Source organism: Diceros bicornis, chromosome 18 (assembly GCF_020826845.1).
Source record: "Diceros bicornis minor isolate mBicDic1 chromosome 18, mDicBic1.mat.cur, whole genome shotgun sequence".
Classification (NCBI taxonomy): Eukaryota; Metazoa; Chordata; class Mammalia; order Perissodactyla; family Rhinocerotidae; genus Diceros; species Diceros bicornis.
The window spans coordinates 60,480,862-60,758,113 of record NC_080757.1 but is presented as its reverse complement, the minus strand read 5'-3'; the positions used below and the strand labels follow the sequence as shown (position 1 = coordinate 60,758,113).

At 56.9% G+C, this 277,252-nt stretch overlaps 7 protein-coding genes and 2 long non-coding RNA genes across 24 annotated transcripts; 5 read left to right on the top strand and 4 right to left on the bottom strand.

Moving 5' to 3' along the window:
• Positions 1-23,586: 23,586 nt before the first annotated feature.
• On the top strand, positions 23,587-66,350 carry SLC38A10 (solute carrier family 38 member 10). 2 transcript variants are annotated; one of them, XM_058561846.1, is made up of 16 exons: positions 23,588-23,960; positions 26,693-26,810; positions 31,955-32,000; positions 32,872-32,965; positions 33,178-33,321; positions 34,339-34,463; positions 37,102-37,204; positions 38,141-38,323; positions 41,988-42,099; positions 43,114-43,220; positions 52,971-53,127; positions 59,212-59,379; positions 59,706-60,137; positions 60,723-60,827; positions 64,564-64,725; positions 64,992-66,350. In XM_058561846.1, exons 1-16 carry the CDS (start codon positions 23,862-23,864, stop codon positions 66,020-66,022), a joined length of 3,186 nt encoding a protein of 1,061 aa, XP_058417829.1. In that variant the 5' UTR covers positions 23,588-23,861; the 3' UTR covers positions 66,023-66,350. The 2 variants fall into 2 exon arrangements, with proteins under 2 accessions (XP_058417830.1, XP_058417829.1); XM_058561847.1 differs by lacking the exon at positions 38,141-38,323 and having other exon boundaries at positions 23,587-23,960.
• A 3,483-nt stretch (positions 66,351-69,833) lies between these two features.
• Positions 69,834-72,585, bottom strand: NDUFAF8 (NADH:ubiquinone oxidoreductase complex assembly factor 8). The gene is made up of 3 exons (XM_058561852.1): positions 72,485-72,585; positions 72,218-72,328; positions 69,834-70,080 (listed from the first exon to the last, which is right to left on the bottom strand). The coding sequence occupies exons 1-3, from the start codon at positions 72,566-72,568 to the stop codon at positions 70,051-70,053; spliced, it is 225 nt and encodes a 74-aa protein (XP_058417835.1). The 5' UTR covers positions 72,569-72,585; the 3' UTR covers positions 69,834-70,050.
• Positions 72,586-72,789: 204 nt separating this feature from the next.
• TEPSIN (TEPSIN adaptor related protein complex 4 accessory protein) lies at positions 72,790-91,828 on the top strand. Of its 4 annotated transcripts, XM_058561848.1 has the most exons (13): positions 72,791-72,871; positions 74,994-75,066; positions 75,384-75,475; positions 75,642-75,735; positions 78,211-78,278; positions 78,498-78,576; positions 78,732-78,803; positions 79,691-79,894; positions 87,812-87,989; positions 88,129-88,242; positions 88,362-88,440; positions 88,721-88,855; positions 89,929-91,828. In XM_058561848.1, the coding sequence occupies exons 1-13, from the start codon at positions 72,824-72,826 to the stop codon at positions 90,484-90,486; spliced, it is 1,794 nt and encodes a 597-aa protein (XP_058417831.1). In that variant the 5' UTR covers positions 72,791-72,823; the 3' UTR covers positions 90,487-91,828. The 4 variants fall into 4 exon arrangements, with proteins under 4 accessions (XP_058417833.1, XP_058417834.1, XP_058417831.1 ...); XM_058561850.1 differs by lacking the exon at positions 79,691-79,894 and having other exon boundaries at positions 72,790-72,871; XM_058561849.1 differs by lacking the exon at positions 78,732-78,803.
• A 3,472-nt stretch (positions 91,829-95,300) lies between these two features.
• Positions 95,301-96,975, bottom strand: LOC131416762 (uncharacterized). The gene is made up of 2 exons (XR_009222635.1): positions 96,710-96,975; positions 95,301-95,956 (listed from the first exon to the last, which is right to left on the bottom strand). It is a non-coding gene; the product is annotated as an uncharacterized LOC131416762 (long non-coding RNA).
• A 1,997-nt stretch (positions 96,976-98,972) lies between these two features.
• On the top strand, positions 98,973-119,608 carry CEP131 (centrosomal protein 131). The gene is made up of 27 exons (XM_058562070.1): positions 98,973-99,030; positions 99,799-99,941; positions 100,037-100,237; positions 100,991-101,100; positions 101,567-101,681; positions 101,979-102,109; positions 105,750-105,863; positions 106,504-106,659; positions 108,280-108,397; positions 108,819-108,935; positions 109,137-109,284; positions 109,787-109,881; positions 110,394-110,576; positions 111,067-111,243; positions 111,323-111,448; positions 111,608-111,733; positions 112,860-112,976; positions 113,962-114,064; positions 114,889-115,090; positions 115,519-115,626; positions 115,721-115,838; positions 116,113-116,187; positions 117,112-117,254; positions 117,384-117,561; positions 117,648-117,844; positions 118,309-118,369; positions 118,445-119,608. Exons 1-27 carry the CDS (start codon positions 98,973-98,975, stop codon positions 118,517-118,519), a joined length of 3,495 nt encoding a protein of 1,164 aa, XP_058418053.1. The 3' UTR covers positions 118,520-119,608.
• A 2,269-nt stretch (positions 119,609-121,877) lies between these two features.
• PVALEF (parvalbumin like EF-hand containing) lies at positions 121,878-123,765 on the bottom strand. The gene is given in 5 exon segments (XM_058559437.1): positions 121,878-121,924; positions 122,877-122,992; positions 123,251-123,387; positions 123,662-123,720; positions 123,723-123,765. Coding segments are annotated over 5 exon segments (402 nt in total).
• Positions 123,766-135,286: 11,521 nt separating this feature from the next.
• Positions 135,287-175,350, top strand: AATK (apoptosis associated tyrosine kinase). Of its 4 annotated transcripts, none has more exons than XM_058561842.1 (14): positions 135,287-135,380; positions 158,686-158,819; positions 161,880-162,033; positions 164,575-164,654; positions 165,121-165,239; positions 165,431-165,518; positions 166,195-166,328; positions 167,515-167,599; positions 167,675-167,796; positions 169,373-169,522; positions 169,984-172,633; positions 172,726-172,873; positions 173,017-173,202; positions 174,409-175,350. In XM_058561842.1, the coding sequence occupies exons 1-14, from the start codon at positions 135,299-135,301 to the stop codon at positions 174,447-174,449; spliced, it is 4,173 nt and encodes a 1,390-aa protein (XP_058417825.1). In that variant the 5' UTR covers positions 135,287-135,298; the 3' UTR covers positions 174,450-175,350. The 4 variants fall into 4 exon arrangements, with proteins under 4 accessions (XP_058417825.1, XP_058417828.1, XP_058417826.1 ...); XM_058561843.1 differs by lacking the exons at positions 135,287-135,380; positions 158,686-158,819 and adding exons at positions 160,317-161,179; positions 173,578-173,711; XM_058561845.1 differs by lacking the exons at positions 135,287-135,380; positions 158,686-158,819; positions 164,575-164,654 and adding exons at positions 160,316-161,179; positions 173,578-173,711.
• A 79-nt stretch (positions 175,351-175,429) lies between these two features.
• On the bottom strand, positions 175,430-253,100 carry BAIAP2 (BAR/IMD domain containing adaptor protein 2). Of its 9 annotated transcripts, none has more exons than XM_058561836.1 (15): positions 252,963-253,100; positions 236,427-236,502; positions 232,995-233,081; positions 206,712-206,773; positions 205,854-205,925; positions 205,060-205,197; positions 192,387-192,539; positions 189,499-189,723; positions 189,120-189,321; positions 188,238-188,439; positions 187,029-187,097; positions 186,250-186,412; positions 184,263-184,297; positions 181,510-181,552; positions 176,984-177,058 (listed from the first exon to the last, which is right to left on the bottom strand). In XM_058561836.1, the coding sequence occupies exons 1-14, from the start codon at positions 253,014-253,016 to the stop codon at positions 181,525-181,527; spliced, it is 1,566 nt and encodes a 521-aa protein (XP_058417819.1). In that variant the 5' UTR covers positions 253,017-253,100; the 3' UTR covers positions 176,984-177,058; positions 181,510-181,524. The 9 variants fall into 9 exon arrangements, 8 of the variants coding, with proteins under 8 accessions (XP_058417820.1, XP_058417815.1, XP_058417819.1 ...); XM_058561835.1 differs by having other exon boundaries at positions 176,991-177,058; positions 181,506-181,552; XM_058561837.1 differs by lacking the exon at positions 181,510-181,552 and having other exon boundaries at positions 175,430-177,058; positions 189,120-189,201.
• A 464-nt stretch (positions 253,101-253,564) lies between these two features.
• LOC131417839 (uncharacterized) lies at positions 253,565-258,009 on the top strand. The gene is made up of 2 exons (XR_009222763.1): positions 253,565-253,743; positions 254,850-258,009. It is a non-coding gene; the product is annotated as an uncharacterized LOC131417839 (long non-coding RNA).
• The last annotated feature ends 19,243 nt before the right edge of the window (positions 258,010-277,252 follow it).

Genomic DNA, 277,252 nt, shown 5'->3' with positions numbered 1-277,252 from the left:
CAGGCCAGCCAATCAGAGCAGGTCACGCATTGGTCACGGGGTCCATCAGCCTTCCCCTTGGTGGGACCTGGCCCCCAGGAGAGGGCACAGGATGTGGTGGGTCCAGGCTGGTCGACTCCTCTCTGCCGTGACCGCTGGCGGAGCCTGGCCCAGGGCCCTGACCTGTTCCAGCCTAGATCTCCTTTGCCCAAGCCCAGGCTTCCCTTTCTGCACTAGGGGGTTGTCCGGAATTTCTGGGGATATGCCCAGAGGAGACCCTCTTCCCCCGGCAGAGGTGAAGAGGGAGTGTGAGCAGAGCCGCAGGCAACATGTGTTGGCTGCAACCTAGAGCAGTGGTTCTTAGTGTGGTCCCCAGACCACTTGTTAGAAATGCAGCTTGTGGGGCCCACCCCAGACTTGCTTGATCCGAAGCGCAGGAGTGGGGCCAGGTGGTCTGATGCTTGCTCAGGTGGGAGAACCACTGGGTTGGATGGTGAGCGAGACTTCTGGAAGCGGAGGAAGGCAAGACCCTAGAAGGAGCTGGCAAGGAAAGTCCTTTCAGGAATGGAATGGGGAACTCTAGGGTCCAGATGACCCCACCTGAAAAGCATCTGTATTTTTGTAAAAGCAGAAGCACAGGCCTGGGGAAATTGAAATATGATTGAGATGTTAGAGAAATGAATACTGAGAGCTGGGGCTGGTGTTCCCACCACCGTGGTGTCTGTGTCCTGTCCTCTTCCTCTAAGGACACCGGTCATTGATTTAGGGCCCACCCTAATCCAGGATGATCTCCTTTTGGGATCTTTACCTCAATTATGTCTGCAAAGGCCCTTACTCCAAATAAGGTCACATTCCGAGGCTCTGGGTAGACACTCCATTCAACCCACTGCAGCGAGTGACTCGGGAAATGTCACAGTGTCAGGGAGAAGCTGGGCGACAGCTGACCTGAGCTTGAGGGATGGGCTCAGACAAGTGGAAGTGACCAGAGAGGGGAACAAGAAGGGAGAGGCTCCTCCTTGGGGGAGGCTGGAAGTAGGGGGCTCGGCAGGGAAGGGGGAGCAGGCCCTGGAACAGTGTCCAGACCATTGACCAGGCCCGAGGGTACGGCCCAAACGGCCTCTAAGATAGCAGCCAGGCGGGGTGGGGGGAGCTCCATCCCACCCAGGGGTCCAGGCTGGCGGGGTGGGCAGCCTCCCTAGGGGGCTCCCGTTGTCCCCTTTCCTGCCACTTCCACTCACAATCGCTTGTCTATAATTAGGCATGTGGTAACTGTGGCCGCAAGTGGTGCTGGCAAATGCAGCCATGTGACAGGAAGAAGGGGGTCAGATTTGGGGCTCCTGAGCCCTTGTTGAACACAGCTTTGGCTCACCATCAGGGCTGACGCCATTGGGACCCTACTCTGTCTCCCCACGTCCAGCTCCCTCTCTCTGGGCCCCAGCTGCCCGCATTGGACTCATCCCATGGGTGCCTGCATCTTAAGATTGTACCTTCCAGGCTCCTTGACCTGGGGGTGGGCTCTGTGGTCAGAGGAATGAGAGTCAGAAACGGGCGGTATGGGCCCCTTGGCGTGGGTGTTGGTGTCCCAGGTGGGCAGACGTCAGTCTCTACACCACTTTCCAATAAGCCGGTAACGACCAGCGGCGTGGCCGGAGAGGTGGAGGATAGGGGATCTGTGAGTCTGGGAGTGTGTTCCACCTCTTTGGAAACCCCTAAAAATAGGTGGGGATCAGCCTGAGGGGCCAATTTCTGGGGACTGGGGCCATAACAATTGAGGTATAAAAGGAAACTTTGATGAAACCTGAAAACCACAAACAAGGGAAATTTATTCCACAAAACGTTTGAAATTTCTCCACGATAAAAACATCGTTATTCACAAATGTCAAAAGACAGCAGACTGATCAGGGAATGCAAGTTAAAACTACAGAGAGAGATAGCACTGCATACCCTCCCGTGTGACCACATACATGGAAAAGGTGGCAGTACCAGGTGCTGGTGAGGATGTGGAGGGGCTGGGACTCTCACAGTGCCGGTGCAATGGGGCAGCCCCGTTGGAAAACAGCTGGGCAGTGTTAGAAAAAGTTAAACATACACCTACCGTGTCACCCAGCCATCCCGCTCTGAGGTATTTTCCCAGGAGAGGTGAGAACACAGGTTCACATGCAGCCTCACCCTGGAATGTTAATGTTTATTCATTAATAGCCCCAAACTGGAACAGCCCAAGTGTCCAACCACAGGAGAATGGTACAGACATGGTACACCCAGACGGTGAACACTGCTCGGCAATAAGAGGCAGGAACTCTGCATACACACAGTCACCTGGATGAGCTTCAGAATCGTTGTGCTGAGCAAAGAAGCCAGTGCATTCTGCATGATTCCACGTATATGAAATTCTAGAAAAGGCAAAACTATTCTGCAGTGACAGAGAGTAGAGCGTGATTGTCCGGGACTCAGGTCGGGTGGAAAGTTGATTGAAAAGGGACCCAAAGGAACTTTCTGGGGGTGCTGGGGGTGTTCTGTACTTTGATTTTGGTTGTGGGTACACAACTGTATACATTTGTCAAAACTCATCGAATTGTACACCTAAAATGGGTGCTTTTATTGTGTCTAAGTCATATCTTACAGCTGATTAAAATAAAAATCCTACAGGACACTATTTGTCACCTATCAGATGACAAAGGCCAAAATGATCAATAATCTCCAGTTTTGCCAAGGACACAAGGAAATGGAAGCTTCCGCACTTGTATATTGGCACACTTTTGTGGCGCGATTTGGCAATAGCAATCAAAATTTGAAATATGCATGCCTTTTCACCCAGCAGTTTCTCTTATAGGAATTTTATCTTCCAGACACACTTGCATAAGAGCGCAAACATATGTGAACAGAGATGTCCTTTGTAGCAACATTCGTTATGTTGAGAAACTAGAAGCAATCTAAATGTCCAACAGTAGGACACCGGCCAAATACACATAAGCTGACCAACCATTCCAGTTTGCCTAAGACCCTCCTGGTATTAGCACTGAAAATCCTGTGCCCTGGGAAAACCCCGGCCCCACAAACCTGGACAGTTGGTTGCCCTAAACACATCATGTTACAGATATGTAAGGGAGTACTATGAAGTCATGAAAAATGATGGGTGGGTCCACATGTACTAATATGGGAGATGTCCGAGAGAGGGAAAAGTTGCAGGTGGCGCAGAGCCATCCACAGGCATTGCCTCTGGACAGTGGGGTGTGGGGAGGCGCTACTCGCACTTTCTATCCCTTTGCTCCATTGGATTCATTTATTTTGCAAGTGTATGGAGTTTACAATTAAAAAAAAATTTCTAAAGGAAATGTGACCTTGGTGTGCAGTCAAAGGCAGGTGGATGTGGCCTCTGTATTACAGCCTGAGGAGGCAGGTGCAGGGCAATGGAGGGGCCCAAGGCCCCCTCTGCTGGGCAGGAAGACCAGGAAGGGGAGGGACCCCATCTAAGGGTCCCAGAACCCAGGGCAGGTGGAGGCTGTGGACTTCTGGGCGGCCTTCAGTTCTCCACTTCTTCCCCTGGAGGTAGACCCCTCTGAAGGTGCCCCCTGCCCAGGACCCACCTTCTGGAAACTGACCCACTGTCGGCTTTGAACTCCTCACAGATAGCAGGCAGCTCCTGGGCCTCAAGCAAAACATGGCAGCCCAGGATTTTTACGCAAGTTGACTGGTGGGGCCTTGAGCCTGGCTAATTCTTGTGTCTTAATGAATGGGAAGATTTTATTCATCACTGGGGCTTTAAAAATTGCAGTAAAGTGGCCCACTTTATAAAGAAAAAATCAATAACGAAAAGAAAACAGGAGTATGTAAACGGACAGAGTGACAAAAAGCAGGCCAATTACCTCCCAAAATGAGACACAGTTATGGCTCCATTAACTCAATTATATTTTCAAAGGGATTTCTTACTCGGTCCCCACCCCATCCCACCTCACACGACCGTAATTTTTACATCAACTCCAAGCCATTAAGTTGCATTAAATTATTTTGTGGGGGAGAGAGGTGTGTTTCAGAAGGGGGAGCTGCAGTCCTGTCCAGCTCTACTGGGGTACCTGGCGTGGGGGTGGGGGGACCCTGGTGGATGAGTCTGGGGGAGGGGGAACTCCAGCTCTCTGCCCTGAGAGACGGTGAGGAAGAGGAACCACGGGCTCCCCAATGTGGCCAGACCAGGAGCAGCCAGGGAGCTGAAAGCTCTTCTACACCCGGTGGTCCCCAGGCCCCGAGGTCCCCCTTTGTATTTTTATTCCCACATGATTCCCTGCTCTGCACCCCCAAAATGGGTGGCCCTGCATGTGTCAATCCACACGTGGGTCCCTAACCTCACTGGCTTCCTGAGTTTTCTCTTTGTCTCATTAGAGTTAGAAAACTTAACTTTTTGGAGAAATGGAAAAATAAAGTTATATTAAAACACACCACCTAAATTGGGGACTAACTGGGGATGTAGTCAGTGCCTGCTCTTCATGCAGACCTTTGCAGGCCTGGAATCCCTGCATGTGAGGACCCTAAATGACATCGGGCATTTGTTTGTTTGACCACAGATGGGGCTTTTCGGTTTGCCCAGAGATGTTGGGAAGGCCCTGAAAGCTTGACACGTGACCCGGAGCCAACCCACCCGTGTTTCATGATGGGTTCTTAAGAACATGCCGGCCCTGAGGCTTGGTGGCTGTAACCTGCTTTTCTGCATCAGCCGACCCCGGGGAGCCGAGGCCTGCCCTACATAAGCGTGTGCCTGGGGCCCTTGGGATCCAGTGCTTAATATCGAGGATTTCAGGTGGAGATGAGGGAGAGCAGGCAGAGCTAGGGCAGAGAGGGGCCATCAGACAGGGTGTCGCTGGGCAAGATGTCCTGGGTCACAGGGCCAGGTCGCTGGCCAGAGAATGTAAAACCAGCCAGTGGTGGACAAATGGATGAGTGGAGACTCAGGCTGAGCAGTGGGGTGGGGTCACCCTGAGACACAAGCCAGGGCCCCTCCAGGGCTGGCTCAGTGAAGGCTTAAACCACAATGCAGACAAAAAACCAAAAGGAGTCTGCCCCCCTCTGACCTTTGGGGCAGTACGCCCAGGCAGAAAGGGGCCTCATTCAGGACAGGCCGAGGAGAGGGCCGACGTGGGCCACACCAGCCTGGTCCTTGGAGGTTCCCAAGGGGCTATGGGGGAGCAGAAATGAGGAAGGAGGGAGAAGGACGCAAAGGCAGGGAGGGGTCCCCTCTGACCTGGAAAGGGCCGTCTGAGGGCCACCTATGGGGTTGATGGCACCGTGGGGGCACTTGTGTGAACACTAGTCCCTCATAACCTCCGTCACCCACAAGCACCCAGACTTGCTGTGCCCATGCAGCTGCAAGACAAGCCCCACCCTCCTCTGGCCCTCAGCCCCCAGTTTGAAAGCCTGGGTCAGGAGACTGATGGGGAGGGAAGGAAGGGACCATGCGGATGCATGTGTGTGTGCATGTGTATGCATACGAGTGTACACGCATGTGCGTGTGTGCGTGTAAAAGACGAGAATCCACCGCAACCCCCACTGCCTGCCCCCATGCCCCGGGAGCCTGAAGCTGGGGTTGCAAGTGCTCGGCCCCGAAATGCATGCCTGTGAATGGTGAGGCTGCTTGGAAATGGGTCATCACCTCCATTTAGGGTGTGGCTGTGGGTGGGATATCAGCAACACTGGGACAGATCCTGCGGCCAGAGAGTTGATGCCACGTGGCTGGGGCCCCAACAAGGACCGAGAGCCCAGGAGAGGAAGACACGGGCCCGGTTTGGAAAGGCAGCTGGTGGCTGAGGCCAGCAAGTGGAGGAGAGCCAGACAGTGCTGGTGCCCAGAGCCTCATCCTGGGGGTCAGGGGGGTGATGGGCTGCCCGGGTACTGTGGAAGATCCTGCGAAGAGGGCTTTGTGATGTGTGAGCTCCCCATCCCACCCGCAGCCCCGTCAGCACCAACATTTCGCACTCAGGCTTTTTTACCACCACCCCAGGCCCCTCAGGCTCACCAACCCTCCCTGGCCCTCAGAGGCGCCCTCTAGCCCCCAAGCCCTAAAGATAGAGTAGTTGAGCCCAGCCCTCCCTAGTTGCCCTCCATCCCCCCAGGTGCCCACTCTCCAAGGGGTCTGGGGGAGTAGCGGACCCCCACCTCCCCTGGGACTGGAGCTGGTATCTCCTTCTTGCCCTCTTGGACCTTACAGTCATCTGCCTGGTCACTGCCGAGCCACAGGGTCAGCCCCTTGGGCCTCCAGCCTGGCCTGCCCCTGCCAGTGAGTGACCTCTTGCCCATGTGCTGAAAGAGCCGTTGTTCCAGGAGGGATGAAAGGGGAGGACATGGAGACCCATCGGCTGTGTCAACCGGCTGGTCAAGGTCAGACCCAAGGGCCTGGGCTTGGCTAGACTCAGGGCGACTCCTAGGACCAGCTGTGCCTGAGTAGCGAGCGGGGGGGGGGGGGGGGGGGGGGGGGGGCGGGGCAGTGCCTGGAGTGAGGCCTGAATTCAGGCACCTCCTCCCCTCCTATCGGCACCTTCATCCCATCTCAGCCTGAGGGATGCAGGAAGGAGAAGGAGGTGCATTTTGCCCCCAGTAGGCTGCTGTGGCATCGCCCCTCCCAGGCACTGGTCCAGGGCAGACCCTTGTCTCCCCACAGCCCCTTGTGGAGGAGCTCTGGGGACCAGCTCACACATCACAAAGCCCTCTTCGCAGAGGCCCTGCTTTCAGCTGGTTCTGATTGCTGGGAAGTCATCTCTGCCCACCTGCAGGGCTGGGAGGACCTGGCCAGGGGTCAGGGCAGCCCAATCTCTCCACCTGGAAAGGTGGACATGACCGGCCAGTATGTGGGCACAGCGGGCACTGCAGGACTGCCCCTCCTGGGACCCAGCTGCCTGGCCCTGTTCGGCACACAGCCGTCCGGCCTCTGCCCTCTGCTCTGCCTGCCTTTCTTCCTCTTGGTCTCTCCCTGGTGTCTCTCTCTGTCTCTGGGTAACTCTCCACCTCTGCACCCCCTTCCCAACCTGCCGCCCAAGCCCGTCCTCCACAGCAGTCAGTCTGCTGGAGGCATAGAGGGAAAGCACTGTCCAGAGGTCCACGACACTGCTGATGGTCTCCCACGAGAGGCCTGGCCCCTGATTCTCTGCTCTGTGGCCGCCTGGTGCTGGCATGCCTACTCCCCACGCCCTGACATGCTCCCTGGCCTTCATGGCCTCTGTGATCTGCCTCCCCGACACCAGGCACCTTCCTGAGAACCACGCAGGCTCTTGCTCACTCCTCTGCTCGCTGGGGCCCTTGCTCCTGGAGGATGGGGGCTTTCACATCCTTCTCAGTGGCTCATCCTTGGGCTGGTTCTGCTGGTATCTTCTCCTGTTCCTGTGGGAGGCTGTGGGGTGCCTCAGGGCAAGGATGTCCCTTAGTTTCTCTTGGCTTTTCCCCTCAGACAACAGCAGCCAGGCCTCCAGACAAAGGGTGCAAGCTGGTGACCCTGAGGCCATGGGGGCTCTGCAGCTATGGCCCAGTGGCGGGAGGGAGCCAGATGGGTGGCCCAAGGCTGGAGTCCCCAGGAGCTATAAAAGGGGCCACTGGAGACCAGTTGCTATGGGTGGAGCTGTGGGGCACACAGCTGAGCAGAGGCCAGGCCCGGCTGGGCCAGCTCCCTGCGGGCCAGAGGTGCCTCCCATCATCCTGAGGAGTGGATTGAAGATGGACTCTGTCCTTTTTCTCGAGCAGGCAGCCATAGGGGCCTGGGTCTGGGGTGTCCAGGTCACCCAGGGTTGGTCCCATCTCAGCCCAGGGCTGCGGGAGTTGCAGGTGGTGGGGTCACCTTGGTGGGGGTGGTGCCTGGCCGTGGGGCCCCAATCTACCCACGTGGGCTCTGCTTCCCCCACCCCCTGCCCCACGTGCTGCCTCGCCGGCCCGTGCTCCTCCCAGCACAGAGCTCCTCAAGGTGAGGAGGGTGTCCTTGGGGGCTCCAGCTGCCCTACGCCAAGGTCCAGGCACAAGGTCATCGCCAGCCCGCACTGCGGGAAGGGGGAGGGGTTACCAGGAGGTTACGGTGTGGAGGGAAGAGGGGGTGGGGGAGAGGATATAAAAAGAGATTACATTTTTTAAAAGGTACTCTGGCTGTCTGCTGACACCATCTCTGGTCTCCATCCGTTTTACAGCCTGATGGCTCAGGCAGCTGGACCTCGTCCCATCAGGGCGTGTGGGGGGTGGGGTGTGGAGCCAGGCACCCCCCACCCAGGTTGGCCGGGTAGACGCGCCACCTCTCCCCCAGCCTGGCTTCTGCTCCGAGGCTGCCCAGGCCATGGGATCCCAGCCCTCTGGCAGAACAGGGGGCACCCAGAGCAGGTGAGACCCCAAGGGTGGAGGGGAACCTGGCCCCCGGCTGGCGACCACTATCGCTGCCCATCTATCCCTCTGACAGGTCAATTTTCTCCCATGTTTTACAGGGCCTTTCCGAGCAGGAAATGTGATCCGCTGGCTGATTGATGTCCCTACCTGGTCTTTGTCCACAAGCGTTTGCTCGGCCCCGCCCTCGGCAGGGCTGCGCCTAGTCCCAGTGCCCAAGACCTGGCAGGAGGACATCTCCTCCTCTGGATCCTTCCAGGGACTGGGACTGGCTGTGCCCGAGCCCCAGCTCACCTCAGAAATGGGGGAGGAGGCCCCATGTGGACGGCCGGCATCATGTTTCCTGTGAAAGGGGTTGTCTAGGGGTAGTTTGAATTTCCTGGCAGAAGGGGTCCTGTGGCCTCATCCTCCCCACCACCTGCAGGAGTGAGGGGTGGCGCCCCAGGGCCTCCGGGGAAGGACGGAGGAGCCGCATCTGGGCGAGGAGGGCTGTGTCCCTTAGCAGTGCCTCAGGGGTTTGAAAGAGAGGGACCGCTGGTGATGGTTGTATTCTTTACGAGTTCAGTTGACTTTTGTTTCTCAAACTGAGCTCTTCCCTGATGTTATAGCTGAATCCTCAGAGCACACGTGGGGACAAGGAGTGAACGGCGCACATACAACCCAGCTGGGGGAAGAACAGGGCCAGGAGGCTTCCAGGAGTAGGAGACTCTGGAGCTTTGAGATGGGCAGGGAGGAAGGGCCTGGTGGGCAGAGGCCAGGAAAGGCCTGGTTTCTTCCAAGTGCATGGCTCTCAGAGGCCGGAGAACAGAGTGGGGGGCCGGGAGCCTGGCAGGAGGCCGGCTGTGCGGGAAGGGGAGCGGTGGGATCAGCTTTACGTTTTGGGTGGCTGTGGCTGCTCCATCAGGAGCAGGGGATCTGATAGGGCGGGGCAGGGCCCACTGAGCAGCTGAGGCACCCCAACACCCAACTCTAAGGGACTTCCTGAGGCCCAGCAGGAGCCCCTTCCTCCCCTCCCCTGGCCACAGGCCTCTCTTCTCCCAGCTATACTCCCAACCCCTGAGCTGCATCCGACGTTTTAGCAAAAGTCCACTGAGAAACAGGGCTGCCTTCCTGGGTGTGCAGCCAGTGCAGCTGCATGGCCCCAAGATTGGAAGGGCCCCATGGTTTAATGCTGTCTTGAAATTCTGAATAAGCTTATCTTTGAAATGTTTTGTGAGTGGGACAATGGAGCGTGGGCACCAGCAGTGTCCCTGCCATTACGTGCCACCACCCCTTTCGCACAGAGTCTGTGAAGCTCCGAGAGCAGAATCTGGGGCACTCAACACGTGCTTGTGGGAGGCCAGCGGGCCCCAAAGTGAGCACAAGGTGTGTTATGTACAAGGAAGCATGGGGTGCCTGACAGCCCCTGGGGGCCTCGCTTTCCCTTAGAACCAGAAATCCCTTCAATCGCAGAAAGGAGGCAGTGGCCGCAAGAAATACCACCAACCAAGGAACTCACCACATCTTTTCTTACAGGTGTCCCATCCCTGCGTCAGCCAGGCGCTTGCGCTCACATGATGATGTAGAAAGGAAGGAAGAGCCGGGGCGTGCCTGCCCCCCCCCCCGCCCCCTTCATGCTCCTCAGTTTGCCAGAGGAGAATGCAGAAGTGGGATAAAAACAGCTGAGTTCATTTTGGGGCAATTCTGTCCTGTTTTGTTATTAACGAAATACAAGAGCACATGCCAACTACAAAATACAAATTGTGTGATTTCAGTGATTCTGCCTATATTTGCGATTCGAACTAGCATTGCACAATACAAAGATGAACGGTGAAATGCATGCTAATAGTGTAAATATTTCTTTACTGAGAATGACATTAAAGACCAAATAAAAAACACCATGACAAGTCAAGAAAGCTGAGAAGAAAGGGAAAAGCTTTATGCTTTCACACCTTTCCTGGCATTGTCCCCGCCTTTTGAACAAGGGGCCTACACTCTCATCTTACCCCAGGCCCCACAAGTCGTGTGGCGGGTCCTGCAGATGACAGAGGGGACTGCTCTTCCCTGAGGTTGGGGTGTAGCGTTAGGAAGGCCAGGCCTGGGCACTTCTCTGGAACTTCCTGCAAGGGTGACTCTTTCTCCTACAGCTGCAAACACTGGTGACTTCAGTCCCCATCAGCTGGGAAATCCAGGTGACCTGGTGGCTCAGCCCCAGGGAGGAGCTCACCATACAAAGGGTCCCTTTCAAGTCCCCCGTTGGGGGCTGGGGGCTCCAGGAAGGGTGGGGGCAGCTTCCTGCGGCTTCATCCTGTGACTGCCTTGCCTGGAGGCTGGAGGATGGGAGTGGAAATGGGGGCTTCTCTCCTGCCTGGCCCTCATCTCCACACCCCTCATCGCTCCTGGCTGCCTCCACCCCCAGGGATGCTGACCACAGGGGAGTCGTCTATGGAGTGTGGGAAAGAAAATCTAGAGGGGCTGGGGGCTGGACCGAGACCTGACAGAGAGTGTGGAGCAGTCACAGCGCACCTTGAACTGGCTACCTGCCGCACCTGGCCAGTTGCCACCCCACTGCCTGCTGGGAATGAAGGGAAGAGGAAGCAGCCCTCATTCTCCCAGCCTCACCCCCAGCTGGCGGCATCCAGGCTCAGGCAGGCCTGGAGGGCTCTGAGTGGGCAGGCTGGCCTGTGCCCTGAGCCAGGAGTCATCCATGGCTCCAGGCCCCCTGCCCAGTGGCCCTGCTGTCAAGTGTGCTGTCCCTGGAACCTCAGCCTGTCCTGGGGCCCGTCCCAGGCTCCTTACCAAGGCAGGCATCCTACCCATCCCCAGGTCAGGTGAGGCAGTGGGTGGGACCGCCCTTGCCTCCAACCAGGAGGATGGGGACAGCTGGAGGAGCCTGGGCTGGGAATCCAAGTCTGGATGGCCCTTGTCATCAGCCCCAGCCCCTGATGGGCCCTGGCCGTGCAGTGGGTGTGGGACTTGAGACTCAGCACCCTACTAGCCTGGAATTTCGTTAACTTTCCTGTGTCATTTGAAGACTTTGTCTGTGTTTGTCAGGGCCTCCAAACAGTGCTAACAACACCAGTTGGCAGGACAGCACCATGTCCTGCACACAACTGCCACTTCCCAGGCACGGCCCACTTCTTTTCCACGACACCTGACACGGCAGGTACCAGCACCGCCCTTTCCACCCCCAGGGGACAAGGGCCTGTGAGCTGCCAAGCGTCCAGTAAATGGAGGCCGATCTTCATCTACAGGGTACCAGGCCCTTCGTGGGCCTCACTTGGCCAAGGGAGGGGGGCCTCACCATATTTCAGGTGAGGCAACTGAGGCTCAGTCGAAGACGCTTGTCTAGCCGCTGGCTGGAAGGCGGGGAGAGGACCTGAACCTCGGTGGAAACTGCGATGCTCTCAGCAGCAGTTTGTCTGAAGACCAGATGAAGACTGAGGCTCCCTCCATGTCTGGGTGGGGGGATCCTCCAGCACCTGTCAGAGGCAGATCTATTCCCCACCATGCCAGGGGCCCCGAGGATTAGACACAGTCTGGGTGTGAACCCAGAGGGTCTGGCTAGGCCCTCTCCCCTCATCCCTGTCCCCAGCTCCCTGCAGCCTTCCTGCCCCAGACCCCCACCTCCATGAAGGCCTCCCTCCCCCAGGCCCAGCTCCAGCCCTCTGCCTGGGGAGCAGGGGGGCCTGGGTCCCCAGGGAGAGACTGTCTCATGACTCCCACCTGCGCTCCCTGTCTCCGTCCCCCTTTGGCTGTCACCAGCTCTAATTACCCAGGCTCCATCTGCCTGGGCCTCTGTACAGCTGGGGAAGCTCACAGAAGCTCTGCCCCACGCCCAGGCATGTCACATTCCTGCATACTTCCCCGCATCCCACTGTCCTGCCCCACTACAAGGCAGCCATGGGTGCAGAGAGCCCCAGGGGCTGCAGCTGCTGGATGAGGGAGCCTGGATACAGCCCAACTGTGCCCCAGGACTCCCAGCTGTGTCTCCCCCATCCCCTCCCCCACTGTAGCCCTGTCCCCCAACCTTGCAAAGAGAAGTCAGTAATTTATCCCTTGGGGTCTGCTGGGGCCCCCTGGAGGAGCTCTGGTGTTCTGATGGTGAGGCAAGGGAACAACTTCTCCAGACGGGAATGTCCCCCCTGAGGTGAGATTGTCAGACTTTCCAGGGTCACCCCCACCCACCGTGAATCACAGCCTTCCCTGGAGCCTGGGTAGAGCCCATGGGCCTTGTGGTATCTGGACAAGCCTTGTTTGGGGCACACCTCTTAGGGGAGACGAGACACCTGTGATCCCTGGGGAAGAGCCCATCTTGGGGAGATCTCCCCACTTCTGAGGCCCAGGTAGACCAGAGGCAGAACGAGCAGCTCTCGCGGAAGGGGCCACATTTGACCGGCTTGGGCCACCATTGCTGCCCTCTCCTTTCTGGAGTGTGAAATGTCCATTTCCTGCTCACTCTCAAAGCCTTTGGGGTATCTCACCCTGACAGGCCTGGGGAGCACACATCTGCTGCCAGAACACCCCTCCCACCTCTGCCCCCTGGTCCCCCCAGATGCAGCCTAGGGAGCAGGAGTGAGGCCCTGTGCCCCTCCCGGCAGAGGGTCCATGGGGCAAGGAGCACGGCGGGCTGAGTGTGTGCTGGGCTCTCAGTCCGGCTTCACCCCAAACCGCCAGTCTAAGGCTGGGTGGAATGTGGCCATGGGATGACCTGGCTCTCCTGGGCCTGGCATCCTGGCTTAGGGAGGACTGAGGCCCAGAGCAGGTAGGGGGAGCTGTGTGGCCTAGTGGTTAGGAGTTGGGTGCCACTGGAGTCAAGTGCCAACTCTTGACCTGCTTGGTGTCAGGAGAATGAAACCAGATGGAGAACGTGCTCAGAAACGGCCCCTGCTGTTCCTGGGCCCCCATCTGCCACCAGCCCCAACAGGAAGGGAGGCCACTTGTGCATTTCCTGGGGACCTGCAGGGGGAGCCTGCCTGCACTGGGGCTGCAGGGAGGGTGCCCAGGGCCTGTGCACGCGGCTCCCTGTGTCTGGACGTGTGACTCTGCACCTGTGTGTCCAGGTAGCTCTCCCTCCTTTCTAGAATTTTTAGAAAAGGGTAAAAAACATAGATGAAAGCAGGTTTTCTACCTTGTCGAATTCTCAACTACCCCTCTAACTACAAGATGATAATGAGATTCAGGGGCAGCTTCCTCCTGGTGGCTAAGATTATAATCTGCAGCTTTTTTTTTTTTAATTTTATTTATTTATTTATTTTCCCCCCAAAGCCCCAGTAGATAGCTGTATGTCATAGTTGCACATTCTTCTAGTTGCTGTATGTGGGACGCGGCCTCAGCGTGGCCGGAGAAGCAGTGCGTCAGTGCACGCTCGGGATCCGAACCCGGGCCGCCAGCATCAGAGCGCACGCACTTAAACGCCAAGCCACAGGGCCGGCCCAATAATCTGCAGCTTTTGTCTGAGCCCGGGGACATCGCAAAGGTTACACTGTCCCTCCAGCTCAGCATGCTGGCACAGAAGCCCCTCCCTGATGGGCCAGAGGACACACTTCCCATTACCAGCTGCTGGACAGGGCCTGGCCAGGGATCCCCATTCAGCCCAGGGAAAGGGGAGGTCTCGGTGGGGACCAAGTCTATAGAGGGCCACGTGAGACCCCCAGAGATTGCAAGGAGGCCAGCCCGGGGGGCGGGTCTGGAGTGGTGTAATAGTGTTCATTGTGTCTTCTTTCCCCTAAAGGGGCCTACAGCATCCCCAGCAGCCAGTCCCACAGGCACGGTGCTGGACTCAACCACCAGCTAGAAGACGCAGACGTGCCACCCTCAGCTCAGCTCAGGGGGCAGAGGCAAGCAGCCCCGGAGTGCAGGGAGCTTTAGACCCACAACGACCTGCACCCATGCCTTGGCCCCACACTTAGGAGTTATGTGGCCTTGAGTAAATTGCTTGATCTCTCTGAGCCTCAGTTTCCCTATCTGTAAAGTGGAGAGGATAACAGTTAGGGACTGGAATTGGCTGCCTCTATCAGGAAGCCCCAAAACAACAGTGGCTTAAAAACCAGAGATTGTTCTCTCGTGTTGAGTGGCCCAGGGCTGGGGTGCCTCCCCTCTCGCCACAGCCTCCACCCTTGGGGTACGAGCCTCACTCATTCCTCAGCAAATGCTACAGAGCTTGCCTTTTAGTGGGAGAGACAGACAAGGAGCGGGCAACATGACAAGTAGTAATAAAGAGTGCATCAGAAGGTGTAAGTGCTGTAAGAAGACCCAGGGTGGAGGGGTGGGAGGGAGGGGCTGGTGTCATTTTAAATAGGACAGGCAGAGTGACCTCCCAGAGGTAAGGGGTGGACAGAGGTGTGAAGGATGGGAAAGACAGCCCAGGAATACCTGGGGACATGCTCCAGACAGAGGGGACAGCCAGTGCATGTGCGAAGCCCTGGGGAGGGACCCACCAGCAGGAGTGTGGCTGGAGTGGAGTGAGCGAGGGGGAAGTTGCTGGGTGGGGGTCAGGGGTGCTGGGCCCTGTGAGGATCTGGGCTCTCTCTGAGTGAGAAGGTTTGAGCAGAAGTGGATATGATCTGACCTTCTGGCTGCTGTGTGGTGAACAGACTGTGAGCAAGCAAGGGTGGAGGCATGGGTGAGGAGAACATTGCAGTGATCCAGGAGAGCGACGGCAATGACCCAGAGCGTGATAGAGACAGAGGAGGTGGTGAGAGATGGTCGGGGCTGCAGGATGGGAGTGTTAGTCTCTTAGCTGGGTGCGCTGCCCCTCCTCCAATCTGTCGGGAGAGTTTGTGGACTCCATGCTCCAGTGGTCAGCGCAACTGTGCTGAGAAGGGTGGTGGGGATAGAGGCAGGTGGGACCCTCCAGCCCCTCGGCTCTCTCCAGACCAGGCCTGTTCCTTTGTGCCACGTCCTCCCATGTGAGGATCATAGGAGGTCACCTGGAACAATGGCCTCGGGCCCCCAGGCAGTCTAGAGAGGCCGTGTCCTCACACCAGTCACCAGGCTGACACCCCTGCCCTCCTCCACCAAGAAAGCTCCTAAGAACATAGGAAGCTGCTGTGTCCCAGGAGGATATCCCAGGCCTGAGGCGCCCTCTAGTTCTAGAATTTGCTCCAGGAGAAGACAGCCCTGCGAGGTTGTCTCCTATAGTCCCCTACAGCTCCCCCAGATGGGCACAAGGGCGTTAGGGCCTTTGATCCACAGGCCCTGGGGTGCATTTGTGTGGAGAGAACCTGGCTGGACCCTATCCATCCCCGGGACCCATCTCCCTTGGAGTCAGAGCCAAGGGGGAGCAGGCAGGGTCCGTGGTGGGCTCCTCACCTTCTCCATCTGCAAGCATCAGGTGAGCATCTCCTCTGCGCACGCTGTCATCAGGCAGATTCCTGTGGTTCTCCAGAGCAAGGCTGCGGATTAGGTGGTGCTGTGAACTTGGCCCCTTGGGGTATGCAGTTGGCTTGGGCAGCAAGGGGTGGCCAAGGGCGGCGAGGAGAGACGGGGCCAAGGCGGGGTAAAGAGGTGGCTGAGAAGTGCACCAGGGGACCGTTGGCCATGGAGGGGGAGGGACAACCACAGCCATGTCAGAAAGAGCAGGCGAGGCCATGCCCGCGGGAAGCCTGCCACGTGGACACGGAGGAGAATGTGTGTGCGTGTGGCCTGATACCCACGAGTGTCTAGAAAGGGCAGAATGCAATGTCCTGGGGCTGCCGTAACAAAGTTCCACAAACTGGGGGACTTAACAGAAATGTATTCTCTCCCAGTTCTGGAGGCCAGAAGTCTGAGATGAAGGTGTCAGTAGGTCCGGCTCCTTTGAGGGAGACTCTGTTCCTTGTCTTTCTTCCAGCTTCTGGGGGCTGCCAGCAATCCTCAGCGTTCCTTGGCTTGTGGATGAGTCACCCTGACCTCTGCAGGGGTTCTCCTTGTGTCTGTGTCTGTGTCCAAATTCCCCCTTTCATCAGGACACCAGTGGTATTGGACTAGAGCCCACACTACTCCAGTGTGACCTCATCTTAACCCATCACATCTGCAATGGCCCCATTTCCAAATAAGGTCCCGTTCTGAGGTACTGGGGTTAGGACTGCATGTGTGAATTTGGGGGGATGTAGTCTACCCCATAACCTGCAGGGAGAGAACGTGAGCGTGGAGATTGCAGCAGTGGCGGAGGCTTGGGAAGTGGCAGGCCCTAATCGGTGGGTGTGGGCGGGGGTCCTGGGTGTTGGGGGCCGCGGCAGCCTGCACAGAGGGTGGCTCTGCAAATGGCCATTTCTGAGTTCCTTGTCTCCCCAAAGAGCCTCCCGGGGAGGGCAGAGGGAAGGCATCCGGGCCAAGCTGCTGGCTGGAAGGAGATGTGGGTGCCCCTCCCCAGCACCCCATTCTCACTTCCTGCCTTCTAGGAAAGGGCAGAGGGTGGGCTTGGCAAGCCACCTGGAGAGAGGAGGCCTGGTCCCACCCTTGGCCCAGCTGGCTACTGGTTTCCCTCAGGGCTGGGGCAGTGGGCCCGGCCTCTGTGGCGTGGACGGGGTCTGCCTGCTTCCTGGGGTTCTTGCCTTCCCATTCCCGGGGACTTGGGGCCTGGGTGTAGGGCATAGGAGGACTGGACGATTGGTCTGTGGTTTTTCCAACCGAGGGTCTCATGGCTGCCCCTGCTCCAGCCAGAGGCTTCTGGGGCCACGGATGATGAGTGTCAAGAACACTCAACAGACCCTAACAGCCCCCCGGCCCTCCCAGGCCCACCCAGCCCAGGGGCCCAAGAGCAAGCAGCTCTCCTGTCCTCCTCTCCTAGGTGCCTGGCTCCCAGCCTTCCTCCCAGAACCTGAACCACCAGGGGTCACCAACAGCCTGAGCTCTGGGAAGAACCCTTGGGCAGTGGCTTTCAGGGCTTTACTGAGACTCCCCTAGTCCGGCCCGTCTCAGCGCGGGGTTACGGGCAGCCCACCCAGCTACCCGAGCCCAGCCCTAGTTCCTCTCCTCTGACCTGGGTGGGCTCCCTCCGACGTTTCCAACTTGGGGGTCCCTGACACTGGAGGAGGGGACGTGATCATCCTCCCTGCCACACTGGGGTCAGCCCAGGCCTCCCTGATCTAGCTGTCCTCCTCTTGCCCTTCCCCTCCCCGTCCCCAGAGGGGCCAATGAAGTAAACGGAGTTGGGGGGGCCGGATTTTGGAAAACACCCAGGGCTAGTGGAAAGGGGCACAGGTCTGATTCCCTTCTCTTCTCACACATCATTAAGGCCCCCACCTGGACTGCCCCTAGGCCGCCCCCACCCAGAAAACCAAGGCCAGGGCCAAGTGTGGGTGTGCTGTGCAGCTGGTCGTTCCACGTGGTTGCTGCTTCCCAGTGTGGCTCTCCTTGAGGCCTGGCTGTGGGAGGGGGTTGGCAGATTCCACTGCAGCGTGTGATCCAATGGTGACCCGCCCAGCCCAGCGGGTGCTAAATGAAATCCATTCTTGCCTTCAGGACCTGTTGTCAGTTTGATGGCTCTGGGGTTATATAAACAGCGGGAGGAGGGTGCAGGGGAGCAGGGACGGGGCCATCAGGCCTGGGCTCCCCTTTCTCCTTCCGTTGAATACCTCTCTGGATTTGGGGTAGCCTCAAGACTCTACTCTGCCACATAAAATGCTGAAAAGAGAAGAACCCAGCCAGAGAGGGGGATGAGAACTCAAGTTTCTAGAGGATTCAGCCACTGGGCTGGAGAGAACATTTAACCCCTGCTTGCTAGGAGATGAAAGCCTAGGCCTCACACGAGGCCCCCAGATGCCCACACTGCCCCAAGGCCCCTGGGGTCCCCAGTAGTCTTTTCCAAGGGGCCATCCTGGCCCCTGATCATGCCTCCAGTTGGTAAGTTGGAGACACAGATGAAAAAGGGGAAGATTGACCAATAAAGACTCTCGGGAGAGAAAGATCAGCCTTCACCAGGACGTTCTTTCTTTCTTTTTTTGTTTTTTTTTGCGAGGAAGATTAGCCCTGAGCTAACACCTGTTGCCAATCCTCCTCTTTTTGCTGAGAAAGATTGGCCCTGGGCTAACATCCATGCCCATCTTCCTCTACTTTATATGGGACGCTGCCACAGCATGGCTTGACAAGCGGTGTGTAGGTCCGCACCTGGGATCTAAACCTATGAACCCCAAGCCGCCGAAACGGAGCACGCGCACTTAACCACTATGCCACTGGGCCAGCCTCTACCAGGACTTGCACATGTGACCTCACAGCAAACCTCAGGACAGGGTCATCGGTTCCATTTTCCACCTGCAAACATCGAGGATTGAGCCGGTGTCTGTAGCCCTGGCCAGGCCAGCCCCATGGCCCAGGCTCTGCCCAGCGCTGGCTCTCCTGGAGCCCAGGCCACCACCCCAGGGGCTCGTCTCTGAAGCAGCCACAGCTCTCACGTGGATGTAACCACAGGCTGGGTCTCTGCATTTTTTTGGTGAGGATTGAGGTTGGGGGAAGAGAGAGGGGAAGGGGGTGGTAGAGGGACTTGCCCTTGGTAAAGCACCCCCCACCCCACCGTGGGAGAAACAAGATCCTTCACCCCCACCACAGACATACACGGTGGGCGCCCGCATCCCCTCTGTTTGCAGACTGAGGTTGCCAGCACCCAGAGCTAGGACCCTCATCCAGCCCCCACCACCTCCTTCCCCAGACGGTGCCTATTGTCTCCACCCACCTAATGGGAATTTGCTGCCACTTCAGTGGTGGGTGCCCCAGAGCAGGCTCAGAGAGTTTCATTAACATGCCCGTGACACACACCCTTTGTGCTCCAGAAGTCACAGACAGCTCCTGTGGGACAGTGGCACCCCAGCAACTCTGGTGATTGAACTCTCGTGTGAGTAGCAAGTATAAAGGGGGTGTAGGGTCGAAAATGGCCATGGCATTTCCTTTCCCCTTCTCTTCCCTGCCTTACACTTCAGTCCTAAAACCTTCAGGTGGGGCAGGGCGAGGTGAGTGTCTGTGCCAGTGGGGTTTGGAGGGTAGGAGGCCACTCCTAACCAGAGTGGGGTGGGGAAAGAGTCCAGGTGGAGAGGGGCAGGGCACCCAGAGTAGGGCATTGGAGCCCGAGTGAGGTAGGGGAGCATCAACCGGGGAGTTACAAATAGGGAAGGGGAGAAAACCGGGATGAACCCTGCAGCTCTGGACCTCTAGGGGCATGGGAGGTATTGGTGTGAACTTGTAGTTTTTCACATATGTAGACAGACTTAGGAAGAAATCTCGATGTGGGCGTGTAGCACTCACACGTGTGTCTTCTAGTTGAGTCCAGTGAGGGAGCCGAGGAGCAGCAGCATTCCAACGGCTGTGTGTGCCCCCAGGTCCACATCTCGGCCTCTACTACCATTCTCCACTCCTTGGAGAAATGACCGATTCCAGGAAAAGTACAAGATGAGCTGGGAACACCTTATTCAGTGAGAAAGCAAAAAGGTGCTCAGAGAATGATGGGGACACATCAAAGGACATAGGAGCTAGCTGAAGGGGCTCTCATGGTCCAAATCTGGGACAATTCAAGCATCAAAATAGTGAATAAAATAGGAAAGCATGAGTCCACACTAACATAGATCAATTAATCAAGTGCAAGTTAGATGAAGACCTGGATGTTTAGTATCAAAATGCCTCCCCTCAAACCACTCATCAATCAGAAAGGAGAAAGAAGAACTTCCCGGTTGAAAAGCCCATCCCACCAAGGGATCAGAGAGGACCTCGTCAGGAACCGGCCACATCCAAACTGTGCAGCACCTGACAGGACTCAGCAGAAACACGGTCTCACTTCTAGGATATTCCTGCCAAACAAACATAACTTGAGTCTCATCATGAGGGTAGTAAGCAGGATAATGGCCCCCCAAAGACACGCACCCCTTAATCCTAGGAACCTGGTAATATGTTTCCTTACACGGCAAAAGGGACTTTGCAGCTATGATTAAGGTTGCAGACCTTGAGATGGGGAGATTATTCTGGATTATCTGGATGGGCTCAATCTAATCACATGAATCCTTAAACTTGGAAAACTTTTTCTGGTTGGTCAGAGAGATGCGACATGAGAGGGAATTGATCCCCTCCCTCTGTTGCTGGCTTTGAGGTTGGAGAAATGGCACCACGAGCAGGGAATGCAGCAGCCTCTAGAGGCTGGGAACAGCCCTCAGTTTACAGCTGGCAAGAAAACAGGGGCCTTGGTCCTACCACGCAAAAGAACCAAATTCTGCCAACTATCGAATGAACAGGAGACCGATTCTCCCCTAGAGCTTCCAGAAAGGAGGCAGCCTGTGACACCTCGATTTCAGTCTGGTGAGATCCATACTGGACTTCTGACCCACAGAACTACAAGGTCATGGATTTGTGTTGGTTAAGCTGCTGTTTGTTTCGACAGCAATGATAAACTAATATAATGAGGGACATCAGACAAACCCAAATTGAGGGACACAGGGTTAGTTATCAAACACATAGAAAGAACTCCTTAAAATTCATAAGAACAAAAACAAACAGTTAATTAGAAAAATGGGTAAAAATGAACAGTCATTCCACAGAAGAAATATGAATGGACAATAAAAATATGAGTAGATGATTAACCTCATTTGTAATTAGAGAGAACAAATTAAAACCACGATGAGGGCCGCCCCGTGGCTTAGCAGTTAAGTGCGCGCACTCCGCTACTGGCAGCCCGGGTTCAGATCCTGGGTGTGCGCCAATGCACCGCTTCTCTGGCCATGCTGAGGCGGCATCCCACATACAGCAACTAGAATGATGTGCAACTATGACATACAACTATCTACTGGGGCTTTGGGGGAAAAAAAAAAGGAGGAGGATTGGCAATAGATGTTAGCTCAGGGCCAGTCTTCCTCAGCAAAAAGAGGAGGATTAGCACAGATGTGAGCTCAGGGCTGATCTTCCTCACCAAAAAAAAAAAAAAAAACAAAAACAAACCACGATGAGATTCCATTTTATTCCCTGGATTGGCCAAACTGATGATACCAAATGTCGGTGACCTCGGGCCAAATTGGGCCAGCCGATGCTTTTGCAAATAAAGTTTTATCAGAACACAGACATGTTCATTTGTTTATGTATTGCCTAGGGCTGCTTTCAAGCTACAACAGCAGAATTGAATAGTTGTGACAAAGACCATATGGCTTGCAAAGCAGAAAATATTTGCTATCTGATTCTACAGAAAAAATTTCCCAGCCCCTGATGTCAACTAGCAAGAACTCTTATACCCACTTTGAAGAGCAATTTGGCAATATCTAGTAGATCAAAGGTATGCATACTCTTGAATCTGCAATTCCACTTCTAGGTATTTACCCTAGAGAAACTCTAAGTACCATAATCTCCACTGCATCACTGTTTATAATGGAAAATAGTTGGAAACAACTCAGGTGCCCTCAGCAGGAAAATGGATACATATATTCTGGGCTATTTAAACAACAGAATTCCACAGAGCAGTGAGAATGAATGACTTAGAGTACATGCAACATGATGGTGAACCCTGCAAACAAAGTAGAGTGAAAAAGGAAGTTGCAGAAGAATACAGACGTATAAATCCATTAGTATAAAAGTCAAAAACGCTCTACCCCAATACCCTATTGAATTAGTTAGGCTATAGCTTTAGCTTCCTGAAACAGAGTCCAAAATAACAATGGCTTAAACGAGATGGTCTGTCTCTCCCTCATGAAGCAGTCCGTAGGAGGCGGTCAGGGTCTGGGATGGCGGTTCTGCGCTGTCATACTGTCCAGGGATCCAGGCTCCTTCTATCTTGTCGCCCCATGTCTGCAAGGCCCAAGATGGCTTCCTACCATCACTTCTATGTTCCAAGCAGCAGGATGAAGGAAGGGGGTGAAAGGGGCAGACCCCCTCCTTTTAAGGATCTACCTAGAAGTTGCACCTGTCATTTCTGCCCACTCCTCATTGGTTGGAACTTAGTCACATGGCCACCTCTAGCTGCAAGGGAGGCTGGGAAGTGTATTATTTATTCTAGGCAGCCACATGTGCAGGCAAAATTTGGAAGGCGGAACAAATGAATATTAAGAGACAAACAGTAGTCTTTCCCATAATTGTTTAGGGATATATCCATATGTGGTAAATCTTTAAAGAAAAGTAATGAATTGATAAAATCTGGACAGCGATGATCCCAGAATGGCTACGAAGAGGGGAGGAAGGTGAAATTGTGGAGGGACCAAAGGGAGTATCTAAGTGTTTGCTAATATTCTGTCTTAAAGCCAAAGGGCAGGCTTATGGGTATTTATTGTTATTTGTTAAAACAGACATTTAAGTATCATATCCTATCTTGTGTGGATAATATTTCATAAAAATTACATAATTAATAAAAAGCAAGTTATAGAGTGTACATATGATTTATATAAAAATGAATGAATGGCATTTATTATTTTGGCTTTGAATTTAATTACTCTTTACCTGGCATTTCCTCATCTTCCTCTGGTGCCTGGGGGTTGAGGGGTGGGACAAAGCCTTACTAGTGGCTGCACTGCCTAGAGCTGAGGAATCAGCCTCTGCTCTAAGACATAAGGTCCTTCATGTGCCTACAAACATGGTTCCCCCTATATTTTTTCCCAGTGGCCTTTAATTCTTCCTGTGCACAGTTCTAGCCAGCTTGGAATTACTTGCTTCTTCCTGAGAAGGCCCTTCCCAGGCCTCCTGTCTCTGAGCATCCATTCAGCAGACATACAGTGAGCATCTGCCAGGTACTAAGAATTCACAGATGTATCAGGGCCCTTGTTTGTTCTCTCCCCTCCCCAAAGCCCTCTCCATCCTCCATTTCCATTTGTCCCATTCCCATTTGTCTCTCAAGGCCCAGTCTACAAGCCACTTCCTTTTTGAAGCCCTCCTAGATTTCGGTCCTAGGGTGTAACTGCTAAAATGAACCCTCCAAACCCAGTTCTCCAGAAGGAGCAGTGTGGCCCTTTCTCTCCTGTACTCCAATGCCCTTCCGGATGGCGGCCCTATAGTTGGGAGTCCCTGGTCTTCCAGCTCCTGCAAAGCGGGCCTCAGGAGTCCAGCACCCAGAGAGACCAGCGTGGCGCTCCAGACAGGTGATCGGCCCCCCGGCCCCGCCCCGCAGGTCCAGGCCCCTCCCCCCCGACCGGGCGCCGCCCCACCTTTATTAGTTCGCTCCCCGCCGAGGCCCGCCTCGCCTGGCCACGCCTCCGAATGGCCCCGCCCCCTGCCAGGCCCCGCCCCATCACTCCTCACCTTCCCCTCACTACCCCGCCGGCATGTCCAGGCCCGCCTCGCGTGGGTGCGCGCCCCGCCGAGCCCCGCCCCCTCGTCGTCATTTCCGGGCAGAGGAGCCCGCGGAAGGCGGAAGTGAGCGCGCTAGGGTGGCCGCGAAGCCGGGCTGAGGTATCCCTGGTTGGCACCTGGCGGCTCTTCCGGGTCTAGGCGCGGGGACACAGAGGCGGCCGGCGAGAGCCAGCGGAGGACGAAGCCATGAGGCGGCCGCAGAGCCTGGCGGAGTCTGGAGGTTGACTGCCCCCACCGTCTTCCCGCCTTCTCCAGGCAGCTACCCGTACCCCTCAGGGTCTCGCGCCCCGCCGTCGTCCCGGCGCCTCGGACCCGGGCGCCCGGGCCCTAGACCCTGCGCTATGACTGCGGCCGCCGCCTCCAACTGGGGCCTGATCACCAACATAGTGAACAGCATAGTAGGGGTCAGTGTCCTCACCATGCCCTTCTGCTTCAAACAGGTGAGTCCAGCGGGCAGCGGCCGCCGCCCTCGCTGCCCGGCTCGCCCGGCGCACAGCGTCTGCTCCCCGGGCCGGGCGGAACCAGCGGGTGGAGGCGCGGGTCCGCCGCCGGGGGTCTGCAGGGGAGACCCGAGGACCCCCTGGAAGGCCGGCGGCTCCGCACGATTCCCGACTCCAGACCCGGGCGCGAGGTGCGCAGAGAAAAGTGCCCTTCCGAAGACGGAAAGTGACTGCAGGGTTCAGTGTTGTTTTCTTATTATTACTATTTAACCCCCGACCCGGCTGCACTGTCTGCAGAAGCACGCGACTCAAGCCCTGGGACTGGGTCGGGGCGCTGGTGACAAAGTGATCATGAAATTCGCCAGATTGGATCTGCATTAGGATCTGCGCGGCTCACCGTGTGCATATGTCACCCCAATTGAAAAATCTGAGATATTAAAGGTTTGGTGTCGTGCCAACATTAAATACCGCCTGGAAGAAAGTCACGCTTCTGAGATGTGGATTCGTTAGGCTTCTGTTTAAATGGTCCACAAATAAACCGGCTTTCGGTACTTTAAAAAAGGGAGGTTGATGGAATTATCAAATTGGTAACTTCTTTCCTAAAAGTGAACTTGTCAGCTTCCGGTTGCTGTTCCCCCGCCCCGTGGGCAGGAGCTGCCACCGGAGAACTGGCTCCCTTGAGGGGGATTGGGGGGGGACGCTGGGGCAGGGCAGGTGGCCGTAAGGCTGCAAAGACCAGTCTTACATGGTGAAACCAAGTAGATAGAAAAATGAAAATAAGATGGACATTTCGGAAACTGACAATGGGCACCAGTAGTTTAATTTTAGATTAACAGACACTTTTCATTTTTCATATTTAGCGTCTTTTGGATAAAAATAGCAAAAAAAAATTTTTTAATCTTAGAATTTTCACTCCCTCACATAGAGCCCTCCAGCCCCTGGATGAGAATGCGTTTAGGGTTCCCGTCTGAGTCGTTGATCTGACTTGGTTGGTGAGCATGTCGGCGGGAGGACAGGGACCCTGCTGGCAATTATGAGAGGCCACGCGAGCTGCTTGTAGAGCCCCCGGGGCAACATCTGTATCTGGGCATTGCAAATCCCAGCGAGCGCGGCCGCTTCTGGGTACTTCGGTAAGGACTACGTGTCCCAGGGTGCATTGCGGCTGGCTTGGCACAGAACTGCATCCTGGAATGTGTAGTTCGCCGGTTGTGCATCTGAGAGTCCCACGCTGCCGTCCCAGATGCTCATCTGGGAAGTGCCACCGCGGCAGGGCTGTGGTGTGGACGCCTGTGAAATGTGCTTTCAGGCCCGGGGATTCGACTGTCCGCAGACTGAGTGTCTGCTGTGTGGGCACGAGGCCCCTGCCAGAGCATTTAAACAGGGGCCGCACCGACTTGCCCGGGAAGAGCTTCGTGGTGGAGGCCCGCGTGCAAGCAGAGAACTGGAAGCAGTTCACCCTGTCCCGAGGGCCTGGCAGAGATGGGACGGCCACTCCCGCGTGGACTCAGCATCTAATCCACGGGAAGCCCGTCTGCTAGAGCACAGCATGAGGCCAATGGGCAATTTGGGGATGTGTGTTTTTAGTGTCTGGCAGCCATGTCGTTTAAAAAAAGTTTCGGTTTTGGGTTTTTTGTTTGTTTGGTTTTAGTAATTTTGGTAGTTAAGGAAAATGCTCACATTTTATTGAAGTATAACATGCATACAGAAAAGCACACACATTTGAGGTATACTTTTGATGAGTTTTCACAAAGTCAACAAACGCATGTAACCAGCTCCCACATTAAGGAGCACAGCATTGCCACAGCCCTCCAGTCCCTGCCTTCATCCCAAAGGGTCCACATCCCAGCTCTAGCCCCATAGATTGGTGTTTCCTGATTTTTAACTTGGTGTAAATGGAGTCATACTGTATGTGTATGTGTTTCGTGTTTCGTGTCTGGGTATTCGTTGTGTGGACGTGCTACAATGTACTTATTCTTTTTGTTGGCACACATGCAATTTCCCATTTAGAGCTCTTATGAACACATATGCACAGGCTCTGACCACACATATGCATTTCTGTGGGGTATTTACCTTTGAGGAGAATACCTGGATCCTACGATATGTGCACGTTCAGCTCTAATAGAAACTAGTAGGACATTTGGGTTGTTTCTTCAGTTTTGGGATTATGGATAAACCTGCTATAAACATTGGCATGCAGGTTTTTGCATGAACACATGTTTTCATTTCTCTTGGGTAAATACCTAGGAGTGCAATTGCTGGGTCAGATGGTGAGTGTCTGTTTAACTTATTAGAAAGGCATAAATGTCATTTTTAATCTCTTCCTTCCGGAATGTGTTCACTTGTAGCTGTTGATACAAGTGGCTAAAAGGTGGTACCCTGTAGGGTGCATGCAGAGATCTAGGGAGACTAGCTGTTGGCAGCACCCTGCTGTTCACAGGACTCTTGGAAGGACCAGGAGGGAAGTGGTGTTCCTGCTGCTCTTTCAGGATCAGGCACATGTTTAAGGCCCTGGGACAAAGCGTGTGGCCACCACATCCAGGAAATTGGTCCCTTTCAATGCTAGGAATTGTCACCCTTAGGCAGGGCAGTGAGGCAGAGCTGGGCCATGTGTCCACAAGAGGCAGGGAAGTGGGGAGGGCTGTCTTAAGCCACACACATGCTGGTCAGTGTGTGAGGTACAGACACCCGAGTGGTTTATTTTGTCAACTTCTCATTTTCTTTCAACTCTCTAGTGTGGCATCGTCCTGGGGGCCCTGCTCTTGGTTTTCTGTTCGTGGATGACACACCAGTCCTGCATGTTCTTGGTGAAATCTGCCAGCCTGAGCAAACGGAGAACCTACGCTGGCCTGGGTGAGAATGTCGGCTCTCGAGGAGGCGGCTGGACATCTCTAGCAGCCTCTTTAGAAGGGCAGCGTCCTAGGTCTGGGGGCTGGGGCCTTAACTCCATTGTTTATTTACTTTTTTTCCACTTTATTCTTAAAGAATTCCTTGACCAGCAGGGTTTTTTTCTTGTTGTAAAACTTAATGCAATTTTTAGAAAATGTTAATATAAACGTGTGCTTCAAAATTGAGGAGATACTTGGTCTCCTGTCTCCCCTTTAAGCACATGCACACAGAGAGTCTCCCGTTCCACATTTGGGTAGAATCAGCAGCTCCCCCTGCTTGCTGTCCCCTCCTCCTGAGTACCCAGAGCCCTTGGAGCCGCCCGATGGGGGCCTTGCTGCACTTCCCCTGCTTTGAATGCTGTGGCAGAGACTGTCCTGGGCCAGGCTTGTAGCTGGGGTCAAGTCACCCATCCCCCGGCAGCCTTCTGTGTTTCCTGACGCTGTTGGTTGCAGTTTTGTTTCCGTTCGTTCTTTCTTGCTTCCTTTGATTTGGACTGAGGGAGAGGAGGCTGTGCCTTCAGCTTCCTTTCAGTTTGGATCTTTCCTAGGCAGCGTGGCTCTGAGGACAGGGTCCCTCACTTGCCTGCCGCCCTCAGGCTGCTGTGTGAAGATGGCATTCCCTCTGCCTGCCTCGGGACCTTTCAGCTCTCTGCGTGGGTGTTGAAATACCAACACGTGTTCTCAGGAGCTGGTCCTGTGTGGGTCTAGGGAGAATTCCTGGCCTCCGGGTGAAAGCCCCCAAACCCCCAGCTAGTGTGTGGCCGCGATGCAGTCCGCCTGAGGAGGGCCTGGCGAGGCCCTCAGTTCACAGCTCTGGTGGCAGAGAGGAGGTGGTGAGAGGAAACGGCGTGCAGAGTTGCAGGGGCCAAACAAAATAAACCCATCTGCAGGATCCACGCGGGGGCTTCTGGCCACATCGCCTTGGGTTTCCTTCCAGTCTGTCTGTTTGGCATTGGCACTGACACACTAGCATTGTTCTGACCTCAGGACTGAAGGGGTGCTTCCTTCTCTTTCCTTTCCAGTGAGAAGGGTGCTGTCAGGCTCTTTTACTGTTGTCGGAGTCCCTTGAGGAAGCGAGATTGACCAGCTGTACTTGACCCACGGGGAGGCGACCTAATTCAGCTTGATGAATTGTGCTCCGAGCAGCCCCTTCCTCTGTGGGTGGGCCGTGGCCTTCAGGGTCTCTGTAGCAGACACCCCATGAAGTGCTTGGCTGTGACCCTAGAGTGGGGAGGCCATGGGTTTTGACAGCTGTCTGATTCTTCTTAGAAAGTCCCTGAGAAGGCAAACCGGTTTGGCTAGATGTGAACAACTGAAAGAAAATTGCCCCATGGACAGACGCCCTTCTACATGGCTGCCGGGTCAAGAGCTGCCAGGGTCCTACCTTTCACTGCTTGGCTGACTGCAGCCAGTTCTAACTGCTAGGAGCAAAAGAGATTTGAAACCACTGGCTGTCTCCCGTTGTGTCTTTGGTACCAAATGAGATGGCTCAGCTGTGTGAGCTCCCAGAGCCCCCCAGGGCCCAGGCTGCAGCCTTAGCTGCCCTTTGTCCTGGCTCTATCTTGGCACCATCTCTCAGAAATGGAGAGACCCACCACTTGGAAAGGAGCCCTAGACAGGAGGAGATGAGAATCTTTCTCGGACCCCATGGGTCAGCAGCCCGCCCACACCTGGGCTGTCTCCTGCTGCTTGCATGCAGAGACCTACCAAAAGGGCCTCTCTCCCCATCTTCTGCCTTCTCCTGGGTGAGAGATGCCACTGTGAGCTTGTGCTGCAGCCAGAGTGGGTGGCCCAAGAGGAGAGCTCCCCTTGCATCCCACTGCCACCAGGCGGGGACAGACAGCCTTCGTCAGCAGACCCCTCCAACGTGTGTCATCTCCTGGATCTGTGGGCATTGGGCAGCTGTGGGCAAGGAGATGGACAGATGGCCTTCATCCAGACCTGGAGACAGTGCAGGGGAGGGTGCGGAAATTCCCGGAGTGGCAGGCATAGCTTGAACAAATAGCCTGTTTAAACTGCACTCGCTCCACAAGGGTGGGCGGTTTTCTCCGAGTGATGCCATGCTGAGCCTCGAGTTTGAGCTTGCAGCGGGGTGTCAGTTTGGTTACCCACTGGCGGTGATCACATGCTGGCCCCTCTGCCATGGCCAATGTGGAGGCATCTGCTGGAAAATGAACTTTGCCAGTCTGGGGAGTTACAGCACCCGTGGATTTTTTGTTGGTGTTATTTGTGTGTTTTTGTGGTGTTTTGTTTGCTGCTTGTGGGCTATTTTTTGTGAATTTTATCCACTTCTTACCTGCTGCTCCCTCACCCTGCGTGTCCTACTTTCACATAGACTTTTCTAAACCCCATTTTTAGAAAGTATACAGATATGCCAGCTACTCAGCCTCCTTTAGTGGTCTTGCCCCCCATGAGGCTGCTGTGAGCCCCACACCCTGCACTGTCGAGAGTGTGGCTCTGCGTTCTCAGGTATGAGCAGTGGATGCTTCCAGTGCTGTGTCTATGATCCTGTTGTCCGATTGTCCAGGTTTCTGTGGCCCTGGTCAGCCTGCCACCCACCCCTGGGCCCGGGATGGGGCCTGCAGAGGGCCTGTCCAGCCAGTTTTCTCCCTGCCTGTCCTTGGACGTCTGACCTGCACATGTGGATACTTGGCTTGGGAAATGAGGGCTCTAAAAGCAAGCTTTCTGACACCTGGGCGTTTTACACCCTCCCTGCCCTCGTTTACCCGCCTCCGGGGCTGGCTGGGTTGAGCTCGCCCCTCGCCTTGATCAGCATGCACCCCCATCTCTGCCCTGATGCTGCTGGGTGTCGGCAAGCAGGAGACTTTGGGCGGCGGGTAGAGAGCGTGGGGGTGGGGCCGCAGTCCTGCACTGAACGTGGTGGGCTGAGGGTCAGCTCTGCATCCACGCAGCTGCAGAGCCATGGGCCAGGCTGTGGCCCTGGGAGGAGAAGCTGACCCAGCGTTTCAGGGCCCAGGGCAGCTGCTGCCTAGCATCCCCGGGGAAAGACATGGGGCAGTCAGGTGGGAAAGACTGGAGAGCCCCTCCTGACGCCAGTCCCGGCCCGCACAGGACAACAGTCTAACTGCTTAGACCAGTGTCGGGGCCGCGCTTGCTCCTCGTCCCAATGACGCCCAGCCTGTTAGCTGCAGAGTGCCCATCACAGATGGAGGAAGAAGGCCTGAGCTAGGGCTGTCTGGTCCACATTGAGGTGTGCTTGCTCAGAAACCATTCTCGCAGACGCCTCCCAGCCTCACGGGGCTGGTCTGGCACTGTGGTTCCACCCTAGAGGGGCAGGAAGGCAGTCCTGGGCCCCTTCCACCCTCCCGGTGCCATGCCAGGCGGGAGGCTAAGGGGTGGGGGGCTACCGGGCATTTGTATTTGAGACTCAGGGTTAGAGCTTGTTGAGGGATCGACACTTGAAATGGTGTGTGTGTGTGTCGGGGGGTATGTTTGTGGGGTGATGTGGTGTGTGTGGTGTGTGCTTGTGGGGGAGTGTGTGTGAGCCTGGCCCAGGTGAAGAAAGTGGGGAGAGCGAGGAGGCTGGAACACCAGGCCCTCAGTGCAGGCAGCACCTTGGGGGCAGCCCCGTTGGGATATTGTCCTGGGAACCATTTGAGTCTTTCTGGCTGAAGAGTGCCACCTCCCGACTTGTCCTCTGACCTCCTAGAGTGCCTTCCATTTCCTCTCTGTCCGGGATGCAGGTATGTTCAGGATGGCGGGGTGCTCTGAGCATTTGAAATATGCTGTAGATGCTCAGCTTACCTTTGGAGAAGGAAAAGGAATGGGATAGCCCGGAGTGCAGCCACCTCCACGTTCGGGGCACTGGGTTTTTGTGTTGTGTCCATGGGCCTGCTGCCCAACCACTGTCATTGAGAGGGTTGGAGGGCCTCTTTTTGGTGACAGCATGGCCTTGGGCTGCCATCTGCTGTCTGGAGTTCTTAGTTTGGAAATTCTCAGCTTGACCTTGATCAGCATGCTATGCAAGGATCTGTCTCAGATTCAGATTGCTCTGTGATACAAATGGGCATTATTAGATGAACCTGAGATGCGAGTCACCGTCCAGTAGTCAGACAAGCCAGGGAACACCGGAGTGACCCCCATGGCGGAAGCCTTTGTGTCTCATGGGCCGTCTGCCCGTTCATAGCTGGTGTAGCCTGAGTCGGATGCCAGGCTCTCTAGGTTTTGGCCACGCTGTGCCTCTTCCTAAGTAATATGAAAATGACAATGAGTGTCTTTCGGACTCATTCACACCAACTGCCTGCTGGCTTCCTGCTTTCCAAATCTCCTCTGAGGGCCCTGGCCCCGTGTGAGGGAGGAACAAGGGGCAGGAAGCTGGAGCCGTCCTGTCACATGCACCTGTCCTGGGAGACCGCAACTTCCCTCTGCCCTTGTCTGGCTGGACTTTGGTGGGGGACACAGGGGTTACTGGACCCCTGTTAGGTCTGGGAGGGGCCTTGCTGAGTCGGCTCTTAATCTCTTATCTGCTAGAAGCAATTCTGTTGTCAGGAAGGAAGGATGGGTGCCTCCTCTCTGCTGTAGGACGTGCTGTTCACCAGTGTGGCGGTTCCTTGATTGTCTACCTTGAAAGAGAGCAGGCCCGAGAGCGCTTGTCCCCTCCTGTCCTGAAGTGCTACACTTGAAAGCATTCTCTAAATTTTCTTCTGAAATCACAAAGAGTGAACCCTTAGCCAAATCCCTTTGGTGCGGGCTGTGAAAACTGGGTGTGCTGGGCTGGCGCTGTGCGAGCCCTCCAGGGCACCTCTCAGCTCTGGCCCAGATGGGTGCCCGTGTAGGCCCAGCCTCTGCTCCCGGCCGGCCTCCTCCACGGCTGCCATGCGGGGAAACTGCTACTTCCTGGAGATGGTTCTTTTTTTTTTTTTTTTTTGAGTGAAAAAAACCAACTTGCCTGTGTCTTTCCCTTACTTTGTTCTTGTTTTCTGTGGTTTTCATTTGTTGATGCTAGATCTGAGACCAAAATAAAAAAAATCCCCTCCTGCCCATGAAACTCCAGAGCAGTGGATTTTTGTCAGATTGCCCTTCACAACGTTCCCTGATGTCTTCTCACGCTGTTGGGTTGAGCACTAATTCTTCTTTCTTTTGCACTAGCGTTGCACGCCTACGGAAAAGCAGGGAAGATGCTGGTGGAGACCAGGTAGATGGTGCAACTGTGCTTGGTATTATTCTCTCTATTCTTCACCTGTAGCTAAAGAGAAACTAGAGGATTGCTACAAAAGGAATGATATGTTTCAGATGTGGATTAGATTATAATTTATAATATGTTTCTGAAGAGTTACTTACTAAATAGTTGAAAGTTCAATTTATTGTAAGCCTAAAATGATTAGTGTCGAGATTGAAAGGCTTATTTGTCTTACTAAGAAAAATATAAAAATGGAAAACTTGAGGAACACAGCAAAATAGCATTCCCTCCGTTGTAATCTCTCAGCACTGTTCCCGAAACTTGTATGCACCACCCCCACTGACGCTATTGCATAAAGGTGGCATTAAATTGGAATGTCATGTTTTTCTCCCTTTGGAGTAAAATTTTATGAGATGAAAAAATTGCTGGGAAATTGCACTTTTGGGCTTCTAAATTAAGTAATCGTAAATTCAAAAGAACGACCCTTTTTGAAAGCAGTTGGTTGTTCTTTTAACTTGTCTTAACATCACAGTGCATTTTAGTAGCACCTGAAAGAACTTTTAGAACCTCCTGTGGAGAGAAGAGTATAGTATCACATAAAGAAAAGTTTAGTGTTATTCAGTATTCATTCCAAGTAAAATAGCGAACTCCACGAAACATACCTGAGTCCGGTAAACTGTTGAACGTTCAAAATCGCATCCAGCCTTTGGGTCGCCGTGTGTCAGCAGTGATCCCACGGGGATGGGGCTCGGTGTCCGGGGCTTCCTCCCGGGACCACAGACAAGGCCTGAGGTGGATACTTGGCTAAGGGGGCCAGCCTTGATCGTGATAGACAGTGGACTCCTGTTAAAATGCCGTTTCAAACCCAGGACTTTTTTCTCTGTAGCATGATCGGGCTGATGCTGGGAACTTGTGCTGCCTTCTACGTTGTGATTGGCGACTTGGGGTCCAACTTCTTTGCTCGGCTGTTTGGGTTTCAGGTAAGGACATTTTCAAGCCTCTGGTCTTTTGGAACACTCGTGGCTGCCTGTATGGCACCTCAGTGTGACCTTTCTGTTAAGTCCACATCTCAGATCAGCATTGTCATTAGGGGAAGGTTCCTTATGCCCTGGGGTGCATTCTGGGCGTGCAGGTTGGAGGCATGGGGTTTACTAGGGTGATGCCTGCCCAGCATGCACTCGGCTCCCTCCAGGTGACCGGCACCTTCCGTGTGCTCCTGCTCTTCGTGGTGTCCCTGTGCATTGTGCTCCCACTCAGCCTGCAGAGGAACATGATGGCCTCCATCCAGTCCTTCAGCGCCATGGCCCTCATCTTCTACACCGTCTTCATGTTTGTGGTGAGTGTTGGGCACTCACGGATGTGGTCTGGCTGCCAACTGTGTCCTGGGTATGACAGGAAAGTGGCTAAAAGCCTGGCAAGTGATGTTAGAATGTATCTGTATGAGCCCCGGTGGACAGACGGGGCCGCCTGGACTCAGATGCTGTCGACAGCAGGAGAAGGGAGGGCTCCAGGGCAGGGGCCCGTGACCGGTTCTCTGGGAAATGAAAGTGCGGACAGTCCTCATTTTACAGAAAGACTTTTTATGTAGGATTTGTGACCAGGAGTCATGATGCCAGCATTTCGTCACAAGGGGGCAATTTGTTTTCTAAATGAATGTTTATAACCGACTAGACGGGAGGATCCAGTGTGGAGTTGATGCTCAGGACGTTCATTTCTTGCTGAGTGCTTGGGGGCCTCCCACTGGGAGCCCCCTGGGACCTGAGGCCCCGGACCTGCCCATCCACTGGGATGGTCAGCAATGATCATTCCTGAGGGAACGGAACCTGGAAATCTTTGCAATAGGTTTTCCTTGGCAGGCTGAGCACTGGGTGGGGCCAGCCCGGTGATGGTTACCCCTGCACTCCAGACAGCCCCATCCTCACTGGGTTTGTCTTTTAAAACATGTCTGTGTGGGACCGGGGAAGGACCTGCCCAGTTTGGGGGGACTGTCCTGTCACCTGAGGCAGCTGGGGTGGGCACAGTGGGCGGGCCTCGCTGCTTCCTGTCTGCGCTAAGTGGCCCCTGCCTGGGTAGCTGCCCCCGAAGGCCGGGAAAGCCCCAAGGCCAGTGCTTCTCCTGGCAGTGCCCGGCCAGGTCGTGGCACAGCAGAGGCAGTGAGCCTGGGAAGGTGTGGGACCCCCAGCCCCTCCAGCTGGCAGCACCAGGCTGCCCTGCAGCAGAGCCCATGGCCGAGATGTGGAGCGGGCGAGCTGCGCGCCCTCCTCCCGCCTCTTGCCCTGCCTGAGGCCCAGGGTCCTGAGTGCCAGCTGTGTTTGCTGACTGGTCCTTGAGCTCTCTGTCTTCTCTTGTGCAGATTGTGCTTTCCTCTCTCAAGCACGGCCTCTTTGGGGGGCAGTGGCTGCAGCGGGTCAGCTACATCCGCTGGGAGGGCATCTTCCGCTGCATCCCCATCTTTGGCATGTCTTTTGCCTGCCAGTCGTAAGTACTGCCTGCTCCCAGGGGGGCCCCGAGCGCGAGTGTGTTTCATGCGGGAGTGTGTTTCATGTGGTGGAGGCACGGTGCAGGGAGACGAGAATCATTCATTTTGTTTAACTGGATGATGCAGCCCATGGAAGAGTCATGTCTTGTTTAGCTGTGACCTTTCCCCCTCCAAGTTGAAGGAGATAGCTATGTTTTCATGGAGAGAGAAATTGACTTGATTCCTGAGATGTGCTGCCGGCACTGCTGGTGAGAGCGCCCAGTTTGCCAAATCGCCCGCGAGAAGAGCTGGCTGAGGGAATGCAGAACAGCCCCAAACCATCTGATTCACAGAGTCCCGAGCGCTTTGCCAGGATTTAGCTGTTCGTGTGAGAATATTTCAAAGAAATTGCACAAACATTGACTTGAGACTGCCACTGGGACGCTTTCAGAGGCCTGTGTGTGTGCGCGCGTGTGCGTGTGCCTTCTCTCTGGCACTCGGAGCCCTGTAAATGCAGATCAGGCTATTTCCAAAATTCCAGCAGCATTACCTTTGCCACCAAAATGACAAGAGCCAGTGATTTGTGCCCGGTCAAAACGGTAACCCACTCAAGAGAGGCGTAAATCCGTCAGGGACAGGAAAAGACCATCAGTGTACCAGGGGCTGGCAGAGCAGGCCCCCTCGTAGCTCTAGTGGGCATAGATGGTGCCAATCGTAAACTAATGTGACAGATAAATTTGTTCGTCTGTTGTGTTTACACCCACATGTGAGATCCAGATCCTCATTTCCCTCTTACCATCTCTCTTGACAGCTCGGTTTCCACCAGAACATGCTCCACTCTTGCTGTGTAGTGTCCCCATTATAATCGGTGAAGGAAGTTCTGCTCTTTTACCTCGTACCTAGTTACCCACTATCCTTTTCGTCTGTGAGTTGCTTTTTTAAAAATAGATCCATGGTTGGGGCCAGCCCGGTGGCGCAAGCAGTTAAATGCGCGCACTCCGCTGCGGCGGCCCGGGGTTTGCCGGTTCGGATCCCGGGCGCACACCGACGCACCGCTTGGCAAACCATGCTGTGGCATCCCATATAAAGTAGAGGAAGATGGGCATGGATGTTAGCCCAGGGCCAGTCTTCCTCAGCAAAAAGAAGAGGATTGGCAGATGTTAGCTCAGGGCTCATCTTCCTCGCAAAAAAAACAAAACAAAACAAAACAGATCCATGGTTGGGGTTTTTTGGTGGTAGCCACGTAGAAGCCAGCGCACATCTATTGGGTTTGGTTCTTAGGTCAAATTATAGGTTCCAGAAGGGTTGTGAGCACACGTCTTGTTCTGCTGCTCACAGAGGTGCATTGGGCCTGCAGATACGCCCACATTCTCCTCATGAGCAGCTGGCGAGGGGTCGACAGAGTTGTACAGCCCGTTGGTGGACCTCCCCATCCCAGGGCACCCTGTATTGGAGCACATGCAGGGCAGGGCTCCTGCCTGCCCTTGCTAGGTGACCACCAGGCCCCGTCTGTGTGACTGGTCTCCTCGTTGCAGGGGTGGGCCAGGCCTCTGCTTTGCCTTCTCTGTCTGGCCCTCTGGTCTTACTTCATGGTAAATGAGTACTTTCTGATGCAGAAGCACCAGGCCCTGTGGCCTCAAGGAGCGGCCTCCAGAGCACTGAGCACGGAGGGGCTTGGGTCTGTGCAGTGGGGCAGGCAAAGAGCGAGTCTGGGGCTGCACAGAGAAAGCTCTGCCTGACTTAGGTAAACTGAGTCATGGGGCCCGCTTAGCGAGATGGGTGGTCTACAAATGCTCTATGGTCACCGTGGGGGTCTATGGCTCCTGCCATCAGGGGTCCCTGGGGTGTGGGCAGGATTGGAGGGGGGCCAGCGCCTCAGCCTTTCCACACTTGTCCACCCCGCGTGCTGGGCATAGCCCACTCCCCATGCTACCTGAAGCTCCTGGGGCAGAGACTTATGGTGTGTACTGGCAGTTGGGGTGAAGACCCTGTCCTGGGATACAATGCTGCTCCCACAAGCTGACGCTCACTGGTGTGGACCCCACTCCTAGCTGAGGAGCTGGTCGGCACCCACACGTTTGTGCTGTTTCCCCTGCAGGTCCTCTGCCACCTCCCTGGGCTGCATGGGCATGTGGCCACCTGGCACCTTCCATTCGGGCCCAGGGGAGGGCAGCTGTCCATGGGCAACCTCTGCCCTCTGGCAATGGCGGCAGAGATGGCTGCAGACTGTCTCCTGTCCATGTCAGCTTTGACCGCCCACGCTGAGGTGCTGAGATAGGCGGGCAGCCTGGCCGGCTTCTGTTTGTTTAACTTTCCATTCTTTTGACAGCGATGCTCTGAACTGCTTCCTGCTTCTCCTGTAAACATGGGCTGCTTCAGCCCAGTGCAGTGCTCCCTGGAGCGGTCACATTCCCGCTTCAGTGAGATAAGTGGTCTTTCATTCTGTGGCACTTGTGAAATGTTTGAGTGCGTACTGCTGCACTCTGCCGTCTGTTGGACTGCAAAATCTTGGCCTCAGTGCTGAGTTACCATGGTGGCCAGTGTGGTGGGAAGGAAGGTGTCAGAGACTGTTGGCTGGGGACCTGGAAACTAGCACAGCGGGTGGAGGATGTGTCTCTCTCTGGAATCTGCTTTGTGAAGTGGATTGTTTTTATACAGCCAGGTTCTGCCCACCTACGACAGCCTGGATGAGCCGTCAGTGAAAACCATGAGCTCCATATTTGCCTCCTCCCTCAACGTGGTCACTACTTTCTACGTCACGGTAGGACCCTTTCACACCCTGCTCTCCCCGCCTATGTCATAGGAGGCAGTGCCCGGCGTGATGCTGCCTCCCTCCAGCTCCTTACAGTGCCCCAGGAATGGACTGAGCCCTTGACTCCGTATAGGCCTACCCTTCCCTTCTTTCCCATCCCAGTGCTCAGTGCCCGAGGTTAGCTTGCTCCTCAAGTCAGCTCCAGGCTGACCCATGAGCCCGATTCTGCCCTACATCCCAGGAGGAGCACGGGCGCCTCAGCACAGGGCTGCCCCCAGGTCGCGCTCACTGGGAGCCTCTTCTTCTGGCCTCTCCAAGACCTTTGCTGATTCACTATAGAAAGAGGGTGTGTCTCTTACGGGGGGTGGAAAGTGTGGTAGCAGAGGAGGATGAGTGCAAGTCCCAGCCCACAGGTGCAATTACAGCTCATGTCTTGATAGAATTTTCTTCCAGTCTTCTTAATGCTCCTGTTTGTTAGTGTTTTTACATTGCAAGTAAAATTAGAAATACACTAAGATTATAGCTTGTTTCTCTGAACTTCATGGTTTCAGCATTCTTGTCAGTTTTTACAAATGGTCTGTGCACATTGTCGTCGACACTGTGTCTCAGTACACAGGGAACCACAGCTTACCCCATGGTTCTCTAGTTCGGATTGTGAAACCAGATTGAGGTCGACCCCTCTGTATGTGGGTTCGTGGGGCGTTCTGGCTCCTTCCTTTTCATGCAGGGAGCTCCATTTTCTTGGTGCCCTGTTGTCCTCGTGAAAAGCCGTTATCAGACTCTCACCTGTAGGCATTTATCCTTCTACTCATCAGGAAATTTTATAAGAGAGGAGTCTCACGGGGCTTTGGTCTTGCTGAAGCTGCTTGGGAAGTGGCTCGCAGGCTGTTCGCAGGGGAGGGTGCGGCCCCACCACACGTGCCCTCTGCTCTTGTCGTCCCACAGGTGGGGTTTTTTGGCTATGTGAGCTTCACTGAGGCCATCGTGGGCAATGTGCTGATGCACTTCCCCTCCAACCTGGTGACCGAGATGATCCGAGTGGGCTTCATGATGTCGGTGGCCGTGGGCTTCCCCATGATGATCCTGCCGTGCAGACAGGCCTTGAACACGCTGCTTTTCGAGCAGCAGGTAAGGTTCTCGAGGCCCTTCAGATGCCGTTTTGCTGTGATCCCAGTTATATTTTCTTCTCTTGGCTTTTGCTAGTTCTTTATCTTCCTGGGCTGTGGTAGGTAGAGCTTTTTCTAATAAACAACAAAAAAGCTTCAGCTAAAGTGAAATCTCTTAATAGGGTTTTTTTTTTTTAAACCAACTTTGGGGAAAAGAGACAGCACCAGAACAGACAGGGATCGATTCAGATGGGAGACGTGGGCTCAGGCCAGTGTCCACACAGGTTAGGCCTGTCTCCTGTGACTTCCCAGCTACGCTACTGTTTCCCCAAATCAGAGACGTAGCTGGAAATTGGGGGCTTTCTTCAAAGCGGTCCTGTTGGGGGAGGAGTGGGTGGGAATGTGGAGGAGCCAGGTCCACAGATGAGCACTGGGGTCAGTGTGCTATTCTCTTTATGTTTGTGTAACTGAAAATTTTAGCAATTTGACAACAGACGTCTGAGCTATAAGAGGCTGAGTTTCATTCACTGTCGTGTGTGCAGGCACAGCACTGTGTGGTCCTTTATGGAAAGTTTTCAAATGTACAAGGTAGAACCAGAATCCCCTGGCTCTCTAACTGTTCCCGAGCTAACAACAGAAAGCACACGTGGACTAGTGCATGCCCAAGGACGCCAGTCTTGGGAGCCCACGGACCCGTGGCTTTTCTCTATAGTGGTGTCTTGTGTCCCCAGCCTGAGGTCCTTGAGCCTGGTCTGTGGCATCAGCCAGGACTCCTGGTGGGCACACAAGTTGCACTGAAACTGCTTAGGCCATGGCATGGGGGAGAGGTTGTGGTCCCAGAGACTCCAGGGGAGAGTCCAACAGCCAGACAGGAGGGCAGGCCGCCTGGGCCTCTGGAACAGCTGGAACAGTGCTCACTATCCATGGTGGCCAGCGCGTGGTTCAGGCAGCTTCCTGAGGATTCTGCCACCAGAGACAGCACCTGACAGCAGAGGCTAAGCCCTGAAGCACTGGCTGCCCTCCCTCCTCCAGTTTGCCCCCTCACCCCCGGTAGCGGTTCAGGTACCTGGGCGCCAAGCGAGGCATGATTTAGCACTTTGTCCATTGGGGGGCTATGGCAGGGCCAGCTCCTACGGCCTTGGGGTCCTCCTTGGTGGCCAGGCCCCACCTCAGCCCTGTGGGGTTAAGCCTTGCTGACTGCCATCTTTCACTATTTGATGCAAACATATACTTTATACCTGAAAAGCCTTTGTGTTTCTGTACATAAGACATTTTTATCATTTTTTTAATTAAAAAATCAATAGTGGCATTACAGGAAATGTTGAACTAAGAAAGAAAATTCACTTCCCTTCATCCTTGCGCAGACGGCTGGGCATTTGTGTACGTCTCTATTCCTTTTGCTGTGTTTTCTCTCGGCTTCTGTTGATGTTGCCGTAGAAACCCACAGAGTCTCTGCACCCTTGCTCTTTCACCTCTTGTCAGATGCTCTGGTTGTTGCTGGTCTTTCACTCTTGACCGCTCACAGGTAACTCTCTCACGACCTCCTCCATGCACGTTGCTTCCCTCCTTCTTCCTCTCCTCTGGAGAATTTCTTGGGTAGATTTCTATTGCAGGGGTTCCTGGGTCAAAAGGTATAGACCTAACACCCTTCCTCACTAGACCGTGTACAAGTTATCATCCTAAGGTCGACCAGAAATTCTGGCTCCAGCTCCCTCAGTCTGTCCTAAGAAAGCTGCCTGTGTAAAAGTCTATTCTGGAAATTGGGTCCTTTGAAATTCTAGTTCTGGAAGGCTCTGAAGCCTCCTCACTTGAGTGGTGTTTTCCTAGCTCAGGCATTATAATTACGGTGATTATCCTGTGTGCCTGGCACTGCTCTAGAAGCTTCACTCTTATCACCTCATTTGGTCCTCACCACAGCCTGATGACGAGAAGCTTCTAGTATCCTCATGTTGACAGATGAGGAAACCAAGGCACGGAGGTGAAGTAACTTTGGGTTTGGTTATACCACGTTGTATCCTTCTCCTCTTCTCCTTCCTGGACTGCGTGTCACACGCCTACTGGAGATGAGGATGGCACAGCCAAACTCGTCCGTGTGGAAGAGTGTGTGTGTGTAGGTGAGGGCGTCCTGCTGCACTCTGAAACCTGCAGGGATGTCACTATGGAGCTGTGTCTGGGTTCTATTTTCTGTACTACATGGCACTTTTTTTTTTTTTTTTTTTTATTGATGTTTTAATGGTTTCTAACATTGTGAAATTTTGGGTTGTACATTTTTGTTTGTCCATCACCCCATATATGACTCCCTTCACCCCTTGTGCCCACCCCCCACCCCCACTGCCCGGGTAACCACAGTCCAGTTTTCTCTGTCCATGTGTTGGTTTATATTCCACATATGAGTGAGATCATACAGTGTTTGTCTTTCTCTTTCTGGCTTATTTCACTTAACATAATACGCTCCAGGCCCATCCATGTTGTTGCAAATGGGACGATTTTGTCTTTTTTTATGGCTGAGTAGTATTCCATTGTATATATATACCACATTTTCTTAATCCAATCGTCAGTCGAGGGACACTTAGGTTGCTTCCACTTCTGGGCTATGGTGAATAATGCTGCAATGAACATAGGGGTGCATAAGCCTCTTTGGATTGTTGATTTCAGGTGCGTTGGATAGATTCCCAGTAGTGGGATGGCTGGATCATAGGGCATCTCTATTTTTAATTCTTTGAGGAATCTCCATACCGTTTTCCATAGAGGCTGCACCAATTTGCATTCCCACCAGCTGTGTATGAGGGTTCCTGTTTCTCCACATCCTCTCCAACATTTGTTGTTTTTTGTCTTGGTGATTATAGCCATTCTAACGGGCGTGAGGTGGTATCTTAGTGTTGTTTTGATTTGCATTTCCCTGATGATTAGTGATGTTGAGCATCTTTTCATGTGCCTATTGGCCATCTGTATATCTTCCTTAGAGAAGTGTCTGTTCATTTCCTCTGCCCATTTTTTGATCGGGTTGTTTGTTTTTTTGTTGTTCAGTTGTGTGAGTTCTTTATATATTATGGAGATCAACCCCTTGTCAGATGTATGTTTTGCAAATATTCTCTCCCAGCTGGTTGGTTGTTTGTTCATCTTGATTCTGGTTTCATTTGTCTTATAAAAGCTCTTTAATCTGATAAAGTCCCACTTGTTTATTTTTTCTTTAGTTTCCCTAGTCTGGGTAGGCATGTCATCCGAAAAGATTCCTTTAAAACCAATGTCAAATAGTGTGTTGCCTATATTTTCTTCTATGAGTTTTATAGTTTCAGGTCTCACCTTCAGGTCTTTGATCCATTTTGAGTTAATTTTTGTGAATGGCGATAGCACATGGTCTACATGGCACTTTTTAAAATCTCTCTCATGGCCTTGCTCTAAAAGGAAAACGGAAGACTTAGTACTAACATTTCAAAACGAAGTTGTAAAATGTACATTCCTTACCTGATCTGAGGAGCAGCCTGTGCCTTCCTGGACTCTGGAGGATTTGGGTTGCAGGTTCACATTAAAGTTGCTCAGCCAAATCTGATTGTGATGGGAGCCCTCACCTCCCTGCCTCCCAGCCACACCTGCCTGGGGGTTGGTAGAGCCCCTTAAGGACTTGCTTACAATAGAGTAGTAGAGGAAATCAGTCATTTCAAAACCTTTTTGTTTTTTTCATGTAGCAAAAAGATGGAACCTTTGCCGCTGGAGGCTACATGCCCCCTCTGCGGTTTAAAGTGCTCACTCTCTCAATTGTGTTTGGAACCATGGTTGGTGGAATCCTGATCCCAAACGGTAAGTAGGGCTGCTCCGGGGACTGGTTTCCTGCTGGCTCTTTCCTCCCCCTGTTCCTGCCCATCCTTGCCGTTACACTTAGGGACCCAGGGGCATCCCTGCCTCGAGTCTTGGTGTTCAACCAAGACACCCAGAATCTTACTACCATCCTCTCTGATCTCCTAAGAAAGTCTAGAGACTCTCACGTGATTTTTTCTTTGGTGCTCTGAGAATGGCATAGGACAAAACGTAGCAGCTTGATGGAACCACAAACACACATGAAGGCTGAGCAGTTGACACCTGGGCAGAGACTCCAATGCAGGGACACAGGCCTGATTTGTGAAATTAGTGTTTATAAAGCAGCTCCTTCCTTACTGTTGACTCCTGCTTGTGTTGACACATCGTCAAGGGAAAAAGTGAGGGCCCTGAGCAGGATTTATGTCCTACTCCCAGCAGACAGACAAAGCTTATTGTTATCAGATACTGAGTGGAACCTGCATGTGCCCTCTCCAGGTAACAACCCAGAGGCCCCACACTTCAGGCTCCTGGCTTCTACACACGTCCTAGGACAGGTCCTGCTCAGCCACTCACTGAGCAGCAGGTGGGGTGATGTAAGATGAGCCATCCAAGTAGCCCTCCCGGATGCCCAAGGCCCAGATGCTGCAGAGGAGTCAGAGCAGCAGTGGGCTCTCTCTGTGCTGGGCTCCACAGGAAGACACTTGCTCCTACTGCCTTATTTAGGCTCATACAACTAAGGGCGGGAGTGGTGTTAGCCCCATTTCACTGGCGAGGAACCTGAGGCACAGAGAGGAGGGAACTTGCCCAAGACTCCATAGTGGGAAAGGAGCAGCCCCAAGTCCCCACAGAGCCCGCAGTGTCCTCTGTCCGTGATGTCAGCTAGGAGACCCCTAAGTGTCCTTGTGGGCACAGAAGGGTGTGCCTCTGCTCCTCACTGGTGTTCCAGAGGCATGACTAGATAAGGCATGCCAGGCTCGCTCCTGGCGCTCACTCCTTCCTGTCGCTTCTTGTTCCCAGTGGAGACAATCCTGGGCCTCACCGGTGCGACGATGGGAAGCCTCATCTGCTTCATCTGCCCAGCTCTGATCTATAAGAAAATCCACAAGAACGCCCTTTCCTCCCAGGTGAGTGCTGCTCAGCACCTCTCGGCCCCACCCGGACCTGGTCTGGGGTTGGGGAGAAGAGGATGTGGGGTTCTCAGATGGGTTCCATGAACCAGTTACTAGTTTCTCAGCACAAAGGTACTTGGTCCCGTAGGTCTGGGAAACATGGGGTTAAGCCACAGTGAGCAGTCTTTGCACTGCTGGGCCACGCCGAGCCAAGCCGCCACCACTGTGTGTAGGGAGGTTCCCAGGGGGCTTGGTGTGTGGTGTCACACCAACTTATCTGAGTGTCAGATACTGAACAGCTTTTCCCCATGTGGATGTCTTTGTGGTGACTGGATTATCCGTGTGTGGACTGCACACTCCATGCTCTTCCGCCATCACCATTCCTGCTTGAGGCCACCCCCATTACCTCACTGGGGTCTGTCTCTGGGGGAGTCACCTCTCCAGTCTGTTGCTGTTACAGACAAAACTACGACGAATATCTGTGCACACAAGCATTCCGATATATTCGAGAATGTATCTGTAGGAAGCTTTTAAAAATTAAAAACAGGGGCTGGCCTGGTGGCACAAGTGGTTAAGTGTGCACGCTCCACCGCGGTGGCCCGGGGTTCGCCAGTTCGGATCCCAGGCACACACTGACACACTGCTTGTCAAAAAAACCATGCTGTGGCGGCGTCCCATGTAAAGTGGAGGAAGATGGGCATGGATGTTAACCCAGGGCCAGTCTTACTCAGTAAAAAGAGGAGGATTGGCAGATGTTAGCTCAGGGCCGATCTTCCTCACAAAGGAAAATAAATAAATAAATAAATAAATAAAAACTTAAAAACAAAGGGTGTGAGCATGTGTAACTGCGTGGCTTTCGCCAAGTGCCTGTGTCAAGGTCAGCCACTGTCGCTCCACAGCCGAGCACGGGCCTCTTTCCCTTCATCAGACGGAGGGCGGGAAGTCTCAGCTTCCCAGGAGCGACGTCAAATGTCTCTAAATGTGTGGAGAAGCCCCTGTGTTTCCTTTTCTGGGAACTCTGCCTGCTTTTTGCTCACCTTTTATGGACTTCTTGAGCTTTTTCTTATTGATATAATTTGGTAAATTTCTTAGCGGTATGGTATACATTCAGCAAAGCACATAATTCTCATGTACAGCTTGGCAAGTGTTTGCTGAGTGAACCCAGCCATGGAAGCACTGTCCAGGGCAGATATAGAACATTCCAGCACCCAAAGCTTCCCTGGGGCACCTCGCAGGCTTTCCTCCCCAAAGGTCACTGCTCATCTGCCTACTAACGTTTTGGAATAATTTTGCCTGTCTTTCGAGTTGGCATAAAGGGAGTCTTATGATATGTATTGTTGTGTGTCTGACCTCCTTACCCAGCATCACATCTGAGTTCACCGTTGTTACTGTGGGGCAGGCAGTCTGTGCCTCGCTGCTGTGTGATGTTCCACTGTGTGACTCTGCCACAGTTCACTCAGAGTGGGCCGTGTCCTGTGTGGGGCTGCTCCACACGCTTCTCCTGGTGCACGTGTGCGCACTTCATTGGTTATTCACTTAGGTGGGGAATCGTTGGGTCCTGGGTTTATGTCCATCCAGCTTTAGTAGATTTTGCCAAACTTTTTCCAGTTATCCAAAGTGGTCCTCAGGTACCATATTAGAATTCCAGTTGCTTTTACATCTACTGTCCCTTCTACAAATTCTAGCCCTTCCGCCAGGTGTTTAGTAGTACCTCACTTGGGTTTTAGTTTGCGATTTCCAGATCACTAATGATGCTGAGTGCCTTTCCATGTGCTGATAGTTGTGGGGGGGTCTTCCATGGTGAAGGCCTTGAAGTCTTGCCCACTTGTTATCTATTGGGTTGTCTGTCTTTTTCTTACTGATTTGTGGAATTTTTTATTTTATTTTTTTTTTTTATTTTTTGGTGAGGAAGATTCTCCCTGAGCTAATATCTGTTGCCAATCTTCCTCTTTTTTTTTTTTTTTGCTGAGGAAGATTAGCCCTGAGCTAACATGTGTGCCAACTTTCGTCTATTTTGTACGTGGGTTGCCGCCACAGCATGGCTGATGAGTGTGAGGTCCACGCCTGGGATCTGAACCTGTGAACTTGGGCTGCTGAAGCAGAGCGTGCAGAATTTAACCACTACACCATGGGGCCAGCCCTGTGGAAGTTTTTAGAAGATTCTAGATATATCTTTCTTCAGAAATATGTATTGCAAATGTTTTTTCTCACTCTTGGCTTCCTTTTTACTTTCTTAATGACACCTTTTGATCAACAGATGTTCTTAATTTTAGTGTAGTTCAGTTTATTGATCTTTTTCTTTTGCTGGGTGCTTTTTATGTACTATTTAAGAAATTTTTGTTTATCCCAAGGTCTTGAAGATAGTCTCCTGTGTTACATTGTAGAAGCTTTTTATTTTACCTTTCACATTTAGTTCTGTGTTCCACCTGGACGTGATAGTGTGAGGTGGGGGTGAGGCTGTGTTCTCTCTATGGCTCTCTAGTTGATCAGCACCCTCCTTTTCCCACAGCACTGCAGCGGCAACGTTGTCATCAGTCACCTGTGTACGAGGGACTCTTCTGTCACTGGTCTGTCGGTCTCTCCTTGTATCAGCGCTGCCCTGTTGCGATTGCTGTGGCTTTCTAAGGAGTCTTGATGTCAGGCAGTAAAAGTCTTCCAACTTTACTCTTCTTCAGGATGATCTTTGCTAGTGTTGGCCCTTTGCATTTCCAACTAAATTTTAGAATGGGCTTGTCAGCTTCCTCCAGAACAGCCTGTTGGCTTTTGATTGGGGTTGCACCACAAACTACAGATTGCAGAATTGGATCATCATTCAATTCACAACACTTTCTAATTTCCATTGTTATTTTTTTCTTTCATTCATGGCTTTTTTAGATTTTCAAACTTTTGGGGATTTCCTAGTAATCTCTTTTATTGATTTCAAGCATAATCCCAATGTGGTTGGAGAACACACACCAAAGAATTTCAGTCCTTGGACGTTTCTTGAGACTTGCTTTGTGGCCTAGCTTATGGTCTACTCTGGTGGATGTTCAGTGGCTATGTAGTCTGCAGTTGTTGAATGCAGTGTCCAATATTTGGTTAGGTCAAGTTTACTAACTGTGATTTTCAGATTTTATATATTTTTACTGACTTTTTAATCTTTTCATTTATCATTATGAGAAAGGAATGATAATTTCCACTATAATTATAGGTTTGTTTATTTCTCCTATCAATTTTTGCTTTTTATTTTGAAGCTATGTTATTAGGAGCATATAGATTTAAGATTGTTATATCTTGTTAAACTGAACCTTTTTCTTGTGAAATGCCCCCTTTTTAGTCTTTGGGGGTGTTAGTCTCCTTGAAGTCAGCCTTGTCTGATATAATGTAGCTAACCTAGCTTTGTTTGGGGTTTATATTTGCACAATGTAGTTTTCTTCATCTTTTCTCTTTTGATCTCTCTATGCCTTTATATTTAAGATGTGTCTTGGCATAATAGCATATAGTTGGGTTTTGTTTTGTTTTGTTTTTATCCAGTCTGTTAATAGAAGTATTTAAAACTATTTACAGTTAATGTAATTACTGATTTTGGAGGGATTAAGGCTTCCATCTTACCCTTTGTTTTTTATTTGTCCCATCTGTTTTTTTTTTCTTGCTACCTTTTGTACATATCAAGCATTTTAAGTATTTATTCTTTATTCCTCAATTAGCTGGTGTTGTACGTTTCTGTTCTTTTCTTCTAGTGGTTATACAAGGCAGTTTAATATGGATCCTTGGCTTATTAGAGGACTGTAAATTTGTTTTTTTTTACCACTTCCCAGACAAGGCAAGTATCCCACAATATTTTAATTCCATTTACCCTCCTCTGGGCTTTGATGCTATTCTTTTTATGTATTTTAATTTTACATACATTTTAACCCCTACAAGACATTATTATTATTGTTTCAGATAGTCAGTTATTTATATTGATCCTTGTGGCCTCTTGGTTTTCTGTCACTTGGTCCCATCACCTGGCATGCTTGGTAGTTTGTGGACATTGTGTTTGAGAAATTGTAGAAGTTCTGGACGATGTTGTCTTCCATCCAGCTAACAGAAGATGGGCAGAAGGGCTGTGTCCAGTTGAGGCAAATCTGTTTCTGGTTTGCCCTCACTCCTAGGGTATAGCCCTTCCAGGGTCTCAACTAAGCGCTATCACCCTCAGATTGCTAAATTCTCTGCTTAGCTTTCATCTTGGCATCTGCTCTCTGTGGGACACTCTGCACAGCTGGTGGCTGGCACGTGCCCCAGGGGAGAATTGCACACAGAACATGGGCATCTTTCTCTGAGTTCCCTCTTCTCCAGGATCATAGCCCCTCAAGTTCTGGCTGCTGGGGAGCCCTCCCTTTTAATTCCTGGTGCACAACCCTGTGCATCTGTGCCAGCTCCAGGCTGCTGCTCTGTTATCCCCTGTGCTTGGCACCACTGATTGGAAAAGCCTGACCTCAAGGCACCTCAGTGCTTATCTGTGTTCTCAAGTCTCAGCTGCTGAGGTGGTTCACCATTGTCTTCAATCACGTGATTTTAGTGAGTTTTAGGAACCCCTTATAATATGAGGAAATTAACCCATTCCTTGCCAAATTGCAAATATTTTTCCTAATTTGTCAAGTCCCACTGTTTTAGTCTATCAGATTCTTTTTAGGGGGAAAAAGTCATACTTAGAAAGACCCTCCCACTCCAGTATTACTTCTAAAAATTTTTTCCTCAGTTCTTCTAGTACTTCTGTGACTTCATTTTTTCGTTTAAATCTTTGATCCATCTGTGTTATATTTTGATATAACAAACAAAGTAAGCATCCTAAGTTTTTTCTAGATGTCTCGCTAGTTGTTAGAACACTATTAATCCATTACTGATAAGAAATATCACCACTCTCATATATTAAATTCTTGTACATATTTGGGCCTAAGTTTGGGTCTTATATTTTAATTCACTGGCTGGCCTGTCCTGTCACATGGCTTTCCACACTGTTTTAATTACCAGTCTTGAGATAGTGCCCCCTGCTCTGAAACACTTTAATTGTAATCCCTCTTCTTCATTTTTATTAATAATGTTTCTAGATATTCTTGCTTGTTTAGATATTCTTGCTCTCTGCCAGTTTTACTGTAGTTTTTAAAATCTAGAAGGCTTGAATTTTATTAACTACTTTTTGACCATGTGTGGAGAAGATGGTAAAGTTTCTCCCCCTGAGCTAGTGTCCTGGTGAGTTACCTCGTGAGTTAGTTCTGGAATGGACCATCTGACCATGGTGTAGTGTTGGCACGTGCTGCTGCGTTTTGTTTCTGAACACAAGTATTCTGAGGAACACACTCAGAAATGTGGCAGGAGTTTGGCACGCACAGACCTGGGGCCTGGAGGGCACCTGCTTGGGGTGTGGCTGGGCTCCTGTTCCCCTCCTGTCCTGGCAGCTCCGGCTACTGCTCTGTGGAAGGCACAGACCTGGCGTCAGGCCCGGAGTTGGCTCACGCAGCCTGCCTGAGGGCTTCTGGGCACTGTGGAGCCTGTTCCTGCCCACGGACCTCAAGAGGAGCCAGGAAAGGTGGGGGGCATGGGTGTTCTGAGAAACGTCCTCAGAAGAATACACCGGAACTGTGAAAACACAATTGGCCCCTATCTGCCATCATGCCATTCACTCTGTATCTTGAAAATTGGAGAAATCGGAGGATCTCTCTAGTCCTGAACAAAGCAGAGGTGCTTGGGTTCTACTGTCTGGAATCGATGCTTCTGCAATTGACGTGCTGTTGCCCAGAAGCCAGCAGAGGGAGCAGGAGGCACTGATGGGCTGCTGAGAAGATACCTGAGAAGGGGCGGGTGGGACCCCAGAGCCGGGAGGAAGTGTTCACGGCACAGCCTGCCCGAGGCCTCCGTGCAGCCATTCTCCAGGGCAAAGAGGACCGCTCCTGGGCCAAGGAGCTAGACAGCAGCAGCACCTGGGGAAGGGCCCCGAAGGCTGACCCTGGGCTCCTGGGAAGATGTCAGTAAGTAAATGCTCACCATGACTCGCCGAGAAAATGAGCCCCTACGGGTCAGCCATCTGACCTCAACTGGAGCGTGACACCCGAGATCCTCAGGGCTGGGGTCCACATGCTGGGGTGGGGTGCCTGCCTGACACCACACTGACCTGGAGACCCTAATCGGGGCATGTGGCTGCAGGGCAGCAGAGTCCCTGCCTGCTGGGTGACCTGGCTCATTACTGAGGTGCAGCATGTGAACCTGTACGTGCGCAGACGCTCTGTGGTGTCAGAAAGGAAAGTGAACATTTGCTCCTCACCCCCGGCTGCTTCTCTCTGCTTTTGAGTCGGGGACCCCTAGCAATCTGGAGGCCACGAGTCACTGCTCAAGGGGTGCTCTGGGATGCCGGGTCATGTGTGGCCCCCAGGCCAAGCCCCTGGGTTTTCCAAGCTGGGGCTAATACGTCAGGGTGTATTCACGTGTCTCCTCCAGGCTGGCACTGTGCTGGGTTAGGAAGAATCGAAGTCAGCAGGGCTCCATAGTCAGATGTCCAGCAAACGGGGCACATTCATCAACTTTGTTCCATTTCAAAGCAGCCCTTTGGACTTGCAGAAAGTTGTACCCGGAAGGTGTGTGCTGTGGAGCTGGGCTCAGGCTCCGGAGGTGAGACTGAGCTCGAGGCATGGGCGCCCCTCCTCCTCCTCTCCTGAGGCCGTGATAGCCCCTGTGCCCCCGGCTGGCTCCACCGGAGTTCCCAATCAGTCCATCCGCTCCTGACCAGTACAGTGGAGAACTTGGCCCCTTCCTCCGGGAGCACCGTCTCTCCTCATTTGGGACTTTGGAGAATGAGCGATTACTCTTGTTCACGCACGTTCAGCAGTCAGCCTCCCAACCTCAGTGGCGAAGCAGGAACCCAGGAGCTCTGGCCTCTCACTGATCCTGGGGCCTCGTAGAAGCCTCAGGTCTGTGGACGGGGTCTGTGGTCAGTGCCTAGTTGTCACGGCTGCCTTGGGGGACTTGGGCAACACCTGTGTCCTTTCCACATGCCTGGCCCCCCAGTGGCGCCCGATGTTGCCATGTGCGCCTGTTTCTGCCTGGCTCTGGCTGACTCGCACCTTCCAGTATGTGCCCATGTGCAGACTGCAGTCTGGTCACTGCATCAGCATCACCACCTAGACTGAGACTCGCTCGGTGTCAGGCAAGGCTCCACAGTGTCCTCATGGACACCTGTGGCATTAATGTCACAGTTCCCCTCAAGCAGGGTGGCTCTGGCTTCCCTGCTTGGGGTTTTTGTGGGCCCACGGTGTTTCTTCACAGGAAAGGATGAGAGTAAAGAGCTGGGAGGTGTGACCTGTGACAAAGGCTCTGGCTGGGCCAGCGGGCTGCTCACACTGTAGACAGTGGTCAGCTGGCGAGTGCCCCGCACAGCCCAGGGGTGGCTAGCAAGCCAAGTGTGTCAGGTGGCTGCAAGGTGTTGGCAAAGAGGGAGGGTGGGGACTGCTGCCAGATGGGGGAGCCAAAGGACATGCTCCACAAATGGGGACATGGGGTGTCTCAGGCAGGTGGCAGTGCAGGTGTGTGCATGGTGCCACGTAGAGCTGGGTTCATTTTCTGGAACTCCTGGCTCCATGCAGGCCCTTCTTCGTAAATCGACCTTAAACTGATGCTTTCTTGGTCTTTCTCAGGAAGCTTGCTGTCTCTCAGCATTGACAGAGTTAATGTTTTTTATTTTGCATTTGATTTTTTTCAGTAAGCCCAGAAAGCTGAGTGTTGAAATAAATCTTTCAAAGTCATGGATGAAATGTTGCCTTTGGCTTCTCTGTCTCCCATGGAAATGTTCAATGATGTCCTCGTAAAAATAACCCAACATAAAATGACCAGCCAAATGTCTTCATCTTTGTGTCAAGACCATTTTAGGGTGGCTCAAACCAGGGCTTGGAGGGGAATGGGGTTTTGCTGCTGCCCTGGGGGGTTGGGGAACCCCAGACTCATAGGATTCCCACCGAGCACTGTCCTCTGTGTCGTTCTGGAACTGGCTGACAGTACTGGGCAGAGTCGCTCTTTTTCCCGTTTCAGTATTTAAGGACTCTTGCTCAGGTGTGGTCATTATCCTGTCAGTGCACGGGAGTCCAAGTAGGGAGAGGAATTTGTTGTTGTTATTCTCAGCGAGGTCATTTCTGCCATTGCCTGGAAAAACATGAAATGCAAAGGATTTAAAGTTTCTGTTTTAAAACTACTTTGGTCATATTCGGATACCATCATTGCTCCACAAATCTTTCCTTCCTGGTAAGAAGATGTTATATGCTGATCTTTGGGCACACAGCTGAAGCTGGGCATCTACACGCTTCTAAGAAAGTAATTGGGGGCAAGGGGCGGGGCTCAGGAGCTCTTGGCCCTGAGCTGTGTGTTGTAGAGTCTGCAGATGCTGCTCGGACCTCAGAGGCACAAATCCCACTGCATCCCCACACGCACCTCGGGCGGCCCTGCACCATGGCCAGGCCTCCCGCACTGTGGCTGACCCCAGGAGCATGGCTAGCACTTTGTCTTCGTGAGCGCTGATCCAGCTCAGTGTTCCTGGAGTGGCAGTGAAGGAAATGGACTTCTTCCCTGAGGTTTTTTCCTAGCTGGTCAGCATCTACCTTTAGGGGTACAGGTCCTTTCTTCCTGTGGAAATCTCTCTTCTCTAATTGTATTGGACCTAGGAAAGTCTCACCAGTTCCTTTGATCTGATATTTTAGAGTCAACATGCCTTTCAGAAAAGGGTTTTGAGTTCTGGCTCTGAGCCCAAGTGGCGGGGTCTCCCTGGCTCTCCGGCAGGCCACCTCACGGGCTCCTCTCCTGCAGAACTCTGCAGAACCAGGACTTACTGCTTCCTGGGGAGAGCTGGATGGGCTGGGCCTGGGCAGGGCAGAAATAGCAGCATCCACTGCTGTGGCGGCATGAAGAACACAGAGAGCGCTGGTCCAGCATGTGCACGTCTCAAAATAGCAGGAGCTGCAGGAGGAGATGGAGTTATATAATGTGGGGTTGTACTAAATTACTGAGGGCAGCATTTAGGATTAGCTGTGGAGTCCCTCACAGGAGGGCCGGGGATGAGGCCCCTTGACAGTCATGCCTCCAATGCAGCTTACTGGGCAGCACCGATGGGCACCCCTAGCTAAAGGGGGGCAAGGAGCCGCCGCCTCCATGGTCCTCTCCCCATCTGCACGCACTAGGTGACACTGGGGGACAGGTCGTTCATACTTGGGCTGTGAGGAGCCAGGGACCCTGGGCTGGGCCCTCTACACAGCCGCTGGGCGAGGGGGTGGGACACGCAAGGGCCCCACTTCAAGCTGGGCAGTTGCCCCGAGATTCTTGCTCCTCTGGGCAAAGCCATCAAGGGGCCTGATTTCTGCGGCCGTGGGCATAGGCGTGTCCGGCCGCTGGGTTCTCCAGCAGGCCTGGTCAGTGCGCTTGGGTCTCTGCCAGTGAGTAGGCACCTTCGTGTCGTACACAATGCCCTTGCTTTCTTCAGGTTCCCCTCTTGCCACCCCCAGCCAGCCCCTCCCCCCATTGCCAGTGCAGCTCCAGCAGGTTTGGCCCATGATTCTGTCATGTTAATCAGTTCAGGACCTTCATCTCCTAGTGGCCAGCGATGCTGGTCAGCAGGCAGGAGCACGGCCTGCGTGCACTGTGCCCCCAGGCCCCTCCTGCTATGCTCATGGAGGGGGCTTCATGCCTGCGCACCTCCCGTCTCCCCTGGGAACGGTAGGGGTGTGGGCACTGTGTGACCTCTTTTGCTCTTGAGGCCTTTGTCTCATCCAGGTAGTACTCTGGGTCGGCGTGGGCATCCTGGTGGTCAGCACATACATCACCCTGTCCGTGAGCGAGGAGACCCCCATGGACTTGGCAAAGGAAGCCCCCGGCAGCCAGCTTGGAGAGGCTGAGGGCGCGATGAAGGTAGAGGCTGCCCGGCTCCCAGGTAGGCGGCTCTCGGGTATGCACATGGATGCCCCAGCACTGTCACCTCGGGGTCCTGAGATGTGGGCTGTCTCATCTGCCCGACTGCCTCTGTCCCATTTGGGTGGTGGAGTAGGGTGGGGGACCTCCAGGGTGCTAGTCGGGGGCAGCCACCTGCGTGCACGGGACAGATGGTGGATGGTGGATAGTAGGGCTGGGATCTCAACGCCCACCATTCAGCGCACTAATAGGTAAGTAAATTTGTGGGTATTGCTCACATTTGTTTGTTTCGTTTTGTTTTAAGGGTGTGAGTTTTGAGCCAGGTTTCACCTGGACAAAGTCAGTGATGCCCCCTCAGCGTGCCTCACTGTGTCCCGGTATTATCACCTGCCCTTGATAGAGTGACAACCCACACTCCCTCCTGCAGCTGCGGGCCCTCCTCAGAAGGCCCGCCCGTGCTGTGGCCCTGACACCCCACCTGTGGCTGTGCTTGTGGGGGTGTGAGGATGTGTGGTTTCTGAGCATGGCTTTCCGGGGTACAGCAGGGACTCCATTGTGTCTGGGGGTGGTTGGTGTTTTGGGGGACCAAGAGAGAAGAGGCTTCTTGGAGCCTTTGGCCCACCCAGGCATAGATGGGAGGGAGCTGCAGGGAGGGCTCCCTCCATGCTGGCCCCTTGCTGCCCAGCCACATCAGGCTTGGGTGGTGTCTACGATAACATTCATTCTGAGGACTTCTGCCCTGACAGTGGTTGGTTTTTATGCATTCACATGAGTGGTGCATCCAAGTGTGTCTGGCTTACCTCCCCTGCAAAGAGACCCATGGCTTGGATTGAGATTCGCCAGGCTGCCAGCCCAGCATGCCCCTGGCGAGGAGGCCCCTCTGAGGAAGCAGTGCCATTTGCTGGTGGATTTCAGGTGCTTTTTGATGGTGATGGCTAAGGAGTGCCTGCCCCGGGTAGGAGCTCAGTCTCCTCACCTACCGTGACTTACAGAGGAAACAGTCCCGAAGGGCTGGCAAGAGAGGCGGACGTGCTCCGGGTGCTTGCTGGGGCTGGCAGGCTTGACAGCAGTTGGAGGCACGTGGCCCTCAGATTTGTTGCCGTCTCTGTTCCGGCTTTACCTCCCTGTGCTTGGAGAGCCCTGGCGGGAGTCAGTGCCCCACACACACTCCCCTGCAGGAGAGCAGTCTCTCTGGGGGCACTGTCTTCTGTGGGGGCCCTGAGCCCAGAGTAGCTCTCTTCTGCCTTCCTGCGAGGGCCAACAAAAAGATTACCCCTTTGCGGGTTCCTTGCGGAGAGGACCCCTGGGTATAGCAGGGTTCACCAGAGAAACAAATCACTGGTCAAAAGCTGCCTGGGTGTCCGAGCCGAGTTGTGCAGATTTAGTGATTTGGACGGGAAAAAAAATCCACTTGACGAGGGAAGTGGACGTCGTACTCTCACCCCTGTTGACGCCCGGTGGGTTCCTTGGGCTTGTGCACTTTGGGGACAGCCCCAGCAGAACTGGACTCGGGCACTGGTGTCCCCTTTCTCAGCTGGCTGCAGGCCTGCCTGGTAGTGGATTTCTCTGCATTAGCACCAGGCTGCTTGTCCTGATGGCGCTGCGCAGCCTCCAGCCCACGGCCAGCGTGAGCAGCTGCATCCTGTCACGGAGGCGGGCTGCGGGCCGCTGGCTCACCTGGAGCCCACTGTGGCCACATCTGGTTTCCATTTCTTCCATGAGGCTGTAACTAAACACATGGCCCCTCTTGGAACCACATGCTGTTTGTTTGTAGCGCATTCTTGGTTTTTCTCGCCCCTGGCCTCCCCTATAATTGATGGGTTGCCTCGTTGAAGCAGAGCTGGGCCTGCAGGGGCCTTTGCCGGGTGTGCACCGTGTCGGACTTTTGCCCGTTGGCGTGTGAGCATAGTTTTATTGGTCTCTTTGATGTCACAGAGGCCAAAATGGTACGGACTTGCTTAGAGCCCTGCCCCAGCCCCAGGACTGCCGATGGGAGTCCTGCCCTCTTGGGACACATGTGACCAGCACACACGGCCTGGCGCTCTCAGTGAGCACAGAGCCCAGGCACACGCTGGTGAGGTGCACAGCAAGTCTGGAGGGAAGAGGTTGCTGAACCCCATGGAGGCTCGCGAGACAATTATCCATTAAAAAAAGGTGAATTAGGCCATTTATCTTGTGTTTGATAGCACCCTAGAGGTCTGGCAGGGCTGGCACAGACTTTGTAACACTCTCGGCTCCCTCCTTTGAGTGCAGCTGTGTCCCCTTTCTTCCTTTCCCCTCCCAGCATCTGCACCCCTCTTGCGCAGTGTTGGGGAACAGCCTTGGCTCACATGCCTTGTACAACTCGTCCCCTCCTCCCAGCTGGAGGACACAGCTGTGCCTCTCTGCTCGGTGTGAGAGAAGAAGAAGGGCCAGGACGGAGCCTCTGGGTGCCTGACTGGAGAGCAGACCAGGCCTTCAGTGGCGTGGACGGGAGGAGGGCCTGCGGGCAGCGACAACACATCCATGCATACAGACTCAGGTGGCAGAGGGTGACCACAGGCCCGAGTGGGAGTTCGCCACTGTCCCTCCCTCTGCTCTGTCGTGATGTTTCTCCCGAGGACTCGCCCCGACTGCCGCCTATCACCAGCACAGCTCCCATGCATGCAGGCGGGAAAGCGTCTGAACTCCTGCGACAGATGCCAGCATGTGTGTGAGGGAGATATGGCTCCAGGCACGGCTGCCTTCTCTCTAGTCTGGGAGCAGCGTGGTCCTGCCTCAGCTCTCCCTGTGCCCTGTGAGAAGAGGTTTTTAACAGCTGCCGTGCTGCATCTCGCGCCCCCCGCCGCCCCTTGTGATTTCTGTGTGTGAGGACGCAACAGCAAGCTCACTGCACTGGTGCCGTCGAGATAACCGTGCCAGCGCAGCTGGACTCGGAAAGGCCACTCAGGGGCAGAGAGGGCGCTGCCTTCCATGTCCAGCCCCAAGTGACCTGGGCCCACCCTTGTAGGTCCCCCAGGGAATGGCATGCCTGCCTCCACTTCTTGCCCGTGGGCAGATGCACCTGTTTGCAGGAGAACCGTGAGGAGGGAGCCAGACTGGTGCCAAGGCTGCGACCCTGCTGGGATACTAGTGTCCAAGGAGCCGTTGAGATTCCCTCACCTTCAAAAAGAAAAGAGAACATGATAGTCAAGGTTTCCCCTACCAGCTAAGTTAAGAAGAGTGGGTTTTAGAAGTAAGCCCTCAGTGAGTAATCCTTTCTCAAGGCGACGTGGAGGGCAGGCGCTTAGGAGAGACAGAAGTTGGTTATGGGAAAGTTACCCAAAAGCAGGGCCTGGCTTTTTAAAGTAACATCAGCTGGCTATTATTGCTTTCTGAGTGCCTAGCCCCGGGGTCCTGTACGTTTCCTGAACCTGGGGTTCTCCAGTTGATAAGGACTCCATCTGTGGGACTCAGATGTAATTTTAAAAGTCACTTGAATTTGGTGCTTGGCTGTCAGAGGTGACTGCTTCTGTCTATTACTGGTCACAAGATACTCAGAGACGATAGCCAGTGACCAGCAGGGAGCATCCCCAGACTTGGGACAGGGGTCTCGGAGGGGAGAGTCAACAAAGAGGAGCCCTGGCCCCCAACCTCTGCCCCTAGACCCTAACCCCCGGCCCCACCTTCCAAAGTGGAAACCAGCCTTGGATGCAGATTTCTCCTCTCAGTGGACAGGGGCAGCTCTAGATGTCGTACCCACTAAACTGCCATGTGTCCTGGACCCCAGAGACAGAGCCCAGAGCCACAGGTCTCAGTCCCTTTGGTCCCATCTCCCTGAGCCAGTGTTCCAGAATGACGGAAGGCCCACACTGGATGCTGGAAAAGAGAGTCTTGACGGGTAACCTTCTGTTGGCCTGCCTTAGGGGAGCTCCCGGCCTGAAGCACCATCAGGAGGGTGTGTGTGTCCCTTGTCACCACGCAGCACTGTTCTGAGTGTGGAGAGAGGCCACTGACAACCTAGAATGCCCGAGCGGATGGGGATATACCACCTGCTGCAGAATGAGGCCTCAGCACGGAATTTTCCTGGGTCTGGTTCCTTTTGCCAGGGATTGCTGGCGAGTCATCGCTTTTGGTAACTGGAAGCGATGACCTTGAGGATGAGCGAGGTGGGCTGGCCAGCTACTCACCAGAGAGGACCCTTTGGGAGCCCTCTGGGGTTTGAGCCAGCCCTGGTACGCCCTCTGCTGGCCACTCCTGAGCCCCACTGCTGCTTGCCTCCCAGGAGAAGTTGGGGCCAGAGCCCCCCAGCTCCTACCCCACGTTGTTGCCTGGCCTTCACAGGTGGAGAGCCACCAGCCACCCAGGGTGGTTTCCTGTCTTTGCACAGCCCACAGCCATGTCGCCATTGGAAGCTGAGCAGGCGTTGGGCTGTTTCAGTTATTAATTCTGAAGTTTTAGTTGGTTTCAGTGCAGCCAAGAGGCGTTGCTGGCCAACTGTCCTGATGCAGAGCTCAGTTCTGTTTTAGGAAATGCCATGTCCTTTGCCTGCGGACAGCTGGGAAGGGCGGAGGCTGGGCCGATGGCCTGTAGGGTCAGGGAGCCCCAGGCCTCTCGGCCTCACTGTGAGAGCCAGGGCCCTGCAGATGGTTGCGAGTCGTGCCTTCCCGCTTCCCACGACATTTTCCAGAGGGCGGTCCCTCCGGGCCTGGCAGACCGCACAGAGCTCCCCTGGGCCCTTCCTTTACACCTAACGTGGGCTAATTTTGTTCCCTGCTGAGAAATGAGCGCCCAGAGGTGACTTGGTCCTGTGACAGATGGAGACTTTCCTTCTTTTCTCATGTTTTTCCTTCCCCTCCCGGCCCCTTTCTGAACTTTGTAATCCACTAGACAGACACCTCTTGATTTATGGCAGTTCTGGGTTGAGACAGGGGCCTGTGCCAGGGGGTTAATTATGTGGTGGAGACAGAACATTTTCACCTGCTCGGGCGACAGCCGCACGCTTATTTGAATCAGCCACTTGGTTAAACTGTACAGTCCAGAGTCAGCTTCCTGCTGACTAGTCCTCCAGCACCCAGCAGGGTCCCTTCCCCCCACGTTTGTTTAGGGGACAAGCAAGCGTCTGGCTGTCCACCCATGTGAAGGTGCCTCCCCAGACAGGCACATCGAGTTGGCCCAGGGCATTTCCTGTCCTTCGGGAGGCAGCAGGACCCCATCTGAGCAGGACTATTGTGAATCCCCCCAGATGTCCCCACTCAGGTCCTTCTGGCCGCAGTGCCCCACACATGGGCTTGCCCCAGCAGCACCGCCACCCACAAGGATTTCAGTCTCCCTTCCTGGGCAACTCATGTCCCGAGATGAGAACAGAGGTTGTCTCGGGCTTCTGAACTGAAATGACTGTTTTTTAAAGTTTTTTCTCTAGATAGTTCTTTAGTTTCTGCTACCTTAGCCTAACATGTAGAAAGTGGGGTTTTCATGGAGCCAGTTTCCTAAGAGGTGCCACTTGGCCTGGTTCTGTGGGCCATCCTCGTGCGCCTCTCCCCTCTGACCCGCGTGCAGTTCCCGTGCCGGGAGCTGTCAGGCTTTCCAGGGAGGCTGTGTGGGATGCGGGTGGAGTGGTGCCATGGGAGGTGGGAGGGGACAGCTTTGCAGGCTCTGCCTCTTTTTCTCGTCTTCTTTCAGTACTAATTTTCCCATCAGCAGTAAGACATTGACGGGATTGCAAATCAGCCTTCCTCATGGCATTTTCTTAAGCGCCTCTTGTCCCCACCCCCCAGTCTGCAGCAGGGGGTTGGGTTTTAGCAGGTGGTTGTCCCCACAGAGGCGCTGCCAGGTCGGCTGCCCCCAGCCTGCCACACGTGGTGGGTTCGTGCTGCCCTCTGGTGGTGATAGCTACCAGTTGCTTTTCTGCACCCAGTTAGGTGTAAATTGCATTTTGATATATTTTTGTTATGAATACACATGAAAAATGACAATTTTCTGCGCTACTTAGCTGCTAATGATTGAACAGGAAGAAAAATAACTGTGTAGGCTCTGCCATTGAACTGGGAAATGTGGTTACAATCCAGGGAAAGCCGCCTGGTGCCCATGCTGATTGGCAGTGTAGCCGTGTGGAAACACTGCTCAATTAGCTGTGCCATGCTTACAGGCCAGAATCCGGTTGTAGACGTGGCTGGGGATGGCCGAGAGAAGCCGAAGCTGCCAAATGAGAAAGATGAGATGGAGCAGGCCCAGATTAAAGGCCCCGTGAACATGCCCGAGAGGGAAGACGCCGAGGAGAAGCAGGAGGAAGTGCAGCTGGATCGGCCCGGTCAAGGTGGGGTGGCCGCCTAGCTGGAGGGCAGAGGGCGAAGCGGGGCGTCCTCAGGGCTCTTCCCCTCAGCCCTGCCCAGGTGCTGGTCCTCTCTGCCTCCTCAGCCTCTGATTCAGAGGGATATTCTGCCCCTGGCCAAAGCAACTGGTCTGCAGCTCCCCCTCTTGTAATTTTCCAGAAATAGCATCAGTCCTCAGCTAGACAGCAGTCAGATCTGTAAAAGGTGGCACTTGCTGGCCCATGTCACCATTGGGCACTAGAACCCAGTTCACGTTCCCTGGGCCATCCTCCCCTGCCCACTCCCCCACACGTCCTCTGTCTCTTTCCAGGTGTTGCAATACCTATGGGTGAGGCCCACCGCCATGAACCCCCCGTCCCTCACGACAAGGTGGTGGTGGATGAAGGTCAAGACCAAGAAGGACCAGAAAAGGAACATCCGTCCAAACACATGAATGAAAAGGCTCCTGGGGGCAAGGGTCAGATGGAGCCTCCTCTGCCGGATTCAGAAAGAGAGAGACCTGGGCAGGACCAGGCCTTGGAGGCAGTGGGCGGTCTTCCTGAAGATCCCCAGAAGGTTCCAGAAGAAAACAGCCAGCCAGCCATCAAGCCTGTGAAGAAGGAGCTGGGGCCAGGCGATAGGGGCGTGCACCCCGAGAAGCAGGACGCCCTGGTGGCAGGTGCCAGAGAAAGAGTAGATGGTGTCCCACTGCCAGGCCACGCCGCAGGGGCCGTGGGCCAGCCGGCGGAGAAGAGCGAGGCTGGTGGGTGTCAGCCTGGGCCTGTCTCAGCACCCTCTCCTCTTCTTGAGAGGATCCCTCGTGTGGGGCCGGGCAGGCTGGGCAAGGGACAGGAGGGTCTGATCACCCTGCTCCTGTCTGCTTTCTTTCTCCTCCCACAAGATTAGCATGTGAATGTAGCATCCCCTGCAGCAGCTGTTGGGGAAAACCAAGAGCCTGGTGGCTTGACAGCTACTATAATATCTGTCACACAGTTGTTTGCCAGACCACTAAATGTCAGGTGCCGCGCTGCTCCTGTGTGTCTGGGCATACAGGGGGGACGGCGCGCGAGCGCTTGACAGGTACCATGTTGTTAAGTGCTGTCTAAGAGCTGGTTAGCATGGTTCCTGCATGTTAATTGGCGAAGGCAGTTAACACTGGCTCGCTGCCTATGAGATTGTTAAATATGTTTTTATTACTCCCTGGTAACCATCAGCTTGAATATATACTGTGCTGATGGGGGAGGGAGGGCAGTGGAGGGTAATTTTAGGAAGCATCTGCCACCTCTGTCCCTCCTCTACCTTCTTCTGAGTGTTTTGCAAACCTCCTGAGTCTTCGCTGTGTGTGCAGGTGGGAAGGCTCCCCTCCTGGCTGGCGCTGGGCCACAGGCCGAGCTGCGAGAGCAGAGGAACGTGGAGGGGCAGGGTGGAGACCACGCTGGCAGCAAGTTGGAGGGTAAGGCCTTGGCTTTCTCACCGCATCCTCCTGGGGCCAGGGGACATCTGCCCTTCCTGTCAGACCTGGAGCCATGACTGGGAAGGAGCCCTAGGTGTGCGTCATCTTGAGGGCCTTTCCAGGCCACCCCAGCCTCTGCACTGTCCGGCTTCCTCCTGAGGAGAGACCTGAACTAGGTCCCCCTTTCCCACTAACAGCTTTTTCTCCGGCACCTCTCTGGGAACATTTTTTATCTCCTTTTCTCCCCTTAAGAAAGAATCTGTTGCTCTGTCACATGGCTTTCCAGTACCATTTGTATTTCATTTCAAAGCAGATATGTTAATATTTCTAACACGCATGGTATTTAAAGCCAGCCAGGTGTGGGGGCGTTAGTGCACCCAGACGTGTAGCTTATTTTGAGGATGAGAGGGCCGGGTGACTGTTGTTGCTCTGTTTTAGCACCTAGCCTCTGGCAGCAGCTCCATCCCCTTCGGCTGCCCCCCTCAGCTTGGGGGGACATTGGTATCCACCTGCGTGAAGACCCATCACTTGTCCCGAAACGAAAGCCTGGTGAACCTTTTCTCTCCAACGAATAAGGCTTGCTCTGAATCCTCTTCCAGACCTTCAGGCTCATTTTGAGGTGACTCCAGCTGTTGGCTTTTGAAACCCACCTCCTCGTGGCCTCTCCTGGTTGGGCGCTACCTCTGTGGAAGAGGTGATGGCAGCTGTCTTGGCCAGTGATCGTCCAGTGATTTCTTTGGTGACTGATGGGCTTCTATGCCAAGTCCCACCCAGGCTGCGCCCCGCCCGAGACATCACTGTATTTGGTAGCAGCATCCGAGGAGCGGCCCCCATGGGCCCTGCGGAGACAGCCAGCTGGAAGGAGCCCTGGGCATGGGGCTGCTGCAGAGCCTTTGAACAGCCAGGCCTGGCAGGCAGAGCCAGGAGGTGATGGGGTTTCTGGAGTTCTAGAGCCACTTTAGGAATTTCACACACGTTCCTGCGTCTTTGGTTTTAGTCTCCCTCTATTTGTTGGTTCCAGTTCTTATAATTTGTTACCTAAACCTGTTTGATTCTTTTCTATCTGAAAAGAGAATTTTTACGGTTTCCTATTCTTTCTTCCGTACGCCGCTCAATGGGATGAACAGCTGAAATCAAAAAGATAGTGGCAGGTATGACTCGAGAGGAGTGTGTTCCAATAGAAGGCCCATGTGTGGAGTTTTTATCTTTTTTTTTTTTGTGAGTAAGACTAGCCCTGAGTTAACATCTGATGCCAACCCTCCTCTTTTTGCCGAGGAAGATTGGCCCTGGGCTAACATCCGTGCCCATCTTTCTCCACTTTATGTGGGACGCCGCCACGGCATGGCTTGACAAGTGATGTGTTGGTGTGTGCCCGGGATCTGAACCTGCGAACCCTGGGCCACCGAAGCAGAGCGCGCACATTTAACCGCTGTGCCACCGGGCCGGCCCCTGTGAAGTTTTTAAAGATGCAAGAGCAGAGCTAGTGTAGGCATGCCATCCCAGTCACGGCCTTGCATGGAGCACGTGAGGCAGAACCCCAGGAGCTGCACGCATGGTTTACCCCCCGGGCTCGGCCACAGCCCTTCAGTTGGGGTACCCCTGACACCCCAACTCACTCCCTTCTTTTACAAATCCCCTGGTCTTTCTTAGCCTGCTGTGGTTCCGCTGTCGCTAGAGGACAGCTGAGTGCAATCTGTGAGTGCTGGTCGCTTAAGGCCCCACCTAGGAAATGGGGCAGGGGGCCTGCATGTAACTTCTGCCGTATGCATGGCCCAATATTAATATATTCTGCACGTATATTAATATCCAGCGGCTCTCATCCCATCTGCGAGTCTGGTCCCCATGGTCCTGATGGGCCAGGTGGGAACCCAGAGCTGCACGTGGGGCTCTGGCTGTGGGCACAGCTTGTCACCTCCAGTCTGTTTCACATCTGTCCCATGTGTCGCTTCCAGCTGGACATGGCACCACTTCCCCTCCTTCTCCAGCATCAGTCCAGGACTGGTCTTCCAAAGAGCCAGTGAGGCAGTGGGGCCTGCTCTTCCTGAACCTGCCCTGGGGACAGCACATGGGGCCGTCCTTGTACCATCAACCATTATATGGTCATGAGCCACAGGCACCCAGGGTGACAGCATGGCCTGTGGCCTAGGAGGCTGGTCTAGATCCCTGTGGGGATGACGCTGTGCATGTCCCTCATCTAAACGGAGGTCTGTGGAGCCCTGACCTAATCCACAGGACATGGCCTTTCTCTGGCAGGCGTCTTGATGACCTTAGGATGTCTGGATGGGTACCAGGCAGGGCGCAGGGGCTGGCCCTTCTCCTGTCCTCCCTGTGGCCCTGTCCTTCTGTCCTCTTGTCTTCCCCTCTTGCCCTCTCTGCAGTGGGCCCCAGCATGCTCCTCACGAGCCTGCCCACCTCTCTGTCCTTGCACCAGGCTCCAGGGAGAAGCCACTGCAGTCCCTGGGAGAACGCCGACCCCGAGTTGTCTGTCAGGTCACTGGTCACCGCTGGGGAGAATGGGCCAGCATGTACATGTGTGCCTGGCACGTGGGGCTCTCAACACTCGCAAAACATTCTTCTTTCCGGTTTGAACTTTTATACCTGACAGCCCTAACCAGTTACATCATCTTTCATAGCTTCCTATTTAAAGACATATGTGTCTAAAAGTTACGTAACTGTGGCTGTTCACTGTGAATAGCTGACCCAGTGCTGAAGCATTTGCAGTAAATGGGGGCTCCCCTGTGTACCCCCGGGAGGCCACTGCTGGCGCAGGGTGTTCAGACCTGGGGCCTTCCCTGGCTCCACATTCCCGGGTGGGTGTTCTGTGTTCTGTGGGTGTGCAAGAGCATAGCAGGTCCTCTTACACACACCTGCTGCAGCTGGCCTTTCCCTCAGCTCCCCTGCTGTCCTTCCATGCTGGCCTGCACCCAGCTTCCTCAGGGCTGGTCAGGACCTGCTCGTGTCAGCAGCTGGCCTTGGTCTCACTGAGGGGAGACCAGCTTTTGTGTCTGCTGAAAAGGAGGACAATTTTGTTTGTTTTTAAAATTCTCGCCTTAGAGGAAACTTTTTTTTTTTTTTTTTTTTTTGGTGAGGAAGATCAGCCCTGAGCTAACATCCATGCCAATCCTCCTCTTTTTGCTGAGGAAGACCGGCTCTGAGCTAACATCTATTGCCAATCCTCCTCCTTTTTTTTTTTTCCCCCAAAGCCCCAGTAAATAGTTGTATGTCATAGCTGCACATCCTTCTAGTTGCTGTATGTGGGACGCGGCCTCAGCATGGCCAGACAAGTGGTGCGTCGGTGTGCGCCCGGGATCCGAACCCGGGCCGCCAGCAGCGGAGCGCCCGCCCTTAACCACTAAGCCACGGGGCCAGCCCAGAGGAAACTTTCTTAAAGTAACAATATCCTTTTTTTAGAATAGTTTACAGTTTAAATCACCCAGCCCAGATCGTCATCGTTGCTGTCCTGGCACACAACCTCGGCCCTTCTCTCGGCATTTATTCCCAGTGACTGACAGTAGGGTAGCTGGGATTCTGCTGGGTGTGTCGAAACCACAAGCTGGTGTGAGAGCGAGGCAGTTAGAACGATCACAGGCCACCATTGGAAAGGCCTTGGCTGTGCCTGGGGAGGGTCCCACAGGCGACCTTGGTGTCATTGCCGTGTGTCTCACACCACCCTCAGCCCAGCCTGGGCCTCTGCAGCCTCAGCAGGCTCTGATTGTGTGTGTTTTCTGAATACCAGAAGCTGGCAGGGCGGAGATGCTGGACCACGCTGTCCTGTTGCAAGTGATTAAAGAACAGCAGGTGCAGCAGAAGCGCCTGCTGGACCAGCAGGAGAAGCTGCTTGCAGTAATCGAAGAGCAGCACAAGGAGATCCACCAGCAGAGGCAGGACGGCGAGGAGGGCAAGTCCAGGCTGGCAGAGTGGGCAGAGCAAGTGGGCAGTGGGGGGGTCTAGGGCAAGTGGGGTGTCACTTAACGCGTGAATGCCACAGCATCTCCTGGTGTCCTGTGTGGCTGGATCTGTGGCTCCGTGGCCTAGAATCCTGCTGGGCAAATTTAAGTTTTGATTTGTATTTGTTAATTGCTGACAAGTTGGTTCTTTTTAGTCCCAACATCGGTAGCTTCTTATCATTTCTGTGGCTAAATGGATGACCAATTTCATTTGCAGTGGACATGCAGCCTGAGCCTGGGGTGGCCGCTCTCAGAGGTAAGGAGCAGGAGGCCCACGATGGAGGGATGGCAGAGCGTGCCCCTTTGCAGCCTCTGGACCCTGTACTTGGAGCTCCGGGGCACAGCCAGCACTCTGTGGAGGAGCCCAAGGGGGCCGCAGGCAAAGCCCCGGCTGGTCCTCCTGGCGGCGGGGGTGCTGACGAGGAGCCCCAGGCAGCCCAGGCTGAGCTGAGGGAAGGTTGGCAGGGTGCTGTGCCCGAGGCGGCTGGCGCTGGTGTGCAGGAGCGGGTCCCTGTGCCAGACGTTGCCAGGGCACCTGGGAGCCCAGAGAAGCGTGATGCTGGGGAATTCCCCGGGCAGAGTCGGGATGTTTTTGACGGAGGCTCCCAAGAAAGGAAGAAATCTGGAAAGGAGGTGGCAGCTGCTGGCGCCAACATTCAAGAGGCAGACGCGCTGGGGGCAGGGGCAGAGATTAGGGACCCTCACGTGAAGCCCCAACAAGTGAGCCGTGACTGGGGACCTGCAGGCCTGTCCAGCAGGTCGGGAGGAGCAGCCCCTCCGGCCCAGGCTGAGTTACGTCAGCCGGAACACCGGGCTGTCTCTGCTGGGGCTCACGGTATGCAACAGGACGCTCACCCAGAGGCGGGAAAAAAGACCCTCGGTGGGGACCATCATCTCGGTGAGGATGCTGCTGTCCAAGAGCCCGAGCAGAGGCCGGACCCTGACCTGGGGCCCAAACTGGCCGTCCCCGGGGCTCAGAAGCCAGACAATGCCAAACCAAACCGAGACCTGAAAGTCCAGGCCGGCTCTGACCTTCGGAGGAGACGGCGGGATGTGGCTCCTCTTGCAGAGGTGGGGCCAGCCTCAAAGGATGGGGTCATCATTAGCTTTAACCCCCTGCCCGATGTGCCAGTCAACGACCTCCGCAGTGCCCTGGAGACCCAGCTCCACCAGGCCGCAGGGGGTGCTTTGCGAGTGGTCCACAGCCGCCAGATCAAACAGTTGCCCCAGGCCCTGGAGGAGCCCTGAGCACCCACTAATGGCTGCTGTCCTCCTGGTCAGCTGGTCTCACCTGGCGTGCCCAGGCCATCAGCAAACCTGGACCACGGTGAGCACTGAATTCTGGAGGTCACACTCTGAGTGGAAGTCTGAAAGATCTCTAGCTGCGGCATCATTTTCCAGAATGGTCTTTGCCATCACTGTGGCACTTGTTTAACTTCTCCAGGTGACTGAGCTCACCACGGCCAAGAGAAACGGCCACTCGCTAAGACTCTGAGGAGATGTGTCGTCTGTGTAGGGCCTTGAGGTCTGTGACCCACCACCTCTGCTTTCTCTTAGAGACAGGTGGGTCCTGTGCAACTGAACGGGATCGTGTGATTGAGGTGTCAGTGCCCTCAAGTGTGGACACAATCCCCGCACACAGGCTGCCCTGAGAACCAGCCATCTGGCCCCAAATGTCCAGTTACTCTGAATTTTAATTATTTATCTAATGTTCTCTACGAGTGTTGTAGAAAATCTTAATAAACATTCTACCCTCACCCTGCTTCTCACAGCGTATACTGCTTCACATCCGAAGGGTGCGGGGGTGGGACTGTGCACCCATCACCAGGCGTCAGAAAACTGCCCTCTTCATGGTCCCCTCTGCTCTCCACATTCTCCACAGGTCCCAATCAAATTATTATGAGATTAAAAAAAATAACACCACTGATCTCTCGTAGTGAAGCCGGTGTCGAGGTGAATTACCTAAAGGAAAACAGTTCAGGATTCCGTATGACATAAAGCTGTGACTGGAGGTCACACTTCACAGTGACGTGGGAACTGGATGTGTCACAGCACCAGAAAGACCCCTAAGCAAGCAGAGCTGCTGCTGCTCAGAGCTCATCTGGACCTCAGTGCCAGGTCCCCGGCCAGCCCACCGACGGGAGGGGAGGGGAGGGGAGATAAAGGGAGGGAAGGCCGGGCGGCTGGCACTGGGCAGCAACTTGTTCTCAGGTGCAGCCCCTCCCTCGGGTCTACAGTGCTCCAGGTTGTCCTCTCTGGACCCAGCTCATCTGGTGGGAGGGTTTTTGTGGTGTTTGTCTCGTGTTTTGTTTTCAAGGAGCAGAAAAGCCAACTTTAGCCTGAGGGTGGTCGGCAGGTGTACCTGGCAGGTGTGGCGGGCCGTCCTACCTGCAAGCCCAGGGCCTTCACCTGCTTTGTCCCATGGGTGCACCTCACTCCCCTTCTGGGGTAGGGGCACGCTCCAGGCCCTGCCACGAGGGGTCCATGTGGGCCGCACACTGACCACTGGCCCACGGAAGGACCACGGCTGCACAGAGGCTCCAGCCTCGGAACTCGGATCATGTTCTTCCCTGGCACCTTTAGAAATCATTTTATTTTTTCTTGTAATTTCTGTGTCATTGGGCAGCCTGAAGACTAGAAATGAACAATAAAAGGAGTGGAAACTTCTGGAGGCCAAGCTGATTCCTCCTGAATGCCAGGGCTGGGTGTGGGGGCCAGCGCAGGGGCACTGCGCACACAGGAAGGCACCCTGTGATGGGGGCTGCCTCGGGTGCTTCCAGTCCTTCGTTCTTAACTCAAAACAATTCCAAACAAACCAGGCTTGGTGGGCAAATGCCTTCTGCGCGTTTCCCTCAGATTGAAACTCTGTTAAGTTTTTGGAGTGGGATTTTATTTCCGGCCCTTTTTCCTGGATGTCTTAGCTGGACCCAGGTTTCCTGTCCTTTTCTGGAGGTCACACCACCCTCCTTTCACTTTGTCCTTAGATCAGGGCAGCCTGAGCCCCGCTCAGACTACCACCTGTGACTGGAAGTGCAGGGGACTCTGCCGTTGCCTGCCCCCACTGCACCCCCAGGACACACACTGTCCCAGTTAATGCTCTTGTTCCCTCCTCCTGGCTCTCAGCTCCACTGTTCCCCAGTCAGCAGCCCCTCAGGGAAGGAACAAGAAACATCTTCCCCAGAATCCGGGCAGATCTCTGTTGCCAGAACTGCAGGGAATGGAAAGGGGGCAGGCACAGTGCTTTGCTTTCTGACCACAGAGCGCTCCTCTTTCTGGGTCTCATGGCTGGTAGGTGTGGCCAGCGGTCCCAGCCAGAGCAGCAAGCTGGGCCACCAGTGGGCCACCCTCCGTTTTGGCAGCTGCACTCAGCAGACACGGGGCCAGGTCTCCCCTGGATGACTGGGATGCGACCCTGCCTGCAAGGGCTCCCATTCTAGAGTGGGGCCACCAAGCCCAGACTGGGCGTGAAAGAGCCGGGGCCTTCACTGAGTGTAGGCCTCCACTGAGCAAGGAGGGAAACCCCAGTGGAGCTGAGCCCTCAGGGAACTTGAGACGCCCTCACCCGAGGGCCAGGACAGGTGAAGCGTATGGAGCCGCATGTGATGAGTTCTACACAATGATGCAGCTGTGCAAGTGGCAGAAGTTGTCTTTGCTGCACCCCAACGCCAACTTTGTCGAATTCCCTTCAATAAATGTAGTCTTGAAGATGAAGCGAGTTGGGGGACGCCAGAGAGGAGCAGGGATAAAGGCCAAGGAGGTCGGGAGTTTGATCTGTGGAGCATTGCCTGGCCCTGCATGAGATGTGAGACGTGTGGTGGGGGCTTCATCTGCCCTGGTGGATTGGAGATTGAAAGGACGTAGGAGCACCTAGTGGGACAGTTCTGGAAGGTCTGGAGCAGGTGTGCCCAGCAGAGATGCTGGAAGCTGTAGCCAACAAGCTGTTGGAGGTCAGAGTGGAGAGGGCAGGAGAGTCAGGAAGAGAAGTCTGCCCGGTAAGGCGGGGCACACTGGCTGGGCAGGTGTAAGACAGCAGAGTTGTGGTCAGGGGCTCTTAGCAAGCCTGCTGCCCTGGCTCACCCCTTCCTCCCTCAGGTCCTCGGGCTATTTGTGGGCCTCCCGTCACCCCTGGCAGGGGCAGGGGGCTCGTGTCATCAGTTTCTGGACCTTAATTCCAGTGGTTACTGTGAAATGTGACTCTGCCCAGTGGAACAGAGCCCGTGAACAGCGGCTAGCTTCCCCTCTGAAGCTGCCCAGGGAGCCCGTTTCATTGAGATGGATGCTCACCTCTCAGAGATGTGGGGGTTTCACCACTGGGGGAGGTCAGACTAATTCTGGAGTACTGCTTATAAGACGAAACAGAAGCGCAGACCTGGGCTCCTGGCAGGGGACTTTGGACACCAGGGGCTGGGTGGAGCCCAAGGACAGTGTGACCTCCAGGTCCCTGGGAGGAGGCTCTTGGAGTGCAATCCCCATGTGCCCAGCAGGTGGCACTCAGGACCTATGGAATGGTCAGGGCGGCAGGCACTGGGGGTCCTGCCAGGTCTCACTGGGCCTGCGACCGCCAGTGTGTACTGCACCCTTAACCTTATTCTCAGGACAAGTGGTGTGGGGAGTGCGGGACTAGAGAGGTCAGGAGCTGTGGCTGGGATGGGCTCGGACTGACTCGAGAGGGGGCTGTAGAGGGGCAGGTGGGTGGGCGGGCAGCCCACACGAGGAGGGCAGCCTGCAGCCTTGGCTGATCTCAGTGGGTTCCTAAACCAGAGCCCCTCTCGGCTCACACCTTGTCTTCACTGCCTTAGTCTAGAAGAGCAACCCCCCATCCTTTTTTCCTGGGTATCAGATTCCCTGCAGAGCGGATCTCTTCTTCAGGATGTCACCGTCCTCTTTGGTATGTTCTGTAAACTGATAGTTACCTCTAGAGGCTCCATTCGATTCAGATGACATACTGGTGAAAATGCTTTAAAAAGGGAGAATCATGAGGCAGCTGTATTCCCAAGGCCCACGCCCTGTCAGCTGCTGCAGGGAGAAGCCAGGCCCACGCACACACTATACATACAACAAAAGAGAGATCTACATGATCTGCCTCCATCTTTATTGCTGGTTCACTCATTCTAACCCAGAACACTGCTTCCCCCCCTGCCCTCGGCTCCCCCTAACATGTTTAGGTCCTTTTAGCCCTAAGAGCTTTAGATGTTTGCTCCTTGGGGCCGTCAGGACCAGGCACCCAGCTCTGTGCCCTCGGGCAGCAATGGATGTGAAGTACAGCTTCCTCCTTCTTAACGGCCTCCCCTCCAGGTCTTCTCAGCCTGGAAGAGAAAATATTTTGTCTGAATGTGTTGTTTCCAAGTTGGATGTGGCTCTAAAGAAAGAAACCTACCACACTAAATGCCATCTTCTAGCAAATACCTTACAAAAACCCTCGCCGTGGGTGTGTGGCAGGGGCCCAGCTGGCTGGAGCACAGGGGCCCCTGGGGCTGGGTCTCCGGTTCAGCCTCCACAGGCCCAAGGGCTCGATCTGCTCCGTGACACTGAGCACGCACCACAAAGCCACGCCTGCCCGCGCCAGACCCTGTGCAGGCGCACCCCCCAACGCACCCCATTGAGTCCTCATAAGGTGCAGGAGCCCCTTCTTACAGGAGAGACTCTGAGGTCACAGAGGCTGAGACACTTGCTCAGGGACAGGGCCCACAGGGACAAAGCTGGAACTGGAGCCCAAAGCCCTTTTGCCTCCTCATGCAGCCCCACCAGCGCCTTGGATTACAGGCAGAACAGGCAAAACTGGGTTCATCGGCATGTTTCCTCATGGTGAGAAACACGCCAGTACCCTAGTCCTGAGTTTCAAGTACCCGGGCCTGCAGTCAGGTCGTCTTTAGAGAAGAATGAATGGCACGTGAAGCAGCAAAAGGCTCCTGAGAGCAGGGTACACACTGCAAAGGAGCATGAGCAAGTCACACATGACCAGATACTGTAATAGCTGCCGACTAACCACAAAAGGTGGGAGAGGAAAACCTGCGTGTATCTCACATGTAAATTCTTCCAACCAGGAGTGGAGGTCTGTCTCCACTCCAACAGAGTGGAGGTCTGTCTCGTCCCTTCCTCCCCTCAGGGGGGGCTGTACAACAGGGAAGCTGCCAAGGGGCAAGAGGCAAGTCCAAAGGACACGTGCAACTTTGGATGAACGCCCCCATCAGATCTGAGGTTAGTGACAAGAGCTGACGGCGGGGTGGGGTGCAGGATAAGGCCTGTGTGTCCCAGCCAGAATAATCGCAAAGAAGGTGCAAGTTCTCTGAGCCTTCTGGGAAATGAGTAAGTGAACATCTTAAACTGAAGAAGCGGATATCCCATGTACTCGCAGCCCTTCTGCTTAGGATGATCCTGGAACATCAGGAAACTGTGCCTCGGGTTCCCTGAATTCCGCCGAGCTGACCCAACTGCCCTTTCTCCCGTCCAGTTCTCTGGATCAGCAGCTCTGGGAAACAGAGCTGGTAACTGGCATCATGGCCCACCCCAGACCCATCAAATCCGGGGCACCAAGGGTGGTGACACTTTAGGCACCAGCCCAATAAAGCCTCATCGCAGGCAGCCCCCCCGCCTCCTGCTGTGTGGCACTCCCATCCAGGCCAGCTTCTCCCACCTCCTGTCACATCTGCATCTCCTGCAACCCTGCCTTCTCCGAGTCCTTTATGAAATCGTGCAACCAGAACACTATAATTGTTTACTTGGGTACAGCGCTTGGCGATTTTCACTGGCACAGCGTCTGATCAGACAAGGGTCACAAAATGCCAAAGCTCAGAAACAGAAGGGACTTGCTGTTCACTGATTAGAGGCAGAACTGAGTCCAGAGAACCATCCAGAGAGCAAACAGACTGTTCCCACCACAGCCCACTTCCCCAGTGAGAGCCGGCCAGTGCCGTGGACTGGAGAACTTAGCCTGCCGTAGCCTCGGTGCTTAGACCGAACCTCGGATACATGACCTACAGATTCCCCTTCCACAAAATGGGGGTGTTGTACGGGGAAGTCGAGGGTGCGTGACTGCCCCTCAGTGTGTGCGCGGTGGCCCGTCCGTTGTAACCGCCTACACACAGCACGCCTGACGTCCTCAACACCAGCGAAGCTGAAACACGGCGAGTGCGAGGATGCCAGCTACCCAAGTCCCGGGTTGGGGTTCGTTTGGGCATCACCCCCCAGCGACAGTACCACGTACAGTGAGAAAGCGCTTTCGCACACACACCATCACCACCGTCACCCCCACGACGAGGCTGGCGCCCCCACGTGACAGACACCGGCATACAGCTCCGTGGCGGCGGGGATCGCGCGGGCGGGGGGGTCGGCGCGCGCGTCGGAAGCACCGGCAGGCGCCGGTCACCGGCCGCACGAGAAGAGAGGCGGACTCGTGGGGGCCCTGCTCCGGGTCCCCACACCAGGCGGGCGGCGCACACCTACCGCGGCGAGGAAGCAGCACCGCAGGGCCTTGAACTCCCGCGCGCAGAGATCCTTCCTCAGGTGGCCGCCCTGGGCCGTGGACGCCTGCACGCACCGGCCGTAGGCCGCGGCCTGGGGATGGGGAGAGGACGGGGATGGGCGAGGGTCGCGGCGGCAGTCACCGGGACCAGACCCCGCCCACGCCCCCCGGTCACCAGCGAGCGCCCCGCCGCCCTCCCGTGCGGCCCTTCCTGCCTCGCAGGCGCTGCCCCGCCCGACGCTCCTCACCTCGGCCCCGCAGGCCGACAGGCGCTCAGGGAAGGCGCGGAGGCGGCTTCGCACGCGCCCCCATACCGCTCCGTTCCCCGACATGAGCGGTCCTCCCGACACCCGTGGACGCCGCCATCTTAGGCCCGTCCTCTTCCGGAACCCAACAGCTGGATAGGTCGGCGCTTCCGTCCATAACCTTCCTGCGCTTTCTAATTGGCCAGGCTTCAGCCTCGCCTGTGCCTCTCCTCAGGGCCCGCCCCACGCGAGCAATTGGCCAGCGGGGCCAGACTCGCGCGGTGATTGGGGAGGGCCCGGGGCCTGGCGGAAGCGGGGCGGGGCCGGAAGGTGACCGGCATCATGGCGGGCACGCCGCCGCTGCGGGACCGCCTGAATTTCCTGCACCGGGTGAGTGCGGGCGGCCCAGGCTCTGCTGCGTGCCGCCTCCCCCGGCTCGCCCTGGGCCAGAGCCGCCCACCTCCCTGGACTCTCTCGGCCCCCGCCGGGTCACCGCGCTCCGGCGCCTACGGCTCCTCGGGCTCGGCGTCCCCACCATCCTCCTCCGGCTCCTCCGACCCCACTGTTCCCGACCTCTCCAACCCCCTCTAACCTCCTCCATCCTCTCCAGGCCTCCTCTGACCCCTCCAACGTCCTCTGCCCCCTCCGACCCACCCCCCACCCCTCCTCCCCCCTTCAGCCCCTCCCAAAGTTGGGGGACCCCACTCTGTGTACGTGGCACGGCCAGAACGCGCCAATCCTGCGTCAGGTCCCCTGGGGACACTCAGGCTTCTTGAACAGAACCCAAATTGGGAAAGATAGCAGTGGGACCCGAATTTGTTTTCTTTCTCAACTTAAAGCAGCTTCACAGAAAAAGGAATATAGTGAGCCCTGAACTGTGTCCAAGACCAACGCAGCCAGACACTAGTTTGGGAATCGGGGTGAACGTTTTACTCAGTGACTCTGACAGCAGGGCAAGCTCTGAACTCCATTCCGATTAGTGCGGAGAAGACTGGGCGTTTTAAAGGGAGAATCAGGGGAGAGTGGGGCTCAAGTGAAAAATGTTGAGGGGTTGGGCAGTGTCCATGGGATTCAGCCAGCTGTGTGTGCTGGCTGGCAGTTATGGAAGTTAGGATCCTGTCGCCCCATAGGGACTGGGAGACAAGCCCTGTCCTTCCTGATGGTTACAGTTTGAAGAATGGCCCTCAGGTCCTTGAGAGAGACACTCCTGAGTTGTAGGAAACCCACTTTCACAATACAGTGACATGTCACTTGATGGGGATATGTTCTGAGAACCGTGTCATTAGGTGACATGAACGCAGGGTGTACTTACACAAACCTAGATGACATAGCCTACTACACAGCTAGGCCATATGGTGCCGATCTTATGGGACCACCATCCTACGTGTGGTCTCTCATAGACCGAAACATCGTTATGCGGTGCCTGACTGTAAATGCTCCAAGAAAGAAAGGTCGGAAGTTTGGGGCCTGTCTCCAGGTGTTGACCAGGGTGAACCATAAAGTCTCCTGGCACCTTGAGCTTCCTCCATCATTTCAGGGGGCTGAGATCATCCTCATGCTGTTAGAAGCCCCCGGTCAGTTCTCTCAGTGCAGAGGATCCTCACATGCTGAGAGTTCTGCCGTCCTCTCCAGGTCCCCTTTGGGTCTTGGTGGACGAGTAATGTAAGTAGTGTGTGCACAGGCTCACGGGACACTCAGGCACATGTGTGACACCAGATAGCTGTCGTTCAAACTCTAGTCTGTGGCCAGCCCCTGACGGAATTGTTCTGAGTACCCCAAGGTCTTCTATCCTGTCTACACCAAGGCTCACGCCCCCACATGCTGAATGATGTGGGAATGAATGGGCGTTTCTGGTGTTCATCCCTGGAGACCCTATGTCTTTGTGTTGAGTGAGCACATAGCATCAATACGTTTGTGCTAACAAGTAAACATAAGACGCAACACAAGTCAGTTGTTCTCCCTGTGGGTTGTTTCCTTGGGGTCCGTCCCCAGAAGTGGAGCCGGGGGTTGGTCAGCCTCAGTGGTTATGTCACACTGCCAATGGGTGCTCTGGAAAGACAGAACATTCCCAGACCCCTGCGTGGGGAAGGGGCTCACCCTGTGCTTTCTTGTTTTTGCCGGTCCGTAAGTAGATACATTAAGGGTGCCTTTAAGTCCTCTTGCACCTCTATAAGTGGAGAGGCCTGGGAGCTATGCCACATCCTGAGCCAAGCATAGCAGTCCATCACCGTGGAGACCACCACTGATTGCCTCTTCCCCGGCATCCATCCCCAGTCGTCCAGAAGGGAGGCTCCTGCAGGCTCCCTGTGGCTGGTGAGACCACTGCCGTCCTCTTCAGCCCCTTACCAGATGGTGTGCCAACAGCGAGACGTGTGCGCACCGGTGCTCCCAGGAGCCCCGAGAGCTAGGACTCCCACAGCCACTCAGGAATGGCTGGCCCTTTGGCGCCCATGGGCTCATCTCTGTGTACAATGGTCACTCATCATGGGCAGGGGCTCTCACTCACTTTCAGCTCCCGACTCTCCTGAAGGGAACATCGGATGATGACGTCCCGTGTCCAGGCTACTTGTTTGAGGAGATTGCCAGTATCCTTCCTCGTCCACATGTGGGGGCCCTGGAACAGCATGCAGGGTTCTTGGGGTTCTCTTATCCTGAGGGGGTCCACAGCTTCTTTATCATAGTAACCAAGTGCGGGCGAGGTCTAAAAGCCACATTACCAATGACACGGGGCCCAGGAGACCCTAGAACCCGACGCTCCTGAAACCAGGGCCCAGAGTGGTGCCTGCAGGAAGGACGCACCGAGAAGTCCAGTGGCAGCAAGGCCCAGTTTCCCTCCCTGACCACCGAGGCCTAGTGTGGCCTGAGGTCAGCTTGCTCCTTCCCTAACCCAAGCACCTCCCAGAAATCTCCCACGAGTCCCTGGGCAGCAGCCAGTGCCTCCTTGAGTATCTTCTGAACCGTCTGCACAGCGGCTCTGGCCGTGTGAAGCTCAAGGTGAGTCCAGGAGCAGCCCCTGCAGACACTCCCCAGGTCAGGGCCCGAGCTCCTGCCCGTGGGTGGTGAGGTGGGAGGGGAGGGACACAGCCGAGGTCAGTGGGTGGCACTGTGCCAGGTGGAGTGCCCTCTGGGCTCAGCCTGTCCCACGTGACTGTCCCCCCAGGTGCTGAAGATCATGCTCCACCTGTGTGGTCATGGCTCCCCGTCCTTCCTGCTCATCCTCAAGCGGAACCCCACCTTCATCCAGGAAGCCGCAGGTAGTGGGCCAATACAGCTCCGAGAGAGGCCCACGGGGAGCAGGGTTGTCAGGGCGGATTTCAGCCAGAGCTCCTTAGCCTGGCATGCCCCCCCGCCCCAACACACACGGTGCCCCTTGCACTGTGCCCTGGCACACCGTTCTCCCACCCAGCACCACCCTTCCCTCCCCCGCTGCAGGACCCTCCCCTCCTCCTGGCCTGCTCCTCCCCTGCCTTCTTAGTCCCTGCCCCTCCCGTGTTTTCCACTGGCAGCGTCGCTGTGCGCGCCTCTCCGGGGTGCGATTACTTGTTTCTGTCTGTGTGTCCTGTCAGGTCTTCGCAGGCCTGGACCTTTCCCATCTGTCCCAGGGCCTGGCACGCGGTGGGTGCTCAGCGAGCACCTGCACCGCCCTCCCCTGCCACAGGCTCTCTCTGTTCTCCAGGGCTGCCCCTCTGGGACCGAGACAGAGGGAGCGGTAGTAAGCCTCCCGCTCTCAGAGGTGTGGGAGGATGGGGCTGGTGAGGCCGTCAGGAGAGGTGAGGCTCTGCCTGTTGTGGTCCAGGTGACAGGTGGGTCTAGGGTGGCGCCCCATCTGCCTCCCCCAACCCCCGCAGCCAGGGGCCATCATGCATCTCTCTTGCTAACAAGGACTTGTGGGGACGTGGCCTGAGGTCCCTTGGGTGGGGCAGGAGTCCTGCTGGGGTCAGTCTCAGGCACACCATCCCAGACCCCACCACGGACCCTGAACAGGCAAGAACTCACTCCACCCGAGCCATCCCTGGGAGAGTAGCTCCAAGGAGGGGACTGAGTCACTCTCAGCCACCACTTGCTTATAGAAGACCCTCAGCAGTTAGGGAGCGTGTAACATCTACCAGGTACTGGGGCTCATCCCCCTGCACCCCAAAACTAGTGTTATCCCTTACTGAAGGCGGGGCTGCCACACCCCACACCTTGGAGGCACAAAACTCACTTGTTAGACGCTCAGAGGCATCAGGGTGATTCGAGATCACGAGCGTCTTCACAGCTGAGCACCCCAATGCTTGTGGACTGAAACAGCACGGCCTGGTTATTGTCACGGGCTGGTGGTCATCATGGTGCACCAGGTCGTCATCTCCTCCTCACCAAGGAGGGTGGGCGAAGCGGCCCGCGTGCAGCAGACCATGGTTCTTTGTCGGCACCAAAATCTCTCCTGCCACAAAGGCAGTTACCAGTTATCAATTGTGGCCCCTCATGCTCTGAGTTCATCCCTCCAGGGTGACAGGTACCCAGACAGGTTTGCAGGGGGCTGTTGGAACGGTCAAGGGGATGGGGGCTATGAGAGAAGGTGGTGCTGGGGGCAGTGGGGCATACGCAGAGAGGATGGCCCAGGCTCACATAGAGGAGGAGGCTGTGTGTCTGGGGCCCGGCAGGTGGGTTCCCTGCAGCTCGAGTCTCAGGCCCCGTGAGGAGGGTGAGAGCTGTGGCAGGAACAGCAGGGAGGCGCACACCAGTCATTCGTCCACTCTCGTTGGGCTTCTGGCTGCCAACCCTGGCTGGGTGTGGGGGCCTGTATTTGCACCATGGGGCTGGCTGCCAGGGTGGAGACGGCACTGAAGGGGCGAAAAGTGAGATACGTTTGTCACGGAGGAAACGGAGGCACCTGCTCTCACTCTCAGACCAAGCCCTGGAAAGATGAGGCAGAGTGAGGCACATGCAGTGGATGGGGGGTGGGGTTGTTCTCCAGCACATACAAAGGCCTGAGGCAGGGAGAGCCTGGGGGGTGACTTAATGCCATGTAAGAAAACCTGATTTGCCACAACTGAAGCTTTCTGAGCAGGGAGCTTGGCATGGCCAAGGTTGGGGTAGGGCGGCAAGGAGACCTTTCAGGCTGTGATGAGGATCTTGAGTTTTATCGACAAGGCCCAGGGACCTCTGACAGGTTTGAATTGGACAAGACCCAGTTGGTGTTGCCTCTGGGTGGAGAATGGGTTGAGGGAGGCTGTGAGGTGGCCGATAGAGGGGCTGCCAAGGGACTGCAGTGGCGTTGGGGGATGAGCACTGCAGTGGAGATGCTCTGGAGGTTGACTCGCAGGGGGCATAGGCGGGGGGGGGGGCGAGGGGGAGCCTCAGGGCTGTGGGGGTGGCAGTGGGTCCTGGAGGAGGGGATCTGGGGGCCTTGGGGACTTTGTCCAAGGAGCAGAGGTGCTCTCGGGAGCGGCAGCTTCCCCGGGCTTGGGGGCGCGGAAGGGGGTGGCTCATGGGCCACGGTGGCAACTTTGACCTGGAAGTGATGTCACCCAGGGCGTTTGAGGTCAGACCTGTGCTTCAGAAAGGTCACCCTGACCCTGGGGATGTTGGAGAGCAGAGCACAGTGCTGGGGGCCCAGCCACAAGGGGAGGGGCCCGAGTGGGCTGAAGCCCAGCACCCCTCAGGGAGTGGGCTTGAATGCTGCTCCCCTCAGGTGGTCGGCAGCTCCAGCTCAGCTCAGCTCCCCTCTCTGCCTCTCTGTCCTGCAGTTTTCGCAGGGCCCCCGGATCCTCTCCATGGGAACAGCTTGTACCAGAAGGTGCGGGCAGCCGCCCAGGTGAGCCCAGGACCTGGGTCACTCCCGGGACAGCGACTGGCATTTGCCGTTCTCATACAGCCCGGAACCCTAGCTCAACCCCTGCCGTGGGACCAGAGCCCCTGTGTCTGGCCCTTAGAGGACAAGCGTTGGTGGGGAGCTGGAGCAGAGCTCTGGGGGGTGGGGAGGATGGTGGCCGCATGTGCCGCAACACTGAGCGCCCTCTGCCTCCTCATCTAGGACTTGGGGACTGCCTTGTTCTCTGACACTGTGTCACCTCTGCCGCCCTCCCAGCCTCCCAGGGCCTTGCCTCCAGCAGGTAGGCGACCGTGTCCAGCCCCGTCATGGGGTGTCTGCTCCGGGGAGGGCTTGCGGCCTCTTCTCCCTCCCTGGGTGTCCTGGGCGAGTGCGCTGCTCTGCCCGGGGGTGAGGGTGGGCAGCCTCGCTTGCTGCTGATGTGGGTCCTCCCTGCAGGCATGGGCTCCCAGTCCAGGCCCCAGAGTGCCCTCCAGGGCTTCGGCTACAGCAAGGAACGGGGCCACACAGGTGAGTGCTGCGTGGGCCCTCAGGGTTGCAGGGACGAAGGCTGGCTGCTCCGGTCAGCCGAGGGGCGTGGAGGGCAGTCAGGCCGGGGCCTGTGTGCCTGCATGTTGACTCTCCTCCCACCTTTGTGGTTTTGTTCCGCCGCCATCTTCCCTGCCCAGTCCTGCGGGAGAGCAGGACGGGTGCAGCCAGGTCTGCTCAACCAGGCTGAGGTCAGCCCCACGCTCGGGCCCCCAGGCCCTCCTTCGAGGGGCTGAGAGCAGAGCGCAGGTCCTGGGTCCTGTGACCGAGGTGACTTAGAGCAGAAATGGTGCTGGTCTTGACAAGTGGAAACAACAGGCCCCGTTTGCTGGAGCGCGCGAGGCCGCAGCAGGGCTGCGTGACCTCGCGGGGGCTCTGGGCCTTGTCCAGCTGTAGGGCTGACCGTCCTTGTCACTGCTCTCGGGCCGCCCCCGGCATTTCTGAAGCACTGGTTCCTAACGTGGGTCTGCCTCAGAGGCCTCGTCTGCTCTCCATTTGGGGGTGACTGCCGGTTCACCCTTCATGGGGTGCTCATGTAGGAAAGGGCGCCCCCTGGTGCTGGATGTGAGCAGTCCTTGAGCGGCTGTGGAGATTGACTTCTCAGGACAAGCTCCTTAGGATGCCCTTTGCTCCAAGGTCGGGACCCGGGGCACAGCTCTGCTGTAAGGCCTCCATCAGGCCTGGGAATATACTGAAGTGGAATTCACTGGGGAAGCTTCTGGAAGGTCCTGGGGTCTGCCACACGGCTTCTGCTCTGTAACTGCAGCTCATATCCCGACCTGAGCCCCAGGCAGGGAGCAGCCATGGGAGAACATGGGGGGACAGGACTGAGGGGGGCTGGTGCCATCTCCCTTCTCCCTCTGGTGCAGGCTTTGCGAGTGAAGCCCTCCTCTCCACCATCCAGAGGGCCGCAGAGGTGGTGGCCAATGCTGTGCGCCCTGAGCCTGAGAGCCCCAGTACCCAGAGGCCCCCACCTCGGGGTGACGCCTACCAGCCTGCCGTGACGCCTTCAGCCAGCCATGGCCACCCGACTCCTGGGCACCCACTCCCCAGAGCCATTCTGGGTGCCCGAGGTAACGCAGCGCAACTCCTCCCTTGGAGGGCTTTCCCCTCCCAGGGTCCAGGCAGGAAAGCTCCTTCCTGTCACCCACTGAGGCTGGGGGTGGAGCAAATGACAAGACCTCCTCACTAGCCAGGGCTGCAGGCTCCCAGCTCAGGGCCGGAGCAGGCGAGAGGAGGAAGAGAGCAGTGAGCCCCACTCTGCTGGTCTTGCCACACCTCTCAGAGGCAACAGTCATAACAGTATCATAACTGATAGGCTATCAGTATCAGTTACTCGATTGGCCATGCGGGGAACCCCGCAGAGCCAGCCGCCGACACAACGCACACTCCCCATGGCCTCTGCAGTGGCTTTGCACAGACCAGTACTGCCTTGTCGTCCAGTGTTTGCACACTGTGTCCAGACACCTCTACTCTGAGCGGGAGCCAGGATGTTATGGCCCCGAGAGGGGCGAGTACTCCCCGAGGGTACCAGCTCCTCCTATGCAGAACCAGGATGTGAGCTGGGACAGCAGCCCCAGCCCCAGCTTTCGTCCCTTTACCCAGTGTGTCCAGGTGACTCTGTGGCCCATCCAGGGCATTGGAAGCGACACCCTCGGGCAGGGCCGGCCTCCATGGTGCATGCCTTCCAGGGGGAGAAGCAGACAGTCAGTGACACAGGCCAATTACAGAGCAAGGTGTGCTGTGAGCGAGGAAGGCGGGACGGGTGTCGAGTGACCTCCACTTCTGCCTCTACCAGAAGCTTCCCTCACGTCCCTGGCTCCAAGGAGGAATGTCAGGACTCACCAAGATTTGAGAGCTGCTGTGCTGGCGCTGCCCCTGATGCTCAGCCGAGCCGCCTTGAGCCTCTGGTGCCTGGCGTGCTGCATCTGCCCGACCTGGATCCTGGGCCGGCCGTGTCCCACCAGAGCCCCATGTGAGGGTGTGCTCCACTCTGCCCGCCCTCTTTTTTTTTTCTTGAATGTTATTATTTATTTCTCATTTCCATTTTTTTTTATTGTGAAATTTTTGTTGTACATTATTGTTTGTCAGTCACCATATAAGTGCATCCCTCCACCCCTTGTGCCCACCCCCCACCCCCTTAGCCCCTGGTAACCACCGAACAGTTCTGTCTGTGTGTTGGTTTATCTTCCACATATGAGTGAGATCATGCCCTGTTTGTCTTTCTCTTTCTGGTTTATTTCACTTAACATAATACCCTCCAGGCCCATCCACGTTGTTGCAAATGGGATGATTTTGTCTTTTTTTATGGCTGAGTAGTATTCCATTGTGTATATATACCACATTTTCTTTATCCAATCATCAGTCGAGGGACACTTGGGTTGCTTCTATGTCTTGGCTGTAGTGAATAATGCTGTGATGAACATAGGGGTGTAGAAGCCTCTTTGGATTGTTGATTTCAGGTTTATTGGGTAGATACCCAGTAGTGGGATAGCTGGATCATAAGGTATTTCTATTTTTAATCTTTTGAGGAATCTCCATACTGTTTTCCATAGAGGCTACACCAGTTTGCATTCCCACCAGCAGTGGATTAGGGTTCCCATTTCTCCACAGCCTCTCCAGCATTTGTTGCTTTTTGTCTTGGTGATTATAGCCATTCTAACGGGTGTAAGGTGATATCTTAGTGTGGTTTTGATTTGCATTTCCCTGATGATTAGCGAGGTTGAGCATCTTTTCATGTGCCTATTGGCCATCTGTATATCTTCTTTGGAGAAGTGTCTGTTCACTTCCTCTGCCCATTTCTTGATCGGGTTGTTTGTTTTTTTTGTTACTCAGTTGTGTGAGTTCTTTATATGTTATGGAGATTAATCCCTTGTCAGATATATGGTTTGCAAATATTTTCTCCAAGCTGGTGAGTTGTCTATTCATTTTGATCCTGGTTTCATTTGCCTTGTAGAAGCTCTTTAATCGGGTGAAGTCTCACTTGTTTATTTTTTCTTTTGTTTCCCTTGTCTGAGTAGACGTGGAATTCAAAAAGATCCCTTTATGGCTGATGACGAGTAGTGTACTCCCTGTATTTTCCTCGAGGAGTTTTATAGTTTCAGGTCTCACCTTCAGGTCTTTGATGCATTTTGAGTTAATTTTTGTGTATGGCAAGTGGCTGTCCAGTTTTCCAAGCACCATTTATTGAAGAGACTTTCCTTTCTCCACTGTATGTCCTTAGCTCCTTTGTCAAAGATTAGCTGCCTGTAGAAGTGAGGTTTTATTTCTGGACTTTCAATTCTATTCTGATCTATGTGTCTGTTTTTGTACCAGTACCATACTGTTTTGATTACTATCGCTTTGTAGTATGTTTTGAAGTCAGGGATTGTAAGGCCTCTAGCCTTGTTCTTCTTTTTCAGGATTGGTTTAGCTATACAGGGTCTTTTGTTGCCCCATATGAATTTTAGTATTCTTTGTTCTATTTCTGTGAGGAATGTCCTTGGGATTCTGATTGGTATTGCATTGAATCTGTAGATTGCTTTAGGTAGTATGGACATTTTAGCTATGTTTATTCTTCCAATCCAAGTGCATGGAATATTTTTCTATTTCTTTATGTCATCATTGATTTCACTCAATAATGTCTTATAGTTTTCATTGTATAGGTCTTTCACTTCCTTGGTTAAATTTACTCCTAGATATTTTATTCTTTTTGTTGCAATTGTAAATGGGATTGTCTTCTTGAGTTCTCTTTCTGTTAGTTCGTTGTTGGTATATAGAAATGCAACTGATTTCTGTAAGTTGATTTTGTACTCTGCCACTTGGCTGTAGTTGTTGATTATTTCTAATAGTTTTCCAATGGATTCTTTAGAGTTTTCTATATATAAGATATGTCATCTGCAAACAGGGAGAGTTTCACTTTTTCATTGCCTATTTGTATTCCTTTTATTCCTTTTTCTTGCCTAATTGCTCTGGCCAGAACCTCCAGTACTGTGTTGAATAAGAGTGGTGAGAGAGGGCACCCTTGTCTTGTTCCTGTTTTCAGAGAGATGGCTTTCAGTTTTTCCCCATTGAGTAGGATGTTGGCTGTGGGTTTGTCATATATGGCCCTTATTATGTTAAGGTACTTTCCTTCAATATCCATTTTGTTGAGCGTTTTTATCATAAATGGATGTTGGATCTTCTCAAAAGCCTTCTTTGCATCTATTGAGATGATCATATGGTTTTTATTCCTCATTTTGTTAATGTGGTGTATCACACTGATTGATTTGCAGATGTTGAACTATCCCTGTGTCCCTGGTATAAATCCCACTTGATCATGGTGTATGATCTTTTTAATGTATTGCTGTATTAGGTTTGCCAGTATTTTGTTGAGGACTTTTGCATCTATGTTCATCAGGGAAATTGGTCTGTAGTTTTCCTTCTTAGTATTGTCTTTGCCTGGCTTTGGTATCAGGGTGATGTTGGCCTCGTAGAATGTGTTGGGAAGTGTTCCATCTTCTTTTATTTTTTGGAATAGTTTGAGAAGGATAGGTATTAAGTCTTCTTTGAATGTTTGGTAAAATTCTCCAGAGACGCAGCATTATTCACTATAGCCAAGACATGGAAGCAACCCAAGTGTCCCTCGACTGATGAACGGATAAAGAAGATGTGGTATATATATACCATGGAATACTACTCAGCCATAAAAAATGACAAAATCGTCCCATTTGCAACAAGATGGATGGACCTGGAGGGTATTATGTTAAGTGAAATAAGCCAGAAAGAGAAAGACAAACAGTGCATGATTTCACTCATATGTGGAAGATAAACCAACACACGGACAGATAGAACTGTTTGGTGGTTACCAGGGGCTAAGGGGGTAGGGGGTGGGCACAAGGGGTGGAAGGATGCTCTTATATGGTGACTGATAAACAATAATGTACAACAAAAATTTCACAATAAAAAAAAAAAATTCTCCAGAGAAGCCATCTGGTCCTGGACTTTTATTTTTTGGGAGTTTTTTGATTACTGTTTCAATCTCTTTACTTGTGATTGGCCTATTCATGTTCTCTATTTCTTCTTGATTCAGTTTTGGGAGGTTGGATGAATCTAGGAATTTATCCATTTCTTCTAGATTGTCCAATTTGTTGGCATATAGTTTTTCATAGTATTCTCTTATAATCTTTTGCATTTCTGTGGTATCTGTTGTAATTTGTCCTTTTTCATTTCTAATTTTATTTATTTGAGCCTTCTCTCTTTTTTTCTTCATGAGTCTGGCTAAGGGTTTGTCAATTTTGTTTATCTTCTCAAAGAACCAGCTCTTTGTTTCATTGATCCTTTCTACTGTTTTTTTAATTTCAATTTCATTTATTTCTGCTCTGATTTTTATTATTTCCCTCCTTCTGCTGACTTTAGGCTTTGTTTGTTCTTTTTCTAATTCTCTTAGGCATAGTTTGAGGTTGCTTATTTGGGCTTTTTCTTGTTTGTTAAGGTGGGCCTTTATTGCTATGAATTTCCCTCTCAGGACCGCTTTTGCTGCATCCTATATAAATTTGTACGGTGTATTTTCATTTCCATTTGTCTCCAGATATGCTTTGATTTCTCCTTTAATTTCATCAATGACCCATTGGTTGCTTAGTAGCATGTTGTTGAGTCTCCACAGCTTTGTCACTTTCCCAGTTTTTTCCTTATAGTTGATTTCTAACTTCATGGCATTATGGTCTGAAAAGATGCTTGTTATGATTTCAATCTTCTTAAATTTATATAAGCATGCCTTGTTTCCCAACATATGTTCTATTCTTGAGAATGTTCCGTGCGCGCTTGAGAAGAATGTGTAATCTGCTGTGTTTGGATGGAGTGCTCTGTATATGTCTCTTAAGTCCATCTCATCTCGTTTTTTGTTTAGGTCCATTATTTCCTTATTGATTTTCTGTCTGGGTGATCTGTCCATTGATGAGAGTGGTGTGTTAAGATCCCCTACTATTATTGTGTTGTTGTTAATATCTCCTTTTAGGTTTGTTAATAGTTGCTTTATGTACCTTGGTGCTCCTGTATTGGGTGCATATATATTTAAAAGTGATATGTCTTCTTGGTGGAGTGTCCCTTTTATCATTACATATTGCCCCTCTTTGTGTCTCATTACCTGTTTTATCTTGAACTCAACTTTGTCTGATATAAGTATGGCAACACTTGCTTTCTTTTGTTTGCCATTTGCTTGGAGTATTGTCTTCCATCCTTTCACTCTGAGCCTGTTTGTCTTTAGAGCTGAGATGTGTTTCCTGGAGGCAGCGTATTGTTGGGTCTTGTTTTTTAATCCATCCCACCACTCTATGTCTTTTGATTGCAGAGTTCAGTCCATTTACATTTAGGGTAATTATTGATATATGGGGGCTTGTTGTTGTTATTTTATCGTTCTTTTTCCAGTTCTTGTGTATTTCTTTTGTTTCTCGTCCTATGTGTTTCGGACTACCAATTCAGTTTGGTGGTTCTGTATGGGGGTTCTCTTAGTTTTCTCTCTTTTTTTTTTTTTGTGAGGAAGATCAGCCCTGAGCTAACATCCATGCTAATCCTCCTCTTTTTGCTGAGGAAGACTGGCTCTGAGCTAACATCCATTGCCTAATCCTCCTCCTTTTTTCCCCCCAAAGTCCCCCAGTAGATAGTTGTACGTCATAGTTGCACATCCTTCTAGTTGCTGTATGTGGGACAGGGCCTCAGCATGGCCAGAGAAGCAGTGCATCAGTGCGCGCCTGGGATCTGAACCCGGGCCGCCAGTAGCGGAGCGCGCGCACTTAACCGCCAAGCCATGGGGCCGGCCCCAGTTTTCTCTTTTTTATCGTGTGTGATTCTGTTCTGATTATTTGGTTAGTGGTTACCATGAGGTTTGTGTACAAAAATCTTGTGGATGTGGTAGTTCATTTTTTGATGGCCTATTATTCCCTTAGACTAAGTCAATTCGATCCCTTTCCTCTTCCCCTTCTAAGTTATTGTTATCACATCTTATTCCTTCTTGTGTTGTGAGTTCGTGTTTAACATGATGAGGTTATGTTTATGCTTGGTGCTTACCTTCCCTTGATCTTTGGTTTTATAATTAAGTGTTTGCTAATCTATTTTGATAGCGGACTGCAATTTTTCTGGTTTTGTCAACCTATTTTCCCCCTTGTTCAAAACTTTGAATCCTCTTTCTCTTTTTTTCCTCAGGGATGAGGGCCTTTTTGAGCACTTCTTGTAGTGGGGGTCTTGTGGCAATGAGCTCCCTTAGCTTTTGTTTATCTGGGATAGTTATTATTTCTACATCATATCTGAAGGATATTTTTGCTGGATAGAGTATTCTTGGCTGAAAGTTTTGTCCTTCAGAATTTTGAATATATCGTTCCACTCTCTCCTAGCCTGTAAAGTTTCTGTCGAGAAATCGGCTGAGAGCCTGATAGGAAATCCTTTGTATGTTATTTATTTTTTTTTTTGTCTAGCTGCCCTTAATATTTTTTCTTTGTCATTGACTTTTGCCAGCTTTACTACTATGTGCCTTGGAGAGGGTCTTTTCATGTTGATATATTCAGGAGATCTATTTATTTCATTCACTGGTATTTGCAGCTCTTTCGCCAGGTTTGGGAAGTTCTCAGCTATTATTTCTTTGAACAAGTTCTCTGCTCCTTTTTCCCTCTCTTCTCCCTCTGGAATACCTATAATCCTTATGTTGGATTTCCTAATTGAGTCGGATATTTCTCGGAGAGTTTCTTCATTTATTTTTAGTCTTAGTTCTCTTTCCTCCTCCATCTGGAGCATTTCTGCATTGGTGTCCTCAATATTGCTAATTCTTTCCTCCACATTGTTAGCTCTGATGCTTAAGGCTTCCAGATTTATCTTTATCTCCTCTATTGTGTTTTTCATCTCTAAGATTTCTGATTTTTTATTTTTTTAATAGTTTCAATCTCTTTTGTGAAGAAACTCCTGATTTCATTGACTTGTCTGTCTGGGTTTTCTTGTATTTCATTACGCTTTTTTATGATGGCTATTTTGAATTCTCTGTCATTAAGGTTATACATTTCTGTGCTTTCTAGGTTGACTTCTTGGTGCTTGTCATTTTCCTTTTGGTCTGGAGATTTAATATATTTTTGCATGGTGCCTCTTGGTGTTGGCTTACTTTTCCTGATAGTGAAAATATATGGTCACAATTTCCTCTTGCTGCCACTGGGTGGGGGTCAAGGGCTATGTATTCTGACCCGTCTCAATCCGTGGGCACTCGTCGGCCCCTGGCTGATCTGAGGCGTGGCTGAGTAGAGGCTGCTGGGGCTGAAGCATGGGAATAGCTGGGACTGGAGCGCAGCTAGGCCGAAGAAGCGGGGGCTTGGGTGCAGGTGGGTTGAAGCAGCTGCAGCTGAAGTGCCGCTGGGCCAAAGAAGCAGGAGCTGGAGCACCGCTGGGCTGAAGAATGTGGAACTGGAGTGCGCTGGGCCAAAGAAGGAAGAGCTGGAGCACCGCTGGGCCGAAGAAGCTGGAACTGGATTGTGCTGGGCCAAAAAAGCTGGAACTGGAGTGTGCTGGGCCGAAGAAGCTGGAACTGGAGTGTGCTGGGCCGAAGAAGCTGGAACTGGAGTGCAGTGGGCCAAAGTTGCTGGCACCAAGTCAGCTGGAGCCTGAGCACTGGCCAAGCCAAAGCAGCTGGAACTGGGGGGAGGGGGGCGGTCAAGCCAAAGGAGCTGGGGGCGGGGCATGGTCCAGCCGAAGGAGCTGCGGCTGTGGCATGGTGGAGCCGGGGAAGCTGGGGCCGTGACTTGGTCCAGGTGGAGCAGCTGGGAGTGTGGTGTGGTGGGGCCTGAGCTGCTGCTGCCTCTGGTGCGGGGACGCAGGCTCACCCTGCTGCTGGTTGGGCCCGGGCACTGCCCGCCCTCTTCTGCTGCTGGTTTCTGGAGTTGGAGCTTGGGACCCAGCCCCAAGGCCCTTCCCTGGGTCTCTGGTCCAGAGGTCTGGGGAGGTGGGCATGAGGCCAGTCTGAGGTCCCACGGTCTCACCTCAGTCACTGTTTCTTCCAGCCACGAGACACCACCCTGGGCAGGCTGGAGGGGGCTGGGATGAGCCGGACAGCCGCCCCAGCTCTCAGAATTCTTCCCAGGAGAATGGCAACCTGAGCAAGGTCTCGGACTCGGGTAGTCGGTCAGGCAGTGACAGCCCCTCTAGGGCCAGCTGGGCCCCCAGCGACATGGCGGAAAGGTGAGTGAGCACCTCAGGGTATCCCTCCCCACCCTTCCTGGGTCCCACCCCAGCAAGGGAGGAATGACGTGGAAGGGCCTCACCCCCTCCTGGCGGCAATGGAGCCACCCTCTGCCCTGACCCACCATGCCCCCGACAGGGTCGAGGCCATGACCCTGAGTGACTGCCAGCAGGAGTGGAGCCTGGTCCGGACTGTGATACAGGGGTCACGTGCCTTCCTGAGCCGAGAGGAGGCTCAGCACTTCGTCAAAGAGTGAGGCCCCCACCCCCCCCTTCCCAGCCCCTTGCCCTGGCTCTGTGCCCCCCAGCCTTGCCCTGGTGAGGGAAACGGCCTCACTGCCCCTGCCCCCTGCCCAATGCCCCCCTCCGCAGGTGTGGACTGCTCAACTGCGAGGCTGTGCTGGAGCTGCTGATTCGCCACCTGGGCGGGACCAGTGAGTGCGTGCAGATGGTGAGGGCCAGCCCTGTGAGTGCAGGCTAGTGCGTGCGAGTGCATGCCTGTGCGAGGGGAGCAGGCAGGGGTGGCATAGTGATCTCCTCATGGGGGGTATGCCCCTGGGAGATAAGCAGGAGGGGGAAGTGAGTGCAGGATCCCAAGGGCTCAAGAAGCCTCCCAAGAAGCCTCAAGGGCTTCCCCAGACTCGGACTCCGGCCTTAGTGAGGAGGGAGGGAGCCAGTCAGACGGGCCTCCCTCTTGGGTGGACCCTGCTGATCTCTTGTCTGCCCCGCAGAGAGCCCTGGGTGCCATTGCTTCCCTCGGGTGCACTGACCTGCTCTCCCAGGAGCACATCCTGCTCCTCACCCGGCCATGGCTGCAGGAGCTCAGCGCAGGCAGCCCTGGACCTGTGACCAACAAGGCCACCAAGGTGAGCAGCAGCCGGGGCCCAGAGGAGCAGGCACGGGGACACCTCCAGTCCTACACCCTGTTCCCACAGGCCTTTCCCAGACACGCCCCTCTTGTCCCTGTCCCTTGCTGCCCGGGACAGGTCATGCCCTGAAAACAGCAATTGGGGTCCTTGCCTCACCCTGGCTCGTGGCTGTCTAGGCTCACTGGTTCCTGGAATCCTCCTGAGCTCGCCTGCCTTACTGCTCAGCAGCCCTGCCTCCACGTGGCTCAGCTCACGTGTGGCCTCCTGCAGGAAGCCCTCCTTGACTGCTCGGATGGATTTATCCCCCTGTTCTCCACCCCACGTCACAGCTTATGGGTCCATGTTTGGCTCTTGGAGGGCAGAAATGGTTCCATTCATCTGAGTCTCCTTCCCACTAACACCTGAATTGTGTGAAGGCCACCTGGAGTCTGTCACTGGGGGCCTCTGGGCAGCGCCCCCAGGCTAATGACCTCCCTGCAGCTGGGCCCCGGTGCCTCCACTGCCTGTTGGCATCCCGCTGCTTCTTCCCATTTTCTCTGTGGCCACTGAAAATTCAGATCCTCAGTCACCCGTCCTTAAATTGTCCTTTGTCAAAGCGTCAGTGACCCTGTGGTACACAAGACGCATCTCGTGGTGGTGCACCGTGGGGGTGTTCCTCAGAACAAGGATGCTGGAGGATCCCAGGTGTCTGGCAGTTGGGAACAACCGGACGAGTGAAGGCACGTTTGTTCCCTCGGCATCTGTGTCCAGTGGTCATGTGGTGCCCGACGAGAGGCCACCTTTCCCTGTGCTGGCTTGTCACGCAGCCAGGTCCAATGACAGGGTAACGTCCCTCTGTATAACAGCAGATGGGGAGCAAGATGCACGGCTGCATACTGGACACAAACAGTGTGGCCCTGCTGTTGAAGCAGCTCGAGGCCAGCAGTGGCCTCCAGTTGGGGGGTGACATTGAGGAGACCGTTTGCTGGGCACCAGCCTCGAGGAGGCACCAGAGCGGGGCGGGCTCCATCCTCCTCGATTCCCGGAGGAGCACAGACTCTCACTGATTCCGCTTTCCTTGCGTTGTCCAGATCCTGAGGCACTTGGAAGCCTCCTGCCGACAGCAGCCCCCTGCCTGGAGGCCCCCGGCCAATCCTGGCCCTGCAGCTGCCCACGTGGGCCCGTCCGACCTGCTGACTGACGTTGTGCCTTTCACTGGGGGCCAGGCATTCCTGCAGCCTGTGAGCTCAGCCCTGTTCTCGCCCAAAGGCCCTGCGCACCCCCCTCCCCTGGATGGCTCCTTACTCCCAGTGCCCAGGGACAACAGGGAGGCCAAGACCAGACTGGCAGGTTCGAGAGAGCAGGGGCCCAGATCTGAGTGGGGCCCTTCAGGCACAGATACCACAAAAGGAGTGCCAGAGCTCGGCCCAGGCCCCAGCGGCTGCCCATGGAGCCCATTGGCCAGCGGTGGACACAACTCCTTGTTTGCTGGCATGGAGCTGGTGGCCTGTCCCCGCCTGGTGGGGGCTGGGACTGCTACAGAGGAGCCCCTCTCAGCCACCGGGGTCCCCTGGACGTTGTCACAGAGAGTAGCAGCAAAAGAGCCTCCTGGCTCAGAGCCATCAGCTTTTGCATTCTTAAACTCATGACCACGTCCACTGAGCCTCGTGCAGAGTCTCTGTGTCCCTGGCCCATGACTCCCAGGACCCCGTAACTTCGTGCTGTCTCCTCTGCCCACAGCCTCTCACGTCCCACCAAAGAGTGGTTCCCCTCCGGTGTCTGTGGTTGGCCTCGATCTCCCTCTGGCCTCTTGCCCTCACCCACTGAGGACTTGGTGCGGGCAACCGCCCTTCCAGGCCAGCTCGCAGTAGATGATAACCAATCTACTGATGAGAACAGCCACTGATAAACCCTGGGTGATGCTGCAGGAGTCCAGGAATTAGCCAGAACCAGCACAGCGCTGTGGAAGGGAGTGGTCTTTGCCCACAGGGGTCAGCTCCCACCTCCTCGAGGCCAGTTCCCCATTTTCCTGCTGGAGGAGGCAGAACACACACACACACAGCCCCTTTTCGTAGGCGTGGTGGCCAGGGGAATAGTGCATCTGAGCAAGTCCCCCACAGGACTTGCAGGACAGGTGCAGAGCTGCGCTGGTTTCTAGGCAGAATGAGGAGCTGAGCTGCTGGATAAGACTGGCAGCTGGTGGGCCTGGCTGCCGGGTCTCCTTCCTCACAGCCATCTGGTCAGACAGGCTGAGCACACGTCCATTAGGTCCCATTTGCAAACACCATCAGGCCCCCTCTGCCTGGCTAAAGGGATGGGAGGGGAAGCAGTGTGCAGAGGGCGCAATATGGCCTGCCTGGAGGGGACAAGACAGGAGGCCTCACGACCCATAGAGCTGTCCTGAGTTCCCGGGCTCCTCACAGGCACAGCAGAGCAGGGCACCCAGCTCCTCCAAGGGGGACAGGTCAGGAGATGAAGAGGGCCCGTCTGCAGACCGAGCCCCAGCCACGGCTCTCGGCCAACCCTGAGAGGAGGACCCCAGGGCTACCATAGTTTCCCCCCATCTCTTTTGCCAGAGACTGGCTAGGTGGACTTGAATTATTAACAGCAGTGGGCAGGCAGGCAGCAGGGCCTCAGAAATGCTGACCTTGGGGTCCTCTGGGGAAACACCTGCCTGCCTTGCCCTCAGAAATAAGGTTTTTTGTGTGGATTTGGAACCACTGGTTGGGTCTTTCTTTGGTTTTGAGCTCAGATTGCTCCCTCTGCACAGGGGTCATAAGTAGCCACGCACCTTCCCATCCATCAGAGTGGGGCCGTGCTGCCAGCCTGGCGCTGTTTCCAGTGTCAGATCCCTGTGTGACCCTGCTCTGCTCCCTGTGCCGTGACTGCTTCCTGCAGACTGCACGGCCTCCAAGCGAAGGCTCTTGTCCCTGAGAACTGCAGAAGGTGCAGCGTTCAGCTTCCTGAATAAACACTGTTGTTCGTACCAGCTGCACCGTTTGCTTCTTTTTCTTTTCTTTCCTTCACACACACGCGTACATGAGAACAGCATTCCTGAGGGGCACACTGGGAGGACTTCTTTTCTAAAGTAGGGACAGGTGTTATTTCTCCCTGGAATGTTTGGAAGAACTCCCCAGGGGAACTGTATGGTCCTGCAGTTTTCCTAATTGCAAGGTTTTTAACTATGAAATTCAATTTCTTAGGTAGATCTAGGACTATTTGAATTATCTATTTGTTCATAAAGGAATTTTAGTAATTTGTGTCTTTCAAGGAATTGGTCCATTTCGTATAAGTTGTCAAGCACGACCGTAGAGGTTTTTGTAGCATGCCTTTACTATCCTTTCATTTTCTGTTGGGTCTGTAATGATATTCCGTCTTTCATTTCTGATATTGATGAATTTTTTTGCTCTTGGTTAGTCTGATTAGAAGTTTATTAATACTATTGATCTTTCCAAAACTAACTTTGGGTTTTTTTTGGTTTTTTTTTTTTTTTTTTTTGGTGAGGAAGATTGGCCCTGAGCTAACATCTGTGCCCATCTTCTTCTATTTTATGTGGGTTGCCGCCACAGCATGGCTTGACAAGTGGTGCATCAGTCCATGCCCAGAATCCAAATCTGTGAGCCCTGGGCCGCTGAAGCAGAGCATGTGAACCCAACCACTACACCACCTAGCCGGTCCCTCTACTTTTTTTATGTTTTCTTTTTCATTGATTTCTACTCTTTATTATTTCCTTCTGCTTCAGGTTTGTTTTTCTTATTTTTCTATTTTCTTTAAGGTCGAAGCTTAGACTATCGATTTGAGACCTTTATTCTTTTCTAATATAGGCATTTTGATGCTATAAATTTTTCTCTAGACACTGCTTTGGCTGCATCTTATGAATTTTTATTTTTATTCAGTTCAAAATATTTTCTAATTTCCCTTGAGACTTCCTTTTTGTCCAATGGGTTATTTAAAGGTGTGTTTCTCTGTTATTACTATTATAATTCTGACAGAGTAAGAGAATATATTTTGTACAACTTCAATTATATTGTTAAAGATTTCACATTTTTTTTTTTTTTTTTGGCAAGGAAGATTTGCCCTGAGCTAGTATCTGTTGCCAATCTTCCATTTTTTGCTTGAGGAAAATTAGACCTGAGCTAACAGCTGTGCCAGGCTTCCTCTATTTGGTATGTGAGTTGCTGCCACAGCATGGCCGAGAAGTGATGTAGGTCCACGCCCGGGATCTGAACCTGAGCACCTGGGCCACCAAAGTGGAGCATCCCAAACTTAAACACTATGCCACAGGGCCAGCCCCAGATTTCACACTTTTCAAGTTTGTTTTATGGCCCAGAATAGAGTCTACCTTGGTGAATGTTCCATGTGCACTTTGTCTAAGAACTACAGACCAATATCCTTCATGAACGTGGATGAAAAAAATCCTCAACAAATATACCACAATGAATCCAGCAATATATAAAAAGAGTAATACATCACAATAAGTGGAGTTTATCCTGGTGATGTAAGGCTGGTTCAATATCTGAAAATCAGTGTAATTCACCATATTAACATACTATAGAGGAAAAAATCACATTATCATTTTATGCAGACAAAGCAAGAGACAAAATTCAACATTCATTAATGAAAAAAACTCTCAGCAAACTAGAAATATAACAATTTGTTTCACCTGGTAAAGGGCATCTACAAAAATCCCACAGCTAACATCATATTTAATGATAAAGGACTGAATGCTTTCCCCCCAAGACTGGGAACAAGGCAGTGCTATTCAATCTGACCACTTCTGTTCAGCATTGTACCAGAAGCCCTGACCAGTCAATAAAGCAAGAAAACAATAAAAAGGCAAACACATCAGAGAGGAAGAAATAAAACTGTTATTATTCACAGACAATATTTCTCTATGTAGAAAATTGCACAGAACCTACAAAAATTCCTAAAACTTATAAATGAGTTTAGCAAGATCACAGGCTACAGGGTAAATTATACCATCAATTGTGTTGTTGTATACTAGCAACAAACAATTGGAAATTGAAATTCTCAAACTATCATTATTTATGATGCCACCCAAGAAATGAAATATAGATATAAATATAAAAGATATATGTAGAATCTGTATGTTGAAAAATACAAAAGACTGATCAAAGAAATCAATGAAGACCTAAATAAATGGAGAGGTATACCATGCTCATGGAGTGGAAAACAATATTATTAAGACACTAATTCTCCCCAAATTGATCTACAGATTTAACATAATCCCCATCAAAATTCCAGCTGGATTTTTTTGTAGATGGTGACAAGCTGATACTAAAATTTATAGGACAAGTCAAAGAAATTAGAATAGCCAAGGTAATTTTGAAAAAGAACAAAGAGGACTCACTGTACCTGGTCTGAAGACTTAATGTCAAGGAGTACTAATCAAGATAGTGTGGGATCTGTGAACGGCCGGACACAGATCAAGCTGCCAGTATAGACAGTTCAGAAATAGACCCACACAAATATGGTCAATTGATTTTCCACAAAGATGTCAAGGTAATTCAATGGAGAAAGGATAGCCTTTCTTTCTTTTTTTTTTTTGTGAGGCAGATCAGCCCTGAGCTAACATCCATGCTAATCCTTCTCTTTTTGCTAAGGAATACCGGCTCTGAGCTAACATCTATTGCCAATCCTCCTCGTTTTTTTTTTCCCCATAGCCCCCCAGTAGATAGTTGTACGTCATAGTTGCACATCCTTCTAGTTGCTGTATGTGGGACACAGCCTCAGCATGGCCGGAGAAGTGGTGCGTCGGTGCGTGCCCAGGATCCAAACCCGGGCCGCCAGTAGCAGAGCACGCACACCTCGCCAAGCCACGGGGCCGGCCCCAAGGATATCCTTTCAACAGATGGTACTGGAACAACTGGACATCCATGTGCAAAAAAGAAAAAGAAAAATAACTTCAGCCTATACCTCAAGCTTTACACAAAATTTAAAGTGAACCATAGACCTAGATGTGAAACCTAAACTATAAAACTTCTAGAAGAGGGGCCGGCCTGGTGGCGCAAGCGATTGGGTGCGCGCGCTCCGCTGCGGCGGCCCGGGGTTCGCTGGTTCGGGTCCCGGGCGCGGACCGACGCACTGCTTGGTAAGCCATGCTGTGGCGGCGTCCCATGTGAAGTGGAGGAAGATAGGCGCAGATGTTAGCCCAGGGCCGTCTTCCTCAGCAAAAAAAGAGGAGGATTGGCGGATGTTAGCTCAGGGCTGATCTCCTCACAAAAAAAAAAAAAAAAAAAAAAAAAAACTTCTAGAAGAAAACATAGGAGAAAATGTTCTGTCATTGGATTAGGCAATGGCTTTGGTATGAGATACAAAAAGCACAAAGTGTAATAGAAAAAAGTAGGCTTTGTCAAAGTTTAAGAACTTCTCTTTGAATGACACAGTTAAGAGAGGGGAAAGATAAGCCATAGACTGGGAGAAAATATTTGCAAATCACATATCTCACGAAAGACTTTTATCAAGAACATAAAAGGAATACTCATTCAACAATAAAACAAACAACCCAATTTACCAAGTGGGCAAAAGATTTGAACAGACACTTCACCAAAGAAGGTATATGAATATATGGCAAATAAGCACATGAATAGATTCTCCACATCATTAGTCACTAGGGAAATGCAATTTAAAACTGTATGGGATACCACTACACGCCTATTAGAATTACTTAAGAAAACCTGACAATACAAGTGCTGAGGGCGATGAGGAGCAGCTGGACCTCACACACTGCTGTGGGAGTGCAAAATGGTACAGCTTTCTCTGGAAAACAATTTGGCAATTTCTTATAAAATTAAACATACACCTACCATATGACCCAGAAGTCCCACTCCTAAGTCTTTATTTACCCAACCGAAATGAAAACTTATATTCACACAAAAGCCTAAAAGTGAATGTTTACAGCAGTTTCATTCACAATTGCCCCAAACAGGAAACCACCCCCATGTCCTTCAATTGATGACTAATAAACAAAGTGTGGTTCACCCATTCCATGGAATACTGGTCAGCAGTGGACACGAATGTGGATGAATCTCAAAATGCTGAGTGAAGGAAGCCAGACCAGAGAGGCTACATACTGTACGATTCCATTTCTATGACATTCTGGAAAAGGCAAATTCAAAGTGAGGAGAACATATTAGTGGCGGCCAGGGGTAGAGGATGGGGGAGGGCGCCTACAAAGAGGAAGCCCAAGGGTCTGGGGAGGGAGAATGTTCTGTACCTTGTTCCTGGTGGAGGTAACACAATGAACTCAAAGAACTGTGCCCCCAAAAGTGTGAATTTTGTTGTATATAAATTTAACATTTTTTAATTTAAAAAAAAGCATTTTATTTTAAAAAGTGGGGCGAAGACTAGCAATGTGCTGTGTTATTTTAAGGGGAAAGATGACTTTTGTTAAGACCAGAAGCTTCAGGGAGAAGAGGGCATCTGAGCTGGATCTCAGGGGAGCGCAGGACTGGGGCTTTCCAGGTACAGCCACGTGACATCCGGGCCGAGGGGCCCGGAGCCGGGAGCACCGATTCCACCTGCAGCGCCCGGGAGGACGGCGCAGTGCCCGCCTTGGGGCACGCGGGACACCAAGGAGGGGAGGCCCTGCCCGTGGGGCCTGTGGTCTGGACATGCTTTTACCAGTGGGAATAACCCCAAGGAAGAGACTGCGCGGGGGTGGGCGGGCGCTGAAAACTTGGGAGAAGGAAGCAAAAAAAAAAAGAGTGAAAGAATGGAGAGGAGAGTCAAAACAGGGCACACACCACCGCGTCGTCTTGGAAGATGAGGAGGAGAAGGGGGCTTTGGGTGGGGTCGGTGTCTGGGTCCCGGGGGCAGGGCTGCCTGAGGAAGGGCGCCAGCGCGACCTACCAGGAAGTGCAGGTCCAGGCCCCGAAACGGAGCTTTGAGGGGCGGGGGAGGCACTCACGTGTCCAGACCTGCACAGGAGGGATCCCGGGGACGGCGTAGGAGCCCAGAGACGGAGTGGGGGCCCAGGATGCCATGGGGGCCCAGGATGCCATGGGGGCCTGGGACGGCATAGAAGCCCAGTGGCGGAGCGGGGGCCCAGGAACACGTGGGACCCCAGGGACCGCCCAGGGGCCCGGGATGGTGTGGGGGCCCAGGGACGGAGTGGGAGCCCGGGAGCAGTTTGGCTAAGGCCAGGGGTAAGGAGAGGCGGGGAGCCGCCCGCCCCGCCCTTTTCTCCTCCCCGAGGCCTCGCCCAGGCCCCGCCCCCACCAGCTTAGGTCCCGCCCTCTGTAGCCGGGTCCAATCGGCAGCCGGCTGCCACCGCGGTCCACGGCTCCCCGCTGCTCCTCCCACGCTTGAACGTCTGAAGGACAGCTGAGCGGCCCAATGAGCTTCCGGGACTGCCCGAGCGGGCGGCCGGAGGGCCAATCCGCAAGCGGCGCGGGCAGGACAGGCGGACCTCCATGACGTACAGGGGAGGAGGTGCCAGGCTGGTTGCTGGTTGCTAGCTCCTGCGCTGCTGCTGCTCGTTCCCCCGATTGGTCGTTTCATTGTCGCCCTGGCCGCAACCAGGGCCAGGGGCGCGAGGTTGCTGTCCCGAAGCCTGGGCCTCGAGCGTCCCAGGTCAGGCGGCCCTGGGCAACCGGCCGGCCCCGCAGACCCCGCGCCCTAGGCCCGGCCCTCTCAGGTGAGGGGGTCCTCGCGCAGGAGAGAGGGTCTCTGCGCAGGTGAGGGGTGCCCGGGCCTGCGCAGGTGAGGGAGTCCCCGCGCAGGTGAGGGGCAACGTGCAGGTGAGGAGGGGCTCGTGCCCCAAGGCTGGTGATTTCCTCGGGCCTTCCCCGGAGAACGGCGGAGTCCAGTCAGCAGTCTCAGGTCCCACCACCTTGAGCCAGACCCCAGGGACATGGGGAGCTGCCAGGGGTCCTGGGTCAGCCCATGCTGAGGGGTCCAGGCAGAGGCCACGGACACTTGCCTTCAGGTCCACGGACAGCTCTGTAGGAGGGGTCTGGCCTGGAGGTTTCCACGGAGAGTCTGTGTTTACCATCCCAGAGCCTGGCACACTGCTGCCCAGGTGGCTGGGAAAGGGGGCCAGCCTGAGGCCAGCTGGGTGTGGCTGGTTCCCTGAGGGGAGGAGGGTGTTAAATTTCACCCGAACAACCGGAAACGCATAACTGAGGACTCTGACCTGGTGCAGAGCCTCTGTGCTCCACTCTAGGGAAGAGGGGCGTCCGGCACCTCGGCTGGAGGGGACCACAGCATTGACTGTGGATGACAATGGGTGTGTGCCCGCTGGGCCACCAGAGTCCTCGGTGGCAGGGAGGGCCATGCCCTTTCCTCTGTGCTCATTGCTGGTCATCTCGGCTCATCCCCTCCTGTTACCTGAGTGCCTGCCACGCGCCAGGTGCTGGGGCTACATGGTCTCTGTCCTCATGGAGCTTACGTCTAATGAGGGGGTCAGACAGTGCACAGAGCAACCTGTGTGGCCAGGTGAAGAAAAATAAAGCAGGATGAGGGAATGAAGGGTGATGGGGACGGGCGGCCCTCTGAGTGAGGGGGGCCTTGTGCCATCGGGGAAGGGGCTCCGGGCAGAGGGGTCAGCAGTGCAAAGGCTCGCGCTGGAAACAGGCTGGCCGGGTCTGAGGAGCAGCAGGAAGGCCAGTTTGGCTGAAGCAGAGCGAGGGGGCAAAGGGTGGCAGAGAGGAGGTCCCAGAGAGACCAAGGTCAGATCTGAGGGCGCCAGGCCTTTGGACTTCATTCTCGCTGCTGGGGGAGCCCTCGGAGGGTTTTCCACAGGGGCTCTGAGACCCTGTTCAGAGAGATCAGCCCTAGCCCCGTATGGGGAGGGGCTGGGGCCGGCCAGACGGGGCGGAGGAGGGGCTGCCGCATTTGTCCCCGTGTCAGGAGATGGTGGCTTGGACCCGGGTTGTGGAGGGAAGAGACAGACGAGGATAGGGCAGTGACTGGGGAGCAGGTGTGGATGTGAGGGGGAAGATGTTGGGATGAGATCTGGGTCCTCGGTCTGAGCTAGTTACAGAAAATGACCACTGGGGAGGGGTAGCTGGAGGTGGAAGTCAGGAGTCTGCTTTGGCCTCGTTGGGTCTGAGATGCCACATGCGCAGTGGTCATCTGAGTCGGGAGTCAGGGAGCAGAAGGGGCGGGAGGTATGTGTGTGGGAACCGACAGCCCGTGTTTGATCCAGGAGGTCCGAGGCGGTCCCTCAGGTGAGAGGGTAGATGGAGGAGAGAGGCCTGGGGCTGAGCCTGGGGGCCCTCGGACTTCAGGGGTTGGGAAGAGAAAGGGCCAGCAAGGGAGACCTTGAAGGGCAGCTGCCACCAGGAGGGATAGGAGGGGACCCAGAAGTGAAAGAGCAGATGCCACATACCTGGAGCTCATGGATGTTCGGGGGAGTTCTGAGGAAATGGAGGGGGTTCTGTGGCCAGATAAGTTTGGGGGCCCTGGGTTGGGCAGCGTTGATCAGACCAAATCCTGGTTCATTTATCACCTGTGGAGTACTGGCTGCGTGCCAGCCTCATGGCCGCTTGTCTGAACTTCATGAAGACCCCTGGAAAGAGGCACTTTTTTTTTTTTTTTTTTTTTTTTTGTGAGGAGATCAGCCCTGTGCTAACATCTGCCAATCTTCCTCTTTTTTTGCTGAGGAATACTGGCCCTGGGCTAACATCCGTGCCCATCTTCCTCCACTTTATGTGGGACGCCGCCACAGCATAGCTTGCCAAGCAGTGCGTTGGTGCGTGCCCGGGATCTGAACCGGCAAACCCGGGCCACCGCAGCAGACCGTGCACACTTAACCCCTTGCACCACCGGGCCGGCCCCAGAGGCACCTTTTAAATGCCCGTTTTACGGGTGAAGAGAGTGAGGCTCAGATGGGTAGAGAGCCTGTTACAGGGGTAGGGGGGATGGCAGAGCCAGCTCACACCCACGACTGCCTGCTGCCGTGGGCCACCCTCCAGGGAGCTGTCTCTTGTCCCCAGGAGGACTTGTCTTTGCTGTTCATCGCTGGGAGTCCTGCTCTGCCACGTGCCTGGTTTTCCGGACAAGGAGGCCGACACCCGGCGAGGAGGGTGGCTGGGCAGTGGCAGGCTTCACGGGGGAGCTTGGCAGCAGGCAGACTCAGGTGCTCTGGGCTCCCTGAGGCCTGGCAGAGGTGGTCTGTGCAGGGGAGCTGATTCCTCAGAGGGCGTCTCATTGCATCTCTTCCTGCCCGCTCAGAGCCCCTTCATCCACGTGAAAGGCTCCCGGACTATTGGCGGCCCCTCCTGCCCCCCTGAGGGCAGCCCAGAAGGCATGGACCTGAGTCTCACGGGCTTCCCCCTGCCCATGTCCCGGCGCCCCAACAGCGCCTCTGCCGCCAAGCCCATCGCTCGCTCCATCTCTGTGGTCACGGGCAGCGAGCCGAGGAGGAAGGTGCTGGTGAGTGCTAGAGCTGAGGCGTCCAGGCCTTGCCTCCTGGGGAGTTGCCGTCTGGGTGGCATCTGACTCCTGGGGCAGCCCCCCACCTCAGCAGGCACCCTCACGTCTGTTGTCATTCCATCCCTGTGGCCATCCCAGGAGCCGGAAGGACTCGGGCTCACAGACCAGGGAGCTAACTCACCAAGAAGTCAAGGTCAGAGTCGGCTGGCCCAAGGCAGAGCCTAGATCCTGCCGGCACCAAGCCCTCTGTCCCACTTGTTCCACCAACATTTGGATTTGTTTGAATCCTCAGGAAATGGGGTTGACCTGTGGGGAAGGGGATGAGCTCCTGGTGGCCTGGAGAAACCTGGGTGTGCAGGCGGGTGGCAGGCCGGCAGTGGGAGCTGCGGGATGAGAGCTTCGGGGTCGGGGGGAGCAATCAACACACATGACGATGAGGACGAGCAGCCTTTGCTGCGATTCCCAGGCCAGGCCTCACACACGTCCACTTGGACCTGCCACCTGCCAGGGGTGAAGGCTGCTGTTTCTTGCGAGGCAGTGAGTGTCATAGAGGCCAAGGACCTGCCCTGGCTCAGTGGGCCTCGCCCATCTGTCCTTGTGCCGCCTCAGGGCTGCCTGCTTCACCGAGGAACCCGAGGAGACCCTTCTTACCCGCCCCCTGAATCTGTTCTCCATGCCTGGCCTGGTGCTGGGCCACCTGGCGAGTGTCTGAAAGCTTCACCACGCGATCGGTTGTTTCTTCCTTTTTGGCAGGAAGCCACAGGGCCCGGAGGCTCCCGGGCCATCAACAACCTGCGCAGGTCTAACAGCACCACACAGGTCCACCAGCCACAAGTCAGCCAGGCATGGACCGGCCCCCTCAGGTAACCCCTAGAGCCCTCAGGTAACCCTGACCTGCTCTTCTGCTTCTGTCATCTGTTCTTCTAGCCTCAGCTGTGTGGGCTCTGGCTGGGCAGTGGGGCCTGAAGTGCCCTTCTCTTGGGACTAGCCTGGGGCAGGCAGGCAGGGCAGGTCTTGACTTGATGTATCCACGAGTAGAGATGTGGACCTCGAGACCGACATCCCCTGCCTGCTCCTCTCCTTTTTCCTTGCTGAGCTTTTCCTGTGAGTGTCACAGTGGCTGCAGAATGGGGTGTGAATGCCTCTTCCAGACGTGGTTGTCAGATCAGGGCTAAGAAACATTATTTTAAGCTTCTGGCTTGGGAACAGAATCCCCTACTGGTGATCTGGCCCCTCCTGTCCGCTCATAAGACATCCTCCATCTGTTCCTGGAGTCGGCCTCCCCAGGCCAAGTGACTGTCCCTGCCTGCCATCCTCTCTCCCACACAGCCTAGCAGAGCCCCCCGACTTCCTGAAGCTCTTTGAGGGCAAGCCCAGCGGGAGAAAGAGGCTGGCCAGACTGAGCAAAGCTTCTAGCGAGAAGGGAGCCACGTGGAACGTCCTGGTAAGGACCAGGGACTGAGTCTGAGCGGGCAGGACGTCAAGCGGCTCCCGTCCTGTTGGGAGTGATGCCTGGTTCCTTTGTTCTCGTTCCGCCCGCAGGAGGGGCCAGCGTGGGGAGGGTGTGTGCCAGTGTTAGTTAGCCAGCTTTCACCACAACATTGGAATGTGAGGAGGACCTCCCTGGGCCATCCTATTGCCCCTGTTTGTGAGTGAAGCAGTAGAGGGCAGGGAAGGGCCTGGTATCAGTGGTGTGTGCTGGTGGGGTCACGGCTGAGGCGGCATCTGTGTGCACCAACAGGATGACCAGCCCAGGGCCTTCACCTTGCCACCTGATGATGCCCGGAGTCCGAGCACCCTTGACGCGCCAGTGGGCCCACAGAGGAGAGAGTGCACCGTACCCCTGGCACCCAGCTTCACTGCCAACAACAGGTGTGACCCAATGCAGGTGCCCAGCACGGCCCCACCCACCCGAAGCCTGTATTTTTCTTTGCCGGACCAGGGTGCTTTGGAATGAACGAATGAATGAATGAATGAGTGAGTGAGTGAATGAATGGCTGGCTTTCTCTACCCAAGGGCCAAGGGAGGAGGCTGCAAGGTGGTGTCTTGCACTCGAGGGGCTCTGCTCTGGCCTAGGGGAGCTCAGACAGAGGATGCGCCCACAGGCCTCCTCCCACCCTCTCCTCCTCAGGGCAGCCTCTCCCCGCCAGGACCCAAGATGCCAGGTTTCGCTCTTGAAAAGGTCAGGCCTAGGTGAGGCTCATGCAGGGCGGCGAGCGACTTTTTAAGACTCATCAGAGGTTCTTGAGCTTTGAGGCTCAGCCTCTGTGTCCCAGGAGGGGAGGAGCACGTTATCTCGGGCCACACCTGCTCACTGTCTGCTGAGACAGTGAGAGCCAGGCTGCCTTGGTCACTTCTCAGCCGTACCACCCATGACCTGACAGAACCAAGCAGGTCCAGAGTGATGGCCAGGATGGCAAGATCTGGAGAGGGCCCCAGGCAGGCTGTGGCCTCAGCCGACAAGGGTGGTGGCCAGGAATTGTCTGGATGGGCACGGGACCTGGAGAAGCCCCCAGAGAAAGTGGGTTCTGGACGGCCGCCCTGGGCTGCGGGGAAAGCTTGTCCTTCTTGCTCTCGGCCTCAGTGGGGACCAGTGGGCAGAGAGATAAGGAGGCACATTTGTCTCAGCACCAGAAAGAACTTCCCAACACTTAGAACCGTTTATCAAACAGATAGTCTTTGAGGGAGGTTTTACACAGTCATTGGCCAGAGTCGGCACAGGAAGAATTCTTGCCTTTAATGCGGGAATTTAAATTAAAATTTAATTTCGGTTTCTCTCAGAATGATACAAGGACAAAGCTAAAGACTCAAACAGTACCACAAACTTAAAAAATAGCAAACGCACCACCCCTTCCCTCCCCACCCTGCGTCGTGCTCCCCAGAAGCAGCCACTTTCAAGCTATTTCTTCTAGTATTTTCTAGAAAATATACTAAGGCTGCTCATTGTTGACTGTTTTTTCAATCTTAGACTTAATCTATATAGAAGAAAGGGGTTGGCTCTCTTATGCTGCCTGTCCCCACCTCGCACACAAGCACACTCTCCCTCCATCCCGACCGTCCCAGTGAACCACGTCTCAGTCACATCAACATCTGTGTCGGTGTCTGTCACGGGGGTTGCCCTTCCCCTCAGGAAGGGCAACACCAGCTCTGCCCGGGTCTGAGTTCTGATTCTGCATCTTTTTCACTGTGGGCCTTGGGGCAGGACTCTCGTTTGTACTAAGGGGACAGTGGTTGCATTTGCCCTGCAGCGTCAGGAGGGTTAAACGAGCTGGGACGTGAACCTCTTAGAGCAGTGCCACGCTCAAGACACGTTGTTGACATTTGGGATGCATTTTTGTTTTTCCCGGAGTTAAAAATGATCTTTTTTTTCCTACTTGGTTGTCTCTGTACTGGTCACTTCTTCTCCCGGGCATGACGGCAGAACTCTGAAACTCCCCTCTGCACAGTCAGGCCAGCAGATGCCCTGCCTGCCCACCTTCCTCTGGAGAAACCCCTCGGAGGCCTGTCTTCTGCCGCCCGGGTCTGAGCTAGCCGCCCCTGCGCAGGCTGCACGCTCTCGTCCGTGCACTGCCCTCTGCCATCCCCCCCTTCCTGTGTGGGCCCCCGATTTGGGGGAGCACATCTTCCCATAGATTCCTGAGAAGGGATACGTGGGAGGTAAAGTTTTTAAGACTGTGCGTGTCTGATCATGCCTCGACCCTCACGCCTGACTGAGAGCTTGGCTGGTGCCAAGTTCTAGATTGGAAAATCTTCCTGACGTCTTGAAGCCATTGCTCCATTTCCGTGGAGAGCAGTTGAGAAGTCCACTGCCTTCCTGATTCCCAGTCCTTTTCTGTCTCCTGTCTTCCTCTTTCTAGAAGCATTTTGGATCGTCTTTTAGTTTCTCTGCTGTGAAACCTCACAGTGTCAGGCCTCCGCTGTGGCTCCTCTTCACTCGTGGTGGTGGCCCTTTTGTTCTTTCAGTGTCACTCGGTTCAGGGAGTTTTCCCTTGTCATTTTGTGGACAGTTTCCTTCCTTTTTGGTCCTCCGTTCTGTCTTGCTGTGACTCCCATGATTTGCGGGTCGGGCCTCCCAGATCGATTCTACACAGCTGGCATCTTCGTTCTCCTCTTCTTTCTCTTTAGCTTTGGGATCCACTTTCTGACAGATCCACTGGACTTTATCTTTCATCCCTTCGCTTCCCTCCATCCTCTCCCAGAATTCTCAGTCTCCAAAGCTGCTCTTCTTCCCCAAATGTTTCTTTCCTTCCTTCCTGTTTGGGAGCGTCCTGTTCTTGTTTCATCCCTCCTGTCTTTGAGGATACCGAGTAGTGGTGGGCTGGAGCTGCCCACACCAGCTCCTGAGACTGACTGACTTCCTCTCTTCTCAACTCGTGTTCCGTGATGTCTGAAATCAGCCGTGGTGGGAATGTTACACCACTGGAATGGGCAGACCCTACAAATCAGAGCTTTTCCCCCTCGAGTCCTGGCTGTTGAACGTGTGTCAGCACGGTCTGACACTGAGTGTGGATTTTTGGAAATATCCTATTCTCTGCTTAGCCTCATTTCCATCCCATTCTGTTTGCTGGATTTTCACATGTAGGTCTTTCTTCAAATGTCTGGAATACTGGCTCTATCAGAATGTAAGAGGGAGGCCTTAAGCGTTGCCTGGAAGCCTGTTGTCTGGTGACCTCACTTTGGGGTGGTTGAGCAGGGACCAGGCTGCTGTATTGGGTTCCCCACCTGTCAGTGTCAGGGACTTTTCTCTAGGGCTGCTGAGTCTCTCCAGGGAAAGATCCTCCGTTCTCCACCTCGGGGTCAGAGTCCCGCCTGCCAGTGCTGTGGCCAGCAGGAGAGGTGCCGGGGTGTTCAGGACATAGACTGCTCCACTTGGACAGCCAGTCTCCCATCTTCTGCCGGGGGAGGGAGGGTGCTTGGTGCTCTGGTGAGGATCTGGGGTGCAGCTGCTCCTTTGGAAGAGCCAGGTGGCTCTGCTTCCTGCACCTCCCTGGGGTTCTGGGGTGCAGACCAGCCTCCCCCGCCCCCATAGCAGCCAGGTTTCCCCCATCTCACTTGGTGCATCACTGGTTGGCTGTTTCTCAGCCTCTAAAGCTTTGTGGACATCTCTTTGCTGCTGTCTCCTGCATCCCCTCGTCCTTGTGTGTTTATTCCATTTTTATTCCTTCCAGCAGGTTTGAGAGGGGCAGAGAGAGAGCAGCACGTATTCCCCACATCTTGTTTAATGACATGGAAAGGTCCTTCCTCCACTGACTGATGATCTGTGACTGTTCTCCCTGTGGCAGCCATGTCCAGCGTCAGAGGTTGCAGTTTTCACCGCTCACGCCTGGGCTCTGCTCAGTGGAACGCCCTGGGGGAGCTTTCCTGGTCCAAGAAGGGCCCCACCATTAGGCGCCGTGGCTGTGGAGGGAGCCCCGCGAAGACGATGCCATAGTGACCACTGATGCCGAGAGCAGGACTTGGGGATCTGTTACCACCTCCCCGAGCCTGATGCGCCTCCTGTCTCTTCTGGCAGGAGCAACAAGGGAGCTGTAGGCAACTGTGTCACCACCATGGTGCACAACCGCTACACACCCTCGGAGAAGGCACCGCCCCCCAAGAGCTCCAACCACACGGCTCCCTCCCTCAAGTAAGGCCCTGGCTCTGTGGAAACGCCGGACCAGAGCCCACACGGCAGGACTCCACAGGCCCTGGTGCTGCCGCCCTCACCCCAGGGATCCAGGGAGAGGACACCCAGACCAGACCTGGGCGGGCACCATCAGGCTAGCCCAGGGCTCACCCCTGGCACAGGGTCCCACTGAAGACCCGGGGCTCCCCTGGGTCTCAGGCCCCCTGGCCGAGTCCAGAGCCAAGAGGGGTCTCGGGAGGGCTGGGCTACACTGAGCAGAGCAGCCCTGCATATGTCCCCGGTGCCTACGCACAGCTCGCTCAGAGTCGGGGATGGCCTGCACAATGCCTTAAGTCACCATCTGGATCTGGGATCCTGTGGCTTTTGAGACCTTTTTGCTTTTTTAAATGTAAAGAGCTCATTAACCCAGGCTGCCACCAGACAGGCCATGTGTGGAGAGCAAGTGGCCCTGGGGATTGACCAGCAAGGCGGAACGGGGAGCAGGCCTCACCTGCTCCTGATGTCCCACGGGCACTTCCTTCCAGGCCTAGGGCCCCAGGACAAAGCCAAGGCGGCTCCTGTGGCTGCAGGCAGAGCCATTCCTGGGGCTGTGAGGGGCCAGGTCAGGTGACTGCGAGCCTTTTTCTGCCCTTCCCATCAGCAATATCATCAAGGCAGCCACTGACGAGGGTGAGAGCAGCAGCTTCAGGAAGCCACAGAAAAACGTCACCAGCAGCAACCATGTGGCCCGGAACAATGCCGTGGGCGCCAAGAGCCTGCTGAGACAGAAGGAGGTGACGGAGGAGGAGGCTGAGAGGTGACCACGGGCCAGGGGCTGGGGAGGAGGCCTGAGGCTCCAATGACAGAAGTTTCCATTTAGTAATTGTTTTCCAATATAGAAAAGATCACATATTGAAAAGATCATATATTGTACGATTCCGTTTATACAAAACTTCAGGAAAAGGCAAATCTGTAAAGTCAGAAATGAGAGTGATGGGTGCCTGGGACAGATGACCACAGAAGAGGGGTCTTTTGGGGGTGATGGAAATGTTCTAAAACTGGATCCTACTGACAGTCGTACAACTCTGTAAACTTACTAAGAATTATTGAATTGTATACTTAAAATAGGTGAATTTTATAGTATGTAAATTATAGTATGTTAATTAAAAAAAACATTAAGAGGGGCCGGCCTGGTGGCGTAGTGGTTAAGTTCACGCACTCTGCTTCAGCGGCCCGGGGTTCACAGGTTTGGATCCCGGGTGCGGACCTATGCACCACTCATCAAGCCATGCTGTGGCAGCGTCCCACATACAAAGTGGAAGGAGATTGGCACAGATGTTAGCTCAGGGACAATCTTCTTCACCAAAAAAATTAAATAAAACAACATTAAGTGGAAAGAAGATATAAAACTAAAAAAAACCAAAACAACCTGTAGGTCTGCCCCTTGAAGCTGGCCCCAGGAGAGCGTAGAGGGTGGAGAGTGGTGGCACCTTCTGTCATGGCCCCAGGTCCATCATGTCGCTCCTGGTCAGGAACCGTTTAGTGATGGGAGTGTGGACTTGGAGAGTCTCCACCTGGCTGGGCGGTCCCACCGCTGTCCGGTTAGAGGTTGGGGACCGGGCCCTGGAAGTGGGCAGACGGGAGGAGGAACTGGGTGCGGTCAGGAGCTGGCAGCTCTGAGAACCCTCACCTGGCTGCCCCTGGGTGGTGGATGGACCCCTCAGTGGAGGACATTCTTGAGTGTGAGGGTCCACTGTGCATGTCCTGTGGCAGGCGACCGCTTACATCCTGGATCCTCCGTTAGCACTTTTGCTGAATGAATCAACAAGAGGTCCCAAGAGCCAAGGTTAAGGCTTTTGTTTAACCAGCTTTACTGAGTGTAATTTGTGTAGCATAAAATGCGCCTGTCTGAAGTGTATAGTTCGGTGAGTTTGACACGTGTGAAGTCGTGTCTACAGATACAGCATTTTAAGACAGAGTGTCTGTCGCCCCCCAGATGCTCTTGCACACCTTTTATCTAGCTCCTCTCCAGCCCCAACCCTGGCCACATCCATCTGTCTCCTTATGGCTTTGCCTTTTCTAGAAGGCCCTATAACTAGAGCACACGGCCTGTGGCCTTTTGTGCCTGGTGGTGTCTCTGGTTTGTTGTTTTTCTGTCCATGAGTAGCGTCTGCTGTCAGGACGTACACAGTGTTCCCCCCCAGCCAGGTGGGGGCCCTTTGGGTTATTTCTGGGAATTGTGAATAGAGTCTGTGCCGATGGGCGTTTTCATTTCCCTGGAAACGTGTGCCAACTGAAGAAGGGCTGTGCGCACAGCCGCCGGCTTCTCTGCCCACAGGGCCTTCGGGGAACCTGGGAGGGGAGGCCGTTGCTCAGCCGCCTGGATCCACCAGAGCTCAGGGTGCCGCCTCAGTCCTGAGCCCTGCTGTCTGGGCAGGTTTATCCACCAGGTGAACCAGGCTGCTGTCACCATCCAGCGCTGGTACCGCCACCACACACAGCGGCGACAAGCTGGGGCTGCCCGCCTGGAGCACCTGCTAGCGTCTAAGCAAGAGGTCGGTGTGGATGTGTGAGCCGCACTCCACGGGGGCGGGCAGGAATCCCAGGGGTCCCAGCCAAATACGGTGGGGTTTCTGAGACCAATGGGATTGAAACCTAGAATTGCCCATGGATCCACACCCCAGGTGGTGGCACAACTGCCTCTCTACCCTGCATCGCTCGGTCAGTAGGCCTGGGTGTCAGGCCCACCCGGCCCCCCCGGACTGAAAGGTCTGAGTGGGTCTCTGGCTGTGGGGTCCCGGCTCCAGAGCCATCTCCCCACTGAAAGGAGCGACTGGCCACCTGGGAGGAGGGCTTGTCCTCCGTGGGGCAAAGAAATGGCAGGTTGGGGGCTTGGTGGGGGTGCTGTGGAAACCCAGGTCTGGATTGGGGACCCCATCTTCCCAGTCAGACCCACTGTGGCTTTGGTTTCGGCAGGAGCAGTGGCAGCGGCTGGGAGAGGGGAACCTCCTGGACCTGCACCAGCAGAGGGAGGCGGCCAGGAGGAAGGTCCGGGAGGAGAAGGCACGCCAGGCCAGGCGAGCAGCCATTCAGGTGCCGGGGTGACCTGAGCAGCACGGGGAGCCCAGTGCCAAGGCAGGACCCACCTGTGCCTGAGAGCACGACTGTGCTCCTGAGGGGCCCTGCCTGCTCCCCTCTGAGCCCTCCTTCCCTGAGGCCCCGGACGTTGATGAGGGGGGTGAGGGGCCTCGCACTCCTGTGGGCAAGGCTGCTCAGAGGTTGTCCCCTCAGCAGGAGCTGCAGCAGAAGCGAGTCCAGAAGTTGGGTGGCGCTGAGCGTGGGCTGCTGAAGGAGGCCTGGGAGGCAGGGAAGTCCTGGCCCGCCCAGGAGCCGCCCCTGAGGCCGGGGAGCCCCACTCAGGCCCGCAAGGCCAACAACACTGGTGAGCGCGGCCGAGAGCCTGGAGGCTGCCCTGCTCCCCTACCTCTGCCTCCTGCCTCCATGAGTGGAGACCTCAAGTGTGGACCCCTCATCCCCTCCCTTGGGGAGAGCTGTGGCTGTGAAGGAGATGCAGCCTCTGCCAGTGTCCCCTGGCCCCCTGTGCCACTGCCTGGTTGGTGGCTTCCACCCATGGAGGAAAGGTCAGCTGTGCTGCAGACCCCAGGCCCTGCTCCTCCGCTCCTGCCTCCCCTACCCTGTAGCTAGACACAGGGGACTGTACATAGCAGTGAGGCTGAGAGTTCTGGGGTCGCACCAGCTCCCCTGACCTCTCACCGTGGGAGGTAAGGGCTCCTCTGTCCCCTCTGCTCTGTGAAGTCCATTGTGTCACATGCTGTCACGCTCTGCCTCCCCTGGGCCTGGCGTCTTCCCAAGGGCTCCTCCAGACTCACTGCCCCCAGGTGGGCCAATGCCCAGGCAGGCTGACGCCGTGTTCTGTTGCGCAGGGGCCGGCTTCCACACCGCAGGCCTGGAGGACCTCTGCCCCCTTGCCCCAGACTCGTCCACAGAGCCCCGGCAGTTTCCAGAGGACAAGCAGCAGGTCTCTCACAGCCCCTCCCACCCACCCTCGCTGGCTTCAGCTCAGGGAGATGTCCATGCCTGCATGGCCCGAGTGTGCCCTTTCCCTGCCCTTCCGTGGCCGTGGGGTCACTCACCAGGAAAGGCCACCCAGGACAGGTCTTGTTGCTCCAGTGCAGGGATGGGGTCTCACGGATTGCTCTGGAATCCCATTGGGTATTCACAGACGCCTAGGGGTGCCGCCCGTGTCCGTGCCCACAGAAGAGTGCTGGAAGCGTAGAGGTTAGGTGATGGCTAAGGCCACCAGGCTGAGGGGTGAGAAGCAGGCCTGGACACATCCCACTTGCTGCCCTTTTGTTTCCCTGGAGGTGGGTCAGGGTGAACGTGGTCCATGTGGCAGAGCTGGGGCGGCCACAGAGAGTGGGCACTCGTCTGGGCAGAGGAAGCCTCACCCTGGCCTCACCCCCCTGGTTCTCTGGTGGCCTCAGCCGCTAACGGCCTCGCCGGCTTCTCCCTCCTGCCCATCTGCTGCAGGACGCCAGCTCCCAGGACGCAGCCAGTGAGGACCTGGAGGTGGTGGGCCCCACCAGGGGCAGGGCCAAGTCCATCGTGACCCTGGATGAGCTGCTGGACACACTGAAGCTGCTAGAGGAGGAACCTGAGCCACTGCCCCACCCCAGGGCCTACCACAAGGACAAATACGCCTGGACCGCTGAGGTAACTGTGGGCGCGCCCTCCCTTGACCCAGCCCCGGGCACTGGCACTATCAGCACAGGTCATGGGGGCACTATGGGGGCCGGGGAACCCACTGGGCTCTTCCTGCTTTAGTCGGGACTCTAATGAGGGCCAGATAGGGCCTTGTTGAACCCCCTACTCATCTGAGGGCTCACTAAGGTTTAGGATCCTCAGAATAACTCGGGGGTGAGGGTGGGCGCCACCTCCCTGCCAGTGGTGCCCTCAGGAAATGTCCTGAGAAGGTCTGGGCATCCTGAGAGGCCCTTCCTTCCAGACCAGACCCAACTGCCTGCTCCAGCCTCCTCTGCCCTCCTGTGCCTTCTCCTCTCCTCCTCTGCCCTCTCCCCAATTCTTCACTTCTCCCTCCTCTCTTCCCCTACGCTGCCAGGGGTCCCTGAGGAGCTCCTGGAAGGCTGGCCCAGGGTCTTTGGCTGCCCCAACAGCCCCCAGTGCTGTGGCCCCTCCCCTGCAGGGGGATGATGCCAGCTCCCTGACAGCTGACAACCTGGAGAAATTTGGGAAACTCAGCGTATCCACCAGCCCTCCCGAGGATGGGACGCTGCTCTCAGAGGCCAAGCTGCAGAGTATCATGAGCTTCCTAGATGAGATGGACAAGTCGGGGCAGGACCAGCCAGCCTCAGCCCCCCAGGTGTGCCGGGGTCCCCAGGGGGAGCCGGCAGGTCATCACCAGGTGACTGGGGCCTGCCTCACCCATGCCATGTCCTCAGGGGCTTGTGCTGGAGGAGGGGCTGGGGCGCCTGGAGCCCATGTCCGAGGTGAGCACGTCGGTGATGCGGCTGAAGCTGGAGGTGGAGGAGAAGAAGCAGGCCATGGTGCTGCTGCAGAAAGCGCTGGTAATGTCACTGCTCCGGCGAATCCTCAGACACCCGCAGTGGCGCCGTTACCGCCTTTCTCCCAGGTCACCAGCTGGATTGTGGCCCGCCAGCACCACTCCCTAAGAGGGCTTCATCTTCTGTCTCTTTCTCCGTCTCTCCTCCCCGCACCCTCCACAGGCGCAGCAGCGGGACCTCACTGTCCGGCGGGTCAAAGAGACCGAGAAGGAGCTGGGCCGGCAGCTGTGGCAGCAGAGAGAGCACTACGAGGCCACCATCCAGCGGCACCTGTCCTTCATCGACCAGGTGACACTGCCTGGGAAGTGGGGCACGAGGGCAGAGGTGTCAGGACCTGCCAGGTCTGTGGGGGCGGGGAGAAGGACAGGACCGGGTTCCAGCCCGGCCTGGGCCTCACGGAGACTTCTAGACCCATGGTGTGGGCCCTTCTTGCTGGGCCCCTTTCTCCCTTCTGAAGAAATGGGCAGTGTGTGGTCCATGGTACACCGGCCCCATTGAGTATCCCCCCAACCCAAGTGGTGCTGCCCCCATGGCCTTAACCCCCCCAAGGCCATGCTCCTGGCCCAGCGTGGTGGACGGGTGGCAGGGGCGAGTGGTCAGAGCACACCCAGGGTGGGGTCTGGCCATGCAGGGTCACTCAGAGGACCGGTTGGCCCTCTGGGGGCCTGGTGAGAGGTGTGCAGCAGGACATACACCCTGAACCTTTCTCATGCCATTCTGGGGCCATCCGTGTCCTAGGCAAGCTGCTCCTGGTCTGCTGGGGCTGATGAGGCAGCCAGAGCTCTCCCAAGTGAGGGCTGTGGAAGCTTCCAGCCCACCCTGCCCTTAGCCACTCCCCTGTTGGGTCTTTTTCTGGAGAAAACTCTAGGTGTGGGGTCTGTGAGGAGAGGAAGGAGCCCAGAGCAACCAAGTGGCCTCCAGTGGCCATTAGCGACACTCTGCTTAGCGCTTATAGGTGTGTCCAAACCGGGGGTCTGCCTGGAGCCCTCGGTGAGGCTGGGCGCCATCCTGGGGGCTTCACAGGGACCTGCTGACAGGCAATGGGCAGGCCCTTCTCCATAGGCCACGTGATGGGGATGACGGAATGACCCCCATCCCAGGAAGATCCTGACGTGGCTGCAGTGGGGGGCTTGTGGCTGAGGCTGCCATGCCGGCCTGGCTTTGCTGACATCAGCCAGGCCCTCTGGGGGGTTGAGGACCAGTGGCAACTGCAGCCCCTTGTCCATGTGCACACACCCTCCTGGCCCCGGGGTCCCTCACAGACCAGGGAGGGGAAGGACTCAGGATTGTGGCCATGGCCCTTTGGGTGTGCTGGCCTCAGCAGGGGAAGTGGGGTCTCCTGACAGTCAGGGATCACGCTGGGGTGGGGTCTCATCTCAGCACAGCAGCCTCACCTCCGTTTCTCTGATCACAGCTGATTGAAGACAAGAAGGCCCTGAGTGAGAAGTGCGAGGCTCTGGTGGCTGAGCTGAAGCAGGCGGACCGGAGGCTCCAGGAGAGGGAGGCCCAGATGCAGGAGCAGCATGAGCTGGTGAGCCCCTTAGGGCAGTGTCCTCTCCTCACCGCCTGACTACAGGCCTAGTGTGAACCTCGGGCCCCTGTGGGAGGGACATCCTCACTCAGCCACCCCAGAACAGGGTGTCCCCTGGAGCCTCATTGCCCAGTTTCAGAGCAGCAGCATCATGGGGCTTGTGAACAAGGTCCCTGGACCTGCCATGGAGGCTCGGAACCCAGAGCTTGTGCCCCACCCCCGGGATGCCGTCCGGCGTGCCGGGCAGGGGAGGGGCCACCCCAGCACCAAGCTCTGTCCCCTCCTTCCACTGGAGCTGCTTCCCACATGGCCGTCAGGTGCCAGATTCTGGGGCGGAGGCTGAGGGCCTCGTGTGACCCTCCCGTGTCACAGATGAGGAGGCATGACTCAGCTGCCCATCCGCAGTGAGGGCTATGTGTGAGCCCACCTGCCCCAGCTCTGGGTCCCTGGGCAGAGGGACCTCCCTTATTTTTCCTGGCTTCTGCTAGTCAAGGACTGTACCTCCTGCTGCCTCCAGCTGTGCCAGTGGTCACTATGGAAAGGCTGCCTCCTCCGTGGGCCTCAGCCTGCCTGGCTGCACTCCCATTGGTGTGGGCGGTGATGGCCCCCAAGCTGAGACCCAACTCTGGGAGTGGGGGTGGTGTCGGCATTTTTAAGGCCCCCGCCCAGTAACCACAGTAGACAGCCAGAGTTGGGGACTGCCGGTCACACAGGAGAGGTGCTGGCTCAGGAGGGTCCCAGTGGGGCCTCTGCAGGTTTTCTACTGTCCCCCAATCCCAGGCCTCCAGGGTGGGCGGGGCCTCAAGCCTCTGGGTTGGGCTGAATAGGATGGCTAGTGTGTGCGGGGAGGGGGCCCACAGGTTGCACCTCGAGAGAGCCCTCGCCTCCTGAAACCTAGGTGGTGGCCAAGGGTCGGGGTGTCCTTTGCATCTTCTTGCAGAATTCTTACAGCCCCTCTGTCAACTTCCTGTTTCCTTGCTGGTAGGAGATTAAGAAACTCAAAGAACTAATGAACGCCACTGAAAAAGTCCGCAGGGAGAAGTGGATCAATGAGAAAACCCGAAAGATCAAGGAGATTACAGTCAGAGGTAGGGGCCAGCCACGCCCCAGAGCTGGTCAGATGCTGTCAGCCATGCGGGCCTGGAGGCAATCTTGGGGGCCTTTGCATGAGAACAGTAGTTTTAATTACACTCCTAGTAGAGGAGGCCTTCCTGGGAAGCAGTGAGCTGCTCAGGTGATGCAGCCCAGCTGGCCTCCTGGCCTGGAGGAGGGTGGCAGGGCGAGGGGGCAGGGGGAAGGCTGAGGGGGGAGGGGCACTCGGGGGAGGCTGGTGGGCACCAGGGCTTGGCCACAGACCAAGCGTCCCAGACAAAGGGCCGGGTCCAAGAGGGATGGGCCTTGCTTTCCCTCAGGCTGGGCTCCCTCTGTGTGGTCTCCTGTGTCCTCCAGCTTGTAGGGGAGCGAGCTGGCTAGGAGCTCAGGGTGGGGGTCTCGGGGTTCCCTGCCACCTGGCACTGTCACTTCTCCTCCGCTTGGAGAGCAGGTCTAAGGGCTGATGGGGCACCGCTAGCCATGCCCACCAACATCCAGCCCTTGCCCAGCCCTCCTGCCTCAGGACACCCTCTTCCCCAATGACTCCCTCCTCCAGGGGGCCTGGGCATCGCCAGGGGGAGGTGCTGTGGGCCCAAGTGGCCTCAGCTGTGCTTCAGGCTGGGGCCCCTGGGGTGGCCGGGGTGGGGGTCCCTTGGCTTTACTGCAGCCCTGATGTCACAGTGGGTGAGAATTGGGAGTCCCCTACAGTACTGGGGGCGAGGGTCGGCATCCGTGCAGTGTAGTGGGCAGAGATTGAGGGTCTTCCGCAGCACAGGGCGTGAGGGCAGGGTCCCTGCAGCATGGTGCCCTGCCCCCATAGGCCTGGAGCCCGAGATCCAGAAGCTGATCGCCAAGCACAAGCAGGAGATCAAGAAGCTCAAGAGCCTGCATGCGGCCGAGCTGCTGCAGGCAGACGAGCAGGCGGCCCAGCGCTACGGGCGCCAGGCGGAGGAGCTCCGGGAGCAGCTGGAGCGGGAGAAGGAGGCGCTGGGCCAGCAGGAGCGGGAGCGCGCCCAGCGGCGGTGGGTGCCCCAGGCTGACGGGCCTCGCTGGGGACGGGGAGGGGGCTGAGGCCCGAGCAGAGCTGGGATGTGCCTGGACCCCCAGAGTGATGTTGAGGGAGATGTTGGGATGTTGGGACCCCCACGTTTGTGAGGCCTCCCTCAGGAGGGCGGGGACGGAGCATGCTGCTTGACGCGGAAGATGGTGCCAGGACAGAGAAAACGGGGCAGGTCACAGGGCTAAGCTGTGGCCACCACAGGCTCAGAGAGGGCCTGGGGCCTTGTACCAGGCCGGTCTCCTGGGGGCCGTGGCTGGGATGGACAGGGCAGGGCCGCTGGTGGATGCTGAGCGGGGCTCTGCCCCTCCTCAGCTGACCCCACGCCACTGTGGCGTGAGTGACCTCCCCTGTCCCTTCCGCTCCCGCTGAGCTGGTTCTGCTGTCTCGCAGCTTTGAACAGCACCTGGAGCAGGAGCAGCGGGCCCTGCAGCAGCAGCGGCGGCGGCTCTACAGCGAGGTGGCCGAGGAGAAGGAGCGGCTGGGCCAGCAAGCAGCCAGGTGCCCCAGGGAGGGCCTGGCCTCCGCCCCGCCCCGCCCTGCTGCCCCGCTGCCCCGCTGCCCCACACATGGTGACTTCTGGCTCGCACTACAGGCAGCGGGCGGAGCTGGAGGAGCTGAGGCTGCAGCTGGAGGAGAGCAGCTCGGCGGGAGGCCGGGCCCTGAGGGCCGAGTTTGAGAAGGGGAGAGAGGAACAGGAGCGTCGACACCAGGTCCGTGCCACTCTCTGTCCTGTCCCCTCCACCCGCCCCTCCCAGCCAGCCCATCCGGGGAGCGCCCTGTCCTGGGTGTGAAGGGGGTACCGCGTCAAGGCCACCGCCAGGTGGCAACCGCTTGGAGCGCTGGGCCAACCCTGGGTTCATGTAATGGGCTCCCCAGCCAGCTCCCCCGCAGACCCTCTCCTGCTTGGCCGCAAGCCCCGGCAGGCATGGCCCTGGGTGGGGAGTGGCTGGCAAGGTCTGCTCTCACGCTGTCACCCGCCCCCAGATGGAGCTGAAAGCCCTGAAGGACCAGCTGGAGGTGGAAAGACAGATGTGGGAGGCCAACCGCGCCAAGAAGGAGGTGGGAGGCGGGTGTGGCCAGGGTGGGTGGCTGGGAGGCCAGCCTTGTTCCCCTCTCCCGCCCAGTGCCCCAGGCTTCGAAGTCGGTTGAGTGTGGGCTGCACTCTGTGGCCTCCCCGTGGGCACGTTTCTGGGTTCATGGTCCAGCCACTCAGGTTGGCGGTTTCGTCCTGAGCCCTGCTTGTGTGTGCCGCTTCAGTCCTAAGTGGGAAGAAGGGAGAGACTGAGGGGCTGGGACAGGTCCCACAGGACAGCAGGGAGGCCGTCCCTCAGCCCTCCCTTCATCCAGACAGCTATTCTCCAAGTTAACTGACTGACACTTAGCCAGCCAAGGAATATACACAAGAGGAGGCCTCTCTCCTTGTCTTCTGGTCCCTTCCATGGGGGTTGGACTGCACCACCAGGCTCTCCTCTCCTTCTAGAAAGAGGCTGTGGTGGAGAGGCGCACGGGGCCGCACACGAGGTGAGGGTCCGTGCTGCCTGGCCTGTCGGCCTGGTACCGTGGCTTGGTGGAGGCCTGCTGCCGCAGCCGTGCACAGAGGGCTCTCCAGATTTGTGGGATGCATTCCCAGCCTCAGGCTTGCGGGTCAAAGGGCACATTGTGTTAGTCTCAATGGAAGTTCCCAACTGCCCTCCGAGAGGCTGTCCCATTGAAGCTGTCACCCCCTGTGTGGGGCACCCGGCCCCACCCTCAGCAACAGGACCAGGTCTCTTATTTTATCCGGGGCAGTCTAGCAGCATGCCCAGGCTGTGCTAACTCCTACCCCTGCCACTGCTGTGTCCCACCCTGGGTCCTGATGACAGGACACAGCCCCCTCCCCTGAAGACTGATGGGGCCTGGGGCAGGACCTATGTTCCCACAAATCCGTGCTTCCCTCCCGCCACCCTCGGCAGCCCCGCTGAGCCCCATGCGCCTCCCTTCTAGGAAGCATGGCTGCTGAACCGCGAACGGGAGCTGAAGGAAGAGATCCGGAGAGGCCGGGACAAGGAGATCGAGCTGGTCATCCACCGGCTAGAGGCCGACATGACGCTGGCCAGGGAGGAGAGCGAGAGGGCCGCTGAGAGCCGGTGAGGCCTTTTCCCACAGGGGGCCTGGCGCTGCCTTGAGTCCCCTGGAGCGAAACTCGGAGACCAGGTGACTCTCCCATCCAGGGCCGTGGGGCTGCCCCCCTGACCCTGCCCCCTCCCACCTGCCAGCGTCAAGCGTGTACGGGACAAGTACGAGACAGAGCTCTCAGAGCTGGAGCAGTCGGAGCGGAAGCTCCAGGAACGGTGTGCGGAGCTGAAGGGGCGCCTCGGGGAGGCTGAGGAGGAGAGCCAGCGTCTGCAGGGCCTGGTGCAGCAGAAGGAGAAGGAGCTGGCCGATGTGAAGGCGGTGAGTGGACTGGGACTGGGAACTTGGGCTGGCACCCAGCCCACCACCCCCTGCCGTCTGGCTGACACCCCCCCGTGCTGGCCCAGGTGAACGAGCAGCTGGCCGGAGAGCGGACCAGCCTGGCCCAGGTGATCCACCAGGAGTTCGCTGACCGGCTGGCAGCCTCGGAGGAGGAGAACCGGCAGGTCAGGAGCGAACTGGCCGAGCTGCGGGCCCGCCAGCGGCTGGAGCTGGAGCAACTTACGCAGGCGAAGCAGGTGGAGCTGGAGGAAGTGCACAGGAGGTGGGCTGCAGGGCCGGACTCGGGTCCAGGGAGCATGGGGGGCGGGGGACGGGCAGGACCCTGCAGCTCCAAACAAGAGGGCGCTGCGCTGAGAAGGTGAAGTTCTTCCCCGTTTCACCTGCTCGCTCTGAGAGGCGGGTGTGGATGGGAGCTTCTCGTCCTCATCCCACGGGGAGCCCTCCTGCGGTGCGCCAGGGTTCCCGCTCGGCCTCTGACGCACACGGAGCCTGGTTCTGTGGACCACGGCCTGGGGCCAGCCATCGGAGTCCCAGCTCCTGTCATTCACTCCTCTGGATGGCCCAGGGCCCACGGGGCTGGGGCGAGGAAGGCAGGACAGCTGCCTCTCCTGCTCTTCTGGGGGCAGGTAGAGGTCCCTCACCAGCCCTCCTGCTGCACTCAGAGCTGCTAGCCTGGGGGTCTGGCAGGAACACCTCACAGAAGCCCACCGTGCACCCCCCTTGCAGGGTGAAGGTGGCCCTGGTGAAGAAGGAGGAGGCCGTGAGCAGCCTCCGGAAGCAGCACGAGGTGGGTGCCCACAGCTGGCCTGCCTGGGGGGTGGGATTGGCCTGGGCCTGACGGCAGTTGGACCACATGTTGCAGGCCGCGGTGAAGCGGGCCAACCACCTGGAGGAGCTGCTGGAGCAGCGCAGGCAGCCGCTCCCCAGTGCCCAGTGAGTGCCCAGTGCCACTGATGGAAGGGCGACAGCAGCAGGGCTGGGGGTCCTGGCGTGAGGGGTATGTCGCCCTGGCCCCACAGCTCCCCCTCCTTCCCCCAGCCCCGTGCTTGGGCGTCCCTTGGGTAGAGCGTCGTGGCTGTATTTGAACAGTAAAGGGGTGTTTTTTGATATTTCTTGTGACCTTGCGTCGTCTCTTCTGGGCCAGGGTTCATGGTGGCGGGGGCTGGAGGCCACCTAAGGGCCCCTCCACAGAGCAGCCAGGCGTGGGGTATCCCCAGCCCAGCTCTGCTCTCGGACCAACCCCCCATGCTCCCTGCCTGGGCCTGGCTGAGCTCCGTGGCACTCACACCCCCTCACCCGTCCGCTGTCCCCTGGAAGGAGTTCTGAGCCTCTTCCCCCACCCCTGCCAGGTACCCTAGCCCACAGGCTGCTGTCATGTCCCCCCCATGGCTAGAGACCCTCTGCTTCCTTCCCCGGCTCAGGGACACCCCCTGGAGGAGTGACAGCCTGGAGCCCTCAAGAAATGGGCAGTAAACAGACCCTGTCCACAGGGAGGTGGAGGCCCATCCTCAAAGGTCCTGGCAGGGGAGCGGGTGGGGTGCTTCTCTTCCCCTCCCTTCCACCGGGTGCCCTGTTGTTGCTGCTGCCCTGGCCAGGGGCATGCTGGCCCGGGAGGCCCGCCTCGCCTACCCAGTGTCACACTCCTTGGCCAGCCCAGTGGAGGTGAATCCCCTCCCTGCCTTGTCCTCTGTGGCCCTGGGGAGCCAGACACTTAGGGTGACTTTCAGAGAGAGATGGTGGGGGAGGGCGGATGGCTGTTTCTTTACAGCCAGAAAAGCCACAGAGAAATGGACAGCACTTGACTTCCTCGCTCCCGACTGACAGCTTTCCCCTTCGTCTCTTCATGCATCCATTCACTCATTCATTTGTTCCTTCGTTTGTTCACACGCATAGGGTGGGTGCCCTTGCTGCGCCAGTCTGTGTTCCATGTGCTCCCACGTCTCTGCTACCATCACAGTTCTTTGTTTGAATTTAACTCAAGTTTTAGTTGTCACAGATAATAAAGATAATTTGCTTCTAACTTTAACTGGCTTGGAGCTTTGTGTCATCTCGGGTCTGTGTCCTGCCTGTGACCTGCTCACCGGCCGCCTGTTGGCACCTCACACATCCTGGCTGGTCAGAAACGTGTCTCCGAGAGGCTGGAACGGCGAGGTGGGGTGAGGGGCCTGCCCTGCGGACTGCTCCACCTGGACAGGTGCACTCCAAAGAAGGGGGCTGAGGTGCTATTCCTGTTTCCTGGGGTGGGAGAAGTGGGTGGGGGCAGCACTGTGCTCTAGGAGGCGGGTGTTAGGCCCCAGCCTCCCAAGAAAGGCCGCCTCAGCATTCCAGCTCCTTCGGCTGTAGGTAGTTCTAACTCCCGATGAACGAGAGGACAGGCAAGGCAAGGCAGGACTAGGCGTCACCCAGTGGGAGAACTGTGGGGCTCCTCGTGGCCAGGAGGGGTCTCTGACCCATGGTGGGGATTGCCCCAAGTCCCTGGCTCCCCTCACCAGCTCAGCCACTTCCTCGTCTGACTATGGCTTGTAGAGACAGGTTGGGGGGTCTCAGACCCCACAGTGAGGAGAAGGCTCCCCCCACCAGCCCACGCTGTCCCCATGGCCCACTGTATTCTTGGGCCGCTGTGACAGAACCTGCTTCTGACCCATGTTCCTTTTTTGAGACAGGTGGCAGTGCAAACAAATCCTTGAGGATTCTGTTCCATCTGTGCCAGGCAGAACCGTGAACAGCACAGACCAGCATTCTGCCCTGGTGGGGACTCCATTCTAGCAGGGGCCCGACAGGGACCGAGGACATTTCGGAATTCCTGCACTTCCCTCCATCGCCTCTCTTTGAGTTTAGTTTTCTCTTCTTTCTCTAACTTCTGGAGAAGGATTCTTAGATCATTGCTTGTCAGTCCTTTTTGCTTTTAGGGGGCTAGGGTGTCATCCAGGCAAGAGGTAAGGGTGGCCGGGTGGTGGGGGGAGGGGCTCTGGATGCATTTTGAGGAGGGGGGGGGCGGTGACCTCTCAGGTGGGTGTGAAGGAGAGAGCAGGTGATGATGACGTGTGAATTAGGCTCACGCTTGGGGCTACAAGTGGACCCTGGGGAAGTCCACTTGTCACTTCTGCAATAGCCCAGTGTAGGCACTCCTGAGAGGCAATGCCTTCACTTCTGGGGGATCCAGCCACCTTTGGCCCCTGCATCCTAGATGGTCTGGAGTCCCATGTGGCAACTGGAGGAGGGAACCCACTTCCTATAAACTGCACCACAGGTGACACATACCTCTCTGCTCATCCCCCACACGTGGACACAGGGGTCTGGGAAGCGGGCCCAGTGCAGATGGGAGCGCAGCCAACACCCTCCGCATGGTGACCTCAAGGCTCCTGTCTGAGCAGCCTGAGGAGTGACGCAGCTCTAACAGATGGGAAGGCCGGGATGGTGGAGCTTCAGGAGAAAGATCAGAGCTCAGCCTCAGGCACGTTAAGTTTGAGCCGCCTCTTTCCCCGAAATGAGGCGTCGGGTAACCAAAATGGGCATAGGAGTCCGGAGTACAGAAGAGAGGTCTGGGTGGGAGCTTCCGGCATACAGGTGGCACAAGTCGGGAGCCCACCAGGTGGGTGAGTATGGGTGGAGCAGAGGCCCGGGGTGGGCCTGGTGGTGGGGGACTCCCTCAGGAAGAGCTTGGGGAGAAGGGGAGGGGCATCAAGGAGAGGGAGGAGGAGGTGAGGAGATGGAGGCGGAGGCGGAGGCGAGGAGACGCAGGCAGAGACCCGATCCCTGGATGCGGCCCCTCAGAGCGCGCAGCACACAGCATGCACCAGGGCCCCACTCTGCCGCACCCTGGGGTTGCAGGCGTCCCCGTGCTGTGTTCATGTGACTGCTGTGGGACTCTGGGTGGCCAAGCAGAGCCCAGCTGGAGTTAGGGAAGGGGGCCCTGCAGGGGTCTGGGCCCGGAGAGCACCATGCTGGGAGGGCAGGGGGATCGCCTCTGTGGGTGCCTGCAGTGAGGTGGGAACAAGGGAAGGCAGAAGGGCAGAGAGTGGACACACCCACCTGTCCGGCCTCCCATTTTTCCTCCTGTACCCCCATATACCTGCCCCACCCCCCAGCCATCACGGAGGCCCGCGACCCTGCCCCACCCCAGCTCACACGGCACACTCCCCAACAAACACAGGCTGCATCCTTCATTTAATGCTGTTTTTCTTCCATTTTCCTGGCACAAGCTGTGTCCACCTCACGGCTTCCTTGATCCGGCACACATATGTCCCATGATGCCCCTTGGGGGACCCTTGACCTGACGAGGGCAGGGCATGGCACTACTTCTTCTTTGGAATTTTCTCCTTTTTGATCAATTCAGAAAATTCTAGAGCAAGAGACAGATTTCTAGAACATAACCCCCCTGCCTTGTGCCCCTTTTTCTGAGGGGGACCCCACAGCCCGGGGAGCCCTGTGTCCTGCCCTCCTGAGCCCTGGGTTGGGGGCAGGAAGGACCAGAACCTCACTGCCCGAGCACCCCACGCTGTTACCATGTGCTCTGTGCCTGGCCCATGTGGTGGTGGTGAGCCACCTGCCTCCGGGGGCTTACGGTGGACTGGGTCTCTGCAGGGACGTTCAGAGTTCCCTCCAGAGCCTTCTGAGCGGGTGCTCCTGTGATCATCCCACCTTCAGTGGGAAAAATGAGGCATAGAGAGGCTGGGCAGCTGAGTCCTAAGCAAACTCCTCGGCCAGGCTGCCCCTCTGTTAAGCCTTGCGGTTTGCTGGCAATTGCGGGCAGGAAGCGGAGGCCCGGGGGGGTGAGGATGGGCCCACAGCTGCCAGGGGCATCTGGAGCCCCGTCCCTCTGCGGCTCTGAGCCTCTGCTCATTCTTTCCCTGGGGCCACCTCACTGCCCCCTGCCCTCCAGGCCCCGGAGCCAGCAGCCGGGAGGGTAGAGGGTGGCAGGACAACACCGACCCCAGGGCAGCCATGGAGAGCTCTATCAGTGTCAGCTGGTGGCTGCCCAGTTGACCTGCCCCAAAGCCAACTCGGGTCACCTCTCCTCCGCTCAGAAATCTGCAGCAGCTCCCCTTGTCCCAGTGAAATGCCCTGACCCACTCAGCATTCCTGAGACTCAGTTTCCCCATCTGTGAGTTGGGGACGATAGTGCCCACTACAGGTGGCTGTAAGCTTCGAGGGATGGGGTCTGCGCCTGGTGGTGGGGGGCCTGCTCAGCCAGCAAACTGTCCTGAGTGCTAGTGACCTTGAGGGGGGTCCTAGAGGGGGCAGGACCAGGAAGATCCTGCGAGGTATCCCCGCCCCCACCTGTGCTGCCCCACCTTCGAAGTCAATCCTCCTGTCCTCGTCCTTATCGGCCGCCTGGATTATGGCCTCAGCCTCCTCCTCCGTCAGCCGGGCGGCGGGCCAACGGCTGGAGATGGTGGACAGAATGTACCTGGGGCTAGAGGTGGGCTCGGGTCAGATGGTTTACAAGGTGCTCATTCCCCACTTAACAGATGGGGAAACTGAGACCCAGCTGGAGAGGGGTCTGGTGCTGTCCCTGGGGGCCTGGATGGCCTGGCCTCGCCTCTCACAAGGCTAGCTGGGGGCCTGATGGGGGTGCCAGGTCTTCTGGGGCTGGCGCGACGGCCGAGGACGGGGTGGGGACCTGGGCTAAGTCCCCTCCCCCAAGCCACTGGCCACTGGCTGTTGCTTGGTCTCATTCCACTCAGTGAAGCCGCTCTTGTCCTTGTCCAGGGTCTGGAAGGCCTTGCGGAGGACGCTCTCCAGCTGCCCCGAGGCCTGGAACTTCTTCATGTACTCCAAGAACTGGAGGTAGTTGAAAGAGCCCGGGACAACAAGGTGCGGGTCACCTGGGTCACCTCACACAGGGCTGGGCAGCCCTGGCCAGCAGGGCCTGGGCCCAGAGAAGGACTCCTGCCCTGGGGTGGGGGCTGCCAGGTCCTGTACCCTCCCCCTGTGTGTCCTGGGCTCCTCGGCCCAGGGAAAGGAGAGCTCACAGACAGGCTCCCGTGTCCGCTGCTTCCTGGGCCATGGCTGGGCCGTGCCGGGGGCGGAGGTGCCGTGCCATGTGTGTGAGTGTGTGTGTGTGTGAGCACGCGCTGTACCGTGGCGCCTCAGTGGCCCGCCGATCTGTGTCCTTGTCCGACACGGATGTGCCATGGACAAGGCCATCTTCTTTATCTGGGCAGAGAAGTCCTCATCCATCCTGGCCCTGCAGTGGACAGGGAGCTGGCTCAGCAGGTACACATAGAGGGGAGGGAGTGCTCTGCTCGGACTCTGAGTGGCACCAGCTCCTGCCCTCCGAGCGGGATCCCCAGGGGCCCAGACCAGGCCCTAGCTGCCCTCAGGCAGCAGAGGACAGCCAGAGAGGTCAGCCGTCCCAGCACCCTTGAGGCCCCCGGCCATGCAGAGACCCCTATGCCCAGGGCCCCAAGAAGACACACCTGAGCCTGAGCCCCTTGCTAGCTGACCATTTCACAGAAGGAGACTGAGTCTCTGAGACTGGTAAGTGATGTCCACAAGGTCCTTCATTCTGCTCAGAAGAGGCAGAGGTGGTGGCCATCTGACTCCTCAAGGCCACTGGGGAAATTCCCTCTGTCCTTCAAGGCCCATCAAAGCCGCCTCCTCTAGGAAGCCTTCCTGGTTACCTGAAGCACCACCTGCTCCCACCGAGACTCAGGGCCCAGGGGCTTGGCCTCACTCTCCTGGACCCCAGACCAGCGGACCCTGGTTGTCTTGGCTGGACACTGACCCCCTGTGGGGTGGCATGCAGGGCACAGTCTGATCTCGAGGTGGCACCAGACTGAGCGAGGCACAGACACTTTCTGAGCGGGGATGACCACCACCCCCTGTCCAGGCCCTCAGGAGGGCCGACCTGAGGTGCATCAGCCCACAGCCCCCAAGGAGGTGTGCGCATCCCTGTCCTCAATCCACGGAGAGTCAGAGTCATGCAGGAGCCACCAAGGCAGGTGGGATTCCAGTCCAGTGTGTGGAGGTCGGCGCAGGCCAAGGGGCCAGCAGATGGGGACCAGGCTGTCCCGTGCCCCTCATGTCAGTGCCTTGTGACCCGCTGGGCTCTCAGGTTGCTGTCCCCAAGGTGGGGTTGGATTCTGGGACTCGAGGCAAAGAACTTCGAAAGTTCACAGGGTTATGGAGCCTTCTGGAACGTGCTCCCACTGCCAAGAGGGGAAGCCCAGTGGCCCACGGGTCCCGAGAGGGGCTAGGCAGTGAAGGGAGGAGTCTCTACTTTCCTCCCCATAGAGAAGCCACAGGTCAAAGGTTGCAACTCACCCCTGGCAGCCTGGACAGCAGGGAGTGTGGACACCGCCCCAGAATGGGTCCTGCCTCTGGGGCCTGGGCATGCCCCTGGCTGCTCTGGGCCTCCAGCTCCCCATCTGTGGAATGGGGAGACCCCTGCCCACCCTGCCCCATCACAGGGTCATGTGAGGAGCCATGAGGGAAGGGAGATGTTGAGGAAGGAGCTTTTGGCCCTGCAGTGGGCCTGGAGCTGGGCCCCCCACACATCAACCCAGATGGCAACTCCAGCAGCCAGCTCAGGAGGTGGGTGGGGATGGTCAGCTGGGGTCAAGGGCAGGCCTGGGCCATGGAGGCCCACAGGACAGGCCCCCCACCCTACATCCTCAGCTGAGACCCTGATTCCCCTCTCCCACTCCAGAATCTCGGGGTCCATCTGGAGGGAGGGGATGCCCTGCCTGACACTCAAGGCCCTGCCAGAGGCCAGTGTCACCCCCTTCATGGAGGAGGGGCTGGGCCAAATTCCAAGCCAGGTCTGGCCGAGCCTGGGGTCGATATCCTATCTGCAGAGCATGGTGGGCACCCTGGGCTGTGCCTGTTCACCACCTGCCTCCCACTCCACTCCCTCTGGGGTGCCCCCCCACCCCCATTGGAGGCAGGGGAGACTGAGATCAGAGCTGGAGACAGTTGGGGAGGCGGAGCCTGGGGCTGCTGTCAGTGTATTTATAGCTCCTGACCCAGGGCTTGGGATGGCATGTCTAGCAGGGGAGGGGGCTGCAGGGCACCACACAAAGCCAGCCCTGTGGTCCCCCCAGCCTCCTGGGGTGCTCCTAGTGCCTGGAAGGGCCCTGCCCCCTTAGTCCTTCCCTCCACAAAAAGCCTCCCTCCCTCCCTCCCCTCCCACCTCACTGCCCTCCACAGCTAAAGCTGGCCAGAGCTTTAAGGTCTGGCAAAGATCGCCCCAAGCCCCCATATGTCTCCAGCATTGCTGTGTCCTGGATGCCCCCCCAAGGCTGGCAGGGACCTCCCCCAACCCCAGACCACTCTGAACTGCCCACATGGCCCTTCTGGGGGCTGTGGTCCGCATTGAGCATCTGTCTGTGTATCACCAAGTTCAGGTGCTAAGATAAAAAAAAAAGGCCTTGTGGACCAGAGGGAGGCGGGGGCAGGGGGCACCATCAAGATGGGCACAGGGGGCCCCAGAGGCTCAGCATGTCTGCCAGAGTTGGTGGATCTGGGGGCCTGGGACCCTCTGCCCTGCCAAGCCCCCCATCCCCCACTGGGGGCCCTGAGATTGGTGAGCGGTCTCAGCCTCCCCGCTCAGAGGCCCACACAAGCTCACGCATGCACACTGCCCACCCCTGCAGACCCACACACACAGCTGCCCCCCATTCCTCCTCCTCTTCCTGCCCCCCTGGATCTCCCTGGGGTCCCCTGAGACCTCAGTGCCTCCCCTCATCCTGTGGGTGAAAACGAGGCTCTAAGCTCCCACCAGGCAGCTCAGGCAGCTCCACCTGGGCCCGGTGCCCATGCCCCCCTTCCCCAGGCTGGGCTCACCTCTGCCTGGCTTCCCTCCAGGGCTCCGGGAGGTGGGTCCAGGCTGGGAGTGATGAGAGGCTGCAGGGGCTCCAGCTTTTGTACCTGCAGCCTCTGGGTCTGTTTACAGCTTGGGGTTCCAGCTGATCCCCCGCCCCTCCCAGGCACTCCAGCCTGGCACTGGCCACCCTCAGGGACTTGCTGGCACGTGGCGCGTCCACACTGGCTGGGCAGACTTGACCATCAGCAGCTCCTGGTCTGCCCGAGTCCAGGGTGGGGGTGAGGAGAGTGGACAGCATCAGAGATCGAGGTAGGAGCTGGTTTGAGCCCTCACGCTGTCATCTCCATGGCCTGCCAGCTGGAGCCTGAGGCCAGAGGGGCTGAGTGACTTGCCCACGGTCACGTGGCTGGAATCCAGGCGTGTGGGTCTACAGCTGCGGTGGCCGTCCATGCGGGAACAGGGGCTCAGGGGGGATAAGGCCAGGGTCCCTGCCCCAGGCAGCTTTGTGTGCAGGAAACTGGTTGCAGGCAGCACATGAGTGGGTCTTGGAAGAGCCCAGATGGGTGGGTTCTCCTCACTGTCCCTCTTGTGCTGTGGCCGGGTGTGGGGCTTTGGGCCAGGTGGGAGGCTCAGCTCAACAAATCCTGCAGGCGGATGGGCAACCTGTGCTGGGGGTGCTCCAGGTTTGTACAGAACAAAGCCTTTCCAAGCCACATCCTCCTCCCAGGTTGTGGTGCATCCTCCTGGTGGTGCGGGTGGGGGCCGAGGGGTGGTCTCTGGCTGGCTCTGAATGCCAAACACATCGTCATCTTCTGCTCAGGGAGGTGGCTTCACCCTGCGCAGTGCCCAGAGCCTAGCTGTGTGTGGTGGTGGTCAGGCCGTGGTCAGCAGGCCTGTGAGCCAAGCCTGGGGAGGGGCTGTGAGCTGTGGGGGGGCTTTCTCTTGGACCCCTACACAGACCTGGTGGCCTAGTCATGGGGATGTGAGGGTTTTTCCCCCACTAATAAAGGTGACATTCAGTGTGATGTGTGATGAATGACAATGAAACCGATAAGCAGTGGCATCTGCCATTGGGTGGCTCTGCCCCTACCAGGTCCCAGGTAGCCCTCACAGCATCCCCCAGGCAGGTTCCTTCTTATTCAAGAGACCCCAGGAAGGTGAGAACACAGACCCCAGTGCGTCTGCCCCAAGGAGACTGCGAGGCCTGACCTGGCCAGGGGCAGGTGGGCAGAGGGGAACCACTTAGAGGCCTTGGGTTGGCCCTCAAGGGGATGTCCAGGCCCAGGACAGCCAGGGATGCTGCTGGGGACAAGTTGGTCCCACCAGCTCACTTTCCCAAAGGGCCGAATTGTCCCATCTCTGGTGGCAATTGGGGGTCAGTTAAATTCTTGCCCATCTATGGGCTTTAAACGAACGTCATCGACTTAATTAGGGTGGTTGAAGTGTTACCTGCGTAGCTTCTTGGATTAGATGAAGAAATGGTGTTTACTGTAGCAAGTTTGGAATATGCAAAAGAACCCAAAGGAGATGCTACCACGTGTGGGGACGTGTGATGACGAGGACGTTGGGGCTGGGCGTGTGGTCCTGCTCCTGTGTTCTCTGCTTTCTGGAGCGCGAGACACAATGCAAGAGGAGGCCACCTGTCTGGGGCTGCAGGGCCCGGCTTTCCAGCTGCAAACTCCTCGAGTGGGGTTTCTGTCTGTCACACAAGGTCCCGCCCTGCCCGCTGGCCTCATGAGGGTGAGGGGGTGTGGCCATCCAGAAGACGCCCAGCTGAGCCTGCCAGGGCTGCCCACGGGGTGCAGGCTGGCCAGGGTGTTTGAGAAGCCAGCAGAATACGCTGAACAACAGGGCCTCCTCTGGTGAGCAGGCAGGCCATGCCACTGTCCTTCGTCCCTGGGTCATTTGGGGGGCCGGGGAGCCATGCCAGGGCCTGGCCATAACTGGGAAGGGAGGAGATGGAGGTGTCTGTCAGGCCAGGCTGGCTCCTGTGGGCATGGGACCCCAGGCAGGGCGGTCTCCAGGTGAGAACGGGGGGTACCAGAGAGGGACACATCACCCAGAGCCCCTCCCAGCCATGGCCTGCCTGGAGGAGACGCCTCGCCATCAGTTCATGTTCTAGGCTTTTGCGTTGCCCACATAGTGCCGTGCCCCAGTAGTGACTGTATGGAACATCCGGGCGCCCTCTTCCAGCTCTCACATCACCAGCTTGCCTCTGCACAGGTCTCTGCCCCGTCAGTGTACGGCACTGAGACAGCTCTAAGATCTGCTCTCCCGTGTTGAAGTTGATCATGCATCAGTCACCACGACTCTGCGCGGCTGTGCTGTAAAACGGCTCCGTGTTAGGCCTGCAAGCTGAGAATGTTTCTGTAACTTCCTCGACTGGCTACCTGCTGCTCGACCCTGAGCTGGTCCCAGCATTTTGTCATTAGAGACGCTGTTTCGATGCGTGTCTCTGCCCAAGGAGCCCCACCCACTCCTTAGCTACGTTCCCAAGAATGGAATGACCATGACAAATGAGAGTTTGTGGTCCCGCAGAATTCTTCTCCAAAAGGGTTTACCCGAAAGCTTTCCAGCCCAGCCCGGGTGGCCCATGCCCCCACATGGGCTTGGCCCAGCTTCCCGCACATCTACACCTACCCTGCGGCCTTGTCCCCTAGCAGGCAGCACTGACATCCCCTTGATGTGTATGTCCCTACAGTGGAACAGTATTCTGCCACGGAGGAGTGAAGCACCGACACATGCTACACCACCATGAACCTCGACACCCGGACGCTGAGTGAAAGAAGCCCAAGAAGCCCGTCACAAAAGGCCACATTGTGTGTAATTTCATGTATCAAATATCCAGAAGAGGCAAATCCACAGAAAGAGAAAACAGATGGGTGGCTGCCAGGGGCTGAGAGGTCGGGAGTGGGGAGTTAGTGTATAATGGATATGGGGTTTTATTTTGGGGTGATGAACATCTTCTGGAACTAGATAGAGGTGATGGTTGAACATCATTGTGAATGCACTGACCGCCACTGAATTGTTCACGTTAAAATGGCTTGTTTTATGTTATATGAATTTCACCTCAATTAATAAAAGAGAAATATGCAGAGTGGCAAACAATGCTTTTAATAAATGATAAATAAAAGACACAAAGAAATGAGCGGCAACGAAGGGTCTGCAGTTACCAGTCCAGCACTGAGCCCCTCTCTGCCTGGCCCCTGTGAAGGAGGGAGGTGCTGCTGGAATTTTCCAGAAGGCCCTGTCTGTGCCCACCCCTGCCCAGGCCACGAAACAAGGGGTAGGGAGCCTGGTGTTGGTTCTCAGGTGGGGAGCAGGTGGGCAGGCTCCTAGAACCAGCACCTGCCCCGAGCTGACAGATGGCCGGTTCCCCCAGGCCACCTGCGTCTTCACTTCTGTCCAGAGTTGGGCTGCCCCTCCTCGTCTTACACACTGGCCCTGCTCTGGGCTGAGCTGGCCTGGAGGGGCCACTGTTGTTTCCTCCTTGTCCAGGCGCGCAGCAGGGACTGCTCCCTTGGGAGGCTCGCGTCTCGCAGGCCCTCGCAGGGCTGGCGCTGTCCCCTCCTGCCTGGAACATCTGTGAGGGAGGGGCCGGCCTGCCCTCCGTCCCCCTGCTGTAGCCTAGAACCCCCTGCAGAGCCTGCAGCAGCCCAGCCCAGCCCCATGACTTGAGGACTAGAAATATAAGAGGAATTAGCTCTTCTTTTCCCAGGAGCCATTTTTATGTGAGGACAACGCTCTTGCAAGCCACAGCCTCCTCCCAGATGATGGCGTGTCCCCCTGGGGGTGGGCTGGGGTGCCCTGGACGGCTCGGAACACCAGGCAACGTCTTCCCCTTCCTGGGGAGGGTGGGCACACTTGGCGGCTGTACCCTGCCTTCTGAGGTCTCTTGGGCAAACGCTGGAATTCCTCCTCACCCCCACCCCGCGGAGCACAGCTGGGCAGGCTTGTGTGCAAGGGGTTCTTCTGAGGTTGGGGGTGTCTCTGGGCAAGTCCAGGTGGCGGACAGCCCTTCCCCTTTGCAGTGGCACCCCTCCTGTGCACACAAAGTGGGAGGGACGATGTGGATACAAGGGGTACCTGTTCCCCTCCCCTGCCCCTAGGCGGTGGTCACATCCCATGTGGCAGCGGGAAGGGGTGGGCTGGGGGATCAGATCTGGGGATGTGGGCAGGGTGAGCCCGCCGGGGGGTGAGTCCTGGCAGGCAGGGGTGTCCCTGGGCCCTGTGATGCCCACTGTGATGCCTGGCATATGGGTTTGTGGGCTGAATGTGGGGCAGCCTCGTGTGCAGAAATGCTAATATGGCTTATTATTATAGGAGGGACCCGAGAGGTGCTGACCCTGTCCTGTGGCCCTGCCCCGTGTCCTTCACCTCTGTAGTGGGGTGAATGGTGCCCCCAAAGGATATGTCTGTGTCCTAATCCCAATACCTGCGCATGGGACATTATTTGGAAATGGGATCACGGCAGACATGACCAAGTTAATACGAGGTCACACTGGATTCGAGGGGCCCTAATCCAATGACTGGTTCCTTATGAGAAGAGGAGAGACACAGAGAAGAGGAGACGGCCATGTGACCACAGAGGCAGAGATTGGAGTGATGTGGCCACAAACCAAGGGACACCTGGGTCCACTGGAAGCTGCAAGAGGCAGGAAGGGTCCTTTCCTAGACCATCAGAGGGAGCCCAGCGCTGCCGACACCGTGATTTCAGACTTCCAGCCTCCAGAGCTGTGAGAGGATACGTTTCTGTTGTTTTAAGCCCCTAGTTTGTGATCATTTGTTATGGCCGCCACGGGACACTCACACGACCCCCTCCCAGGTACACTCTTCTGCCCCCTGCCCTCCATCCCACCCCCATCCTGCCCTAGACCCGCCCCTCACTATGACCCCTTCCCTGAGCTTCAGGTGTAGAATGCAGGTGAGGCTCACCCCCAGGGGCCTCACAAACGCGGCTGCTGTCCCCCAGGCTGGCCAGGCCCCTGGGCACCTTCCGAGCCCAACATGGCCGGCCCAGGGTGCTCACCTGAGGTGCGGATTGAAGGGGTGCTGGGCTGACAGGTGAGCAATCCTGATTGTCCCCTGGCCTCAGGTTCCAGATGGCGGGGCTGTGTTCCTGCTTCTGCTATGATTGAAAATTGTGATATTTTGCTCATCATGGATTTTTCTCATTAATTTTGACTCTAAGATATTGCATTAAAATATTAATTACCTTGATCACTAAGTTTGTTTTTGACAGCTTTATTGAGATGTAATTCACAAATCATACAGTTCACCCTTCTAAAGTGTACCGGTCAGGGGTCTGTAAGTATATTCACAGTGTTGTGCAACCATCACCTCTACCCAATTCCAGAACATTTCCATCACCCCAAAAGAGGCCCTGTACCCCTTAACAGTCACTCCCCATTCCCCCTCCCCTGGGCCTCTGGCCACCACCAATCTACTGTCTGTCTCCATCGATTCACCTGCTCCAGGGACCTCATACAAGTGAAATCATACAGTATTTGTCTCTTTGTGTCAGGCTTCTATCACTGAACACATTTCTGAGGTTCATCCACGTTGCTGTGTGTCAGTGCTTCATCCCTTTTCACGGATCGGTAATATTCCGTTGTGTGGCTGCACCACATTCTGTGTATCCATTCCTCTGTCGGTGGATGTAATTATTGGGTTTTTGGTGCCCCTTGGTGCCTCACTCACCTCCCGAGTCCAGGTCCAGCCTCCACCCGGGCCCACACTGGTCCCACCCCATGGTGGCCTCGCCCCCTCAGCCCGCTTATGCTTCGAGCTCTCTTGGATCTCCTCTAGGCCTGCAAGCCCCTCCTCAGACACCCCTCCCAGCTAGGCCCGGCCCCCTGGGGTCAGCTGCATCTAGGGAAGGTGCCCTCCCCACACTGCCCCTGGCATGGGGCAGGCAGGACTTGTCCTTGACACTGTTCAGCCATCAGCCAAGGATACCTCTGTGACCCCATACTGTTGGTCTCCAGGCTCCTGTCCGTCACCTCAGTCTCCGTGGGCCTGGGCACACTCCCTCTCCCACGGTAGAGAAGCCGGGAAGCAGCACCCCCCCCAGCCTGGCCTTGGAGGGTGGAAGCACGTGGCGACTAGCCAGTGCCCCTCGGGCAGTGGTCACTCAGGTGGATGGTACCTCTGCCCCACCAATGTCAGGCCTGGTCCCTGCTCGGGCTGTTGCGGGCTCTGGGGTGTCCTGCTTCCACCCAGGTCAGGGGAGAGGCGGCATGTCTTCAGGGACCTCTTGCCATCCTAGGATCAGCAGAATCCAGCCCTGTGGGAACCCCAGGACGAGCTGGCCACTGGTCACTCCTAGACTGGCAGGTCCACCCTGTACGCATTGTTCACAGGGACCTGTCGTTCTCCCTGCCCCTGCCCTCCCACACTGGACAAGCGAGGCTGGGCGACCCAGGGCATGCGGTATGGGGGCGTTGCCACTGGGGTTCGGGTACTCCGCCTTCCCTGCTCTTTCTCAGAGGAAGGGGGACTGGCCCGCAGGCCCCCAGGTCGAGGAGAGAGCCTCACGAAAGCCCAGCCTGTGGGTGGCCAGCCCCGAGCCTCAGCTCTGCCCTTCTCAGGGCCACAGAGCTCTGTTCCGCCCATGCAGCCTCCCTATGCAAGCGAGGGTGACCCGGAGACCTTGGGCTCAGGGGACCCTGAAAGGACAGCAGTTCCCATCCCCCACTCCAAGAAGCATGCAGACAGACCCTCCCCTCAATCCCCGAGCCAGCCTACGTGCCCCACGCCGTGGCAAGCAGTGAATGCTTGGTGGCTGGCCACGCACGGGAAACACTGGTCAAAGGGACAGATTGATGGTGGGGGGACTTGGAGGACTCCCAGTTCAACGGTCACTATGCCGGGGGAGCAGCAGGGCTCAGAGGACCCTGGTGCATGGAGGAGAAGGGGTATCACTCTGATGGAATGGAGGGACCTGGAGCCCAGTGGTCCTGCCCCACCTGGATCCTGCAGGAGGACCCACAATCCTAAAGCCCCGAGACCTGGCCCTTCTGTGTGTGCACTTATGTGTGTTCACAGGCAAACCCGTGTCACCAAGAGCTGGCTTCTAACCCTGCTCACTGAGGATGGCCACTGTGCACAGTCTGGACAGAGGCAATTTAGGGCCACTAGTCATCTCCCCTGCCTGTCCCCAAGGAGCCCCCCTGGCTGCTTCTGGGTCTAGATGTCTGGGGCACCTTCCTGCTGGGCAGAGGCAGGCCCTCCACATGGGGGCTGAGCAGGGTTGGCCTTGCCTCCTGGGCAGGGATGGGGGTCCCCTGACTGTGGACCCAGCCCCCTTACACTGGGTGCACTCCTGGATCATGGCCCTCAGCCATCTATGCCACAGTGGCCTCTGACCCTCAGGCCGCTGGGATCTGAGCACCTGCCAAGGGACGGGCCCTCCACTGGTCACTCTACCTGTGGCTCCTTCCTCCTCAACAGTGGCCTGAAGGGTAAAGCCACTTATAGCAGCAGCCACAGGATCGAGGCCTTAAGAAGGTTCTAGATGCCCCATCCTCTTCCACACACCTGGGGGGGGGGACCTCCCACAGCAGGGGACCCCTAAGGTCTGAGGGGGGGACCTCCTACGCAAGGGGCCACCTTAGATTCAGAAGGTGCATGCTGTCACCCTCTCCTGAAGGGGCAGACCCTCACCATCCTTCTTTTGTCCCTGCCCATCCCTCTTCCAGGAACACTGATCTTTGGTCTCCCCAAAGTCTTTCCGACTCTGCTGCCCGGGGTGCCCCTCCTGCTACCACAACCCCCTGCCCTCCCGCTGGGCCCTCCTAAGGGGTTTTGCTCATCTGGCCAGAGAATGAATGGATGATGAACGAACGAGTGGGTGACCCAAGTTACATAAAACTCGACTCGGCAAATCTCAGCTACACTGTAACTCTCCCGACTCCCACTTGGGGATGCCGGGGGGAGGGGCCTTGGTCCCCGCCCGCCCGCCGGGTCCGCAACCCCCTGCGCGGCCCCGCCCGCCCTCCTGCAGTGCCGCCGCATCGGTGCAAGATGGCGAGGCAGGGCGCGCGGGGGGCGGGGTGGGGACGGTGCCTCCGTGCCCAGCGCCGCTGCGCCCGCCCTAAACGCCCGGTGCTGTTGACTCGTGGGCGGGGGCGGCCGTTCCTTCTGCACGGTTGTCGCAGCGTGGCACAGGCGCGGGCGGTTTGTGCACAAATAGCGCCCCCACCCCGCCAGGGCCGGAGCCGCCCAAAGGGCGCGGGGGGCCGGACCCCAAGCTGCCTCCCAAACCTGCGTGTGCAGGCCGCGTGCCGGCCCCGAGCACCGTGCGCGTGGGCTCCTTGCGCGCGCCTCCGGCCACCCTGCGCGCGCTTTCGTATTGCTCCTGCGTGCCACGGTGCCCACCCCCGCGTGTGCCGCCGTACCCCCACGCGCCGCGGTGCCTACCCCGCGCCTCCGGGCACCCTCCACACCTCTCCGTGCTCCCCACCCCGTGCACCTTCCGCCTCAGAGCGCCACCGTTCCCTCCCCCCGCCTCCGTGCCCCCCCGCCCCCCCACGTCTCCAAGTTTCCCATTCTGCGTTTCTGTGGCCCCCCGTGCCTCCGTGCCCCCTCACGTCTCCGCGCCTCCCCTTGCCTTCGTGCTCCTCGCGTCTCCGTGCCCCCCAGCCGGGAAGGGAGCCCCCCCCCGCGCGCGCTCCCGCCAGTGTTTTCGGACTGCACCAGCCCGGAGCCCCGCGGCACCGCGGCCGGCCGGGCGGAGGCGCCTCGTCTGTCGCCGCCGCCCGCTCCCGCACCCGCATCGCCCGGCGCCGGCCCCCGCTCCCCGCACCCCGCCGGCCCCGCGGCTGCGGCTGTGGGCGCTCGGGGGCGCGGCAGGCGGAGCGCGCTCCGCACCTGCGGCGGCCGCTCAAGCGATGGCGCGGCGCGGGCCGGGGCTGCGGGCGTCCTGAGCGGAGCGCCCGCCCGGGGATGCCCGCCGCGCTGCTGGCCCTGGCCATGTCGTCGTCCTTCTTCAACCCCAGCTTCGCCTTCAGCTCACACTTCGACCCCGGTGAGTTCGCGGGCCGCGCCCCTCGCCAGCCCTCTGCCAGCTGCCTGCCCGTCCTGCTCCATGTCCCCCCACTGCGGACATGATGCTTCCTGAGACGCCGGTTTCCTATTTTGCATGGAAATTAACCCTTTCCCCACCCTGAGGGGAGCCCGCCGCACAAGGAACCGGCAGGACCTTCTAGAGGCCCAGATCTGTGGAGGTGGGCACCCTTGGGGCTGGCACCGGGCACAGCTGAGGCCTCTGGCAGCCGGGCGGGCAGTGGAGGCACTGCCGTGTCTCTGTGGACACCTCCAGGTAACTGGGGCAGGAGGGCCTGCGTTGGCCCCAGGTGTCCAGGGGAGGAGGAGGCCAGGACTAAGGGCCCTGGGGAGGTGTGGGACTGTGGCCCAGGCTGCCATGACCCCTGCGGTCCACAGTGTTAGCGTGGGCAGCTCCTCCCCAGGCAGGGAGTGGGACTGGGAGCCCTGTCCCACCACCCAGCAGCCTGCATGGGGAGGTGGGAGCAGTGGCTGGCCTCGAGGACAGAGCCCACTGCGCAGAGGCTTAAGAGATAGGCTTCAGTGGGTGCCCAGGCCCCCTGGACAGTGGGGGAGGCTGAGGTGGCGCTGTCAAGCTGGCTGCAGGGGACTTCTTACCCCACCAGGCCGGTGGCCCTGGCAGCGTGTTTACGCGTGGCTGCCTGGCTTCCTGGCAGCAGTGGGCAGTTGGGGTGGGCAGAGGGGGCCGGGGTGGCTGGAGGCCTGCGTCTGTCACCAGGAGGTGGTAGGCTTTCTTCTCTTTGCCTCCGCCAGCTCCCGTCCCCTCTTGGCTTGAGTGGGAGATAAACGCCTGCCCTGGAGCCATGGCCCAGGGGCCCGGAGTCCCACCCACTTGTCCCTGGGGCTCCGGCATAGGCTAATTCAGCCAAAACAAAGCTGGGTGTCCACGTGATGGGCTCTCCTGGGCCCCCCTCCGGAGCAGGCCCGGCAAGCGCAATGCGCAGGGTCCTCCGGGCACAGCCCCATCTGAAGGCATTTGCTCCTGAGGGAGGGGAGCTGACGGGAGGTCTGTCTGCTGGGCTTAGGGTGTGGGTGTCACTTGCTCAGAAATGACTTCCCAGGAGACTCCCAGGGCTTGGAGAACATGGTGTCACCAGTGGATGGCCCAGAATCCAGGCGGCAGCAGCCCTCACTGGGCCCTGAGAGCGGGGGGTGGAGGTGGCCCTGCTGAGCAGCCCAAGACTAGACAACCGTTAGGGACGGCCCCCAGGCGGCTTGGGGCTGGTGTTCCAGGCAGCGAGCCTGCAGGGAGGTGGGGGTCCAGCCTCAGGACTGCCCACCTTGGAACTGTTGGCGGGGGTGGTGTAGGGACTGGCCCAGGAAGGAGGCCCTCCCCCATGCCCTGCCTCATGCCCTCTTCGTGGGGCCCAGACTTGCCCCGTGTGGGGGTCAGTTACCCCCTCCCTACACCCAGGCATGTCCTGGGCATGAGACCCTCACGGAGCTGTGCATCTCCTGCAATGTTCTCGTAAACAGCTGTGATCAGTGTAATTATACTCTGTCAGTTTAATGACTTACAGGGGGAAAAGTTGACGGGAGGCGGGGGAGGGCTTCTCTTTGCAGGTCACATGAAGGGGAGAGCTGTGTCCCACCGCGGGAGGGGCTGCCTTGGTTGGTGGTGATGGGTAACAGGCTGGGGTGCAGGGCTCCGTGTTGGCCCCCACGTGGGTGTCACCGAAGAGAGATGGGGTTCCCTGCCCTCCCACTAAACACCCAGCGTTCAGAGCCCGGCTCCCACCCCCTGGAGTCCCTTTGCCCCGCCTCTTCTCTGAGGTTTCTCATCTGTAAAATGGGATCGCTATGCCTACCCCCACCCCCTGGTCCTGGTGGAGTTTGAGTGCCTGGGGAAAACTGGGCCCTCAATAAATCGAGACTGCACTTTTGGGGGGGGGGTGCAGGGAGACAAGGCCACAGTGGCTGCGTGGCTTTCTCGATCCCCAAAGTGGAGAGAGACGGTTCTTTTTGAGGTCTGCTGTGTCTGGGGGGGATCCTGCTGGGGGTCCACCAAACCCAAAGGGCGGGGGAGATTCATGTCCATGGCCGTCTCAGAGTTTGTTTCTGTGGTTGCTCACAGTGAGGGGTGGACAGGGGGGCGGGCCTGGGCAGTGGGTCCTTACAACATTTCCAGGCCAGGCCTTGCTGCCCACGGTGGGCTCTGTGTCCGTTGTGGGATTCTGTGGCCGTCCCCCTAGAGGAGGTGGCAATGGTGGTGGTTATGGCAAGAGAAGGGGGCTGAGTTGGAGACTCAGGCTGTGGGCACACGCTCAAGTGCCACCTGGGGGCTGAGGGGCCTCATTTAAACCAACGCCCGCCTGGGCCCCACCACCGCTCAGATATGGACAGGGCAGGGCCCCAGAGGGGGTCAGGCCTGAGTCTGTGCTCCTGGCACGACGGGAGCCCGTGTAGGTGAGGATCTGGAAGGGCTGCCTCTTCTGGGGTCTGGCTCTTCCCAAGGGTGTGATGACTGTGGGGGGTTTCTTGGCAGTCATAGCCCTGTGACCTCAGCGCTGTGTGGCCTTGGGCTGGTCACTCAAGCTTTCTGAGAGTCAGCCCTGCGTAGGTGAAACCTCACCCTGGGAAGACCAGGTGGGTGGGGCATGGAAGCCAAGAACTGAGAAGTGATAGGGGTGCCATGTGGGGGTCAGGAGCAGCTGGTCCAGGCTAGGAGGGAGGGAGTGGTGTGGCCCCAAGGGATCCAGGGTTGCCTCTCCTGCCAGAGTGCCCCATGGCAAGGGGCTGGCCTTGCTTCTCACTGTCTCCAGCCTCGGCCGACTAGGTGCGGCCCCTGACCTCGGCAGGGGCTGGGCAGATGCAGGCCTTGGTCAGGGCACTCCGGTTTCTGGGCAGGCCCGAAACCCGAGTCCCGAGCCCGGGGGCCTGGAGCCGTCTGAGGCTGCGGCCAGGAGTGGGCATGGGAACGCCATCGGGCTCTGCCTTCTCCCGGAGGACCCTCCACCACTGGGTGGTGGACTAGCCCCTCCCTGACCCTCTCTGTGCCTGAGTTCCTAATCTGCGGTGCCTACCTCTGAGGGTCATGTGAGGGTCAGCAGGGTCCGTGGCATGGAGCACTGAGCGAGGGTGAGTCCCAGGCAGTGCTGGTCAAGACTGATCCTGGTGCAGGATCACCATGGACCAGTTGGTGGGACTTGGAGTTTGGGGGAGCCCATGGAAGACAAGGCAGCTCCTGCCTCTGCCCCAGGCTCTCGGCCCACGTTGTGCCCTTCCCACGTCCTCACCCTGTGCCGGCCCGGCCGGGAGCTCGCTCACTGGTGTTGACGTGTGCACGGTGCTGGCTCGGGGCTGGGCACGTCTGGGCCTTACGGTGAAGGTGTAATGGGGTGAGGGCAGAGAGTGTGCGTGCCAGCTGGGCATGGTCTGAGCTGGCACAGGCACAGGTACACTCAGGGGACTTGAGGGCTGACACGGCACCCCAGGAATGGGCTTGAGTGGGCCCCAGGAGTCCTGCTCCCTGGCTGGTGGACGTGCCCTGGCAGCGGTTCTCAAACCTGGCGGTCCACCGCTCGCTGCCTGCTGCCTGTGGGGCCTGGCTGAGGGCAGATGCTGCCCCGGACCCCTCGCAGAGCTGCTCTGGCTTGGGGGCGGGAGACGGCCCTTTGACTGCTGTGGCCCCTCAATGGGAGCTATGGTTGTTGGGGTAGGTCTTTCGGGTATAGGCCAGTGCGGGGAAGGTGGGAGTGGGAGGTCATGGTCCCCCTCTGGGCAGCGGGGGAGGGAAGACAATTTCTTTGTCTTTCTGCAGGAAGCCAGGCTGCCCTTCTCTCAATGAGGGCTGTTTCTCCCCTACGGGGCCCTGCACCCACATGTACCTGTGCAGCTGCACTCACACACATGAATACACGCATGAATGCACACACTCACATACCATCACACATGTGTAAACATGACACACACCTGCGTTTGCACAATACAGCCACACATACATGTGCTCATGCACACACCTGTAAACACACACGTAAACCCTTGCACACACCTACACCCCAGACGTACACACACATGCAGGTGGACATGGCACCTGTACCCCTGCACACACACCTTCACGTAGACGAACACTCACATACAGCCCTTGTGCATACACGCTGGCGTAGAACCCACTGTTTAAAGTGTGCAGTCACCTCCTTGGGGGTGTGGTGGTCTCTTGGGGTGCAATTGCTTCTGAGCGTGGTCGCCTGACCTGCTGCCCGCCCGACCCAGGCTGGCCGCCTTCGCCTGCCGTGGGCTCCTCTTACTACTCCCCTGTCTAGCAGAGCCTGAGCTTGGGGCTGGCCTGGACCCTGGTGCCTCTGAGGCCAGACCATCTCCCCTGCATTGGGTGACCTTGAACTGGGCGTGTTGGTGCCCCTGGCTTTTGTGTGTGGAATTTCCTGCCACTTTGTCTGTGGGGTCCCAGCCCACGAGGCCCACGAGGCCCTGTCCAGGGCCCTTCATGCCATGGGCTGACCTCCTGCTTGGCCCTGCTCCATCTGGCCCTGGTGTGGTCGTCACCTTCTCAGCCCCGTCCTGACGTTGACCTTTGCTGCCCTGGGTGGAGGTCAATGTCATGTCTGAGGAGGGGGAGCCAGATCCACTGCTTCTCCTTTGGCCCTCAGCTCCACTCCTGCTCTCATTTCAGTCAGGAGCAGTAACCACCCCCGAGTCTTAGTGGGCGGGGACGCCTGTGCCCTGAGCAGGTGGCCTGAGGCTTGGGGAGCCTGGAGCCATTCCTCCCAGTGGCTGGCCCACAAGGGCTGCCCCCCTAAGCTGGCCACGGAGCTTTTCCTGAGGGTGGGCTGTGCCTGGCCCCTTCACCTGCAGTCATGGCGTTGGAGCATGTGTGCCCATCCTCCATCTGGGAAACGTGCTCCTCCCTGCATCCCATCTTCCCCACTCAGTGGGCTTCTGGCTGGAATAGCATCCCCCTAAAATGCATGCCCACCTGGAGCCTCAGAATGGTACCTTGTTTGGAAATAGGGTCTTTGCAGACATTATAAGTGAATGTGAGGTCCTGCTGGACTAAGGAGGGTCTAAATCCAGTGGCTGGGGTCCTGATGAGAGAAAGCGGAGAGAGATTTGGGAGCGAGGAAGAGAGGCCATGTGACAGAGGGACAGAGACTTGGGTGGTGCAGCCACAAGCCAAGGGACGCCCGGGCCCCCAGGAGCGGAAGAGGCAGGACCCTCCCCCGGATCCTTAGGAGGGAGTACAGCCCTGATTTAGGACATCTGCCCCACAACTGAAACACTGCATGCCTGTTGTCAGGTCCCCCAGTTTGTGGTAGGTCGTTAGGGCAGCCCAGACGCTCCTACAGGGTGCTCTGGGCCCAGGGGCCTTGTCTGGGGCCGTGCCTGCCTCCACCTCCTCTGTGTAAACCGGGCAGCCATAGCCACTTGGAGGTTTCTGGAAGAAGGCGAGGTAGCAAGTGCAGGCGGCCCCAGAACGTGTGAGCCCTGGACTGCGGTGGGACAGGAGGGCATCTGGCTTGCTCCCGCCCGGCCTGCCTCTCCCCGAGGAACCAGCGGCAGGGCGGCTGCGGCGCCCGCCCAGCAGAGGAAGTGGCAGAGGAAATGAGGGCAGTGCTTGGGGCCGGTTCCCAGGCCGCCTGTCTGGCCCGTCGCGGTCGGTAGTGTCCACGCCGGGTCCCTGCCTTCCTCCACCCGGCCAGGCTGGGCGCCCAGGGTGGGGTGGGCGGCTCCTGAGGGGCCCTCTGGGGTAGACCAGCGGTCGGAGCCTCGTGGAGCGGTGCCCGAGCCCGGTATGTGGGGCTTTCTGGGAGGACGGGGCACTCTCTCTCGAGGCCCCGGCCCTGCTCTGGCCCTGCCAGAGGAAGTGGCAGCACGGGAGTGGGCAGGGCCAGTGCAGTGGACTTTCTGGGCAGCCTGGGGGTCACCTGTCTCAGGGTGTGGAAGATGAGGCAGCAGGATGCTGGCCGGCTTCTGGAGGGCTGGGCGGGGCCCTACAGGTCACCTGTCACGGTGGGGTGTGCCGGGCCCGGCCTTGCTGGCCCCTGGTGAGGGTGTGGTGGTGCCCCCTCCTCCTCCCGAGGGAGGGGGTGCAGCTGCCACCCACCCACCCGCTTGGGCATGTGGCATTGGGCAGCCCTGACTAGCTGGTCTCTGGCTGGCCGGGGAGACAACCTGCTTGTCCAGGTGGGCCCAACGAGGGACAGGGGAGCCTGGGTCCCAGACCTGGCTCTGCCGAGGTCACCTCCTACACTGAGGCCAGCGTGGGAGATGGGTAGCAGGATGGTGCGTCTTGGGCGTTCCTCACAGGGGGTCTGGCTCTGGGGAGGGTCCCGCAGGGCTTCACACTCTGCTCCCGCCAACTTGAAATTCTTGATGATTTTGAATAAGGGGCCCTGCATATTCTGCAGCTTGTCCTGCTTGGGGCTACCTGTCCAGCCTCAGGGCCCAGCTGGGACGGCACCGGGCAGACGGTCACTCGGTCACTCGTAGGAGGATGCGGTGGTTCCTGTCTGCGTTTGCTGCCTGGAGCCGTGGAGCCGCCTGTGGTCCTTGCGGGTGGTAGGGCTCCGAGTGTTGTGAGGCCCACTCAGGATTTGCTCGCACCCCCCTGGAAAAAAGGATCTGACTTTCCACTGGATGCAGCACACGAGGAGAAACGTGTCTGGCTGCTCCTACTCAGCCTCACGCCTGAGTTTCGCCTGTGTGCCTGTGTGTCGGGGAAGCCCGCGCTCTCTGCTGAATATTCCGCCAGGCGGCACGGCACGGCAGGTTCCTCTGCTGTGCTGTGGACGGACGTTCCCTTCTGCCCAGCCTGGGATCCTCCGCATAGAGCAGCCCTGAGCATCCTGGTGCGGTCACCCCCTCTCTGTCTGTCTGTCTCTTCTCTCTCTAACAGCTTTATTGGGGTATAATTCACATACCATACGATTCATCCGTTTAAAGTGTATCCTTCAGTGTTTTTACTATATTCTCAGACTAGTGCAACCATCACCACAGTCGGTTTTAGCACCCTCTTGTCCCCTGAGTAGAAAGGCATATGCACCCACAGTCACTCCCCTCCCCCTGCCCTGCCCCCACTCCTCCACTTTCTGTCCCTAGATGGTCCCCTCGTCTGGACATTTCACATCAGCGAATCGTGCCCCTGGGGTCTTCCGTCTCTCTCCACGCGCTCCTGTTGTGGGCACACCAGGAGCGGGCCTGGGTCTTGGGGCAGCTGTAGTGGGTGCCCTGGGCTGTGACATTCAAAACCCCGGTCCCCAGCGCTTGGCATTGTCCCTCTTTGCATTTCAGCTGTCCTGGGAGCACGACGTCTGCTGGCCTTTCCCCACTGCCTGACATGGTTGAGCGCCTTTCCGGGGGCCTGTAGGCCATTCGGAGTCCTCCTGTGAATGCCCTTTGAGCCTCTCCTTTGTTGGTTTGTGAGTGGTGCTTACACATTCTGGAACCTGGCCCTCGGGCAGACGTGTGTCGTGGCTTGAGTTGTCACTTCTTAGTGGTCGTGTGCACCTGCCGCCGTGTGGCTGCAGGATGTGCTGGCGCCGATGGTGGATAGTGCGCGTCTTTCCCGGGCTCAGTGGCATCACGCTGGTAGCTTGAGATGGTTCACGGTGGGAGACTTTGCACCGCAGGAGCCAGCCAACCCTAAACATCGAGACGGCCCCAGTCTCTTTCCTTTTTCCAGAGAGCCGGTTGTTAAGCATTTACCAGCACACCAAGGGTGTAGGCCGTCTTGTTTATCCCAGGAAGCTGCCTGAAATCTTTTTGGCATGAAGCAGGCATCCCTGAGAGGCAGTTTCTGGCCTCTGGGGATAAATGACCAGAGGAATGATCCTGCTCAGACCCCTGGACTGGCACTCGGACCTCTTGGGGCCACTGGGCCTTGGAGCAAGTTGTCCTGGGCCCTCGATGGGGCCTGTCCCGGGTGGGCAGGCTCTTTCTGCCAGACCCATGGGCACATTCCTGCCCACACTGAGGCTGCGCCTGGCCTGGGCACTGCACCGCTGCCCCGCTTCCCCGGGTGGCCTCACTCCAATCCCCACCCGCTCTGGGGTCTGGGCAGAAACTCGGAGGCTGGGATGGCAGGAAGTTCTGGGTTTGGGCTGCCCACCTGCCCGTCCTTAACAGCTGGGGCTGGAGTGGGAGCCGGCACGTCGGATTCTGTTCTATTTTTCCTTCTGGTGACGGGCAGCCCTGCAAGTCCTGTGTGAAACTGTGGTCAACGTGCGTTCCGAGACCCTTCCCGGGTCCGGCTGGGCCCCTGTGGGTTTGCCCTTGGGCAAGTCTGAGCGTTGGTGCAGAGTAGACAGTGTGTGCTGGTCAGAGGGGCTGCCCCAGGAACGGAGAGACAGGGACTGCAGCCCCCATGTCACCTGTTCTCATCCAGACCCCCACCAAGCTGCCCCTGCTGTCCTTAGGGAGCTTCTCAGCCACTGGGGACAGGGGACCGGAGGCATCCTGGAAGCCCGCCCTGCCCCAGGATTGGCCTTGGGAGTGGGCCACAGGGTGCCAGGGAAAGTGTCGAGGAGCCTCTGTTGTTGGTGATGACCAGGCCTGGGCTTTCTCACGTGTCAGTAGAAAGGACGTGACTCGTCGGAGCGGAGGTTGGAGAACCTCCTTCTGTCCCTGTGTTCGTGTCCAGCGCTGGCCAGGCAGGAACTTGGGAGACGCCCGGTGGGAACGGATGCTCGTCCTGGCACAGGGGGCATGGGGCTGGGTGCCCACCCGCCAAACTGCTAGTGTGTGTGTGAGAAGTGAGAGTGTGTGCACATGAGTGGGTGTAAAGGTGTGCATGACTGCTGGGAGTGAGAGTAGATGTGTAAATGTGTGGGTGTGCAAGTACAGTGCACATATCTGGGCATGTGAGTGCATATGCATGTGTTCAAGTGCAGGTGTGAGGATGGAGGAATGTGTGTGTGAGTGTGTGAGCACACGTGTACACGTGGGAGTGTATGCGTACGTGCTTGTGTGAGAGCATACGTGTGTGCATCTTTGTGTGTGCGTTTGAGCGCAAGTGTATGAGGGCGTGGGTGTGGGTGTGTCCCTCCTCCATTCCCCAGGGGAAGCCCCTCACTCCTCTGCCCTGGGGGGTAGAGCCTGAGGGGGATGTTTTAGTTCCTGACCCATGTTGACGGCAGGAGGGGGTGACACCAGCCACGCTGACTGCCCAGCGCCCTCCGCTGACCTGTGGTCCCGGGTTGGGAAAGAACCCTCCTGTGGGAGTAGCTGCCGTGACCCATGCTGCCTCAGTGGGCCCTCTCTGCCCGGGGGGAGTGTGTGTGTGTGGGTGCCTTTGAGCCGTTTGTCCACGTGTCCTGTGGCCTTTGCCGGGTCTGGGGCTGTCGCTAGGTTATACCTTAGCTGGCAGAATGGCTGCCGCCTCTTCTTGGCTCTTGGACACTCATGCTCCCCTCTCTAGTGGAGACAGCACCTTTGGACTCACACCCACCCGTCTGCCCTTAGGGGGCGAGACTGTCCCGGTTACCTTCTCTCCCCACCCTGGTCCCTCCCAGCGCCGGCCCGGCCCTGCACACCCCCAGCGCCCATCCTCCATGAGGCCGATGGTGCCCACACCTGTCTGGGCACGTTAGGGGACTGGGACTTGGGGGGTGAAGAGGTTTGGAAGGTTCTAGGGTGGGGTCAGCAGGGCACAGTCTCCACTCTCAGATGCCTCTCAGCCCCTCTCACCTGCTGGTAGATGGAGCCTGGCCAGCTGCGGGAGTGGGGTCTGGCAGCCTCCCTGCCCAGAGCTGGGTTCTGATGTGGGGAGGGTAGGCCTCGGTTTCCCTGCTGTGACCAGGGCCAGAGGAGAGCCTGGGCAGTGGGTCAGCTGGGACTGGGGACGGCCCGTGACCGCCTCTGACGCAGTGCCAGCTCTCGGGGTGGGGGCCATCTGCAGATGCGGCCTTAGTCCTGGGAGGCCGAAGGGGGAGGCAGATGTGCTGGGGCCCTGGGGCCAGGAGGCCAGTGTGTGGACCTGCACTCCAGCCGCCGCTCCCACCCCAGCCCCTGGAAGCCTTGCTCATGGTCAACTTAGGGCTTGGATTTCAGTCACCAGGCCTGTCCTTTCATTTCTCCACCTGACCCCAGAGATCTGGGGGGAGAAGTGAGAGGAGACAGGTGGGCTGGGCCTGGGTCCTGCTCTGGAGGCGCTCAGCCGCGCCACACAGGTGCTGAGACTGGGCTTCTCTTTCTCCACCCGGCAGGGGCTGCCGTGTCCCCGCTTGGGAATTCTGTTCCTCTATGAAGAAACTTCCATGCCTGGCCCCTTGGGCAAACCTTTGCCCGGAAACCCTGCCCCACAGGCTCCACGAGAGCTGGATCTGCCCTCCAGATGCTCGTGGGGATGTGGGGCGCCTGCCCTGCTTGCACCCTCCTCCCCAGAAACCCCTTGAATCCTGCTGCTTGCTTCAGCTGGGGGCCAGGAGGTGGGGGTTTCAGGGCCAGATGATGGGCCCCTCAGGGCTCCCCCTGGGGACCTTGGCCTCTGATACCCTGGCCACTCAGACTATCACCCTTAGTGCTGTTCGCTCGCCTCGCCCTCTTAACTCAGCAAAACGCCCGCCTGGGTTGCACAGTTCCTTCCTGCATGAAATCCTGTTTGCATCACCAGGCGGGCGCAGGGGGCAGGGGACTGGTGCCAGGATGTCCTCAGATGCCTGACCAAGGCCCCGCCCCAGGCCTGGTGGTGACCCCTGAGCATGAGCCCCTGTGGGCTGTTCCGGCCCCGGGTAGGGCGACTGGGGCACCTCATGTAAAGGCTGGTGCACCAGAAATACTGAGGTGTACTGCCCTCTCTCCCGGATCTCAGGGCTCACGGACTGGGCTGGCTTGGGGGGCCCCCTTCAACGTGCTGGCCGCTCCCACTGGAACCACAGGCTGGTGCCATGGGCTTCGGTGCCAAGGGAGCAGCTCCCGGGGCTGGGAGGGAAGGCAGCGGCCTTCGAGGCCAGCCCTGGACCAGGTGCATTACAAGGTGGGGAAGCATGGGGTGGGTGTCGGGGTGCCCAGAGCAGTGGAGTTGGCAGTTTTAGCTGTGCTTGCAGGGGACAACCAGTGCATGTGGAGTGGCTGGGGCGGTGCTGACCCCATAGGGGCGTTCAGAGCAGCTCAGCCTTGGGAGGGATCTGAGAGCTCCTCTCCTGCAAGGGGGCAGGGTGGGCAAGTCGGGGCCAGGACAGGGTGCTGGGCCCTGGTGGTTGGTGGGCATGGGGTGCATATGCAGGGTGGACGCACAGACAGGATCCTGGCCTCTGTGTTGTCCTGACTAGCAAGAACAGGGGTCTTGGAGGAAAGAGCACCCAGTGAATTTCAGGGGCGGGATGGGGGTGTGGTAGAGAGCTGGTCGGGCGGGAGCATGTTGCCCACGCCTGGCCCTCGTGGTGATGGGGCGTCCTGGGGCCACAGTTGGGGTTCCCCAGGACTGTCGTCTGCTGTGGACGCGACCCCTGTTCCAAGAGGGTTTAGGCAGCTCCCTGAGGGGGTGGGTGAGGAGCAAGGCTACGGGCACCTGGTGGCAGAGTGGAGCGGGGCTCTGGGGAGAGAGCAGTGAGCCAGCCAGGGGAACGTTGGGGGCACGGGGGGCCGGGCAGGGCTGGCCCACCCTCGACCCGGCCTCGACGGCTGTCAGACTGCTCACTTAAGAAATCTTTCTAAGTGAGGTGAAATTCAGATAACGTAAATTAAGCATTACAAAATGAACAATGTAGGGGCATTTAGGGCATTCACTGCATTGTGCAACCACCACCTCTATCTAGTCCCAGAACATTCTCATCACCCCAAAAAAATGCACTGTGCCGCCAGCAGTCACTCCCCATCCCCCTCATCCCTGGCAACCACCCACCTGCTCTCTGCTCTGTGGATTTGCCAGTTCTGGATACTCCTTATCAATGGGATCACGGGGTGTTGCATCAAGGAGCCATCAGACTTTCTCACGGTTTCTGCACATCCTCACCAACACTTATTTTCCATTTTTAAAAATCATGGCCATCCTAGTGGGTCAGATTGCTCTTATTCTTCAGAGTAGCCGCGGGCCAGACAGCAGGGTGTGGGCCCTCCAAGTAGACTGGGGAAACTGAGGCACTGGGCGCTGAGGCTGGAGGGGCTGACAGGCCTGCCCTCCCTCCCTTGAAATGGTTCCTGAGTGCCAGGGGTCTCAGGCCCCCAGGGGTGTTGGGACTGGGCCAGGCCAAGGGGACAGTGAGGGTGGCAGCACAGGGGGGAATGGCCAGCAGGTGGGCAGGTAGGGGTCAGTGTGGCGGGCTCAGGGTGCATTGGTGGGTGGTGCTTTTGGAAGATGGCTCCTGTCTGGGTGAGGGATGTCCCAGAAGCCACAGACCCCCAAGGAGGCTGGGCAGGGTCGGCTGTGCGGTGGAGGTTGGTGACCTGGGCGGGGCTGGACGTGAGGAGGGGCAAGAGGAATGTAGGGGCAGCTGGGGTCTGCCACTTGGGGAGGGGGTGGGCAGGAGTCTGGGGACCACATGTCTGGTTTGGTGTGATATGCTCAAGAACACCCAAGGCCAGGGCTGGGGCCGGGTGGCCGTCGGGGTCTGGCACCCCCGAGGAAGTTCTGGGCACCGGGGTAGGAGTCAGGATGGGAGTGGAGGGGATGGAGGCCGAGCCTGGGCCAGCTTAGGGGTGGGGGAGGGGGGTCCAGCCCAGGACAGCAAGGGGGCTGCTGAGAAGGTGGAGGGTGTGGCGGGGCCGCCCCTGGACCCAGAACTCAGCTCAGTCCGCTGTCCTTTCTGCATTCTGGCAATGAGATGTGGCCAAAACTCAAGTCCCTCAGAGTGGGTCCAGCGACCTCAGGACAGAACTGGAATTGCCACCTCTTCTCTTCCCTGGTTAAGGCCATCTCCTCCTTCCATCTCTGTGTCCCCATCGCTTCCTTAGGGAGACCTTGCTGACCTCCGGCCAGGTGGCTCCCCTGGGTGGGGTTTGAGTGTGGGATGGGGGTGGACAGAGACCCCACAGAGACCCCAGGACCCCATTACGCCAGGATGGGATCTGGGCTTTATTCTGTGTGCAGCGAGGCCGTAGGGGTCTTTAAAGATGGGCGTGACGGGATTAAGTGTGGGTGATAATTAAATGAAATTTTACACGTCTGATTCTAGACGGAGTGCATGCTTATTGTTGAAAATATGAAAAATGCAGACAACTAGAAATAGTGAAACCACCCAAGACAACCGCTGCTCACATCTTGAGATGTTTTCTTCTAGATTTTTTTTGACATAGTTGTGATCGGGATTTATAAACAATTCTACATCCTGCCTCTTGTTTTCAACTTTATCGAAGTATGATTGAAATAGACTAAACTGTGCATGTTTAAAGGCTTTTAAACTAAAAAAACTCAAACTGAAAACCTGAAAACTAAAGTTTGCCTGTTCGTGTTTTGGGGTCTTCAAGTATTTTCTTACATTTTGCTGATGTGCGTCCTCTGTGGTAATGACCACCAGTCCTTTGACATATTTTCTGTAAATCTGTTTTCTTGGTTTGTTGTTTGCCTTTAATTTGGGGCTTTTATTGAACATACATTTTTATGTGGCCAAATCCATTGATATTTTGTGATTCCTTCCATTGCTTTTACCTTCAAAATCCTTCTCCATCAAGAAACTTGCTCATTACCTGTTTTCCTCTAAGATGCTCTCGTTGCCCTTACAGACATCAGCCCTGAAGTCCAGGCACCGTGTCACCTGTGTTCTGCGCTGGCTTTTCCATGTGGCCAGGCCTGGTTCTGGGCTGTTCATTCAGGCTCCTGGCCTGTGGGTCTGGCTTGGCTGCGGTGCCCTGTGGTTTTAATTACTGTAGTTCTTTGACGTGTTAATAGCCACGTTAATAGCTCTGCTCTTTTTTTAGCTTCTTTTGCCTGTTTAGAGCCTCGTCCGTTGTAGGGTCACGGGACTTATTGGCAGGTGGCTCGGGGGGGAGTTGTAGTGACCCAGGTCATATGATGGCCCCTCCATGGACACCACTCACCTGACCCTCACCCCTACCCATTGGCGGAAACAAGTCACTTTCCCTTTACAAGAAGCCCAGCCTGGCGCCTGGTTCTATCCTGAGCCACGCCCTGCCCTTCTCCAGCCCAGCTCCCCATCATCACAGCCCCCCGGAAACGCTGGCCCCCAGAGACCTCCCTGGGAGATAGGACCAAGGCTGGAGGCGTGATTCACACTCACTGCAACGCCTGGGCAGAGAGCGCCCACACTAGGGAGTCATCCAGTGGAATCGTTCTTGGGGCTGAAGTCCACCCCCTTTGGGGAGCACAGGACCCTGTGTCACCCCCCATGTCACCTGCAGGGCCAAGCCCTCCAAAACAGGAGCCCCTTGAAGAAGGGCCCTGAGGCCTCCAGGAATCCTCCATTCCCCCAGGGGTGGGCCGTGGGAGGCCCTGCCTTCTGCTGGGTGTCCCTTCAAGGGGCACCTGGGTCTGGCCCTGCAGCCCCCCACCCCAGCCTAAACCTCATCACTCCTCTCCCCCTTCCACATCCATCCTCTGAGGGCAGTGGCCTTGGCCATGGGTGGATGTGGCTCAGGCCTGCCCCTGACGTTGGACCCCACCTCTGCCTCCTGCTTACCTGCTGCCCCAGCAGGATCACGCCTGGGCCTGGAGAAGCTTCTGAAGACGGCTTGTCACACAGCGGGCATTTATTGTCCCAGAGCCAGCACCTGACAGGTTTTCCAGGGGGCTGTGGGATGTCCAGGAGGCAAGGAGGGGCTGGGGACATGGGACTTTAGCCCTGGGGGTCTGGCAGGAGGGTCCCCAGGCCCACCTATCTCCCCTGGGGGCGGCAGAGAAGGTGTGGGAGGAGGGACCCTGGAAGGGTGTGTTGAACTTGAAAACAAATCACAAAACGAAGGGAGAGGGGGAGGGAAGAGGGGAGGGGGTGCCATCGGTGGGCCTAGTGTCCCTGCCCGGGAGACAGTGCTGGCTACATGGCGAGGGTGACTGCGGCTGCATGGGGAATGTGTAACCCCCTTACACAGCCTGCTGTCAGCCCCCAACACGTGCCTGGATGAGTCGCATGCGGTGGGGGCAGAGAAGGGAGGGTCCAGGGGAAAGCCAGGTGGTGGGGCGGAGATTTGACCTGCGAGGCCCTGGGCAGGGGGGTGTCTCTGAGACCCCGTTTGCTCATCTAAACCAGAAAGGGGCCCCTCCCTGCAGGGAAAGCGCTCATGGGAGACCCTCATACACAGCAGGAGCCCAATAAGCGGGAGTTACTGTTTCTAAACGTGCAGTTTTCCAGAATGCTGTGCCTCCTTTGGAAATGACACGGCTGTGCCAGGTGCAGCATCAGGCCAGCAGGCTAGTGCGGAGGGTGGGCCCCAATCGTCCTGATAGGGAGAGGGCAGGAGCAGCTGGAGGACAATCGCCTGCTGGGTCTGGAGGGAGTTTGTTGTCTGTCTCGCTCTGTGTTGCTTCTGCAGTGGAGAGAATTGTTTTCTTTCTTTTTTCTTTTTTTACTAAAGAAGATTCGCCCTGAGCTAACATCCATGCCAGTCTTCCTCTATTTTTTAGTATGTGGGCCACCAGCACAGCATGGCTGGTAACAGAGCAGTGTAGGTCCACGCCCAGGAGCTGAACCCCGGCTGCCAAAGTGGAGTGCACTGAACTTAACCACTAGGCCACCAGGGCTCTTTAAATCTAATTGGCAAAACAGGGTCCACTGCCCTAAGTCGTTCCCGCCGGAGAGGGCCCACAGCAGCAGGACCTGGGACAGGAACGGCAGAATGCGGGGCGGGTCTGGCCCGCAGAGTGAGTCCGCTGACAGCTGCTGCTGCGCCTTGGGAGCTGACGGCTCAGGGTGGCAGGCGGGTCAGTGGTCCGAGGCAGAGGTGGCTGGTTAGCCGGCTTTCGTAGCGGTTGCCACCCCCTGGGGTGTTGCTGAGTTTGGGGTGGCTGCAGGCCAGGCTGGCAGGGCACACAGTGGCTGCTCCGCGCATTAGCTCTTGTTGTTTTGAACGGGTGCGTTTATTTCACCAACACATTGACTTTTACAGCTTGTGTTTCACACGAGGGAGCTGGACTCCGCAGTCCCTTCCTGTGTGAATGCATCTGATTAAAGCAGAAGCCTTAGTAACAGGGAATGAGAGCACCCCTTGGGCCAGGAATGCGTCCCAGCCCAGCCTGCCTGGCACTGTAGATGCTAGATGAGGTCTGGCCATTGCTCTCAGGGAGGCCCTGTGGAGTTTTCCTCCAGCTCCCCCACCCTGGCTGCGGTCCCTCAAGGGGTCTGGGCCCAGGGTTCAACCTGTGCTCTCAGCCGCCCTGCCCTGCTGCTCCCTGCAGGGTCACCACTGTGTTCCCAGTGTCCTGGCTCCTTGCCCACAGTTCTGCCCACGGAGTGGGCTATGGGGCAACGGGGAGGGCAGGGAGGGATCTGGGGTGAGAGACCGTGCACTTTAAGCCCTAGGTTCCTGTCTGTGGCTTCCTTGTCTCGGCCCTTTTGTTTGGGGGAAGACGGGCAGGCTGTGAGCTTGCAGGGCGACCCTGGCTGTGCTCCTGCTCCGGCCTCAGGCGCAACCTCAGGGTGAGCCCTGTGTCGTGGAGGGGTGCACACAGATACCTGCAGCCACTTGGCAGGAACCTAGCCTGAGGGGCTGAGCAGGGTGTAGGGCGGCGCCAGAGATCTGAGATGCCACCCACCACCCTCCTGGTGATGGTCATCCCGGCCACCTGCCGCTGCCCAAGGCGGCTCAGATGGAGGAATCTTGCAGAGTGCCTCCCAGGGGTTGGCTGCAGGGTGTCGGGGAGGCCCAGAGCCTCTGCGGACTGAGGAGTGAGCAGACCCCAGAGACCCTGGAAGGCAGGGCCCAAAGTTCAGAAAGAGGGAGGCATGAACTGGAGTGGAAGCCTTGCCCACCCCACAGGCCACACCCCAGGAGTGCCCCACCCTGCTTGGTGCGGGCTGACTTGGGCTGGGACACAGAAGGCAGGGGGTCTGCACAGCCCAAGGGCAGACCTGGACCAGGCCTGGAGGGGGTGGAATCCAACCCTGAGAGAACTTTCCAGCATCAGAGCAGTCTTGATGGCCTGCGCTGCCCTCAGTGAGCCCTCCCCCAATCCCAGCTGGACCAAGTCAGGTGACCCGCTTGAGGTCACATGGCCCCCGACTGGGGAAGTGGGGCCTGAAGGGGTTCTGAGGACCCCAGGGTGCTGCACAGGCTTCTGTGGGACCTGGATGCCTGCTGGAGTTTATGTTTCCTGAGTGGGAGGTGGGCAGGTTTTGGAAGCAGGGGCTCACTGAATGGGGAACAGCCAAGGGCTCGGGCTGTGGTGCCACCTTCGGCCTCTCCCAGGTCACTCGCCAAATCATCTCGGTCGTCTGGGTCGTCAGGTGGGTCTGAGGGTTATTGTTATAACCTAGGGCCTGCTTGGGGGAGCAGGGATGGGGCAGGCGATGAGTGGCTGCCCCCATGGCCTCGTTGGGTACCAGCCCGTGCCCCTGTTCCTCATCCCCTGGCCTGCGCTCAGACAGCAGCAGGCCCCTGTGTGGGGGCATCTGGAGGGGCTGCGTGTGGGGAGTCTCTGTGCTGGTGGGCCTGAGCTTGCAGAGGCTCCGACGGGGGGAGTGAGGTGGCCAGGTGGCACAGCTGTAGGCAGGTGGCCCCACAGGGGATTTGTCCCCACGCACTGCTATGGGCACACGCCGGTGGGAGGGTGTGCCATGGGGCCCTGGGGCTGGGTCACTCCACAGGGCCTGTTGCAGGGTTCAGGCCTCAAGCTCAGAGAGGACTGGCCTCTGCCCCCCTGCCCGGGGCTGGACTGAAATGGGCGGGGGGACAGGGTCTTGTGGTAGGGGGTCTGTGTCAGGCCCAGCTGATGTCTCCGGGTGGTGTCCCTCTATTGCGTGCTCAATGTGGAGGGAAGCTAAGGCTCAGGGTGCCATAGCCGGTGAGTGGCAGGGCTTCCAGTCCAGGGAGGCCCTGATGCACCGACCACTGTCCCACCTGTCCCCTCCCAGGCTGGCCTGGAGCTGCCCCAGCCTATCCTGGGGAGGGTGAGCAGGTGGCTTCTCCCTACCACTGCCAGGAGCCCCCTGATACCGGCGCAAGGTCCTGGGGACCCTGGCGCACGGCCGCTGCTTGCTGAGGGTGTGCAGGCAGACCAGGCGCCCGTCTCCTGTGGGGAGGATCCTGAAACAAGCAGAGAGAGGGCAGGACCACAGGGCCAGGTCCCACAGTAGCCAAGTGCCCCCAGAGTGTGAGGGAGGCAGGGAGGCTTCTAGGTGGTTGGAGGGGGAGGGTCGGGGCTTCGTCTGCTTTGCAGGCTCTCCTCCCCCCTGACCCTGGCATCTCCCCTGCCGGAACTGCACATGGCGGGGATGGTCAGGGCCCTGGTAGCCCAGCCTATAGCCCCTGACCACAAGCCGACCCGGGAGCTGCTGCCCCTTCCCAGGGCCCTCCGAGGCAGTGTCTGTTCCTCTGCAGCCACTGTGGGTGCTCCTGGGGGTCTGGCCTTCCTTTCAGTGTCCAGGAGCAGGGCATGGGGCCTTGGTGACAGTGCTGCAGAGGTGGGCCCTGGAGCCAGCGGGTGGACAGAAACGCCCATGGAGGCCTGGGGTCCCTGAGTGCCCAGCCTGTGGGGCAGCACCATGGGGAGCCTTCCTGCCACACAGGGTGTTAGCCGAGGCTGTGTGCCAGGATGCTGGATGGTCCTCAGGGAAGGAACCTCAAGCTTGGACCCCTGAGCTGCATGTGCCGCCTCTGAGTGAGCCACCACCCTGACACTGCTCCTTTACCCCACAAGCAGGGCAGCTGTTCCCCACATCAAGGGGCTGACCTTGGCCACCCACAGAGGGAGCCTCGTGCCTGGCACTTGCCCTGCAGCCCCCAGACCCAGGCCCCAGTCCTGGAGCCCCTCATGCTCACAGCTAGGGTGGTGATGTGTACGCTAGGCTTCACACCTGTGCCCAGGGCTGGCCTCCCCTCGCTCTGCTCACCTGCCTGAGTCCTCAGGAAGGCTCTCCCTTCTGAACTTCAAGACCCTTGGACATAAAACGGCCAGAGTGTGCCACCTGGTGGGGAATGAGGACCACACCAGCCAATGTGTCCACTGCCAGCCGTCCAGGGGACGCTGTGGTCACAACTAAAGTGGGCTTTGCAGGAGCCAGGACCCCTAGCTGGCCTGCCTGCCTGCGGGCCCAGTGTCATCACTGTCTCCCAGGGCCAAGGGCAGTGGGAGGCGTGTGAGGTTCGGCGTCTGGTTGGAAGTGGGCCTTCAGGACTGGGGCTCACTTCGGACCGAGTAGGAGTCGTGCTGAGATGGGCGGCCCCTCGAGGCAAGGGGCTCAGCATCAGGGAGAAAGCTGGACGCTCCCTGGTGAGGGTTGAACGGCATGAGGTTTGTTTACACAGGCATTTCAAGGAGCTTCTGAAACAAACAACAAAGCCATCTGCAACTTTGTCCCCTGGGAGCCAGTTTCTGGGACTAGTGATGTCGAGTCAGTGCTGCTGGGACTGTTCTGCTGTAAGTGGCCTGGTAGGCTGGGGGATGGTTTCAGGGGTCCCTGTTCTCAGGCCCCCTCAGTGGACAGAGCAAGGAAGGGTGTGTGTGCAAATACTCGAGTGCAGACACACCGTCCACACCTGTCTCTGTCCACCCGTGGCTGTGCAGGTGTTTTACCACCTGGGGTCCCACTGATGCCCACCTGACACAGGACACCTTGGGGGTCCTTCTGCCCCGTCCACATCTGTAACTTCTTTTCCAGGAGGAGCTGGCCCCTGTTACAGCAGTAGATGGGCTTATTTGCTCTGAGGAACTAAATCCCCCACCTGCTGCCCTGGGCCCCCACGGCCCCCAGCGTCACCCCTGGGGGGCGCGCCGTCCTCCCGCTGTCCTCCCGCCTTCCGCTCTCCTCACTTGGTCAACATGTGCCTACTGGTGTTTCCCAGCCCTTGGGGGTGCCCCGGGTGTCACTATGGCCCTTGAACCAAGAGCGTCCCTGGGCCGTCACACCACTGGCTGAGGTTGTCACATCACCAGAATGAAATGAGGTGCTGGCCCCTCTCGCTCTCTGGGAAGAGGGGACACCAATGGGTGGGACAGGCAGGCGGACCCCACAGGCCTCCCTGACCATTAATGGGAGCCGATCCCCAGGGAGCGTTTGGTGGGTCCTGGGGGCAGCAAGCAGGGAGTCAGGAGCAGCTGAGGAGCCGGCCAGATCCAGACCGCCCCCCACCAGCCCCGTCAGTGTTTGTAACGTCCCTGAGCCTCAGTTTTCTTAGCTGTAAAGTGGTCATGACGATTCCTACTGAGCGGGCTCATCGAGGGGACTGGAAGAGAGGATATGTGTGTGCACGTGTGCTCCCGTGTGGGCAGGTGCATGTGTGCGTGCTGTGTTGGTACAACAGGCATCTCGGTGCCCCAGGGCCCTAGCCCAGCCCTGGGCACCCAGGGTCAGACCCTGCTCTGTCTTAGGAGCTCAACAGGGTCCAGGCAGCAGGTGCCTGACCCCAAGGGCACAGAGAAGGGCTCCGGGGGTCCAGAGCCGGGAAGTACCCCCAGCTGAGGGCATCGGGTGCTCCCTCCTGGGTGAGGTCGGGGTGCAGGACTTGAGCGACTGAAGCTGAGGCATGAGCAGTGGGTGGGCAGGCCTCCCTGCACGGCTCAGGGGTCTGGGTTTGCCTCCCTGAGTGCAGGTGGCTGTGTTGGGGCTCTGCAGGCTATGCTGGAGGGTACGCAGCTGAGGGGCTGTCTGCGGAGGGATGGCCCTGGCTCACTGGTGACCGAGAGCATCTCCTAACTTCCCTGGGCCTCTGCATCCTCATCTGCAGGTGGGTCTGTAGGTGAAGCTCTGGGTGGGGGCTGCTCTGGTCTCTACTGTGCCAGGCACTGGTGGGGGCTCCAGAAACTGACATGTTTTATAGATTTGAAAGTTCAAGTCCACAGCCTGTCTCTGAGCCACTTGATGGCCCGTCTCCCCACCCCTGCAGATCCATCTTCAGGGACATGGGCATTGGGTGACGGAGGAGGCCCACTCAGTGCCCCATCTGCCACCATCCTTTGCTGCTGAGTCCAGCACATCACGCTCTGTGGCCAGGGCCTGCTGTGGGTCAGGGGGGGACTCACAGGAGGGCCACACCCCAGGACTAGCACTGTCAAAGAGGTTGAAGGCAGAGGTTGAGGGTGGAGGCTGAAGGTAGAGGCTGAGAATAGAGGCTGAGAGTGGAGGCTGAAGGTAGAGGTTGGAGGTAGAGGCTGAGTGGAGGCTGAGCCCCCTGAGGTAGTCCTGCCGACAGCAGCCTGTGCAGCCCTGAGAAGCAGGTGGGTGGTGAGCTATGGTGCCTGCTGCCTTCTTCAAGGCCCCGGTGGGCCAGGAGACCTTCCCAGGCCCCATGACTAGCCCGGAGCAGGAGGTGCAGGAGTGCTTGTGTGGGTGGAGGTGGTGGGAGGGGAGTGCTGAGCACCCAGTGGGTCGCCATGGTAATGGTGCATCCTCGAGGGCATTCACTGCTTCCCAGGGGTGCTAGGAGCCAGGGCCATGCAGTGCCCTGCGAGTACACGCCTGGGCGAGCGCCTGTGTGCCGTGTGCTGTTAGGGTGTGAGAGCTCAGTGCAGGGATTACACGGCAGGTGCGTTCACATAGCACACTTGACACTTTGCCTGTGGAGGCCCCTGTGAGGGTATCTGCTCGCAGCCCGTGGGATTGGGGGACACAGCCTGCGGCCACCCCGCGCACAAGTTTCTTCCAGGTACAGGCTGAGCTGGTTTCCCTGCTGAGGTGACCCTGCCCTCCTGGACCCCAGCCCTGCCTGGCTCTCATTCCACGGGCCTCTTTTCCTTGTGTGGGGGTGTGGGGAATGGGCTCCGAGACCTGAGCAGGAGTCCAGGCTGCGCTCACCGTCTTTCCAGGCCCTCGGGCTCACACCGCCTCCAGGTAGCCCTGCCAGATGCACCTTTAGCCAGCAGCCCTGGCTTCCCATGCAGGCGGGCGCAGAAGGCTGGGAGCAGAAGCACATCAGTCAGAGATCATCTGTGCTGCCTCGGGCAGGCTCCTCACCCTCACTGAGCCTCTGTTTTCTCCTGTTTAGTGGGGAAGGCATGACAGCCGTCTCAGGGGCCAGTTTGGCGCTTCTGAGACCTGCTCTGACCTGAACTGAGGGCCCTGCGATGGCAGGTGCTGGTCAGTGACGGGGTCTGAAGGGATCAACTTTTGGGAGCTGAGGGGTCGGGTGCTCAGTGGGCAGAGGAGTTGGGGGCAGGCAGAAAACCTCCAGGGGCCGGATGGAGGATGGACAGACAGAATGTCCTCAGGGAAGGGGTGTGTGCTGGAGCCCGTGTGGCAGGGCAGGAGGGGCAGGGCAGAGGTGGAGCTGCCAGCCCTGTGTACCCCTCCTCTGGGAGGGGACAGCACATCCAGGGCGTGCTGTCCTGTGGGCATCAGATGGGCCAAGTGTCCCTGAAGCCGTGGCTCCACTGGGGAGTGGGGGCATCTCGGAGCCCTATTTGAGGGCCATCCTTATGTGTTGGGGGGCCATGTCGTGCTGTCCTGGGCACCTCAGTTTCCCCATCTGGTGAGGGTTAGCCATGAGGGGCCTCACGTGGACCAGGTGCTGCAGAAGGGGGGTCCCCGCTGTCCCCAGGACAGAAGCAGCACCGGGGGCCCTGGGTGGTCGGTTCAGCAAAAGGGCAACTTGGAAATGCCAGGTCCAGCTGATGCAGAGCCACCTTTTTGGGGACAGTGGGGTCCCCAAGCCTCAAAGACCAGACTGGCTGTATATCTCATGGCCCTGAGCCCCAGCTGCCCTGAGCCTGGCATGTGGCCAGCGGCCAGCAGCCAGCTCTGCAGTCTCCCTGACTTAGTGGGGTCCGAGTCACCTCCCAGCCCCCTTGAGGGTCTCAGCCTTTACCCAGGCCATCCCCATTGCTCTGGCAATGATGACAGCCCCTGGGGCAGGCTCCAGGGGCGTGATGTGGGGTGAGCAAAGTCTGAGAGACGTGGAGGGGGTCCCCACAGCCCCAAGACCCTGACCTCACAGAGGGGTGTCCGTGAACCCCCAGAATTGGGAACTGGGCACGCTCCGGCCACTTTGCCAACCCCATGTCCATCGGGTGAGCCTAGAGCGGCACCCGGTGGCCAGCCTCGGGACTGCAGGCTCTGGCCACTGCAGCCACCCCAAGTGTCCACTTGCCCTGGGCTGGGCGGCTGTGCCACGGCATTTGGGGTCTCCGAGCAAGGGTCAGGGTGCTGAGGCTCAGACCGTGGCAAGTCAGGGTGGGCTGGGGAGCCCGGGGCAGGGGTGGGGGTCTGGCTGACCCCTGAGTGAACCTGGCGGACCGGGTGCAGCCCTGTAACTGCTCTCTCCCTCTGCAGACGGTGCCCCGCTCAGCGAGCTCTCCTGGTCGTCCTCGCTGGCTGTGGTGGCAGTGTCCTTCTCTGGGCTCTTCACTGTCATTGCCCTCATGCTCGCCTGCCTGTGCTGTAAGAAGGGCGGCATCGGGTTCAAGGTGAGGGCTGGGGGCCCATGGGGGCTGTGGAAGGGCTCCCGAGGGCTGGGCCCTCTTGTGTCCACTCAGCACTGAGCTTCCCTGTCTCCTGGGGACCATAGAGACTGTGGCCCGGACCCCACAGCCTGCTCTGGGGGCTGCCGACAGCAGAGGCCCGGGGCTCTCAGGGACTCCAGTCCACTGCGTCCCCCATTTTGGGTCACGCTGTCATATCCCAGCTCGGAGTCAGGCCTCTGTGTGCTGGGCGCAGGTTGGGCACTCCAGGATGGTGATGATGGGCCTTTCAGAGGGGCTCCTGGGCTGGCGTGGGAGGGGGCTCGCCTGCCCAGAGGCCCCTGAGTTCCTCTCGGAGAAGGAGCCGCTCTGTGCCCAGGGGGTCCTCGGATCCCTGCTCATTGGAGTCAGCAAAGGGAAACCCTAGCCTCTCACACGTGCTTCCCTAGCACCAAAACCACCTCACAGCTGGCATCACCTGGCTTTGGGCGTCTTCTGCCCCTTGAAGAGAGGATTGCGCGTGTGGGTGCAAGCCATCAGGGTGGCTGTGGACAGCAGCCTGATCACTGCTCCGTATGGAGCGTCAGTGAACCTTTGGCCCAGCTTTCAGGAAGGCCGCTCGCCCTCCACAGGGCCAAGTTCCCTGTGGCCGTCCTGGGCTGGGTTCTAGGGCTGAGGTCTCCCCTTCCTAAGGATGGTGGCTGAGGGGCATCCGTTGGGGTATTTTTCCCCCATCCTGCCAACCCCACGGCTACCCCCTACGTCCAACTGCAACTCTGGGCCGGGGGGGACACGGACCAGGCAGAAAAGCTGGGAGCTGAGAACCACAACCAGAGCACTCCCCTAGCCCGCGTGGACCCAGTTCCTGCCGACTTAGCAAATAGCGGGCTAGCCTGTGGTGATTCACCCGCCAACGTGGGCCAGCCCTGCCCCTGGGCTGGAGGTCAGATTCCTGGGCTTGGCGGGGTCGAGGGGGGAGGGGCCGTCCTGTGGTCACGCACAGCACCCGCCCATCTCCGCCCGTCTCCGCCCATCTCCGTAGTAACCGCACCCCAGCCATGTTGCCCCCGTTTTAGAGAAACAGTGCCCTCCCCTCTTTCCCTCTGGTCTGTCACATCACAGAGGGACCAGGGGAGCTGGCATCTGCCCGCTGAGGACAGTGAACTTGGCACTGCCTGTATAGAGCCCACATTTGACTGCCTGGCCATCTTTCCAGACCCTCTGAGGGGGCCGGGCCAGGCAACACTGGCATTTTCCTGGAGGATTCTGGGGCTAGAGCTGCAAGGTCGTGGGGGGCAGGGGTGGGGACAGGGACCCAGGGGTGGGACTTTCGGGCCATTGTATAAGTCAGCCCCTCCTCAGAGCGCTGTGAGAACAAGGCCCCAAACCAGGGCCAGCCACGGCCCCTCCTACCCGTGCCCTCGCCTCCTGGGGAACATGGTGCTGGGAACATTCCAGCACCAGTGTGCCTCGTGGGAGGGCCTGCCTGCACAGTGGGCTCCTGCCTGGGCTCTAGGGACTAGTGCTGGGCTCCCCTGCTGGAGCTGGGCTGGGGGAAGGGGCTGGGCAGCGATGCTCACACTGTCCTACTTGATTGCCCGCTGTGCTGGCAGAATCTGGTGGGCCTCCAGGTGGCACCGTCAGGTAACAGGCCCTGATGGCTGGGACGGGCGTCTGTGCCATCTGCAGGGCCGCAGCTGGGCTTACAGGGCTTAGGGGGTGGTTCTGACAGTCCCAGGGCCCCAGGGTGGTCTTGCGGCCCTGGAGAGGAAGAGTTGCTGCAGGCACCGGAGGCTCTGTCCTCTCTGGGCACAGAGAGGGACTGGCCTGTGGGGACCTGCATGGGGCTTCCACCTCCCTCTTGCAGCTGAGCAAATTGAGGCCTGGAACAGGAGCGTCCCCAGGTCACACAGCGCCTGGCGAGGAACCTAGGCCTCCCGGTTCCCAGTCCAGCACCGGTCCACATGGGCACGAGCCTGAGGGGGCAGCTGGGCTCCAGCTCCTTGGAAGTCCCTTGAGCCATCTGGTCTCGGTTTCCACACCTGGGCAGTGGCGTTGTGAGGTCAGACAGCAAGTGAGGCTCAGAGCGCTGGCAGTCCTCTCACTGGTGTCTTGTCAGGCAGTCGTCTTACATCAAGCCCAGGACTCCAGAGACTTTGGCTCTTGGCTCAGGAATGTGCTTGGGCCCTGGGGGAGGGGGTCTTTCCCAGACACACAGGTGTGGCAGCCGAATTTCAAAATAGCAGCCCAGCCAGGTGGGGCCCAGTCCCGGGCTGCGCAGGGCCAGGCTCTTAAGGAGCCCTGGGAGTGGCTGCCGGGCCGCCTGGGGTCAAGGTCCAAGGGCGGCCTGCTGGCAGATGGCTGTGGTAGGTGGCAGGGTGTCCGGCCTGGGGGTAAAGATGGGGGGTGGGCTCCCTGCTCGCACTCAGGAATGTTCCTTGTCCAGGAGGGCAGGGCACTTAGTTGCTTGTCCTTTGGGGCGGGGGGGGGGGTGGGGGGGGTGATGGAGCCCCTGTCTCTGCTCCCCAGCCCTGACCCTGAGGCAACTGCCCCATGGCGGGCGGGACCACTGGCAGGGCCGGCTGCTGGGAGGTGGGGGCTGGTGGAGAGGCGTTGGGGGCTGACTCTGGATGGGCAGGGGCAGCTGGCCTTGGCCTCTTGGTCTCCTGCCTCCAGCCCCACCCCACCCCCTGCCAATGTGGGGCCAGCGCTACCTACTCCCACCTGAGCCTGGTACAAGTGGGTGGGGGTGGGCTGAGGCCGGCAAGGCGCTGCTGCCCTGGGGCTCATGGCCCCACCCATGAGGCCCTGCCTTTGGGAGGAAAATGCCCCCCCAACAAAACAAATGCAGGCCTTTCTGGGGCAGCTGGGGTCCCTGGCAGGGGAGGGGGCTAGGAGTGGGGTCTGTCTCTGCCCTGAGGAGCGAAGAGATGGGTGGAGAGGGTCAAGCCCCCCACCCTGCTGCAGGAGAGGTGGGAGCTCCACCCACACCTGCCCCCTCGCCGCCCTCCCTCTGCCCCTCCCCGTCTTGGGAGCCCTGGAGCTCACAGCCTGTCGCCTGCCCAGGAGTTTGAGAATGCTGAGGGGGAAGAGTACGCCGCCGACTTCTCGGCGCAGGGCTCCCCGGCGGCGGCGGCGGCCGCTCAGAACGGGCCCGACGTGTACGTCCTGCCGCTCACCGAGGTCTCCCTCCCCATGGCCAAGCAGCCAGGGCGCTCAGGTGAGTGAACCCCCAGGAGGCCCAGGTGGTGGGCATAGGGTGTGGCTCACGGGTCAGCGGCCAGTGCTCCTGGGGAGGGGGTGGCAAGGGGATGGTGTGTGCCCCCTTCTGCTGGGACCTGGGGCGCCCTTTGCCTGCCACCTCACCCACCCTGGGGCTGCTGTGCAAAGGGGTGGAGACGGGCACTTGGGGCAGGAGTTGCTCCCTCTGGTCCTGGGATGGGCCACCTGTGTGCTGGGAGGAGGGCTTCTCTGCTGTTGACTCCTCGGTGCTGGCTGGCCACACAGGGACATGGGCTCCATTGTGCCAGGTGGGCAGCACCGACCCACTCCGGGAGGAGGCCTCTTTGAGGCTCCCTCTGTGGGCAGGGCTGTGAATGGGCCTTTCACTCAGGCCCCGGGGTGGGGCAGAAGGGGGCCCGGTCCCACCCAGCGCATGCAGGTACAGGCAGAGGCCTCTTCCTGGGCTTCCTTGCCGTGTCTCCCACTCACCCCCAGCCAGGGTCGCTCCACCAGGCTAACCACCCACACGCGAAGATGTGAGGCCTGAGCTTGAGAGGTCACAGGTCAATGACTGAGCTGGGCTTTGTGCCCACGTCTGCCTGATGTGGCGCTGTTCTGTCTGGAGCCTGGGATAGCCGGGCCTCAGGCACGTCTCTGTCCTCCGTGGCAGTCTGATCTCAGGTCTCCTCCCTGGAGCTCCCAGGCAAGGCCTATGCCCACCCCCAGCTCCTCCAGGAGCACTGAGGGACAAGTGTCAGGCCCTGTGGGGGCTCTGTGGACACCAGGCCTGTTACTGCAGTGATGAGCAGGCCACCCCACCTGCTTCTGCTCTGGGCTTTGCCAGCCCTAACCATGATGCTGTCCACCCCAGATCTCAGCCTTCCTCATGGGCTGGGGGCTTCCGAGGCACTGGTCTCAGCCCCCAGAGCAGACCTAGGGGGCCACTGGTTGCCAGTCCCAGGGCTTAGGGCTCCATGTGTGTCCCCCACACACACCCCACACACCAGCAACTCCTGAAGGAGACAGGAGTTCAGGAATTAGGCAGGAATCAGGGCCTGGGGCTCAAAGGCATGCCCACATTTGTTGACTGGCCCAAAGAAACACCCCATAAACCCCTGAAGGTGGGCTCTTTGCTGCAGGAGGTCCCTTGACCTTCCTGGATGACTGTGAGGGTCTCTGAGCCTGTGCTGACACTGCTGGACACTGGGAGCTGGTGGGGAGCCAGGGGACACTACCCCCTGGGCTTGGACCTGTCACTCCCTGGGCAGTGTATGCCTGGGACCCCACAGAATCTTTGAGACCCAGCTTCTCCCATCCTTGGGGGACTGTTCCTGTGGATGACGGGGAACAGGGACCCAGGAAAGGACAGCGATTGCTTGTGCTCTTTATTTGTGCAGCTCTGGTCTCAGTTTTCTGGGGGGTACCGGGCTTCTGGGGAGGGGGCGAGATTTCAGGTGATGCTGGGAGGGCAGCCCACCTGGAGGTCGAGGGTTAAAAACTTGGACAGCAGGTCCCAGGCCTTGAGACTGCCAAGGGGGACAGCACAGCCAGGCCCAGTCTCTGGGCTCCCCTGTGGGTGCTGCCCCTCTGGTGGACCCCAGTGCCCTGGCCCGCCTTGCCTCCTGCAGCTGAGAGGGGAACTTTCCCGTTGGCTGGCAGTGGGTATGCTCCCATCTCATCACTGCCCAGGTGTCACTGGCAGGACCGTGTGGAGCCTGCTCAGGGAGACCCCAGGCTGAAGAGCTCGGAGGCATCAGTCTGGGGCTCTGGGGGAGGAGCCCTGGGACACAGAGCCTAATGGGACCCCCACCCTCAATTCTGCTCAGCATCAAGGTCAATATCCCCTGAAGTCTCCGGTCCCTGGGGGCAGCCCCTCACCCCTGGGCTCTCCCGGCAGCCAGGCTCAGGCCCTGTCCCCTGAGCCCTCCAGGCACTTGGCGTGGGAGCAGAATTTAGGGAATCCTTCGGGGCACAGGCAGGGCGTGAGTGGGCTCAGCAGTCCTGGCCTTCCTCTGGGGCCCTCACTGACCCTTCCTGCTGACCTCACCCAGCCCGGCCTGCAAGAGAATGGGCCCAGTGTGTTCCGTACGGGGCTGTGCCAAGCAGCCCCCAACAAAGGAGCCTTTAGCGTGCCTGGCGCTGGAATGCCAGCCTGCAGCAGGGGTGAGGGACAGGCTGCTCCAGTGCCCTCCTCCCCATGGCCTCAGCCCCACCTCACTGCCTGCCAGGCATCGCCTTTGGACCAGTCCCGGCTCCAGGCCTTGCTGTCTCCTGCCTGGCTTATCCCTGTAGCTGGGGCACAGCCTTCCCAGACCCACCCAGAAAGATGCCCGGATGTGGCCTGCAGGTCCACAGTTTTCCGGGGCAGCAGACGCCTTGCTCCTGATGGCAGCCTCCAGGTGTGGCCCCGGCTTTGGGGGGCTCAGGGCAGCTCCTCAGAACAGACTATGCAGGCAGCCCCTCGAGGGGCTAGGTGAGGGGAGATGGGGGCAGTGGTGGAGGCTGAGCTGGGGTCTCTGAGCCCCCCGCCCTGTTACAGTGCAGCTGCTCAAGTCCACAGACCTGGGCCGGCACAGCCTCCTGTACCTGGAGGAGATTGGCCACGGCTGGTTTGGGAAGGTGAGTTGCCAACCTGGGGGTGGGCTGGCACCATGGGCCCCTCTCCAGGCCCCACCTTGCTGGGCCCCTCTCTGGGGAGCTCAGTGTCTGCAGCCCTTTCTCTGCAGGTCCTGGAATTGGATGCTGGGAGGTATCTCTGATTGGGCTGGGGGCACAGGGGATGGGGAGCAGCATCTTGATCGTGGCTCCTCTCCTCCCCAGGCAGGGCAACTAGGTCCCTCTTCCTCCCTGCAGACCCCCAGAGAGAGCTGAGAACAGCTAGGGGTGTTGGGGGAGATGAACACAAAAGACTCAACATTACAGCCAGGAGGGGTCACCTGGGAGGGATCCAGAACCCATTTTGCAGATGAGTAAAGCGAGGCACAGAAAGACATGCCTTGTCCCAGGTTCCAGGGGGGAGAGGAAGAGCAGGGGCTGGAGGCGGAGCCTGGGGAGAGTGGAGGCTGAGGTGACGCCCGCCCCGCAGGTGTTCCTGGGGGAGGTGAACTCGGGCATCAGCAGCTCCCAGGTGGTAGTGAAGGAGCTGAAGGCCAGCGCCAGTGTCCAGGAGCAGATGCAGTTCCTGGAGGAGGCACAGCCCTACCGGTGGGTGGCACCTGGGGACTGGCGAGGCTGGAGGAGGCAGCAACGGGCCGGGGAGGGGGCCCCTGTAAACAAAGGCCAGCTCTGTGCTGCCCCCACTGCTCTCCCACCCCTGCAGAGCCAGCCCCCCTCCCTGCCCACCTGCCCCGCCCTGTCCTGAGTGTGTGTTGGGGGTGGCCTGTTGGCTCCTACAGGGCCCTGCAGCACAGCAACCTGCTCCAGTGCCTGGCCCAGTGCGCCGAAGTGACACCCTACCTGCTGGTGATGGAGTTCTGCCCCATGGTGAGTCGCCCCCCGGGCACTCCAGACCCTCTGCCTGGAGGGTCTGTCCAGGATGGGAAGGTGGGCCCAGCCTCCTTGAAGAGGGGCCTTTGCTGAGCCGGGGACTCCTCACCCCCAATCACCTCCCAGTGGGAGGTGACCCCACCCCACTGGGGAGGGTGTCTGTTCGGGCTGGGACTCCACTGCACCCTGGGAGTTCCCAGCTGCTGCTCTATCGCCTGCACTGCTCAGAGTGGGGACAGTTTCCCCGGGAGGCGCCTGGGCCAGTGAGGGAGGCTCATACCCACTCACCTCCACTTCCATGGCCTCGCTGGGGGCATTTTAATTGTGGGGCCTGTGACCGTGCCTGCAAACTGCCCCCTCAGGGCCCCTTCCCTCACGCACAGCTCCGGCACTGAGCCGAGCCGCTTGCCGACACAGAGGTGCCCTCAGAAGACGTGGGTCCCCACAGCACAGGCCATTATGGACACAGCGGCTCCTCTGGGCTGTTAGCCGGACACCTTGCTCACCCCAGCAGGCCCTGCGTGAGGAGGGAGGCCTGGGCGGTGGAGGTTGGACACAGCAGCTCCACATAGCCGGACACCTTGCTCGCCCCAGCAGGCCCTGTGTGGGTAGGTGGGCTTGCCTGGGCGCTGGCTCCCCAGCCGGCAGCTGACAGTGCTGCCCCTCTCGGCAGGGGGACCTCAAGGGCTACCTGAGGAGCTGCCGGGTGGCAGAGTCCATGGCACCTGACCCCCTGACCCTGCAGCGCATGGCGTGCGAGGTGGCCTGTGGCGTCCTGCACCTGCATCGCAACAACTACGTGCACAGGTGAGGGCGGAGGCGGGGCTGGAAGCCCTGGGGGCTCCATGAGCTGTCTGTGGGGCCCCCACACTGGCAGAAAGGGGCACCAGCAATTCCTGCTTCGGGGGCAGTGTGAGGATTCCCTGGGTTAGTCTTTATTCAGCCTCGAGGGACCGCTGTGCAAAGAAATTTTATCACATAAACCGCACCCCCCGGGCACATGGGGTTGGACAACTGCTTTTGCAGGACGTTTAAGTGAAGCGATGCACGCTGTCTAGCTGGCCTGGGCGGGCACGCAGTAGGGCCCGAGGCCTGTGCTCTGTCCCCAAGGTGGTCAGAGCCACCTGGTGGCCCCATGCTGGCCCCTGCTCTCCTGTCTCCCTCGGGCCTGGGGGGAGGGATGAATCTGTCCTGCTTCCCACCTTGGCCCCTGAAGTCAGAAAGACGGCCAGGGTGTGCAGCGTAGGGGGACGTGCCGGAAGAAGTGGCAATGGATGTGGCCCCACCAGCCCCGGACGCCGCACAGGCCGTCCTCCCCAACAATATCCTGGTGCTGAGTGATGACACACGCAACTCCAGCATCAGTGATTTTGTTGAAGAGGGCAGCTGCCAGCCTCCCGACCTGCCTGCTGTGCCCACCCAGCCCCAAGTGCCTGCACGCCCCCAGACGCAGGCCTGGCTGTGGCCTCAGCACAGCAGCTCTGTGGCGGATTTGTGCTGACCCCACATTTGCCCCGGTGCCCTACACCCCAGACACCCACCCGGCCACCAGGCAGCCAAGGCACTGCTGCCGGTGGGCGCTGCACACCCCACCCTGCCCTGGGGCCCCGTGTGGGCAGGGCAGGGGCAGGACCCCAGGGACATTCGGACCTGTTTCCCCACTGGTTCCTGCTTCCCGGGGAGCTGAGGGGGTTCCAGTATGGCTGGGCCACGCCTTTGTGGAGGGCCCTTGGGCATGTTCTAGCCCTCGGTGGGCCTCCTTTTCCTCCTCTGCGCTGTAACGTTTGAAGCCCTGTCCATGCAGAACCTCCAAAGTGCCCAGCACTGGGCGAGGGGCGTGGGGCTCTGGGCAGGGGCAGCTTCTCAGATGCCCTTCCCACCCCCCACACCGAGTGAGACCAGGACACAATTGGTGACAAGCTGTCCAGCTCCCTCAGTGCCCTGGACGCCCCCAGCCCGGCACTGCTGGCTGACCCTGCTCTCCTGCCCCCAGTGACCTGGCCCTGAGGAACTGCCTACTCACAGCCGACCTGACGGTGAAGATCGGCGACTACGGCCTCTCTCACAGCAAATACAGAGTAAGTGGGCCGGGATGGAGGGGCAGGGCTGACCGTCCAGGCCCCAGTATGTAACACTGGCCTGCCTGCCCACAGGAGGACTACTTCGTGACCGCTGACCAGCTATGGGTGCCGCTGCGCTGGATTGCACCCGAGCTGGTGGATGAGGTGCACTGCAACCTGCTGGTGGTGGACCAGACCAAGGCCAGCAACGTGTGGTGAGTGTACGTCCTGGGGGGCCCACGTGAGGACACGGCCCCTGAAAGTCAACGACTGTACTTCCACCTGCTGCCATCAGACCTCATGGCTGCCCTGCCTGGTGCCTAAGTGAGTGTCCAGTGAAGATGCAGGGCCTGCAGGCCCGCTGGGTGCCCGGGGACTGAGTCCCCCCCGCCAGCCTGTTCCTCTGTGTTGGAGGGGATGCAGGATGGCTATTCAAAAAAAGGCCATGGGTGCGAAGACATGCTCCTCTGTCCATCTCATTGCTCTGTAGGAGGTGGCCAAACATGTCCCCAAGTGAGGTCATGGGGGTGCTGGAGCCACCTGTGGCTACCAGCTGCCAGTGGCCCACAGCGGCTGGGTTGGTGGGGCAGTGGGGCCTGTGGAGGAAGTCCCGCTCCTCCCAGGACCCACTGGGCCGACGCCCCCAGACATCTGAGTGAGAGCACACCTTAGGATGGAGAGCCTACTAGGGCTACACTGATGAGGGGCGGGGTGGGGGGGGTGAGCGCATGGCACCTGTGCCCGTGGAAAGGGGCTGGTAGGGGCTGGGGATCTCCCAGGACTGCAGCCTGGAGACACTGAGCTGGGCACAGAGTGGGCATTCAGACCCAGTACTGCAGGCTCCACAAGGCCAGGGTCCGAGCTGGCCTGAGAACTGGAAGGTGCAGACTTCCACAGGCTCCACCATGGTGGTCTCCTGTCCTGACCAGCCTCCGCTTCCTCTTCCCGCCTCCTCCCAGCCCCCTAGGCCTTGGTCTGGCCTCCCCTCTGCTCCTGAAGAACCCTCAGAGCCTGGATCTGTGGACCAGCCCCCCTTTCTGAACTTTCCAGGGGCCCTCCCCTGAGCCCTCTACCTGTGCCCCCGTCAGGGACACTGCCTGCCCTCCCTGAGCCTTGCCTCTGCATCCAGCTGACCCTCCCCTGCCTGCCTCCCCTGCTGCATGCTGGCTGCGGTCCCCTAGATGGCCTGGGCCAAGGCCACTGTGACTTCTCTGTTGCCCAATCTGCTCTGTCCCTCATGACTCCAGCTTCCAGGGACAGCCTGGGGTCCCAAGAAACTACGTGAAGCCACCACCCACTGCGTGAAGAACCCAGTTGCCTTTTCCCAGCCCCGCATGCTCCGGCCCCGTGGCCCACCCCTGCTGGGCTGGGACGTCCCTAGGCTCGCCCCACCCTCAGCCTCACCGCCTTGGCACCATTCCCTTCTTCCAGCTTCCACCGGGGCCTGGCAGGACTGGGAGCTTCACCAGGGCAGCTCCTATACCTGGTGCAGGGTCTGGTTTTCCACGGCAAGAAATGAATGAACGAACAAAAGAATGGACCTGGGTCCATGTAAGGCCAGTCTGGCTTCGATTTGCCCAGGCACCCTGGGCACAGGCTTGGGCTTGGTCAGGTGGCCAGTCCCGCCTGTTTACTGAAGAAAGGCACCGTCTTTTGGGAGGGGCATCTCGAGAAGCTGGTGTGATGACGGGAGTTGCCCCTTGGTGCTCAGGGCTCTGAGGTGCTGGGATCGTGTGTGGCCCGTGCCATGGCTGGTCATGCCAGCCCCTCTGACGGCCGTCGCCCCCGCAGGTCCCTCGGCGTGACCATCTGGGAGCTCTTTGAGCTGGGCACGCAGCCCTACCCCCAGCACTCTGACCGGCAGGTGCTGGCCTACGCCGTCCGGGAGCAGCAACTCAAGCTGCCCAAGCCCCAGCTGCCGCTGACCCTGTCCGACCGCTGGTGAGGGCCTGGGCCGCCAGGTGGGAGGGGGCGGGGGGCCAGCAGGGAGGCAGAGGCAAAGAGGGCCGCTGCAAGTGCCCAGGGGTAGCGGCTCCCCCTGGTCCCCTGGCTGCTCTCTGGCCGGCAGTGATCTCTGGGCCTCACCCCCTGCTCAAAGGGAAATGGCCTCTTTGCCTAAAACACAAACGCTCCTGCAGGCAGGTCTGGGATGACCTGAGGGAAAAGTGCCCCACACGCTTCCAGTTCTCAAACGGCTGAGCCTACCTGGGGAGATCTGGGGTTGAGTTTAATTATGTGGGAGATTCCCTTAACTGCCCTCAAGGGATTTTGAGTGTGAGGAGAGGACAGCAGACCTTCCCCTTGAGGGAAGACGGACTCACCACTCAAGGGCTGGGCGGCGCCACCCTGGGGGCGGGTGGGGACCATGGGCGGGGACTGAGCCCGGGCCTGCCTCCCCGCAGGTACGAGGTGATGCAGTTCTGCTGGCTGCAGCCAGAGCAGCGGCCCACGGCCGAGGAGGTGCACCTGCTGTTGTCCTACCTGTGCACCAAGGGCTCCACTGAGGCCGAGGAGGAGTTCGAGCAGCGCTGGCGCTCGCTGCGGCCGGGCGGGGGCGGCACGGGTCCTGGGCCCGGGGCAGCGGGCCTGGCACTGGGCGGCACTGGTGAACTCGCTGTCGCCTCATCCTTCCCGCTGCTGGAGCAGTTTGCCGGCGACGGCTTCCACACAGACGGTGACGATGTGCTGACGGTGACTGAGACGAGCCGTGGCCTTAACTTTGAGTACAAGTGGGAGGTGGGCCGCAGCGCCGAGGCCTTCCCACCGCCAGGGATCGCAAGTCCTGGCTGTGCCACACGCCTGCAAGAGCTCTGTGCCCCCGATGGCGCGCCCCCAGGCGTGGTGCCGGTGCTCAGTGCGCACAGTCCCTCGGTGGGCAGCGAGTACTTCATCCGCCTGGAGGAGCCCACACCCACTGCCGGCCATGACCCTGACTGCGCTGGCTGTGCCCCTAGCCCCCGCACCAAGGCCTCACACCCTGACGACGGTGACCACGATGACGACTCCAACTGCAGCCCAGTCGCCTCATTAGCCATGGAACCACTGCTGGGCCACGTGCCGCCCGCTGATGGCCCCTGGGGCCACTGCGACTACTACCTGTGCAGGAGTCATGCCCGGGACCTGCCCTGCCCCTCGCGATCGCCCTCCCCCGGGGCCCTGACACTGGCGGAGCCGGGAGCCGAGGATGTCAACTGGGGCTCGACCGCCTTCTGCCCGCCCTTTTTTGAGGACTCGCTGGGCATGTCCCCCTTGGGGAGCTCTGGGGCCCGGCTGTCCCCAGGCGGGGAGGAGCTGGGTGAGGCCGAGGCACACAGGGCCGCCCAGCACAGACACTGGAGCTCCAACGTGTCAGCAAACAACAACAGTGGCAGCCAAGCACCAGAGTCCTGGGACCCGGGCTACGCAGGTGGTTACATGGACTGCTGCCCCGGCGTGAAGCAGATCCTACAGACTGACCCTGAGCTGGGCCCCCCACTAGCCCCAGAGAACCCCAGAGAGCCTCTCCTTGGGCCAAAGGGGACCTCCTCTGGCCGGGAGCCAGGCTGCTGCCTTGGCCTCCCCCATCTGTGTCCTGCTGAAGGCCTGGCACCTGCCACCTGCCTGGTCACACCCCCGTGGACAGAGGCAGCTGTAAACGAGGGTGACAGCCCCCAGGCAGAGCCCAGGCTTGCAGCGAAGGCCGAGGGCTCTGCTGGACTCCAACTGCCCCTTCCCTCCATCCCATCCCCATCCCAAGAGGGAGCCCCACTTCCCACTGAGGAGGCCAGCGCCCCTGCTGCCCTACCTGCCTCTCCCACGTCCGCTGGCAGCCACCTGACTGCCATGGAGCCCATCCAGACCCTGAATAGCAGCAGCAGCTCCTCCGAGCTGGAGGCACCAGGCAGTGAGGACGACGACACTACTGAGGCCACTTCTGGCATCTTCACTGACTTGTCCAGCGATGGCCCACAGGCCGAGAAGCCAGATGTGACACCAGCCTTCCGCTCCCTGCAGAAACAGGTGGGGACTCCTGACTCCCTGGACTCGCTGGACATCCCATCCTCAGCCAGTGATGGCGGCTGTGAGGTCTTCAGCCTGTCGGCTGTTGGTACCCCTGGTGGGCAGCCTCGAGCCCTAGACAGTGGCTATGACACGGAAAACTATGAGTCTCCCGAGTTTGTGCTCAAGGAGGCGTATGAGCTGTGCGAGCCTGAGGCCCTTGGGGAGCTCGCCTCAGAGGGTGAGAGCCCCGGGCCTGAGACTCAGCTCTCCGCCTCCCTCGGTAGCCTCAGTGAGAAGAACCCCTACCGTGACTCGGCCTACTTCTCAGACCTGGATACGGAGCCGGAGACCCCCTTGGGCCCCATGGAGAAGCCAGGAGGTGTTCTGGCCCCAGGGCCAGAGCCGGACGTGGAGAGCCCGCAGAGCCCTGGGCTGCAGCCTGCACAGCCCTCCTCTGAGCCTGGGGTGTCCACAGAGGCGCAGGGCGCTGGCCCCAGGGAGGTGCGGCCACTGCTGCTGCCTGAAGTCTCTTGCCCAGAGCCAAGGGCCTGTGCCGCGGGCCCCCGGCAGGAGACTCTCTGGGCCCTAGGCTCAGCCCAGGTGCCGCCGGTGCCCAGCCCCGGGCGTTCCAAGATTTTCCTGCTGACCCCGGTCCCGCCGAGCTCAGAGAGCCACCGCGCAGAGCTCCATGAGGCCCCGGGACTGCTGTCGGGGCCGGCCCTGAAGGAACGGACAGGGGGGCCGGGCGCCCCCAGAGCCCCACTCTGCCTGGCCCTGCCGGGACTCCCCGCAGCCCCGGAGGGCCCGTCGGAGGAGGAGGAGGAGGACAGCGATGACAGCGACGAGTCAGACGAGGAGCTCCGCTGCTACAGCATCCAGGAGCCGAGCGAGGAGAGCGAGGAGGAGGCGCCGCCCGTGCCCGTGGTGGTGGCCGAGAGCCAGAGCGCGCGCAACCTGCGCAGCCTGCTCAAGATGCCCAGCCTGCTGAGCGAGGCCTTCTGCGAGGACCTGGAGCGCAAGAAGAAAGCCGTGTCCTTCTTCGACGACGTCACTGTCTACCTCTTCGACCAGGTGGGCTGCCGTCCTGGGCTCTGCGCGGGACGGGAAGCGGTGGGAGTGGCCGCTGCTGGCGGCCCGAGCCACGTGCTGCTCTGATCCTCCAGGAAAGCCCCACCAGGGAGCTCGGGGAGCCCCTCCCCGGCGCCAAGGAGTCGCCCCCCGCGTTTCCAGCGGGCAGCCCCGGCTCCTCCAGCGCCCCGGGCCGGCCGCGGCGGGTCGACTGCTCCCCGGATGGCTCCGCGGCGGAAGCGGGTGAGCTGGGGGCGGGGGTACGCCAAGGGGGTGGGGCGGTGATTTCCCGGGTGGGCGGGGCCGTGACGTCACGGACAGGCGCCTCCCCCCTCCCCATCGCCCCCGCGCTGTCGCGGCCCCGAATGACAGCGGGCGGCCTGCAGGCGGAGCGTTCGAGTGGGAAGACGGCTTCCCGCTGGCGCCGGCCCTGGAGCCCGCCCCGCCCGCCGCTGCCGCGCCCCCTAAGCCGGCAGCGCCTAGCCCCTTCTCGCGCTTCACCGTGTCGCCCGCGCCCGCGTCCCGCTTCTCGATCACGCACGTCTCCGACTCGGACGCCGGGTCCCTGGGAGGTGAGGCTTCGGCGGGGCTGGCGGGAGGGGACACTGAGACGGGCAGTAGAGAGGGCGGCCGGGTGCGCTCATTATTTCTCATCTGAAAACAAGCTCAGTTTTCAGACGGGGAAACTGAGGTTCGGAGAGGTCAGGTCACGCCGGGCCTGCCTGTCCTGGTCACCTTGGCGTGGCCTCGCCTGCCTGCCTGCCTTCTGGGGAGATGCAGTGTCCCAGACACAGCTGGGTTGGCACTTCCTTGAGCCCCAGGGCCTAGACTGGATGCTGCCTGGTCCTCAGACCTCACCCTCTTTTCCCTCCTCCTGAGGCACCAGGCTGGACACTGAGCACCCCCGCCCTGCTCTCTGCCTGACCTTAGCTCCCTAAAACCTGCAGCAGCCTCTCTCACCAGAACCTTCCCAGCCCCTGCTGGGCTGCCTCAGCCCCTGCCTCTACCCCCTGCCGTTGGCTCAGGACCTGACCCATCTCAGATCTGACAGCTCTTGCTCAGAGGTGGCTAAGGTGCACAGGTGGGGCCCCTCTCCAGGGCCTTAGCTCAACCCTCCCTCCATGGTGCACACTCTGTTGCCCCAGACCAGGCAGGTCATCCCTACCAGGGTGGCCCCACACATAGCCCCCACCCTTGTGCCTGACAAGTCCTTTCGCCTTCTGCTGGGCTTCCCTGAAAGCCCACCTCCACCGAGAAGCCTCCCAGCCATCTTGTTCCCTGCCAGACCCAGCCCCTCCCCTGCTGCCCTTGGCCTATGGCTGCAGCCTCTGGAGAAGGGCCTGTTGGCCTGTCCCTGGCACACAATGGGGCCCTCAGCAGATGTCTGAGCAAATAAGCAGGTCACAGGAGATGAGTGCGTGACCCTGGCCTTGTCCTGTTCGGACCTCAGTTTCCCTACCTGTAAAAGAAAGACTTGGAGGGCGTTTACTGAGCTTTGTTGGGCCTGGGGGACAGACCCTAGCCTGGGCCTGAGCCTTGATGCAGTGGGAAAAGAAACAGGTCCAGCTCCCTCCTAGACAATAGGCAGACCTACTGCAGTGAAGGGGTCTAAGGGCCACTGCCCCAGCCAGTCAGTGGCCCTGAGGCCAGGGATCAAGGCCAGGTTGGAGTCCTGGGGGGAGGAGTCTCTGGCTGTCCCTAGAAGGCAGGGTCCTCTCAGGAGTCCCTGTATCTCTGGTGTCTCCCCAAACGCTCACATGGCCCCTTCTGTTTGCCAGGCTCTGCAACAGGTGCTGGGGGCAGCTGTCAAGAGGCTTGAGACCAAGGTGGCCCCCCGCTTGGAGGCCGGTGTCGCCAGAGCTGCTGCTGGTCCTGCTCCAGGAAGCAGCGAGGACAGTGACCCAGAGTGAGTGGGGACCGCAGTCCTGTCGGCGGTCGGCAGCAGCTTCCAGCACCTCAGTGCCCCACGCAGTGCCCTGGAGGAGCAGGGCCTGATGAGAGGCCCCGCTCCAGCCCTGGACAGTGGAGCTGCCGTGCACACCAGCCCTGTGTTGCCCTCGGGGCAGGATTTGTCCTGGACACTCAAGTTTGCTGCTACCCCCTAGGGATGCCCTACCGCCCGGGGCCCTGGCGCTCCCCACCCTGCAGCTGCCTCTCTACCCTGGCTGCCACGGTCGGACCGGTTGGCCTCTGAGTCCAGGGTACTTGCTCTTCGCTGGGGAGACTCGCACGCCCTGCCACCTGGCTCCTGCACGCATTGTGGGATGCTGTGTCCTCACCCCACGAGAGAACAGGTGCAAGCCTGCCGGGATGGCCTCTCCTCGCCCCCTTTGCCCTTTCTGCCTGGTTCTGGGCTTGCTCAGTAAAAGAAGAGGACTCTGGGCTCACGTGCCCCCGCCACCCTTACCTCAAAGTCTGTGGCTGTATTTCCCCTTCATTGACTCAGCTAGACCTGTAAGCTCTCCCTCCCCAAGGGTTTGGGCTGGCTCGCACCTGGGTCCCGCTGCTGGAGCCCAGGCAGGTGGGCCAGGGTGGGCACCCCTGCCACCACGGCCCTGTTCTAGAGGTGCCCGTGGCTGGCTGGTGCAGGCAGCTCCCCTCCGCAGAGCACTGCCCAGCCCGGCCCAGCTGCCAAAGGAAAGTGGGGGTTGCGCCCCACAGTCCGTGTTGGGGGCTCCTGTCTGCAGGGATGTGGACAGTGGGAAGGGTGCAGCTGGGAGGGAGGGAGGGTGGGGGCAGGGCAGCACAGGGACTATTTTTGTAACCAATATTGTCCGAGCGACTGGAAATGGGATGATCTTAAGTTATTGTTGCCAAAGAGATGTAAAGTTTATTGTTGCTTCCGGGGTGTGGGTGGGTGACTCAGTTGGGGTTTGTGGTTTGGTTTTTTATTAGTTTTATTCGTTTGAGGCTTAGGATGCTGGTGCAATGATTTTCTTGTTCTTTGTTTTTTAAGAGAAATCATGCTAAGGAAAAAAAGCCTTTGTGCTAAGCTTGTGTTTTCTTTTGGGGCCTGCAGATAAAGCCCTGGGCAGGAGTGGGCAGGGGCCGTGCTGGGGTGGGGACGCTGATGCCAGCTCTGCCTGGGGAGGCACAGTAGTCCCTCCTGACTGCGGGGAGTGGGGTGCAGGAGGGAGTGGCCCCTTCCCCCTCGCTGTCCATGGTACAGGTTGGTGGAGGGAGACGGTGACCTGGGCCCTCAATGTGCCCGGTGGGGGTCTGCCCAGAGCAGGGAGTTCTGCTCCCTGCAGCCCTCTCTTCCTGCCCTGCAGTTGGCTCTGCCTAGGTAAGGATGAGGAGGGGGACCCACAGACCTCCCTGAGAAGCTCTTCCCCCTGCCTTTCCAGGGGGCCACGCCTGTCCCTCGGCACCGGGCCGGGAGGGGAGCTGGGAGGCAGGAGGGTTTTGAGGAGTTGGGGCTCCTGTGCATCCCCCACCCCAAACGTCTGCCCTGTGATCCCACCTCCTGCACTGGGCCTGTCTCCAGCTTCTGTAAGGTGAGAGGGCTGTGTGCCCACCTGGGCCCTCCGCCCACTGTGTTTCCTGTCCTGGGGTGTGGGCAGGCTGCAGGCAGTTCAGAGCTCCAGAACCCCTCCTTGGGGGTCCTCGGAGGAGTGAGCTCTGCCTGGAGCTTTTCCCCAGGTGAGGACTGCTGCCACCAGTGTGGTTACCATGGCTGTATTTCAGCCACAAATATCAAATAGCATGGATCCTATAATAAAGCTTCCAAAAGCCTCTATTTCAGCTGAAATATGGAAGCAGCTGGGGTGCAGAGGGGAGCCCACCCAGGAATCCTGGGGCGGGGCAGGATCCCCCGCCCCCACAATGGCGCACAGCTTGGGGTCTGGACCCAGGAATTTAAGTGCTCGTAATAAATTCATCTTCCAAAGAAGGGTGGCAGGCTCTCCCAGTCCCTGCGCCCCAGGCCTCTGCCCCCACAGGCAGAGATCACAGATCACAGCTAGGCACAGGGGGGCAGCCCGTTTATTGACCAGACACTTAGGAGCTACGAGCAGCGTGGAAGCTGGGCTCTCCTTCCAGCTACAAGCTGACATAGTATCCTTCCCCGCACCCTGGTGGGCTTCACGGCCTGCACAACCAGATGTGCCTGCTCTGGGAGGCCAGCCCCACAGCCCAGCCAGCAGGTCCCGGCTCCGGGTGCCAGGTGCCACCTCCACAGGAACAGCTAGGGTCCAGCCCAGGCCAGACTGAAGTGGGGGCAGAGCTCTGGGCAGGTGAAAGGTTTGGAAGGAGAAGAAAATTCTCTAAACAGAGATCACGCAGATTATAACAAAATAGGTTACGGGTGGGGGTGGAGGAGGAGGGGCCTGACGGGGCAGCGGGTGCAGACGTGGCTGTCAGCTGAGGAGGGGAGCAGACCTGTCATTGGTCACTGTTGGCTTCAGCTGGACGTTGGCAAAGGGATTCCTGAGGAGAGAAGAGAAGAACGGTTTCAGTGTCCAGGGCGGGCACTGTGAGCTGCCCTACACTCCTGGGGCCCCCAGCCCTGCAGATGGCCTCAACCCAGACCCTGATGGCCCAGCCTCCAAGCTCAGAGCTGGTGGCCAATGGAAGCTGCAGGGCAGAGGCAGGAAAGGGTGCCATCTGCAAGGCAAGCTGACCCCCAATGTACCAGCCTCTGCTCACCCCCACTGCGCCCACACCTCGAACTGCCAACCCTCCCAGGGCAGGGTGGGTGGGCGTGAGGGAGAGACCCCACTGCAGCCTCCACCTCTGCACTGGGGGCCAGTTCTTTCTCAGCAACCCGAGCAGTCCCAAAGGGGCCTGCGTCTGAGTTTGGTGAGTGGCCCCACAAGGCCAAGCAGCCCACCCGCTGTCTGCCTGAGAACAGCAGCTGAGCCCTTTGGCGAGGACGCACCTGTTGACACACAGAAACATAGCTCAGCAGCCACACAAGCCCGGCCCATGGGGCCAGGAAGATGGCCAGGAGCAGACACGGGCCTCGGCCCGCCCCATGTCGACACAACAGACACGAGGCGCAGGCACACTGGCAGCGACAGGGCTGGCAGGGGTGGACACCTGCGGCCCCCCGCAGAGGGGCTGACCACCTCCTCGTTGAGAGGTCAGCCACCTGTCACCCCAGGGCAGCCACGCCCTCCCCTGCGTGCCCAAGACAAACAGATAGACTAGCCAGACAAGAGGCTGAGATGGAACGAGATAAGCACTGATGGGGGTCCTGGTCCTCACGGAAGCCTCTCCTCCTTGAAGTCCCTGGCAGGCTCAGGAGGACCTGCCTGGGCAGGGACAGCACAAGACAGCAGGCCAGGGGACGTCAGACAGCTCCAGGGTTGACAGCACGGATGGCAGGTGGGACACGGATGGCTTGGCATGGACAGGACCGCACTCTCAGCGAAGCGCTCAGCTCTGAAGCCGTTACCTGGGCAGGAGTCGCCTCTGGCACAGCTCGGCCGGGCATCCACGGGAGCTGGACAGGCAGGTGGACGCCTCCTCCAGTGTGCCCAGGAAGAGCGCCCTGTATTTTCCTGAGGACTTGGGGTTTTCTGAAAAACGGAGACTCTGGACTGAGGTTTTAAAAGGATAAACTATTGAGAGGCGCTGACCCGTCGACGCACGGCTTCTGCATCTCCACAAGGACATCTGAGAGTCTGGCAGCTCACGCACACCGATGACGAGTGTCTTCTGCTTGAGAGCGTGACTCAACCCCGGATTAAAGGCTGTGTCCAGCCCCCTGTGGGGCTGCAGGCTCCGCTTGCTTGGGGCCTCTCTCGGCTCTAATCCGTGCAGACGAGCTTCAGCCACACTGGCCACGGGCAGGGCCACCAGGAACAGTGACATCTGCCCCGGGGTGGAGGATGGAGGATGGCCCGGGCCCTGGCTATCACCTAAACTACAGACTCTGGTTCTGGGGGCGGGTTCTAGGGGGACAGTCTCGGCTGTCTCCAACCAGGGTCAAGGCAGGAGGTCTTGGGGGGCTGGAAACAGGCAGGTTTGTCCGTCTAGAATCAGGGACCGAGCCAAGGAAGGAGCGCAGACCTTGGCCCCAGAGAGGAGAGGACCACTCCCGTGCTGACCAGAGCAGGGGGCAGGATGGCCAAGTGGGTTTAGGTAGTACACCCCTTACTCGGGTCCCGACACACCCAAATTCTCATCAGAAAGGGCCAAGGGCAAAGCATCATTGTCCGCCAGGGCCAGAAGGAGCTGCAGGGCCCAAAAGGTCTCCCCGGACGGGGGTCTGGCCTGTGACCCACACTTTTCTTATCTCCTCCCCCTAGAACAGTGTGACCATGGAGCACACTGCCGGTTCTAAGGGAGTGGGCCGGGGCTGCAAGTGCTCGGGCCTACTGAACAGCTCCCTCCTGCAGCCCCCTTGCAGCTCTGGCCAGAGACCCCAGGGCAGGACCCTCCCACCACTCAGCATCAGAGGAAGGGTGCAGCCCCCTCAGGTGCCCACCACCTTCTGGAATGTTCCGTGAAAGAACGGGCTCAGGAGCTACCCCGGGGGAAGGTACCCATGTGACCCCGGACGGGGGCCTCAGGTCTAACACTGCAATGACACAACAGGACAAGATGTGGACCCAAGGCCACTGCAGATTCTCCCGTCCTGTGGACGTTTGTCACTGCTGGGGGGAGGACACCGAGCAATGAGGCTTCTTCCCAACAGCACTGTAGGTGGACGATCAATGGACAACAAACCAAGACACAAAACAAGCTCCTCTCGTGCCAGAAAAGAAAGTCAACAAGCAATGCCCGCCCAAGAGCTCCAAGCCCAGGGGCAGAGTGGGGCTCTTCCCCTGGGGGGCGCACGGGTACACTGGCTGGAGAACGCCAGGGGTGCGGCTCTGTCCCCTCCCTGAGGAGCTCCTGAGCAGGGATGCGGGGATGACTGGTGGCTTTTACACAGAGAATGGATTTCCACTCACAGCACAGACCAGGCCTGAAGTCCCTGGCTCAGGGAAGCACAAGCCCGACCCCTCCTGGGGAAGGGTGTGTCGGGCTGGAGTTCAAGGGGGCAGGGCTACCTCAGCACTGCCTCCTGGGCAGCCCTCAGGGACACCGAGTGGCACAGGGGTCCCGACCCCACTGCTTCTGCCCCTGGCAAACCCCTATAGCCTAAGGAGGGTCGAAGCCTGCAGTGGAGCAGCGTTCAATTCCAGGCTCATGAAGCACGTCACTGCGGATTTGAGAGAATCATTTAAGGTTATTTTCTGAATCCACTACTTGAGTAAGAAACAAGGTAATTCTGAGAACAGCCAAGTCATTGTAAAGTGCGACTTCCATCTTTTGGTGATTCCGGAGCAGAGAGGCAGCGAAGAGAGCAATTATTGCATACATTTCCACTTTCTCCTCTTAAGACGTAGTGGTTTTTCCATGACTTCAGAACATCAGCCTTTCTGGAATTGAGTTGTTCTTGTTCCCAGCCCCCTTCCCAGGGCTGTAAGCTCAGGCAAAGCTGGGCAGGGTCCCTCAACCAACCAGAGATGGGTTTGGACACTCCACCCCTAGTTGACTAGTTGGGCCAGGCAGACTCGGTGCCGCTGGGAAACTTGCCAGTGGCGCTGTGCGGCATGCTCCTGGGGCTGAGTGCACCACCCCCCAGGTCTGCCTTACATCAAGGGACGTCGTCCTTGAGCCTTCAGCCCTTCCCGTGCCTCCCTCAGGCACAGCTTGGCCCCACCAGCTCAGAGGGGCCAAGGAGCAGCAAAGGTGGGGGGTCTGCACAGTCCGGAGGTGGCACATGCAGGCTTCTCAGACAGAGCACCTCAGAAGAGGAAGAATCTAAGGCAGGGAAGGAGGGTGGCCCAGGGTCACCCACTGCTAAGCCAGAGTCAAAGGCATTTCCACCCCATCCCCAAATCTCAGGAGCAGTTGTTGCCAGAACTTTCCAGAACTCACGCCAGTTTGCCAGCAGAAAGGCAATGACAGGAAAGGGCAAGTCCAGGATCTCTGGAATAGTCTGGCTGCCCACAGGGAGGACGGCATTGCCGTGACACCCAGCGGGGTAAAGTGATCACCATTCTTTATAAAGGATTGAAGTGCGAGCTTCACGTGGCCAACTCCTCGGTGATTTGGGGCTGGGAGTGGGGACAGATGGGCAGCCGTGTCGTCTTGACCCAGCATAGGAGTCCAGGGTGGTAAGCTCCTCCCTCTCCCACTAGCCATCGCTGCTCACTTTCCGAGGACCTAGGGGACGGGACAGTCACCAGGAAGGGGTCAGAGAAGGCTGGTGAGGGCACGCACGCGTGGCAGCCAAGGGCCTGGTCTGGGAAGCCTGGCACAGCCTCTTGGAGCCATGTCAGGGCAGAGGTGAGGCGAGCCCGGGCAGAGTGGGCAGCAGAGCCACTGTATCCACCTGTCCCCAGCGGGGTGGAGGCGTGCTCCTGCTCCGGCATGCCTGGGCACGAGCCATGGAGCTGTCCCCAGGACCCCACTCTGGTCTCCCCAGCCCCCATGGGGGCTGCAATACTCACCAGCCTGGGAGCCAGCCAGGCCAGGCTCAGACCCATGCCCATGGGGGCCGGTCCAAAGGGACACTCAAAGGGGCCCAAAGCCAGCCTTGCAGCTGATCACAGGCTTCACCCAGATTGTGGCCAAAGCACCCAAGAGAGGCAGGAGAGAAACCCGGCAGAAGGCCAGGGCCAGACTGTGCCCAGCAGTGGGGGGGGTGCCGCGGGCAGGGGGCACAGTGGCGGGGCGGCGAGTCAGACCCACAAGCTTCCAGACAGGGAGAAAATCCAAGAGCCCAAGGAGGGATCCAAAGTGAAGCAGAGGCCTGGAGCAAAAGCAGAGGCAGGCTCGGCAGACCCTCGGGCCCCACCCCTGCCTGAGGCCGGGGGGTCTGCCAGAGCCGCTGAGAACACAGAACGACTAGCACAAGAAAACCAGAACAACTTACTAACTCTAGTCAGGGCAGCTCAAAACCTGGCCACTTCCACATCGGCGCTGCAAGGAAACACAAGGGCTCGGTTGGTGCAGGTGGAGGGGGTGGGTGTGAGGACGCAGAGGCTGGATGGAGTCTGGGGGACGCCTGGCGGCTGGTGCACACTGCCAGGAGCACAGGACACCAGCCGCAGGGCAGAGAGCTGGTTCTCCAGCCCTGGGAGGGCGTCTGCAGGGAGGGGCACGAAGGGCACACCAGCACAGGCAGGGCGTCCCTGGGTCAGGACCAGTGGCCCTGCTCTCTCCTCTGGGGCGGGGGGCCAACCCAGCTGCCACTCCAGGAGAGCAGTGCGGGCCGGCGCTGTCTGCCAGTCGGTGGTTCTATGGAGGGTGGCCGGCTGGGGTGGCCAGGCTCCACATGCAAGGGCTGGAAGGAGGCGCCACACCCAACTCGATGCAATAAATAAAACTTTTATTCAAACGACTGTGGTACAGGGCACAATTCAGATTAAAAAAAAAAAGGAAACAGGAAATATAATTTTCAGCACTTTACATCTTCATACAAGTTTTGCGGTTTTGTGTCTACATTCTTCCATTGAACATGGAGTCCCCTGGATAGGAAATCTTTTAGCAAAATTAGACCACCACCACAGAGGTTCTTTTTACATAGGTCCATGTTCTGGCTTTGTTTTTTCCTTAAATATAAAAGGGGTCTGTCTGAGTCTTGAGCTGCTTCTCTCAAGGACACCACCAGCTGCATCCTAGTTCACGGGAGAACTGGACACTAAAGCACGGCAGAGAAGGAGCGGCCACGGCTGCCCAGGGCCCCGCGGGAAGGGCCGGGCAGGCTGCACCCTTGGGGCTCACTTCCCAGATTAAGGGTGCGAAGAGGCAGTACCAGTAGCCACTGAGTCCAGCGTCTCTGTTTAAGTCACCGAGACACACAAAAAGATGAGAGCGTTTAGGACAGGACAGGGGCTGCCTGCTTCCCCCAGGTGGGAGAGGGGCCGTCGGGCCTGAAGCCACCCTCCTGGGGGCCAGCCTCGCCAGGCCGGGCCACACCCCTGCCCTGTGCAGCTGCCACTCTTCACAAGGCTGGTTAAAGAAACAATTTCCAGAACACGTGGGGGTGAGGGGTGGTCTCTGGAGGTCTTTGGAACGTCCGACTGTGGCCAGGCAGTGCCTGCTCCCGACCCCTTTCCCGCCAGTGCACTGCGTGAGGTCAGAAGGCCCGGCTAATGACGCCCGCGCCCTGGTCTCGGTACACCATCCAACAGCAACCGCGGAGAAGGGTGCCTGGCCTGGTGGGCTGGGCGGGGCCAGGGGCCACGGCCTCCCTCACAGGAGCGGCCAGCTTCCTCAGGAGGCCACCCAAGCTCAACACGAGCCCCTCTCTGGGTGCAGCCCTCGGCAGGGTGCCCATGGGGCCATGAGCCTCTCGGAGCCCCCAGCACCTTCCTTTCCTGACACAGAGGCCAGCGTGCACTGGGGGAAGTCGGATGCAGAAATAACAGTACGTACACCAGAGTCCATGCAAATCTGTTTTTGTTTTTCAGGAAAAAAAAAGTCCTTTTCCTGTTTTTCATCTTTTTGTTTTGTGTTTTTTTTTTATGATTTTTCTTTTTCTTCAAACTTTAGACCTGGCTCACAACGAGCCTTTGAAAAGGGACAGTGTGTCATGAACGCGGCAGACGGCGAGCAGAGGTGAGGACACCCACCCGTGCTGCCCGGCCCGCGGGTCCCGCCTGGCGGGACGCACGGGGGAGGGGCACGTAAACACGGGGAGCAGAGATGGGGCAGCACCATGGACCCTGGGAGATCACAGAGTCTGGGGTCACCAAACAAAAGGCAGGGAGGGAGCGGGTAGAACAGAGAAATAACCCAAGAACAAACCACCGAGAGCTGAAGAGGAAACTGATGGAGACCAGACAGGTGGGGTGGGGCAGAAGCTCCTCAGAGCAGCAGCTGCCCGTGGTCAGCGTCCTCACACTGTGGACACCAGCGTGCCGCTGCCGCTGTGAAACAAAGTACAGGACAGCTGCCAGGCCGTACGCCTCCCCCGCAGCAGCCCTCTCAGCAGCTCAGGGTCAGCAGCCACCCGGCCACCTGGCTCTGCAGAAGCGGTGGTGGGAAAAGCCCCGGAGCCAGGACAAGCGCCAAGCCCAGGCAAGGGGCACAGGAGGCAGCAGCTCAGCCGTCTGTGCCGGCTGGGCTGAGGAGATGAGCCCAGGGGCAGGCGGGCCCCCTCCCAGCCAAGAGTGGACGAGGCAGGCCTGCACATGAACAAGGAAGAGCAGGGCCGGAAAAAAACTGGGCCGAGAAGGCTCCTGCTGTGGCCGTGGGCAGCCCAGGGGCCCACTTGGGAAAAAGCAGGAGCCCCAGGAATGGCTGGGTGGGTCCCCGGCTTTGGCACAGGCACAGGGCCCGCCCCCGCCCCTACTGGTGAGAGCAAGAAGGCAGCGCCTGGGAGGCGCTAATTCCCACTTGGCGATACCCCGGGCCCCTGGGCCCCTGCCTCTGGACAGGGCATCCAGCCCTCAGACCCCCTGTCCTACAGAGGGCTGGGGGGCTGCGGGATGAGAGACGGAGAACAGTGCCCCCAGGGGCCCACTCACCTGACCCGGGGTTGAGACACCACGAGCTCCAGCCAGGCCCCATGGAGAGCCCGGGAGAGCAGCCTGCCCCACCAGCCCCCAATGGGACCACTCCCCACCTGCCCACAGCTCCCCACCCCCCACCACAGCTCACAAGGATGAATCTGAGGGCCACTTACCTGCTCACAGCCCGTGCCCCGTAGTCATCCAGAGCCTGGGGAGGGAAAAGCAGAAGCAGGTCAGGCCAGGGGGGTGCCGGGGGTGAAGGAAGGTCTCCAGGGCAGGAGCAGGCTGGCTGGGTGCCCCTCCCGACCCCAGAGTGTGCGGTGCTGCCTGCAGCCGAGGGCATGGAGGGCTCCTCTCCCCTATAGCACTAACCTCCCAAATTCACCAGGACACCTCCCCATGTGGCCAGGAGCTGAATGCATATGTGTGAGCTCACACTCATGGGCACACACAAGACAGGTCACTTGACTCCCTTCCACGCCGGTCTCCCAGAAGCACTGGGGCAGGCGAGGTTGGGGCTATCTAGCAGTCAGGGCAGGTGGTGGGGCCTCCCGGGATCCCAGGACCTGAAACCAGTGAGGTTGGGGGGGAGGGGACAATGGACGACCTGACTGCAGTGCACAGTCACCTGCAGGCCCACCTCAAGGAAGCCTGGGCTGGCCCTGGGCCGAGTGTCCCCCTGAGCCCCTAGACCCCAGGAGCAGCTTCCCACACTGGGGAAGGAGCTGCTGCCCAGGAGGGGAACCCCCGGGCGAGGGGCTGAGGGCTGGGCTGTGGATAGCTACCACATGTCTGCTGGCCTGGCCTGGCCTCAGGGCCATTGAGGGGCGTTGAGGACACCCTCCTTAGCTCTCTCAGCACCAAAACCAAATCCACAGACTGGGAAGTGAGAGCAGCAAACAGTGGGCAGACCCCTCTAGGCCTGGCCAGCTGTCTCATGAGCTCGAGTGGCCTGGATGGTACCAGAGTGTCTCACTGTCCAGCAGGTTTAACCCCAAGGTGCCCTGGCTGGATCAGCCTCTCCCTGCTGCTGCCCTGAGCACCAGCTCCAGCCTCACCTTCTCCAGAAGGTTCCATTCAAGGGCCCCAGTCACACCACTCCAGGCTTTCCCTCCTCACCACTTGTCTCAAAGCACGTGTTCATGCTGCCTAAACCGCAGACCCGTCTGCAGCGCCTTGGAAAGCTTGTGCCAGCAAAGCCCTCCTCATAAGGTGGGCAAGGCTGTTCGGGATGGTGCAGGACAGGGTGAGTTGGCCACTAGTACCCAGGCCCTTCCCTAGGCCTTGCCTACCTCGAATGTCACTCGTTGTAGAGCCTCAGATCACACTGTCAACGTGGGAGCCCTCGGCTGTCGGGTCAACTCCCTGGTGGTCACCCAGGCTGCTCAAGTCTTGGGGACATGTGGGGTTCTGTTTTCTCTCTCTCTCTCTTGCCTGGAGGCCCCCAACCCGCAAGCCAGGGCCCAGCCCTGGAGACTGGCCCCCAGAGCACAGCTGCTGGCCCCTGCCCGCCATGCAGCCACAGCAGACCAATGTCCTTGAAGCCTTGGGCCCCTTACACCCCAAAAGCCTCCCAGGGCAGAGCCGTGCGGTAGCACTGTCCACACTCACACCTCAGCCCTGCCTGGACCTCAGGGCCGCCATGCACGCCAGGGACCCCGCCAGGGACCCACATCCAGGACCTAAGCCTCGAGCTTCTACCTCTGGACACTCGGTATTGGACGGCCTGACCACGCACACCCAGCCCTGCCTCCTGTGGGTCCCAGAGACATGTTAACTAGAAGATTCCGGCCACATTCCAGGCCTGAGTGCAGGTGCTCGGGTCTGCACTGGGACCCATGACTGTAGGAGCCCCACAGCTCTCAGGGAGGGGCCTCTGGATACCAACTCCTACCCGACGCCCAGGCTCAGTCTCAAGACCCGCAATGCCCCAGCCCAAGGGAAGGGCAGGCAGAAGGGCACCTGTGTTTCGTCTGGAGCCCTGAGCCTGCAGAGGGTGCCCGGCAGTGAGCCACAAGGCGGCCACAGCAGGGCTGTAGACACAAGGCCCAAACCCCTGAGTCTCCTCCAGGCATGTCCAGTGGAGGCGCCAACACGGGGCTGTGGCCAAGCGCCCCCAGCAACAGCCCCTTCTGGCCCAGGCCCCTGCCCTGCGCTCACCTGGGAGAAGGCGGGCATGGCCACGCTGTAGGGCCTCTGCTTGAAGGTGCCAGCCGTCTGGGCAGGGAAGGCGCGGGAGGCCGTGCCGTAGTCGGGGGGTGGGATGGCCAGGTCCTCCTTGTCCAGGAGGTTGCCTGTGCTGCTGCTCTTCCCCGGCTGCAGGCTGTGGGGACCGGGGCTCAGAGGCAGGGTCAGCAGGCCCCCTGGCCCCTACCCAGCCCCTCACCTTCCCCACGCCTCCCTCGGCTCCTCACAGAGGGCGTGACAAGAGGCTGCTTCGGCGGCCACGGTTGCAGCCACGCTGATCCCATGGGCCTCCCTCCCTGCTCAGAATTGGACAAGAGGGTGTGCCAGGAGAAAATTCTAGAAGCTCACATGGAGCTGAGTCCTACCGTGACCCCAACCCTCCGACAGCCGCTCAGCCCCCACCTCTGTGGCTCCAGCAGTGACTCTCTGGCTCTCTCAAGGGCCAGGAATCTCCCGCATACCCTGCCCGCTGGAGATGGCAGCAGGGGTGTGACCTTGGGCCCAGTGTGGGGCAAGGAGAGTCCCCCTCCCCCAGGTTCTCATACCCCCTCCTCACAAAGCAACTCTAGACCCGTGCTCCCCAAGGGCCTCACACATACAGCATGCCAGGCCATGGCGGGTGGTACTGTGGGGGCGGAGAACAGACCAGAAAGCCAGCCAAGCTCTCTGTGCTGAGGGCCTGGGCCTCTCTCAGAGGTACCCGTCTACAGGGCCCCATTCTCATCGCTGCCCCAGCCAGCCAGCATACTCACTTCATGTGCAGCCTGTCGCTGCCGTCACTGTCCAGGACCCGGGTATAGGAAAACGGAAACCAGCCCCGCCTAAAAGAGAAGAGCCAGGTAAGAGTGCACCAGGGCCCCCAGGTTCTAGCATGGGGCCCCAAGTACCCCTGGTTCCCTGGCCTGGCTGTGCCCATCTGTGGAGGGAGACCAGGAGAACCCAGTCAGGACCCTGGGTGTACATCCGGCTCTGAGTTGCCCCGCCCTGGATAGGAGCTCCGGCAGCCGCTTCCACTGTGAGGATGGGGGGAACACGCAGGAACCCCAGGCAGAGATCCTCCTTCTTTGACAGGCAAGGCTGGTTTCCTACCAAGCAGCCCGGCTGGGCAGGGCCTCAGCCCCAAGTGGCCACACTGACCCATGGCACCAACACCAGAGAAGCCATCTAGAAAGGAGGCAGGTGTGGTGGCGTTCAGGAACAGAGGTGCCCACCTATGGCCCTGCTCCTCACAGCTCCCCTCCCAGGGCGGTGGCTGCCTGGAGGCCAGAGCAGAGCTCAGTCCAGCCGCTCCCTCCCTAATTAAGGCAAGCCAGAGAGTCAGGGCCAGTTCTGCTCCAGGGTGGGGGTCTCCCTTCTCACCAACAGACACACCCAGACAACAATGGCGGCAGCGGGAAGGGGCAAGTCCCTGACCCGGGCAGCCCCCAGGTCAAGCAAGACAGATGCTGGCATAGCCTCTCGGCAACAGGTGTTACATTAAGTTGTGAAGGTGCAGCTCATCTGACTCGACAGCATAACTTCTAGAACCAAATATGAGGGCTGATCAGATACGCAGAGGAGATGTGGGGGCGGCAGAAAGGCTGCGGGATTGAATGCTGGCCTCCACCAACTGGGAAGCCACACCCCTGACAGCAGGGAAGGTGCCACACTGCCCACACGTGGGGCCCAGGGTCAAGTTAAGTGACGTGGGAGATGAGGGATGACAGAGCTGGACAAATGGTGGAGACTGCCGTGCGTGAGAAGCCCTCATCATGTGTGTCCACGTGGCCCAGTTTTTCTACAGAGAAAACCTGTGACCTGGACAATCGGTGTGAAAAAGGACCCAGAGCCACCAGGATATCTGAGAGCCGCAGGGTCAGGAGGCCGATGTCCCCGAGCTTGATACAGGGCAGGAGGGGTCTCCTCACTCCCGTGGCCCCCAGACGGCCAGTGTGGGGATGGGCACTGCCCGAGGCACTCACATCTTGGTCTTCTCACTCTCGCCGTAGTGCCAGCCATCACGGGCCTCAGGCACCAGGAGGGTGATGAGGTCGCCCTCTTTGAAGCTCAGCAGGGTGCTGTTGTCCCCGGCCGCATGGGAGAAAATGGCCTTCACCCGCATGCGGCCGTTGCGTTCCAGGCCAGCTGCCATGGAGCTCGAGCGGGGCAGAGTCTTGTTTTCGGCTGTCGGAACGACAGGGGAGGCGTGAGGGGATGCTCTGCCCCAAGTGGGGAGGTAAAGGGTGCAGTCACCCACCCGTCGACTCAGCTGCCCAATGGTAAGATGCTAGAGGCCCTGGACAGGCCTAGAAGTGGACTGTCCATCCTGGTGGACGCTTGCCAGGCCTCTAGGGCCGTTTGTACTCAGATTCTGGAAGGACCTGGGTGCTGGGGATGCGGATCCAGCTGCAGACCTTCCACCCATTAGCTGGGAGCAATTCTCTGGGCCTGAGCCTCAGCTTTCCCATATACTCATTAGGAGACCCTCACAAGCTGGTGGGGGGAGTGAGGGTGCTGTCCATGGCAGACGTGGAGGCAGAGCCCAGGGAGCTGGACGGGGGTGCGGAGCTGTCTCATGGTCAACTAAAGCCCTCTCGAGCCCTATCCATCAGTTCCCGGCCCTGGCTGAGCTGACGCTCCACCCATCAAGCTCACGGCCCCACCGTTCATCAGACCTAATCCGGGAGACGGGCAAAGCCCAAGAGTCCAGGACCGAAATCTCAAAAGGGTCCCCAGGGTCCTGCCACAACATGCACACACACATGCTTGTGGATCCCCCTGACCTCCCCCCAGGTGTGGCATCACCACTGCGGGCTTGGGGAGCAGGTCCAGGGTCCCAGCCAAGCCCCCAGCGGAGCCCTTACTGGTGGTGTAGCTGTTTTTCGGGCCCACACTCTTGCGCACGGGAAGCGTGTTGGAGTATGAGTCGCTCAACTTGTTCTGAGACTGTGGAGGAGATGAGGACTTGGGCTGGGTGGCCTTGCGGTCAGCCCAGGGGCTGTAGTCCTCGCTGTCCGGGCCCGAGACGCCGTTCATGACGGGCGTGTTCTCCTGGGCAGATAGCCGCTGTCGAGAAGAGGCGGCAAGGGCACGGCGTTGCAGGAAGGGCCTGGCCCAGGCAGAGCCAGCGTGTAGAACCCCTCACTCTGGGAGAGGCGCCCCGGCTGCCACGGGATGCCAACCGGGGGCAAAAGGGGGGCATCCTCCCACACCCATAAAGCTTTCAGGAGGCCGAAGACTCACCCCTACAAATGGGGCCAGCTCGGGGGGCACCGGCAGAGGCTTGGCCCCCGGAATGGGGTCTGAGATGACCAGGTTGGACTTGGAGGCCGACAGAGTGCTGGGGAGGATGGAGCCATTGCTGCTGGCCATCTGCTGCATGAGCTGCACGGCGCGGTCTGGAATCTTGTTGGGGTCAGCACAGGCCTGCTGCCACAGCGGCAGCTTCTGTGCCAGCAGCTCCTTTCCCTGAAGTGGAGAAAGCAGAACAGGGCTGACTGCGGGCTCCCGCAGCCAGCCACATCCCGGGGGACCCCCTGCAGGGCTGGGAGAGGCCAGGACCTGCTGCTGACCTCCTTGATGCAGCCCAGACTCCGCCTGGCACCAAGAGGCTCCTGGAGACATACCCCCAACCCAGGAGCATCTGGCTGGGGCTGTGGGCTGCTCTCTACCAGTTGGCGCCTCACAACCAGACAGGGCACCTGTAAGTCCCCGACCCTCGACAGGAAAAGGGGCTGGAATGTGGCAGCAAACCATGCAGTCGAGGGACCACCAGGAATGAGATCAAACCAAGGCCCCACCTGGGCAGGGGCCTCCCCAGGGGCCCACAGAAAGACAAATGAACAGAGGCCCACACATTAGCCACAGAATGGGTGACCCTTCATGGGCGAACCCTGAGATACTAGGAAGAGGGTCGTCCAGCAGACCTGAGGACCATGAAACTTTGCAGGGACAGGGAGGGGACCATGGGGAAGGGACAGAGCTGCCCAGGGCCCAGGTGAGGTCAGGCCAGGCTGCCAAAGACAAAGGGAGGGGGGGGGCCTGTTGACGCCTGGCAGACATAGAGCGCTAACTGCTTCTGCCCACCACCCAGGGGTGCAAGAGCCCAGCTATCCTTCTGCTGTGCACCGCAGCCTGCCCAGGACAGAGCTGCCCAGATGAACACAAGGGGTCCACAAAGAAGGAGGAAGCCACAGGCCTGGCAAAGGGTCCCGGGGGGGCAGCCAGAATTGAGACGCCGGCCTAAGGTTCCCTGCAACCCACTCGAGGTCCTGTGCCCACTGCATGGGCATGCCCACGGCCTGCGGCCAGCTGTGCCCTCCCCCCTCCTGGCCCTTGGCCAAAGTGGGCTACCTAACCTGCAGCAGGTGGCACAATCCGTGTCCTACTGCAGACTCCAGATCTCTCCTGAATGGAGCAGCCCCCCAGGTTGCAGCAATCATGGTCTCCAGGACCTCCACAGGGGCTGTCTGGCCCTCACTGCCTCTCCCCACTCACCTTCCCACTTCTCTGGATCTGTGCCTGGGTGGGGAAGAGTGCCCTCATGGGGAAACTGGAGGATGCCAAACAAACTGCCCTCTGAGCAGGCTGCTGCCCCTCTTTCGCTGCTGGTTTAGATCAGGGACCAGCAAACCACAGCCCGAGGGCTGGCTGCCCATTTTGTAAATAAGGTTTCATTGGAACATGGCCACGTCTGTTCATTTACACGTCTGTGGCCGCTGCCACATGCAATGGCCAAAACCAAAAATATTTACCATCTGGACCCCGCCTGAGATAAATGGTTGACGGGTGAGGGGTGGTGGTGAGAAAGCAGGCCAGCAGGGACCCAGCACCATGGGGGACAACACTAGGGTCAGAGTGCAGCCCCTGGAGGGGCTCCATGTCTGAGGTGACCAGAGTGGCCCAGAGCTCCCACCGGGCGACGAAGCCCACGCAGCAGGGAAATGCCCCGTGGCCTGCGTCTGGGAACAGGTGGGGAGGTCCTGCCCTCATGCCCCAGCCCGGGACTTGTGCCTCTCTAAACCCACCCTGGAGGACTAGATCCAGCTCCCTGGAAAGTCAGCTGTCACCTCTCCCATCTGCAAGACCAGGCCCCCCTTGGAAACGGAGATGGCAGTGTCCTGGAGAACGAGAGCTCTCCTGTCCCCGTCCCCACCTGCGGCAATGACGGGCTTGAGCTCTCCTAGATCCGCCACAGGGCCTGGCCTCCACCAGAGGGCGCAGACAACTGCTGCAGCACTGCCGGGAGCCGCGCAGGCGGTGTGTCCGCCCCTGCTTGGAACACCGCAGCTGGCAGCCGTGCAGGCGGAGGCCCGCCTGCTCCCACACCCCGGCTGCCAGCGAGCTCTCCCAGTGCAGGATCTGGATGGCAACGGCATAACCAGTGGGGTGGCCCCATCCCTGACCCCGAAGGGAACACAGGTCCTGTCACTATGCCTGCTCTGTACCTGTGACAGCAGGCCCTCAGGAAGCCCAGGCAGGCAGGAGCTTCTCCACAGAGGGAGGGCATCTGTCTCCTTGGTTGCCCAAGCCATGGGGACCAGAAGCTGAGTCTCAGATCGAGCTTGAGTATGCCTGTACCCTGCTGATCCACAGAACCCCTTCATGGAAAAAGGACATGTACTAGGGCCTCCCTGGTTGGCTTGGCTGCCTAACCACAACTTTTAAACTGTTAGAATGTTCCAAAATGTTCTAGTGGACAGATCTGATCCCACCCCAGCTCCTGTGGACTATGGGGAATGGGGGCCCCACTGAAATGCCTGTCCCTGTGGGAGAGCCTGTGTCCTCGGGTCTCATTAAACCGGCCTCTACAAGGGGTTCCCTGGCACTGCACCTCTTCCGAGGGGCTTGCTCCTCAGAGGAGACCCTCTCTTACAGCTATCAGTGTAACCGTTCTCAAAAATGCACCTGGCAATTTCCAAGAGGGGTCTTATAACCACCTGCAGCCTTTGACCTGATAATTCTCCTTCTAGACTCTACCCCTGGGGAAATCCGAAATGCATGGGGATGTTCAGCACAGTATTGCTTTCACCACAGCTCACAGCTGGCCACGCCCCCACCATGTTCATGGGGAACGAGTCCATTTCTGCCAGCAAGGGCTCGGCCCCACGCAGAGTGAGCACATCCCTCACCTTGGAGTGGTAGGCCGCGGAGTTCTTGGCCACAGCACACTGCTTCTCCACCAGGAAGCAGAACCTCCTCCGCTCCTCTGTGAGGGCCGTCTTGTAGCCATCTGACACGTAGTTCTCCAGCTCACCCTGCTTGTTGCTGATGGCATCGATGTACTGGGGGTAGGGGAGAGGACAGGGGAGACAGGACAACATACAATCACGTCCAGTTCTGGGCCCCACCGGAGGCGGAGCATACCTCCTGGTCAGCCCACTGGTGTGGGGCTTGGCCAAGTGACTCACTTTGGCCAATAGGGTGCAGGCAGAAGCGGCAGGGGGCAGCCCCATGCCCCACTGTGCCTGTGTCCCCTGGGGGAATGTGTCCCCCAACCACCTGCCCCTCCACATCCTGATAGCTGCACACTCGGCGACCATGCTGGTGGATTACATGGCAAGCACCGGTGGCAGCATGTGACAGAGTGGCACCTCCTGTCGATCCTGATTCCAACTATCTAGAACCACCCTGACGGCACACGAGAAAGCTCAGTCGGCACCGTGTGCTGAGAATGACTAATTCGCACCCAAATCCCGTGGGGGTGGGTAGAGAATGCAGGCACAGGAGACACCCCTTGATGTTGGGGCACGTCGAAATATTCTCCAATTTTGCAGGTTGGAAACTTTAGGTAACAAGGAGCCGGCAAGACTGTGAGCGGCTGTCATGGGGAGGCAGGAGCACCCCAGACGCACACTGTCGGGGTCTGCAGAGCCCTCGGGCAGACACCCACCAAAGCTCCCCACGGTGTGTCTGTGTGCAGGGCCTGCAGGGTCCGGCTGCTTCAGCAGGGAGCCACTTCTCAGGCATAGGAAGGCCCTTCCAGCCTCACCTCTCCTCCTGCCCACCCCATGCCTGAAGCAGACCATTCGCAAGGAACACAGACTACTCGGTGGCTGGGACTGCCATCTTGGAGCAGCTTTTGCAGCATCTGCTCTGCTCTGGAGCAGCCCGGTCCTCCAGCAGGGGCAGGCCCAGGCGTGAGGGGGCAACCTCCCCCAGCAGCTCTGAGTCAGCAGGGTGGGCGACAGGAGGGAGAATGCAGAGCAGGCTGTTCCTGCCGCCTCCCCTTGCAGCTCGCTCAGCTGGAGAGGCAAGGACCAGCCTGGGCGTGGGCCCGTCCCCAATGCTGTCACCAGCGTGCCAGCTCTGTCAGTGTTAGCAAGCCACACCACCCCAAGGCAGGGCCTGCCTAGCCCTGCCAGAACTGGAGACCCCTGCTCCCTCTGCTCCCTCAGACCACCCCACCTTCCCACACTGAACTCCATCTCCTCCCTACTAGTGAGGGCAGCTTAAATGTGCCTCAAAATAGCTACCCCCCCACCCCCAAAGCAAGACCACAGCCTCAAGGAATAGGCCTTGGCTCTCCCAAGCAGCCACAGGGCCCGGCTATGCGGTGTGCTTGAAGGGGATGCAGGATGGTGCCTGGGGAGCGAGCTAGGCCAGCCCAGGAGAAAAGCTGAGCACAGGGGAGGAGCTCTCCAGGGCAGCTCTGCTCCCCATCACCTCTGCCGCTTCTTCCTCCTCTTCCTCTTTCTCCTCCACCTCGGCAGCCCAAGCAGCTTCAAGTACTTTTCCTCTGGTTACAAAACGTGCACCTACTGGTGTCTCCCGCAGAACTGCCCCTGCACTGCGGCTCCTCCAGCCTGCAGATTCAGGGTGCCCCTGAGGGCCTGTGGAGGGCACAGTGGGCGAGGCCCTGCTATTACAGGAGGACTCTGCAGAGGCCACCTGGCCATGGCCGTGGACGAAGGCACTTGCCGAGGAGACTGCTCACACGTTGCACTCCGGCCTAGAAGCCCCACAAGGCAACTGTGAGGACAAGAGGGCACAGAGGGCTGGGGACCAGGAATATCCTCTGGATACAAGGGCCTGGAAGGGGCAGCAAGTGCACAAGCATAGGGACCACAGATGCACACCCCCCACGCCTCCCCAGCCCCATCACCAAAACAACACCCAGCACTATACTGAAGCTGCCTGGAGGGTCCCACGCTCGCTTTGCTCCATGGCCATCCTACCCCCTCCAGGACACTGTCATGAACATTAGCCACATGGCCTTGCAGGCTTCAACCAGCCCAAGACAACGACACCTCCTTGGTCCCTGTCCTCGCACACAGGAGCACACAAAGGCTCAGCTTGGTGCCCAGGAGCCCCCTAAAGGGTCTGCCTCGGGAGAAGTCTCTGTAAGGTTCCAGAAGAAGAAGATCCAAACTTAAGTCCCCAGGAAAACTCCTAATCCACCCCCCTTCTTGTGTCACCACCTCCCGCCTTCCCTGGTGGCTGCTCCAGATGTCCCACCAACTCCAGTAGGGGCCAGGCCTGGGAGGTATGGGCTCGAGGGAGCCAGGCACGCAGAGACTCCATGCCCAGGCAGCACGCAGCCTCACCCAAGAAGGTCTGGTGGGGGTTTGGGGGAGCACCCAGAGCAACGGCCTCCCCAGCAGTTACCATCTAAACGCACTTTGCAGAAAGAAAGGTGCCGCTGTGAACGGTCACCCTAGGACAGCGGCATAAACTGGGACGCGGGGGCCCCTGGGTCTACTGGCCCTGAGAACGCTGCTGAGAACAGCTCCTTCCAAACCCACCCTGGAGTGGGCCCAGCCATCTGTCCTGAGGATGGTTTCTGGGTTTTTAGGCTGCGGTAACGTCTTTCACATCCCTGGACATAAGTACAGCGCAGGGCGCTGGCCTCATTAGCAGGGTCTGGGAGGGGAGGGAGCGGTGTTGTATTTTTAAGATTTCCATTTATTCAAACGAGCCCCATGAACCCGTGAGCTGGGAGCTGCACAGGTCTCCAACGGGGATCCAGGGCTGAGGTAGAAAGCGCAGCTCAGGCAGGGGCTGTGGGGCCACCGTGCAAGCAGCTCCCCAGGGATCACGTGACCTGGAGAACGGGCAGGAGACACTTCCTGAGCTACACTGGCCAGGGTCCAGCCCCCGAGAGTGGCCAACTCAGGACAGGGCCGAGGACCGGGGGAGAACTGACACCTTCCACCAGGAGCCCTGGCTGTTCAGCTGCCTGAGCCCCAACACCAAGCACTCTGGCCAGCGCAGAGCCCCAGCGGCCAGGACACGTGGCTGCCACTTCTGTCGAGGAACAGCTGGCTTTCCTGACCTCCCTTTCTAGGATGCCAACTCCCCGTGAGAGAAACCACAACTTCACCATGCAGATCCTGGAAATCTAGGCCAAGTGAGGAGTTTCACCCTGAGGGGAGAGGGAGAGGAGGACGCCCCACCCCCACAGGCTCCAGGCCACTCTGGCCTGCTCTGTAGGCAGGGCCACCCCCAACCTTGGAGGAGTGTTCGGGTTCTCTGGAAGAGTGCAGAGGACAGAACACGGCCTGGCCCTACACCTCTCATGATTCAGCAACAGGCTGCTGAAAATGGCCCCAGCCTGTCCCCAGCATGGCCAGTAGGCTCCTCATATCCTGCTCTTTGCTGCCTATGCCTGCTCCTTGCTAAGCAGGTACTATGGTGATGGCACTATAGAAACACCCAGCTGAAAGCATTTAAGACCCACAGAACACTCCCACTTAGTCACTCTGGGCTGAACAGCCCTGTAATCCGGGAAGACAAGTGATCAGAACATATGTCTCCTCTTCTCTCCAAAGCAAGCCAGTGACTCAGAAGTGAGAGAGGGGCGGGCCAGCCCCGTGGCTTAGCGGTTAAGTGCACGCGCTCTGCTACTGGCGGCCCGGGTCCGGATCCCGGGCGCGCACCGACGCACCGCTTCTTCCGCCATGCTGAGGCCGCGTCCCACATACAGCAACTAAAAGGATGTGCAACTATGACATACAACTATCTACTGGGGCTTTGGGCGGGGAAAAAAAGGAGGAGGATTGGCAATAGATGTTAGCTCAGAGCCAGTCTTCCTCAGCAAAAAGAGGAGGATTAGCATGGATGTTAGCTCAGGGCTGAACTTCCTCACCAAAAAAAAAAAAAAAAAAAGAAGTGAGGGAGGGGCATTCTAGAACAACCCAAGTGGCTTGGTTTACCTCATGTGATACGGCCACTGTGGCTTTCCCACATTCCTCAAAAACGTAACGCTGCCCCTTTGGGTCTCTGCAGGTTATGAATGTGAGTGTGATCCATGGCCCTTAGCAGCTGGTAATTACTATTCCAAGGAGGCAACGGGGGAACCCTATTAGCTGTCACTTAACAGGAAGAGAACAGCAAGAATGATGGCCCCAAGTTGTATTCAGTCACTGGGGACCTGCTGGCTGTGGCCAGTGACTTCCCTGGAGCCCGCTGACCAGGCCTGCACCCCCCTCCCTAGTCTGATGAGCCTGGCACCTAGGCCAAGAGCAGGAAGGCCAGTCTGCGGTCAGTGAGGGAAGCCTGGAGCTGCTGGATCATAGTGTGGCCGGGGCCGTGGCAGCGGTTCAGTGGACTGGAGGACCCTTAAAACTTCAGTTAAACACAAGAGCTCAGGAGAGACTTGGGGGTGGGCTGAGCAGTGGGCAAGAGCACCATCTTGCCCACAGGCCAGGAGGCAGAAGAGTCGGCCAGTCAGCTCTACGAGGACGTGTTGTGGGAACATCCTGGGGCAGAAAGTGGACTGCCTCTCTGGCAGGTGTCAGGGACCCATGAACCCTCAGGTCCCATTTTCCTGGGAAAGGGCCAACAGCAGTCATCCTATTGGCAAGGGGTCCACGACCAACAGACCCCAGTGCCCACGTGCCAGCCCTGCATACTCACACGCTGGCACTCAGGACGGACGTGCTGGTAGGTGTGTGCCCATGGCATCCCCATGCCCAGTGCTCCAGGGACCCAGGAGCGAGTGTGGGGCTGCTTCAGTCCACACCAGTGGGCCAGATGTGCTGACAGAGGCTTGAGGTTCACAGACCAACCCGTTCCCAAGACTCAAGGGGATGGGCCTCAACAAACCATGGGCACACTTGAGCCAAGGCCTTGGGTTGCTGCCAGGGAGTGTAGCAACCCTCAAGGATCCACCCTGTCCAGGTCTGGGGTCTGCTCTGCTCCTCTGGGCCCTGGAGGAGGTAGGACGCTGGGGTCTACCGCCTGCTTTGCTGGGTGACCTCTGCCAGGGTCACTAAACCCTCTGGGTCTCAGTTCTCTCATCTGGAAAGCAAAGGGGCTGAACCAGATCATCTAGATTGGCGCCACTGGACATGGCAGCCCCAGCCTCACTAGGCCATGGAGGTTCTGCAGATGTGAAACTCACACCGGATTTCTAAGACTTAGTGAGAAAAAAAGAATGTAAAATACCTCACTAATATTTTTATGATTATGTGTCAAAATAGCATTCTAAATATATACGGCTAAATAGATCTATTATTAAAACCAACTTGACCTGTTTCTTTTCACGTTTTTAATGCGGCCACTCCTAGGTGTGAAGAGACAGATGCAGTGTGCCCAGCGCTGCCCTTGAAAGCCTCTCCCTGCTCCAACAGCAGAAGATGCTCCAAATCACTCATGTGCTGTCTAATACGCGCCCCAGGCCTGTGGCCCACTGCACCAATCTTGCGGGGGCAGGTGGGGAGCCTGGGCGCAGGAGCTACGATGCCCAAGTGGCTCGGTCCTGAGGGTCAAAGGAAGAGAGTGTCCTTCCCGGCTGCCTGTCCTGTGGGGAAGAGGCCTCTGGAGGGCCCTGAGCATCCAATCCACTCCAGACACAGAGGCCCTAAGAGGGCGCAGTGGCCTCTGCTTTCTCTCACTCGTTTCTTCCAGCGAGGAGCCCTAACTGATTTACTCCAAGGAAAGAAAATGCCCCAGCGCTGCACTGGGCGGGCTTGTCCACAGACTGCCTCTTGCACTGCAGCTTAAAATGAAAACAGCAGATGCATAAAGGGCTGAAACCACCAGCATGGCATCAAACTCCACGCGGTAACAGGACCAGCCTCTGCCATTATCTTTTCTGAAGATCTAAATTACGGTTATCTTGTTTTTGCTTTGTTAATTACACATCCCCTTAAATAGAATGAATCTCTCCCCCTTTCTCAGACCGCAATCTGGATACACGCGCCTTCCGGAGCAAGAGAGTGCAGCAAGGGGGAGCAAACAGACCGAAGGCCGCAGGACCACCTGATCCAGTCAACACCAGGCCCCAGCTGAAGTCTGTGTTTGGCCACTATGGAGCCCTGCCCCACGGCCTACTAAGGTAGGACCTTGGCCAGCACCCATACCCAGGAACACTCAAGACCCCACCTTCCTCTAACATGACCAGCCAGCTGGGGCTGCACACTCCTCCTCCCACAGCCCACATCTGAGAGAGGGAACGGGGAAGGTGGATCTGGGCCAGAACCAGGCACTCCCTGCAGCTCCAGGCCTCCTGGCAATCTCAGCCCCCAGGAGAGGGTGAGCAGGCCCTGTCTGCCCTTTTGCGACCGTAGGACCCTACCTGGATCAGCAGCTCCAAGTGATGAGACACTGGAGAAGCCCTGGCCCTGGGCCAACAGGGACATTCTGGGCCTTGGCCTCTGCACTCAGGCCTGGCTCACACCCAGGGAAACTGAGCAGGGCCCCGGTCTGCCCCACACCCGCCCACCTGGCTCAGTTTTTTCTTCCGAGGAGCTCAACTCTACCTTCAGGGCTCCAAGACTGCTTGGGGGCCTGGTGGCCCCTCTCTCAGCGCTTGGAGCATCCATGCGGGTCAGCAAGGACACACTACTTCTCCATGACCCAGCCTGCCACATACCCAATGTGCATCCCCAAGACTGCTGGACTTTCCAACAGCCACGATGCCCCTCGGAGGGTGAGGGCTCCTGCCTGATTTCAGTCTTGTTCTAATCAGAGCTGGGTTGGGGTGGGGCTGTGGGGTCAAACGGAGCAAACACAGGAGCAATCCTTACCCGAGTCACACAGGATCTACAGAAGGGGAGGATGTGCACCCGCAACTGGACTGCCTCTTCCCGGCATGGCTCCCGAAAGTGCTTCTACCCAGAAGAGGAGCTCTTGGCGCCAGCCACGCCTCAGTCCAGACCCTTCGGTCAAAAACCCTGGGCACCACCAGCTGGCCGGTGGGACTGGCTGCTCGTCAGAATCACTCGGAACCTCTGAGAACTGTGAAGGTCAGGCTGCAGCACAACCACTCACACCCACATGCCTGAGGAGGGGCACACAGGCCCAGGCTAAGGAGACAGGCTCGCCAGTCGAGGCCTGTAACCACACTCTGCTGGACACACGGCACGTCCTCCACTGGCTGTGTTCACCACAGCCCCCTCCACACCGACGGGTACTTCCGCCAGTGCCTGGCCTGGCAAACACAGCAATGACCAGAGGTTTGGCAAGTGACCTCAGCTGTGAGGGCAGCGCTTGGTGCATTCCCTGCTTCTAGACAGAACTCTCTGTCCTAGTTAGCACCCCAAATGCCTCTAAGTGCCTGTTCCCTGACCTACAATTAAAATCAATTCTCTTCATGAAAATCCCAAAACACTGTCTCAATTATCAGCAGTTCTTGAAAACAGCCAGCCCTGACCCTGTCCCACTCACGGCAGGAAACCTATCACAGATAGATAGACAGAATGCTGTTGGTCTTCCTCTCTCTCTGGGGCAGGATCTCATCAACTGTCCGCCTTTCCCCACCCCCACCCCCTTCTCACCCCATGAGCAGTGACCACTGCTCCAGGCACGGCCTATCCTCAGTGCAGCTCAGATCACCAGCCTGGCCCCTGGCCCAGGAAGACGAGCCTCTGGCAGTGCCCGGCAGCAGAGAGTCCATGGGGAAGGGCAGAGCAGGTGGGGGCCCTCTGCCAGGCCAGCACCCCTAAAGGGCATGCAGCTATCCATGATGGGCTCTGAGGATCAACCCCTCTGCCCGAGGGGCTCCCGGGCAGCCTCACCACCCTCCCTGGTGAGTGTTCTGTACACATGAAGCTCAAGTGGGGGTGGGGCAAAGGCGTGAGCTGGGGGCTCCAGGAGGCACACGGTGGTCCCAGCGATGGAATCTCATGGAAGACTCTCCATCTCTCAGGAGCACTGAGGAAACTCAAGCCTGAAACCACACGTTGGAGACTCCTGCTGTGGCGTCCAAACCTGGGGAAAGCAGAGTAGTGTGGGCTCGGGTGGTCTGGGCATGCCACCTCCTCCTCCACCAAGAGCAGCCCACAGCGGCAGCTTGCATCAGGGCAGCGGCTTCAGTGCGGCTTGAGGACCCCCAGGCAGGGCCCCTGTGCCAGCCGTGGGATCCAAACCCCGCCTCCACCTGGACGCACTGCCCACTGGGCTGCACGTGGTGAGGCTCCCACACCAGGGCACCTGCAGAGTTCGAGAGACCGGGGGGCACAACAGTGCCTCCAAAGGAGCAGGGAAAGGCCACTGGCCGTGCCTGACGCCCAACCCCAAGAGGCTCACAGTTCAGGTCACTCCTGCCTCCAAAAGTCATTACCTACCTCCTAGTTGGCTCAAGGATGCAGTCCTAGAAGCCCACAAATAGGTCAGAATTCCGCCCCCACCCTGGTGACAACAGGCAGACACATCTGCCTCTCCTGGCTCTTCTTCAGGGTTGGTGACAACTGCTAAAGTCCCCAGTGACCCACCAAGGGGTGCACATAGGAGGCACAAAGAGCTCAGAGCAAGTGGGTCTAGTGGCTGCGACATCCATCCCAGGCAAGGCAGGGTTGCCCAGGGCAGAGCCATGAACTACAGTCTGGCCAGACCTGAGCTGCCCTCACATGCTGGTCCTCAGAAGGCAGGATGTGTGGCTACTGGGTGGCATGCATGAGTGCCGGGACTAGGCACTCTAAGGAACTGAGAAAGATAGGAAAAGGAGGGTCCTGCTCCTCCTCCTCAAGGAGAGATTGTCTCAAACAGTCCATTTCCCTGTGACTACCTGGACTTCAGTGGAGTCTTCACGATCCAAGGCAAAACCCACCTTCCTTCTCGCTGCAGGTGGGCAGGGGCCTCATGCAGAGGGGCAGGGCCAGCTCAGTGCATCTGCTGGGCCTTTCCTCCACAGGGAAATGGTGGGGAAGGGAGGTGCTGCCACATCGAAAGGCCCCCAGCAGCCACACCTCAAAGCAATCAGACCGTGGCTCCTGGCCAGGTTTGCAAAGTGTCTGAAAACCACAAGAACAGCTCCTTGTGCCAAGGGGCCCTCAGCTGCCTGGGCAGGCTGGGCATCTCAGAAACACCCACCCCAGACAGGCGGCCAGTGTGCCTCCCGCCAGCTCATAGCGTTGGCACCATGTGCAGCCGCACATCAAGTACTCCATCCACCCCCCCAGCACAGATGTGGGATGAGGGACTCTCCGGGTGCCCCAGCCAGGCCCTCCTGGGGTTCGACACCACTGGGGAGCAAAAAACACACTGGTCAGACTGTCCCTCTGCTTCCTAGCCCAAAAGACTAACTGAAATGACGGACCCCATGTTGGCTGTCACTGTGTAATCTGCCTGTGCTGGGCGCCGAGGGGGACACGTGCAGAATACAGGACCCAGGCTACAGGGAGCTTCCTTCCCATAAGGAAATCAGTTATTTAGGAAAACTCACCACAATAAAACCCTTGGATGGTTAAGGGTCAAATACAGAAAACAGGTGGGTTTGGAGCAGCAGAAGACAAAGGGGTGGGCCCAGGAAAGGAGCTGAGCAAATGCACAGGAGGGGGTGGGGCAACCCCACTGTGTGCAAGCCCCAGGGGCCCTTCCTGTCCAAGCTCAATACAGGGAGAAGGTGGAAGGACCCCACCTCACAAACGGAGAAACTGAGACTGAGACAGGATCTGGAGCTACCATGAGCACAGGGCCTTAAAGGGCGGAGCCAGGATCCAAACCCGAATCTGACCACCAGGGCCTCACAGCTGTGCCCAGGTAGGGCCGGGCCACACAACGGGTGAGGAGAAGCTGCTGCAAGTTGTGGGAGGCCGCTCCGCGAGAGCCCCAGGTAGGGAGAGCTACCTGATGGGCAGAGACCAGGAGATGACCCGGCCTCGCTGCGGGTCAGCGAGGCTCTGCTGAAGAGGCAGGGCACAGGGGAGCCTCAGCTGTGGCGTGACTCTCAGAAATGGGGAGAAAGGTCAGCGTCAGACATCTCTGAGGAGATGCTCTGGGAGGCCAGGGTGGAAGTGGCCAGCCTTGCCAGGCTGGGGAACTGCCAGGAGGCCCCCTGCGAGGAGAAAAGGACCTGCAAACCCCGTGCGGAAAGAGGATGGCTTGAGGAGCTGTGCCACGTCCCCCTCCAGCCCTGTGGGACTGAGGGAGTAAACCCCACCCTCTGGGCTCTGCAGGCCTGGGGTCCAGAGCAGAGTGGTGAGCACAGCATAGGCGGCCAGGGCTCTGCTAAAGAGAGAGGGTTTGCAGTGGGCGGAGGAGGGCGGGTGATTGGGAACCAGACCCAGCAGAGTCTCCATGACTCAGCGGAGACAGGATCTGAGGCCTGTGTGGCTCCGTATTGTGTAGTAGTGAATACCGTCAATGCCGCCAGCCCACAGGCGTCCGCCCTCCACCTGCCCTGTCCCTTCCCCTGCTGCCGTACGCGCTGGTTGGCCGCAAACCCTTACGATGGCTCCCAGCAAACTGGTCAGAGCAGGGCCACCTGGTCCAGGGAGAGGGCCCTGCCCAGGATGGAGTTGCCAAGTTTGTGGCCGTAAAAGGGAACAAAGCACCAATACTCAACAGTAAAAAGGAATGATACACGCTACAAGGTGGACAAACCTTGAAAACATCACACTGAGGGCCAGAAGCCACATATTGTGTGACCGCATTCATATGAGATGTCCAGAACAGGGAAATCCACAGAAACAGGAAGCAGACTAGCGAATGCTGGGCAGGCTGGGTGGTGGCAAACGGGAGTGACTGCTGATGGGCACAGGCTTTCTTTCTGGGGTGTTGAAATTTTCTAAAATGGACTGTGGTGACAGGTGCACGACTCTGTGAATACCCTCAAAACCACTGAATTGTGCACTTTAAATGGGTGAACTGTATGGTATATGAATTATATTTCAATAAAGCAGTATGGAAAAAATACCCACCTCAAGGAGAGACAAATGTACAGGCTCCCAGCCTCTCCTGGTAGGCAGCTGAACCCCTGGACAAGCCGACCTCAGTGTCCCACCGACCGGCACCAAACCAGGCCCCTGGGAGTTCCCTTCAGAACAGCTTTAATGCAATTACAGCTGCAGTGAGATGCTATTGCCCTCTCAGGCAGCAGGGGTGCTGTTCATCAGTCAAGACTTTCAGGAAGCAAAATGGCAAAATGCATCAAGGGTGGGACAGAGAAGCAGACAGACGTCAGTGCACGTGTTTCTACTCCCCTGCCTCATAACCCCTCTACAGGAACTCAGCTCACGGAAACAAGTCAGGGAAGGTTCGCTGCAGCAGCACAAGGCAGTGCTGGGGTGGCCTTCAGGGTAGACGGGTTATTACCGTCATTGAAGACATCTCAACAAGACCAGAGACATCCTTAGAAAGGTAGGAGTTGTGTTCCTGCCACCCTGTAAGAAATTACATGAGGTGGTGGCTCCAGGGAGCTGCTGGGGCAGCGCTGTGCGTGGGATGAAGGGAACCACGCTTCCCACCACTCTCTGGCTGCTTTCACACAGGTGTTACAATTCTCACCTGCTGTTATCCAGTCTGTTCTCTCCCGCCGTGACCCCCATGCACAGAGGGGCACAGCAGGTCGGGGCGGTCAAGGGGAATGGGTGGGCCTGCTTGTCTACACCATGCTCAAGGAGGGTATAGGGGACGTGCTCCACAGTCAGGAACAGCCTCTCGGCCACGGGGTGAGGCCAGGTAGGCAGCAGCGTCCCGGCACCACGGGGACACACGGATGGACACATACACACACACACGGGACGAGAGGGCAGCGGACTGCGGCACTCTTCAAGGCTTGCCAACCCTCCAGCTCACAGGAAAAGTGGGGGTTGGGGAAGTGAGCAGGTGTCCTCAAGGCTTCCACTCCTGACCAGCAGGCAGGAAGCTGTTTTCTCCCTGCTTCCTTACAGATGCCTGGGTGTCTTGTTCAGCTTTTCCTCCTTATCTGAGTTATATAAGACCTCAAAGACTGGGCGAGCATGTTTTCGGCCTAATCTGTGTCAATTGGCCAGACGGTTCTGTTGAATTACGTGTATCGGGGCCAAGGCCCATCAGGAGCCACGCGGTCCTAAATCCTCGTCCCGCTCAACACGTATCACCTACAATGCTGGGCGCGATGGTGAGAGAAACCACACCAGGGCTGGTCCCTCCCGCACCCCCTAGTGCCACCTGCCTCTCGCTGCAGGGCTGCTGACATGCATCTGCCTGCTCAGAGGCTCTGGTCCCAGTCCTGGGGCAGAGCAATCACAAGTTGATTAGAATAACAGTCTGGGGTCTCTCTCCAAGGCGGGATCCAGAGGGACAGGCGGGAAGACTTTATTTGGGTTTCTGCTCCTTTGGCGGAGGGCCTTCCAGCACCCACTGAGGCTGCGAGAGCAGGGCTGGGGGACCGCAGGGCCCCAGCCACCCACCTCCTCTGGACGTCGGGGCACTCGCCACCCCCGAAATCTACCAGGAGAGCAGAGCCTGGCTCTGCTCAATATTGTCACAAGGGGCCGACCTTAGCTCCCCTCTCAGCGCTGTGGACAGAGGGAGCGCTTTCCCTTCACTGCTTGCTAAAAGGTGCGACAAGTCCCCACGTGGCAGAAGAGTCACCACACGTGCCCCCGTGTGTCCCTCAGCCAAAGCCCCCACCCTGGCGGCTGGGCCAGGGCCCACCTGCAGCTCCTTGTCCGAGTACTTCTGAGGGTTTTTGCTCCCTTGGCTCTTCTTGCGGAGTTTCTTCAGCTCAGCCTGGCACTTGTCCAGCGCATCGCCTTTGCTCCTCTGCTCCGTCTGGTATTTCTTCAGCGCGGCCTGAGGTTCAAACGACAAAACCAGCAAAGGCTGACGAGCCGACGTGCCCTTCCCAGCTCTCCCTACGGCCCCAGCGGCCCAGCCCCGCAAGATGGCAGGAAACGCCTGGATGCAGATGTGAGTAGGGGAGCACATGGAGGCCCTGGCCCTCCCCACCCACGGCAGCCCTCTGCTCCCCAGAGATGAAAATGGGGCCTGGGAAAACCAGCTGAGCTTCGCCCTCCTGCCCCGCCAGGAGAGCCTCGTATGAATTCGTGTCCTAAATACCAATGGAGCCTGGTCCCTTGCTCCTCTTGTCAGCTGGCTGGGGAGAGGAGGGGGGTAAGGATGGGGCCATGAAGAATTCGGAAATACAGCAGGTCAGAGGAGGCGTTTGTGTGGGTTCCACGGGGCGGCAACATCACATCACCATCTTTACTAAAAGCAGCCAAGAGGCAGGGGCAGCAGAAGCGGCCACATGGGGCATCCAACGTGACAGTTCACCCACAGGACCACATTCAGTCTCAAAGGGCAAGAACGTCAGGGACCTGGGGAGCTCACTGGATGGGAAGCTCATAGGAAGCTGAAAACCCTTCAGACAGAGGGAAGAATTTAAACAGTCAACACAGCCGGAGCAGTGCAAGGAGATCCACCAGGTGTGGGGTGGGGCTACTTACACTCAGGTACCTGGAGTCCAGCTCCACCTTCTGCTCCAGCTGCGTGAGCAGCTCGTTGTGAAAGGATTTCAGCTGGACCGGAAAAGAACACATATCACCAGTCAGCTTGATACGCAGGCCTGGGAGCATGAGGTGGGTCAGGGGAAGGAGGGCGGGAGCCACCCCAGGGAGGGACAGGTGATCACCACAGCACCCTGGACACTGGGCACTCTGATGTGAAAGAGGAGCCCATCGTGATCCACGAGCCAATGACCCTGCATGGACAGGTGGGCCCCATGGAGCCAGGAGGCTCAGGGAGGGAGCGCTGAACAGAATTCTGGACTGTCAGACCATCTCAGCCTTCGACAGGCATGGAGGCTGCCTTTCCCATGAGGAAAACAGAAACAGCCTCCTCACTGTGCCCCCTCTGCCCTTCAGTGCTGGGGAGTCACTCGGGCACAAGCTGACACGAGCCATGGACCTGAATGTGAATTAAGAGAGATCTGAGCAACCTCTCGCTTTAGACCCCCTGGGTCCAGGCTGCACCTATAATCAGGGCCCTCATGTGCTCCCTGGGCCTGCCACCCACAGTGTCCCTGTCTGGCCCCCACAGCCAGCTGAGCGTGAGACCCCATTCCTCCTGAGTCCTTCTGTACATCCTTGGCCCCCACGGTGAGTCACTGCCCCGGTGTGTGACTTCTGTCCTGAGCCCGGGGTGCAGCCCCACTTTTCTGAGCGTGGCCACACGACCGAGCAACGTTCCCAAGTGGACACCCTGAAAAAGCACACAGCTGGCTCTCCCCTCACCTTTGATGGCGCCTGTCCACCTGCATTTGCCCCTTCTTCCCTGGGGGCCCCCACTGGAAGGCTAGGACTCACCATTTCCTCCAACTGATTTTGAATCTGCCTGTGGACTTCGGCCATCTGGAAGAGAACATCTCCTGGATGGTAGGAAAGAAAAGAAAAGGGGAGGAAAGTTAAATATGTGAATCACCGTTCCTGCCACCCCAACCCGTGGCTGAGGATCGGGCACAGCAGGCCAGGGGGATGCCACAGTCTGGGCTGCAGGAGGCTCGTGCCCGGTGGGGTCCCATGACTGGCAGGCAGAGGTACACTGGGGGCAAGCAAGAGGGGTGCTGCTTTTGGTGATGCCCCCAAGAAGAAATAGAAAATTCTAGAATGACAAGGAACACTGGCCCTCAAATACATGATCGCTTGGTGTCTTTTGCGGTGGCAGAGTGGGCGCCTCAGGTGTCTGCATCAGAGCCCACGTTCATGACAAAGCAAAACGACAGGAAAACCCCATGCCTGCACATCTCGAGCCCATGTGCGAACCCATGAGTGCATACGCATCTTGACGACCTGTCTTGCTCTCGCTCACAGACGCCAACAACCCTTGGCCCTCCCACTTCAGGCCCAGACAACACCAGAGGGAACAAACCTTCAGGACATGCAGGTGCGTGAGCCTCTGCGACCCAGGGGGAGGCAGGAGAGCAGGCTTTGGCCCCCATGCCACACCCCTGAGTTACAGGAACAAAGAGGAGACCTGACTCAGCTCCAGGCCCCACGGTGCTCCTGGAACTGAGCCCGGCTCCAAACCCCAGGGAGCGAGCCCTGAGGAGACCAGCTGCCCAGACCCGCAGGGCCATTGGCTGGCTCATCAGGCAGCTGAATCAGTGCACTGAGGCCTGGCTAACACCGCCAAGGGCCTCTGGGGACACATGGAACACTCGGTACAGCATTTTTCCAGAGTGGCGACACTTCAGGGACACTGGCTTTCCTTGGCCCACTCGCAAGAGGCAGATTGAGAAGTTGGAGTGTGGCAGCACACAGATGCAAGCTGTCACCCCGAGGCTGTTTCCAGACTGGATGTCAAGGAGCATGATCTGTAGAGGGAGGGGCTGGAATGGGCGGTCCAGGCTGCATTCATTTGATCGGCAAACATCTGCTGAGTGGCCACTTTCCATGGCAGGTGCTGACCACATGCTGCAGACACAAATGGAGCAGTAGGCCCATCCCTCCCCTCAATGATGTCCCTTTCTGACAAACCCTGTCCTCGAGGTGCTGCCTGTACTAAGACATCCCTCTCCTGCTCACGGCTGGGCCGCCTGGGGGGTCACATGACCCAGAGGGTCCTTTCAGGAGCAGCCACGAGGAGCACCCCTGGCACCCAACGAGGCCAGCTAGAAACCAGAACAAGTTCCTATGGACCCCAGGAGGCCCCAGTGGATGATGCTGCCTTCCAAGACCACGACCATCAGCAGGGCAGACGGCCCCCCATCTGGGGTCACTTTCCCTCCTGGAAGCAGGGCTGGGCTCTGGGGGAGGGCGGCTTCGCCTGGTCATCTGGCTGTTCCATGAGCTGCTGGTGCTGTCCTAGCCCTGATGACGACAGGACACGCTGAGCACTGACCATGAACAGGCGCCTTACAGACAGATCTCCTTTAATCAGCACAGCCCAAGGAGTCCACCAGCTCCCGCCCCGAGCCGGCAGGTCAGGCTGCCCGAGGTCAGTAGGCTGGCAAGTGTCGCAGAGCCAGACTCTGCCCTGCAGGGCCCAGAGCTCTGCCTCCCAGGGTCACTCTCTTCAGTCAGAGCACACACATGAGAGCCACCTCTCCAGCAGTCTGGGCGGCCCGCCTGCAGCCTGAGTCCTGAGTGACCCTAGCTCTCAGTGTGCTGCGGCCACATTCCCAAAAGCTGGGGCTTCACCTTGGACACAGAGGTTCTGTCCAGGGAGGAAAGGAAAGGGATGCGAGCACTTCCCAGGGAGCCCAGAGTCACCTGCCAGCTTCAACCAGGCCATCACGTGCCACGGAGACACAGGCCGAGCAAGGCCCAACCGCAATCCTCCTCAGGAGACGGGAGGCATGCTGGCAGGGTCCCCTCGGCCATGGAGGGAAGACGACATGTATCCTGGGGCTCATCTGGTCTGAGCTGAGCATCTACCCCACCCCCTGTGCCCGACTGGTGCAGAGACCCCCTCCCAGGTGGGGCCTGCCATGGGAGGAAGCACAGACCCCTGGGGGCCTGGGTCGTGGGGAAGAAAGAGATGGCCTCGCCTGGCACAAAGCTGCTTGTAGCCGCCACGGAGAAAGCGAAGACACCCACACCTCGGCCTGAGGCCACTGCAAAAGATCGCTCAGCAGGAAGGGCCAGTTACACGCCAAGCATGTGTGTGCGCGCATGTGTGGGCGAGTGTGCGTGCATTTGTATCCGGGTACACAGTGTATGAGTGTGGGTGTGAGCGTGTGGCTGTCAGTGAGAGTGGGTGTAAGGGTGTGTTGAGTGAGCATACACGTGTGGCTATGTGAGTGTGAGTGTGTGTGAGCCTGAGTCTCCTTTCACTCTCCCAGCAGCCCTGGGGTGCCGCCATCTGCCCATGAACACACATGGCTCCAGGAAGCCAAGTGGCCAGGTCATGACCACGTGGCCCACAAGGACCAGAGACTAGGTTGCACCAGGTCTGTCTTTAGGACCACGCTCGTCCGCGAGCCGGGAGGAGAGGAGGACATGCAGGAGCAGGTGCAGACCCCATGAGCTCCAGGCACTCATTCAATGTGATGAACATCTAAGTGCCACAGCGTGCCAGCACCTCCACACACATCAGTGCCCAAACCACAGCACAAGTGATGCCCGCTGGGGCCTAGAGTCCCTGGAAATTACTTCCACCCCAGTTCCAAATAACAGCCAGACGAGGGCCTGATGCTGCTGTAGGGCGCGGTGGGGCCTCACCAGGGAACAAGAGGGCCCCGCCTCTGCCATGGCTTCCTGTGGTTGGGATGGAGCTGTGACCACACATGGTCAACCGCACACTGATGGGTGAGCTGAGGCTGACCAGCCCCAGAAGGAGAGGATGCCAGTCTCATGTGGCTCCTCCCAGCCCCAAGCTCACTCCTACCCCATCCCACCCCAAGGGATTCGAGGTGTCGGGGAACGGGCCAAGGATGACAGGGGACAAAAGGTGGCGCGAAGAAGCCTGGTCCCCGTCCTTGGCTGAAAGGAAGCCGTGGGGACAAACAGGAGTGGGCATCACCCAGGGCAGCCCAGGGGACAGGCCAGGCTGCTGCCTCCCTGCCCTGCCTGGTGCAGAGCCCACAGGGGAGAAGACCCCCAATTCCATCTGTACCTCTCAAGGGCTGAGGCTCCTGGGCACCTCCTGCCACCTTTTATCGCCCCCAATCTGAACTGCATAGTGGGGAGCTGTCCTGCTGTCGAGAACAGCACACACAGGAAATCTAGACTCACAGGTCAGACCTTTGGACACATGGAATCAGACTGAGAACCAAGAGGGGTTCACTCTGCCTCTTTGTGCTTTTTGGCGTTCTGTAAATTTCCCAGGAGGAACACCTGAGGTCTAGAAGCCACCTGAGGTCTCATTTGTGTTCACATGACACAAGGTTCTTCCTCTGGCGGGAACTCTCAGGGACCTGGGCATCTAGGAACTGGTTACACAGAGGCCAAAGGGGTGGTGGTGCCCGCACAGCACGAGGTCTGGCTGGTGGGGGGGTAGCAGCCCCAGTCCTCAGCCTGTGGGCACCACCTCACACACCCACGCTCTGCCCCCACCGGCCCTTGCGAGGGGTATCAAGTCCATAAATAAGATGTGAAGCTAGCTCAGTGGCGGTGGTCACGCACGGTCCATCATGCCGCCAAGACAGCCGGGCACCAGCAAAGTCTCCCCACAGGGGCAGCGCCCACGCCATCGGCTATACCCTTTAGGCCTCAGAACATAATTGTAAGTTAATGTCAAGATCAAGTCGAAAATGCATATTTCCTTAAAAGGCTGCATACCAATAGTTCAAGAACATTTGAAAACAAGAACAACAAACAGCAAATCCTTTAGAAAAGGAATTCCTGATGCCAAAAAAAAAGTATGTGAAGCTTCTCAAGGAATTCTGGCCACTGCACCAGCGTCTCCACCCAGCTGGAGCCCCCACCCTCAGAGCTCCACCTGTCCCCCGAGGCCGAAGGTCGTGTTGTTGGTGCACACATCAGGGGACGCACAGCCAAAGTGTGCACAGGGCTCTAAGCTGCAAGCCGGTGGCTGCACAAACCAGCCCACACAGTGCATTTTAAGCTGTGGGAAGCCATAGGCACATGAAATGTGCCAAGTGGAGGTACAAGTGTGTGCAAGCCCTCAGGCACTGGAGCCCCGGAGTGCTGCGGGGTGCAGTGGGCAGGCTTTAGGGGATGGTCACCCCCACCACGGGGACAAGGCTATGCCCCAAACCAGGCTCCCCGAACTACAATGGGAATCTCAGGCATCAGCGGTAACAGTCACTTGTCTTGGGAGGAGGACAAATGAAGGTTCTCAGAGCCAGTGAGCCAGTGACAGCCTCGTCTCATTCTTGGGCTCTGTGACCTTCCCATCCTTTCTCCCGTGCTCAAGGGACAGCATGAGGTGGGCACACCTTCCCAGGTACCCGGCCTCTCTGAGTGCAGATGCCACAGGCCCCTGGGAATCCGGGTCCCGGGTCCACAGCATAGGTGGGCCCTGAACTCCGAAAATCAGGTTTAACACAGAAGCTCAGACCCAGTCTTGCAGAGCAAACAGCCAGTGAGCCAGGATAACTCAGCACCGAGAGCTGCCCCCACAACGGGACTGCCAGGGCTCAGGTGAGTGCCAACAGAGGGAGTGGCAGTGGGAGGGCAGCCCCCGCCACACCTGGGGAGAGTGAGTCAGCAAACCCTGGAACCTGGTGGCTGCGCCTTAGAAGAGGGCTTGGGAATGAGGAAGGGGTGAGGGCCATCAGGAGAAGGAACAGAAGACATGGGCACAAGTCAGCACCACAAGGCTTCAACCAAGACAAAACCACGTCAAAACCAAGGTCACATCTGAAAACGAGGCCAGACCCTCTCCAACCCTCCCACCAAGTGTTTACCCTGCAATGAAGCACCAGGGCAGCGCTGAATCATTTCCGGCTGCACACCCTTCAGCTCTGAGTTTTAAAACTTCTGTTACTCTCAGTAACCTCTGACATGGCAGCCTCACGTCTTTAGGTCAAGAGTGGAACTCAGTCTATGTAGTAATGCCCCTCCCCCAGGGGACGAGCAGGGGTGGGGCAGCCAGCACACACACACACACACGTGCACATGCACACAGATACATGCACACACACACGGGCACACCCACAACACATGCACACACATGCACACACACGTAGGTACCTGCACACACCACACACATGCACACAAAGACACACACACAACACATGCACACACACAGGCACACGCGCTGCGCTTCCTCACTGACACACGGGACGTGCCCATCACCTCCTGCCCCCTCCTCCAGCACAGCCCACGGTGGGTGGTGAGTGAAACGTGCAAGAAACGTCTGGCCAGACACAGGCCAGTTTTGTCTCATGTGGCTAACAGAGGACAACGGTCACCACAACGGTGGCGATATGGTCACCACCACATTTGCTCCATACAACCGACTGTGACCTGGGAGCCCGAGAATCCTGCAGACCGGTGGGTCCATGCACAGCTACAGAGAGGCCGGGTGGCCTTGGGAGTCAGGCTCGGGCCGCTGTCTCCTAGAGTGGTGGCCCAACTCTGGGTGACAGAGGCAGAAGGAAGTGATCTCTTCCAGCAGGGAGGAGCAGCGCCTGGCCCCAGCGCATGGCCCCCAGGAAGGACACAGCACTGGAGCCAGGGTGGCTGGACAGGGAGCTGCTGGATGTGCATAGCCCCCCTTCACCCCCCAAGAGGTAACTCTCTGTCCTCGAGCACATTCATGATGTGGAGCAACCACCACTCCTAGTTCCAGAATATTCCATCACTCCAAAGAGAAACCCTGTCCCCACTAGCAGTCACTCCCCACTCCCTCTAGCCTCTGGCAACCACTATTCCACTTTCTGTCTCTATGGATTTGCCTGTCTCGACATTTCACATACACAGAATCACATACTATATGCCCTTTTGCACCTGGCTTCTTTCACTGAGCATGTTTTTGAGATTCATCCGTAGCATGTGCCAGCACTGCATTCCCTTTTACAGCTGAATGGTATTCCAGCATATGGATGGACCATCTTCTGTTTCTCCAGCCGTCCGTCCATGGACACTGGGTATTTCCACTTTGGGGTGATTATGCGTAGTACTGCTACGATGTGTGGCTCTCTTCAGGAAGCAGTTTTATTTTATGATAGCCCTAAACTCTATTTGTGTATGATTAGTCTTCACAATACACGTTTTGAGGTTTTCCCATCTGCTTAGAGCAAAACAGTCCACTGGCCAGCAGACCCTAGGGGAGCCGAGCAAACTGGGGGTCACTCTGCCAGCACCGTGACCATTTTGGGGGGTCAGAGCCTCAGAACTCCAGAGCTGCCAGGCCCTCTCGAGGTCCCTCCTGATGTAGCCTGAGCCCTCCAGTGCCAGGAAGGAGCTGGAGTCAGCAGCCCTTCTCAGGTGCCCACCCGCCATCTCCATGGGTACCGCCCCTTGTCCCGGGGTAGTCTGAATCCCCTGGGAAGATAAAAAAGGAATCCCACCAGTGAAGCTACAGATAACAATGGGAAGTGATTCCCCAAGAAGGAGCCTGCCTCCCCAGCAGGTCTGGGTGACTCACCATTCCTCCCAGCAGAGCCCAGCAGGCGAGCTTGAGGAGGGTGGGGGCCATTCTCAGGGGAGCCTCTGACTCGCTGGCCCCTGAGCAGGGCGGGCTTCTGCCAACCCTTGGGATCACGAGCAAGAGGGAACACCAGGGCTCAGTTGTTTCTGCTTTTCTTCCTTAAGCAGTGTATTTCACCACTGCTCCAGAAAAATTCCCAACAGACGCTCAAAAATGTGCACAGATCCTGCCAAGAACCTCGGGGCCAGGACAAGCGTGAAGGGGCCCGGCCCACATGGAGCCCGGAACCAGCCAAGACAATTACCTGGGGACCGAAGATAGCCACTGAGGAGAAGCAGGCACGAGGACAGCAAAGAATTAAACAAACGCCGCCCTTCCAACCGCAGCGATCCCAACTCAGGAGAAGGCAGAAATGAGAGCATGCAGGAGTGTGGCGACACGCTCAGAACGTACAGGGCATGACTAAAGATAAGGGAGGGCCAGGAGAAGGAGGGCGACACCAGGGAGGGCGGCCAGGCAGGGCAAGCACCAGGCACAGAAGCAGGAGCTGGACCAAAGCTCAGAGGAAGGTTGTCGAGAGGCCAAGGTGCAGAGCCACTCTGGCTCAGAGTTCCAGACAAGGTCAGGAGCACAAGAAGGCAGCGCCCCCCCAGGACAGGGCTGCATCCCAGGAGCAGACGGCAGAGAAGGATCAGACGCTCATCCCCCGGTGCTTTCGGAACTTCCAGAAAGACAACACAGAGGAGTGGCAGAGGGTGGGAGATGGTGGGACATCTTCAATCGCTTTACACACGTTCAGGGACATAGGATGACACAGACGACATCTCATTCAAATGTTTCCCCCAAACTGGGTTCTTTGGGAAAACATACAAGATTCCAGAAGACTAAAGAAAATTACACGTACCAGATTTTTAAAAGGTACAGACAGTAGAAATCACCAGCTAGTATCTTGGTGCAAGAGCCACTACCCAGATGAAGGTGACCAGCTCCCAGCCTAGGGCACCTGCTCATGTTCCATCCTCACGATGCTGACTGCAGCCAGGCCCCAACTGTTTAGCGAGCACCTATGTGCCAGGTGCCATTCCAGGTGTTGTAACCAGGGGCCTTGCCTTCATGGCATCTGCACACTCTCCCGAGAGAGGAAGACAAACAAATGATGCACCAGGTGGAGAAAAATGAGGCAGAGAGAAGAGCAAGCAGACCAGGCAGAATCAGGAAGGAGACTGCCCAGATAGTGGGCCGGGAGGACACAAGCCAGGGGTAAAGTGTGCTCACAGAAGAGTGAGAAGGCCAGTGAGGCTGGAAGCAGACAAGGAGGCGAAGAGAGGTGCGAGGTGGGGGCGAGAGCACGACCTGCTTCAGCGTTCAAAGGATCCCCGTGGCCACCATGTGGCGCAGAGACCACGGGCAGGGGCTGGCGGCACCCATCTCATTGCTTCTCCAAGCCCTAGACCAGCACAGGTGCAAACCCACCTCCCACTTGAACTCAACAAGGCACGAGGCAGTCTCCCATAACACCAAATGCTGCCGTGACAAGGACTCAAATGTGGCTGGAGGATGGTCTGGGGATGGCTCTGAATCCAGTTCTACAGCCACACCCAGAGGTTTCATCACTGGCCCTAGGTGAACATGGTGGGAATCGCTGGGAGATCAAAAGGGCCGTGAGTCATGGCTTTGCCAAGTCTGTTCTTTTCTGTGGCTCAGAAGAAGACAGAATACACTCTCCTCCCAGCACAACCTTCCAAACCCTCGGAAAAGTTGCAATAATAATACTGCGAATACCTGTTCACCTGTCAACTAGGTTCCTAGTCGTCAGCATTTGCCACGCTTGCTTTAGCTCTTTTTCTGACATGTATGTACACACACACACGCACTCTTGCTTCAGCTCTTTCTCTGACACGTATGCACACACACACTTGCTTCAGCTCTGACACGTATGTACACACACTTGCTTCAGCTCTGACATGTATGTACACACACTTGCTTCAGCTCTGACATGTATGTACACACACTTGCTTCAGCTCTCTCTGACACATATGTACACACACACACTTGTTTTAGCTCTCTCTGACACGTGTGTACACATGCACACTTGTTTTAGCTCTCTCTGACACATATGTACACACACACACTTGTTTTAACTCTCTCTGACACGTATGTACACACGTGCACATGCACACACTTTGTTCCTGAACCATTTGAGATTTAATAGCAAGCATCACGACATGGCCCCCCAACACATCAGCTTGTGTGCTGGAAGAGCACGGACCTTTTGCCACATCAGCACATGGCCATCCTGACGCTCAGACAGCAACCACTGATACAGACCCTATTCCAATCAACAGTGCACACCAGTGTCCCAGGACGCCCCAACATGCCATCTATGAGCTCCTCTCCCACCCCGGATCTCACATCTCTTTAGTCTCTCTCTCATTTTAATAAGTCAGCATTCTGTTTATTTGAATGATGCTTCATAATTTGGAACCTATTTGGAACAAATAAATCACAAAGAGGCCTAAATGTGGGTTACGAGGAATTAATGTTTAGGGCACCAGAATTCTTATCTTTCCTCCTCGGTGTCGGGTGTCTTTAGTCTCTTTAATCTAGAAGAGTCCTCTCGCGTTGTGTCTTCCACAACATTGACATTTTAAAAATGCAGGCTTTTTTTTTTCTCCCACAGAAAATACGTGTTCTTGTAAGCTACGAATGACAAGAAGCTGAAAGGGAGCATGAATCTGGGAGACTGAAAAAGATGAAGTGGAGAAGCGGGACTTGGGCCCTAGGGTTTGGCCATGCACACACCAGCACCCAGCAGATCTGTGCAGCTCCCATCCTTACCTGTGAAAGTGGAGTGTGGACCAGATTCCACCTGAGGGCCTGCCGCTCCAGGGCATAACGCTGGACTCCTAATTCCAAAGGAGTGAGGATGCCATTTCACAAGGATTTAACACCCTGTTTAGGCTTAAAAAAGAAGACATTTCTGCCAAAGCAATACAGGCTGGAGAAGACTGGCCTGGCGATGACTCCCTCGAAGAAGCCCAGCGGCCTGAGCTGACCCCACGGTGGAGGTGAGCCACTTGACGCAGGACGAAGCAGCTAAGGGGCCAGATGCCAGACCTCAGGGCTGGGTGTGCTCCGTGGAAGACCAGGCCCTCGGAACACCATGACCACCAAAGGGAGCATCGTCTCCAAGATCGGTGTCTGGAGGGCAACCCAGTGGTGAAACTTCTAACACATGATTAACCCAAGAAACCAGGAGGAAGCTGGGGACCCCAGGTCAAGGAGCCTGGAGAAGGCAGTTTCAATCTCTGAAGGAACAGCAGGCGGGCTGAGCCTTGGCTGGGGGAGGGGTGAGGAGTGTGGGGCACCGAGAGAGAGTCCAACACCACTTATGGAGGGGCCTTCAACAACCAGGGTCTCTGGAACCCACTGCCACACAGAGCGGGCCAACCCCGGGGGCAGAGACCAGGCTCTGCTCTGACTCCTGTCCACCAGCCAGAAGATGTCCATCCGGGGGCTCCTGGTGGTGTGACTGGTCCCAACAGTGCAGGGGTCTGTGGGGAAAGGGCTTGGGACGGTAGCTCCTGGGCTGACTTAATTTTCTCATTGGTTAAGTGTGGATGTTTGTCCCTTGTACCAAGGTTAAATCAGTAAGACCATGCATCTCTCGATTTGGGGGATCAGGCCAGTGAGGCACATGTCACAGTCCCTGCCCAGAGAAAGGGCCAGGCAAGCGTTTGCCTCCATTCGTAATGTGACAATGACAGCCAGGAATCTGGGCGCAGCGCCACCCTGATGTCAGCGGCCCCTCCACGCACACTCTCCTCCTCTAAGCAAAAGGATGGTGGGTGAAGCAGTTAAGAAAAATGGGCAAAAAGACAGGAAGAGCCTCAGCGCACAGATGCGTTCAGTGTGCCTGTGGAGCCAGGCCCTGTGCCTGCAGGAGGGCAGCCACCCACTGGTGGTCAAGGGGTGGGCACCACCAGTGCCCACTTTACTTCCATCCCCTGATGCCCTTCATCCCTGCTGACAAAATCAGGCCTGGGCAGGCGTCCCCAGTGCTGGGGGTCCCGAGCACCAGGTGTCTGCCTCGCCATGCCCACCTGCACACCTGTGTCCTTGGTCATGAGATGGTCATGCTCGTCTCTGACCCAGGCCGTAGAGATGAGAGACTGCACAGGGCCCTGAGGACAAGAGCCCAGGGGAGCTGCCCATGAAGGCATGGTGTCGGGGTGCAGGGGGAGCCGATGCTGTGAGAAAGGGGGGCATCTTCAGGAGCATTACAATGTGGGAGACAATGACGAGAGTCTGGCTGCCCAGCTGCCCAGACCTGCGGAACACCCAGCACTCTCACATGACGCTAGGTGCTCACAGAAAGCACTTGGCTTCCAGGACGGGATCTGAAAATGTGCTGGAAGAATGGGGGCATCCAGCGCTGAAGGCCCGTGCTCTGAGTCCCCACCCACGCGTGAGCCCTGGCTCTTGGCACTTGGTCCCTGGGGCCCTGAGTCCAGCCCCATCACCTCTGAGGGCTCGGGTTCCGCGGGGCTGCCTGCAAGCCCTAAATGCGAATCCCATAACCTGCTTGCCCACGCCCAGCAAATCCCAGTCACCCCATGACACAGGCACCCCCAGCCAGACTCTCCCAGCCCAGATGGGCCTCCAGGAGCAGTCGGAATGGCGCACTGGAGGACAGTCTGCACACACCAGCCGCCCCCCCACCCCCGCAGGGGACAGGAGGCCATCAAAGCAGGTTTGGGAGGAGATATGTGCCATCTGCTGAGGCCCCCACCCCAACTCCAAAGTGGCTGATATTACTCCCTCCCGGAGGCAAAACTGTGACTGGTCCGGGGGAGGCCGTACCCCAAGATGGCCAGAAGTGAAGACGTCTCAGGTGGCAGGGTGGGCCCAGGGATGTCAGTTGTACCCACAAAGGTCGAAGCCCTCCCAGACCCCGGGGTTCTGGCACTCTCTCTGAGAGAGAGTGGTCCCTTCTCTGCCTGCATGCCCATATGCCAGGCAGGGGCTGAAGGTTCATGGAAACACCAGGCTGGGGTGCCCCCGAGGCTGTGGTCCGGGTGGGATTGGGAACAGAGTGTTCGTGCTGGCAGATCAGGGAGGCCAATGCTTCTTGGTGCTGAGGCCAGACTGACAAGTGTGGGTGTCACACAAAGCAGGAGGATGTCGATGGGACTCTGAGAACTTACGAGACCACGAGGCATGGTCATAGGGGTGCCGGGGGAACCCCTCTTGCTCCCTGATCAAGGTAGGTCCAGCCAGGGCAGGGCCACACCACCTTGCTGGAGGAGCCCACAGCGCCTGGGAGGGTGAGGGTGTGCACCTTGGTGGGCCTTTGGGGTGGGAGCCTCGGGAGAAGGGAGTGCCGGCCGCCCTTGGGCCAGTGGAACCCATAACTTGGCCGGCCCCTCCTTTCGGGTCTATGAAGTGGAGCTGCAGGTAAGGACCACGGTGAGGACCATGGCAGCCACAGGCGTGCCGGGAGCCCCAACCTTGCCCGGGTACTGACCCTGAGTATCAGATGAACAGCCTGGGAGAAGCGAAGATGAGACCAGCACAGCTGTGACTTTGCAGCCATAAGACTGGTCTCTGCACGTGCATGTGTGTGCCGTGTTGGGGTGGGCGGGATTCGCTGGTGTTTTCCACCCCCTGTGGGGCAGAGCCATGTGCTGGAAGAGTCCTCAGCAGCCCCAGATGGTGCTGGAGGGCGCAGAGAAGGCATCTGGCCTTCTTTCGATAACTTGACCTCCTACCATGTCTTCCTGGAGCCAGACTGGAACCTGGCCAGCAGGAAGAGCTGTCGATGCTGAGTGGTCAGGGCATTCCTTTTGGGCACCAGTGCCCACCAAGGGCACCAAAACATTTGTTTCTCTGGTATCTGTCATTTCAGGAGGGGGCAGAGCTCCTGTTCCCTGCTGGTGGCAGAGGGGCTCCGAGCCAAGGGGTCAGCTGCTCAAACTTGGCTGGGAGCGCACATCACCTTCTGGAGCCTTCTGAAGCAAATATCCATAACGCGCAATTATCCTGGTGGCTTCCCTAGTAGAAAGGCACCTCCGAGAGCTAATTAGCATACGCCTGAACACGGCACGAATATAGAGCTCTCATTACGGGAAAGGCAGACAGCTGAGGGGGCTGCGGGGGCGTCACGCCATCAGAGCCACCAGAACAGGACACAGAACTCAGACAGTGCCGAGGGACCCCCCTCTGGGATCAGCTACCAACCCCACCGTCCTCTCTCGGCCTCGAAGCCACCAGCTTCTCCCTGGGAGAAGTAGGGTTCTTCTCACACCCACAAAAAGGGCAAAAATGGAAGGTGGCTGGGAGAGTAACTAAGAAAATCGATGGCTGTGCTGCCATGGTGATGACAGCAGACAGCAATCCTCACCGATGTGCTGTTCTGAGACAGAACAAGACCAGAAACTCCCTTAGTGTCAACGCTGTATCAACAGTCGGTGCCTGGGCACGGGGGCTTTGTGGAACCAGGGAGAGGAGGAGCTGACCACATGTGGTCCCCGCCCATCCAGCTGGCCTCCTTCCCCTCTCCTTACTGTCGGGAGCCTCCACCCCCACCCGCTCTGGGTCAGGTCCTGGCTTGGTGTTGGCCACACCTGGGAGCCTGTTCAGGTCTCAAAACTCCAGGCCCCGCACCGGGCGTTCTGGAGTCAAATCTGCATTTGGATGCGGTCCTAGGGCGATCCGCATGCTCTCAGGCATCCGCAGTCACACGGCGGGGGCTTGGGGTTCCCAGGCTGTCTGTCCAGGGTGACTGGGGGATGCTTCAAAGGGACTTGTTGACAGGAAAATGTGAAGCAGTGGACTGAGCCCTGGGCAACACACAGAGATGGACGCAGGGCTTGGCGGGGACTTTGAGTCAATCTGATGTCTTCTCCACACAGGCCAGGCAAGCTGGGCCGGGCTCCCACAGCAGCAGCAGGCAACAAGCACGGCGAGACACTCACTGTCGCTGCGGGGAGACAGTGGGAACACCGATGGTCCCCTGCACCTGTCTCCCATCTTACTTGTCGGTGGGACTTGTCTCCAGCAGACCCTCCACCCACCAGCCTCGCTGATTTATAAAACGCCGTTTTTTCTTCTGCTTAATGCAATTTGCAAGGAAAGGTAAGGTGTGAACAGAGTAGGGGAGTTTTTTTTCCTATATTTCTACCCAGAGGCAAGACATGAGTGGCTGAGAGGCACCTGTGCACCTAGTGGAGCACACCCCACCACGGCCACGGGAGGCCACCTGGATCTCAGCGGGGGCAGGAGACCCAGGCCCAAGGCATGAAGGTGTGTAGATCTTGCTCCATTCTTGAAGGTGCACAGATACTCCCCCCACAGCGTGGCCCCTCTCCAGGGACAAGAAGCCACACAGAACCCCTCCCCAGCTCAGAGCAGCCCCGTGAGGCCTCAGGCCATGGGGAGGCCCTGCTGCTCAGCTCCTTACCAAGTGCAATTTGAGAACCACAAGCGACAGTAAGTGATGGTGGCTCTCCATTAACCCTGCCCATTCATGCTCCCTGATTAACTGTCCAAGTAGACACCAGCTCCCTTGGGGATGGTTTCTCAGGCACCAACTTGCTCTAATTCTTTCGACACTCAAAGAGGAACAGAGGCCGCTCAGAAAGAACGGGTCATCAGCACAGCAGGCTGCTGCAGTCAGAGCGTCAACCATCCCTCTGATGTGCCTGCCCTCCCACCAACGCCAGGGACTCCAGGGACTGGCACCCCTTGGGATGGTCGGAGACCTGCCACGGAGGATCTTGAGCCAGCACCTGAGCTCTCCCTGTGGCCACTGCCATGTGGAGGCCACACTTCATAGTGGCTGGCTCCTGGCTACCTCCTGCTTGAGGCTAAATAAGTGAGCTGCTCTCCTCCTCACACACTCTTACTGGGAGGACTGCCGACAGCACAGAGAACACGGTACACACAGTCAGGGGTGCCTCAATTGGGGGGAGACACAGGGGGGTCACGGGATTGGGGGCCACCCAGGCGCTCGGGGCCAGACTGGCCGTGGTGGGAAAGCAGTCCTCCCTGGAGCCTTCATGCTCAGTGCTCCTGGGCTCCGGGCCCAGCAGGCATGCTGCTGCAGGAACAGGTTGAAAAAGCCTCAGAGGCCTCCTGCTACATTCCAGGACCTGGGATAGGTCCTCACAGACCCCATCCAGCCCCATGTCACCACCGGGAACCGGGCTCAGGTTGGAACCAGGGCTGAATACTCCTCTTCGCCTCCTCCCAGGCAGGAACCCCAGGCGTAACCAGGCCAGAGGCCCTGCGATCACCAACCTGTCCTCGGGACGAGAACCAGCCACGCATTGCTGTTCCTCATCGATATTCCTGCCCCAGAGTGGGCCCTTGGATGTCAAGGAAACATGAAAGCACGCTGAGTTGTCTCCTGCTATCACCAGAGCTGCCCCAAGAACACGCAAGTCCAACTGAGACGTTTATTAATCTCTCCTGACAAAGGCTCAACAATCTGGCACCATAAAGCTCTCATGTGGGGGAGGCAAGCTGGTATGCTGGAGGCCCCCGGCCCTCCACATTGGTCATCGAGCCCTGGGGGCCCTGAGAAGGCAACCCCCCTCCCCTGCCCCCGACCTCCCGTGCTCAGCCCCGGGGCCTAGGCTGCCAAGCTAGGCGAAGTGAATGCAGACCAAGACAGATGAGGCTGTCCTGCTTGCCCCCTGGCTAGCTTCAATTTATTTAGTGTTCACACAAAGCTGAGCACGAAGACAGAGACTCTGCAAAAAAGCTGTCTTGTGTCAAGTCCTGACAGATCAATACTGCCTGTGGAAGGCTAGGAGAGCACGGTCTTTATTCCTGGGGTTCTGGTGACTGTCTGTGCACCAGCTACCTCTTCTGGTTGTTGTCCAAGGGGGACCCCCACCTCCATGTGCTATAGTCGGGGTAGGGGCAGGAGAAATAGTGGGGGGGCCTTGGTGTTATTAGCTGGGAGGAGAGGTGAAGGCAGGTTGCGGGCAAGGAGTCTTCCTCCAGGCTGCCACGGGGACACAGTCTGCCGACAGCTGGCTGGCACGAAGGCCCGTGGCAATCACGGGACTTCAGTGTCGGGCGACGTGGGGGCTCTGAGTCAGGCCCCTCAGGGGTGTGAAATCGACACAGCTCCCGTTGCACGGGTCTAATTAAGGCCTTCAAATGGCGTCTGAGGGGAGGATTGGCAGTCAAAGGCGGTCCTGCTGTTAGGGTCTGACAGCAAGTGGCACATCAGACAGACTGCTGTCACATGCCTAAAGGGGAGGCTGGGACATACTCAAGCTCCCCGGCCAGCTGTGGATGGCTCTGTTTGACTCATCCAATAAATCCCTGGCCTCACCAAGAGCACAGCAGCCCAACCAGGTGAGCAGCCCCCTGACCAGGTGAACAGCCCCCCAACCAGGTGGGCAGCCCGACCAGGTGAACAGCCCCCCGATCAGGTGGGTAGCCCAACCAGGTGAACAGCCCCCCGACCAGGTGGGCAGCCCCTCGACCAGGTGGGCAGCCCAGTGCACCGCCTCAGAACCACCTCTGCCAACAGGAGCCATCTGGCAACAGTCTCAAAGACCCCTGGGGTCACAGAGCCAAGGGTGTTCCCTTCTGCTGGTCCCCTGCATTCAGCAACACCGCACACAGGGACGGGCCACCCCATGCCTCTAAGCACGATGCCAACTTGGAAAAGTCAGTGGATGCCTACAGGAATGAGAAGATGTGCCCGAGTCCCACAGGGTGAGTCTCCAAGGCGGGCCTGGGAATGTTTGCCTCTGTTCTTCACTCTAGTAACCGGGTGTGGACAGCAGCCAAATGCCAGGGGCTGTTCGGGCCACACCTTAATCCAGTGACTCAGTGGCCAAACCCAGCCCAGTTTCAGGTGTGGGGAGCTGCCTCCCACCAGCCCGCATCCGGCCCCAGGCCACGCCCAGCCAGAGCTCCTGCCACTCTCACCAGTGCAGGGTGCAGGCAGATGGTCCCCAAGTGCAGGCCCAGCGGCCCTGCAAGCATACACATGCCCCAAGATCACAAACAAGCGGCCTCTTCAAAGGCAGAGGACACAACAGAGGCCTTGGGAGACAGTGGGAGCCGAACAAAACAGCCGCTCAGCGCCAGCCCTCAGCCAAGCAGATGGACTGGATGCCCCAGAAAGAGGATCCAGGTGGAACAGGCTCAGCCATGAACAGGGAAAACGGAGGGCACAGAGAAGGCTGTGCCCTGTTCGCTGCAACAACGGCTTCAAAGTGTCACCTTCCTGAGAAGTCTAGAACACTCCAGATAGCTATAGAACCTTAGCCTCCCTGCAAAGCCAGGGAAGGCCAAAGGGCAGGCGACGTGACCCTCTTCTTGCATGAGTGATTCCAGCACAGAGCGCCTGAGTCACCTGCCCACGTTCACACACTGTATCAGGAGCCCAGGGGCATCCACCTCCTACTCCTGCCGTCTGGGTCTCAGCCGGCTCTTTGCACAGTCACCTTGGGAAGAAGGGCTAGGGGCCTGGCTGCAGGCAGCCATCCAGTGAGCAGAACGTGCTCAGGTATGCAGCACCCTCGGGGTACTGGAGATGACAGCACAGCTATCAGTGGGGTGGACTGGACAGCACCCTCCACTGCACAAAGAACCAGAGCAACGTCCATGGTGGAGACTCCCAGGAGCAGGGCCTCCCCAGGAACAGGGCCTCCCCAGGAACAGGGTACCCCAAGGAGCTAGTGCACCCCAGGAACCAGGGCACCCAGAAGAGCCAAGACACCTTGAGGACCCAGGGCACTCCCAGAAGCAGGGCACCCCAAGGAACCAGCGAACCCCCAGAAACAGGGTACCCCAAGGAGCCAGTGCACTTCAGGAGCCAGGGCACCCTGAGGAGCCAAGATATCCTGCCCCAGGGCACCCCCGGGGAGCAGGGCACCCTAGGAGCCACGGCATCCCAGGAGCAGGAGACCCCCAGGACCAGGGCACCCTCAGGAGCAGGCACGTCTAGGGACCAGGGCATCTCCAGGAGCAGGGCACCCCCAGGAGCCAACACTGGGGAAAAAAATCAACCAGCATGTCAATGCAGACTATGACTCCCTGCCAGACCCATTCTTGAATGGCTGTGACAGAGGAACAGAGGACGAGGAAGACAGTCCATTCAGCCCCACAGCCCATGTCGGAGCATTCTGGAAATATCCGCCACTCTCTGCTGTGCTCCCCCATCAGGCATTTCTGACTGCCTGTGGTCAGGAGGATCAGGGAGAGACGAGCGCACCCTGCTGCGGCCAGCAAGGGGGCTGCCTGCCCACCCTCCGCCTTTAGCCTCCTGCTTGGGCCCTCCCTGTGCCTGCCGCTGCCAAGGGGCTCAAGAGAGAGTGGGGAGCTGGAGAAACAGACGCTCACTCCCAGATTTTAGCAAATCCCCCGGACTCCTGGTCTATCGGTGGATAAGCACACAGATGGGCAGTCACACCCTCTCAGGCCGCTGTCCTGGCTCCTCAGCCTCCAGGAAGGCATGTGTCTGCACAAACGAGGGACTGCCCCGGAGCCTCAGACTCAGGCCGGACGCATCCATCCTCCTGAGCTGCTGGTCAGTCCAAGCAAGCACAGAAAACCGTGAGGAAGACAAGCAGAATGGGGCCTTGGAAAAGCCGCCCCCAAGTACACACAGGTCAGATCAGAGAGGCAGGATCCACCTCTGTAATTACCCTGCCGTGGGCAGGGGTGGCACCGAAGCGTGCCTCGACAGAGACTGAGGGAGAAGGGCTGAGAGGCTGGAGTCAACTAGTACATAGTCAAGTGTGGGTGGCTGCTGGCCAGGGGGTTAGAAGGGCTGTGAGAAGATTCCGGAACTCCCTGACTAAGCAGCCTGCACATCAAAGCAAACCCTGAGAGCCAACCACAGAGACTTTTCTCTGCAGGGAAAAAGGTCCAAGTAAAGATAAGAGGATTTCCCTCTTGTGAGGTCTGGAGCTGCAGCGCCTGAGGCCACGCGTTCCCAGCACAGAGACCAACGGGACAAAGGCAGAGTCCTTCCACAAGGAGAGGGAGGAACAAAGGGGCAGCCCCCGACTGCTTGTTTGAAGCACAAACGACTCTGGGCTTTGAGCACATGGGGCCACGGCTCTCACTCAGAGTGGGAAACCTTGCATCTGAAGTCTCTCCACTCTGCTGACTTGAGGGTTTACCTCTGAGCAGTCCACGTCTGGCTAATGTGGGGGGGACATGTGCTGCTCAAGACCCTCACTCTTGCAGGGCGCAGGGCTCAGCAGGGGAATGGGGGGGGTGCAGCATCTTCTGCAGCAATTAGACAAGGGTCAGCGCAGTTGAATCCTACATCATCCTAACGGGCTGTCAGCCCAGGGAGTAGAGCAGGAGCCACAGAAGCTTCCAACCTAAAGGGAACGAAAGGGCAAGAAGAATGGGAAGATGAGAAGGGATCAGAACAGAAAAAAGAGGACGAACAAGGAGTGGCCCAGGTCTCTGCCACAGCTTGCCTGGCAATCCCTGACCCCACAGCCACCAGGGGCCACGCCCAGAAGGGACCCAGGGAGGAAGTCAGCAGCAAGAGGGTGAATGAAGTCCTGCTTTGCTGGGCATCCAGATTACGTCTCTGAAAACAATCTCTGGTCAAGAGGACCTGGTGTCTGGCCTAGGACACTGTCAGTGCGAGCAGTGCGCCCCCGACGCTGCCTCCAAGACTCGGCCAGAGCTCCACCTCTCTGGGAGGCACTCAGTCCTCTAGCACTCTGGTTCATCCCGGGACAGCAGGGACACTGCATCTCTTCCTTCCTGTCCTAGAGGGTAAAGTCTGCTGGGGAGAAAGTAATCAAAAATGAGCAATTCCCCAGGGCTGTGGACAGCAACAGGAGGAAGAAACTAAAGTCAACATCAAACACAACAGACTAAAAACGAGATTATTAAGGACAAAGAAGGTCACTAATACGATTAAGTTCAGCTCATCAGGAAGATATGACTGTATAATGTGTAGTTTACACACTCAATAACACAGCCTGTAAACATGTAAAGCAAAAGCTACACAGAGAAACCGACGAGCCCCCCATCCTGGGGAGCAAGATGAATGCCCCTTTCACTTATTAATGAGTAGATGAAATTATTGAAGATTTGAACATAATTAGGAACCCTGCACCTGTAATCCGGGAATATACGTTCTTTTCAAACATAACAGACAACTATAAACACGGGCCACACACCAGACAGAACAGCCTGTCAATGAACGTCCAAGACTCAGATCATTCGGGAATCAGCACGGCCCCCACACCCAGGGTCCTCACTGGCCTCTGGGGAGGGAGAGCTCATATAGATGCCCACAAGACACCGGCGGAGTTAATGAGACCAAGGAACTGAGGAACCGGGAGGAAAACGTTTCCTAAGCAAGTGACCTCAACACGTAAAACCCCAACGACATTCTTCCATGGTGACAGTGGCCAAAATCTACCACTGAATCCCAAACCCCTCCACACTCAGCCAAGAGCAAAGGATCCCAAATCTGAATTTCCACCAGGGACTCACAGCAGGGAGCAGAGGTGAGAGGCTCAAAAGGGCCCAGAAGACCTTGCCTGTCTCAGCAGGTCACCATGCAGGGCAGGCCCAGGGCTGGCATCCCCCTGGGCTGGATCATCCACCTCTGGTACAATGGCACCTAGGACATCCCAGTTATAACCAAGTGAAAACAATCTGTCCACTGGTGTCCAAGACACTGGGTCCTGGTTTGGATTTTCCCCTCCTCTCCAAGAACCAGGTCGGCCAGAGCTGCTGCCTCTCTGCCTGGGGGTTGGGGTGGCCTGCAGGGCGGGGCTCACCCATGTAGAAGGTGGCATGAGAAGAGAAGGCAGCTGTGCCGGGCCTCATTCAGGCAGGAGCATTCTGAAACCTCACAAGCCAGGCACCAGCCCACTCGTTCACTCCTGTCCCCGAGGAGGACAGCAGGCCAGGAGGGAGATCCTGGGGCTGCCGCATCAGAGGCGGCCTTACAGGGTGGCACCACCCCCTGGGCAGTACGTGGAGTGGTGCTCCCAAAAGCTGCGGCTGTGGAACGCTGCAGAACCACGGGGAGGTCACCCTGTGGCAGGGCTCAGCGTCATGGTCCTGTGGACCAGCTTGTTCAGAGCAGCAAAACCCACCAGGAATAACCCAACTGCCAACGGAAAGGAGAACAGAAGAACATGCTGTGTTTATCGTGTGTTCATGGATCCTCTACAGCAGCCACAACAAGCGGGCCCCGCTGCTGGCGACAACTCAGGTGAGTCCTAACTCCAAGTGCAAACACCGAGCTGCCGGAAGCTCGTGTGGCCTGAAGCCCAGAAGCCCTGCCAGGCCCTGCTTGCTCCCAGCCCTGTCCCCTCACAGCCTTACCACCCTCCTCCGCTCCAGACTTTTCCCATTTCTGCCAAAATGCCTTGTTTTTGTCCACCTCACACCTTTGGATGTACCCCTTGCTCCTGTCCTCCGTCCCTCCTGGTGGCCCCCCATCCCTCCTCACCCAGGGTCCCAGCTTAAATGCTGGTCCTCCTTGGACCCTCCCCCCAGTACACACAGGCACAGTATCAGGAAATTTCACAACACCCACCCAAGGATAGAGATCTCAAAAGCTTCTGGGGAGGGAAAAACTAAACTCACGTAAAAAAATCAGCATCAAAACGGCACTGAAGATGACAACACTGGGAATCAGAGGACAGCAGGTGATACCTTCCACTCAGAGGGAAGACCAGCTCCCACCTGGAATTCTAAGCCATCAGTGCCAGGCAGAGAAACAGCTGCAGACAGACATGGGCTCTAACAATATTTCCCATGTACCTGCTGAGGAACCAGGATGTTTCACAAAGGATGACCCCCCTGAATGAGGGGCCAACAGGACCCAGAGAACAGTCCCGGGGACAGAGAAGGGATGTCCCATGCACAGCCAAGTGGTAGCCCAGAGGCGTCAGAGCAGGAAGGGGCTCCAGGAGGACAAGCTCCAAGAGGAGAAGAAACAGCCAGATTGACTGGGAAGCTGCTGGCAGTGCAGTCCCAGCGTGTTGAGGGCTGGCAATAAGTTAACGACAGGACACTGAGAACTAAGCAAATGAGAAGTGAGGCAATTATTAACTCTAGAAAAAACAAACTCGTCATAATAAAAATCATAATCAGAGTCAAAATAATAACAAAAATCCATGAACTATAACTCAAGGAAAAAATCAATTAGACTTCATTAAAATTAAACATTTTTGTTCTTCTAAAAACACAAAAATGAAAGGCAAACCAGTTTGGGAGAAAATACTTGTGAAACACGTATCTGACAGTGCACTTCTATCTAGAATATATAGAGAGCTTTTACCGCTCTCTTAATAGTAAGAGACTTCGTCTTTTAATAGTAAGAAGACAAAAACCAACAAAAAGGGGGGAAGATTTGGACAGACACTTCCCCAAAGAACAGCAAGAAGTGGGGTAAACTATCATGAAAAGATGCTCAATACCACCAGTTCATCAGAGAAATGCAAATTTAGAAAAGCCCCAACCTGGAGACAACCCAAAGTCCACCAGCAGAAGATGTATAAACAGCTGGGCACGTCCACGGAGCAGAAACGGCACCAAAGTGCTGTGGACTGCTGACACATGTACACGTAGGTGAATCTCTCAGTAACTATGCAGATAAAAGCAGCCAGACAAAGAAGAGTACAGTACACACCATGTGACTCCGTTTAGAGACACTCTAGCAGATGCACACGAAATTACAGTGTAGAAAGCTCATCGCTGGTGCCTGGCTCGGGGGCAGGGGGGGGAGAGAGGGAGGGAGGCTTTCTCAGGGACCCAGGAAACTCTGGGGGTGGTGGAGCTGTTCACTCTCTCCCAGGTGTGTACACACATCAAAGCCCATCACGTCGTCCACTTCAGACATGGACAGTTACTGCACTTCCATTACACCTCAGTCAGCTGTAAAGACAGCAATTGTAAGATAGTACGTTTCTTACCTGTGAACGGGATTCATGCCACCATTACATAAACACTACGTACCGATTTAAGCAAAAGCTGTGATCATTATATTGGATGGGGCAAGGGGACAATACAAAAATCCTAAATCCAAATCTTCTAATAAGAATTCATTAGACAATGTCTAAAATTAAAAAGAACAGCATAAACTCACCTATTTAGACGTATGAGAGCAAAAAGCAAGAAAATGACACGCAGAGCTGTAGGTTACTGCCTCAATGAAGTGGGCCTTGGGCAAGTGGGGGGGCGGGGCCAAGGAACCGACTTACTTTTAGACCAGGCTGTGTGTTGCCTTAATACAAATTCAACTCCCGGCCATTTGACCCAGCAGTTCCACTCCCAGACATACATGAAAACAAGCGTCCACACAAATACTGTACGTGATTGCTCATAGCAGCACTGCTTAAACTAGTCAGCAGGTGGAGACAACCCAAACATCCATCAACTGTAATGGATAAATCAAATGTGGTCCATCTATACAACAGAATATTATTCAGCCATAAAAAGGAATGAAGTGTCGACATGCTACAACATGGATGGATCTCGAAAACATTTATGCTAACCGAAATAAGCCAGACACAAAAGGTCACATATGTATGATTCCATTTATATGAAATGTCCAGAAAGCAAATCCATAGAGACAGAAAGCAGATTAGTGGCTTCCGGGAGGGGGAGGGGGGTTGAGGAGTGACTGCTTAATGGGTACGAGGTTTCTTTTTTGGGCTGATGAAAAGGTTTTCCAACTAGATCGTGGTGATGGTTGCATAACTCTGTGACTATACAAGAAACCGCTGAACTGCACACTTTCAGTGGGTGAATAGTATGGCACCTAAATTATGTCTCAGTAAAGCTGTTACTAAGAGAAAAAATTCAACTCCCGGAGCAGAGCTGGTGTGACACAAGAAGAAACAGATATTGGTCTTTGCCCCCTGTTCCTGACACCCAGCTCCTAAATCCCTTGGAATTTCCTGGGTGACAGTCGCTCTAATGAGGCGACCCTGGGTGGGCTCTTGGGCAGGGGAAGGGCACCAGAAATACCACACCAAGATTAGAAGTTGGAACTTTCAGCCCCACCCCAGGGCGGGGCGGACGTTGAGTTGATAATTAATCATGCCCACACGACGAAGCCTCCATAAAAATCCCTAAACCACAGGGTTCAGAGAGCTTCCAGGTCTGTGAACACATCCACGTGTTGGGAGGGGACACGGGGACAGAAGCTCCTGAGCTTGGGACCCTCCCAGACCTTGCCCTGTGTATCTCTTCATCTGGCTCTTCATCTGTATCCTTATCACCCCCTATGTTACGTAATAAACTGGTAAATGTAAACTGACTGTAAAACTGACTTCTGTGAGCCATTCCAGCAAATTATCAAACTCGAGCAGAGGGTCATGAGAACCCCTGATTTGCAGCCAATTGGACAGAAATGTGAGTAACTGGGGACTCGCTACTTGCAATTGGTCTCTGCAGCAGGGGGCAGTCTTTTGGGACAGAGCCCTCAACCTGTGGGGTCGGCACCAACTCTGGGTAGACATGTCAGAACTGAATTGAGCTGGAGGACACCCACTGGCGTCTGCAGAGAATTGGAGAGCTGGCTGGTGTGGGAAAACCCCCACATTTGGTGTCAGAGGAGCTGTGAGTAGAGGAAACACGGTCTTCCTTCCGCTGGCATCTCGCCAACCACCTCTGCAGACCCACACAGCAGGAACTCCTATTTGGTGATGGACTCCAGATAAAACCCCACGAACAAACTGGAAGCTCTCTGATTCAAGCCGGAGCCCTGACGAGCTCCCAGAGCAGGGAAGGGACGTCTCTTCCACGGCACCCTCCCTGTTTGCTGCTTGCCCCCTTCGGCCATCCTGCTCACCAGGCCTGCTGTAGCAACGACCCCCAGTGACTCCGCCAATAGGAAGTCCCAGAATCACCACCATTTCAGACACGCTCGCCCTCACTATGGGGCCACACAGGGACTTGATTTTTCAGTGGGCAGACCCTCGCTGCCCTTCTGCATGTGTGGGTGCCCACGTGGAGAAGGCATGCCTGGTCCCCACAGCCACCATGTCATTAACCATGATAAAAAAATGCCCCCTTCACAGACAGACAGGAGCTCGTGTGCGAACACACGGGGCTCACATACCACACCAGACTTCTCGCTGAGGGCATCGGGGGCCCAGACGGTGAGGCACAGGAGCACTGGGCAGGGCCCAGATGTGGCCTCGGAGCCCAGAGCCTGCTGGTCCACAGCCCTGTTTATCACAAAGGAGGCCAGTCCTCCATTTGCCCAAACGTCCTACACACCGCCATGCGGGCTGGGCCTGCAAGTCTGACCACCACGGCCCCCTCAGCCCCTCCACACTCTCACGGGACTGCCAAGGGCAGGTCAGCTCCACTTTCACAAGAGCCCCGGGGTTTCCCTCTCGAGCCACAGAGCTGAAGAGCAGCACCGCCTCTCAGACACCTCACAAAGGCCCGCCATCCACGCAAGCAGAGTCTGGCCTGCATGAGGAGTCCGGCCCTGGTCATTCGTTCCACCAGCCATGTCCCCTGCTCTCTACTCCCAGCCCAGGAAGTTCTCATAGTCGTGTCTGTCAACACAGCAGCCGTGTTTTCACGCTGGTCTCACGGAAATCTGGACGTTGCCGTTGCTCTGCTTGGCAGCAATCACAGCACACACAGTACGCACCTGGCAGGCCTGCGGGGAAGGGCACTGACCCGGGACTGGGACACTGGGGCCGGTTGGGCCACTGACAGGCTCGGGTCTCCATGTCCTCAAACAAGGGAGTGGCAGAGGCCACTGCAAAGCCCCATGGTGGACAGGCCTGACTTCTGGTGCAGGACAGTGGAAACCACGAAGGGAGGAGAGCGAGCGAGAGCGGGCAGCTGTATTTACAGGGCCTCTGCCTGAACGCCACCGCGTGCCTGAGACAGAGGCCACTTCTGGGAGCCAGAACTAATGGACACAGAGACACCGAAGCCCCAAACCTGCCAATACAACCCAGAGCCTCAAGTTGCTTCTCACATTTCATACTGTGTGCTTTGATTATAAACGCAACATGAGCTCACCATAGAAAACTTGCAAAACATACAAAAGGCATAAAGAATAGAATCCATCCCAGGAATTCCACCTGTTACACTTCTGGGTTCTCTTCCTCCATCATGAGATGTGTGTGTGCCCAAAGTATTTATACAAAATTGGGTCACACCACTCTATAGGTTTGCACCCTTTTTCACTCATTTTTACACCAGGAACGTTTCCCCATGTCGTTTAATGCCATCATGAATCCAATTTCTTTCACGGCTCCCCTGTGTCAGCCATTCAAGTTTTGCCACAACAGCCGTAAGCATGGATTTGCCCCATCTCCTCATCCCTGAGCAGCGCTTCTCAGGGGAGACAGATCCGCCAGTGTGAGCTCCGAGCAGCACCCTGGGGCTGCCTGGCGCACTCCACTTTCTCAACGCCCTCGCCAGCCCTGAGGATTACTGCCGTTTTATAAAATCTTTCCTTATTTGACCCAAAAACATTATCCCAAATCAAAGAAAGACCAGACACAGTACAGGACCCCAGACCCACCCAGGCACATCGGACGACTTGAGGGACCTCTGGGGGGTCTCTGCTGCGACAGGGATCTTACCGAGTTCTTTGGAGCCCTGGCTCTCGCTGGCCAGCTCACCCATCTTCACGAGGGCATCGAAATAGCCTTTGGCTGCATACGTCACACCTGAGGGAGGAGAGAAGGGAGTGGTTACTTCCTTCACTGGGGACTGCCGAGACCTGGGACCAATGCAGTGACCACTGTGCACACCGGCCTCCCCTGGGCCTAGGCCGTCTGGCCTGGACCTAACCCCCTTTCTTGTTGATATTCTTCTTTGTCCCAATCTAGAGGACTCCTTTTCTCCGTAAGAACACAGTGTGCCATTCAAGTCCAGAACTACTTGAGTCAAACTGCAGGGTGCTGTGGGACCACAGGGTCTCTGCGAGGGGGACGGAGGGAGCCACTGAGTGTACACAGGAGACGCAGCCCAGCACCGGCCAAGAGACTGGCAGAGTCGGTCAGCAGGAAGACAGGTACTCAACTCTCTCTCAGCGTACAGAACTCTCTCTCCTGGCTCCCTGTTCTCAGAGAAGACTGGGAGGGAGTCACCCACTCAAAGCAAGCCAAAGCCATCACTGCCAGGGGGGCTTCTCACCGCTTCCCACAGTGACTCTGACCTGATCACAGGTGGACCCGACTCCTCATGGGACCCAAAACGCTCAGTGCCAGCTGAATTTCCAGGACCCACATCCGGCACCTGCTGCCTGGGGACAGCTTCCTCCTTGGGGAACACAGGTGACCCTGTGGAGACCTGGGCTGTGCCAGGAGCCTGACCCTCCCTGCAGGCTGAGGAAGGACGAGGCCTCAGGAGCAGGACCTCAGGGAGCAGCCGCCAGCAGCATAATTACAATTTCCAATCTGTTTTCTACAGAATCCAGTCAGGAGTTTATAATTGGGCACTTATCAAATTTTATTTAGGTTGTTTTCAATTAAGCGTACACCATTTGTTCTGCAGCCCAAGAGTGCGTGAGGGCTCTGCATCCCAGAGGGCACCTGCTGCCAGAAGGGAGTGCTCCTTAAAACAAATGAAAGAAAAGCCAAACTTGGCTCAAGTCTGGCGCTGGGGCGGCCAAGTACAGCTGAGGTGACGATGGTGATGTAGCCAGCTGAGCTCTGTCCCAGGGGACAGTCCAGGAAAACAGGCAGAAGAAGGAAACCTCCAATTCTCTAACATGGTCCCCAGCAGAACCTCATGAGGAATCCAAGTGGGGGCAGAAAGGCCTGGAAGGAAACCTGTGCCTCACGTCAAAGAGCCGGGGCACACGAGCCAAAGAGGAGAATGCAGGCTGTGGCCCTGACTTGGACTCACCGTGAGGGGCATTGATGTGGCGCAACTGGGAGTGAGATTATGTCACTCCATGAGAAAGCACAGGACGGGTAGGAAGCGTCCTGCAGACAATGGCTTTCAAAAAAGGAACCCCCACCAGTCTGAGACGTGCAAGGCCAATGCCCCATCTCCATGGGTTGAACAGTCCTGGTGCTTTTGATTCCCGCTTTCATGGTGCACAAAACTTAGGCCCAGCCAGGAATGGAAGAAACTAGCCTCGTACCAAGGGAACGAAAATGAGCTTTGCTTGGAGAATCTGACCATCATGTGCTGCACCTGAGGTGACAGGAACACATCGGGTCTGAAATCCTCTAGGCCAGCCTCAGCCATGCCTCAGCCCGCTCGTCTTGGTCCAGAAGCCTCTTCCTGTCTGTCAACATCGCAGACGGAATGCAGGGTCAGCTCTCAGATGACACACAAGAGCCTGTCCTGCAAATGGAGTATTGTGGGGGGAGGAGACCCGACACAGGACCTCCCTCTGGAGGCCCAGCTGGCCCTCCGAAGTCACAGACCCTGCTATCAACTCCCAGCGGGGACGGAGGTCACTGCCCACAGCCTGAGATCTGCTGTTGTCATTAAGACCCTACAGGCTGGGTCTCAGCTCCACGAAAGACAGCTCCTTCAGACAATTCTGACGCCGCAGAACCTGCATCCCACGAGCAGGAGCCTCCTTTCTTGCCTGGGACCTCATGGGCCCCTGGGGCAGCATCACAGGGTACTGGCTGCAGAACACCTATGAGACCCTGCCCCTCCACACCCACAGAAACAGGGAGACGGCCAGGGGCTGCCTGTCAATGCTGTCAACCCCCAACAGGTAAGACAGAGGGAAACTGTCCTCTTGCATTCCCCACACAGTCTGCGTGGGGCAGTGCTGCCTTCCCCTTCAAAAGGGTCAGCCCGCAGGAGCGGTCCCCTAGAAAGAAGGACCAGGGCGCAGGGCCCACCTGGTATGACTGGGGTACCACAGGAGGCCCTCTCTGCCCCCTGGACCTGGTGAGTGGGCAGGACTATGGCCAGATACCCCTACCTGGAAAGCAGCAAGGCCACCGCCCAGGGACAGGTGGGTTCTGCTGGGTGCTCTGTCCCCAGGTGACCACAGGGGCAGAAAAGAATAAGAGCCGACCAGCTCCGGCCCTTTCCCTGCCTCTCTTACCTAAGCCCTCACCCAACAAGCCCCCATGGGGCTGTGGGACTCCCGGGCAGCCGGCATAGGCTGGTGCACGTTTTGAAGACACAGCAGGTGGAGGCTTTGCCCACAAAGATGCTGTAGAGAGACACCCTAACACCCGGCCAGGAGAGACATGGTCAAGGGTGCGAGAGACCCGAGGTCAGTGCCCAAGAACAGGGCATCCCGGATCAGAGCATGACTCAGCCAGGCCCCGCTGGGGTGGAAGGGCCCAGACACACTCATGGCCCCCGCTGCAGTGTGCCAGCACCGACATCCCCTCTCTGAGCTGGACAGGTGGGGGGTCTTGAGGAGACTGAGCAGAGCACCTCCCCTGCCCCCATCGCCCTCTGTCCCAGGTCCTCGTGAGCCACAGGGAGTTCACTCGCCAGGCAGACGCTGCAGGCCCCAAACTCAAAGCCAGCGTGGGCGCCTACCTCTTCATTTAAGCCCCAGTCATACGGTTTCAGGACAGTTCTGGAGGCCAGACATCCACACCCGTATTTAGGTGCCATGGACTAAAACAGAACCCAGACCCCGAACTTTCATCACAGTTGCTGGATAAGAGCAAGGACACAGCTGTCCCTGAGACAGCGGGGACGGATTTCAGGGTTCACAGCCCTCGGAGGTGCAGCACCTATACCGTCACTCTGCTGAGTTCTCTTCCTGGAACAAAACACCTCCTTCCATTTCTTTTTTTTTTTTAAGATTTTATTTATTTCTTTCTACTCCCAAAGCCCCAGCAGATAGCTGTATGTCATAGCTGCACATCCTTCTAGTTGCTGTATGTGGGACGCGGCCTCAGCATGGCCAGAGAAGCGGTGCGTCGGTGCGCGCCCGGGATCCGAACCCGGGCCGCCAGCAGTGGAGCGCGTGCACTTAACCGCTAAGCCACGGGGCCGGCCCCCTCCTTCCATTTCTAATGAAGCCCCATGAGCTGCCCGTGCTGACATGCCATCTCTCCCATCCCGCCGCCTACCTGCCAGGGCTTTCTCATAGTTCTTCCCCATGGCGATGAAGTTCCGCAGGCTGGGATTGAACTGCTCCATGATGGTCTGGAGGAATGCAGAGAAGAGAAAAGAAGAGCATTAGTGTGACCCTGTGACTCAGGGAGCATCCCAACAGTGAGAAGAAAATGGTAGGCATCAGCTTCTGGCTCGAGACCAGGAAGCCACAGTCAGGCATCCTGAGTCCAAATCCCAACTCTGCCCTTGCTGAATGAGCCGGGCAAAGAACCCTCCTGAGCCTCGCTTTTCACATCTGTACAATGGGGATAAGAATAGACCTCCACTGCATTGTGGGTCCGTGGGTTAAACAAGCAGATGACTATCCCGGGGCAGCGCTTGGCCTACGATCGGCACTCAGATGCTCTCTGCGGAGGCGCCATCACCCACTCTGGCAGGGCTGAGTCAGCCGAGGAAGGCCCCCACTCTGGCCACACACAAGGAAAGCAGTGCCACCCAGCGCCCCCTCCCATTAAAATCTTCACTCAACACATCAATTACCAAACACCAGCTCTGATTAGAGCGATCCACAGCCTGATTTGCAAACACCACTCTATGAATAATCCCACAGGCTCCGGATGTGTTTGCCCAATGGACTGAAGTCTCAGTGCCAATATCAGCAGTTCTTAGACTGAAGAAATTAGATTTTCACTGCGAAGGCCAAATAAATGTTTTAATTACAAGGCATAAAAACAGGCACACACAAACAGCCGCCAAATGCAAGTTCTACCGGGTACTGTGCACTGACTGCCGACAGCCAACCCCAGCCCGTGAGAACAGCGGACGGAACCTCCAAAGAAAACCCTGCCTTGACCCCAGCCTACGTCTTTGGGTCCATTAGTCCAATACACGTCTGATCTTTCCTGAGGATAAGAGAGCAAGACGCCTGGGAGGGGAAACTGCCACAGACCACAGAGGCCCCAGCGCTTCAGCGGGAACACATCCACAGGGCCCTCTCCCTCCCAGCGCCAGCCTGCAGGCAGCCCGGCCCCAGGTAACGCCCTCTGTTCCCTGCTCCTTGCCCTCAGCCAGTGGGACCAACACGGTGGATTCCGAGAATGGCTGTGCCATCTGGCTCCAGAAAACCTGCTACTTGGCACCTGCTCCATCCGCCAGCCCTGAAGTGCCACCAGGAGCATCTGCACAGAGAAACCAAGACCCATGTTCATGAGGAATGAGGCCCCGCGTCTGACCTCCCACCTATTCCTCTGGGGCTAGGTGCGTGGCTCGTCAGGGGGGCGCCCACCAGGCTCGACACCATGTGGGGAACCCGAGAGGCCGAGCCCACAGGGCAGATGCACCTTCCTTCCTGGATGCAGCGAAGGGGAAGGCACCTACCACGTGCTGCACCAGAGCTGAGGACACCGGAGGACAGAGCAGGGACCCTGTCCAACAAAGTCCCATCCCCATGGGCTGATGTCCCGAGAGGGAAGGCACGCCCACACCACACACCAGGCAGCATCCTGTGTGTTTGGAGAACAAGACAGCAGGACATAGGCTTGGGCAGAGGCGGGGAAAGGAGTTCTCAGCGGAACCGGGAAAGTAGGGGAGTGGAGCACGTGGCCAAGGGGGGAGAGCCACAGGCAGGCCAGAGCAGTACAAAGGCCCCAAGGCCAGGGCCCGCAGGTGCATTAGGGACAGTGCGACAGGCTGCAGGATGGAGGGTTAGCAGGGGAAAAAGCGGGTGCTGTAATAGGTGAGAGCCCACCAAGAGCCCACCATCTCACCTCCCAGCTCACCAGCTCACGGCAGGGAAGGCCCTGCTTCCCCCCACCTCCCCGTCAGGACGGGAAGTGGCAGAAGGTCTCAGCAGAGCCAGGCCAGCTGACTACATTCAAAAGGATCCCTCTGGGGGGCTGGCGCGGTGGCGCAAGCGGTTGAGTGCGCGCGCTCCGCTTCGGCGGCCCGGGGTTCGCCAGTTCAGATCCCAGGTGCGCACCGACGCACCGCTTGTCAGGCCATGCCGTGGCGGCGTCCCATATAAAGTGGAGGAAGATGGGCACGGATGTTAGCCCAGGGCCAGTCTTCCTCAGCAAAAAAAGAGGATTGGCAGATGTTAGCTCAGGGCCCATCTTCCTCACAAAAAAAAAAAAAAAAGGATCCCTCTGACTGCTCGGGGAGACCACGCTGTAGCCAAGGGCCCATAAGACGGAGGGAGAACTGTTGGAGGTGCTCAGTAATCTAAGAAGTGAGGCGAGAGTGGAGAGGGGTTGGACCCACATGTCCTGAACACCAAGCACCGTGATGTGGGGCGGATGGGGCTTGAGGGGAGCAGGGGGCAGGCAGGACACGGGTCACTGGTCTGGGGACCAGACACTGCAGTGGGGAACCCAGAGTCTAGACATGTCAGATCTAGGGAGCGTGTGGCAATCGGGTAGGGATGTCACATAATAGGCAGCACCAAGGGGAGGATTCTGAGTAGGAGACCAGATCTGGGGTTATCAGCAGAGGGAGAAACACAGGGGCCTGCTGAGCCCTCAGCCACTGCTCACACTGCCATCCAGACCTCAGGGCAGAGAAACATTGCACAGTTCACGTGCATTTGTTCAAATGAAACGTAACAGAAGCAGGTATAAACCTAGGAAGGATAGATTCCATCCCCGATTCTGATGTTCCAGGTGTGTGGGTGTGTGAACAGTGCATCTGAGTGCATGCTCGTGAGTGTATGCTCATATGTGCATGTGAGTGTGTGCTCACGAGTGTATGCTCATATGAATGTGTGTATGCACGAGTGTATGCTCATGTGTGCGTGCGCGTGCATGCGTGTGAATGTATGCACGTGTGCATGTGTATGCTCACGAGTGTATGTGCATGTGCATGTGTGTATGCACATGAGTGTATGCTCGTGCGCACGTGTACAGAGTTTCAGCATAAAATATGTTTCTCACTGTAGTGACAGACGGAGGTCTGAGACACCACCCTACGGGGTGGGCATGCAAGAGCAGACCCCGCACTCATAGGACCCAGTGTAATGAGCTCCAGAACCTCATTAGCCACCCCCTTCTCCCCTCTCCCCCGCCGCCCCAGGGAGGAAGAGGAGACTCCACCCGAACTCATCCTTTGCGCTCCATTAACATCCTGAGCGACAGCAGGAAACAGGCCAGCATCCGCCTAGGCCAACGGAGTGGGTCACCATGGCGGCCCACCCACACTCACCCAATGACACATGGGGAAAGAGCCAGGTTTCGCTTCCTTAGTGCAGCAACTGAGCTCATGCACAAGGAATGTGGAGGAGTGAGTGGGCAGGGCAGGACCAGTGCTGGGGTGCCAGCCAGGCCACCCGGGCAGGGCACAGCCTCCACTCCACTGAGAAGGGGCTGGTGGCCAGGACACTGGGCCTGGTCACACAGGTGCCGCCGTCTCGCCTGGAGGCGGTGGCAGAGGCATAAATGCTATGGAGCATACGTCCAGAGGGAGGCCTCCTTCCCTGTGGAAGGGCCAGTTCTTCCTTCCAGCTCCTCATACAGACGCTGGCACCATGGCCCGAAGGGCAGGCCTGCTGTGGAAGCCTGTAGGGGGGCACTCACAGTGAACGGTCACCCATCCGCCTTCGGGTCACCAGATCTCTCGGAACCTCAGCTGCCAGAGACCAACCAGGTTCATGACAAATTTTTCAGGAGGGACCCCAGGGGCCTGAGAAGGGCCACGCCCTCTGGTGGGGATCTTCTCTGGAAGTGGGGGGACCTCTCTGGTGGGGACGTCTTAGAGCCTGAGTTCAGGCCGTTGTAAGGCTTACGCAGGTTCATTCAGATCCAGTGGGCTGTGCTGTCCCCGGGCCCAAACCCACCCTCGGAGGCCTCAAGTGGGGTTCCTGCAACTGCTCCCCCGACACAGCCCACCATAGGGTAAGCACCCTCCATGCCTGCCCCCACTGCCGGCTCACCTAACCAGGGCCCTATACAGCCTCCTCTCTGCACACTGGCAACCACGGGGGTCCCTGGGAGGCAGGGGCACCACGAGCTCCCACCCGGGTTATCACTCAGACAAGTGCTCCAGGGGACCCATCATGCGCCACAAGGCACTTTTTTGCAACTGGTAAAACAACTGTTATTTTTCTGTGGGACTCTCTGCCCAGAGGGAGCCGAGATGCAAACTCCTGACCATCCTCTGGCAGCACTGCCCGTGGGCCTGTTTCCTTTACAAGGGGAAGGGAGTATCTTTTCTTTATGGACACCAAAGGGCGTTCGAAATCTGAGGCCAGGAGGGAGGCTCCCTACGACCTGGCACTGAACAGGAGCAGCCCCTCGCCAGGTCATCTTCGCGTTGTGGGTGCCCAGGCTGCACAGTGCCGTCCTCAGGCCTGTCATGAAACTCAGGCACCCGAGGACCCCACACTCCAGGGCTACTGTCCCCCAGACAGGACAGAAGTCCTGCAGCAGGAGCAACAACTAGCTTCTCCTTCAAACTCCAGTACCTGCGCCATGCAAACCAAACCCCGACGTCCGTTCAAACCCTGCTATTGCACATGGCGACTGTGTTTATTCCTCTGGTAGCTTTCCTGGGCCAAGAACCATATTCAGCAGCAGCACATGCCTTCCCTCACTTGTTAGTTCCTTCAATATTTATTCGGGAACACCTTCAGGGTGCCTGCAAGGGGCTCCTGGACACCCCCACAGAATATACACTGCAGAAGGGTCGGGGTGAGGAGGGGTCTCTGCCAGAGACACTCACAAGCTCGGCGAGGTTCACGGTCACCCTCTTGCTGGGTTCTCACAAAGCTGGATGTCCCTGCCGCCACTGGAGTCACAGCAATCCAGGCCTTAACCGAATCTCTAGGGCAGGGGTGCCCGGCCGCACCCCCCAGCCTCCAGGACCCCAGCTGCCTTTCTACAGGAGTGAACGGGAGGGGCTGAGTCCAGCTGCACAGGGCCGTCACCAGGACCCCGATGAGCTACGAGCCCCAGGAGGCCTTCCTGCCTGGCCGGCTCCTGGCCACTCCTGGCCAGCCAGGACGGTGACGGCCATTTTGATTTACTTCGGTCACCGGTCTGCCCAGCCAGCAAGGACAAAGGGCAGCAGGGCATCCCGTGTCCAACTTGGGGGAGGAGGAGAGCAGCCAATGCACTTCTAGAAAGAAGCTCTGCCAAGGGACTTTGCTCCAGCCCACTCCTGCGCCCGTTCGCCGGCTCAGGAACGTGCTTACCCCTCAGCTCTGGTTCCTGGCGACAGCCCTTGCCAGCCCTCTCCTGGCAGGGCTGCCACAGAGAACAAGTTTCTCTGCTGACAGGGGAAGTGATGAGCCTTCGGCTTCCTCCCAGCTCCCTCACATGTAGCCAAGGAAGGACAGCAGGGCATGTCTGCCTGCGTCCTGCGCGGACACGAGGACGTGCATGCGGTGTATGCCCACAAGGGGATGTGGGTGTGCATGCATATGCCCGCTTGGGTATGTGCACATGTGGCCAGGCAGGCTGCATTTTCTCTCTACACACTCGACACCTGGAAGAACAAACTTAAAGGGCGAGATGACGCAGGACTCCACCTGGCCGCCGGGGGAGAGGTGGCCTTTACACCCCCATCCCCCTAAATTCTCACCCAACTGACCAGCGAGTGTCACTGCCCCATTTTACAGATGGACAAAGAGAGGCTCGGGGAGGTAAGAGCCTGCCCACTAGTTCCTAGTAGAGCTAGTCCTGGCTTCAACCACAGGCCAGCCACACAGCCAAACTGGTCCCTCTCCACACGGGCCTCAGTGCTGTCCCGATAGGCTGCCAAGGCTGCAAGACAGGACCAGGTGCCACACAGGCAACTTCACCTGCCCTGAGATCCCTCAGGAGCCACGTTACACCAATGTCAGCCCAAGGCTGAGGGCTGAGGTGACACGTGCCCACTCCATGCCTCCTCCAGGAGGGCCAAAGCCCCATCTGCTTACCTAGGACACACCATCTCCAGCCTCCGAGGGCCCAGGGCCTGACTGCCCCCGACCACCAGCCCTCACGTCCCACCTCTGTCTCGACTTGGCAGGAAAAGCAGGCACGAACTTTGGGACCAACAGCTCAAGTCCACTGTGGTGCCGCTATCCAGGTACTGCCAGGGGAAAGTGGCAGCCATCCTCCAAGGGGGGGCCAGCCTGAGCAGAGGGCCCCGCTCATAATGCAGGAGGAACAGGGGTGGGGGGTGGGGAGGAGGACTACCAGCTCGAGCCAGGAAGCCTGGCTTCTCAGGGCATAGCTGCACGACTCCTGCCTGGGAGTGGGGTGGGTGGAAGGCTCTGTCTCCCCTCTAAAAACTGAGACATCTGTCCTGAGGACTCATCCCAAAGGAATAAAACCAACTCCAGGAGTTCAGTGAGTGCTGGGAGGGCTTCCTGGAGGAGGCAGATCTTGAGCTGCATCTTGGTTAGAGCCAGAGAAGGTAAGAATGTGTTTGTACTTATTTCAAAAATGAGGAGATGCAGCGGAAGCTTGCAGGATGAAATGGCCTGTGAGGCAAGGATGGGAAAGTGAAGACCGGCAGGGAGCTGCAGGAAAGCCCCCCCCCCCAAAGGAAAAGGGACAAACCAAGTGGTGCTCAACAGGGGCTGATTATAATTTAACAGCACCAGGCTCCCCTCCCCACACCTTCCATGAGACTCCCCCATGGGCCATGAGCCCCCCACAGACCACAAGACCTTTCCTCAGGCACTCAAGGCCTCAGCGTGACAGCCTCCAGTGGGGACAAGGGCCAGGGCCACATGAGTGCATGGGAAGGCCAACCCGAGGAGGGTGCGTGAAATAGCACTTTGCAACAGGACCAAGCACTAGGCAACAGAGAGGGCTGGAGCCCCTGCTCCCAACTGAGGGGTGGGCAGGCGGGGCCACAGCCCAGCCCCTTCAGGAAGTGGAGGAGAGGCCTGGAGGGCAGCTGCAGGTGGGCCTCACACTGCACTGGGGGCTCTAGCCACCCGGCAGCCCAGCCAAGGGTGGCCCAGGGGTGTGAGAGGCCGAGAAGCTGCCCTGCACTAAGGCGATAGTTCCCAGCTTCCATCAGGTCCCCAAGAGGCCGCCAATGCTATAATAAAGTGACAGCTTGTATCTTTGGCATGGCGCCCAGAGTGACATCAGGGAGCACAGTGGTCTCCCATCAGGAGGGACCAAGGGTCAGGTACCCCTTCCCATCACCCCTGGCCAGCCCTGGGAGAGGGGACGGCCTGAGCCACAGGCTGAGCGACATCAGGACAAAAAACAAAATTCTGGCCAACTCTCCCAGTCCTGACTTTGAGGGCCAGGCCTTTCTGTGCTCCCTGCAGGGGACGGGCACAAACTCACACACAGATAAGGAAGGAGCAGCCTGAGTTCTCAGGATCCCCCGAGTCCCCCATCCCCTTTGAGGGGTCACAGACTATAACGGATTCCTTGGGTCTTGGACACCCACACCCCCACTCCCAGTTTTCTCTCGGGGCCTGCAACCCTCAGGCGCCCCAAGCCCGACCCCTCCTGAACGAGGTCCCCGGGGAAGGGAAGCCCCAAATAGGCTCATGCTGGGGGATCAGGGCCGGTGAACGCTGGGCCAGGTCTGTCCCACTGCAAGAGCCACCCCTCACAGGAACCAGATAAACCCCATCAGACCAGGAACCTCACGCAGCAGGGTCCAAACACAGGCCCAACCAGCCTGGCCACTTCCTTTCTGGCCGAGAGGCACGTCCTGTCCATCTAGACTACAGAGGGCACAGCCCCGGGAGGCATCGCGGACTCCTTCCAATGTCCAGGCCAGGCCACACTTGCCTGGACCACTCAGCCCTGCAGGGGCGTCTGGCCTGTACCAGGGGAGGGCGGGGGGTGGGGCGTGTAGCACCAGGCTGGAGCCCACACTCCCACCGACTGCCTTCTTGACAAAATCACCGTGTGCCTCTGTGGAAATCTTCATGTTGTCATAAACTGAGGATTGCCATTTGATTGAGGTCACAGAAAAACCCATCACAGGCCTGAAATATCCCATGGGCCTGGAAACAGACCGCTGCGATTCAGACAGAGAACACCCAGGACGACCCCCACACACATTCTGTACTAGCCCACTGCACCTTGGAGCGGGGGCCCAACTGATCACTGGTGTTAGGGGCTGAATTCATCCCCTAAAAATTCATGTGTTAAGGTCTGACCTCTGAACTTCTGAAGGTGACTATATTTGGAGAGGGGGTCTTTACAGACGTGATAAACTTAAAATGAGGTCCTAGGGGTGGGCCCTGATCCAGTCTGACTGGTGTCCTTCAAGACGACGATGAGACTAGAACACAGACACACACAGAGGGACGACCATGTGAGGACACAGGGAGGTGATGGCCATCTGCAAGCCATGGAGAGAGGCCTCAGAAGAAACCAACTCTGCCCACACCTTGATCTGGGACTTCCGGCCTCGAATGTGAGAAATAAGTGTCTGTTGTTCAAGCCACCCAGGCTGTGGTGCTTTGCTACCGAAGCCCGAGCTGATTAATTCCCGCCTGCAACGTGGAGGTCCAATGATCATTTCTCTTACCGTCAGTGCCAACACAACCAAGTCTCGTACTGCTTGACCGCCGGTTAGAACGTTCCAAGGCCAGTGACCTGTCCTTGTCTCTGTGAAGGCTGTGACCTGAGTTTCACAGGGCTGGGCTCCCCCGCTGGAAGAGAAACTACTGAGGAGCAAGCAGGGACACATCCTTGGAATGTTCTGCAACTAGCCCTCTTCCCACTGCCCTCATGTCAGGTAGGACATGCTGACAGGAACACAGGCTGCTCGGCACCCAGAAACCAGACAGCAAAACAGAGGCCTGGGCCTCTCCGCTTTCTGCCACTGCCCTCCTCCGCCCCGAAGAACTTCCTGTTCTAAGGCTAATAATCACAGCCACCACTTACCCAACACTTTCTATGTGCCAGGAAGTATTCTCTCATCCCACTTAATCATTAATGAGAAAGCGGTGGCACAGAAACCAAAAAACTTGCCCGAAGCCCGTGGGATTCCTGAAAAGAGAGACAGAACAGCGGTTTGGAAGCCCCTGGTTCCCACCCTGGCTCAGCCAGGCACCAGTGGATAGGGCATGCTGCTTCACATCACCGCGGCTCCCTTGCCAGCTGAGACACCCATGGCCCCCCTCGTGGAGCAGGTTTAGGGATAAACAAGGTCAGGCACACACAACTCTCAGCACAGTGCCCAGCCCGGACAGCCACCAAAGGTTATTCACGATTATTCACAACTACCAGCAGACTGCAAGGCCTAGGCAAGGACGTTCTGCCTCCCTGACAGGGAGCCTGAGTGAGAAAGACTGTGAGACCATCCAGGCCCAGGCACTGACTTCACAGCCCCCTCCCCAGGCTGGGCCTCGGCAAGAAGCCTGAAAGCAGGACTGCTGAGAGGTGTGTCCAGACCACCTCCCAGTCTGCCGCTAGCAAGGCCCTGAATTCCCCAGGGCAGGGCAGGCCACGGCCTGAGCTCTATCGGTCCCTGGACTGCAAAGGGCTTGCCTTCCACGGGAAGGGGCAAGAGGAAATAAATGGAGGTATGGACCACAAGCCTCTCCTGCCAGAGTGTCGTCCAGGGCAGAGGAAGTTCAAGTGGCCCCACAGTGGGCTCAGAGGAGCAACAGGTGTGGAGGGACCCAGGTCCACTTTACATCGGGTAGCAGCACTTCTGCCTCCACCACACCGCCTTCGTTTAGAAGCTCAGCTAGAAACAGCAAGGCCCCCCCGCCTTAGCAGGTCAGCTCCAACCACACATGGCTCTGGGCGATGCAAACACCCTGCTGGACAGAAGTCTAGCTCTGGGAGTGGGGACACAACCTCTCCCCCTGCCACCATCCCCACCCCCATTCCAATGTCAAGATGTCGATTTCTTTCACAGCACAGAGACCTATGAAATCCCAGTGCATTGCACCATCTCTGAGTCTTGAGACCGCTGTCGCTGGCAGCAGCCATTACGTGTGTCATCACCCAGCACAGGCCCACCTGGTAACTGTCCCTGGCATGGCTGGGCAGAGGGAAGCCTGGACATTACATCCACAAACCTCTTAGCAACTAAGAAGGAACAGGGGTCCTGGCCATTGTCGGAAAACCTTCTTTGTTCAAGAAACAAGAAAATGCCAGCAACAAAAACAGAACAAGAGCCCGGAGCCTTGGAAGAAAATCTCAGAGTCGTGCTCAGGAACGCCCATCATCAACCCTGACCCCAACAACCAGGAGCTGAAGCGAAGCTCAGAGAAGCCAGACTCTGAATGCAAAACAGTTTTAGGAAAACTCTACCGATTTATTTCCCATATAGCTGATGTGTAATTTTAAAAAAATCTGTCCAAATAATTCTGAAACAACTGCTCCAGTAGTAAAAAATAAAAATCCCATACAAGAAAGCACTCTGTTCTGATCAGCAGCCTTGTTTTTTCCTACTGGTCCGTGACACCCCCACTCACAGTTCAGGGTGCGAGGGGTCCGACGGCACACGTTCAGACATCTGCATGCTGCCTCCTGAGGGCGTGTGCTAGGGCCCTCAGGATGCTCGTCTCACAACAACGTCAGGACTGCTGCCCCCGACAGGCACTGGAGCCAGAAGTGGAGCCTGCAGGGAGCCGGGACCGTTCTAGCCGTCAGTGCACGGCGCAGAAGGAGCAATACTACGCACGGCCACAGCCAGGGCAGGAAAAGGCCAGGTGAGATTCCTCCGACCTTGAGCAGGAGCCTGAGGATCAGACAGGTTTTCCGGGGCAGAGGGAGGCTCCCACAGTGCAAGTCAGGAGAAGGAGCTCACTCGAGGCCCCAACTGCTCCTTAGCAGGCAGAGCAGAGTCCTGCCAATAACACAGGTACAGATCCCCACTTGCCCCCAGGGTTCCCAAGGTCACCTCCTGGAGACAGGACTCACGCTCGCATCAGGCCCCACCTTCCCACCCCAGCCACTCTCTTCACAGGCCTGACTGTCCCCTTGAGCTTTCTGGTCCCCCCGGTGGGGACCAACACCAAGGCCCCAAGGACACAGCAGGACCAACCGCTTCCTGGCTAACACTTTGGCCTGCCTGCCAGCCCTGAGAAATAGGGACTCCATCTGCCTAGGGACACAATCCTGCCACCATCTCCAGAACCCACGGGGGTGGCTGCTCTTGGGACAAACAGCTAAAGAGGGAAGACCCCAGCAGAGGTGGTGATGGCGATGCAAATGCAGGCATGCCAGAACCCAGAAACAGGGCTTACTCATTCTCAAACACTGACGCTCACAGGCCCACAGTGGTTCTAGGCTGTGGGAAGCCCTCACAGTCAGGCAGTCACACGGGTCCTGAGTTACCACACCTGGGTCCCAGGGGAAGGCCGGGTTCACGCGGGAGCACGTCACGTGGGGACAGAAAGATTTTCTCCACTATGAGAAGCCTGGACGCCAACCTCCTTCCAAGCCCGCTGGCTGGCGCCAGTGGCTGCCCGGTACGGGACACCGGCGCACTTCCTCAGCCTGCCCTGCTCCTCTGGCTGAGGGCCCCTTGAGACACCCCACAGCTGTGCAGCACAATCAGGGCCAGGAACAAATCAGAACTGGGGGGCAGGAGGACACTGGAAGAAGGTGACAGCTCAGCCCACTCTGCTCTATAATTACCACAGCCGTAGGCAGGAGAGGGTAGCACAGCATTTCGAGAGGGAGGCCCCAAGTGCAGTGTGTCCCAGAGGCACAGGTCTGCACCTCCCCATCCTGAGGCCTGGGCAGGTTAGCCAGGAAGGCAACGCTAGGTGGGCCCTGGCTTGGTGCACCCAGGGGCCAAGGCAAAAGGACAGAAACCAGCCTGGCCAGCAGCCCATGGCACCCCCACACCAGACTGACTGCTCAGGTGTGCCCACTCGATGGTGACAGCACAGGATGTGCAGAGCAGCTACACGAGGCTGGGCGGGGATAGGCGGCAAGGCCAGCTCTGCCTGCAACCCACCTGATCCTGCAGTGACACTGTGGGGCTCCCCTGAGGAGGACCCAGATCAGAAAACCGGGGGAGTGCCAGCTGGGCCCTGGGCTTCTTGTGGCCTCCCGTGCTTCAGAAGAGAGGATGGGGCCCTCCCATTCAGCAGCCAGTCCTCCCCTGAAAGGCTGCCCATCCTGGGCAGCCCAGCCACTACTGCCCGTGCCCAGGGGACCAGGCTGGCCCTCAGGAAACTTTGTCTAAAACTAGGCATCAACAAGAAAACAGCTCTGGAAGCACCTCCCCAAGAGGCCTCTCCCCCACTGACTGTGCCCCACGAACCCCAGAACAGCACTGGCTGTCATTCTGATCTGGAGCCTCAATTGCACACAGGTCAGTCCCACAAGTCAAGCCAACCTCCACAACAAAGGATACATGCTTGAGACAAGACCCATCAGGACAGCAGTGCAGGTAAGATACTCCCTACCCAGCTCAGAACTCTGCAGAACCACCACACCCTGGGCCAAAGTGCCCCCTAACCTTCCCCGTTACGTTTATCAGCAAACACTGGTGTGTAACACCACGTGAGCCAACAGCAAGAGTCCTGTGCCATGGTCGACGACCTGTGGGACGTGACCTAGGGACAAGGAGCTGCTGAAGTCAGTCAGCTCAGAGATCATCACAACAGAGAAACCGCCCTTGGCTGCCCGGACCACTCCAGAGAGGGCACAGGAAAGACACTCCTGCTAAGACACTGGTGGTGGACAGGGGCAGGTGCCACGCAGCATGCTCAGGGAAGGGAGGCAGAGTTCGGTGGGTGACAGCAGGCACCCTCATCTGACTGGAAGACGCTACCCCAATGGGGCGCCACTGAAAGTACCTCTAAAGCAAAGTAAACAGCACAAGTGCACACACACAAGCATTCAGGTTTACACTCACACACACTTGTGTTCATGTGCACACGCACAAGCATACACTCACATGCACAGGCTCACATGTTCATACACACATGCACGTGTACACACACATGCACAATGCTCACATGCACACCTTTCCGTACACACAAGCACACACGTGCACACACAGAGCTGAGCGTGTGCTGTAACTCCTCACCTCCTCAGCAGACCAGGCACTGGCTCTGCTCCTCCTAGCAGAAGGTTTTGTTGCCAAGGAAGTGCTATCAGAGAGTCCACTTCACCATCTCCAACCGGGAGCCCGCTGAGTTCTGTCTACTACAGATGCCAGGCTTCTGCCGGCAGCCAACAGTTTGGTGCGACTGTCCAGCGATGGGTGGAGGTGAAAGGGGTCTGAGGTCAGCAGCATAGGGCTTGGAGGCACCATGCTTCCCACTGCTCCCCCAAACACCCACCTGAAGGAGTGAGTGGGACGTGGCAGAGGGCAGCGGGCCAGGCCTGGGTAGCCAGGCCTTAATTAGGAAAGCCAGCAGTGGGCCCTCACCTGCCCCGGGGGACCCCTCCCACCAGCATCTGACACCCACCATCTTGCACAAGCCCTCGCCAATGGCACCAGACGTGGCAAACCCGACTAACTCCCAGCTGCAGGAACCTGCTAGCAACAATGTCTATGCAGGGTGGCTGCAGCATGGCTAGGCCAGCTTCACCACAAAAACTGCAGGGTGAGGACCACCAGACAGCCTCTAGTGACCAGCCAGGCTGTGCTGCCCAAAGCCAGAGAGTTACAACACCATGAACAGCCACATCCGAGGCTTTCCTAGGGACTTCCTCCTCCTCAGGCTGTTTCCCACCTTCCTGCACCCTCAGGACAGGGAACGCTACTATTTCCAGAAAAGCTGCTGGGGCCGCCACCCTCAAGGATCATCAGGTTGCTGGGAGCCAGAGCTTCTCTTGGGATATAAAGACCGTGAGAAAAACACCAACTTGACTGTCACTTCCCAGAACCACGGGGAGCTGAGGTCAGTTGCTAAAGAAGCCTCTCTCCAGCATGGGGGACGCTCAGCAGTCTCTCCCGTGACCGCTGTGGTTTGGGCTTAATCCTGAGCCGCAGACGCCTACCCCCTGCACTCTGTCCCTTGCCCTGGGGCAATTACCCAGAGTGCCAGGTCCTGGGCTCCAGGCTCTGCTGCACGCACCCCCATCTCGTGAAGGGCCCAGTCCAGTGCTGGCCTTCAAGAAACCCCCAGAGGCCTTCAATGCCCCACTCTCTGCCTAGGGGCAAAGAGAGAGTTCTCAACAGACAGCGGGAAGCAATTCTACTTCTCATCCCTTCATCTTACAAGAACCTCCCCGAGGACATGGCTCCCACAGGAACCAGGCCACGAGGAAAGAAGCGAAAGTCTGCGTTATAGATTCTTCCAGAGAGAAAATCAAAACTGTACATTTTATTTTCATACTTTTAATCAGCAAGGCCAAGGACGAGCGTCCCTACCGTCCTTTCTTTGCCAAGCAAACACCACTCAGAACCACAGCTGAGGCGACACCGGGGCCAAAGCAAACAGCTGAGCTGCAGCGCAGGGTGACCCCAAGCAGGGCCACGACCCAGCCACTCTTCTGCAAGTTGTCCCCCCCCCACCACAGGCACAGAGGCAGTGCCAACCCTGGACAGGATGGAGGACCAGCCGGATCGGCCTGGGTCTGCACACGGGTGACTCTGACTGTGTCCTGACTGTGCCTTGATGTGGGCTGGTTTCTGCCTGGCCAGCATGCCAAAGCTGCCCAATCTGTACTGGCTCTGCCGGGGAACACAGGCTCCCCAGGGACCAGACAAAAAGGTAACCACGCCAGCACTTGAAGACTCGGCAGTCGGTCCGCAGAGCTGCAGGAAAAGCACCACCTACAAACCAACCTGCCACCGTGCAGTGCAGGCCTGCCATGAGGCCAAGAGCCTGTGCAGGGGGCACAGCCCCGAGACACCAAAGCCTGACATGTCAGCCCCACAGTCCTAGGTCTCACTGCCACACCTTCCCATAAGAGCTCATTAATCAAGTGACCCTCGGAACACAGACGACCTGCCTGATAAATGTGTGCCCCAAACCTTCCAGGCTGCTTCCAGATGGGCTAAAAGTCCCCAAACACTCAGATCCTAATAGTTTCCTGCCGCTATCCTACCGACAGATTTCACTTCAGACCTCCAGACAAACAGCAGCCCCATCTGGAAGCCGCTGAGCGGGAACCGCACGCCTGACCATCCAGATTACAAGACTTTTACTAAGGAGAACCGCGGGACTCCCCAGAGCAAAGCCACGCCACGTATCCCTCACAATTCTCATCATGGAAGTTCCTGTTTAATGGTTTTAGGCAGAAGCAGGGAAAATATAAAAAAAATATTCTGATGGGCAGTTCTCTTCCACCCCCTGCAATAATGAGCAAATCTAACGGAACTCATGACTAACAATTTAATAAACCTCCCTCCTCTGACAGCATTTGCAGAGCAACACGACTACAAACGTATGCCACAGATTCCATGTGATACCAAACAAGAAAACCCCTAAAGGCTGTTCCTTTTAGCGCTGATTCCTCTTCAGTCTCCGACTGCTGTTTACTGGCAGCTCTAACGTGGCTTCAGAACTGACTTAGTCAATCTGTACCTGGCTTCGGGATTCTTCCAGATGACCTCGCTGCAACTCTAAAACCTTTATTAAAGGTGTATTAGAGTACACTCTGCCTCCTGACTCCAGCTGAAACCAAAGGGGGCCACCCCAGAAGCCTCCCCCTGGTTTTCCAGAGCCGGAGCCAGCTAAGAGGGTTTCACAGGCCACCAAGAAGGCACAGCCATAGTTGTTTAATACAATCAGAAACTGTTGCTCTGCCAGTGCCTGGCAATCCCATTTAGCGACCATGAACCAGCAGCCGTCATGTAAACACCAACTACCCAAATCTCCCAGCCTACTTAACCTTCAGACACAATTTCGAAATAAAGCACAGCTTTGTAAGAGACCTGCCGTGGACTGCCCAGGGCACGAATCTCCCTCGTGAGAAAATGCCGCCTGGAACCACAGCGGGCCTTGAGCCACGGGGAGCCTGGCTCTGTTTTGTTGGGGGTGGGGGGTTTAAACTGAAAAAATGGATGCTGAAGAAACAGAAACCCAAGAGCCCGTTAACGTGCATACAACGAGCAGAAATGACCGACGAGGGGGCTGCGGTGGGGGCTTCCCCGGGGCCCGCGGTCCTCGGATGTGACACTGGCATTCCACAGAGAACGATACGAATTCGACTCTCAACACACATCAGAAGCAAAGGCAGGCGCGCCAGCCGCCTACACGATTAGTCTTCTCCCTCCGCGGTTACATAAGACGACGGATTATCTGGCCACCCATCCAACCTGCCCGCGCGCGACCTCCCCACTAGACCACGTCCACTAATGCCGGCGAAGGAGTTGTGAAAGGCACGCCTGTTGAGAAAAAAGTGCCCAAGGCTTGCATAACAGCGGTTAAAGGGGCCACCACAGGGCCACCACGCCGACCGGAGCGCAGGGCGACGGGCGGCGGCGGCCTCGGACCCCGGCAGCCCCCGGACGCCGCAGCCTCGCGCCGCCCCGGCGCTCCCCTGCTCCACTCGAGTCCCAGGACTCCGGAGAGGGGCGCGGAGGGGAGCGCCGGGGCGGCGCGGGGCTGTCGGGGCGGGGGCACCCGCGCCCACCGGTGACCGGCCGCGTTGAAAAGACCCCCGAGGGCCCCGGGGCCGCCGCGGTCGGGCCCGAGCGCGCGGCGGCGGGGAGCTCACCTTGTAGACATTTTCTGTGAGCCGGTGCATTTCCTCCGAGCGCGACAGCGACATGGTGCTGGTCCGGCGGCACCACGGACCAGAGCGGGGACGCGGGCAGCGGGGGCGCGCGCGACGGCGGCGGAGACACCCGCAAGCAAACGAAGCAGTACGCGAACCCCAACCAAAACCGCGGAGGTCGGCCGGCCGCTGTATTTATAGCCGCTCAGGCCCCGCCCCACAAGCCACGCCCCCCCGCGCGCCCTCCCCCGCCGCGGCCGATTCACCGCCCCCGTCCGCCCGCCCCCGACCAGCCCGGCGCTGCTACGCAACCGGCAGGCCCCGCCCCCGCACCGCCCTTCCCATTGGCGGGTTCAGGAGATGGGGAAGAGGGCGGGGACAGGGAGCGGGACCTGTGGGCCAGCACCCGGGCAGCGATTGGCCGGCGGCGCTGTCGATCGCAGGGGAGGAGGCGGTGGCGCAGCGCGGGCTTGGGCCCTGGGAACAGCCTTGGGGGCCCCGGCGACAGCCGGGTTGGGGGCGGGGAGGCGGGGGCGGACGGCTCGGGGAGAAGGGAGCAGAAGGTAGGGGGAGGGGGCGCGGCCGAGTCGCGTGCGGGCGGCGCTTCGCAAGTGGCGAGTCGGGGCGGCCGGGCCCTGGGTGCCGCTCCGCCGAAGAAGCCGGGGTCACAGGCTCGCGCGGGGCAGTGGGCTGGTCCCTGGGCGCCGGCTGCGCGAGCCTGGTGAAGGATGGGAGAGGCTGGCGCGCTCCCCAGGTCTGCCCGGAGCCGGCACCTTCGGAGGTAAGTCCGGGAGGTGGGCGGCGATTCCCCGGCCTGCCCTTCTGGCGAGAGAGGAGGGTGGGCGGGAGGGCCCCGGGCGAGGGGGACCCCAGAGAGGGATGGAGGGGGGAGGACCTGGAGGAAGGACCCTGGAGAGGGGTGGACCCTTGGGGGGAGGAAATGGGGCTAGGATTCTGGAGAGGGGAGGACTCTGGGAGGAGGAGGGTCCGGAAGAGAACTCTAGTGGGGGAGGGAGGATTTGGGGGGAGGATTCTGGAGAGGGGCGGATGGCGGGTGGGGAGAGGATCTTGTGGGGAGGAGTGAGCGGGGACCCTCCAGGAAGGAGAGGACCTCGTGGTGCTGGAAGATCCTCGTCGGGGGGGAAGAGTTTCCTTGGGGAGTTAGGACCCTGGGGGAGGGGAGGGATGGGAGGACCCTGTGGGGTGGGAAAAGCTGGGGAGGGGAACCTTGTAGATGGCATCAAGAGGCGCTTCTTGGGAGGTTCTGCCGAGGAAGCTGACCAGGCTGGCACACAGGGTTCCCAGTGCAATTCCCTTGGAGAAATATTTACATAAATTAGACTAATATAGAGCAGTTTTTTGTTTTACATTGTGAAACACCAGATCTGAGTGTTTCCCTTGAATTACACTGACACTTTGCATTAGCATCCCATCAGTGGACAGTCGCTCATTTATCCCTTCAACTGCAGGCGCCCAGGGAGACACAGACCCACAGATGCTGGTGGACCCCCGGCCGAAAGCAAGGGAATAAGACAGGTGCCCAGGTTGCAGTCTGTGACCTGAGTGGACCTGGTTGTGCTTCATATGGATGCGAAGGAAAGGAAAGCGATATTCAGGAAGCCTTTGCTTCCCCTCCTAACCTGGAGCCTTCCTCCACAGACAGATCTTTTTTGGTTTAATTTCGTTCTGGCTGCTGTCCCTGGCTTCCTCCTTTTTTTTGTTGCTTGCAATGTTTTAAGGTAGATCCCTGTGTACGTAGTTTCTGGGATTCTTCTGGTTGCAAGGGACAGAAAGCTGGCTCAAACGGGCTCTAACAACAAGGGCATTTATTGGCTCACATAACTGAATTCAGGACTGGCTTCCTCCACATCTTTCCCTTTCCCCCAGCTGGTGACGTCCATTGACCTGAACGGGATCACAGGCTGCCTTGGAGCTGGATGATGGAGAGGAAGAGCCGCTGCTCACCCAAAGGGAGTTGGAGTGGCCAGGATCAGAAGAAGGAGAGCTGAAGGCTGGCAGGCACAGATGGGTTTCATCACTCTAGGAAGGGCATCAGCCTGGGGAGAGTTCTTCTGGGCCATCGGCTCCCATCAGCCATGAAACAGTAGAGGGAGGAGAGGGGCCTCTCCAGAGAAGTGTCCATGGTCCTGAGCCTCACTCCACCCTCTAGAAAGTCCTGCTTGTGACCACCCTCCTGCTGCCCAGTGGAATGCTCACATTTGGTAGTGGCTGAAATAGGGAACCCACTCAAGCTGGCCTCCCTTACAGGTGGGCTAATAGCTCAGCAGCGTTGTCCCAGGCCTGCTCTTTCCACCTGGCAGCTGGGCAGGTGGTGAACAGCTGGGAGGGAAGTCATCAGTCAGAAAAACATGCACAGAACACTTGCTGCAAGTGAAAATGAAGGAGCATCATGCCCCGAAGCACCGAGAAAATGCACTGGGGCTGGCGGTAGGCAAGGAGTGGGATGTGGGTGAGGTAGTGGTACCTAGGCATGAAGAACTGAGACAAGAAAGCTCAGCTTCCCTGAGTCACTAGCCTCTTGAGAGAGCTCCAGCCCGGGCGTGCCCACCCCTTCAGCCACAAGGAGGAGGTCTGAGCCCCAGGCCAGGAGACCACCAGTGTTCTCTGAGGCCTTTCTTACTTACATGTAAGCCCCTTCAAATGGCAGCGGTGTCTGGGGTGGCCATGAGTACCAGGGGTAGGGATCTAGGGCCTAAGCAGTGGACAGGGCCGGCAGTGGGCCCAGCATTGAGAAGTCAGCCCAGCGCCAGCTCCAGGAGGCAGGAGGGTGTGCTTGTCTTGGCACCTTTTTATCTTGGAGGCGTTCAGAGCCCTTGAGAAATCCCATCTTGTTTCTTCTGCTCTCAACTCAGAGTGTCTCGGGAGGTTGTGGGCTCCAGCGACTTGCCTGAAGGTTGGCATTCAGTGCAGCTGGGAAATCGTTGCCTAGACTTGGGGTCTGGCCCACCCCCTCCAAGACCAGCAAGAGGAAGCCATTGTCACGATGGAGAAGCTTTGCTCTTCCCTCTTCCTCCGCAAAGGACAAGCAGGAAGGCCAGCACCAGCTGAGACGGGCAGCCACCAGCACCCCCAGCCGACTGTCTGTGCCCCAGACCAGGGTGTTCTTCCTGCGCTTGGGGCGGGTGGGGAGCAGGTTTCTGTAACCGAGCAGCTCCTGGGTTACTGAGGAGGCGGCTCTCCCTGCCACTTCTGATTGCCCCTCCCCTCAAGGTCCCTGCAACCAGGGAGCCATGTAGCCATGGCAATCTTCAGCACCCCTGCTGGCAACCAGAGGGTCCCCTGCGGCAGGCCCTTGCACATGCAGGGTGCTAAGCCTGGGTCGGAGGCAATAATCTGACCACACTGAGCTGTGACACTGACCCCGGGCCAGCTGAGCCCGGCTCGGGGCCACCCGGGAGAAAAGGACTGGGAGCAGCAAGAATGAAAGTACACTTCTTCATCAGCTTATTTTTAGTCACGTTATGTAAGTGGCTTCATCTTAACGTCATGTGGGGGGGGGGTTCTCAGATTTAATTACAGGATGACAGCCTTTGCTTTTCAAGCAAGCTGTTCTCCTGGCAAGGCAGGCACAAGGATTTGTGAATTTTTGCTAAACAGAAGGAGCCCTTTCTGAGGTGACTGCCCAGCAAAACTTTGAAGGGTTTTCACTTCCATCTCTCTCTCTGACCAGCCTAACCTGGTTTCCGGGGAGCTTGGCCTAAGGGAGTGGCGATTTGTCTCAGATCACAGGGAAATTTCGGCCTGTCAAGGGAGCTGTCTCCCTCCCCTCCCCTCGCCTCTTGGCAGCCTCCCTGTCTCTCCCAGGGGAGGGTCCACCCAATCAGAACTCCTCTTCCTTTTCTCCTTCCTGGATTAAAGCACTCGTAAATCTGTAACCAGAAAGTTCCAGAGCAGGAGAGATGGGAGGCGCATCCGGAGCCGGCCTCATTCTCCGCACTCTCCCGGCCTTTGCTGCTTCTGCCCTCCACGCTGGGAGCTCTGGGCCACTGGCCTGGGCCGGGGTCACGGGGCAGAAGTGTCCAAATTGTGTCTATAGTGCTGTTTCCTGGTTCCTGGCCAGGCCCACATTCTTCATGACCATCAGCATCATCAGGAAGAAGGTGCAGAGGCTGCCGAGCCCCGGGAGTCCTGCCTCCCGCCAGCAGGAGGGCCACCTCAGCGGCCTCAGCACTTCAGCTTGTCCAGTGTAAAGGGCAGAGCTGTGTTTCCTGCCTCAGAGTGAGGCCTGAGTGTGCGTGGAGGGAGTGGTGGAGGAGCCAGCACTCAGACACCAGCAGCAGCCGCCGTGGGGCCTGGGCAGGTTTCACGGCCTCCCGAGCCCTGCCTGGAAGTGGAGGTGGGCATGGCGCCTGCCGCAGAGCATCGGCAGGAGGAGTCGGGCGTAAGCAGGGCAGGCCAAGCTCCAAGAACCGTGCCTGGCATGTGGCGGGCCCTCAATATGTTTAAGGTCATTGTCATTAGTGACCAGATGGGACATTTCTAGGACACACTCAAATGGTGCGTAGAAAGGCACGTGAGATGCTGCTCTTTTAAAAAGTGGAGTGCCTTGAGAAGATTCCACAGCCCTTCAGTGTGGGCTGTGCATGGTGACTTCCTTCCAGAGAGCACAAGATGGAAGGGGAGAAAGTGACTTTACCTGGGAGACACTGGCAAGCGCACCTCAACCAGGTGAGCCGGTCACATCAACAATGTGAGTCACAGTGATCATACGTGGCCTTGATGTGACGGGAAGGACACTTCACCTCTGTGCTCTTCCTCCCCCAAACCCACAAGCCCAGTCTAATCATAAGAGAAACATCAGACAAATCCCAGCAGAGGGACAGTCTACAAAGTCCCGGATGAGCACTCTGCAAAGCTGTCACGGTCATCCGGGACCACAAAAGTCTGAGAGACCGTCACAGCCCAGAGGAGCCTGAGGAGACAGGACAACTAAACATCAGGTGGGATCCAGGATGGGATCTGGGAACAGAAGGACTTTAGGCAAAAACTGAGGAAAATGAATAAAGTATAGATTTTAATTAATGTATTAATATTGGTTCGTTAATTGTAACAAATGCACCACACTAATGTAAGATGTTAACAACGGGAAAGTGGGTGTGGGGTATCTTTGCAATAATTATGTAAACCTCAAACTGTCCTAAAATTAGAAGTTTATTAAAAGCGGAGCACTAGCGAGCTTGGCACAAGCCTCTGGGCAGCCTGCAGTTCTGAGGAGAGTGCCTGCGCCTCACCCCAGAACTTGGTCCCTGTGGGGTCAGTGGGTGGAGCAGTTGCCCTGTCCCCACAAAGGGCACCCTGGGCCAGCTCTGCCAACGCTGCAACGTGGCTTCCGTGCAGGAGGCTGGCGTGTGGGACCCCCAGTCTGCAGCTGCAGCCACACTGCCCACGACGGAGCCCAGAGCCCAAAGCCGAAGGAGCCCAGGCTGTGAGGGCCATGGGCCCTGCAGATGCCCTGCTCTCCTGTCACCCGACATGTGGCCTCTCATCCTCCCTTCTCCCCAGACTTTTGCTTAGATTTGCCCTTTCCCCCCAAACTTGCTCACCCTTGACCTGAGCACCGTTCAAAGGCTGCCTTCTCTATAACCAAAATGTTGGCCACAGTCAGGACAGATTCCACTCTGTGCCTGCAGGGATCTGTGACGCTATCTTCTCAGTCCTCGGAGGGAGCGCATGGAGCCTGCCTGTGAGGCAGGTCTGAGCCCCACCTGCCCGGGAAGAAGGGCTTCTATCTGGAGGGGCTCTCTGAGGCTGTCTCCCACAGAGGCAGATAAGGGAGTACGGGCGTGGCCTCCCACGGACCCTTCCCGGCCCTTTGTTGCTGTGGTCTAGCTTCAACTCTATCTGCAAGGCAGCCTGGAAAGTTCCCCACTTGCTCGGGGCCAGGCTGGGCGGGGCCCAATGGGGCTTCCTCGGAGGGTGGAGGGGAGGGTGGAGGGCACGAGAGGTGCAGGCCCAGGCTGGGCGGGGAGAGGTTCCCCTGCAACCGGCCCCCTTACATAATACCGGCATCGGCGTGACTCCAGGCGCCCGTGGGAGGCAGCGTGGGGATGAGCACAGGGGCGAGAATGTCTCAGAGTTTCACTTGGGTGTTCCTCCCCCACTTATTACATTTCAGTGTCATCTTGCGTCTGCCAACTCGGTCACCCACTTGCTTATTAGAATGCATTAACTGACAATGCAGATTTAAATAACTTGGGCAGGTGATGTGGCCTCCGGCAGAGCCTCCTGTACCTGGGCCTCCTGCACCCACCCAGGTGAGGCCAGGAGGGCTGGGTTGGAGGAAGGACACCAGCGCCAAGCTGGCTGCTTGGTCTAGAGCTGGGCAGGGGGGGCTGGGGAGGGAGTGTGGGGCAAGCTAGTCTGCGGCCCAAGCTCAGGGGCCAAGGCGAAGTTTGGGAGGGGGCCTCTGAAGGCAGGCAAAGAACCCGGGCAGCAGAGGAAGGCCACCCACTCACCCACCCCACCTTGGGCACACTTGCCGTCTTACAGGCAAACCTTGCCTGTGACAGGATTCTTCAGTGAGCTGGTGAGCATGAAGCCTGGAAGTGAAGGAAGCCCAGAGTCAGCACTTGTGCAAGCCTCCTCTGTCCTAACAAGACTGTTTTTTAGGTGAGGAGGCTGAGAGATCAGCAACTGGCACCGAGGGCCAAGTGGAACGGTCAGTGCTGTGTGCCCGGCCTGGCCCACCCCTAGGGCTCGGTGGTCACTCAGCTTCCCCGGGAAAGAGAACTGGCTTCACACCCAACACCATCACTCTTCATTTACCCCTGAAATGCTGTCTTTGTTTTCTTATCACCCAGCCTCTTAAATGACTTAAACTGCCTTGAAAGTGATTGGAAAGGTATTTTTGGAGTGGAGAGCAGGAAATCTGTTCTTTGGAATCTGAAATCAGAGGACACCCTGGAGAACAAGCCCTGGCTGTGTTCTCGCGGGTCCCTCCAAACAGGAGAAGGCAGAGCCATACCTGCAGTCAGCAGCTTCTTAATGCTGTGAGTGAGACTCCAGACGCTCCAGGCTGCCTCACTGGCACGCAGATGGCTTCCCTGCCCAGGGTGGCTGCTTCTAATTTTAGCTGCTGGAGGCTCCACTCTTTCTCTTTTTTTCATTCCATGTTTATTTAAAGCCAGATTTGAAAATGTTGTCTTCAGCCCTGAGATCTAACTTTTTCTTCTTGCTGCAGATCCTAAAACCCCACTTAAGATCCCATAGTTCACAAAGGGGGAACTTTCAGGCTGACTCAGGCTGGGTCTAGGGGTCAGCTTGCCAGTGGGACAAAGAGTCCCCCGCTGTCCAATGTTGTACAAATGAACGTTGGGATGATCAGCTGATGTTTCCCATTAGAGCAGTCTAGTGTCGTGTCAACACAGCCAGGACAGGGGGAACCCCTCTGGACGTCCTTGGTTCCCAAAGACACAAGAAGTGGCGTGCAGGTCTCAGGTGAGGGGAAGGGAGCACATCCCCATGGTGCCAGTTTTTGCACATGAGAGGAAGTGTCTGTGGCCACCTTCCCAGTCATCCCTTGTCTAGGGTGGGTCCTAATGCAGCAGGGCCTCTCCCGGACCAGGTGTGTCCCCCTGGAGGTGGGACAGGGATGAGATCGGCAGTTCCCACCTGGTGAATCAGCACCAGATGGCCTGTGGTGTGCTGGCTTCTCTCCCATCTCTGTTCTTCCTGGCATCGAGGTCTCCCACATCTTCCCATGTACTTGGGAATCAAGGACGTCCAGAGGAGCTCTCCATGTTCTGGCTGTGTTGACATGCCACTAGACTGCTCTAACAGGAAAATACCAGCCAATCATCCAAATGTTCATTTGCACTACGTCGGACATTGGGGGACCCACAGACCCAGCCCAAGGGGTGATGGGCACTCGAGAGATGTGAAGTCCTGTTCTCTTTGAGTAGCACATAACTACCCTCATCCCCTTCTGTGGCTCGCACCAGAATATCCTAGAAGGACTGTGATGAAACTGGATAGGGAGAAGGAAAAACCAGCCAAGGGGCCAGGCTGGGCTCCAGAGGCCGGGGGAGGGGTGCTGGGTGGACACCTGCGGGAGATGGAGTGTATTTGTCTGACTACAAGCTCGTGGAGAAAGTGGTCAGAAAGCCTGAGAAGCAGAGGGGCTGGGGCTCTGGTGGACATCTGCAATGCCCAAAGTCCGGTCTACAGTGGAACCAGACCGAGAAGCCGCAGAGCCGCCCTCTGGCAGGGGATGGGGTGGGGAGCTGGCTGCAGACAGCTGGGCAGGTCCCATCAGGAGGCCCCGCAGTGGTCCAGCCAAGAGACTGGGCTGGAATTGATGCCGGAGCTGCAGGGACCCGGGGTGGGGGTTCCGTTTCTGGGGAAAGCCAGGCAGTTGTCCGAATAGAATTGAAAACGCGGCCAGGGCTTTTCGTTTCTAAAGAAGTGTGGAGTGTTTCGGAGTTGCCTTACTGGCAGGTCTGGTCAGAAGGTAAGACGATTTCAAGAAAAATTATTTTAGTGTGAAGCTTGAGACTATCATTTGCCCCATCAGGCGTTTTTTTCCTCAAAAGTTGAAAGAAACAGACACCTTTGTAGAGGCTCATGGAAAACTTTAGCTGTTTCCTGGTTGTCCAAATGAAAACAATACTCCTTCCATGGGGGAAAACAATTTAAACAGATCTGGGTGACATTTAACCCCTAGTCCAACCAGACATAGGCTCCACGCAACCTTTGCAGACTGTTGCTCTGCTGCCAGCAGCAATGAGGCCCCTGTGGAGATCTGGCAGCCCAGCCCCTGGAATCTGCTGTTAATTCTTACCCACATTTTGGGATTTTCTCTGCAGCCACAGGAGCCAACAGAATCCTTTGTGTAGCCTCAGGCCTCAGTGATTTTCAGAGCCCCTGGGGCTGGTGATGTTGGATTAATTTGTAATTTTCCTTCATTCTTTGGCTCGTAGCGTTCCCACTGGGAAAACCCCAGTGACCCTGATTCTGCATTAGGAAAGTAAAAGCCAAGACTCTTCCCAGCCGGAACACAGGCTACTTATTGGAAAGCCACATTGGGCTTTCCATGCAGCTTCCTGGCGAAGTTGAGCTGGTGATGTGCAACAGCTTCTGTCAGGTCAGGTCTGATCTGGAGTGTCAATTGTAGGCGGATAGCCCTGCGGTTGGTTTTGCTGGACAGGCACCTGCCCTCATGCTCCCAGGTGTTGGGAGCTTGGCCTCATGAAGTCACAGAGGCATTTGGGTTTATAATAAGCTTTGCCATTCAGGAGAAGTGAGCCCAGCATCTCTGCCCCCTTGTCTGCAGTTGGCATGGGGTGCCAGCGTGGGTGGGTGGGCAGAGACTCCATATCGGGGAGCCTTCGCTGCCACCTGGTGGACAGCCCAGAAAGGTGACGTGGACGCGTGGCAGGCGCAGAGAGTGGTGGCCCAGGGCACAGAGGCGCCCTGTAGGGACCATGCAGAGGACAGCTGGGGTGGAGTGGAGGGAGTGGTGCCAGGGGGCGGGTCAGCCCCTGAACCTGGGTAGTGGGCAGGTGCCTGCAAGGGCACTGGGTCTGTGCACTAGAACTCTTCTATGACGTGTGAGACCTGGACAAAGCCACAGACCTTCTCAGCCTGTCACCTTGTCATCAGAAGGGGAAGAATAAAACCCTCCTTCCAGGGCCCAGTGAGGAATAAAAGATAATTCGTGTGAGAGAGAGCTGCCACTCAGCACAGTGCAGACGGTGCCTGGAACCTGCAGAGGGGACATGTGGAGGAATGTGTGATCTCCCCTGGCAACTTCGGCTCCACAAGGAAAACTGCTCACTGTGATAGGTATTTCCAAAGGGTCCTATGATATCTTTTTTAAAAATAGAGATAAAATTCACATAACATAAAATTAACCATTTTAAAGCATACAAGTCAGTCCACTTCAGTGGCATTTAGTGCATTCACAGTGTAGTGCAACCACCACCTGTCTGGTACTAAAACATTTTCATCACTCCAGAAGGAAACCCCGTACTCATTAGCAGTCAGTTCCCCCTCCTCCATCCCCCAGCCCCTGGCAAGCATGAGTCTGCTTTCTGTCTCTTTGGATTTGCCTGGACATTTCATATAAATGGAATCATACATATGTGACCTTTGTGTCTGGCTTCTTTCACTGAACATGATGTTTTCAAGGTTCATTCATGTTGTAGCTTGTGTCAATGCTTCATTCTTTTTCATGGCTGAACAATCCTCCATTGCATGGATGGACCACGTTGTGTTTATCCACCATCAGTGATATTTCGTTGTTTCCACCTTTCAGTGAATGTGAATAGTGCTGCTATGAACATTCGTGTACAAGTTTTTGATTGAACACCTGTTTTCAGTTTCTTTGGGTGTGTATATCTCTAGGCGTGGAATTGCTGGGTCATATAGTAATTTTATGTTTAGCTTTTTGAGGAACCACCAAGCTGTTTTTCCTAGCGACTGCATCATTTTACATTCCCACCAGCAATGCACAAGAGTTCTAATTTCTCCACGTCCTCAACAACACTTCTTTTCTTTTTTTTTTTTAATTTTTATTTATTTATTTTTCCCCCAAAGCCCCAGTAGATAGTTGTATATCATGGTTGCACATCCTTCTAGTTGCTGTATGTGGGACGCGGCCTCAACATGGCCAGAGAGGCGGTGCCTCGGTGTGCGCCTGGGATCCGAACCCGGGCCGCCAGCAGCGGAGTGCGCGCACTTAACCGCTAAGCCACGGGGCCGGCCCAACAACACTTCTTTTCTTTTCTTTTCTCTTTTTTTTCAATTCTAGCCATCCTAGTAGGTGTAAAGTGGTATGTCATTGTGGTTTTGATTTACATTTCCCTAATGACTAATGATATTGAGCATCTTTTCATGCATATGGCATCTTTTTTAAAGGAACAAGACTTCTCTAGAATTTCAGTACCTTCATTTCAGAACTCCATCAGGGAAGTGAGCCTGGCAGATGCCATGGAGGCCAACCAACCAGCATTTGGCCTCCTCTCGGAGGCTTTTGACCAAAACTCAGCTCCTCTAGCTATACAAGGGACTCCCTGGAACCAGTTCAGCTGCATCTTCCAGCCCAGGCAGGGTTCTGGAAGCAGTGGGGACCACCGCAACTATATCTCTGAGTTGAGCAATACTTGCATACCTTTAAGACGAAGCCCTGTGGTCTGAAGAGGGTGGCATGTGTGAACTGAGGGTTCCTCAGCTGACCGGGCATCTAAGATGTCTGTAAGAAGGCCCTTCTCTGGTACTCTTGGTGAAGAAATAGGGTACATGCCCTCGGACACATGGAGTGAATGGAAATCCTGACCTGCTGCCTGCAAACGCTTTGGGTGGGAGCCCAGACCACCTGCAGCCCTGGCAGGAGGACTGTGTTGCCAGGTGGTGGCCAGGAGCCAGGGAGCCAGGCTCAGCAACCTGCCCGAGGCATCTGACCACCAGCCCACAGGACAGGTCGGGCAGGACCCAGAGTTGGGAGGGGCTTTCCCAAGGCCACAAGGCTTGGCGGGGTGAGCCAGAGCCTCACCTACTCTCGAGGCCTCTCCCCTTCCCGGGGCATCGGGCAGCTGCACCTATCAGTCCTGGCCATCAGGTCTCAGAGACTTCAGCAGAAATGGGCTTTGTTGAAAGGAGATCAGGTAAATTACTGGGTTTCCAGGAGGCCTGGAGAGCTACCTGAGAACACCAGCAGGGGCCACCTGAGCCAGGCCTGGCCCGAGGGCCACCTGGTTCATCAAACAGTGGCCCAGTGCTGGGATTGCCACCCTGACCTGGAGTTTCTGCTGTCGAGGCCAGCTCTGCCCATCCACCGTGCCCCCGCCCCCCAACCCCGCCGCCACACCACAGCTCTACCCGCCTCCCTGGCCCCGCCCATCCGAGGCCCAGCCCCTGCTCCTCTGGCAGGCTGATTCGCCAAACCCCCTATACCGGGGAACTCCATCACCTGAAGGGGGATCTGACACCCACGGTGCCAGCTACTGACCCCTGGACCCCCTCTCTCTCGTCCGCCCTCTGACCCTGCATGGTACAGAGTCTCCAAGATCACACTTAGGGATGTGTGTGTGCACCTGCGGGAAGGCACACATCGTATTCCGGTGGATGTTTTTAAACTCTGGAAACCCCTAGAGGCCTTTTCTCCTCTCCATAAGCCCCAGTCCTCCTAAGGCTGTTTGTCAAAGGGAGCTGATGCCTGAAGGTTTCTGACCACCTACACCCATGAAGGGCTGCCAGTATGGAATCAAATTCATTTCTCAAAACAAGCACAAGAAACTCGTTTCCAGACTGAGGCACCTGAGAGCCCAGAGCAGCAAGAACTGATACCAACAGTTGATTTTCACCAGGTGCTGTACCGGGCACCTCTCCACAGCTTCCTGGGTCGACTCAGTTGTGACTTTTGTTTCCAGATGAAGAAACTGAGGCCTCAGGAAAGAATCTGCCCAAGGAGGGCAGGTGCGGCTGATGGAGACCCCAAGCGGTGATCTAGAGGCTGGCCTCCCCTGCCACCACAGAGCGTGGGCCTGGGCACAGGGGCCTCTCCTGCAGATCTGCACCTCGCTCACCCTTGGCTTACAGTGCAGACCAGTTCCCCCATTTATACTCAGATGGCTCCCAAATTTGTGTCTCCTGCCCAGACCTCCTCCCTAAGTTCCACCTCCAACCACATACCTGGTACTCCCCCAGCTAGGCCCCGCCTGGGATCGTCTCAGCTCACATGCCCCCGCCATATCTCCACTTGAATAGGCTGGGGCCCTGGGAGGAGTTTGTTTTCTCTTCCTTCACCTGCCCCCCCCCCACCAAGTCAGCTGGTCCCCAAGTCTTGTTAGCTTTGTGCTCCCAACCCTCTCTCAATCGACTTCTTACGCGCCCATCACCTGCCCCCTCCACCCTAGACCTGGGCAATGGTCCCTCACCAGATCCCCGAGTACCTCCAGCCGGTCCAAACTGGTCCCTACACTGCAGCCCAGTGAGGTTCTCAAGTGCAGATCTGACCCCACTGCCCATGCAGCACCGCAGTGGCGTCCTACTGCTCCAAGGACGGAGACTGGCTCCTTGCATGGTGGCCCCTCAATCCCTGCAATGTCACACTGCACACGAATCCCTCGCTGAGCCCCAGCCACCACAGCCTTCAGCTGGGCAGAAGGGTCCGGGTGACACTGAGCTTTTGCCTTGCTGACCCCTCCCCCAGGGGCAGAGGTCAGAAGTGCCTTCCCTAGGGCTGTGCAAGAGACTTTGGACACCCGCACGGCCCTGTGTCTTTGATCTCCACACGCCAGGCTGCTCAGAAAATGCCCCCCCGCCCAGCAGGCACACAGAAGAGGGGGCAGGAAAGGGGCCTCGTGACCGTGTAGGACAGGCTCAGCCCCAACGGGGCCCTCCACGCCCCCATACAGGTCCAAGGGCTCCATCACTCTTGAGTAGTAAATGTCCTCTGGTCACTTATGGTTACAAGAGCAGCTTCGTTTAGTAGGTGAAATACCTGGTTCTTGCCCAGGATGAAATGAGGAGCTCAGACCCGTCTGGGTGGGGAAGCTTGAGGTATGCAGAGATTCTAAAATGTTTGTTTATATAGATTCCAATTCTCGTTGAAATTCTCCATCTTTTAATCTACTTTCTTCATTGTTTCCTCTATTAAAAAAAAAAACAACATTCTGGTCATAGATCTTTCAGAGTTCTTTTCTGCCTCCCCCAATGCCTGGAGCACCTGTGGGTCTGTTGCCATCGCTGGGTTTTTCCTCTTGGGTTGCAGTCATCTAGCCCTCTGATTGAATGCTGGTGTCATGTATTAAAGATGGTGGAAGTGCCGGACTGGGGGGTCAGCAAACTGCAGCCTGAGGGCCAGCTGCCTGTTTTTGTAAATAAAGTTTATTGCAGCACAGCCATGCCCATTTGTTTACATAGCATCTCCATGGAGACGGCGCCCTACAGCCACAGAGTTCAGTAGTCAGAGACCATGTCTCCTGAAACAGTTACTACCTGGCTCTTTAAGAAAAAGTTTGGCAACTCTTCCTCTAGATGATGTGTCCCAGCAGCTAAGATTCCACCTTTTCCTCTGTAAGGAGGCTGACCACCTTAACCCAGCCAGGACTGAACAGAGTGGAGGATGGGTTGCGGTTTTGGTAAGTCCATCTCTGGTCGGCTTCTCTTTCCAGGGGCGGGTCTCCAGGACATTAACCAGAGAGCCTGGTGTGCACACTGGAGCCTCCCCTGTGGGTCTTTGTCTCCTCAGCACTGAAGATCCGTAGACAAGCCCACTTTCCAGAGATTTTCACATTAGTTCTTTAATTAGCATCCTCACACATCTCCCAAAGTTGTCAAAGTCTTGAAGAGGAGATCAGCTCTCAAGTCTCCATCCTTGTCATGATTAACCGCCTCTTAAATCTCCAGTTTTGTCATTAAATCTGTCATGAACAAACATTTGGCAAGTGCTGCCTGCAGATGGTCAGCTCATCTTTCTGTCATCTCTTCCCGCTGTGGAATCTGAACCCCGTTCATTTTTATTGCTTCTGCAGCTCAGATACCTTTAAAGAGATGATTTTTATATTTTGTCTAGCTTTTCAAGTTCTTACTAGGAGCACTGATCTGCCACACACTACTCCATCCTGCTTGGGAGTGGAAGTCTGTTTCCCATGTTTAAAATTTTAACTTCAGTTTCTAATTGTTCATTGTTAGTAAATAGAAATATGTATGGAATTTTGTACATTGACCTAGCAGTCTGTGACCTCACTAAATTTACTGATTAGTTCTAGTAGATTTTTTATGGATTCCTTTGGGATTCTCTATGTACAGAGTCACACTGCCAACAAATGGAAAGTTTTATTGCTTCCTTCCCAACGCATGTATTTCTTTTTATTTTCTTTCTTTCTTTGCTTACTACACTGACTAGGACCTCCAATGTGATGTTGACTAGAGTGGTAAGCAGATGCCCTCCTGCCTTATTGTCCATTTTGTGGGGAAGCTTTCAGTCTTTCACCATCAAGTGTGCTGTTAGCTGTAGGGTTTCTTTTCTTTTTTTCTTTTTTTCTTTATTTTTCCCCCAAAGCCCCAGTAGATAGTCGTATGTCATAGATGCACATCCTTCTAGTTGCTGTACGTGGGACGCAGCCTCAGCATGGCCGGAGAAGCGGTGCGTCGGTGCACGCCCGGGATCCGAACCCGGGCCACCAGCAGTGGAGCGTGTGCACTTAACCGCTAAGCCATGGGGCCGGCCCATCTGCTGTAGGGTTTCTGTAGATGCCTTTTATAAAGTTAAAGAAGTTCTCTTTTATTTCTAGTTTGCTAATAGTTTTTTTTTAATCATAAATAGATGTTGAATTTTGTCAAATGTTTTTCCTGCATCATTGAGATATCATACGGTTTTTCTTCTTTAGTCTGTTGATGTGGTGAATTATATTGATAGATACTTAAGGTTGAACCAACCTTGCATTTCCAGGATAAACCCCATTTGATTTATCCCAGGATAAACAGGTTATTCCAGGATAAAGACCTCTTTTTATATATTGCTGGATTCAATTTGCTAATATTTAGTTTGAGGATTTTGCGTCTATATTCATGAGAGACATTGGTCTTCAGTTTTCTTTTCTTGTGATGACCTCCTGTGGTTTTGGTATCAGGGTAATGTTGGCCTCATAAATCAAGTTGAGAAGTGTTCCCTCCTTGTCTACTTTCTCTAAGAGTTTATGTAGAATTGGTATTAAGTCTTTCTTTAATGTTTGGTAGAATTTAATTTCTTTAATAGATGTGTGACTATTCAGTTTATCAATGTATTCTTGACTGAGCTTTGGTAGTTCATGTCTTTCAAGGAATTTGCCCATTTCATCTAAATTAATGAATTTATAGGCATAAAATTGTAATATTTCCTTAGTATCCTTTTAATATTTATAGAGTCCATAGTGATGTTCCCACTTTCATCCCTGATGTTATAATTCGTACATATCTTTTTTTCCTGATCAGTCTAGCTCAAGCCTTATCAAATTTACTGATCTTTTCAAATAACCAGTTTTTGCTTTCATTGATTTTTTTCTTTAATGTTTTTGTTTTCATTTTCACTGATTTCTATTTATTATTTCTTTTGTTCTGATTACTTTTGATTTAATTTGCTCTTTTTCTAAATAATTAAGGTGAAAGTCTAGATCATTGATTTGAGACTTTCTTTTTTAATATAAGCATTTGATATTATAAATTTCCCTCTAAGTACAACTTTAGCTACAATCCAGACATGTTGTGTCTTCATTTTCATTTAATTCAAAATATTTTCTAATTTCCCTTGTGATTTCCTCTTTAAATCATGAATTATTTAATATTTGTGGATTTTCCAGATATTTGTTACTGATTTCTAAAGTAATTTCATTATGGTCAGAGAACATGCTTCATATGATTTCAATTCTTTTAGATTTGTTAAGGTTTATTTTATGGCCCAGAACATGGTATATCTCAGTAAACGTTCCATGTGCACTTGAATAGAATGTGTGTTCTGCTGTCGTTGAGTGGAATATTCTATAAATGTGCGTTAGGTCAAGCTGATTGATGACGTTGTTCCAGTCTTTTGTATCCTTCATGACTTTCTGTTCGTCTCTCACTTACTGGAGGAGGAGTGTCTAATCTCTAAGAGACTATTTGTCCTTTAGTTATGTCAGTTTTCACTTCCTGTATGTTTAAGTTTTATTGTTAGGCAAATACACATTTAAGATTCTTATGCTGTCTTTTATTATTATATAATGTCCCTCTTTATCCCTGGTGATATTCTTTGTTTTGAAATATACATTGCCAGGGGCCGGCCCTGTGGCCTAGTGGTTAAGTGCGCGCGCTCCGCTGCTGGCGGCCCCAGTTCGGATCTGGGCACGCACTGATGTACCGCTTCTCCGGCCATGCTGAGGCCACGTCCCACGTACAGCAACTAGAAGGATGTGCAGCTATGACATACAACTATCTACTGGGGTTTGGGGGAAAAAAATAAATAAATAAAAATTAAAAAAAAAAAAAGAAATATACATTGCCTGATATTAATATAACCACTCCAGCATTCTTTTGATTAATGTTCCCATAATATATTTTCCCCATCTTTTTACCTACCTCTGTCTTTATATTTAAAATGGGTTTCTTGCAAACAGCCTATAGTAAGGTGTTTTTTAAAAATTCTAATTTGACAATCTCTGTCTTTAATTGGTGTGTTTAGACCATTTCCATTTAATGTAATTATTAATATAGTTGAATTTAGGTCTACTGTTTTATTGTTTTCCGTTTTTCTCCTCTCTTCCACCTTTCCTGCCTTCTTTTGGATTATTTGAAAATCTTTTTAGTATTCCACTTTAATTTATCTATTGGCTTTTTGGCTGTATCTCTCTGTATTTTTTTTTTTGTGAGGAAGATCGGCCCTGAGCTAACATCCATGCCCATCTTCCTCCACTTTATATGGGACGCCGCCACAGCATGGCTTGACCAGCGGTGCGTTGGCGCGCCCGGGATCTGAACCGGCGAACCCCGGGCTGCCACAGCGGAGCGTGCACACTTAACCGCTTGCGCCACTGGGCCAGCCCCTTCTGTACTTTTTTTTTAACGGTCACACTAGGGATTTTCAATATATATATGTAACCTTCCACAGTTTATTTAGAATTAATGTTGTACCATTTTGATTAAAATGTAGAAGGCTTACACCCAAATAAGCTCTTCTCCCTCCCCCTTTATGTTACAGTTGTCATGTTACATTTACATACGTTGAAAAGCACCTGGCAATTTTATAACTTTTGCTTTCAACAGTCATATATATTTTTAAAAACTTAAAAGGAAAATTTATCTTTTATGTTTACCATTTCTATTGTTTTTCCTTCATTCCTGAAGATACAAATTTCCATCTGGTATAATTTCCCTGCAGCCTAAGTACTTTCTTCTAGTATTTCTTTCAGAGCGGCTCTGCACAATGAATTCCCTTAGTTTCCCTTCATCTAAGAGTGTCTTGAACTCTGGGTTGACAGTTCTTTTCTTCCCATAATTTAAAGATACTGTTTCACTATCTTCCAGCCTCTGTGGTTTCTGTTGAGAAGTCCTCATTCCACTTGTTCTCGGTGTGTATGTTGTACTTTTATGCAGCAGCTCTCAAGAGTTTTTCTTTGCCTTTGATTTTCAGCAGTTTAATTGTGATGTGTCGAGGCATGGTTGAGGCATGGTTTTTTTAAAAAATTTATCCTGTTTGGGGATTGCTGAGCTTCTTGAATCTGTAAATTGATGTCTTTCACCAAATGTGGGAAATTTTCAGCCCTTATTTCTTCAGATGTTTCTTCATGCTGTAATCTCTTTCTCCTCTCCTCTGGAATTTTAATAACATGTTAGACCTTTTGATATTTTCCCACAGGTCCCTGAGGCTCAGGTCCCCCTCCCCCAATCTTTCCTCTCTTTCTCTGTTCTTCAGATTGGATCATTTCTGTTATTGACCTTCAAGTTCACTGAGTCTTTCCTCAGTCATCTCCTTTCTGCTATTGAGCCTGTTTAGTAATTTTTTAGATTTCCGGTATTATATTTTTCAGTTCTAAAATTTCCATTGTGTTCTTTTATACAGTTTCTACTCCTCAGCTGAGAAATTTTATTTTTCCATTTGTTTCAAGTGTGCTTAACTTTACTCTATGTGACATAGTTAAAATAATTGCTTTAAAGTTTTTGTCTGATAATTCCATCACCTGCATCATCTCAGAGTTGGCATCTGTTGTCTTCTCTCTTGGAAAATGATCACATTCTTTGTATGTCAAGCAATTTGGGATTGTAAATTTGACATTTTGACTGTTATGTTTTGTAGACTCTGGGTCTGTTATAATCCTCTGGAGAATGTTGATTTTTCTGTTTTAGCAGTCCATCAACCTGGTTAGCTCAGACCACAAGTTCTGCTTGCCTTCGGTGGCCAGTGGTTCTAGTATAAGTTCAGTTTTCACGGTCTCTTCATGGTGCTTTGGGTCTGTCCCGTGCATGTCTAACCTGGAGCGGAGCCCAGGACTTGTTCATACACAGTGTGCGGGGTCCCTTTCTCCAGGCGTCTCCTCTCGGGGATGCCCCCGCACTTTCTGGACCTCAGTTCCTCTTTTCCGAGTTCTTCTTGACAGAAAGAGGTTCTGTCAGAGCTTTAGCTCTGTGTTGCTCTGCAGCCCTGCAACTGAGGCCGGCTCAGGGCAAAGCCATGAGAGGAAAGAGAAAATAAAATGAGGAACTCCCTCCCCACAAGGGTCACACCAGCATTTGCCTCGCCTCCATAGTCCACCTGCTTCGGGTCACTTTGCAGAGACCTTAGGGAGGTTTTTATTTTTACTTGAGTTTTTAGTTGTAATGGCGTCAGAGGTGGGCTCAAGCGGGCTTATGCTACCATGACAGCCGGAGCCTTCTGTACATTACTTTAAAACAAAAGAATAACCTGGAGATGACGCAGTTAATCCAAAACAGTTGATTTGTAAACATTCCTATTTTGCCTGAGGATTCAGCTTTACTAATTATCCAGAGCTTTACCACGTCCAAGTGCCCCTGCTAGTTGTGAGCTGCATGAGCCAGAATTAGAGTGTCTACTTCCCCGCCCTTCTCTGAACGTCAGAACCTCGAGGGCAGGGAAGGCGACAGGGTAAATCACAGATCGCCTCATCTACATGAGGCTGTTTAGGAGTGGGTGGACAGGCATGTGACATGTGCCCCAGCGGGTCAGACAGGCGGTCCCAGGAGACTTTCTGTGGGAGAGCAGGGATTTCCTCTGGGACATCGCCCTTGAAATAGGGAAGTGCCCACTTCCCCTTGCAGAGACAGATGTGTTCTCATGGTTTCTTTAAATCTACAGCTAAACTTAGGTAAATGCTACTGATGTGGAACTAATGTAGAGAAACTTCGATGGGTGTATTTTTATATCATTTATGAAAAAATGTTTCCTAAGAAATAAGTGGAGGGGCCGGCCCAGTGGCGCAGTGGTTAGGTGCATGAGCTCCGCTGCGGCGGCCCGGGGTTCGCAGGTTCGGATCCCGGGCACACACCGAAGCACTGCTTGTCAGGCCATGCTGTGGCAGCGTCCCCTATAAAGCAGAGGAAGATGGGCACGGATGTTAGCCCAGGGCCAGGCTTCCTCAGCAAAAAGAGGAGGATTGGTAATGGATGTTAGCTCAGGGCTGATCTTCCTCACACACACAAAAAAGAAATAAGTGGAGTGAGACTACAAGGGGGATAATACAGTACTAAGACAATACTGTACTTAAGAACAAATTGTTTTTATTTTTTTCATAATTTTATTTATTTATGTTTCCCCCAAAGCCCCAGTAGATAGTTGTATGTCATAGCTCCACATCCTTCTAGTTGCTGTACGTGGGATGCGGCCTCAGCATGGCCGGAGAAGCGATGTATCGGTGCACGCCCAGGATCTGAACCCAGGCTGCCAGCAGCGGAGCGCGTGCACTTAACCGCCAAGCCACGGGGCCGGCCCAACAACTTGTTTTTAAACATGACTTTTAAACACATCAGGAGGACCAATATACAAAGAAAGATGTACAGCAACTCTCCACCCGGCAGACGTCAGCAGGGAATGACGTGTTCTGCATAAGGATTCTCCAGTTCACCTGTTTAGCCAGTGAACACTTTAGAAATGTTGATCATTCGCTCCTTTAACAGAGTTTTGGGGATATTATATGCTATTGTATTGCTATTATATGAGCAAATCAGTACTTGGGAAGCTGGGATACCACAGCAGGCAAGTCAGACCAGTCTGCCCTTCTCCATGGCACTTTCTGATTTCTTAAGCAGAATATTCTGAATATAATTTAGACTTTTATGCTGACTCAGGGATAGCATTGTCAATATAACCTAGTGAAAGACTGTTGCATCCAATTAGGAAGATATTCTATTAATCAAGCCTAAGGCTACACTGACAGACTTAACAGCCACATCCCAGTTTGAGATCCTAGCTGCAGCGAGTTTACAGGCAATCAAAGCCACCACATCTTTTTCAGATACATTGCTGCCAAACAACTTTTTCTTTGAATCCATATACTGACCTTATTGGACTTTACATGTACTTTGTAACACACCATTTGGTTGGCTTTGGCATGACTGTGGCCACCATTTTGAATGTTGTTATTTGAGGGTTCTGTTGTTTATTCACTCTGTTGCCTCCCCTCCCAGCTTCGAATCATATAATGAGAGCCCTATCTCGCTCCTCTGACACTGAGCCATTAGTCAGTTCTCTTTGGGAACAATTACTCACCTGACAGCAAATCAACCTTCAATCCTACTATTATCAAGCTCACGTTTCATGATCGAATCCACAAGAATATCATGAAGACTGACAAGATCCCCCCTGAAGACATGGTAGGCCAGGCATGATCTGGTCTATCAACCCTGTCCCTGTCCTGCCCAAAAAGAAAAAGGAGGCAAGAAAGAAGAAAGGGAGGAAGGGACGAAAGGGAAAGGAAAAAGAAATGGGCTGAATTTCGCATGAAATGCTCTTTGTATGGACTTTGTTCTTCCTGTTTTTAATATTTTGGGCGTAGGAGTGGAATGGAAATATCAACAGTGAAGATATCTACTTCTAGCCAACACTGTACTGGAGATTCTAGCCAGGGCAACTTGGCAAGAAAATGAAAACAAAAGGCATCCACACTGGGAGAAAAAAATAAAACTATCTCTATTTGCACGTGACCTGATTTTGTATATAGAAAATCCTAAGGATTCCACTAAAAACCTACTAAAACTAATACACAAGTTAAGCAAGGTTGCAGGATTCAAGATCAATATACAAAAACCAATTGTATTTCTACATACTAGCAATGAATAATGTGAAATTAAGAAAAAAATTCCAGTTACAATAGCATCAAAAAGAATAAAATACTTAGTAATAAGTTTAATAAAAGAAGTACAAAATTTACACTCTGAAGACCACAAAGCTTTGTTGAAAGAAATTAAAGACAACCTGAATAAGTGAGAAAACACCCGTGTTCATGGATCGTAAGACTTAATATTGCTCAGATGGCAGCATTCCCCAAACTGACCCACAGATCCAATGCAGCCCCGATCAAAGTCTCATCTGGCTTCTTCACTTCTTGATTTCAAAACTTATTACAAAGCTACAATAAGGATATAAGGATACGCATTTGGTAAGTGGGATACAATTGAGAGTCTGGAGATAAACTCTCACATTTATAGTCGATTGATTTTCAACAAAAATGCAAAGGAATCAATGGGGGAAATAACCGTCTTTTCAACAAATGCTGCTGGGATAATTGGATATCCACATGCAAAAGTATGAAGTTGGACCCCCAACCTCACACCATATACAAAAATTAACTTGAAATGGAACAAAGAGCTAAGAATATAAAACTCTTAAAGGAAAATATAGAAATAAATCTTCATGATGTTGGATTAGGTGATGGTTTCTTAGATATGATGCCAAAAGCAAAAACAACAAAAGAAAAAATAAAAGGATTTCATCAAAATCAAAAATGCTTGTTCTTCAAAGGACACTATCAAAAAAGTGAATAGACAACCCAAAGAACAGGAGAAAATTTCTGAAAATGTTATATCTGATTAAAGTCTAGTATCCAGAATATATAAAGAACTTTTACAACTCAATAATAAAATGACAACCTAATTAAAAAATGGAGAAAGGATCTAAATAAACTTTTCTGGAAAGAAGATATGCAAATGGCCAATAAGCACATGAAAAGATGTTCAAAATCATTAGTCAGGGAAATGCAAATCAAAACCACAATGAGATACCACTTCACTCCTACTAGGATGGCTATAATAAAAAAGACAGAAAAGAGCTAGTGTTGGCTAGGATGTGGAGAAAGTGGAGCCCTCACACACTGCTGGTAGGAACATAAAATGGTGCAGCCACTATAGAAAACAGTCTAGCAGTTCCTCAAAAGACTAAACATAGAGTTGCCATATGACCCTGTGATTCCACTCCTAGGTTTACACCAAAGGGAAATGAAAACATGTCCACACAGAAACTAGTACAGAAATGTTCATAGGAGAATTATTCATAATAGCCAAATAGTGGAAATAACTCCAACATCCATCAGATGATGAGCAGATAAATAAAATGTGGTGTATCCATACAATGGAATATTATTCAGCCATAAAAAGGAATGAAGTTCTGATACATGCTACAATATGGAAGGACCTCAAAAACATCACACTAAGTGAAAGAGGCCAGACACAAAAGGTCATTGTGTGATTCCATTGATATGAAATGTCCAGAACAGGCAAATCCAGAGACGGAAAGTAGATTAGTGGTTGCTAGGGCTGGGGGAGGGGAGATGAGGGCAACAGCTAATGACTGCAAGGTTTCCTTTGGGATGATGGAATTGTTCTAAAATTGATTGTGGTGATGGTTGCACAACTCTGTGAATATGCTAAAAATGACTGAACTGTACACTTTAAATGGGTAAACTGTATGATATGTGAATTGTATCTCAATGAAGCTTTTACATACAAAACAATACCAAGCAAAGCCATCACTGTTGGGGATGTCCAGAGCACCGTCTGAGGACGCTTCATGTTCCCAGTGCAGCTTCCATGGTTCTCGTTTCTTGTGCTCTTATTCATTTGACTTCATTTCAGAAATTCTGCTTCTTAAGCAAGCTTCATTTACCCCAAAAGCCAGATAAGAGGATGGCATTGCGTAAATGCCTTCCCTAGACTAGCTTGCACCTCCTCAGGAATAGGTGAGAAAGAACATCCCTTCCTTCCTTCCAAGACCAGGTCTCACACTCCTCAGGGACAAAGTCACAGGTAGTGAGAGCAGCCCTGGAGGTCACCAAGGTCCCTAGCAAGAGATCTGGTCATCGGTGAGGGCTGGACACCAGAGACAGGATGGGGTTGTCTGTGGGGTCATTCAGGAAAGAAAAGCCATCTGGAGTATTCCCATTCCCTCACTGAGATCCCCAAATGCCATGGAAGAATGCCAGGGCTCACTGAAAGGGCAAGGGACATGCCAAGGTCGAAGCTGTCCCTGGCCGAGAGTGCAGGTGTCCAGTGGGGAGGCCCCAGGCTGTCTTGGTCATGCGGTCCAGGCCTGGCCTGGGGCCGCAAGGCCAGATCCCTCCTGGGCCTAGGCCCAGCCCAACCTGCTGACCTGCTGCCCCTACCCCTAAGGCCACACGTGCAGAGATGCACAGGGTGGCAGGGTCTCCCTCCCGAGTTTGGGGTGCGGCCAGCGACCCAACTCTGGGCGCCTTCTGGGAAGGGGAGCTGGCACCACCGGAAGCCCCGTGTTGTCATGACAACACCCCACACTCCACCAACATTGCCAAGTTCTGTGGGTGGGTGGGCTGGGGACGCCTGGAGACCCCACA

Excerpts from the sequence above, each read along its gene's own strand:
- BAIAP2 (XM_058561832.1), bottom strand. The coding sequence starts at position 253,016 with ATGTCGCTGTCGCGCTCGGAGGAAATGCACCGGCTCACAGAAAATGTC. Across the intron at positions 192,540-205,059 it reads ACTCGGACAAGGAGCTGCAG|TACATCGATGCCATCAGCAA; the intron begins GTGGGCCCTGGC and ends CCCTACCCCCAG. Across the intron at positions 177,059-184,262 it reads GGGGCACGGGCTGTGAGCAG|GAATCCCTTTGCCAACGTCC; the intron begins GTAAGTGGCCCT and ends TTCTCTCCTCAG.
- NDUFAF8 (XM_058561852.1), bottom strand. The coding sequence starts at position 72,568 with ATGTCGGGGAACGGAGCGGTATGGGGGCGCGTGCGAAGCCGCCTCCGC. Across the intron at positions 72,329-72,484 it reads TGTCGGCCTGCGGGGCCGAG|GCCGCGGCCTACGGCCGGTG; the intron begins GTGAGGAGCGTC and ends CCCCATCCCCAG. Across the intron at positions 70,081-72,217 it reads GGTGCTGCTTCCTCGCCGCG|GCTGAGAAGACCTGGAGGGG; the intron begins GTAGGTGTGCGC and ends TTTCTCTTCCAG.
- CEP131 (XM_058562070.1), top strand. The coding sequence starts at position 98,973 with ATGTGTGTGGGAACCGACAGCCCGTGTTTGATCCAGGAGGTCCGAGGC. Across the intron at positions 114,065-114,888 it reads CAAGGAGATTACAGTCAGAG|GCCTGGAGCCCGAGATCCAG; the intron begins GTAGGGGCCAGC and ends CTGCCCCCATAG. Across the intron at positions 117,845-118,308 it reads CTGGAGGAAGTGCACAGGAG|GGTGAAGGTGGCCCTGGTGA; the intron begins GTGGGCTGCAGG and ends CCCCCCTTGCAG.
- TEPSIN (XM_058561848.1), top strand. The coding sequence starts at position 72,824 with ATGGCGGGCACGCCGCCGCTGCGGGACCGCCTGAATTTCCTGCACCGG. Across the intron at positions 78,279-78,497 it reads AGGTGCGGGCAGCCGCCCAG|GACTTGGGGACTGCCTTGTT; the intron begins GTGAGCCCAGGA and ends CTCCTCATCTAG. Across the intron at positions 79,895-87,811 it reads AGCCATTCTGGGTGCCCGAG|CCACGAGACACCACCCTGGG; the intron begins GTAACGCAGCGC and ends TGTTTCTTCCAG.
- AATK (XM_058561841.1), top strand. The coding sequence starts at position 161,602 with ATGGCCCCACCCATGAGGCCCTGCCTTTGGGAGGAAAATGCCCCCCCA. Across the intron at positions 167,600-167,674 it reads TCTCTCACAGCAAATACAGA|GAGGACTACTTCGTGACCGC; the intron begins GTAAGTGGGCCG and ends GCCTGCCCACAG. Across the intron at positions 169,523-169,983 it reads CTGACCCTGTCCGACCGCTG|GTACGAGGTGATGCAGTTCT; the intron begins GTGAGGGCCTGG and ends GCCTCCCCGCAG.
- SLC38A10 (XM_058561846.1), top strand. The coding sequence starts at position 23,862 with ATGACTGCGGCCGCCGCCTCCAACTGGGGCCTGATCACCAACATAGTG. Across the intron at positions 43,221-52,970 it reads AGAACGCCCTTTCCTCCCAG|GTAGTACTCTGGGTCGGCGT; the intron begins GTGAGTGCTGCT and ends TGTCTCATCCAG. Across the intron at positions 60,138-60,722 it reads GGCGGAGAAGAGCGAGGCTG|GTGGGAAGGCTCCCCTCCTG; the intron begins GTGGGTGTCAGC and ends CTGTGTGTGCAG.